The sequence below is a fragment of the Chionomys nivalis genome, chromosome 4 (genome assembly GCF_950005125.1).
Source record: "Chionomys nivalis chromosome 4, mChiNiv1.1, whole genome shotgun sequence".
Taxonomy (NCBI): Eukaryota; Metazoa; Chordata; class Mammalia; order Rodentia; family Cricetidae; genus Chionomys; species Chionomys nivalis.
The window spans coordinates 57,037,528-57,302,482 of record NC_080089.1 but is presented as its reverse complement, the minus strand read 5'-3'; the positions used below and the strand labels follow the sequence as shown (position 1 = coordinate 57,302,482).

At 50.4% G+C, this 264,955-nt stretch overlaps 5 protein-coding genes and 1 pseudogene across 10 annotated transcripts; 2 read left to right on the top strand and 4 right to left on the bottom strand.

Moving 5' to 3' along the window:
• The first annotated feature begins 36,789 nt into the window (after positions 1-36,789).
• Islr (immunoglobulin superfamily containing leucine rich repeat) lies at positions 36,790-39,766 on the top strand. Of its 2 annotated transcripts, none has more exons than XM_057767511.1 (2): positions 36,790-37,082; positions 37,807-39,766. In XM_057767511.1, the coding sequence occupies exon 2, from the start codon at positions 37,815-37,817 to the stop codon at positions 39,099-39,101; it is 1,287 nt and encodes a 428-aa protein (XP_057623494.1). In that variant the 5' UTR covers positions 36,790-37,082; positions 37,807-37,814; the 3' UTR covers positions 39,102-39,766. The 2 variants fall into 2 exon arrangements, with proteins under 2 accessions (XP_057623494.1, XP_057623493.1); XM_057767510.1 differs by lacking the exon at positions 36,790-37,082 and adding an exon at positions 37,514-37,622.
• A 2,070-nt stretch (positions 39,767-41,836) lies between these two features.
• Positions 41,837-131,057, bottom strand: Stra6 (signaling receptor and transporter of retinol STRA6). 4 transcript variants are annotated; one of them, XM_057768686.1, is made up of 19 exons: positions 130,957-131,057; positions 61,098-61,226; positions 57,572-57,638; positions 57,213-57,298; positions 56,023-56,162; positions 55,691-55,714; positions 55,360-55,526; positions 53,600-53,722; positions 50,927-50,994; positions 50,653-50,732; positions 50,397-50,458; positions 48,675-48,837; positions 47,139-47,214; positions 46,210-46,343; positions 45,161-45,278; positions 44,976-45,077; positions 44,057-44,220; positions 43,497-43,652; positions 41,837-42,885 (listed from the first exon to the last, which is right to left on the bottom strand). In XM_057768686.1, exons 1-19 carry the CDS (start codon positions 130,965-130,967, stop codon positions 42,716-42,718), a joined length of 2,040 nt encoding a protein of 679 aa, XP_057624669.1. In that variant the 5' UTR covers positions 130,968-131,057; the 3' UTR covers positions 41,837-42,715. The 4 variants fall into 4 exon arrangements, with proteins under 4 accessions (XP_057624669.1, XP_057624670.1, XP_057624671.1 ...); XM_057768687.1 differs by lacking the exon at positions 130,957-131,057 and adding an exon at positions 62,167-62,248; XM_057768688.1 differs by lacking the exon at positions 130,957-131,057 and adding an exon at positions 61,861-61,889.
• On the top strand, positions 76,582-173,253 carry Ccdc33 (coiled-coil domain containing 33). The gene is given in 21 exon segments (XM_057768685.1): positions 76,582-76,891; positions 77,733-78,119; positions 78,178-78,236; positions 96,670-96,833; positions 111,572-111,705; positions 117,297-117,406; positions 120,351-120,442; positions 121,580-121,700; positions 128,411-128,540; positions 129,105-129,238; positions 142,740-142,898; positions 168,484-168,646; positions 168,923-169,014; positions 169,203-169,334; positions 169,420-169,514; positions 170,446-170,593; positions 170,956-171,083; positions 171,085-171,142; positions 171,754-171,840; positions 172,209-172,322; positions 173,099-173,253. Coding segments are annotated over 21 exon segments (2,943 nt in total). The 3' UTR covers positions 173,225-173,253.
• A 1,370-nt stretch (positions 173,254-174,623) lies between these two features.
• LOC130873384 (cholesterol side-chain cleavage enzyme, mitochondrial) lies at positions 174,624-190,540 on the bottom strand. Its single transcript, XM_057768193.1, has 9 exons — positions 190,258-190,540; positions 186,649-186,804; positions 183,042-183,241; positions 181,983-182,186; positions 180,386-180,543; positions 176,440-176,606; positions 176,089-176,167; positions 175,390-175,587; positions 174,624-174,969 (listed from the first exon to the last, which is right to left on the bottom strand). Exons 1-9 carry the CDS (start codon positions 190,515-190,517, stop codon positions 174,814-174,816), a joined length of 1,578 nt encoding a protein of 525 aa, XP_057624176.1. The 5' UTR covers positions 190,518-190,540; the 3' UTR covers positions 174,624-174,813.
• Positions 190,541-198,566: 8,026 nt separating this feature from the next.
• LOC130873520 (ADP-ribosylation factor-like protein 6-interacting protein 1) lies at positions 198,567-206,649 on the bottom strand (annotated as a pseudogene).
• Positions 206,650-237,756: 31,107 nt separating this feature from the next.
• Positions 237,757-259,750, bottom strand: Sema7a (semaphorin 7A (John Milton Hagen blood group)). Of its 2 annotated transcripts, none has more exons than XM_057767961.1 (14): positions 259,497-259,750; positions 246,346-246,488; positions 245,810-245,851; positions 245,388-245,480; positions 245,095-245,182; positions 244,835-244,945; positions 244,141-244,280; positions 243,441-243,625; positions 242,561-242,669; positions 242,271-242,469; positions 239,581-239,708; positions 239,281-239,435; positions 239,080-239,141; positions 237,757-238,771 (listed from the first exon to the last, which is right to left on the bottom strand). In XM_057767961.1, exons 1-14 carry the CDS (start codon positions 259,672-259,674, stop codon positions 238,410-238,412), a joined length of 1,995 nt encoding a protein of 664 aa, XP_057623944.1. In that variant the 5' UTR covers positions 259,675-259,750; the 3' UTR covers positions 237,757-238,409. The 2 variants fall into 2 exon arrangements, with proteins under 2 accessions (XP_057623944.1, XP_057623945.1); XM_057767962.1 differs by lacking the exon at positions 259,497-259,750 and adding an exon at positions 259,357-259,463.
• Between the last annotated feature and the right edge of the window lie 5,205 nt (positions 259,751-264,955).

The following is a 264,955-nucleotide window of genomic DNA, read 5'->3' as shown; positions in this document are numbered from 1 at the left end:
CTGTCTCGGTCTCCCCTCCCCTCTCCCCCGTGTTTTCTGTTTCTCAGCACCAGCCTTTGAGTTCTCTGGGAAGATGGGGGATGAGCAAGGAAAAGAAGAGGAATTCATAGAGCTAGGACTGCCGTGGTTTGCAGAGCGAAGTCACACCACACATTTCAGAGCAAGCGGATGATTGCAGAAAAGGGGCGGGGTAGGCTGTCTAAATCTCATTCCACAGAACAAGCTGAAGTCAGTGCTGGTGCATGTGTGTGTGTGTGTTTCTGGGGGTGGGGTGGGGGGGTGCTCAGTCAGTGCTGGGCAGCTGCTAGGGGTTACTGAGGTGCATGACAGAATCAGGCCTGAAACCACACTGACTTCACTGTTCTACAAGTGGAGCCTGGGAGACCAGGAGTAATCGAGACTGGGTGCCATGCTCCTGCTCAGCCAGTGCTGGGTTTGGACTTCCTATGGGTTCAGCTGTGCCTGGAAAGGGAAGGGAGGTGGAAGAGGAGACAAATGACATGCGAGGAGAAGATAAAACTTGCATCCTTCCTAGACCTCTTGGCTTCCTTAGGTTCCAATCTTCTACTTGGACCAGTGTAGGATCCAGCACAGGCCCAGATCAGACACCAAGCATCGCATCCTAGCCCCAGGCTCCACTCTGACTTCCTACTGAACCCCTGCCCTGCAGCCCACTCAATGCCAAGCATGCCATCTTTTAAGAAGGCTAGTTCCTTGTCTGGGTAAGAACAAGGACTGGCTTAGTTCCCAGGACTGGTTCAATGATCAGCACAAAGGATTGCACCTGCATAGAGGTCTAGTTGGGCCAGCGAGTGCGCAATGCTTTGGTCTCTCCATGTCCTGTGGGAAAGATCTACTACTTCCTCTTCCTCCCTGTCCCATGGATTGACTAGGTGTTCTCTTAAGACCTCCAGAAAGCCCGAGTGCTCAGTGGAGAAGGAACAGAGGGTGTTCGAAATTCAATTCTTTGTCTGGACTGAGCTTCCAATCAGATGAACAGACACTACTCAGCTAGACTTAGTTCTCCCTAGGGGGAAGGCCTGCAGGCTCTGCCCCTGGAACCAAATAGGTAGGTGCCAAGGCCAGGTGTCAGGGTACTGGGGCTTTTTGCTGGCTCTGCACATAGATAGGGCCCTCGCAGGAGCTCTCTGTTTTCTGTTTAAATGTTTGCACGTGCATAGAACAGTCCTTAGCGTCTGCCTTCCCGCTAAAGCTCCCTGTCAGTATTTTTTCTATCGTTCGCACCTCCTCGTCCCCCTTGCTCCCGCACTGGTTGTTCTAATTCAGAACCCACTGCAGGTTAACTTGTGGACCAACCTGTCCGTATCCAGCGCTCACTATTTAGCCACCACGGCCTCCCAGGAGCCAGGAGTCAATTTTTGAGCAGCGTTTAAAGAGCGTCTCAATGCAGCCACCCTTCTAACTTGACTTCACCACTGACTTTGCCCCTGTGAGGACTTGTCAGGGAGGGGGCTTTGAGATGCAGTCCTCACCTCTATTCCCCACTCCAGCGTGCCACACCACCTCAGTCAGTTTATTGTCTTTGAGCACCTCTGTGTGCTTGTGGAGCTGGGGTAACTTTGGTTTCCCCTAGGGTATGTGGTCATAAAATGTATAAGGATATCACGTGAGGATGGAGTCTGATGAGTTGGAAGGCTCTGTGTGTGTATGTGTGTGCGTGTGTGTGTGTGTGCATGCACGTGTGCGCATCACGTGGAGTTTTGTGTGGAGGGACCTGGAAAATGGTCAGAAAATGCAATATGACAGCAGTGGCCTCAGAACTCAGAACATCCTGTCAGGAGCAATAATTCTTTGCACTATAGAAACCAGACGCCCAGGATGTGGCCGTGAATTCAATCAGAAACCTGTCTGCAGAAGGTGATTTGAAAGAAGGCACCCACAAGTGTTTCCTGGGGATCAGCTAGAATGAAAGCCATCCTGAGGACCTTTAGTATGAAGGAACAAAGGAAGACAGGGCCCGGATCCGTGTCCAGGGCGTGCAGCCCTCCATCCGTGATAGCCGAGGGCAGCCAGAGCTGAATTCATGTCTTGACAAACAGAGGAGGCCAAAGTGTGGAGGTCGTTACTTCCTGACACTGATGAGAAATTTCATTTCCCTTCTTAGTTCTTGGAGAAATGCTTTTCGGCAGGCGGAGTGTGTGTGGAGGGCAACTTGCTGTGGCTCTCACTCGGGGTTTCTTAACCAGGGAGCTCGGGTGCGGCACTCTTTGGAGAAAGAGGGCAGAAGGCACGACTTGCAGTCGCAGGGGCAGGGGATGCCACGCCAGCGTCAGCACTGAGCAGGAAAACTGGGAGGTTCTGACTCAGAAATGAAGTGCATATGCCCGGGTGTCAGGACAGAACAAAGGCTCCATGAAGAGACAAGACTTTGCCACGTTTGATCTAAAACTGCCTTTCTCTTCTCTGTCAGCAACATAAAGATATTGACAGACCAAGCTGGGAAACCGGGAGCGGAGACAGGGCCATTCCACTTGTGACACGTCAATTAATTGATTGTGTTTGAAACACACCCACCTCCACCTGTACATTCAGTGATGCGATTTCCCCTCAGGGCTCCACGGGGACTAGAGTCACACTGGAAATGGGAAGATCTCCTGTGACTGGCCTGGAGGACAGATTGCGTTACGAAATGTCCTGCAGTCTTAACGTGTAGTTCAAAATATGCCCAGCATTCTTAAGAAGACTTGACATTTAAAAAACGATTCGAATACCCCGTGCTGAGTAGGAAAAAAATGGAATGAACTGGGTTGAGTCAGTCAGGAAGGTTTTAGTCACCTGTTGGGAAAGTGAGCAGTTTGAAGGTGAGCTGCTTTTGGAACTGTGCTTAGTGGGTGTTCTTTGTTCGGACGAGTGAATGTAAGGTTAATAATTAAATAGTCCATACAGAGCAAGGAGAATAGAAATGCCTATATTTTTATCAACCATGTATGATCTGAACGTACTCCCTTGTGTAGGGAGCAATTTGGTTTTGGCAAACTAGATGCATTTTCTCTTAGAAACATTCTATTGAACTGGCCCTCTGATGGAGTCTAGAATCCATCCAAAGTGTCCAACCACTTAAGAGAAGAACTGCCAGGGTCACAGAAGCGAGGGAAGAACTGATCAGTGTTGAAGTGGAGAAAGGTAACGGCAGGGACTTGATTGCCAGATGTGCTTTAATTTCAGTGACTCGCTAAGTGTTCAGACTGGATAGTCTAGCCCTGTTTACCTACTATCAGTACAAAGAATAATAATGCCGTTAATTGCCAAAGCTGGCTGAATGGTCACCATATTTCCACATTCCAGGCCCATATTCTGCTTTGCAATAACATCTTCTTAATCCTTATGGCAATCTTATTATTCCAGTAGGTGTGCAAAGAAACCGAAGAACAGAGAGGACTAGTAATTTGTTGAAGGTCACACAGCTGGTGGTGTTCAGGGTTGAGGTTTGTCTGGTTCTCTGATCTGTCAAGTCAAACCACTCATGATTCCTCTACTAACTGAATTTTACAAAAGATACTATGCTCTATATGTTGTTAAATTTCCTGGTAGTTATGGAGTTAGCCTAGGAAAAGAGTTTAATCTTTCTTTTATTTCTCAAAATAGCATTCTATCCCTGACAATAAAAGCAATGCCCAATGTCCACTTAAGTCCAAGGCAGGAGGATTATGATGTTTAAGGCCATCCTAGGATACGTAGTAAATTTTAAGCTAGTCTGAGTGGCATAGCAAGACCTTGTCTACACAACATGAAACAAACCCTTCAAAAGCAACTCCTTCTCAGGCCGCTGCTGCTGCTCCTGATCTCCCTCTGTAGCTTGACGGTCGGACCCCATTGCTAAAGGCAAGATGCACCTTGGTCGCAGCACAGAGGGAAAAACCTGGAAAGTTCTTCCATATTGACTGCCACGATACCAAACTTGATATTCCAGGTCTATGGGGGAGAAAAGTCCCCAGTGGACTCAGTGATGCACTTATGAATGCACAACAGCTGTGGTGACTTGCACAAGCTCTAGCTAAATATCAAAATGAACAAATAAAAAAAATTATTCCCTGACAATGCTGAAGCATACATGGGCAGTCCGTATATGGTGGTTCTCATGAACTGGTCCATATTGGGTGTCATGGTCTAAGTTGATGAGGACTACTGAACAGGTCTCTTCCTCAAGAGGGCACCAGATCTCATTACAGATGGTTGTGAGGCACCATGTGGTTGCTGGGAATTGAACTCAGGACCTTTGGAAGAGCAGACATCTCTCCAGCCCAGTTAAAAATCAAGCCAGTCAGTAATTCCAGAATGAGTGGAGGAGCAACTTACGAGGCATTTGATGGATGTTGGGGGGTCATTTTTCTTTGGGGGCTGCCCATGCTTATACATACAGCACTAACTGGACTCAGTGTGATGATAAAGAGGAGGAGGAGATGCTGGGGGAAGTCCAGGGTAATGGAAGGGGATAGTTGGTGTAGATATTATCAAAGAATGAATATAAAATATTCTTTAAAAAGATAAACATGCAGTTTCTGCTTGAACCAGCACCCTTGTGTTATTACTGAGAATGGGATTGTCACCTCTTAGGAAATTGCTTGGCAGCTTACGGAAGTTAAAGAAACCTTACAAGCTAAAGTACCAGTTTCACTCTTGAATATACACCCAACAACTATGACTAATTTATGTCCGCCAAAAGAAGAGCTTTTGGTGTACACAAACGCACTAATGCTCATAGTGTCTTTCTTTGAAATAGTACCAAACAGTAGAGTAGAGAAAATAGCCTATCGTCTACAGTGGAATGCTACTCAAACGTGGAAAAGACTAGCTGTGGCTGTGCGTAGCATTGATGTCATCGTGCGGAATGAAGGAGCCAACCACAAAGGAGAAAGCAATGTGTGTCACTCACAGTCAATTTTAAAGCAGGTAAGGCTGGTGAAAGAAAAATAATGTTGGAAGTCTTTAGGAGGGATTCTGAAGGGATTTCTGAGCTTCCAGAAGTGTTGCAAGTCTTGATCTAAATAACAGTTACCAGTCAAGTTACACGTTAGATGTATGCCTTCCACTGTATTTATTATATGACAATTTTAGCATGTGTATGCGTGTATGCATATTTACATGTGTATGGCACATATGCACATGCAGAAGACCAAAGTTCAAGTCTGGTTCTTCCTCCATTACTCTCTACTTTATTTACTGGGACAGCATCTTCAGATTGAGCCCAGAGTGTACAGCTAGACTAGTTACCCAATTTATTACAGTTAGTTCCTGTGTTTACATGTGCTGGGGTTGCTGGCGACCACCCCTCTTGCCCAGCTATTTACGTGGGTTCAGGAGACTGATCCGCAGCCCCTATACGTCAAGTTTCCATGGAGCCCTCTCCCCAGCCCTCATACCTCAAGTTTTAAAAAAGTAAAAATAATACCTTGGGACTGAACGTGGTGGCACATGCCTTTGCTAAATCCCAGCCCGTGGGAGGCAGAGGCAGGCAGATCTTTGTGAGTTTGAGGCCAATCCGGTCTACACATCAAGTTCTAGGCTATCCTGAGCTACATAGTGAAATCCTGTCTTGACCAAAAACAAAACCAATCAAAACAACTAAACAAACATACATATCCTTGGGAATGCAGCAACAAAATCCTCTGTGCTCCCTTCTGATCTGCCCTGTCCAAGACAGCACCACCAGCCACGGGAGGCTGTTTTTAGCATGTAGTTAGTTAAAATGAAGTACAATCAAAATGTCAGTCCTTCAGTCACAGTAGACACATCTCAAGTGCTCACCAGCTACATGAAGCCAGCAGCTACTGTGATTTGGACCGAAGGGATAGAGAAAACTGCTGAAATAGACAGAAGTATGTTGAAAATAAAGTATGACTTCCCCAGCCAATGAAAGCCATAGTTAACACTTAATTTCCCCTAGACTCCTTCTGAGGCGCTGTACTATTCTGCATGAGTAGCCTATGAATGCAGTTTGTCATAATATAGTAAACACCACCTCCCCACTCGGAGAGCTCCCACACGGTTCTGTTCAGTCTCCCCAATTGCACCCCAAAGCATCCCCACCTCACCAGATTTCTAGGGCTTCTTCTCTCTTCATCATCTCTAGCTACAGTGGTCCTAGAATATTGTAAGACAGACCAGATGGTGGCCAAACACAGCACTGACAGGTGCCTCTTTCACTGAGTGTCCCCAGAGCAAGGTACCAGCTGGAGATCCAGCAGAGCTGTTTTGTTTGTCTTGCGCCCTTTTTTTCCTTCTTCTTTTTCTTATTTATTTATTTTTTCTGTTTTGAGACAAGATCTCTCTAGGTAACCCAGCCTAGCCTCAAAATCTCTACTTCTCCTGCTTCCTGAAGGCTGAGCTCTCAGGCATGCACAACCATGCTTTGCCCCAGCAGTCGTTACTCTGTGAAGATTCTATGGGAAAGGCGCCTATGGCCCAGGGTCAGACTGAAATAAGTCCCGCAAGGGGGAGTGTAGGAGGTGTGCAGGCTCAGCGAGCTCCTACCGGGTGGGCTCCGAGGTCTTTGGCTACCTTCATGAGTGCCACTGAAGAATTCTGGAGGCTGCTGGCTCCTGTTGTACACATGTGGCAATTCTCTCTGTGGTCGGTATGTATAGATTAACTGACTGTCCGGTCACTTCATCCTCCTCCCCATGTTTACCTTTTGAGTTCAGTTCCTAATTCATGAATTTTTAAGCTTTCGTCATCTGAATACACATGTGTCTAGCTATTAGTGCCTCTTAAGTACTAATCCTACAGACCTCTGAGTCTTGATAGCTACTGTTTGCGTTGTCACTTAGTCTTAAATATTTCATTCCTACAAGATTTGTTCTTGGGTTCATGAATAATTTAGGTACATGCTTTTACAATTTTAAATGTATAGTTTTCTGTCATTTTAAAATCATGTCTTTAATACTAATTTCAGTGCCTCATTGTCACGGAATGGAGGTTGTATATTGCTCATTATTTGGTGATTGTTAGAACATGTTTCAAGGAACAATACATGGCTGATTTCTGTAAATGCTCATTCAAGTTTGAAAAGAATGTTTGTCTTGGTCCTGGGAAGATGGCTAAGTCACTAAAATGTTTGGTTTGCAAACATGAATACCTGAGTTTGTTCCCAGAGACCACAAACAAAAGCCAGGCATGCCGGTGTGCCTTTGTGATCCAGTGCTGGGAGGGCAGAGATGAGCCTGTCCTTGGGGCTCAGTGGACAGCTATCCTCGTTTTCATGGAGACCTCCAAAGCAGTGAGAGACCCTGTGGCCAAAAAACCAACAAAGCAGAAGAAAAACTACTGAGGAACAGCATCCCAGGTGGTCCTCTGGCCTCCACATACACACATGTGCCTGCAAACCTGTGCACGCAAGAGAACATTTCCCGTGACCTTTTGAATTCATGATTTTCATATGTTCACTAGGTTTGTTATGTTATTGATTGCTCGTTCTCTAATTTTTAGTGTGGTGTGCTTGCTCTACCCGTGTCTGGGAGAAGTATTCTAGAATATCCTTCATTTTCCCTAACGACTTTGTGGATGTTGCACTGTATGTTCTCGAGGTTCTGGCGTAGGAGGCATTGTTTCTTAACCAGCATAATGTACAGAAGACACACAGCCACCAAGAGAAACACTTGCTCAGCCTTCATCCAGACCAACAGGCATAAGATGACCAGCCCCGAGCCACTGCCTCCTCCCCCACGGGTCCTTCGCTGGAACTGGAACTTTGTGTAGTGGAGTGGCACTCTATGTCTAGCTTTCGTCGCTCCTCATCCATGTCCGTGGGATTCACACGGGTCGTCCATTCTTGCTGTTGACATTCCCTCATCCTATGGCTGACGGACATTTGTGCTGTTTCCTGTTTGGTGCTCTTACAAATAACACTGCCATTAATGCTCCCCTTGTGTCTTTTGGGAAATTTATGCATTTCTGCAGGAGTGGGATTTTAAAGCTATCTGATGTGTCTATGCTCAGCTTTGGTAGAAACTCCTAAAGTTTTCCAGAATACATCGTTTTAACTTGCATCAGCCTTGAGGGTCCTTACTGTGACTCCTGTCTGCTTTGAGCTTTAGGAGTTCTGTTGGGATGGTAGTAGCACTGTGTCTTGATTTTAACTGCCATTATTAGCTGGTGACTAATGAATTGTGGGTGTTTACTGTCCATCCCATTATATAAAATGTCCACTGTAACTTTAAGGCCAGTCAGGACTACTTAGGGAGATTTTTATCTCCAAAACACCAAATTTAAAAAAATTTAAAAATGTCTTTCTTCCTTTTTTATTTGGTTGTATCTGTCTTTTCTTTTCCTTTAATTTTGTTACCCTTGTTTAGCACACACGTGCATCACAGCTCACACTGGTGCAGGAGGCATGTGGGAGGCATGTCTCTACTTCCCATGAGAGCTCTGGAGAGTCAACTCAGGCCATCATGCCTGGCCACACGCAAGGTCTTTTCTGCCATCTGAGCCATCTTTCCAGGCCCCGCTTCCCTTTTCTTTTTAGGAGGGGTTCCATGTATTATAGGCTATAGGCTGGCCTCCAGCTCCATACGCATCCAGGGATGGCCTGGCAGTTCTGATCTAGCTGCTGCCGCCTCCCAAGTACCAGGAGTGCAGGCATGGACCACCATACCCCATCTGGTGCTGAGTATAAGGCTGGCTTTTATGCACAGGGCTTTGTGCACCCTAGAAAAACACTCTACTTTCTCTGCTATATACCCAGCCTCTGGCTATCTTGTTCTTACTGTAGGAGTCAATTACACACACTGGTTATGAATCTTTTGTATTTAAAATGTCTTTTCCTTGTCTCCGGTTTCTTTTTTTAATTTTTAAATTATGTCTTTTTATGAAGCTGGCTTTCATTATAGTGTATTCCAATTTGTCAGTTTTTCCTCCCATGGCTAGTACTTTTTCAGCCCATGTTTAGGAAATTTTTGCCTAAGGTCTTCAAAATATTCTCTTATTTTATCCTAAAAGCATTATTTGACATTCATATTTGCAGCCCATCTGGAAGTCATTTGCTGTGTGTAGTGAATGGAGCCAATTTCCCCCATGAGATTCTTAAGGTGGCCCAACCTTTTTTTTTTTTTTTTTTTTTTTTAATCACAAAGATGATCTTTTACTGATCTGGACCCTTTAACCCTTTGTCATTAGGTAGGCAGCGTCTGCGTGAGCTTCTCCTGCTCCCTCCTGTCTCCAGCCCCGCTTCTGATGCCATGGCCATTCTCTGATGCTCTCTTCTGCATCCCTCTCGTACTCACGAGGATCCTGTGATTATGCTGAGCCCTGAACAGTTTCCTACTTATAAACCAACTGGCAAGCCTCTTTGTAACCTCAGTTTTACCCTTTGTCATGTAACTTAACACTTTCTCGCATTTTGGGAATCAAGATACACATCTTTGCTTGGTTGCTGCTTGTTGAGTAAGGGCCTCCTGTACCATTTTTAAGCTTAGGATGGCTTTGAACTTCTGATTTGCTTGCCTCTGCTTCCCAAGTGCTGAGATCATAGGCATGTGCCACCATGCTTGTTGGATTATGTTTGTTTGTTTGTTTGTTTTTGAGGCAGGATCTTGCTGTGTAGCCTAGGCTGACCTAGAAATCACTGTATAACCCAGGCTTGCCTCAGACTTGTGATCCTCCTGAATTCTGAGATTACAGGTATGAATCACTACACTTGCTGAAAACATGTGTCTCTGGAGGGTTCTTATCACACTTATTACAGTGAGTGTGATCCAGTTTCTCTGAATCATCACCAGCACTTGGGGTTGTCCTTATTTTTGGTAGGTGTGTACCAGGACCTCGTGGTGGTTTTAACTTTCCTCTCCCTAGTGGGTCAAGATGTTGAGCATCTTTTTGGTGTTGTGGTATGTGCTTATAATCCCCAGCACTCAGAAGGCTTAGGCAGGAGAACCTTGAGTTCAAGGCCAGCCTAGGCTATGAAACAAGACCCTGGCTCAAAGACCAGGTGCCCAAAGAAGCCAGAGGTATTGGATTCCCTGGATCTGGGGTTACAGGTGGTTATAAACCACCTGAAATGGGTGCTGGGAACTCAACTCAGGGCCTCTGGAGAAGCAGCAAGTATTTATAACTTTCTGACCTCCATACACATTAACTAATTTTAAAAAATAAAAACCTTGCTTTGTGTATCTGATGAATGTCTGTTTCTCTGTGTGAGTATGTGTGCACAGGCACACGACATGGCGTGTGCGTGGGGGTCAGAGGACAACTCTCAGGAACTGGTTCTGTCTTTCCTGTGGGTCCCAGCTCAGCTTGTCAGGCTTGCCATGGAATAGCTGGACTCAGTGAGCCATCTCGCTGGCTCGAAAGACCGGTTCTAAAATAAAGCCTGCTCAAGCCTGCAGTCATTTCTAATGGGACTGTTTATGATGTGTTCAGCATTGAACTTGGAGAGTGTCTTACAAATCCTGACCACACACCAGTTGGGCACTTGGTTTGCAAATATCTTGTCCCATTCAGCAGCTTGTCTTTTGATCCTTTTGCACAATCTTTCACAGGATAAGTCCTTTTGATTTTTATGAGATTAAATTGACCATGTTTCCTTATTTTTGATGTCAGGTCTAAGAAGTCTTTGTCTAGCTCTAGATCCTAAAGATTTCCCGTCTGTATTTTTTTTTCCATTAAAGATTTAAAGTTATAGATTTTATCTACATTTCTGATCCATTTTCAGTTGATTTTTGTGGAAGGCCTGTGGTATGGTGGAAAGCGCTGCTCGTTGGAAAGCCGTCTCTCCTTCACTGAGTTCCTTTGTGTCTCTGCTAGAAATCAGTTGGGCAGGTGTGGGTGGGCCAGCTTCCGGGTTCTCCAGTCTGTGCCACAGAGCTCTGAATGTGATCCTCCACACTGTATTGATTGCTGGAGAAAGTAAACCCAAATGTCAGGTGCCGCGATGCCTCCCACTTTATTTTGCCTACCACGAGGCTATTTTAGCTACTCTGAAGGCAGCGTCTGCCTTTGTAGATTGTAGCACAAGCAGTCTGTTTACAGAAGGGCTTGCTGAGCTTTGCATAGAACTGTGTTAACCCACAGACATCTTTACTAATGTGAACCTCAGAATCCACAAGCATGATATTGGTTTTCCATTTATTGAAGTCAACTTTGATTTTGTAATTTTTCATTATTACAGACTGTATGAAGTCTTAGTGTGTACATATATGAGTGTATGTATATATACACAAACAATATGTGTATATAACACACACACACACACATATATATACATATATATATGTATATATATATAAAATTTCCTTTGGGAGTGATTATAAAATGTATTGTAACTCAAGCCCCGGGGGACTCCATACCTCTGGCTTTCAAGGGCATCCAAACACAGGCACATATCCACACACAAGCACAAAAGTAAACATAAAATACAACCTAAAATAATCTTGGCTTCAAGAGGAAACTCAAACTAAGATGACCACTTTTCGTAGTAAAACATGTATGAGACAATTTTCCAGATACTGTGCTTTATTTAGAACCAGAGTCCAAATCACTGACGTCAGATTGTTAATGCTCATTGGGGTTCCTGGCAGTGAGCATTCCATATCAAGTAAAGATGGAGCTCGCGGGGATCCGCCTGCCTCTGCCTCTGGAGCACTGGGATTAGAGGCGTGCACCACCACTACCCAGTGAAACTTTTAATCTTTTGATGGATGGCTTGAGGGTTTATGAAGGTACCATGTGGTTTTTTTTTTTTTTTTTTTTTTTGGTGTGTTTTGAGTGATTGCTTTTGTGAACCAGTTGATTTGTTTGTTTGTTTGTTTTAATTTCTTTTTTTTTTTTTTTTTTTTTTTTGGTTTTTCGAGACAGGGTTTCTCTGTGATTTTGGAGCCTGTCCTGGAACTAGCTCTTGTAGCCCAGGCTGGTCTCGAACTCCCAGAGATCCGCCTGCCTCTGCCTCCCGAGTGCTGGGATTAAAGGCGTGCGCCACCACCGCCCTGTTTGTTTTAATTTCATGTGTTTAAAGAGAATACATACTTTCTGTTGGGTAAACTATTTTAGATGACCTTTAAGATCAAACCACTTAATTACTCCCAAATCACTCCTATATTTGCTTATTTCCTGTCTGATCTGTGGACTTCTGGGAGACTTACTGAAAATCTTTCACTTTGGCCATTAGGGTGGTGCAGACCCCAAATCCTAGCTCCTTAGGGGGCTGAGTCAGGAGGATCTCAAATTCAAGGTCACTTGAAGTACAGAACAAGTTCAAAGGCAACTTGGGTAAAATAAAACGAGTTTTTTTTTTGTTTTTGTTTTTTTTTAATATTGAAAAACTGGGGAGACGTCTCAGTTGGTACAGTACTTACTGTAGAAACACAAAGACCTGAGTCTGATCCACACAACCCAAGTAAAAAGATGGAGTGTGGTGACATGTGCTGGTGACCCCAGTGCTGGGGAGAGGGCACACTCTAGCCTAGTCAACCAGCTCAGGTCAGTGAGAGACCCTGTCTCAAGGAAATTGAAAAAGGAAAGGAGAGGCGCTGCAGAGGCAGCTCAGAGGTTAGGAGCTCTGTGAGCACGTGGTGTATGCGATTCCCACCCCCCCCCATACACATATACACACACACTATACACACGCACACTGCAAGTGCATGGGAGAACATTAATACAAATAAAATAAAAATGAATACATTTTATAAGAAAAGCTTTAAGAGGAAAAGGAGGATAGCAGCTGAGAGGCCCTGAAGTTGTCTCCTGAGCTCTACACGGAACACCCAGGAGCGTGCACAACACATACAGACCTCTTACTGGGTTTGCAGATGTGTTTTCTCTTACATTTCTGCATTTCAAAGCTCTATTGTGTGAATTCCTTGGCCTGTGATGTACCAGGGGGCCACAGTGTCTGCTCACACCTTCTGCTGTGTGTGATTTTTACCATAAATCTATTCTTTTTTTCTACTGTTAAGATTGCAATTTTCATTTTCTTTGTTTTATAATGTATGCCTAATATATCCTTTTCTATTATTAAAATTTATTTTTAATCAAATATTTCTCTAAGGAAAAATCCAGCTCTGTGCCTCTCCTCTGATTCCAGTTCCCCAGGGCAACCATTCTCAACTTTTCTCACCTCTGCTATTTCCTACCATATTAAAAAAGACATGCTTTCCTGGAATTTTTTTTTAAGTTTTGAATTTGACATATTGACTTCCTGTGGAGGTTGAAGCATTATCTCTCTCTCTCTCTCTCTCTCCCTCCCTCCCCCCCACACTCAGCGTCTCCCTCCCCCCTTCTAGTATAGTTACATCGCAATTATTGCTGCACTCGATGGTCAAGGTTGTCATTATGATAATTAGGCAAACATTATTCACAGCTGGTCCACGCATAGATCTACACTCCTGTTTCTTTTTATACAACCTTCTGTTCTTCTTGAAGTTGATAATTACCTTGTTCTTCTTGCTTGCTTATTTTTTTATTTCTATTACTGTCTCCAATTTGCTGCAGAAGTAAAAATTTCGGGGTGCTGGATGTTTGGATAAACACCCGTCTTCACGGTTACCAGGCAAGTAATTACCCACTGAGCCATCCCTTCAGCCCCCACTCTGTCTTTTAATGAAGCAGGTAAGAATTCTGATTTGTAAGACTTGGAATAAATGTATGTAATCAAAAGTAGAAAATTATGTATCACAGAAATGTCTTTAATCTGAGAAAAGAAATAACAACAGATTGCAAGTTTTGAATATTTACAATGAATACAAATTACAGATTTGTTAATTTAGAAAATTAACATTAAATTGCATGACACACATTTATAATAATTTATAATTTTTTCCTGTGCCTTAGAAACTATATTTTTAATGGTCTCAGTGTTAGTCAAGGTTCAATTAGAAGCAGATCCCACTAGGTGAACATATTTCTGTCTGTCTATCTATCTACCTATTTATCCATCCATATATCTGTCTCCAGGCTCTGACAACTCCAAATCATGGAAGCTGGTGCAGTGTGCATTGCAGGGCTCTCGTGCTGGAGCTTGGTGTATGTAGAGTGTGAACGGAGACACAAATGTAAACTACAGAGAATAAGGATTAGCTGGAACCCAAGAGCACACACTGGGACCCCCAAGGACAGATGAGAACTCTCTCTGGCTTTGATAATGTAGGCTTCTTGCTGGAGAACCCAGTGCCCATTTCACATAGCTAATGCACAGCTGGTCCAGGTGTCAGGAACACCAACGAAGGATCTTAGGGGAAATCGATCATTTTGAGATTTGCTGCACCAAGGAGGTGATCGGGCAAGAAAGCACCCAGACAGGCTGCTCTCTCTCTTCCAAGACCTTCCAAAATGTCTCTGCCCACTCCAACTAAAATTATTCCAGAAGAGGAACTCTAAGAAAAAGCTCAGTTCAGCCTAGTAAGCTGGCAAATAGCAAGGACTCTGTTCTGTTTTGTTTTTGTTTTCCTTCTCAGTCCTAGGGGTTGTGCGTGGAGTCTCAAGCATGCTGGATAGGGCTCCATCACAGCGCGACATCTCCAGACCCCACCCTGCAGCACTTTCCATAGAGTAAACATAAGAGACTGAGTCAGTCTTCTCTTTAGCATGTTTGATCGAGATCCATTATTATTAGTAGAGACTCTTAAGATGCGTGTCATCGTACGTGTCAACGTGAGGTTATTTTGTGTTTGCAGATTTTGTTTTTGTTTTTGTTTCATGTAGCCCAGTCTTAGACTCCCCAGAGAACCAAGGATGACCTGGAACTCTCGATCCTCTTGCCGCTGTCCCCTGCATGCAGAAATTCCAGATGTGTGTTTCACTCAAGACTGTTTGTAGCCTTGGTTGGTCTAGAACTCTGTGTAGACCCAGCAGGCCTCAAACTTGCAGTGATCTTTTCCTACCTGTCAAGAGCTAGAGTTACAGGTGTATACCATCACACCCAGGCACTACTTGAAAGGTTTTGTGTGTTTTAGGTTATTATTTACTTTTATGCATATGAGTGTTTTGCCTGCATATATGTGTGTGTATGTACCACATGTATGCCTGGTACCTGCAGAGGCCAGAAGACCAATGAGACAATGTTGGGTCTCCTGGAGTTACAAACAGCTCTAAGACATTTTTGGGACCTCAGGTCCTCTGCAAGAGCACAAGTTCTTTCTTTCTTTTTTTTTTTTTTTTTAAATATTTATTCATTATATATACAATGTTCCTCCTGCCTGTACACCTCCATGCCAGAAGAGGGCACCAGATCTGATTACAGATGGTTGTGAGCCGCCATGTGGTTGCTGGGAATTGAACTCAGGACCTCAGGAAGAGTAGCAGTACTCTTAACCTCTGAGTCATCTCTCCAGCCCAAGAGCACAAGTTGTAGCAACTACTGAGCCATTTCTCTAGCCACCTCGTGTGTGTGTGTGTGTGTGTGTTGTTTGTTTCTTGCTTTTTGCTTCTGTTTTGAGACAGGGTCTCACTACGTAGAGCAGGGTGGCCTTTAATCCTCAGAGCTCTGCCTGCCTCTGCCTCCTCCTCCCAAGTTCTGGAACGGAAGGTGTGTGCCGGCACAAGCTGCGTTTTTACTAGCTACAGTGCTGTGTCCTGTACACATGGAGATTCTGACCAATACTATTTCATGAGATTCCCATGTAAGAAGCACCCTCAGGGGCTGGAGAGATGGCTCAGAGGTTAAGAGCATTGCCTGCTCTTCCAAAGGTCCTGAATTCAATTCCCGGCAACCACATGGTGGTTCACAACTATCTGTAATGAAGTCTGGTGCCCTCTTCTGGTCTTCAGGAAAATACACAGACAGAATATTGTATACAAATAAATAAATATTTAAAAAAAGAAGCACCCTCGGTTTTAATTAATGGTGTTGCTGGGCTTGGAATTCTAGATTTGAGGTCGTGCTCCCCTAGTATCTTAAGGTGTTGGTTTATTTAGCAATCCAGCATACATTTTTGATAGCGCAAGGCTTGGCTTGACTAAGCCTCAGTGAGAACCGAGCACTTTCTGACACACTGGCACACCAGGATGGTGAGAAGACAGATTTTCTTCATGCTAGATTTTGTCTTTGCGCCTCAGACTATACACATTGATGCCCACTGAGTTGATCCAATGGTCAGGGGAACTCTCCCAGGCATCATTTGATAAGAGACCAAGACACTCATTACCAACAGCCAGCCATGTACTGAGGACACCCGAGACTCTCTGGCCCACTGAGTGGTCAGCTGACAGCAACATTATGGCCAGCCTAGCATGGCCAATAGTATTGCCTGGATGGCCAAACCCATAGAATTTCAAAAAGTAGTAAACAAATCACACACCAAGCTTTGGGAGTGTTTGGCACATAGCAATATATAAGGAAATACTCGTGAAGCATAGCTAATTGGATTTTAGAAATCCAGGAGGAATGTTTTTCTATCCTTGGATAACAACAGGGTCATAATTTACTATGCTTAAAGATGTGTGTGGATGGATTTGGAACACTTGGAATTTTCTGTCTACCATGCCCCTCCCACCTTTTAAAACATATGATTGCACTTCCCCAGCCCCACCCCATCATGATCTGTATTGCAACACATCCTGTGTCTGTTCTTTTGGCCCTTTCTTATTCAAGAAACAAAGGAAGATGTTGGAACTGGTTTCCTCGTTTCTGACTATTGGATGTGCTTCAGATATAATTAGGTTCATTTTCCCCTCCACCATAAGGGAACTACTGCTGAATGGCCTAGAAAACTAGGAAATACAGAATAAAGCAATCAGAATCTCGGCAGGAAGGGAGCCCCGTGGGTCTGTCTGTACGTGGGTGTGTGAAAGGAGGGTTCCTAGAATGAGGTTGAGGACCATAATCCTTCAGCAGTCACTTTGTCTAATCAGCTACTCATCCGACACTTGTGGCGAGCGTCAGTTCCCAAGGTGACAGCCGTCCACAACAGCCTGCTTCTCACCCACTTTGCCTCTCCTCTCGCCCAGGCCCCCAGGCCCTGCTTTCTTCAAGCCAAGGCAAGCATACAGAACACAGTGGAATGTGACCGCTTATCAGTTTCTCCTTGTAACTGGTGGCCACAGCTGGATGCCCCTGTTGTTTTCTCTTGCTTCTTCAGCTTCCCTCCAGAGATTTTGCTCCTTTCTGCTCAGTCCTTCTTCACCCTAAAAGAGCAACATCTTTTTCTTACTTGATTCTGAGACTTCTCAGATTTCTTGGATGGGAGTGTCTCTCTTTCTAATAATGTCTTCCTCTTTAAGCACAGAATTGTTTTTAAGTTGACAAATGGTGTTACAGTCACTGTTTTCTGGGAATGAAAATGTGGATAACTTCAGAAAGCAGCGGCGTCGGAGCCTTCCGTCCCGAGCGCCATAAGATTCCCTGTTCTTTCCTGGAACTTAACCATAGCCAGTGTTTAAGGTATACACCTTAAAATGAAGCAATGAATGAAAGGAGGGAGGGAGGGAGGGAGGGAGTCAGGGAGGGAGGAAGGAAGGAAGGGCTTTCTGGATTTAATAGACAGAGAAGGAAGCTGGGAGAATTGGTGCCTGGTCCATCCTTGCCCCAGTTTGCAGCTGTCACCGCTAAAGATTCTGGAAATTTATCCTGCTGCAGTAGATATAAATGCAGTCATTAGGAGCCCAAGGTTGGCAAAGTGAAGTGACTTCTGAGACAGTCATCCCCTTAGAACTCTCTCTCTCTCTCTCTCTCTCTCTCTCTCTCTCTCTCTCTCATACCAGGGATGGAATGAGTATGAAAGCCTCGCATATGCTAGACACTGAGCTACACCCCCAGTGAGCTTGTTAAATTTTACTTCCAGTCTTGCTAAGTCACCCAGGATGGTGGCCTTGAACTCATGCTGCGGCCCAGGTAGGGCTTTGAACTTTCCTCCTCCTCCTCCTTTGAGTAGCTGGAATTACAGGCCCAGCTGAAGTGGAGCTCTCAGACTTTGCTGCTACAGCAGTTGGTGATTGGTTGACAGTAACTGAGTCCATATGGCTAACTGTGACAGCATCACATGAAGCCAAAATAACTGCTCAGAAATAAAAGAGATATATTTGCCAGTGACTCAAGGTCCTTGCCTGCTCTTGCCTTGCCTTTTCCACATTAACTACCTCATCCAGGTTCTTGCCACAATGTGTGTGTGTGTGTGTGTGTGTGTGAGAGAGAGAGAGAGAGAGAGAGAGAGAGAGAGAGAGAGAGAGAGAGTTTCAGCACTTGGCTCATCCTGGCGACAAGCAGGAAGTTGAGCTAAGCCTTAGCATTCTTGAAAAAGCTAAGTCAACGAAAATCTTCACTTCCCCCTCCATCCCCTCTCTCCTCCCAGTCCCAGCAAGCAGACTGTTCCCAACCCTGGCAGCTTAGCTGTATCTTTTCTCTTTATCACTCCTGACCAGCTCTGCACTATTTCTGGATTCATACCTGCCCTTTAACAAGCCAGGCATCTCTGCTAGCTTCCCGGTATCCCTAATTCTGCTCTAGAAGCATGGGAAAATGACATTGCTCAACAGAACCAATGCTGTGGGACAATGGTCTTTTATCCTGTCACTTGTATTATTTTGATAAAAGGCTGATTGGTCAGTAGCCAGGCAGGAAGTAGAGGTGGGCAGACAAAAGCAGGAGAATTCTGGGACGAGGAAAGCGTCAATCTGCAGTCGTCACCCAGACCTAGAGGATACAGATGAGAATGCCTCGCTGATGAAAGGTACCAAGCCACGTGGCTAACACACACAAGAATAATGGGTTAAGATGTAAGAATTAATTAATTAGAAGCCTGAGCTAATAGGCCAACCAGTTTATGATTAATGTAGACCTCTGTGCATTTCTATTTATTTATTTATTTTGCAATATTCTATCTGTGTCTATGCCTGCAGGCCAGAAGAGGGGACCAGACCCCATTACAGATGGTTGTGAGCCACCATGTGGTTGCTGGGAATTGAATTCAGGACCTTTGGTAGAGCAGGCAATGCTCTTAACCTCTGAGCCATCTCTCCAGCCCTGACCTCTGTATATTTCTTTGGGACTGAATGACTGTAGGACCTGGTGGGACAGAAACCTCTGTCAACAAACCAGCATCCCACTTGTGGCAAAATAATAATAATAATAATAATAATAATAACCAAAACCAGACTGGGAAAAGCAAGTTGGTTGCCTGTGCACACCGCTAGCCTCATGCATCATCTTCCCCACTAAAGTAACTTAGTCTTTTTGGGAAGCTTTTGCAAGCTTGTATGCATCTTTAAGTATTGCTGTGGTCATATTTTCTTAATATCAATGAGCGCATCTCCCCTTTGGTTAAGAAATCATTTAAGTCCATTTTTATCTGATTACCCCTTCTCTGTCAATGCAATTCTCCAGCAAAGGAAGGCACTTCCCTTTCAGTCAGGTAATCTTTGGGGTTGTGCTACAGGCCAAAGATGTCTAATATCCCACTGGCCTTACTGTGGCTAACCTATGGCTTGATGGCCCATCTTTCCCAGCAAAATTCTTCAAATATATGCTTCTGCCTGCTTGTTCCCAGGTTGGCACATGGCACAGCACCGATACAAGCCAGGGAACTAAACAGAACACTGATAACAGAGTCATCAGATCTGTGTGCCCAACTGGGTCCCTCTGCATGAGGCAGGCTGCCTCTTAGGAATGGTATCTGCTTGCCTTCCCTACCCTCATCCACCCCCAGCAGGGAGTTTTGTGCTGGTGGAACCCCAAGATTAGGCACAGCCTCCAGGACCCTTTCTCAGTCCTGTGTGAAGCCAGCACCTGCATGATTGCATCAGCTCCTACTTCCCCATTTGCACGGCTGAATAGCTGAGCATCAGTCTGGAAAAGTCACCCTGAGAGCTAGCTGCGGCTTAGGGAGGCAACGTACTGCTGCTGTGCCCCAAGAGATGCTTGTCTGCCCTCCTTGAGGGGGGAGAGGTGGAGTACAACCTGACTGTGTGCTGCAGCCCTGCTCTGGCAGGGAGAGATCTGTTCACTGATATGGAAGTGAAACTCCGCCATCTAGGTTGAGATAGTTACATCTACATCAATCAAACAGGCGAACTAGAATCCATCAGGGGTTTTGGGGGTCTGTCAATAAGAATGGCACTAATGCCCTGTTGAAAACGGCGGCCTCCGTACCCGAGCACATCACACCAAGGGCCTCTCCTTACCGTGTTGCTTCTCTGATGCTCTGTGAACCGGAGTAAAAGTCAAAGAATTCACAGCTGCAAACTACAGCACTCTGTGAGGGAACAGAAAGGGACATTCCGATAATATCTGGATCCATCCTTCCCCGGCTTTGGGAGTTATTTCAGCAAACACGCATGCTCTAGCTTAGTAAGCCGTGGGTTTAGTTATGGCAATAAAGACTTGTTTACCATAGCTCCTAGGTGTTTTCATCTGAAAAATTGAAAGTTTATGCTGCTTAGCGTTTATCAAGCTGTTACAAACTGAAGTCACCTGGGAAGATTGGCCTATGGGTCTGTCTGTGGGGCATTTTCCTCATTGTTGGCTGGGGTGATTGAGGCTACTGCTCTCTGTGGGTGGTAGTGTCCCTAGGGAGGTGGGTCTGGGTTGTATAAGAAAGCAGGCTAGGCAAGAACAAGGCAGTGAACAGCATTCCTCCACGCCTTGCTTCAGTTTCTCCTTCGGGTTCCTGCCCTGACTTCTTCCATTGACAACTACAAAGTGGTCAATGAGACAAACCATTTCTTCCCGCTTGTGGCTTCTGGCGAGTGTTTTACCCCAGCAGGATCCTGGACACTGTAAAAACTGTCAGCCATGGCACAGCACCTGTGATCCCAGCGCTTGCTGGGTGGAGGCAGGAGCATCAAGAGTTCAAGGCCGCCCTCTGCTACCCAGCAAGTTTGAGACCAACCCGAGCTACATAGGACCCTGTTTAAGAAAAATAAAATAAAAAAAATAATTGGCAACTTATCCTAATTCAAGCTAGAATTTGCTCAGCTATCTGTATTTTTGGCAAGGGGTATAAATATAAACTGAAAAACTCCGCTCAGTCTATAGAATGCAACCCCAAGAAAAGTTTAAACTCACCTGCTAACTGTTTCTACTCCTGTTACATAATACCGAAAAGACGTTTGGTTTTATTCTCCTCAAGATGATGCTTTCACGATGTGGTCTGTGCTCACTTTTCAGCTTGCCCAAAGCATGCAGAAGTTCTGGGTGAGATTTTTTTTTATTTATGGAAATAGAATGACATAGCTTTCGGAGACATATGAACACGAGATGTCTTATAGGAGAGATGCTAAAACACGGGGCCTCCTGCGAGTCAGCTTTTCAAAGTGTAGGCTAAGGGAAATGTCCTTCTCTAGTGTGGAAACACATGGGGGCGAGGCTGAACGGAAAGGTCACTGTCAGATGGAAGTGATGTGCTGTTTCTTCAAGACTGGTTCGTGGTCTGAGAGCCCAAGGGAGGAACTGACAAAAACTCATCTGCCAGGAGAGAGAGAGGAGAGAGACAGAGAACGAGAGAGAGACAGAGAGAGACGGAGAGACAGAGAGACTAACTCTTGGAAATAAGACTCCTTTGGAACCAAACAGCAATAAAATCACCAGAGAAGGACAGCTATGTTAATAGGACTTTTTCAACTTCTTTAGAAAGTCTGTTATTTTATTTGTTTATTTATTAAATCAGGATGTAATGTTAGATACCATCTTGGCATTTTTTTATATTTATTTATTTATCGTGTATACAATATTCTGTCTGTGTGTATGTCTGCAGGCCAGAAGAGGGCACTAGACCCCATTACAGATGGTTGTGAGCCACCATGTAGTTGCTGGGAATTGAACTCAGGACCTTTGGAAGAGCAGGCAATGCTCTCAACCGCTGAACCATCTCTCCAGCCCCCCATCTTGGCATTTTTAACACTATATTTTTGTGACTCTCCTCCTGCCCCATCTCCCTCAGGCCCTGTTGCCCTGTCCCTCTCATAGCTGCTGCCCAACTGTCCCCTCCATGTTCCATGTGCCCTTTGGCTCTCCTGCCATTCTTCTCCACTAAGCCGTACTTCCCTCTCTCGGCTGAGTGTCTAGATTTTCTGCCTTAGGCTTCACTTAGGCTCACACCTGTTATGCGTTGTAGGCTGAGATCCACATGTGAGGGAGAGCACTCGGGTTTTGTCTGAGTTTGGGCCACCACATGCAGTGGTCAGAATAAGATGCGCCCCATAAAGATAGGGCATTGGAGTACTTAGTCCCCAGCTGGTGGCTGTTTGGGGAGGACTAGGAGTGTGGCCTTGTTGGAGGTGGTGTGTCACTGGGAGCAGGGTCTGAGCTTTCAAAGGGCTCACACCACTTTGAGTTAGCTCTCTGCACCCTGCTCGTGGTGTGAGATGTGAGATCTCAGCTGTTTCTGCCTCCTCCATGCCTTCATTCCACCCTCATGGACTCCAACCCTCTGGAACCTTAAGTCCAACTAAGCACTTTCTTTTATAAGTTACCTTGTTCATAGTGTTTTATCATAGAGATAAAAAGTAACTAAGACACCTCATTTAAATTTACATTTCCCAGATCTATCCATTTTTCTTCAAGTTTCATTTTTCTTTACAGCAGAATGAAATTTTATTATGCACATTTGCTAGATTTTCATTGCCCGTCCATCTGTTGGGGCACACATATGGTGGTCCCATTTCCTTGTTGCCCTGAACATGGGAATAATAAACCTGGATGTGCAAGTGTTTCTGTGGTGGGGTATGGAACTCTTTGGCATCTCAGAAGTGGTATAACCAGGTCATGTGGCAGGTCTAGTTTTAATATTTTGAAACACCTCCATACTGATTTCCATAATGGATGTACTAATATACATTCCCACTAACAGCGAATAAGGATTCCTCTTTCCCCACATCCTCGCCAATATTTTTTTTTGTCAAAAGGAAACCTGCATCTTATTTATAATCCAGTTTCAGTTTCACACTGAATGACTTCACATTTTTCATCCACCTTCCTGAATCAAGAGGCTTCCCTTAAATGACACCAAGTGTCCTTGAGGCACTTTGGGATGATGAACAGTTTAGACACAGAGAGATAGATAGCTTGGATGATGAATTTATGGATTTGGAAAAAATTCCAGTTGACAAGCAACTGGTCAACGAATGAAACTGGTCTAAAACAAGCCTTCGGAGACAAAGAAAATGGGCATACGCTATGGAGAGATGGCCACAGAGCCTGGTAGGCAAAATCCTGGAAGTCCTGCTCAGATGCTCTTGTCGAGAGGACATTAGTTTGATGTCATCGCACAGGACGCAGGAGTCAGAGCTGCACACAATAGTGAATTTTACATTTACCTCTATTTGTGTACTGATACAGGGAAGGTGGATGTCCTGGGTGCCACGGCAGGCAAAGAAGTACTGTTAACAAGGAACTGGAAGACTGGAAGTCTCTAGAGAGAACATGTGGGTTTTGTTTATCAAATGTATGCTTTGCTTATTAAATGTGAGATTAGTTCAATCTGTCCCATTGTGTTTATATTTTCCCTTTTAGAAGTCTCATATTTACATATTTTAATTTTATAAGAATTAGTTTAAACAGGGTGGTGGTGACACATATCTTTAATCCCAGCACTCAGGAGGCAGAGGCAGGCAGATCTCAGTAAGTATAAGGGCAGCCTGGTCTATAAAGTGAGTTTCAGGACAGCCAGGACTGTTACACAGGGAAACTCTTTCTGGATAAACCAAAAGAAAAGAAAAAGAAAATAATTAGTCTATAAAATTTAAACAACCAGGAGTTATAAAGAGATTGCTATAGAGGATAGAATCCATATCAAAACACAATATTTTTCTGGGCTGGAGAGATGACTCAGGCAGTTAACTGCACTGACTGCTCATGCAGAGGACCTGGGTTTGGTACCCAGCACTTATATGATGGCTCATATGTATTTGTAACTTCAGTTCCAGGGGATCAAATGCCCTCTTCTGGTCTCTGAAGGCACCAGGCATTCATGTCATACATATGCATACATGCAGGTAAAACACTCATACACAGAAATAAAGATAAATAAGTCTTCTTAAAAGAAATGGTCTTTTCTCAAATATATTATTCAACTAACTGTATTAATTACAATTGACAATCACTGTCTGGTCCTATTGCTTTGCTTAAGTAACAGCATGTATACAATATTATTAATATGTAATAATACATACATTATATATCATATTTTTGCTATATATAGCAAATAATTTTATATTATATAGCAAATAATATATAATATGTAATTCCAAGTCAACATCTATTTTCACATTTTTATGATCAAATTCAAAAATAGAGAGAGAGCATGGCATGGATTGTTCTGGATTTTCTTTCTTTGAAGAGACTTCTTTAAGATTTTTTAAAATTGCATTTTAAAAATTTGTGTGCATGTGCACAGATGTGCATTAAATGAGAACTTTTGGGAGTTGGCTCTCCGTTCACCTTGACGGTTCCTGAGATCAAGCTCAGGTCATCAGGCCCCCCAGCAAGTGCCTTTGCCCATTGGGTCATCTTGCTAGTGGCCCTGCTGTTGTTGAGACAGAGTTTTACTATGCACTGCTCAAATGCTTGGTTACAGACATGTACCCACCCGTGCAAGGCTCTTTGTGGCCTGTCATTTTAAACACGGGTGACCCTGCTCCATGCACCACACCTCTGAGACATCCTCAGGCTACTGTGCAGATTGGCAGCTTCACCCTTTCTCCATTGTATCTTTTATCTGTTTTCTAGGTGATGGACATTTGTGGTTTCCAGTGTTGCTAACTAAGAATTGCTATATTGTAAGCATTGCATACAGGTTTTTGTGTATGTGAACACGGTTTCATTTTTCTTGAATCCTGAGCGTAGACTTAGTGGGTTGCATGATTAGTATATGTTTTGTTTTGTAAAAGCCTCTCACGTTATTTTCTGAGGTAGCCAGAGCTACCCACCATTCCCACCAGCAATGTACAACCAGCTCTGAATCCTACTCATTTCAGACTTTAAATTCCCTTCAGCTGTTCTTAGAGCCTTACACGGTCATTTTGATGGGCACTCACAACTGTTTGTCTCCCATGGAGCCGAGACATGAGGAAAACAGGGAAAAAGTTCTTCCCATGGAGTTGAAGAGCAGGAACAGGTGTGGAAGAGATCCAAGGAGTGTGCGTGACATCGGGCAGAGCTGGCTTTGACTGAGCAACAGTGTGGGGGTGACACAGACTCTCTCCTCTCCCCCAGAGCTCCCCTGGAGCCCTGATAGTTCCCTGTGCATTAGAAGGAAATAAGGAAAGTGGCTCTGGGGGTGACTTTTGCTGGGACAGTTCTTCTCAGGGGGTGACAACTGAGCTCTATGAAGGCAGCCAGCACTCAGCTCCTCCTTTCCCCCAAGAACCCACTGACCTCTTAAGGGCAGCCCAAGGTGCTTGTGAAATGGACGGAATGAACGAGTCAGTGGACTCGAGTAAGAGGCGGTGTAAGCTGTGTCCCCTGTCACCCGTTAGTGTTCTTTCTGTCTGGGCAAAGGCCTCTCTGCTCATCCTGCCCTACCTGGTCATTTTGCTATGACTTCTCACACCTGATCCTCCACAGGCTGACTTTCCCTTTTGTCTCACACGCTCCTCCTGCCTGCTCCATGTGCCTCGCCCCCACTATCTGCACTGGATGACTGACTCCTAACTTCTAGCTCTTATCCCACACCCAAACACTTGTATTTTCTCCTCGACACACACAAGAGAAAAGACACCAGACTATCTGGTCTTCCTGCCTTCCAGCTCCCAGGGACCCTTTGAAGAGTTCAGGATTTGGATCAAGTGTCTTATGTCTTTGATCCTGCCCTTTCCGGCAGAAACCAATCCTGTCTAGTCTCTATGGCTCCTCTTCAACATGGAAGGACAAGGACTCAAGAAGAGAGACATGACTTTGGATTCTGGCCCCCTGCTTCTTTTGTTTAAAAAATAATAGTTTTTTATTTATTTATTTATTTATTTATTCTTTGAGAATTTCATATAATGTACTGTGTTCATATTCCTCCCCTCCCCAACTCCTCCCAGTTCATTCAGTTTTAGTTAGCTGACTATTCCTAGATGTGAGGCCTGCCCTGGAGTGTGGTTGATAAGTCAGGTGTCTCCATTACTGCTTTATTGCTGTGATGAGAGACCACGACCAAGGCAACTTTAATTGGGGGCTTGCTTACATGATGATCATGGCAGGAAACAAGGCCCCAGGCAGTCAAGCACGGTGCTAGGGCAGTAGCTGAGAACTCACATGTGACCCACAAGTTGCAGGCAGAAAGAGAGAGTGAGACTGAGCCCCGTGTGGGCTTTTAAAACCTCAAGGCCCACCAGTGACAACAAGGCCACACCTCCTAAGCTTTTCCAAATAGTTCCACTAATTGGGAACCACCACACTTTCAACCTATGAGCCTACCATCCCCATTCAAACGTCCACATCTGGTGTTACTCCACCGAAGAAAACTGACCTTCCCTCTTCTGGAAGCAATCAAAATGCTGGTAGCCTCAGTGATGGGTGAGATTCACTGGGAGTTTGTCTGACTTGAGTTTTTCAGGTCTTATGTATGCTAGCACAGACTTTGTGAGTTCATATGTGCATCTGTCTTGTTGTGTCTAGAAAACGCAGTTTGAAGTTATACACCATCTCTGCCTCTGCAATCTTTCTACCTTCTCTTCCACACATATCCCTGAGCTTCGAGGAGAGGGAGGGATGCCATGAAGACCTTGATGTCTTTTATTCTCTGCACACTGACAGCTGTAGATTTCCGTGTTAATTACCATCTACTGCAGGAAGACATGTCTCTGACGAGGGCTGGGCATGCTGATTTATGGGAATAACAAGAAGTCGTTACGGGTTTCATTGCTATGTCCGTTTAGCAGAATAACAGGGCTAGGTTTTCCTCTCCTGCCCACTAATGCTTTTTTTTTTCTTTTAAAACACAACAGAAGGGCTGGAGAGATGGCTCAGTGGTTAAGAGCACTGCCTGCTCTTCCAAAGGTCCTGAGTTCAATTCCCAGCAACCACATGGTGGCTCACAACCATCTGTAGTGAGGTCTGGTGCCCTCTTCTGGCCTGCAGGCATACACACAGACAGAATATTATATACATAATAAATAAATAAATATTAAAAAAAAAACACAACAGAAGTTTTAGGGCTCTAGTAGGAGCTTCTGAGGGGTTTGTCTGTTTCACCCCTTACACACACACACACACACACATGCACACACTGTTGCCGGCCATAGCTGACCATGCTCACCATCATACACCCAATCTTTGAATCTTTCCCTCATCTGTTCTTGTTTAACCTCAAGTTCAAGGCCTCATTGACAGTGTCAGGTATGGGAACCATAAGGACTCTTAAAAAAAGGTGTGTTGTGCCCTGCTTTTTCCCTGAGAGGAAGTTAAGGAATTCTTTAACCTGAACCTCATTGTTTTTTCCTCTAGAATGCGCACTTTTATTAAGTGCTTGATTTTGTGGTCCTAAGTTATACAGGCTCAAATTAGATGTGACAAGAACAACAGATAAGATTTCTGGTAATTCCCACCTTGAGTGAAAAAGAACAAAAGGGCTGGGAACCATAGCCCAGTCAGTAGTTGTAAAGTGAACTCAGATCACGAGGACCTGAGATTAATCTACAGAACCCACAAAACACACACACACACAAAGCTAGGAGTGGCGGCAGGTACTTACAATCCCAGTGCTGGGGAGGCAGAGACAGGCAGATCCCGGATGCTCACTGGCTAATCAACCTAGTGTACTTGACAAGCTCCAGGCCAGGGAGAGACTGTGTCTTGGAAATAAAAACAAGGTGAATAACCATGAGGAGCTATAGCTGAGGTCGTCCTCTGGCTTCCACACACATGCATGTGTGCACGTCCTTCATACATGCGCACCTGCTCACACATGAATATGCACACACACACACACACACACACGCACACACACACTAGTTAAAAAGATGGATGCAAAGGATAAATTGTTTTCTAATTCTCACTTGTCAACATCAAAACAGACAAACAAACAAACAATCAAATAAACAAAAACAAACCTGAAAGGACTCCTAAGGCTGTTAAAGGAATTGCCACTGGGCCAGCCTAGCGGGTCACACGCTCTAGAGAGAGGGTGGATAAGCAGCACAGCATTTTATAATCTTAGTCCTAGGGAGGTAGAGGGAAAGGTCAGTAGTGCAAGGTCGTCCTCAGATAAATATGCAGTCAGAAGTCTGAATATGAAGTCTAAAGACTGTCAGAGAGAAAGGGAGAAACAGACAGACAGACAGAGACTGACAGAAAGACAGGCAGACAGAGTCAGAGAGACACACATACATGGGAGAGAGAAGACAGACAGACACGGGGGTGGGGAGAGAGTGAGAGAGAGGACACACTTGAGGTTCAATAACTCTTGAAGGCTTTTTAAAAAGACCTTTTGGGGTTTTAAAGCACTTCCAGTTGCCTGAGAAGCAAAAACATTCGCATGTCAATATGGCAAGCAACCGGGCTATTCTGCACCAGGTGAAGCCAGAACAAGGAACTGCACACAAAGACAGCGTTATTTTTAGCATTTGGTGAAGGCCCACTCATTATCCTCTTGACAATAAGAATAAAGAAAGCAATTAGAACTTCAGGTAGCTCTAATATAAGGCACAGGAGACCCGCATCCCTCCAAGCAGCTGACGGAACTGAAAGACAACTGAGCAATCTGACCTTGATGGCATCCCAAGTCTGGGTCTGGAGGGAAGGGAACGTAACCTCGGATGGTCCTTGGCTCGGCAGCGGCAATGGACTGTACTCACATGGACACAAGAATGTAATAGCAGGTTATTGATTTTAAAAAAGCAACCATTAGAGTCTGTGAACAAATGCAACCATTGTATTTGTGACCTCAGAATCGTATAAATATTACAGTCCTTTACAATGCACAGGTAAGACTATGAGCGACTTAATTATAGGAGAAAAAAGGTGAAGAGAGAAAACCCGAGTTTCTTGGAGCAGGAAGCCTTAGAGAGTGCCCTAGCTCTGGAATGGGAAGTGCCGCTGCACACAACTGTATTGCTTAATGTTCAGTTTGACCAACAGGACAATCAAGAATTATTTGTTTATATGTGTGTATGTTGATGCATGTGTGGGGGTATGTACTTGCCGTCAGGGTGGTGGTCATAGGATACCTTGCTGGGATCGGCTCTCTCCCTCTATAGGGGTTATTGAACTCAGGTCATCAGGTTTAGCAGCAAGCACCTTTATCTATTGAGCCATTTCACCTGCCCCAAGAATATTTTAAAACTTTAATAATTTTCCATTTTATTTTCTGTATATGGGTGTTTTGCCTACATATATGACTGTGTTCACAGACATACCTGGTAGCCTCAGAGGTCAGAAGAGGGTGTCTGATCCTCTTGAACTGGAGTCACAGAAAGTTGTGAGACACCATGTGGGTGTTGGGAATTGAACCAGAGTTCTCTGAAAGAAGAGCCAGTGCTCTTAACTGGTGAGCCATTTCTTCAGTCCCCTAACCTCACTTTATTTTAACTAGCAAAATGAGAAGGCTTAAGTAGGGATGAAAGATGATTATATAAGTGAAATGAAACTTTAATTTTCATAGATTGCTTCCCACAAGGATAGACCCAAAACTAGGTGACTTAAATGACACAAATGTATTGTAACAGAGGCCTGAATTCGAGGGCTATACAGTCAAGAAGTCCTCAGGACTGGTTTACTCTATGGGCTGTGGCGGGTGGGATCTGCTTCCTGCCTCTCCCTGGGGTCTGCAGATTGATGGCCACTGTAGGGCTTTCTTCCAACCCCTGTGTCTTCACACCCTTTCCTTTTTCATCCAAGCATCCTGGTTTACAAGCACTAACTTTGAGTCTGGTCTTCTAGCTGGGTATTTGTCAAGGAGGGGGAATAGAAGCTATTAGGCAGCTTGCAGGGTAAGTAACATATTTATTCAGAGATGTGGGTCTCCACCTGTTGCCTTGCCAGAGCCCTGCAGCTTCTCTGTACAGGACTGTGGCATGTGACCGCAGTAGAAGTACATACAGACCTCATGGGACAGTGACTCCCCGGTGGAGCAGCAAGAGGACAGGAAGGAGGAGAAATAAGCCTGGGGGGGGTTCAGTTGTAAGCATCTCTATTTGATTTCTTTCTTTTTTTTTTTTTTTTTTTTGGTTTTTCGAGACAGGGTTTCTCTGTGGCTTTGGAGCCTGTCCTGGAACTCACTCTGTAGACCAGGCTGGTCTTGAACTCACAGAGATCCGCCTGCCTCTGCCTCCTGAGTGCTGGGATTAAAGGCATGCACCACCATTGCCCGGCCTCTATTTGATTTCTTGTTTAGCATTAGCATGCTAAAATTAAAATTTAGGAATATTATTTGAGCTACCATGAGTTTTTTGTTTGTTTGTTTACTTTTTACTCTTTGGGGGTCCACCACCCAACTCCAAAATAAATCTCATGGAATCTTATTCTTTCTTACGAATGCCTGGCCTTAACTTGGCTTATTTCTAGCCAGCTTTCTTAACTTAAATTATCCCATCTACTTTTTGCCTCTGGGCTTTTATCTTTCTCTGTATACCTTTCTTACTCCATGGCTTGCTGTGTAGCTGGGTGACTGGCCCCTAGAGTCCTCCTCCTCTTCTTCTTTTCTTATTCTTTGATCTCTCCTCCCAGATTTCTCTTCCTATTATTATCTCTGCCTGCCAGTTCTACCTATTCTTTCTCCTGCCTAGCTATTGGCCACACAGTTTTTCATTAGACCAATCAGGTGTTTTAGGCAGGCAAAGTAACACAGCTTCACAGAGTTAAACAAATGCAATAAAAAAGAATGCAACACATCTTTGCATCATTAAACAAATGTGCCACAGAATAAACAAATTAAACATATCTTCAATCAATATTCCACAACAACTATGTTCTTCTTTCTCTGAGCTTCGACACACTCATTAGCTGTACCACATGCTGTCCTACCTCGGCTGCCACCTTGAAGTCTCTGCAGCCAGTGCCACTTCCCCAGGCAGACTAAATACCATCTTTTCTTCTTCAGGGCAAGTTCCCTTGGGCTGAATTCAACACAGCTTTGCTTCCCTGCCCTCCCCTCCCTCACCCAGCAGCTTGACAAGATTTCCCTCCTGCTTCTGTCTCCAGCTTGCCACCCTACTCCCCTCTACCCTGTAGAAGAAATACATGATGCCCTGTACCTCCTTGCAGCTCCCTGGGAGAGAGAAACCAAGCTCTGTTTTCAGGAGCGTCTGGTTGCTGATGCGGGAAGCAGTGTTGCATGGAAACAGACTGCAGCCTGACCTGTTAGAGATGAGCATGTGTCAGCTCTGCCACATGGTTCTCTGCTGTTAGCGAGAGGTGGCCTTTCTCGCAGCTGTCCCCAGCCTTTCCCATCACAGGTCTCCATGTTCACACCTCTCCTGACTCTTACTGTGTCCCCACTCCTCCTCTTCTCCTTCTCTCTTCACTGCCCCCAAGCCTTTATCCATCAAGTTCATTGCTTTCTCCCAGCCCAGCAGATGGTGTGTTCCTTCTCTCCCATTCCAGGCTTGGCTTTGCCACAGAGCTAAACTGTTGCTCTCACCCACATGTAATTCTGGCATACCCTTCACAGACCCATGTAAAGATCAGGAGATATTTGCTCTCACCCACATGTAATCCTGGCATACCCTTCACAGACCCATGTAAAGATCAGGAGATATTTGCTCTCACCCACATATAATCCTGGCATAGCCCTCACAGACCCATGTCAAGATCAGGAGATAAATTGCAGGCGTCAGTTCTCTCCTTCCTCCATGTGGTCCTGGAGCTCTAATTCAGGTTGTCAAGTTTGAGGACAGGCATCTTTACCCACTGAGCCATCTTGCAGGCCACTAGGCCTGTGTTCTTGAAATCTTTAAGACCAGTGAGGATATCTTAGTTAAGGTTTCTGTTTCTGTGATAAACACCGTAACCGTAAACAACTCAGGGAGGAAAGGGTTATTTCAGCTTCCAGCTCTCAGGTCACCTGCCATCACTGAGAAGTCAGAGCAGGAACTTAACAGGCAGGAATATGGAGTCAGGAGCTGATATAGAGGCCATGGAGGGGTGTTGCCTGAACACTTGCTCCTTGTGGCTTCCTCAGGCTGCTTTTGTACAGAACCCAAGACCCCCAGCCCAGGGGTGGCACCACCCACAGTGTGCTGGACTCTTCCACACCAAACATCTACCAAGAAAACACCCCCACATGTTTAGCCAAAGGCCAAGCTGCGGGAGGCATTTTCTCAGTTGAGGGTCCCTCTAACTTGTGTCAAGTTGATATAAAACTAGCCAGGACAGTAGGGAAGACCAAAACAACTCTTGTGAAATATATCCCTGTGTGTTCTACTGCTCAGAACATCGCTGAGAACAGAAGAAAAGACTAGAAGCCAGCGAGGGTGGGCCAGGAACAGGCAGTGACAAGGAGGCCAGTGGCACAAAAGAACTGGGTTGAGGAGTTCCTCTTCATCCTGTCACTCGGTGACTACTGAGCATCTACTGAATCTCAGGCCCTGAGGGACAGCAGTGAACAGAATCATGTCCCCACCCATGCGGGGCTCACACTTAGATTGGAAAGATAGACAAGAAATATTTAGAAAAGATTAGTGGGGAAGGGTTGGAACAAACAGATGAAGCCCAGCGACAGAAGGCTGTGTGTACAAGGTGGTCCGACAGGCTCTTTCTGGGAGTCTTTGAACAAATCTCAAAAGGCAAGATGTGAGTAAGCCTTGCAATAGACGTGTACAAGGACTGAGAGTGGCAATGAGTGAGCAGTAGCTAGGAGCTGGCCAGCCACAGGCCCACGGTTTCCAAGGTCAGAGACCCCAAAACACGAAACACTCCCGCTTGAGCGGTGGGGAGAGTCCGTGGAATGCGAAGAGGAAACGGGTAAGTCTGTCCCGTGTACACAGCCTGGCTAGAATAGGGCCAGTGCGGGCCTCCAGGTAGAGACAGGCACAGTCGAGAAAACTGAGTGTGCCCTGTATCCCCTATCCGTACTCTTGAATATGCACACCGTGGGCTCATGCTGGCTCCAGTGCACACACTCACACACATGTACACAGGAGCAATCAGACGCAGAAAGTCGCCACGGACTCACCTTTCTCATGCATGCCATGTCATGGACAGCCCAGGGCTCTCCATACCCCACCTCTTCTCCCTGGAGACCCCACTGGTGACATGAATCTCAGTGGGAGTGAGCTAGCTTCCCCCTAAGGATCTCTCCAAGCTGTTTGGAGGGCATTTGGTGTGGGTCAGGGATCAGCTCTGCCCTTCAGTGGGGCACTGTGACACAGTGACAGCGTGCTTCTATTTCAGACTCCAGTCCCTTTCCATCTCTTCCCAGGCCTGCCTCCTCCTGGTTTCCCTTCTCCCTGGATCACCCCAGCCCCCAGACAGACACCCCATGCCTCAGGCTGGCTGTGACTTTCTGTTAACCTTTCTCCAAGACATTTCCATTCCTGTTTCTGTTTCTCTCCCTGCTGGCTCTGACCCATCCCCCACCCCCTTCCCCACACCTCCATTTTCTCTTTGGGATTTTTTGCTGCCTTCCAGGAAAAGCTGATGTGGTCTGGCATGGTTCAGAGGTCCCTACAGGCCTCTCTGGGCTAGGGGCTTCCGGCTGAGCAGCCACAGCTGGTGTGGGACTGGCCGCCTTAGTTGGAGGTGGCGGGACAGGAGAGAAGGGGGAGTGGGAGGAGGAAGAGAAGGCCAAGTCTGCAGAAGGGAAAAGGGGAACTGAGAGCCAACCAACTGTCTCCATCTACTGAGGCTGTTTAGATGTAGCAGTGACAATCTTGCATCTTAGAAAGGCCAGCAAGCAAACCAGAGCTGACCACTCTGCAAGCTGCCAGAGAACCCTGGGAGCTGGGACTGGGGCTGGCAGAAGGGGACGTTCTTCCCTCTCCTTTCCTCCATGCCCCTCCTTTGAGAGCTGCTGAAGACCGAGATGGCACAGGAAGCTTGCGGATCTGAGGAAGGTTCTCCAACCTTGTGCCTCTGGGCGACAATCAAGGTTTCAGGTTATCTTCTTAAGGCCACTCCCACCTGAGCGAGGATGGCCCCAGTGGTGGGCAGGAAGCTAGCGACAGGCTGGGAGGAGAATGAGGCCTACTGCTTTGTATCCTCTGGTGTGGCCTTGGCAGGAAGAGCTTCATCTGGGATCATCAGTGGGACAGGAAACAGTTACTTGAAGAGGTTGTGTCCTGGGACGGCTATGAACTACCCCCAGTGTCCCGCTGGGGGCGCTTTACAAACCCCACTATGTAAATACACAGAAGGTCATTTGGGGTCTGACCAGTCGCCCTCCGGAGGCAGAGGAGGCACTGCTCTATCTTGATGGCCTTAGCTGTACCTGGGTTAAGGCAGAGTTACCAGTGACTACACATATGGTCTCTTCTGTTCGGAGGGCCACCTCCACTTGCTTCTCCTGCCCTCAGCCTCCAGGGCTCTTCTGAAATGGAATTCTGGGGACTGGTGTTTGGCTACCACCAAGAGCTTTCCTGGTGGTGAATGAGGAGGCCAGGATTGCTGCTCCTGGGACAGTTAGTGTCAGGCCCCCATGCCTGAAAATGTGGCTTCCTTGGGTTCTATACAGCTTTTCCTGAAGTGCCTTCATCGTAAGGAACTTTCCTTGGGCATGTTCTTCCTTCCATTGACCTAGAGTCCCCCATCTGTGCCACCAAGAAGAAAACAGATGAACCCTAAAATACTTTATTTTGTGACATCTGATGACCCACCAACTCATCAATTCACCCAAGGGCTTCTGGGTATCAGGTTCAATAAGAGCCTGCAAGACAAGGCACCTCGCCATGGCAGAACAACTGACTGCAGCTCAGAGCAGCGGTGGGAAAGGCAGCCCACTGAGTCAGTGAGGACAGCTAGTGAGGAGAGCATGCCAGACTTGTCTTTCTTTCTGCTTTTATTATTTTGTTTGATTTTTGTTTTTGTTTTTGAGACAGAGTCTCTCTCTACACAGTCCTGACTGTCCTGGGACTATGCAGACCAGGCTGGCTGCAAACACACAGAGATCCACCTGCCTCAGCCTCCTGAGTGCTGGGATTAAAGATAGGTGCTGGGATTTCTCTTGTCTGTGCTGGAAGGAAGCAGTCCCAGGAGGGGCCAAGGGTAGGGAGGGTGGTTGATCTGGGCTTAGCTACCTAAGGGATAGGGTAGGATGGGGACTGTGAGCTCCTTGGGGGGGGACCCGCAGGTGGGGCTGATGGCATGGGCTTTGTTCAGTGTCAGAGTGTTGTGCAGCTGTGTTCTAGGAAACCTAGGGAAGCCTTCGTCACTGGGAAGTTGCCCCTGACAGACCCCGAGGTCACAGACTCCCCTCCTTTGTTAAATCTGGATACATAGGCCTCTACTCTCTGCTTATTCCACCCAATTCAGGACTTGCCCCAAACCCTTCCACAAAATAAGCAAGGTGGGAGGAAGGGCTTCCTGGGGGCAGGGCAGAGAAGTGCACATCTACAGGAGTCGACAGTAGCATCCTAGCTTCAGACTTGGTGTCTACAGGCAGCACTCTGGGGTCCTCGACAGTTTCATAGCAAGGAGGGGGTGTGAGGAGCTGGGATGGGGCTCCTTGTATACTTTCAGTCAGTGGCAATTCCCAGTTCCCCTTGGCTTTGCCAAGAGGGTAAACTGAGTCACAGCAGACTCTATCAGGTTAACAGACAGGAAGAGGAAGCATGGGTGAGGATACAGGGGAGATTGAGAGGTTATACGCTGTAGAGGGCTTAGCAGTCCGTGCTAGGAATTTGTTTTCTGGCTCCTTGGCTTCTGCGTCCACTCCAGATCCTTTGGCTTGAGCTCTTCCTCGCTCCATTCCTATCCCATTCCTTCCTGTTTAGAGAGAAAGGTCTTACTCCCTCCCCACAAGACAGAGCTGCCCCCCTCACACACTGTGGGATGGTGGATCCCACAAGTGGCAAAGCTGATCACACTGTCTGGCATCTGTGACAGGTCTTGAACACTGTGGGTACTGAGCCAGAGGCTATTCCTGAAGTGAGTTCCCTCAACATTGTTCTGTGTGCTGAGTCCTGGACCCTGCAACCTCTTTGCAGGCCAGGGTGTTCAGAATCTCCAGCCAGGGACACCTCTGCCAAGACTGAGCTGATTTCTGCTTTCTGTCAGGCATGCTGTCATCCCTGTCATCCTGCCTGCACACACACCCACTCAGTGTGGGCTGAGCTGGGGCCTTGGGAGTTCCCTGCCCAACAACCTCAGCCTACAGGATATATTTACTTAGAAAAAAAAAAAAAGGCCCGCCTTTCATTTTAGTTTCTCACCCAGGGGCTGGAGCCTGGTGGCTGTTCCTTACACTTTGGTCCTTATGGTTTTTCATAAAGACACCCCAGCACACACACACACACACACACACACACACACACACACACACACACACACCAAAAGAGGCATACAAGAATACATACTCACAAAGAGAGTAATGCATACCCATATATAAAGACACATGCAAGCAGTCTCAAATTCTTATGTGCATGGTGTCTACTGCTGCGTGTCTCTAACATACACACACATACGAGAGAGAGAGAGAGAGACAGAGAGACAGAGAGACAGAGAGACAGAGAGACAGAGAGACTCTTCCACACACAGCAGTACCTTCTCCTCTTCCCCTCCAAGCCCACAGCACACACTCAGCTTCACACACAACAGCAGCACAGCCAGGAGGGGAGGAAGGGGCTATTGCTTGCTGCTTTTTCCTTCTTGGAGGAGAGGTTAGAAATTTCCCACTTTCTGTGAGATCTAGTTTCTCACCCTTCCCCCATTAAAAAAAAAAAAAAAAGGACCCTTTCTGGCCTCATCTTTTCTTGGGTCCTGCCCAGATAGTGCTGTGACTTTAAGGAAGTTGGAGCTTGAGAGAGAGGAGAGAGAGAGAGGGCAAGCACATATGAATAATCCAAATTTGGCCCCCTTTCCCCTCCAGTTTCTGGTGTCATTTTTGAAGCAGGGTGCCTGTTGCTGAAGCTCATTTTTGTTTTGTTTAAAAGAGTCCAGGCTACACAGTCTTCCCTGCAGTCCCTGCACCCTAGTCAGCAGGGTATACAAAGCAGGCAGCCCCCTCCTCCAGCATCCTGGTCCTTCCCTGGCAGTCCTGGCTGTGTGGACTTGCAGACAATCCAGTCCTTTGGTGCTTCAGTTCCATCTTAAAGGAGCCTCAGCTTGCCTTCGGAAGAGCAGTTTGGAGGTAAGTCAGGGAAGAAGGGGCCCCCATTGCTGGGGGTAAGGGAGTCAGGGTGGAGGTCCGGGGTGGTTTGTTCTTCCACCTCTGTGGATTTGACGGACTTGGAACAGGTCCTTTCTCAGAGCCATCCAGACAGCATCTGCTTGGACAATCTCAACCCCAGAACTCCCAGCTGCATTGGGATGAGCCTCTGGCCCCCTGCCTTAGTTGAGAAGTCCTGGCTGGTTTGTTTAGGCAGCTGCCTGGGGTAGTTTGAACAGAACAGGCCACGGAGTGGGAGGGGTGGAGGGGTGTGTACAAGGGGCCTTGTCTGGACCAGGGCAGCAAAACATACCTATAGGGGGCTCCAGTGGGAGGGGCTGTAGCCAGGATGTGGGAGGGCAGAAGGGAGGTTCTGTGAAGTGCTGGGGGAGGGGGTGGCTGGAAAACAGATTTCAAGTCATAAAGTCAGCCAGGAACAGGCCAAGGCAGAAAGCTCTGTGCAGAGGAGAAGCTGGGGTCCACTTCCATCCTGTCTTCACCTTGCCTGCCTACACGACCGTGGCAAGTTCAAGCCCTCCTACGGGCCTCAGTTTCTTTCTCCTATGGAGTGAGGGAGGTGGGTTGGGTGGTGCTGGATTCTGGCTGGGTTCTGCAGGGCCTTCTAATGGTTGGGATCTGAGGAGGGGCAGATCCTTTCTGTGACTCCTTAGGCTCACTCACCTGGGTGGCTTGTCCTTCCCCGTAGGAGGTACCATGCAGGCACTGTGCCTGCTTTGCTGGGCTGTTCTCCTGAACCTGGTGCAAGCCTGTCCAGAGTCCTGTGACTGCAGCGAGAAGTATGGCTTCCAGATTGCAGACTGTGCCTATCGTGACCTGGAGGCCGTGCCACCAGGCTTCCCAGCCAATGTGACCACACTGAGTCTGTCAGCCAACAGGCTGCCAGGCCTGCCAGAGGGAGCTTTTAAGGAGGTGCCCCTACTGCAGTCTCTGTGGCTGGCACACAATGAGATCCGCTCGGTGGCTGCTGGTGCCCTGGCCTCTCTGGGCCAGCTCAAGAGTCTGGATCTCAGTCACAATCTCATCTCTGAGTTTGCCTGGGGCGACTTGCACAACCTCAGCGCTCTGCAGTTGCTCAAGATGGACAGCAATGAGCTGGCCTTTATTCCTCGGGATGCCTTCCGCAGCCTCCGTGCCCTGCGCTCCCTGCAGCTCAATCACAACCGCCTGCACTCTTTGGCTGAGGGCACCTTTGCGCCCCTCACCGCGCTGTCTCACTTGCAGATCAATGACAACCCTTTTGACTGCACCTGTGGCATTGTGTGGTTCAAGACATGGGCCCTGGCTACATCAGTGTCTGTTCCGGAACAGGACAACATTGCCTGTACTTCACCACATGTGCTGAAGGGCACCCCACTGAGCCGTCTGCCACCCCTGCCCTGCTCAGCACCCTCCGTGCAGCTAAGCTATCAGCCCAGCCAGGACGGAGCAGAGCTGCGGCCTGGCTTTGTGCTGGCACTCCACTGTGATGTGGATGGACAGCCAGTCCCCCAGCTTCACTGGCATATCCACACCCCTGGTGGTACAGTGGAGATCGCCAGTCCTAATGTAGGCACCGATGGACGTACCCTACCTGGTGTCCTTGCAGTCAGCGGGCGGCCACGCTTCCAGGCCTTTGCCAACGGTAGTCTACTTATCCCTGACTTTGGCAAGCTGGAGGAGGGCACCTATAGCTGTCTGGCCACCAACGAGCTAGGCAGTGCTGAGAGCTCTGTGAATGTGGCACTGGCCACTCCCGGCGATGGGGGCGAGGATACACTGGGACGCAGGTTCCGTGGCAAAGCAGTGGAGGGCAAAGGATGCTACACGGTTGACAACGAGGTACAGCCGTCTGGACCCGAGGACAATGTGGTTATCATTTACCTCAGTCGTGCCGGGGCCCCGGAGGCTGCAATAGCAGCCGAAGGGAAGCCTGCGCAGCAGCTCTCGGGCCTGCTTCTATTGGGCCAAAGCTTGCTTGTTCTCTCCCTTGCCTGCTTCTAACCACACCTTGTCCCAGCTGGCTGGAGCAGCCCCAGGGCCTTTCCAGCTCCTCCTGACCCTGCCAAGGTTCCTTTTAAGTACTGAGGTCTGGGGCTGGTGAGGCCTGAGGTTGGCCTGGGGACTTCATACTTTCCTACCTCCCTTTCTAAGCTCTTCCAGGCCACTTGTTCCTCCAACTTGTAGATCTGCTCAGAGCTAGCAGCTAGGATAGAACCATATCCCAGAACTCATCATCTCTGGTGCTAATTGCTGCTAGCAGCATTGCCTATGCTCCTGTCAGGGGCAGCATGCTAACAGGGCACCAATAATGCCCTAACCCTCGCCCACTTTATGCACTGAGGTAAGGAGCTTGGGGAGGCCACCCAGGTGGGTACTGGGGCCGGATTGGAGGGGAACCTGGAGTGACCAGTACAGGATCTGGAAAGGGGGTACTACAGGAAGGGCTGGGGAGGCTGAAAGCTCTCCCTGTCTTCTTAATGTCCTCCAGTGAAATGTGGATACTGACCCTGGCTGGGCCTCTCTGTCCTTTCGCTCCAAATCCCACAGCCTATGCCTGCTCCTCGAGACTCTTGCCCCTCCTTTATTTCCAAGTGTGTACCAGTAACCTGCCTCTCCAAAGAAGCTAGCCAGTCTGGGGTAGCCGGGGGAAAAAAATAAACAGCATTTCTGATGCCCCCTTTCGTCTGCCTGGAATTCTGTTGGGATCAAAGAGTCCTTGTGAGAGGATGGGATGGCCACATGGAAGAGTTATGCCAAAACAAGACAGGGACCCACAGGACATATGTGCAGGGTGTTTCAGGTAACATGGGAGGGGGGCCCAGACTCATCACTGGGCCTTAAGATGAGCCAAATTGTATATTTTTGTCTCCAAACTAACTCATGGGACAGGTGGGATGGGAACCTGAGCATTGCTTTCTGCATTTTGGGAGGGGGTTAGGTGAAAGACATGTGTTGTAGACCCAGGAAGAGTGTTAGGAATAGAGTTGGGGACAGATGGGGCAAGAGCAAGGACTGAGACTGAAGGATGGAGAAGTAGGGGACAAAGGACAAAGAAGAAACTGAAGACAGCTTGAAGGAAAGGGACAGGGAATAATGCTGCCCTCGGATTTCTCTCTAGTAAGTGGAAATGGCCCCACAAGGAATGCTCCACCGGAGTAGAAACCTCTGACCTAAGGGAAGACTGGGAGTTGGAGGCTAGAACAGTGGTGCGGTTGTAGATAGGTCTGCCAGCAGAGACCCTGAAGAACTCCAGGCCTGTGTTGGGCCAGAGGTGTCTCCCTGCTCCCCACCTTTAAATGGTGGATATGTGCACACAGGAACAGTGATCTTCAGGGGAAGGCCTGCCCCTCTCTGCAGAGCCCCAGCACTGCTGAACTCAGCAGAATGAAGGCAGGGGGTTGAGGAGTCTGGAGGAGCAGCTGTGAGTTTGGCAGCTGGCCAGCCCCTCCCCCACACTGGGGTCCCCATGTAGGGCTTGCTTTCCTTCTCCCTCATCCGTCTCTGACCTGTGGCTCCCGTTGAGTCCTCGTTAGCCATCAGCCAGCCAGGGTCAAGAACATCTTCACATCTGAGCGAAAGCACCAGGATGGAGCCATATCCTTTATGCTGTTCCTTTGGGTAAGTTTATGCCCGTCTCCGGGTTTCAAGTGTGTCAGAAATCAAATCACAGAGGGCTGGCAACGTAGCTGAGCTGGCAGAGGGCTCGCCTGGCATGCTTGAGGCCCTGGAGTAATGGTGCATGCCTTTAGTCTTGACTCTCAGGAAATAAAGTCAGGAAGACCAGATGCTTATGCAACATAGCAAACTTGAGGCCAGCCTGCACTGCATGAGATCCTATCTCCCAAGGTAGTGTCTAAAAGTCCAGTTGATTGACTGACTAGACCTGACAGTCCTGACATGGAGCCCAGCACCCCTGTTCCACACACCACTAAACAGGATGGACATCTTGAAGGTCCATACACCTGTCATTTACCACCTAGGGAGGAGTAACATGGGAACTTCTGTGTCCAAGTGAACTCCTTTGCTTTGGTCTTTGGTGGCTTCCACTGTCCTTAGTGTATAGCAGGAACCCCCAGCCAGCCATGGACCTTCTGACTGGCTCCACCCTTATCTGCATCTTCTTACAAGGCCTACGAAGAAGCTGCATCTTTACATACCCTCTGCTCATCTCTCCCCCAATACACCCTTTTCCTGGTCTTCATCTGGCTGAATCAGCTTCCGACATCACCTCCTCCCAGATGTTTTCTTAGATCTTCTCTCACCTGGTGTGAACCAGGCCCCTTTCTTCGACCCCTTTGTCTTGTGATTCAGCCAGATTATATTCTCTTGTGACAGTTTCCTTGGTAAGGGCAGAGGCAGAATCTGAGTCGTCCTCCTGTGACTATGTGGGTTATCGACACACCACATTGAAGACGTTTTGCAGTAGACTGAGGGGGACTTAGAGCATGCTTTCTTTGGCCCCTGGGCAGCCTAGATCATGGGTTTGAAGGCCAGGAGGTACCTCTGGTGAGTTGTGTATGTGTTTGATCTATAGTTGGAAATAAACAGACATGGTTTTGAGGCTCCCTGACCCAAACAGGGTGGGGAGGCAAAGTTAACCACATCTAGAGCATCTCTCTGATTCATGTATCTTCCATCTCCTCCAGGACCCCAATGTGTCTGCATCTCTACTGTCCCTCTGCATCCTTGGTTCACTGCCTTTAGCCTTCTCTGCTCCGAATGACACCTCTCTCCCCTTCGCGTCTTTCTTTATTCCTTTAGAGTCTGCACCGTTCCTGCAGCTTCCTAGCCCCAGATCCTGCTCATCTTGTGAAACCTGCAAATCCAGGAATGGTATCATAGGGACCCCAGCCATCATCACGCAAAACTGGGGTTCCTCTCCATCCTCACCCAGTGTCCATCCCAGCACCCCAAGAGCTCCCCATACTTCCCCAAATCAAGCTCAGATAATGCTTACTGACAGTATAGGTGTTCCCCTGAGAGCCCTCCCCCGTGAGGAGGAATGTTCCTCAGGGGCACATTTATTACCTGGAGCACACTAACTTCTTTCATGACAGCTAACGACATTAAAACTATAAAAATATGTAGCTCTTGGAATGGGCAGCTCAGTGGGGCCTCTTGGAGTCTGACTTGGCTGCACAGGAAAGGGTGGCCAGAAGAGAGAGGAAGGAGAAAGAAGCCCGCACAGGCTCCACCTTCATGGTGGGAGGGCTGGGACTGAGGTGGGGCCAGCTGGGATGGGAGATATCCAGACCTTTCATCACTAGCAGGGAGCAAGGGGGCCTCACTGAGGCCCAGCAGGCTGATGGCAGAACCAGTGCAGAGAAAGAGGCCTAAGTGTGGCTACCCCTGCTCTGCCAGTTCCAGGACTAAGAGCCCACCAGCTGTTTTCTCCAGAGCCCTAGCTGGTAGCCTGGCGGACAAGCACAGACCAAAGTCCTCTTGAGGCTGGTGGTGTAGACATAGCGACTCCAGTTCTCTGATCCCACAGGGATCTGCAGGCTTGGCAGAGCTGCCGCTGGGGGAGGGGAAGTGCTGACATGGATGGGAGGGAGAATGGTAGGCTGGAATGTGCCTTAGCACATAAGAGCAGGGCCCTGTGGTTTTCCTCACCCTCAGGGCTGGGTGCCATTGGCCTTGGCACCACTTAGGGCTGCCTTCCGCAAGGCCTGCAGGCTTGGGTTGTGTAACAGTGTGTAAGCCAGACCCCAGCGGGCCCTACTCCGACTGCCTTTGGGTCCTGCTCCCTTGGCCATCAGGTCCTTGGTCTGTAATAGTTGCATCCCTGAGAGAGACAGAGAGGGAGGAAAGAAAGGAGGAAGGGAGATAGAGACGAGAGAGAGAGAGAGAGAGAGAGAGAGAGAGAGAGAGAGAGAGATTCTATGAATTCCAGCCAAGTTTCCACAAGCCCCAGACCTGAGAAGGGTCTGAAACCTCCAGGCACAGCCAGGGTTCCAGTTCCCAACTGGGGGAATGGTAGAAGGCTGGGCTGCAGAAGTATGTCACCCTTCTGGTGGAAGAGGAGGGAGAAGATGAGCTCTGTGAACTAGAAGTCTCAGGCTTGACAGCAGCAGGTGGGGGGTGGGGGAAGTGAGGGCAGGCCTATCTGACCCTACCATAGACCTCCTGGGCAGAGAAGGAGGGGGTGTCTCACTCCAGGAGGAAGCGGGGTGGGGGGGGGAGAACCAGTACAGCCATTCTAGTCTCTCTGCACACACAGTGTGTAAGTCCATATTAGAAAGAGAATTATCCTGAGACCCAGCCAGGAGGCTGACAACAGGAAACTTGAGGACAGAGGGTGGGAGAGTTTCTGCTGCTCACTATTTTGGAGAGGTCTCCTGTGACTCCTCCCTGAGAAGCTGGGAGTCTACACCTCCAGCCCAGGTGAAGAAGTACCTTCTTCTTCCTCTGCTGGTCTGAGGCTGTCCTGGGGGGCCAACGGGGGCTGGGGTCGTGGACTTGGCGCATGAAGGAGCAGAGTGCAGAAGGCTATGACCGCTGGATGCGACTGGCTGGCCTCAATCCTCAGGAAGTTTCGGTACGTGTGATAGCCTAGGATAGGTTGGAGATAGAAAGCTAAGGCACGAGGAGCCCATGGCAGACTAGAAGTACCCAGAAACAGCAAGAGGCATCCCGGGAGGTGTGTACACACTGGCATCCAACCAAGCATGGCACACATACTGCATACAGGCCCTGGCACGCCTGTTAGAATACACCACACCCAACCCGCTGCATGTGATTGTCCAACCCCAAACAGCTCTGCCATTTCTGTGCTCACACTCGTGGAACCCCGGCAGCACACATACACTGCACACACATGGCCTTACACCATGGAGCCTTGGCAATGCTCACAACCTGCTGCATACAAGAAGCCTACATGCACAGATCAGCTCAGAGGTCAGGGTGGGGCAGCGGCTTGGACAGCTCAGCCCCCAGTCCCTGCCTAGGAACCTTACCTGGATCCAGGGAGACGGCTCTTGGTGGCAGCAGGCTGAGGTCCATCTGGCCCAGGTGAACAGCATTGTACAGGGAAGAAAGGAGCACCCGCCAGATGGCCACGACAGCTCCCACCAGCATGTTGATAGGGAAGAGAAGAAAGGTGGCTACGCAGAGCATGCGCCTGGGGAAGAGAGGAGAAAGGCTGAGGCAGGCCTCCTCCAGGGTCCTGTGCTGGGCCGGTGTCACAGCTCCATGCCCACTGGCACTGTTGCCATCCAGTGACTGACATTTTCTAGGTGTACTTTGTGCCTCCCAGAGAAACCAAAGTTTACTAGTAAGTGTCTTCCTCTCTCACTCTCTACCTTGGCTTTGAGGCAGGATCTCTTGCTCCACATGGAGCTCACTGATTCAGCAGGACTAAGTGGGCCAGCAAGCCACGGGGATCCTCCATGTGTGTGCCGCCATCATGTGGGGGCTGAGGATCAACTGGACTCGGGTCCTCATGATAGCATGGCAGGCACTTTACCAACTGAGTCATCTCCTCAGCCCTCCACCTGTATCTATACAACCCTAGTGTTCCCGCCTTCCTCCTCCGTGCTCCCCCAACCCATCCACAAACTCCAGGTTCCTCTTTGGAGCCAAGATTTTTCTCATACCATTGCTCCAAAGTGTAGAGGAGTGTGTAGGGAAGAGAATATCAGTGACCCTCAAAGCCGGAGGCACCAGACAGAACTGGACTAACAGCTCAGTGGTTGAGTGTGTGTCTACCATGAACTAGGCCCTGGGTTTGCAAGGCTATGGGTTCTCATCACCCCCAAAATCTCCTGGGAGAAGATTGGCTCTGTGACAGATAGGGAAGAGGCATTTTAGAAGGTAAAATCTACAGAGAGAAGAGTCTGGGACCTGAGGGAACCACAAACTCGGGGGCCATCTTACTGGTTGGTCAGTTGTGGGTAACCATGGTGAGTCTCCAGGAAGATCCAGTGGGCTGCTATGTTCTGCAGGATTACAGCCAAGGCCAGAGTCACCCAGAAGGGCCTGTGTGTAGGTAGGATGAGGGAAGGGGTGCTGTTAGAGGGCGCTTTGGAAAGTCCAAGAGCCCTGATCTTTGCCTCACTCACCATGTAGATTCCAGGGATCGGAGGAGCAGGAGGTTCCTGCCGTGGAGCAGAGGCACAAAAACCAGGAAGGCCAGGACTGTAGTGCCCAAGAAGAAGATGGCCTGCTGCACCAGGAGCCCTGCAGGGGGCAGAAGGGACAATGGGACAGACGGGAGGTTCCCTGGGAGCCAGCTTGCCCCTGTATTCTCGGAAGTTTCTGTGGCTACCTCCATCCCATGTCATTGCCTGGGCCCTGAATTCTTCTATAAAATAGGGATAACAGTTCCTGCCTTAGAGGGCTGTTGTAAGACTCCAGTAACCTCAGAATCCATGGTTTTGCTCCCAACTTGATCCTGAGTTTTCAGGCACAAATTACCTTTTAAATGAGCGTGTGTGTGCCTGTGAATCAGAGCCTAGTAGCTGTAGGTGCTGAGTGTGGCTATGGAAACCATCAGGCTATACATTTGCCTGGGATGATGCATAAGAAGGCTTGGGAGGTCTAAGGTGGACGAAGACGAGGAACACAACTTTTAGGTCTACTCTTTCCTCCGCCTCACATCACCTTCCCTTTTCCCCTGGGTGGGAACGGTGGATCTCAAGGCCAGGTCTGGCCTTTGGACTTGCAGGAGGGGCCAAGTCCCTCGCAGTTCAAGCATGCGGCACGTGCTGCCTAAGGGGAGAACTTGAGACACCGTCTGGAACTTGAGGGTTATCTGACCGGGTTCTCTCAGGTGACACGCTATGCAGCAGGCCCATGTTCATAAAACCTTACTTGCATCCCCAGGAATGAGGAACTCCTCACTTTGAGGCAGCCCATTATGGCCAGTGTTCCCTTACAGAAGCAGCCATGGGCCACATCCAGACCCAGGTTCATCGTGCCCACAATTACCCAGGTATACCTTCATGTGAAGGGCTCCCCTTTCAGGGGGCTCCTACACTGTCATCCAGAGCAAGCTTTCTGACACATGCATGGAGCGGGTAATGGGGGGTATAGGTTCCTCCGACTGCTCTTGCCCTACCCAGCCCTCCCACCAGGGCCCAGCCCTAGAAACATGGCAAGGGGGACTCACCAAGGCAGCAGAAGGCTGTCTGGTAGGCGCTGAAGCTCATCCAGCAGACAATGGCTTGGCGAGATGGGTGAGTACTCTGAAGCGGGGCACACAGGTCCAGGCTAACCCCTCGGTGCAATGCTCGAAGATTAGCCCTGGGTTGAGAAAAGTGACCTCGGGGAATAATATAGTCCCTCTAAATGGTAGCCCAGGGTGAGCATCTGGCCATCAGCAGGGAACCTTCGGGTTGCAGCATCCTGGAGATTAATAGTCTGGAAGCGGTCTTCCAGAAAAGGTAAGTCTGGGTAGCCTTAGGAGACCCCAGACAGAGACACAACTGGATCACTGGAAATGATGGAACTGAAACCCAGGTGGGCCACCAGGAGGAAGGCAAGGCAGAGGGCCTCAAATGCCAGGGCAAGTAGGGCCAACTTTGTGGTCTAAGTCCCTGAGTCAGAACTCTGAGGCCTGCCGAGTACCCAGAGAAGGTGGATCAGTTCTCTGTGTTGTTCATTTCTTGGAACAGCTTTCCCAACACCCTTCCACCTTCCAGGGTTTCTTCTCCCCCTCCATCCTTCCACTTCTCTGCTCGTTCTTGTGCGGTCACTCTGCCTTTGGTACCCTTCTCCCTCAGTCCCATGCTCTTGGACCATTGGAACTGGATTCTTCTTTACAGGCCCTCCCAGGGCACCTTTTCACAGGCAAACTCCCTGACAATGAGTCATGCCCTGTACTACTCACAGATCTCAAAGACAGCCACACATGTCCCTGGGGCAGGTGAGAGCCACCTTCTCCTCCCACCACATACAGTCAGTGGTGGTGGAGGGGTGCCCTATGGCAGCCTGGCCTACAGAGGCTTCGCTTTTCCTCCTGGATTGGGATTCCTCAAGTGCTCAGGACTTGGACCCCTGCCCTACCTTTGTCCTGGAGTGTCAGGGCTTGTCACTGACCTGTGAGTCCCCAGGGAGCGGAGCAGGAGCAGGAAGGTTAATGAGCAGGACAAAACCAGAGCCGAGATGTAACATGCTGGATGGGAGAGAGAGCCGGGGAGGTCAGGGGATGAAGGGTCTTGCACAGCCTCTGACCCCTACACCTCACTCTAAGGGGAAGCCGCTGGGCCCCAGATCCAGTTCTTAGGTCCAGCACCAGTCCCTCTCTACAGTCCCATCCTGTCCAGTAACATACGATAGCTAAGAAAGAGAAAGGGCAGCTTGAACCGTAGACCTGGCCTTCACCTTGGTTTTGTTGCTTACATTGCTATGACTCCTGCAATGAGAGATTCCTACCTGGCATCTACCTGCAGCTCCCCTCTTCCTGCCCATATGGCTGGACATCAAGAGGTCCTTGTGACTATCACAAGCGTCGCTGATGGCCATGCTGGGTGGGGCCCCTCTGTTAACTCTCTCCCACATACCCCTGACCTCACACACAGACATTGAGACAGCCAGGTCCACAGTCTCTGTAACTGTAATGGTAGATAGAAAGCTCTGAAGACATGTGTAAGAATGTAATGGTGGATAGAGAGCTCTGAAGACATGTGTAAGAATATCATGGATGTAGTTGACATGTTTCTCAACCCACATGCCAGTCAACCTCACTCACAGCAAGCCCACAAGGAATTGTCCAGGGAGGGTTTGGCAGTCCACGCCCCCATATTCTCCCCATTCTCTGCCCTACACCATCAGCATGCCCTGGGATGGTGTCAGGAAAACATGCAAAGCAGCCACTCCCCCATCTGCAATGTTAGCCACCTAAGTTCCAGCCATTGCTTGTTAATTCCCCAAAGCCAGAATGCTCATTTCAACAAGGGAACCTCACGTGAACTAATGGTACAAGTTCCATGAGTCATGACTGTCAGGCCTTATGACAGGGTGGAAGGGAGCCTTAACTTGGACTTCAGGAGATCTACCTTCTATCTTCTGTGCCTGGTTGTACAACCTGAGGCTCACCCCTCCCCGTGTGTTCCCACAAAGCGACTGGGAGAGAGTAGGGGGGAAGGTAGGAAGGTAGCCATAAGCTATATGGGACCACTGAAGGGGCAGCTGGTGTGGTTCCCTTCCTAGAGACTTGTCTCCTGGGCAGCAGGGGGAGAGGGGTGGTCCAGATAGACAACAGGTACTCTGCCAGGTGCAGCCTGTGCTAAGAGGACTACCCATAAATCCCCATCCCACATACATGGCTTCTCCTCCCTTCCCACCCCGAAGTCACACAGAAGCCAAGACATCTTCTCTGTCACTATAGCTAGAGAATTAGTTTGTCAAAGACACTGGGATGAAGGAGAGGAAGATGTCACACAGGTTGATAAAGATCATAGGCTGCAGAGCTGCAGAAACTCCAGCTGCCCCCGTTTTGAGATGAGGAGTGGAGACCCAGAGCAGGAAGGAAATGACCAAAGGCAGCCTCTTTGTTCAGGGCAGGCTATCACCGGATCCAGTAGCCTGACTCCTGTCACCACTAGGGCCATTAGGGACACCAGGCAAGCTCACCTTCCACAGCCCATAGGTGATGCTTCACCAGCTCTACCACCTCCTGCCGGTCCTCAGAGAGTACGATCCCAAAGCCAGCCAGCAGATAGGAGACATCCGTGGTGATCCCTGCCCTTACCTTCTGCATAGTGGGCACTACGCTCACCATCAGCAGCAGGGCCACCTGGAAAAGCCCCACCATGAGGTCGAGGTGAGGGGCCAGCTGTGCTCATATCAGGCCCTGCCACCCTAAAAAAGCCTACTAGAGGAGACTGTACCAGGCTGCAGCCACATGCTCCCAACTGTCCTGATAGTGGGTCCTTCTGTCTTCAAACAGAATGTGACATGAATGTATAACTTTAGCCCCAGAAAGGCCAAGGGTAGGCCTCCATACAGCTGTCTCTATTTCCCTCTACTTGTCTATCTATCTAGGATTCAGAATATAAATGTTTCCAGCTTTGGGCTGGGGTGATAGTTCAGTCAATCAAGTGCCTGGTGCACTTTACTGCATTTGATTAGCATAAACCTGAATTCGAATTTCCAGAACCCATATAAAAAGCTGGGCACAGTGGCTCCTACTTATAATCCCAGTGCTGGGGAGGCAGACACAGGCAGGTCCCTGGTGCTTGCTAACCAGCCAGTCTGGGCTACTTGGCAAGCGCCAGGCCAGTGAGAGATCTGTCTCAAAATATAAAGTGAATGGTAACTAAGGAATGATACTGGGAGCTGTCCTTTGGCCTACACACACACACACACACACACACACACACACACATACACACACAAACACACATACATACAAACACACATACACACACATACACACACAAACACACATACATACACTCACATACACACACACATACACACTCACACATACACACACAAACACACATACATACACTCACACACATACACACAAACACACACACACAGGGGTAGATGTGAGAGATAGATTTTAAACTTTGCAATGTTAAAGAAAACAAATAAGCATTAAAATTAGACAGATTTGGATTCAAATTTTGACTGCCCTGAGATACTAGCTGTAGGAAGTTGGCTGAATCGGGTTCTCCTAACTTCAATTTCCCATTCGTGAAATGGTAAGAAATCAGACCTATATCATCCCAGGAGTTTATTTCTTTTATTGTTGTTGTTTATTTGTTTGTGTTTTGAGACAGGATCTCCTCCAGCCCAAGCTGGCCTCAAACCCATTTTGTAGCTGGGGAGGATCTTGGACTTCTGAGTCTCCTGCCTCTACCTCCTCCGTGCTGGGATTACAGGCATGTGTTTCTGTCATACTGGGGATTAAACCAGGGCTTTATATATGTAGGCAGGCGCTCTACCAACTAAGCTACAGCCCTAGTCCCTGGCGGTTTGTCACTGAGAGTTATGCTAAAAGTGGTGGTGAATTATCCAACACGGCAACTCACAAAATCTTCTCTATGTAGAGAAGTGCTTTTATTTCTTCTATGTTATAGATGAGTTAATAGGTTCAGGGAGATGGAGAAAGTTGGCAAGGTCCCCCAAGAGGTCAACAATGGAAGTACAGTTTAAATCTTTGTTTATGTTGACTTTGAAACTTGTGAACCTGTTGAGGGCTGTCATCCCTCCCGCTGGGTAAGCTAGTGTTTCCAGGAGGTGCAAAGCACACCTGTGAATCTGACTGGGGCCTGAGCTGTCCCAGGTTTGGGGGCTAAGGACAGAGGCTTGGGGACAGAGGACACTGCAAACTGCAGGACACACCTGGTAAGTGGCTGTTCCTGTCAGAGTGGCCGAGATCACCAGCTTCAAGGGCAGACGGAATCCTACAGTCCCCGGAAGAAGACATGAGGAGAGCAAAGTGGCCCAGCCTCTGGCCCCATCCCTTCCAGGCCAGGCCAGTGTGCCCCCTGTCCAGGACTGGCAGCTGTGCCCACATATGAGGAATGGGCTGCCCCTTCCCACCAGCTTCTCTGGGCGAAGGCTCAGCTTAACCCTGGGCCTCGGCCGCACCACATACCTGGCTGTGGAGTGTAGATGGAGTGTTGGGAGCAGGCCCAGGCCCGAGACAGGAGGTTGTGCTTGAAGGTGGGGCGGGAGCTGCAGACAGACCCAGGTAGGTGGAGCCTCAGGAGAAGCCCTGTGCTCCAAGGCCACATCCAAATTGGGCAACTCTTTCCCAGCGCCATGCCACTAACAGGAACCTCCTCCTCGGCACTCACCCAATCCCATCTTCCCACACATGGCTCCCAGAACCTCATCTTCTTGCCTGCTGAGGTATGCCCAGACCTTACCAGCTGCTCAGCTTCTTTGGGTAGAGGAGGGTCCTCAGATACTTCTCAGAGTAGCTGGTCTGCAGACCCTGTGTGGACAAATGTTGGAATGGTTGAGTTCTGCCACCAGCTGTCCCTGGAGCCCTGGTCACGGATACTGGAAGGATGGATGGATGGACACCAAGTGGTTATGCCTTCTGATTAGGACAGTAGCAATGGAGTGTGGGGAGGCTGACCTATGTCCTATGGGGACAAGGGCCATTCCCTGGAAAGCAACATTCTCCACAAATAAAGATCTCCTACCACAAAGCCTGCAACCTGGAATGTTCTTCCCCAGATTCCCTCTTAGTCACATCTTGGCTTCCTGGCCTCTTCTAGGCAGTACTGGGGCCAAGGAAAGCCTGGGCCCCATGGGCTTATTGCTGCTCAGGACACAAGATGGTGCCAGTCTAGAGCATATACCTTAGATTCTTCTCCTGCTACTGCTTACTGTGGTCTGGGGAGATCACAGGGCCATGGGTTTTACCTACACCATATTCCAGGCCTTAAGCTGCCTGCACAGCAACCCATGGGAAGGTAGGATGAACCTCTGCTTGGATCAGTGGGAGAACGCGGGCAATGGTCACTCATTGCCATGGCAATCTGGGACTCCAGGGTAGGAGGGGGTCAGCTCAAAGCTTGTCTGAGTCTCTTGTGGCTTAAATCTTTCTGGCTAACATCCAAAAAAGGGCTTAATTCTCTGAAATTTAGAGGAGACGGTTGCCATGGAAAGGAGGAGGGACAGAGGAAAGCCTGGGAGGTGGTAGGAATCTCTTAAGTACATGAACCCAGACCACTGTGTCCTCTGGGGGACCACAGGCTTTGCACAGAGAATATAAACATCAGGAAGGCAAAATTGGTGAGCACTTAGGGTCCTGCTATGTGTGGACAGCAGATCTGGAACCTAAGCAAGAGGCAGGGACCTCCTGTACCAGATAGGCCTCCTGAGGTCGCGGGCTTCCCCTCTCCTCTAGGTGTCTCCTCAGCTCAGTGCCAATCTGTAACCCAAGCAGAGTATACCCAAGAGAATATCACCCTGGGTGGTACTGCTCCTCAGCTTCCTGCCCTAGATCAGCTGGGGGCAGCCTGGAGGGGGGCTGTGTTGTTCAAGTCCATGCTTGTACCAGAGATACTCAGCCAGGCGAAGGTTGCAGCTGGATTCCCCCCATCTCTTTGCCCCCCCCACAACCATCTGTGCCTTACTCAACACATCTGGGCCCTCACCTTGGCCTTCCCACTCCCCAAGAGGCCTCATGACCTCTGCATCTACGTTCCTATGGCTACAGACTCAACGCATCACTGTCTGGGCTTGCTGTGGTATCTCAGGGCACTACCCGCAGTAGATCCAAGTCAGTAATTCTGAAGTCCCGAATTTCAACTAGCACCTGACTCAGGGGAGGGTCTTAGAAGCTTCTTGATAAGTTCTTAGTATCTTTCAATAATTCTGTCTTGTCATGAGGTATTCATCTATTGCATCCAACCCTTCAAACAATTCAACAATGCTTTCTTTTTTTGAAAGACAACCCCCCCTTTACTCTTGTGGTTGTTGTTGTTTGGTTGATTGTTTTTTGTTTGTTTGCTTTGGTTTACAAGATAGACTTTCTATGTATAGCCATGGCTGTCCAGGAACTTGCTCTGTAGACCAGGCTGGCCTCGAACTCAGAGATCCCCCCGCCTTTGCCTCATGAGAGCTGGGGTTAAAGGCATGAACAACCACAGCTGGGCCAAGACAATATCTCTTATATCCTAGGCTGGCCTTGAACTTCTGGTTCTCCTGTCTCTACCTCCTCTACCTCCCAACCTCTGGGAGCAGTCATACTCCATTTACTTGGTGCTCAGGATCAAACCCAGGGCTTCATGGTTGCTAGGCAAGCATTCTCCGAACAGATAAAACCTCAACCTTGTGGAGTATCTCTTATGTGCTGCCCTCTGTCCTAGCACAGACAGGTGTGAATGGCACAGCCCCACTTCTTCCTCCAGCTCCTTCATTTGCCTGTTCTTCTCCCACTCCTGCTCCCCCCTGTCCTTCAGATTCTCACTGAATTCTGCCTCCTCCAGGAAGCCCCTTCCATTAATCACCCCCTGCCTTGCATCTGACATCATCAACAGTTCAGCTCAGTCCCAGTGAGCTTCCTGAAGCGGCCCAACATCCGCAGAACTCTGCAGAGTCACAGGACTCTTAGAGAGCGCATTGCTCCAACTGCACCCTCAAGGGTTTCAAAGACAGAACTATGAACCCATGGATTCGGTTCTGCTTTGCTGAGTCCCCGCTCTGCACAGAGCCCAGGGTCCTGGGTACCCTGGGGACCTTCAAAAGCCTGGCCCAGTCTCTGCCCTCTGCCTGGAGACAGGGATGGAGGACAGCACAAAACAGTTATTCTGAAAAGAAATTGGTTATGGGCTGGCAGTGAGTAAGGTGTTGCCAAGCCTGATAACCTGAGTTTGAGCCCCGGGACCCACACTGTGGAAGAAGAGAACTCACGAAAGTTGTCCTCTGACTCTGGGCTTTCTCTCCCCCCCCCCTTCACACACATACGTGCACACATGCACAGGTGCATAGAAAAAAGATGCAGTTTTAAAACACAGGGGGCACAGACCTGAGAAGGCAGGAGTCAGGGAAGCCCTGGTCCACACTTTACCTGGGAGCCTGCTTACCTGGGAACCTGCTCCCATCCAGTACCAGACACTCTGCACCAGTTGCACTGGGTACCAAAGGCTCAGGAACCCGAGGCCCAGAAACAGAGGTAAGGAGGCCAGCAAGGAGTAGTACTTGTAGATCTGGACAGACAGACACACAATCAGACCTACCTTCTGCCTTCTTCCCAGGATCCATGTCCCTTCCCACCCCACACAGGGCCCTGGGGATGGCCCCGGGTCCATGGTAAGCCTTCTGGTTCTAGGGCCACCAAACTGGCTCACCTCCCAACTTGGGGCCCTAATAGCTCAAACAGATTCCAGAGAAGGTGACACAATCCTTTCCTAAACTCCCATGGCTTCAGTGAGGCCTGAAACCAATCACCCAGTTTCTCAATTTCTGTGCTCCTAGAACATTAGGACACACACTACTACTAAAAACTAGACCACAAAAGGGGCTGGAGAGATGGCTCAGAGGTTAAGAGCACAGGCTGCTCTCCCAGGGGGCTCAGATTTGGTTCCTAGCACCCACGGTTCACAACTGTCTGAACTCTGGTTCTGAGGGTCTGGTGCCCTCTCCTGGCCTCCACAGGCACTACAAGCATGTGGTACACACACACACACACACACACACACATACACACACACACATACATGCAAACAAAACACTCATCCACACTTAAAAAATGAAAATTAAATAAATAAAAACCAAGACAAAGATCCAATTTTTTCTAGTACAGTTTGTCTAGTACACGCTCCAGCACCCACGGGAGACCTCCCTGGGTCCTCTCCTTCTGTATTCATTTATTTGACTTTCAAGTCAGTGTTTTTCTGAGAGCATAACATGTACTAAGTGGTGAACAATATCCAAGTGCCTTAGCAGAAAAGCTTCTTAGCTTTAGTGTTTGGAGTCTTTGTTTTCTATTTTGAGACAAGACCTTGCTATGTAGCCCAAATTGGCCTCAAACTAGTGATCCTCCTGCCTCAGCTTCCCAAGAACTGGAATTAGAAATGATCCTTAAAATTTTTAAAATTTCCTAATCTTCGCTTTCCTGGAGAGATGGGTGTTGCCAGCTCCGTCGACAGGTGGGGAAACCGAGTCTCAGACAAGTGACTTTTCCCTGAGCACTCAGCACTAGGTGGGGTCACCTTGCTTGTTTGTGTACTGTGTCTCTTCCTCTGGAAGGACGGGGCCTAGAAGGCCAGGGACTTACTTTATTTTGTCCACAGGGGTATTTCGAGGCCTGAAATGTTTGTCAAATGACTAAAGCAGTGGCTGAATAAGCGAAGCGGTGCCTGGAAAATGAGTGTGGTGGAGCCATGGAGCTGGGATGTCTGGCTAGAAAGCCGATGCACCTGCACCGCTGATCTTTGGGTCGGCCCTGAGGAGCTTCATAATCTCAGCCAGAAGCTAGCGAAGCAGTTCTGGGGTTCTAGAATTCTTCTTTGGGCCTCTAGGCTATCTCCCGACTCATTACTACTTGCCTCTGTCTATTCATTCTACCCCCTAAAAGACTCGGAAATCAGGGGGAGGGTGCTGTGGGCTTCCTCGTTCTCACTCTGCCCTCCTAGGCTGAAAGCTGCGGAGGACACAGCCCAGATCCCCGCCCCAGGCCTCAGCACCAGAGCAGCCAAGCTTGTCCACAGATGTGAGTTGACGTGCAGGAGAGTCTGAGAATAATGGGGGGTGGGGGAAGCAGGGAAGCTCAGAGTGTGGGCAGAGGTGAGAAGAGACAAGCAGGTGCATTCTTCTCTCCTAGGCCACTGTAAGTCAGGTTTACCTTGGGATCCTGAGGACACTCAGCTCTCTGCCAGACCTGAACTCCAAAGTGGGCCCAGGATAGCACTGTGCCCAATAAGTATGCCATTCGGTGCCTGGCCGTGGCACAGGCAGCCAGAGGGTAATAAAGGACCGGATAGTACAGCAGGGCCAGTAGCTTCCAGGGCTCTGGAAAGGGAAACAAATGAGAGACACTAACAGAAAGACTGAGGACCTGGACATACCCACCGAAGCCTCTTCCCTGTCTATCTCCCAAGCCCCCCAGATTCTTCAGTGGGTAAGAGCTCACTTTGCTTGGGTTCAAGCAAAAGCTATGATCTTAGCCAAGTTACCTCGTAGTGTCTCCGTCTCCCCATCTGCAAAAAAGAAAGAAGCACAATGTTTTAGCAAAGGCGAACCGAGGAGTGCCTGAGTAAGTACTCGGCAAGCTAAGTATTTTTGATCACTGCTTTCTTCTCTGACCCTTAGTTCTCTCTAAACTAGAGCTATTACTATTGTCCACTCTTTGTGGAGACTGTTGATCTACAGAGGTCATTCTGTGGTCAGTGTACCCCCTACTAACAGATGTTCCTGTTGCCATCACCTCCCCCAGCCAACTTCAATAAACCAGGACCCCACCCTGCCTTGTCTCATCAGGCTAGCCCCTGAGTCCCTGCGCAGATACCTGGGGTGGATGCTGCCTTGAGACTCAAGAAAGGCAGTGGGTTCTCAGCAGGTAGCAACAGGCACAGATTACTGAAGAGGACCACAAAGACAGCAGTGGGCACCGTCCAGGATCGGTCCCCAGCCAAGAAATCCACAGGGCTGCCATGGACAGGGACAGGATAGAAGGAAGGCACTCAGTCCCTTAGCCTTGCCCCCCCCCACTATGCTCCCTAAACTGTGAAGTAGTCAGTCTACCATCCAAAGGGAAGAACGGAGGTCTCTCTTCACTCATTATCAACATGTTTGTGGAGGGCCTCGCACCCATCCTCAGCTGGGCACTGAGGCAAAAGGCGGGTGGGAACAAGTTCTTGGTGCTCCACCCGCCGGGGGGAGCTCCAGGAAACAGCCGCCTCCATGGGAGTAGATCTGTCTGTCTGGGCTGGCAGGCCTTCAGAGAACACAGCGAGTCATAACATCCTTGTGCAACGACCGCCTCCTTGGACTGGGTGTGGACCAGGGCAGAGGGCAGACAGCGGGCACGGCAGTCTCAGGCTTGTGGTCTCTGCTTCTCTACTCTAGTTTGTCCTGGTTTTCTGGGAGCCCCATCCTCTTTCCTTGTACTCCCCAGCAAAGCAGGCTTCTCCCTGCCCTGACATCTCAGGCTGCTCCCACAGAAGCCCCCAGTTCCCACAGGACTTGCACCTGCTATCTTTCCTAACTTTCGCTGTCTCCTTCTTCAGCCCAGTCCTGTGTCCTCAGAATGCCCCTACCTCACTCTCTGAAGTGAGTTACACAGCTAAAAGAAAAGGGAAAAAGAAAGTGGCAGCCATGGGGGCTGAAAGGCAGTCACTCACAGATCGTGATCCCAGGTTGTTCTCAAGGGAAGAGACTGAGATGATATCAGGGGGTGATGGCCACTCTAGGCCACTCTAAGTCAGAGGGCTTCCTACCAGGACCTTACATTCCCTGAAATTCCTTACCCCATCTCCTGAACACGCAAACAGGTGGATGGAGCAGCCTCTCCCCCTCCTTCTGTTATACCCTCCTGCCTAAGCCAAGAACTCTGGGAGGGGAGGGCTCCAGACTGAGAGAGACAGGGGTGTCTCTGTAGTCAGAGCTGGCTTTAAAGCACTTAAGAAGTTACCCACCCTCCCAGAGGAACCTTGTCAGCTGGGCCTCAAGTGGGGCTTCCCAGAGCCTAGCACCAACCTGGGAAGTCCAGGCCCGCGATGACCACAACGTGGCCAAAGCCTGCGGCGCCTCACCAGCAAAGCCAGCAACAGCAGAGCCAGGAGCTGGAAGAAAAGAGCAGAGAGGGCTTGGGTGTCAGGCTTCCCAGAGGTCTGAGTTCCGAGATTTGCCCCTGTAGGTCTCAAAAGGCTCCTCACCCACCCAATGCATGCTCAGGTGACATCTTGGGGACTGGCTAAAAAATGACAGTCTGTGAGAGATTAGACTTGGTCAGTATGTCTGGTTTGGGAGGCACTAGGTCCTCAGCACCGTCCCAAACAAGAACACAAATCCCTCTGCCTTGACTGGCAGCAGGTAGCGAGGCAAGTTGGACTTACTGACAGTGAGGCCAGGCAGGCATGGTGCAGAGCAGGTGGTACACTGGGCTGGCAGGGTGGCTTCACCCTACGGAAAAAACGATCCATAGGTTTAGCTGGATCTAGGGTCCAAGGAGGTCTCACCAGCATCTCCCTCCCTCTACCCCGACCCCAGGCTGCCTAGTTCTGCTCTTCAGGGTCAGTCTGGATCCCCATGCCCCTGTATCTGCTGGTCCTGTGCCGTGCTATCGGGCTAGAGACAAGAGACTCCTGAGAAACAGAGTGGTGAAGCTTGGTCTGAATATCTATTCTTGGTCACCCCAGTAGTTCCTGTCCTCCAAGGGCATCATCATGCATTAACTTTTAGGGGATTCCTGACTGCTCCCAGACCCACAGACCTACAGAGGTTGAGCCTGAATCAAGTAGTCTAGTAATAATCAATTTAGTCCTGTCTGATTTGCTTCTGATGATGCCTGAAGGATCTAGAACTGGAAGGGTCCTTTCTCTTTGCCCGTTCCATCTCATTAAAAAGCTTTGGGGTGCAGCAAAACAGATTGTATTATTGCACAAGGACACGACTCAGAAATCCATGCTCTGTGCCTGCTGGGCTGAACACACTAAATGAAGGGTCCCTTTTCCTAATCACCACAGAGGCTCCCTGGGGGCTGGCAGAGGTCCTGCCCTGAAGCACAGCAAGAAGTCCATGGAAATAAAAGGCTCAAGAAGGACCGTCCATGGCTGAGTCACGTGGCAGAGAAAGCTTCCACTAAAGACGGGTAAGCAGGCAGGCTGGGTGCCAGGGCTGGGACAGTTTTCTAGAATGCCCAGCTTGCATCTGAGAGCCAGAAGGAGGTTTCCAACGTGAGAGAGCCCTGGGAAGATGGGGGTGTGGCGTGTGTGGGATGGGGAGGTGGGGGAGAAGAGTGAGGAGTTGGGAAGGGGGAGGGGCAGGGGATGGAGCTGAAAGGCTTCTGCTATGGCTTGGCTTTGTTGGTCAGGAGGCTAGGCCACCCTCTTAGGCACCTGCCTGCTGAGTAGCAAAGAAGAGCAAACAGGTGTGCTGAGCCCTGGGACCATCTGCTGGTTGGCCTCCCCCCTCCATCTGGTTTTCTCTTGGGGACTTCTTGAGATCATCATTGAGGTGGAAGGGTCACATGGGTCTTTAATGTGCCATTGCTAGCCCCAGCAAAGCCACTCCCGTAAGCAACATGCCTGTCATGCAGGGGCACAGGGGATGGATACCCACTGCCTGATCCTGGGTCTTGTTGTTTGTTTCGTTTTTTGTTTTACGAGGCAGGGTTTCTCTGTAGCTTTGGAACCTATCCTGGAATTCATTCTGTAGACCAGGCTGGCCTCGAACTCACAGTATCCTGAGTGCTGGGATTAGAGGCATGCACCACCACCGCCCGGCTTGAGCTTGGGTCTTGTAGCTTCTCACTCCCAAGTGCAATATGATCAGCCTTGGAGCCTCGGGAGCACCGCTCAAGTCCCTAAGCCCTTCTCCGTGTCTAGTCCTGCTCAGTCCTGGGCTTCTAGCCTTGCCAGGACAAGGATGCAGTACTCTGTTCCTTGAGCAACTTGGTCACTTTCTCATGAGCCCACATCAAACTAAAAGCCACCTCAACCCTGGAAACCTTATTTAAAACCCTATCTGGAGAAACTCTGGTCCTTATTGAACATAATGTTCCTGACGCCTTAGTTTAGTTGTTCACTGGGGATGCGTGGGGACTCGGGCTTTGTGTGATTGATCAGACAGGATAACACAGATATTACCATGGGGAGGGCAAGGAACTACCTCTCTGGTACTGAAGAATATAGAGGGGAGAGAAAGTTCTACCAGGCTTCTGAGAAGATGGCTGAGAGGCTCCAAACTGGATCACAGCCATAAAAAAGTAACCTTTACAGAGCTTTGGGACTTGAGCTGGACAGAGGTTGGCATCTCCTCAGGAAAAGAAGGGAAGAGGAAACCCTGGGGTGCAGAAAGAGCCTGAGTAGGGAGAGAAGACACTGGCACTAGACAATCCTTTCAGCTTGTTGGCCCAGAGGGAGGCCAGGGCAAGGTTAAAGCCGGTGTGGGAAGCCCGCCTGTGCAAGGCAGAGGCCTTAGAAGTCTGTGACTGAGTCCATCCTGACCCTGGGACCCCACCCTAGCTCCATCCTACGGTGCAGGGCACACTAAGGTACAGAGAGTCTGCATCCTGGAGCTTTGATGTTGCGCACCCCTGGGGTGTCTGACTCACATAGGCAGAGGTGAACCCAAGTTCATCTCCTAGGGAATCCCCTGTATTCCCAGCTTTCAGTTCTCATCTTTGGCGGTGGGGGTAGGGGTGGGGGAGAAGTGGAGTTGTGTGTAGACTTGCTATGCTTTGTTTTCTGAATAAGAAGGTTGTAATAATTCCCTTCACTCCACAGACCTACCTCTCCACGGACCCAGACCTAGTTGCAGGCACCTGGCTTCCAGCACATGCCCAGCCTGGTTCTTGACACTCACAAGGACACAGTTTCTGATTGGGTCTTCACCTCAAGTTTGGAGCTTGGTGTCCTTGGAGAGCCTAGGTCCCTCCTCTAGTCCATGCCTATGTGGCAGAGTTGGGGAGACTGGGGGAGAATGGGTCACGAGGGCCTTGCTGACCACAGACTTCTGCAGGTGGCCAGAACCCTAAGTCCTCCGAAGAACAGCCCCTTCCCTTGGGCCTGGGTGGGGACTCAGTCCCTGCTGGGTGACCCCAACCAAGCTATGCCACAGCCATAGCCTCTGGGGAAACACTTGAGCATTTTTCCTTCTCCAGTTTCAAATTTTAATGGGGAACAGATGTACACACATCTGGCTTAGTACCTCCCCTCCACCCCATCCCACTCCACCCCCACCTCTCTGCCTCACCTTTCCAGTTCTTCAAAAACCCTCAGATGGAGCAGGGGCCAGGAACAATGCCGGGAGAACTGAGCTCAGAGTTCCATGGAGGCAGCTGGTCTTAGGGGAGAGGAGTGCCATGCCACAGAAAACCTCAGTGTCCAGACTAAGCAGATAAGAAGGGTCAAGGCCAAGAACTCTCAGGACACCCGTGGGATGAGGGTGAGTTGGACTGCATGTGTACCTTCCCTGGGCTAGCCTACTTGCTAGCACTTGCTGCTAAAACCAGACCTCTTCTCCTTCTGTACCTTCCTAAACCCGACTCAGCATGGACCAGAGATGAGCCACAGGTTGCCTCAGTGACTCCCCAGGTTTTCCTTCTAGGGTTTCTGACTCTCCCATGCTTGTAAAGCCCCAGCTACAAACCATATACCAGTCACCACAGATGTCTGGCACAGTCACACCACCACCATCTTGACTGGCTACAGGCCAGATGGCCTCAAGCCCTTCTTAAGAACTCAAGAATGGTTGTTCTCAGGTATTAGACAGCCTGAAGCTGTGACCTGCCTGGTGTCACACCACAGATAAATGGGAGAGCCACTCTTAAAACACTGGTCCAGGGTCTCTCCTTCCATCTTGGCAATCTCTATACCATGCCCCGTTCTGATGGCTGACTGAGCCAAATGCTGCACTTACCCCTCTGGCTGCCCCTCCTCAGGCCCTAGAGGCTCCTCGATGTACCAGCTGCTGTAGTCGTCAGTCATCCCAGACGAGGTCTGGTTTCCATCCTCTCCTGCGTGGGACGCCATGCTCCAGTCCTTCTTCCTTGAACCCAGAAAAGGGAGCGACAGAAAAGAAAAAAGGGGGGCATACAAATGTGAAAAGAGGCTTAAAAGAAAAAAAAAGAAAGAAAGAAAGCCAGAAACAAAGGAGCATTTCTTCTTAATCCCAAAGGTTACTTTCTTGCTTTTAGCTCTCTGGGAAAAGCCATCTGGGACTTCAGGTCAGGGAAGGGCTGATGGGGTGGGAGTGGAGGGGAGTGGGGGAGCATTCAGGAGTCTCCTCTTGTCTTTTCCTACCCTTTTGCTTGGTCTGACAGTCCTTTCCTGCAACCCTGGAGTTCCAGGCTCTTGCTGGAGCACCTAGTGGGCCAACTGACCTGCTACCAGCTGGTCTACTTTCAAAGATTTCCCTAGTGCAAACTGCCCGCACAGACCCCTTCCTTCCCCGCCCCAAGCCCACCCAGATGGACCCACAGACAGAGTAGAAGGGGGGACCAAGGAGGAAGGAGCTGCAGAGATGAAAGGGTGGGCGGGCTGTGGCCGGCACCACTTGGTCTGTCCCACAGCTGGGCTCCCCACCCCTCCTGCTCTAGGGTCCAGCCCAAGCCCTCCCCCCTTTGCCAAACTCCCTTGAGACCATCCCCCAGTGTCCGCTTGCCCCTGGTCACCCCCTTTACCTTTATTGCCTCAGTGCTGGGAACACACCACGATTCTTGATGAGCCCCCTCCCCGCCCCCGCCGATGGATGTACAGGCCTACCTACTTCCAGCACCTGCCCCCAGTGAGCTCTCCCCGCTAGGCACAGCCCCTCTGCAGAGCCCAGTATTGTGGCATCTTAGGACAACACCCTACTGAGGCTGGCCACAGAGGCAGGGAGGAACCTATCCACATGGTCTCCTGAGTATATATGAGGGAGAACACACGTGTTACACTAGTCAAACCTTTTTGTTCTTACGACTTGATTTCACAAGAAGATAACTCACCCCCACAGGCGGAAATGAGTCCTTCAAAACTCAAACCAGACCTGCGAGAAGATGAACCTCGTCTGCTTGCTGCTGTGCTTGTTCCAGCCCCGGTGAAGGGGTGAGAGTTTCCTATCCTCCCAAAGGAGCTGGACCCCTGGCTGCCCCCTCCCTTCCCTGGCCCAGTCTGTAGGGAGGAGCAAGAAGCAGACAAAGCAAAGAGCTGTTCTCAGCTGGGACCCAACACTCTGCGGCTTCCAGCCCTCCAGTGCGCCACAATTCTCCCAGCACTGATGCTGAAAGACTTTGGGCCGTGACCTTGTCCAGACGGGCTTTAAAAGCATTTTTATTACATTTATCTAACGGGTGGGTGTGTAGTTTTTGGGGGGCAGCACATGCCATGGCAGGGAATGACATATAGGAATTGACTTTCTCCATCACGTGGGACAGAGCACAGGTCACTGAGTCCTGGTGGCAAACATCTTTACCACAGAGACATCTGATGCCCCCCCCCCTTAAAAAACATTTATTCATTTATTCTTTCAACAGAAACCTACTGACCACCTACTGTGGGCCAGGACTGTTCTGGACGTTGAGACTATAGGGATCACAGTTCAGGAGCCTATCCTACCAACATACATTAAATAACCCCCAGAGCCTGAAGGTTGCCGGGAGAATCCAAAGGGTGTCCTGATCAGTCCCACGAGGACTGTTTTTGGCAAAAGAGCAGCGGGAGTGAGGAGGATTCCTGAGGAAAATCATCTTTGGGTAGAACTCTGCAGGACACCAGCTGGCCAGAGGCTCAGACAGAGCTACAGAGGGAAGCTGCAGGCAAACGCTCAGAGTGCTCAGGTCTCAGTCTCACCAACTCACCTCCCACTGCGAGCCAGACCCATAGAGCCAGACTGAGCCCTATGAGCCATCTCTGCCTCCTTCCCGAAGGACCTGTCTTCCAGGAAGATGACTCTGACTTCCCCTCTGATTCCACAGAAGAATTGCTAAGATGGAGTTTTCTCAGACACAGCGCAGGAGTCAACACCAGGCCCATCTGGTCTCAGGGTTCAGGCGAAACCAGCCCCTAGACATGCTGTTGGCTCTCTGGGGACAGGGCTCTGCTTCTCTGTCCCTGACTCTCTTTACCTTGGGACTTTACCTGGCTTTGAGATCACAGAGACTTTAGAAACAGTCTGGCAGAAAGGTTCCTTGTTTCAGTGGCACTTCTTCAATCATGGGCCTATATCATAAGGTTGCAATGTCCCGAGCTTGCTGGAGCCCTTCACCTCTCAAGGGTAACAGACACTCAACATAGAGTAATCAGCCCCTACTGATTTTAACCCTGCCTCCTGTGGTACCTGTGACAAGAGTTCAGTCCTAGACAGTAGCTAGCTGTCTGAACAGAATAGACACTCCTGGTTGAAAACCTCTGCCTGTCAACCTTGTCCTGTCTTAGAGGGATTCACTGCTACCTCCCAAGCCTTGCTAATTCATTCATTCCAAATATCTTATGTGACAGTCAGGTCTCCACCTGCTGATGGCACAGGGTCATCCCATGAGACTTAGCATATAGGGAGGTAGAAAGAGACTGTGAACCATCAGAGCTGAGGGGAAAATACAGTAGGAGAAGAGACGGGTAGTGTGGAACCAGCTCTTTTAGGAAGACTGGTGTGCAAAGGCCTCACTGGGCAGGTGAAACGGAGCCTAGACATGAGGGGAGGAAGGAAAGAATCCTATCAGGCTGCCTGAAGGAGCCTCTGTTCACTCAAGAGTGAAGTCATATAGATAGCTCTTTGCCAAGGTCAGACATGGCTGCTATCCCACCTCCCTGTACCAAATCTGCTCCCCTAGAAGAGATTCCTATAAATGCTGCCCCAGACCCCAAGATACCACCTCCCTATTCTCTAGGGAGATGTAGCAGCCACCTTGATGGCAGCCCTACCTCCCTGGCAGGGATAGGAAGGTATAACATTTGTTTTTCTCTCTTGGCATGGACCCAGAAGCGGCCTTGGATCTAGTGCCTGGGGCAGGGCAGCACTGGCAGGGGAAGCAAGACAGGTTCCCACATGGCAGTGAATAGGAACCTTTAGGGAGAGGCAGGTTCCCTGTACCCGAGTGTGGGCTCTGCCCCTGCAGCCTTGAGTGACTCTCAGCCCCGCCTCCATGGCATCCAGCCTACAGATTCTTCTATTGTGGCTTCTCCCCCAAGACTGTCTTCAGTGACTTCAGGCCCTGAGAATGCGGAGGCACCACACCAGACCTTGTAGTAGCAAGCATATCAAAGCATATCAAAGCCACAGAGCCTGGCTATGGCTACACAGGTCTCCCCCCAGCCATGACTTCTACCTACCCTCTGGTTCTCCATCCACTCTGGTGGGACCAGGGGGAAAGATCCATGAGTAATGGGTAACCAGGTTCCAGCAGCTGAAGATGAACCTACTTCTTAATCCCAAGGTTCTTCCTCAGCCTGAAACAAGAACAGCATGGTCCTCCTACCCACAAACCAGAGGACTAGCTCTGAAAGGATGGGGATAAATCGCCTAGCCATACGGGCAAGCCGGTAAGGAGAAAGGTTGGGGTCAGGAATGCTAAGACGTGCCCTTGAAGGATTTCTGTAAAGTCCTGGGCAGCAGGCCCAGCCTGCCCCTAGGAGCTGGCTCCATAGAGGCCCAGGTACCCAGAACAGCAGGTGGGTTCTGCCCTCAGGACGGAATGCTGAAGAGAAGAGGCAACTGCAATAAAGAACGGTAGAGACCTGAGGAAGTGAAGGACAAGGAGGAAAAACAGTCTTGGGGACTTCTTGGCGGGTATGGAACAGGATCCTGAGGTCAGAAAGGTCTAGGCAGGGCCACAAGAAACGATGTGTCTTAGGAAGCTGAGAGAGGGAATACAGGAAGTCAAGAGAACACGGAGCAAGGGAGGATAGGGCTGCCTCCCACTCTAGCCTGTGTGAGCTCTGGTGACCGAGGTGAGGCTGGTCTTGGCTGACCGAAGTGCCAAGGCCTTCTCAGGCTAAGGCCACTGGCTATCTGGGCTCGATAGGGAGAAACCTTGTCCCTTGGAATGGATCTGGTCCTTAAAAGCTTTGGAATAGGGCTTCCTTCCTCTCGGTGTTTTTGTTCAAGTTGATTAAACCTGAGGAATGTTTGTGTCCCGGAATAGAGGCCCACGTGTGTGCCTGTGGTTATCAAAATCTTCAAAGGGCAAAGTGCTAAGCTCAGAAAGAGCCATTAGCAACCTGCCAGGAATGAGGGGAGCAAGCACCCCCAGAACCTCAGAAGGCCTCTCAGCAGTACCCCCACATGTTAGTAATTCCAAGAGAACCCCCAGAACATCAGTGCTTCCTCTGAGGCCCCTCAGAACTTCACAAGCATACACACTCACTCAAAAATCCCAGGATTTCAGCCTGGGGAGAGGGAAAAAGAAGGCTCAAATCCCGGGGAGCAACAGCCAGAGCCCACAGATCCCCATCTCTCTCTACCCTCCTACCCCAACCTTGGACTCTAAGACCAGCAGCACACCCCAAATCACACAGCATCAAAAACTTAGCTATACCCTAACCCCAGAAAGATGCAGAGCCCATTGGGTGCTTTAGTCCACTGTGGGGCTGGGTGGTAGTCCAGAGATCATGCAGGCAAACAGAAAGGCAGCCTCAGTTCCAAGAAAGGCAGACAGTTGGGAGTTTGCTTACCAACATCACACACATCATCATCATCATCATCATCATCAAACAACCCCAGTACACACAGGAGCCAAACTATCTTGATGCCACACAGTGAACAGGGAAACAGGTCTGTTGGCTGTTCAGCTTGAGAGAAGTTAGTGTGGGTGTTCTTTATCTCTTTCTTCCTCTGCCAAACAGGAGGGTCAGAGCATCATGGGATGCCTTGTTGGAATTCTAAGCCTCCTCACCTATACCACCATGTGCTGAGTCGGAGTAAGGTGAAGCAGAAGAGGGTAGCTGGCTGTTCCAGGGGAGTGGCGCGTTCTTCCCCTCCCAGAGGATCAGGGGAGCTCAACTTCTGCACAGGGCAGAGGCGACTGTTTTACTCTCGTGGAGTAAGTAGTCTCCCTTCCAGGGAGACAATAAATGGAAGGCCGGTGGCTTCTAGACGCTACTCAGGCTACCCCACCTTCAGATGTGGAGGGATACAAAGGCCCTGAAGACTACACAGCTGTAAGGTCTGGAGTCTCCTTCCCCCTTATGTCCTCTCTGGATGGCACCGCCATAGTACAGCCTTGAGAAGTAGGCTTGAGCTTCAAGCTGACCGCTGACTGCTGGCAGATCTGCTGACCACAAGACAGGGCTCTCCCACATCTCTTGTCCTAGAGCTTGGATCCTGCTCTGACGTGACTTTTGCAACATTCTCGTATTTTCTTTAAAGCTCCCACTCACTTCCCAGTCCCCTGCCGTGTCCACGGTTGCAATCTGGTCCCTCAGAATGGCTCTCCCTTGGCTCCTGCCCCTTCCATCCTCCAAGGCCTGGTTTCCACTTCACCTGGAGCGCTCCCTTGACGTCCCCTTCGGGTTCCTTCCACTCCTGATTGATCTGGGCAACCGCAGAGTGCCCCTGACCAACTAGAGCCTTCTTCTCTGAGGCCCAGCCCTGCCAGAGCTGAGGTCCTGCAGACCGGCTGCTGATGAGGCCACAGCAGTTGTCCTGAGCACGTCCCCACACCTGCTTTAAGTGACACTGCTTGATCTCCCAGAAGGCAGCCCCCTCCCAATCCCAGTCCTGTCCCTCCTCCTGCCTATCCCCTCCCAGACCTCCTTCCTGCAGTGCTGGGATCAGAGGGGTCTGCCAACCCTTCCCCCCACCTTCTGTCTAGCTCAGCTCTGTGCCCCTGAGCTGCTGGGGCCCCACACAAGGCAGCATGTTTCCTGTAGTGGAGTTTCTCCGCCCCTAACCCATTTGCCCGAAACTTGATCCCCTTGGCCCTCAGAATCACCCCACTGGAGAACCCTGGGCTTTGATGGCTGAGTTTCCCCAGCTGTGGCCATGGGTAGCTCAGAGACTGCCCCCCCCCCCTCATTTGTCATCATCCATCACTCCCAGGGGGCATCGCCTGATGAATTGTATTGAGCCCAGCCACCAGCTCAGCTTTTAATAACTGATCAGCACCCTGCTGCTGCCCAGCTGGACTGAGGGCCCTGACCACAGGGTAGAGAGGAAGCTGGAATTTCTGGTATGAGCTATTCTAGGAGGAAGCCAAAGAGCCCCCTCGGAGACCCTCCTCTTCCAGGCCTCACAAAGAGGCTGTGAGGCTGTGGGTCCCATTCATCAGGGTAGCACATTTCTGTACACTCCTGAGGCAACGGGAACAACACCAGATCCCTAGCACCACTACACTGCTCACCACACACCCCCTTCATCCTCCTCGAAGGGATGTCCTGCAGGGAGGCAGCTGCATGGGGGAGGGGGACGCTCAAAAGATGCTGCACCCTTTGTTGTGACAGGCAGAGCAAGGAAAGAGTGGGCAAGAGCTAGGACGAGAAAGGAGTCTGACTTCTCAGGAGGAAGACCTAGAGAGGATAGTTTCCTTTCTGGAAGAGAAAGTTGCTGTGGTCAATCAGGGTGGGCAGCCTGAGGACCATAAACTTTCCGTGACCTGGAGAAGAGAGTAGGATTGTGGACAGTGCACCCCCTTCCCGCCGCCCCCCCCCCGCCTCACCCCTCCCAGGTGTCCATAGCAGGGGAGAGGTGGAGAGGGACTCCAAACAGCCCAAGACTGTCGCTGGGAAGCTGTCAGCCTGCTGGGTGCTGATGGTCCCCGTGAGAACTGTTAGTAGGTAGGCAGGATTAAACCTTACCTTACCAAAAGAATCGCCCTTGCCTGCCCTACTTTAAAACGCTGTGAAGCCGCTTTCATGGATAGGCAGAGCAGCCCAAGGCTGTTGACAATAGGAAAAAATGAACAGCAATAAGCTCCGTATGCATCAAAAAGCTTTGATAGTCTCCAGTGATGAACTCTTCGCTGTGCTGAAGGAGGCACTTCCCAATACGGCAGATTCCAAGACACCTTGCCTGGTGGCAGTGACCATCCTGTCGGTGGCAAAGCAATACAGAAATAGCCACCCTGTTTTATGCTTTGGACAAGAAGATGCATGTGTGTTTGGGTGAGGGCATAAAAAGTGAACCTGGCAGACACACAGCAACCGGTTCAGAATGGTCACACTGTTGTCTTGTCCCACCGTCAGCCTTTTGCAGGTTCTTGATCTCCTAGATAAAGGAATTAAAAAAAAAAAAAAAAGATACAGAAAAACCTCGAGGACTATTTATTGGAGTCAAGGAGAGTCCCCTGACCAACAGGACCCGACAGCCCAATTTTAGCAACTGGAGGTGGTGGGGAGAAGAGACAATGGATTCTGAACTTAGGGATTTAGGGATCTGAAAGACAGAAGGTTCAGCAGTGAGTTTGTGACCTGCATGGAGGGGTGTGGCTGAGGTGTAGAAGGACAGGTCTCACTAAGGAGACAGTTATACCCCCATTTCCTTCTCCTTTAGCTTTTGGCTTATGCAAGTCTCTTTTAGGTTGCATGTAGGGTTTTCCTCTTTAACCCAGGAGAGACAACAAACAAAGGCATCTCCAGGCTAGTCCTGACAGGGAGCCACTGACTGTCTTCTACTGACCACCCAGTAAGTCATCAGACATGCCAGGTCAGGTGCCAGAGGATGTCCACATATTGGTGTCACGTGTCCTAAATGGTACCTGGGAAGCAGATGGCTGTAGAGGTCCATTTCTTGTTTCCTCTTTCTGTCTGGTTCATCCTCAGCACACGGGTGGGAGAGGGGCAAAACCTGACAGAAGGGGTTTTACTGGTTGGGAATGAATGCTTCAGACTTTCATCAGACCTGTAACCTTTTACAAGGGAAAGGAAACTGTGAGGATGTGCTGAAGCCTGGTGTGGGGAAGAAGCTGGAAGGCAGCCTGGAGCGACACTGAGCAGACTCCACTTTCATCCAGTGGTTCATCCCCCAGGCTCCCTTGCAACTAGATGCTCCCCCAAGAGTGAGCATTCGTCAGAGAAATGGAAAAAGTATTGAGTATCATGCTTAGGATATTCTTTTAAAAGAGGTATATTTTCTTTACCTCTTCCTCTCCAGAAGGCTAAAATGGGGTCTGGAAGGCTAGATCTCAAGAAGCCTTCTGGGACTAAGGCAGAGGTCAGAGTTAAGTAGAACAGATCAATAAGTTAGCTGCAAAGATGGAGCCTGAGCTGAGGTTAGACCATAAGGTGAATAGTTTATCCTTTGATTCCATGATCTATCACAGCCAAAAGAGAGTTAACTACAGAGATCTTGTGAAGTGGCAGGGTCAGTAACTGAGGAAAAAACTAGGTCAGAAATCCCTACCCAATACTTGCCCCACCTCCATTCTACTCACAGAACCCTGCTCTAGCCTCAGAGTCTCCCTTCCTGTAGCAGGGACTTGCTGCACTCTGGAATTAGGAGACCCACTCTGGGATAAGGGAAGACCCCTTCAGCTCACTAATCCAAGTGGCGAGCCTGGGCCATCGTTCCCAACACCTTGTCTGCGTACTGTCCATTGCATGTCTGTCCATCTCCAGGAGTAACCTTGTTTTCCATCTCGTTATCCTGCCTGGCTGTCGGTCCCTGTCCATCAGTCCCTCCTTCCTGAACATTAGCACTGTCTCCATCTTTCTGTCTCTCCCTCCTTTACTTCTTTCTTCCATCTGTAAGAAATGCCAAATATGAGTCTCTTCCAACAACTATTGCAAAACTTGTACTGATGACCAAAATTTCAGATCTTTTTATATTCCTCACCTAATAAGACTTTTATGCAAATGTTTTAATCCCCATACACATGATCCAGTAAAACCTTTGTTTACACAAAGGCCTGCAGCAGTGTTCCAGGAATTTGATGGCCTGGAGCAGTGATTTCTCTCCCGTTCCATCATTTCTAGGGTGCCAACTCCTTCCAGACTAGCCAATCGAATTAAGTCTGTGAGTTCAGACCCCAGCCAACGGGGAAGAAATGCAGTCAATACCTGATTAAAAGAAAAACCAAATGCACTTCCGGTCTCCGTGTGTTTGCTCTTCCTAGCTCACCCTCTTGATAAAAAGGTGATATCGCTTTGTCCAGATATTTCAGTTGGAGTGGTGGTCTCCTTCTTTGTCCCAAAACTTACTTCTAAGCCCTCCCTTCCTTATTTTAGCTATAGCAATTGGTTGCTCAGGCTGGCCTTGAACTTGTAGCAATCCTCCTGACTCTGCCCCCTGAGTGCTAGGATTACAGGTATGAGCCATTATGCCTGATTTAGTATATGCTCTTGTCTTTCCTTTTTTTCTATTTTATATGTATATGCATGTGTGCATCTCTGTGCGTGTATACATGTGTGTACCTCTCTTTCTTTCTCTGTGTGTACCTCTGTCGGTGTGTGTATACCTCTCTGTCTCTGTGTACCTCTGTGTATGTGCATATGTGTATGTACCTCTCTTTCTGTGTGTGTATATACTTCTATGTGTGTGCCTATGTGTGAATACCTCTCTCTCTGTCTCTGTCTCTGTGTGTGTGCGAGTGTGTGTTCATACGTGTAGAGATGTATGCAACTTCAGGTTTCATCCTCAGAATGCTGCCTACCTCCTTTGTCAATTATTGGCCTGAAATTCACCAATTAACTAGGTTTGCAGGGATTCTCCCATCTTTGTCTCCCAAGTTCTGGGATTGCAAATGCATGCCACAATACCCAGAATTTTTATGTGGATTCTAAGGATCAAATTCCAGTCCTCCCACTTGCAAGGCAAGCTCTTTACTAAGCCCCAGTCCATCATGCCTCTCCTGTTGGTATGCCTCATTCTGTGTCTAACTCTATCACACACACACACACACACACACACACACACACACACACACACCTTTCCTCCTTCCCTCCCTATGAAATTTGCTTTCTCCTCCCAAAGGTTTAAGATAGGATCTCTCTTAGCCCCCACCTGCTTCCATCTGGCCTCTGACCACGCCAGCTCCCCTGCTACCCATCCCAGTTTCTGTTCAGTTCTGCGGCTTACCTGCTCTGGCTGTCAGGAGTTCCTGGAGGCCTAGAGTCTACAAGCCTCCAGTCTACAGTTATGACCAGCTAGCTACCACTGGGTCCTAGGAGCCTGCTGGGCCACCCAGTAGTCAGCAGTCAGATTCCCAAAGGCCAGTGCTGCTGACTCTGCCAGTGAGATTGCCCTCCCCGACCTGCAACCCCAGGAACTTTAGCCCTCAGAGGCAAAGCTGATGAAGAAGTTTGCAGGGGCAAACCCCAGAACCTCCCTTGCAGCCTCCGCACACTCCCACAGCTCCTACGCTGCCAAGGCCAGGGCCGGAAGATTGCAGGAGTGACTAGGGCACCCCTGGCTCGCTCAGTGTTGAGTGTGGGGCCTCAGAGACCTGATGGGGTCTGAGTGGGACAGGCTTACAAAGTACTACCCAGGAGAGAGTTTCCAGCGAGCCAGGCCCTCCATGAAGGTAAGGGACCATGCTCCTGTAATAACTGAGTTTCTGTCACCTATCAACTGAGTGATTATAAGTTCAAACCCTCCTGGCCCGGCCCTTAGTCTCTCAGTCTGTGATGTAGAGACAGACTGGTTGTCATGCAATCTTGTCACCTTATGAGCCTGTGACACTCAGACCTAAAGGGAACAGGGTGGGCTTGAGAAGGAGGGAGGTTTTGGAGGAGCTGGGAGAATGGGTTTGGGGTGATCTATGGATTCCACAGCCTGGGCATCAGGAAATCCGAGTCTACCCACCCCACCCACCTGTTCTCTCTGGCCTGTTTCCTCTGCTGGAAGGGTATGTGTGTCTCAGCCACAGGTCCCAGTAGCTTCCAGGGGACTCTCAGATGTCCCTGCTCTTGGTGAGAACTCGGCTGTATGCTAAGGCCAGAAGTGGGTGGGTGGAAAGGGAGTGGGAGGTAGGTGCCTAGTGATGGGGACCTAAGAGCCCTCAAGAGTCCTGGGGATACTGGCAGGCAGGCTGAAAAGAGTCACTGTGGGAAACAGGAAGAGGCATTCCGGGGTGGCTAATTACAGGCCCAGGCCCTTCAGACCCCAGCAGCCTCTAAGTGACCATTCTTTTGCAGAAGAAAGGGGAGTCCAGGGCCCCATTAAGGCTTTCATGGTGGGACTGCAGACTGTGTCTTGGCAGTCAGCCTTCGACTACTGGTTCCCTACACCTTCCTGCACACTCAAAGGGTACAGGCCCTGTCACCCAGCACAACCTCCCCTAAGGTTTGAGCCTTTTGAAAACCATTAAAGATGGGAGTTCAGACCTGTCTTTCTGTGCATGGTTGGACTCAGTTTCCCCAAGTGTAAAATGTGGATGCCATCTAGTCCTGACATGCTAAGATGCTACGACCATCTCTGAAGATCAGAGGCCAGAATTCTCCTGAAAACTTGAACATCAGGAGGTCTTGCCCCCGTCCTGCCGCGTAGTACATAGTCACGGCTTTCTGCCCTTCTGGGCACACCAGGCTCCTCATGGTGAGTAAAGTCCCTTCACCTCTTACAGATGGAAACCAGATGAAATAGCCACAAACAGAAGCTGAGTTGTGTTTAATTTCTCACTATCATATTTAATGTGTATGAGTGTATGTCTGCGCACTGAGTGTATGCAGAGCCCACAAAGGCCAGAAAAGAGTGTTGTATTTTCTGGGACAGGAGTTATAGAAGATTGTGTGCCACTATGTGGGTGCTGGGAATCAAGTCTGGGTCCTCTGGAAGTGCAGCTAGTGCTCTCAGCAGCTAAGCCATCTCTCCAGCCTGGCTAAGTTGTCTTTATCAATTAATCCACTCATTCATCCACTCCATGATGCCTTAATCACCTCCCGGGTCCCTATTACTGACCTGGGCACACAAACCATTGCGTGTTCCTCAAAGAAACATCAATAGAGGATGGGTAGGTCATGGGTAGCAACAGATCAGGAAAGGGTGCCGGGTAACCAAGGACAGCACCGCTGGACGGGCTGAAGGGAAAGTTTCCTCAGGCTGCAGGAGGAGCAGTCTTGCTTCAGAAGGACCTGGGCAGTGTGGGCCGAAGAACAACACCAGCAAAGGCAGGGGAGGGACAGTGCGCAGGTGCAGGATGGGCCTGGCCTGGTGCAACCTGAGCCTTCCCCAGGATGCTATCCTGCTCACAGAGAAGTGAGCCAGTCTGAAAGGACAGCATTGGGCTTCCTTCACAGGAGCACCTGGAGTGGGCCTGGCCAATGGGCATGCAGACCCAGGAGCAGAAGGCAAGGTTGCCAGGGAATGAAGGCTGCGGGAGGGAGCTGCTTTTTAATGGGGGACAGTCTCTGTCTTATGAGATAACGGGTTCTAGAATTTGATAACACAGCAAAGAGAATATACTCCTGAAATATACTTTTAAAAACACTGTCTATTTATATCTATCTATGTAATTTTAAAACATTTGCTTATGTTTCGTTGTTGCTTTTTTTCTTTATGTGGCCCAGGCTGACCTCAAACAGGATGTGTAGTCAAGAATGACCTTGAACTTCTGATCTTCCTGCCTCTACCTCCCACCACCCCCTGAGACAGGGTTTCTCTGTTTAGCAGCCCTGGGTATCCTGGAACTCATTCTGTAAACCAGGCTGACCTCGAACTCAGATTCACCTGCCTCTGCCTCCTGAGAGCTAGGATTAAAGGTGTGCACCTAGACCACCTGGCTGCCTCTACCTCTTGTATTACACTCATCTTTATGTGACGCTGAACTCAAACCCAAGGCTTTGGTGTGTGCCAGGCAAGAATCCTAGTGATTGAGCTTACATCCCCAGATCCGTGACTTTTATTGTTATTTACTTTAAAATTTTTTATTTCGTCTGCTTGTCTGTCTATTTATTGTGTGTGTGAGTGAACGTTTGTTCCACAGAGCTCGGACAGTTTTTTGGGAGTTGGTCTTTTCCACCATGTAGGTCTCAGGGGTCAAACTCAAATTGTCGTATTGGCAGCCAGTGCCTTTGCCCACTGAGCCATCCCGTCAGCCTAGTTTCTGTTTGTTTGTTCGAAGTACATGCACACCCCGTGTGTACACACACACACACACACACACACACACACACGCACGCACACACACGAGTGAGCCTACCCTGGAGGCAGAGTGGGAAAAGGATACTTGGAAAGGGACAGGATGCCAGGCAGTGGAGGGTCCTAAATGCATGCTAAAGCCAACAAGCCACCCCAGAGGCTGTGTGAACAGATGGAGGGGCAGCAGGGAGGATGGCAGTGCTGAAGAGACTGGGAGAACCGACTAGGAAGACACAATTACTCACACAAGCCCTGTCTGCCGGAGCAGGGGGCAGGGGTGCAGTGTGCTGAGGTCACAGAGTCTTGGGGCAGGCAAGATGGCCTCTCATCTTTGCTGACGCTGGGAGTGACTTCAGACATACAAGGGAAGAGAGCTGCTTGTATCAAACCATTACATTTTAGGACCGGCTTGGCAGAGACAAATTCAGCCTGCAGTCCATGAAGATTTTCAGGCAGCCTCTGCCTCCCACCATCTCCCCAAAACAGACGTTCTGTGCCCTTTTCCCTGTGTGACTGACAGAGTTCCCAACTGTTAGAGCTACAGGATTGCTCACCTACTCCACTGCTGCCCATCACACAGAAGGGGCACCAACATCCAGAGAGAAGGGATCTACTGAATGTCACCTACATGCTAGGTCACTGGAACTCTCCCTTGGTGTCTCCTTGGGGACAGTTGTAAAGGAAGCCAACAGATGCTGAGATCCTTAGCTGCACTTGCCTGCAGCAGTCTTCAGAACAGTGTCTTTTCCTTCAGGAAGTGACATCAGCTGACATGGCTAACTGCAGTGAACCGCTGTGAATGTAAACCGTGCTCATCATAAACATGCCCTACAGACTCAAAACTGTCCTTCTGTAGCTTCAGGAGACTGAATTTCCCCAGGAGAGGCATCGTATATGTAGCTAGACTGCACTCCTTGAGTCCAGACCTCAGTTCTCACCAGTCATTTGATCTGGGACAAGTGTCTGGACATTCTTTCAGTCTCATATTCTCCATCTAGAAAACAGGAAATAGTTGTCTCGCCTTATAGATCCACAAGAATGTCTAATGCCCAGAAACTGCTCAGTAGAAAATATCACTAATGGTAGTGATACTGATATTATTGGATAATGAGAATCCAACAATATTTGATAATTATATAATTATTCAGTATTAATCCAATAATAATATAATGACTGTGGTGGTGATAATGGTTTTGTTGATAGTGATGGTTGTGGTGGTGGTGAGGATGGTGGTGGTGAGGATGGTAGTGGTGATGGTTGTGGTGGTGGTGCTGATGGTTGTAGTGATGATAGTGGCAATAGTTGTGGTGATGATGGTGGTGGTGAGGGTAATGGTCATGGTGACAATGGTAAGATAGCGGTGATGGCAGTAAACTTAGTTTTTATTGAGGAGTGCTAGGATCCTCTGGCTGCAATTAAACCCAGGACCAGGAAGCAGAGATTCCTGACTGACCACCTTGGTGTGAGAGACCGAGTTCTCTCTGTAAAGTGAAGCCGTGTGTCTTGATTAAGTAAGCTGGCTGAGGAAATACATACTGATTAGACACATTCCCCTGCCCTGGAGGCCTCTCCCAACCCACTGAAATAGACACCCGAGAAATAGAAAGTTCTGAATACTGCGTGCCCGCGTTCCCCTCGTGTTTTATAGACTGCATTGAAAATATCATCTCTTTGCATACTAAGAACTTGAGGTTTTGTATGTGTGTGTATGTGTGCGTGCATACGCATGCAGGCGTACGTTTGTACATAGACTGTGTATAGGTGTAAGAGTGTATATGTTTATGAGCACACATGTACATACAGGCACACATATAGAAGCCAGCCATAAATCTTGGGCATTACTCCTCAGGAACCTTTTACTTTTTTGAGACAGGAGCTCACTGATTCTTCTAGAGTGACAAGCCGGCTCCAGGAATCTACCTAACTAGGCTTCCCAGTGCTGAGATGATAAACATGAGCCTCCATTCCCAGCTTACATGGGTTCTGGGAATCAAACCTACGTTCTCATGCATGTACAGAAAGTAATTAACTGACTGAGCTAGCCCTGGTCATTGTTTCCATAATTCGTGTTTATCATTGTCTTCTCTACCTACTGCCTTCACTAGAAGACAGGTTTCGGGGGGAGGGGGGTCAGGAATGTGTGTTTAGTTCACTGCTATGTTCAAAATGCCGAAAACAGCACCTCACATACAGTAGGCTCTCAATAACTATTTGCTGGAAGATCAAACACTGAATAGGAAGAATGAATTGCTGCTTTTGTTCCCCAGTTCAGACTCTGTTTCCTGGCTTGTTGCCTGGATCCTTCTCAAACAAACAGAGAAGGGTGAGGTGTGGCCCCAAATGCCCAATCTGTCTGTTCCAGACTGGGATGGAACCGTGAGCAGGAGAGGACAGAGCTCGGCCTGGAGAAGCCATGGCCTTCAGAGGTTCTGATCGCCATCTGTCTGCATCCCTGCTGAGCCCAAGGCTAAAGGCAGAAGAGATGACACTGGACCTGGAGTTTGAGATCTTGAGCGTGGGATTTAATGAGGAGGGCAGATATGCCCTGAGGCTGTCAGCTGAGAATCCACTGCAGGCAGGCTCTGGGGCTGGAGTGCAGTTGCAAGTCAATGATGGGGACCCCATCCCAGCCTGCTCTGCTGTCACTGAGGTCATTGAGCAGCAGGATCCTGAGCAGACCCTCACCATCACCAGGAATAAATTTGTCTTTACTTTGCCCAAAGGTACAAAGAGGAATCGGGGTTGGGGGAAGGAGGGTCCTTGGGACTTCTGCCCTAGACCTCATCAGAGCCCTGAGAACTCAAAGGGAGCTGGGAGAGCCATGGGCAGAGTTCTAGACAGACGTCCAAGCTCTGCCTATGTGACTGTGTGACCTTGGACAAATGCTGGCCCTGTAAAAGTCCCTGCTTCCTTCAGCGTAACATGGGGGTGCTGACACTGTTCTCACAGGGAGTAGGGGTGAAGAAGAACTAAAGGGGATGTATGAATTCGAAAGAAGCAAGCCCAAAGCATGTTTAGAACCAGTCATAAGCAGTGAACATTATATAGAATAATGGTAGAAGTCCCCTAAGCTCCCGCTGATTATAGGAATGGAGAATGGACAGACCTGGATGGATAGGAGACCCTGGTCTTGCCTTCTGGGGCCTTCCAGACTGGGTGCAAAGAGGCAAAAATCTTAAGTCAAAAATAGCTAAGTGATTTTGAAGATCCAGGCTTAGAATGAGAGGTATCCAGGTAGGCTTCCTGGTGGAAGTAGAAGGCTCTGGTTGGCTAGAAATCAGGCACCAGGCAAACTCTTCCCTGGTCCCGAGTGGTGTCAGGACCCAGAATGATTCCCACAGGTGTAAGCCTTTCCTTCCTCACTCTGGTGGGCTCACACGAGGCATGGGAAAAGGGAAGGAGTCTTGGGTGAAGCCTGAGAGTGGTTGCCCACAAGAGAAATCTTAGCCAAGCACACTTGGGTTCGGCTCAAAATTTGCCCCAGGGCCCTAGATGTCCTTCTTTCTCCCTGGCAGAAGGACAGAGACCCCGGAGACCATATCCGACCCCATGTTCTCCACCCAGGATTCTGCAAGAATGATGGGCAGAATGACGCATATCTACGCGTAGAGGCATTGAGGCTGGATGGACCCTCAGGACAGGTGGCCCGGAGGGTGGGTGAGGCTATCTTCCCAATCTACCCACGACCAGATGAGCCCCGAATGAACCTCACAGCCCAGGAGCATGAGGACCTGTACCGCTACTGTGGCAACCTGCCTCTTCTCCGAGCTAGCGAGGACTCCACAGCCCGCCACTGTGGAGGCCTGACCTACAGTGTCGCCTTCCATGCTCACCGAGCCCCTAGGTCCTCTGTCTCAAGCTGCCTCGTGGAGCCCAGCCAGCCAGAACTACAGGTGGGTACACACCTGCTCAGGACACAGCTGTCTACAGCCATATAGTCCCCGACCTCAATCTCCTACATCCTCAGCAGACTTCCATGGAGGTTGTGAGTGACAAGGCTCATCCAGCTCCAATAGTGACCAGGAAGGGCTTAGCTGGGAACCAGGACCCTGGCGGCATCAGGCTCAGGCAAGGGGTGATAGCCCTTTTGTGGAAGGTCTCCCACTGTGGCCATGTTCTGCGTCCAGGTGTCATGCCCAGTAGAGAATCCACAGAGCAAGCAGGGGTTCATTTCACAGGTGGAGAAAACACACCCAGGATTCTGGATTCCACTAAATTATTGGGAATCTCAGAATGCAGTAGCAGGTGGCATCCAAGGCTTGGTCAGCCCCTAAGCACAGTGTGTCACTAGATACAATATGGTGACTACAATATGGGTGCTGCCCGTGGTGCTCAAGGCTGGCAGGACCGCTCTGAAGAGGAAGTGTGGGGCCGGGAAAGGCATTCTCGGGTGTGTCCTTTGGGAGGAGTCTGTTCCTTCTCCTCATGTATCTATTTACTCCTCCACCCCATATTTGGCTGTGTTGGATCCACACAAGGTGGGTGAGGTGTAGGGGTGGCAATTTGAGGCTTAGGGGAGAAGGTTCCAGGATAAGCTAGCAAAGAGAAAGGCATGGTTCAGCTGGCAGAGGGACTAACTGAAGATACTCCAAGGCATAGTCCTCCTGCTCTCTCTCCCTCTGTCTGTGTGTCTGTCTGTCTCTGCCTCTATGTGTATCTCTTTCTCTGTCTTGCTCCCCTCTCTCTCTTGTGTACAATCTAGGCTGGCACTGAGTAGGCCCAGGAGGTTGTGGAGAAGCCCAGTGGGGGCAGATGTGGGAGGACCTGAAACTCAGAGAGCCGAGGTGTGTATTCAATTCTGAAGGCAAAAAGGGGGGACACAGGAGGGGGGTCTGTAAAGAGGGGAGTTTAGGTAAAATAAGCAGGAAGCATGTGACAGGGACCCAGGAGCAGCTGCCCTTGCCCAGGCCTCCCTGGCCTACTAACGTGGCCCACTCTAATTTCTGTCCATTCATTTCTGAATCAATTAACAGACCTTCCCGACCCTGTCTGTGCTCAGCTCCATTCTGTTCCATTGAGAAATGAGATGGGTAGCCGAGGTGAGTCTGAAAGCTTCCTGTGTCCAGGGCCTGGGGCCCTGCCCCTCTGTCTACCGCTATTATCTAGGGAGGAGGCTCAGAACCCTGGAACAAGCTGTCCCTGCTCTTTGTCCTGGACAGCCTGAGCCGCTTGGACACGGCATTCACTACGCTGTGAAATGGGGGTGAAAGAGGTTGGGACTACTGGGGGAGGGGATGGCTAGATGGCTGCCTCGACCTCGGCAGCTCTAATTTCTGTTATTTAAAGCCATCATCTCTGCACCACACTCCCTCTTAAAGTGTCAGATGTCTGCTTCTACCAAGACAAGAAAATAGCTTTCAAGGGAGAGGAAAATCGCTCCCCTTAGGTGGGGGTGGGGGGTCAGCAATCACAGCCCTGATGACAGTGCTGGAGCCCACAGACAATGGAGGGTTCCTCATGAACCGTACAGGCTTGTAGTTAGACAGACTCGGCCCAGCAGCTCAGCCTACGGAAGGCAGGCTCCTGTCCCTGTTGTCACTTGGTGGCCAGAGGGGCTCAGTATTTCTTTGGACCCGAGGGCTAGAGCCATAGGGATCCTTATGGTCGTGATGCCTCCCTGCCCTGTGAAGAGGGGCAAGGACACCAGATAAGAGGATTTCTTAAGGAAGCGGGGGACTTTACCAGGGAGAGGGAGGCTTCCCTTGGCTTTCTGGTTGACAGTCCAGGGAACTGGAGAGACGTGGGCGAAATAGAAGGAGAAATAGAAGGGGCAACAGAGAATTTCATTTGGGGGTTCCAGAGCAACTTCAGCAAAATTCAGTTCAGGTCCAGGAACAGATTTCTGGGCGCCAGAAACAGAAGCTTCAGTTCAAAACCATTTCCTCCAGGAAGTTTTCCCAGCATGGATGTCATTGCTTCCAAACTATTCTCAGTCCTGTTGGGACCAGGTGTCTCAACAATCAATTTAATTTAGAACTCTACTTTTATGAGTGTGTGAGGTTTCTTTTTCTTTACATAGTGTGTGCCATTTTTTCCAAGACACAACAGACAAAGGTCATGGGGTGGGGGCAATAGAACAATGGGACGAAGTTGCAGGCTGACATCTGACTGGGTAGCAATGACAGGCAGGACTCAGTGTGTGACCAAGACCAGGGCTCAGTGTGAATGTCTGCTGACTGAGTCTGAATCCTTTTGCATCCTGGCCATGGCACACCAGTGCTTGGTTCTAACAGGCTGCACCAAATACAGTTGCTCTGAGCTAATATTTTCCCGGAGGTGGGGGCGGTTAGCAGGAGCTGTTCCCATGAATATTTCTAATGGACAGTCAGAGACTCAGGATGGAGGTCCTTCAGGGCTGTCCTAACTCACAAAGAAGGACCCTAGGAGCATACAGGCAGAAGAAGCTACCTCAGGTTCCCTGCAGCCATTGGCTGTCACCCTTCCCGGACACAGGGGCATCCTTAGATGCCTGCCCACACCTAGTACTACATCTGGTACTATCACTGGGGCAGTGATGTTTCTCATCCTTTCTGGAGGTAGGTGGCCTACACAGTGCTAGGCACTGGGGACTCTAAGGGGGGGGAGGGGTAAAAAGTGCAGGCAAGTCTGAGCTCCAACCAACTCCCCAAAATTATGCCTCTCAGAGGGTAGAAAAGGAAAGGGACTTCCCTTCCCTCAAAGACCATCACATCCTGAAAGTTCAGGGGCATCTTCCCACAGGCAGGGCTGTTGAAGAGGGAAACTTAAGAGCTGGAGATTCCCAGGGATGGAGTTTCTGGAAACATGAGTTTATTTCCTTGCTGGTAGCTCTGGGGGCCACCTTGGGGATGCCTGCCATTGAAAACCCCAATTTCCTCCTGCAAGGCCCTGTGGTTCCGGAGGAGGAGGGAGGAGGGTGTGGTGGGGGCCCTCACCGCAGTTGCGGCTCCCAGACAATTGCAGTTTTGTCCGTGGAAATGATTCTGTTTCCCTGGAGACTTTTAAAAGACTCTTTCAATTTTTTTTTATTTCTTCCATTTAAAACACCTTTTTATTTTATTATTATTATTATTTTGCCCCGGAGGAACAGAGAAAGGAAGAAAGAAGAAAACTAATAAAGCAATCACCAAATGCTGAACACCTGGCTGTAAGCCTGTAGCTTCTGACCGTGACTTCAACACTAACAAGCTGGGGGCTTTTGTTAAGGGGAAGTGGAGGAGAACCGAGCAGCCAGCAGAGTGGCTTGCCTAACCTCACCTCTACCCTCGGTCCCCACACCTAGGTGGGGCCGCCTTTTCTTTCCCTTTGTTCCCTCCCTCTCCTCGCCCCCTCCCCCATTCAGCCTGCCTGTTCCTAGTCCTGATTCTGGCTTAGAGCTGCAGGCCAACACTTTTGCTACCCCAGGAGCCCTCCAGCTTCAGGCCAGAGCCTTGCCACTCTTCGCTCTCTCTCTCCGAGCCGCTTTTAAATTCATTATGCCTTTTATTGCTGGCTATTGCATGTGCTTTTCCCATTGCCCTGGAGACTGGAGTGGTTCAAGCGGGAGAGGCACGCGATGTGGATTTCATTAACTCCACTCTTTACTGCCCATTCACTCTCAGGGGGCTGGCCTGGAAGGGTGGGGAGGGAGACCTGGGCACCTCCTTGTTCGCGCCCCTGTCCTGTCCCTCAGTGCCAGCCCACTTTCCTAGTCTTTCAAAGCTTCCACCAGGCCACACTCCTGGTAGAGAGGAGTGCTGTGGCCCATTTCACAGGTCTGTGAAAACAATGCTGAGACCACAAAAAGAGCAAGAGGAGGTCCAGCAGAAGAGAGCAGGTTAGAACTGGACTGCCAGTCCCTTGTCTGGCTGTTGCGGCTGCCCTGGACTAGGATCCCAAAGTCGGCCCTTCTCTGCCTCTTCTGCCTCCATCAAATCTGCGGGCTGCAGCAAGGCGGCTCTTCCTTGCAAATGAGGCAGTTTTATGGGCTTTAGAAAAACACTCCAATTGTTCCCTCAATTACCCTGGAGCAGATTGAATATATTAATCTCTCTCTTAACTCGAGTTAGAGACTCAGCTGCCACCCCTCCCCCCCGCAACCACCAGCGTCCTTCGGCAGGCACGAGCCAGGGATTGACTCCCAGCCCCCACCTTCCTGGGCCTGGGGCCCCAAGCAGGTCAGTTTTGGTCCTGACAAATGCTTCTCTCTCTCTCTCTCTCTCTCTCTCTCTCTCTCTCTCTCTCTCTCTCTCTCACACACACACACACACACACACACACACACACACACACACACGAAACCGTTTTCATTGATTTTTTTTTTCTCCTCTGCCATTATTTGAAAGCGCTTTTTTCTTAAGTAAACGTGATCATGGGACTTCCACCCTCCCACCCATCTTACCACGTAGGGACTGGGCGGGGTCTGAGGCGCTCCCCTCCAGCTCCCTTGACAAGTGCCTCCAGCTTAAACACACTCTGCCCCAGGCAGCTGAGACCTGCTAAAAGCTACCTGAGGTTTCCCTTTGTAGCTCGATTTTCTTTTATTTCCGAGGAACAAAGACACTGTCAAGGCGTGCTCAGAGAGTGCTGTCACCCACACAGGGAGGGGTGTAGCCTGTCACTATGGTAGTGAGCTGAGGCTGGCAGAGGAGCAGTGTAGCCAGTCCTGGACTTGGGGAGGATGGGGCAGAAAGCACCTCCAATCCCTCCCCCAACACACACACACACACACACACACACACACACACACGCACACACACACAAGCGGAGGAGCCAGTGTCTGACTCTTCCCATAACGGCTGGCCACCTGCAATGAAATACTTCCTATTCAAAGAATCCTCTAGGGAGGACCCAGGGGTCCCACCCAGAGTGCTTATCCCGGATGAGACTCAAAGACACATCAGTTGTAGGGGTCCCTGTATTTATGTCCCCACACAAGCCTGTGCCTCTGCCTCCACCCTGCCTGATCATCAAGCTGTCTCTGTAGGCCTGGAGTCCTGTCATGGAGGCCCCCATCTATCAGGTGAGTGGACAGAGCAGTCAGTTTTCCATGACAGGAAGGCACATGGGTCAGGATGACCTGGTTTATCTGGCAGCATCTTGACCTTGTACAAGTTACAGGACTTTCTCAGTCTCCACTTCCCCACCTGTGAAATGGGTGCAAACAACTGCTCTGTCTGCTATTTCTGGGAAGCTGTAAGTGATACTGAAGTAGCATACAAATCCAGTATGCCCCGCAGAGGCGTTTTAATGAGAACTTGCTGTTCCACTAAGGAGCTCGCGGGGAGATCTGGGTTGAACAAGGCAGATAGTACAGGCTTCCATTTCCACACCTAGAAAACAAGGCAACTCCTTCTAGCCAGGTCAATCTCCCCAAAGAAGGGTGCTATGGACTTGTGAGTCTCACAATTCCTGGGTCAGAAACAAGACTGCAGGGTGGGGAGGGCCAGTCTGGGTGCTAGTCTGGGAACTAGCTCCCTTAGCAGATTGTTGTGAGGGAACAGAGCAGAGCAGATGGCTCTGCTGGCCCGCCTCCTCGCAGCCTCTCCCCTCTCCCACCAGCAAGGACTGGTGCTGACTCACACCTCCTGGATGCCAGAGAGAGAGAGAGAGAGAGAGAGAGAGAGAGAGAGAGAGAGAGGAGTTGGGGGAGATAGAGAGGAAGGGGGTACCTGCTTCTGAACTCCTCTTAGGCAGCGACTCTAGGGAAGTGTGGGCCCGCCTCTCATCTCCCCCAGTCACCTTCACAGATCTTTAGGCTCACAGGAACACACATACATGCACGTAGTGTTTACATGTATGCAAAAACACACCTCATCTCTTACAGAGACAAGTTTACAAGAAGCACATACATGGAAAGCCTACACACATACACACACATGCCTCCACATCTAGACCCACACCTCCTGGCCTCATCTCTGTACAAATCCCCCAAACACAATCCCTCCCCAGTGACTAAGAGACTTGGGGGCATGACATGTGTGATGTATGAGGTGAGATTAGAGCACTGTGTGAAACTGGTATTTAATACGACTCTGACAGATATGGGGGCAGGCAACAAGGAAAGCTCATAGCCTGGTTGCATTGGACTCAGTGAGGGTTGGCCTCTCAGGCAGGGGTCAGCACAGCCACCCTCAGCCTGGGTGGAGTTTGCAAAGTCTCAGGGCCAATAGAGGCCCCGGCCAGCAGAGAACAGTCCCTTTCCAGGATAAATGGAGCATGCATATGGGTGCCCCTCCTCCATTTGGCTTCTACAGCCTGCCTTGGGTTACTGTGGTCCAACCTCATTTGACATAAGGAGGTATTCACTCATCCACCCACCCATACATCTATCCATCTATCCATCCGTCCACCCATCCATCCATCCATTCTTTCCTTCTCCCAAGGAGCAGACTAAGTTATAACTCAGAAGGAGGACCACTGACCTCCTTGGGCCTCGTAATCCTCACTGAACAATGGGTACTGCGGTACCTGTCGATGAGGAGGGTGTGTGGCTTGCACAGTGGAAAGCCCTCCTTACAGACATCAGGGAGGGGAGATGGTTGAGCCTTGCCTCAAGGACAGATAGGGCAGAAGAAAGAGGGTTCTAATTGAATGCTCAGAAAAAGCACAATGTAGAGGCAGGATATGGAGCTGGGCAAGGGATTAGCTAGTAGGGAGAAATCAGGAAACAGAACTACAGGGATGCTAAAGGGATGAAGAGGAGGCAGCATCTCCATGGGCTCTGGGATTTCTGTCTTGGCGGCTACTCTGAGACAAACTGACAAAGGCAGAACTCATACCTCACTGGGATCCACCAAGCCCATTAGAGCAATGGTTCTCAACCTTCCTCATGCTGTGACCGTTTAATACAGTTTTTCATGTAGTAGGTGACCCCAACCATAAAATTATTTTGTTGCTACTTCATAACTATAATTTTGCTGTTATGAATCATAATGTGAATATCTGGTGTGCAGGATATCTGATACATGACCCCTGATAAAGTGTTCAATCCAAGGGGTTGCGACCCACAGATTGAGAACCCCTGCGTTAGGGCATCACCTTGGTCTTAGAAAGTGGGTAGGATGACCTTGACAGCATTCACTTTCTGTAGAGGGGAGCTAAGCCTGGGAGGAGGCAAGGTCCTGCAGAGTCAGCAGCAAAGGCCAAGCTGGAATCCTGCTCTCCACAGCATGTTCCAGACTTTCTGCTCTAGCAGTTAGCACAAGGGTAGGGGTGAGGTGATGACCAGCTACACCCCTGCCCAGGCAGACTCACAATTTGCAAGCTCTTCCTCAGTCCTCTAGAAGGGGGCCCTAATGTTTCACTTTCTTGGCCCCTGGGACAGGATCATGAGGAAGTAGTTTGTTCCTAATGGCATCATATGATATGATATGATATGATATGATATGATATGATATGATATGATATATGATACTATACGATATATCATACCAAAAGCAGCTAAAACAGGTTACCCAGTGTTCAGCTGACCCCCACAGTGAGGGGCATGAAGTGGTTTGAGAACAAGGCTGGAGTGAAGTTGGGGTTGTCAGTATGCAGAGTTCAGGACCAACCTTGGGGCTCACTAGAACTGGCTCAATGAGACTTAGTAGAAACGTGCATAAAAATTCCCAGCACATGACTATGCCCTCCGATATGCTGCCTGAAGAACGTTGGTGTGTTTACACCAACAATGTGCCACTGCCAGACTTTAGAGTCAGGCTTGAGTTCCGATTCACTGCCCTCTACTGTTCCTAGAGAGTTATGCCACTTCCTGTTTCCTCATTCGTAGAAGGGCCACAATGACTCCCTCACAAGATAGTTGTGAAGATCAAGTGACATGCTGGCTTCCCTGCAGTCCAGGAAGGCTTCTTGGAGTAGACAGGAGCCCCTAAACTCCTCAAAAAATAGACAATTTGGAAGGTCCCCTGGATTCAGCCCTGAAGGCTGCCACCTACAGGAGGAAAGCTTTGTCGATCCCTGATTCTGAGCCAGGTCTGGCCTCTCGGAACTCTCAGGAAGACAAGAGCAGCATAGTGAGATTACAAAGCTATCTGTTACAGGGGGGACACAAACTGGCTCCCTCTGGGAAGGCTAAAGAAACATAAGAGAGGGGCTGGAGAGATGGCTCAGTGGTTAAGAGCATTGCCTGCCCTTCCAAAGGTCCTGAGTTCAATTCCCGGCAACCACATGGTGGCTCACAACCATCTGTAATGAGGTCTGGTGCCCTCTTCTGGCCTGCAGACATACACACAGACAGAATATTGTATACATAATAAATAAATAAATATAAAAAAAAAAGAAACATAAGAGAAGATGATACTGTTGCCCTTGGTGTCCTGAGACTGGCTCCAAGGACCCCTCAAAAGCCCAAATCTGTAGATGCCCCACCAAGTTCTTTATATAAAACGGCATAGTGTTTGCCTAGAACCTATACAATCTTTCTATGATGATGATGATGATGATGATGATGATGATGATGAGATAAGGTCTTACTAAACATCCCAGACTGGCCTCAACCTTGTGATCCTCCTGTCTCCGCCTCCTAATTGTTTGGGTTACAGGAGTATATAGCTGTACTTGGTTTTCTCCTCTATACTTTAATTCATCTCTAGATTTCCTATAGTACTTAACGCAATGCAGGTACAATGTAGAGAGTTGTACTGTGTCGTTTGGAGACTCAAAACGTCTATACATCCAGTTCAGATGCAGCTTTCTTGTATTGTTCTCAAGGAGCCAGAGATCAAAATCAGTCCTCAAGTATACCAAGCATACCAACCCTAGAAACTCTTTTTCCCCAAAGGTATTGAATATATTTTAAAATATATTTAATTAAATAATATACATTTAATGTATTTTTAATCCAAGGTTAATTGAATCAGTGTACATAGAACTCATACATGTGGAGGCAGACTGCTCGGAAAGAGGTCAGTAAAGCAGGAAAGGAGGTAATGAAAGTTCTAGTTCTGCCGGCCTTCAGCTGTGGGACTTCACCTGTGCAGCAGCCCCATTTCCAGGCCATAAGGACTGGGGAAAGACATCCTGACAGACCAGCTGTGAAGCACACAGAAGCACACAGCAAGAGCTCAGGAAGCTAGGATCCTCCTGAGACAAGGCTGGAGGCTATAGCCTAGGCAGAGGTCGGAGGGGGGGGGGCTTGGGAGATAGTGGTTTCTCTGGGGGACTAGGAGACTACTGGGGAGGTGGTAAGCTGGGGGCAATGAGGGCCTGGTCATGGCGTCCCCCCTTCCCCCATCAGAAAGCTGCCGCAAGTCATTGCAGGCAGAATGGTGCTAAGACTCTCGGGTGAGCATGGCGAGCGCGGATATTATTTTAATCTTCCTCTTAGAACATAATTGCTTTCTGTCTCCTGGTGTTCCTGAAGAGACTTCCCTCCCAGAGAGATGGCTTTCTAGGCTCCTCTCTCTGCCAGGAGACAAGACAGCTGGGCCAGCCCCATGCTGCATTAACACACTGCAAATGTGATTTCATGGCTTCAAATGAGATTAGGGCCAAAGGCTCTGCTCTCTAGTGGAGGCAGCAGACAACGTGGGCAGGAGTAGCCAGTGCTGAGCTGGAGGTCCGAGAGAGAGAGAGCCAGTCCAGGACCAGGCTGCCTGACTGAGCAGCTCCCTATAACTGGAGCTCCTCAGACCTTCTGTTTTCATCCTTACTGCAGTACCAGCCTTAAAATTGTCCTGCGGTGGGTACTCTGCGCTTTAACGCCCCACTATTTCCAGGTCACCTATATTTCAGTACTTATATTCAGCACTTCAGTAAGGGAGGATGAACACAAAATCTTCAGCCTGGCTTCAATATTCTCAACCTCCTCCCCCCCTTTCTCCTTTTCCTTTCCCTCCTCCCCTTCCTTTTCCTCCTCCTCCTCTTAACATGGAACTCAGCCTAGGCTTAAGCATGCCGTATAGCCAAGGATGACTTTGAACTTCTTATCCTCCTTGGCTCTACCTCCTATGTGCTGGGATTACAGTCATGTGCCGCCATGCCCGGTTTTATGTGGTGCTGGGGACAGCATTGTAAATGCTAAGTGAACACTCTACCAATTGAGCCCTAATTCCCTTGTGTTTAAAATGAGAACTACAGAACAGGCATGGCAGCACACACCTGTAATCCCAGCACTCAGAGAGCAAAGGCAATAGAAGCACCACAAGTTCAAGGCCAGCCTGGACTATATAGGGAGTTCTAGGCCAGCCAGGGCTACATAGCAAAGACTTGTCTCAAAACAACAGTAAACGAATAGGAACTATAGAGAGGATTAATCTATACAAAGTGCATAGAACTATTCTGTGACCTTCTAGGTATCCACTAAATGGTAGTCATTTTTCTGAGATTTGCAGATGCTATCTATCCACTCCTGTGGGGAGAGAGGCACCAAAGGGTACCACACTAGAGAAACAGACATCACTCTCCCAGGCTAACGCAGAAGAAGGGAGAAAAGTCTTCAATGCTGATGTCACTCCTCACTCACCAAGCACCTACCCAATACAAACTTTGTGCTGTGCTGTCCCACGAGAGTAACTTCCCCAGGCCAAACCCTGTCCTAAGGAAGTAGATTGTGGGTCATGAGCTCTGGCCAGGCATGTTTATGGGTTGCGGGTCTGATATAATTATGTGGGAAAGGGAGTGGGGTCAGGTTTCAGGGAAGAATTGGTGGTGATAACTGTCTGCGACTTCAGCTGGGGAAGGACTACCAGACAGACAGAGAAGTATATATATATATTCCCCAAGGCTGTAGAGACTATTGCCTGCTCAGGGGTGGCTGGAGCATAGGTATGAAATAGGGCTGGATGGAGGAGAGGAGGACATTCTCGGGGCGTACAGGCCAGACTGGTGGAAGAGGTGAGGCTGAACGGACACAGAAACATGCTGAAGACTGGCCAACACACAGCCTTCTGCTGATCAGACGCCCCCACCTTGGCCGGGCACCTGCCACCTCTGCCCCTTCCTAATGGAAGGCAATAGTGGGTAGCTTCCTCGCTTACCCTTTATTCAATCGCTTGTTAACGAGTTATCGATTCTCTTCAAAGAAAAATGTTCAAAAGCCACGCTGCATCTTTAGCAAAGTGATTTATGAGTTGGCAGTGGGACCTGAGCTGCCTTAGATGGGCGGGCGCTCTGGTTACTCAACACTGAGAAGAATCTTCCAATAGGGCAATCAATCAACGTGCCTGCTAAGCAGATGGAAGCCCCCAGCGTGAATACCACTCTCTTTGAGGTCAGCCCTGTATTTGCTGGAGACAAAGCCAGGGCCATGGGTGCTCTCCATCACACAAACTGGTAGACATGAGAGGGAACCCTTCTCTGGGCTGCCCTGTTCTTCCTGGCCCCCATTGTCTTGTCTAACACTCTCTGTCCCTCCGCGTGGAGTCAGCCAGCACAGCTACTTAGCTGATGAGGACACTGGGGTTGCTAAGGTCAAAGTGACTACAGAAAACCAGGGCTAAAGGTGGGCCCCACAGATTCCAAGATGTCGTGTATTTTGTGGCTAACATCTCTCCTGCTTGCTTGCTAGTGTTTGGTCTAATTGTCTTGGGGTCTAGTGGCCACTAGAACAAGGGACCACAAGACACAGTCATAGAAACTATCACAGAGATGGCCTGGACCAAGACATGAACACACCAGTTCAGCCCAGTTACCATTTACTGAGGTTTCCTTTGCATACTGAGGGACTGACGGGAGACAGGAGTAGCCTCCTTGACCCTCCACTGCTAACCGTGGCCAGCATGGTCTTGTTACGCAACCTACATCCACAGGGCTTGGCCAAAACTGGACCAGGGCCACATTAGTAGTACTGGCCACAGCTCAGATGTCCTGAGCCTCCCAGCTGGAGGCAGGGACAAGGTATCTATTAGTGTTGGGTAGCAGTGGCCACCTTCAGATGCCATGCCACTATTTAGGTGAGCCTCCAAGACATGCCAGCTTGCTCCTCTGTGGTGCCAGTAGCTGTACAGTAACTGAGCCATCTGTTTGTCCATTCAAAAGGTCAGGGGGCATTGACGGACGGTCAATAGCAGAGGGCTTGCCCACCATAACCTAGATAACAACAGTAACAACAAAAACAACCCACAGACATTCATGCCTGGTCTTAACCCTGTCCATGTTATCCTGAAAGAGAAGTAAGGAAAATGCAAACTCCTTCTCCCAAATGGAAGGGAGAGGCCGCTAGGCTTGCTGACTATGCTCACAGACTTCCCAACCAGCAGAACTGGATTCAAATTGAAGCCCGTCAGTTTCCTCAGAGCACCTACTCCTCATTTGACGAAGAGTATGACAAAGGTTGTTTCTGAGGATCATACTGTGAGGCTTAACTGAGGCAGTCACATAAAGAAGCTGGCAAGAGCCCCCACTCAGTATGTGTTCGTTAAATGCTGGGGTATACAAAGGTGCCAGGGAGAGGATGATGACAGGGTTTACAGGATGTCAGGGACGAGCACAGGCCTACAGGAATGGCTCACGTAGCAGCTGCCTCAGGTTTAAGAGGAACTAGAAGGAGGTGTCATACCAAGCAACCTCGTGACCCCAGGCTTGAAGGGCAAGAGTTAGGAACATGAACTCAGCCCAAAGGGCAGCTTCCCGGGACAGCAGCCTGGATGCCCTTGAATGTCTGGATGAAGTTCCCCAGATCCCTGCAGGCACCTTGGGGAAGCCCAGTGTGGTCACGGCCGAGGATCACCTACTGAGGCACAGAGCAGAGTGGAAAAAGAAGAAAAGATCTGGGGTGCAAATGAGAGGCACCTCAGTCTCAGGCCAGAGGTGGGTTCTTTCATTGCATCAGGGCCTCACTCACTGGCTGGGATGGCCAGCGAGTTCAGGATCTACCTACCACTGTCTCCCAGTGCTGATTCCAGATGCACACAGCCATGCCCTGATTTTCACATGGGTGCTAGTGATCTGAACCCAGGTCCTCATGCTTACAAGGCAAGCACTTTACCAACTGAGCCACTCCCCAACCCTGTGTTTATTGCCAGGCAGAAGAAAGACTCTACCCAGAGGCTAGATGGCTACCGATTCAAGAGAATTGTTTTTTATTCTCTTTATTGCTGTTTCTCTGAGAACAGTGATTGGGTCTCTAGGCTGTGAGAGGTAAAGGGACTGAGGGTCAGTAATGGGCGTCAGGAACAGGAAATCAGGAACGGGAACATCAGGTAGCTCTGAGGAAGGACAGGATGGCTTCTGACTCCACACTGCTGAAGTGCATGTGTGTGACTGATTCTGTCCTGTGATGTCACACAGTGTTGCCTAGGTGATCAGGCTGAATGGGAAACTCTGTACTTTCCCAGGACTGGGCAGATCAAGAATCACCCCACTTCACCCTCCTGAGGGTGCCAGGAATCAATTCCCTAACTTCCTGCTTAGCTGGCCATGGCCCAAATACCCCCAAGCACCTCCACCCACAAAATCTCTCACTTCTGAGAGATATCCAGATTGCATACATCCACTCATATTTCCCCTACCCAGTCCAGACCCCAAAATCAGTGTATGGCATCCATGGGACCACGCTGACCGACAGAGACTCAAGGCACCTGGGTCAGCTGCCCAGCCCTGGTGTTGATGCTAACCCCCAAGACCGTTAAGTGAGCGCTCCTGCCCCCAAGAGGATGGGACGGCAAAAGACAAAGGTGAGGCTGGGCCAATGGCTGTCACAGCTGTGTGAGCTTGTCCTTGTTCTCCCATGGTGACAAAGGTGCTCCTTCTCTGGGCTTCAGTCACTGATGTAAAGAGCTGTGGTTTAGATATCCTGTTCTCTGTGGCTCTCAGAGATGAAATGCAGTGTTCTCAAAGGTGCTTGCTATCTTGGTATGCTCTTGCCTGAGAGCCCGCTAATGTTGCCCATCGGTCACCATACAATCCTTGGTCGTATGGCTCTCTCTCTTCTCTTGCCTCATCCTTGCCTGTACCTTGAACACAGATCTGGACTTTCTGCAAAGAAGGGATGGAGGGCAGTCTGTTTTGATCACTGATGTATCCCCGGCACTCAGCGCACAGGACAGAGAAGTGCTTGATGAAGACTTGTGGAAGAAAACAAGAACCTATGGGGATGGGACCAGAGCACTGAAATGCTCCTTGTATTTTGAATCAGGGTCTCTCATTGAATCTGTAGCTCACTAATTGGCTAAACTGGCTGGCCAATGAGCTCCGGAGAACTAGGATTCCTTTCTATAGTCCCACCCCCAACCCTATCAGTGCTGGGATCACACAGTCAGGCTGCCCCTTGCCCAGCTTTTATGTGGGTGCTGGGATCTGAATTCTGCTCCTCGTGTTTGTTTTCAGGTTTTGTTGATTATTACCATATCTCTAATGCTCAGAAGAATGCCTGCCATGTAGTGGGTGCTCAATGAGGTTGTGCTAGCGAACCCTTCACCCCCGAGCCATGCCGAGCCAGCTCCCTCATTTACTTCTTTTGCCATTGCTCAGCTCATGGCTTTTTTTAAAAACTGGAGTAATATTTCTAAATTTCAGTGTTCTTTGTTTGTTAGAAATATTGTTATATTTATGCATCTTTCTCTCTATCTTTTTTTCCTTTTTTCTTTTCCTTTGCTTTCTGGTACATGGTCTCACTATGTGATCCTAGCTGGCCCGGAACTCAATATGCAGACCAGGGAAGCCTTCAGATTTGTGGTGTTCCTCCTTCCTCCGCTTCCTAAGGGACAGATAGGATCCCAGGCATGAGCCTCCAAGCCTGGTTATAATCAATACTGTAAGGCCTCTCTTCCCATGATTGAATGCAAGGGCCTCGTGCATGCCAGGCAGGCTCTCTACCTGCAAGCTCTCTTGCCAGCTTGAATTTTTAAAAACTGTAGTCAAACCCTGTCAGTTATCTTCCTTATGATTTCTGACTTTTAACTTTTTTTTTTTCTTGTGGTGCTAAGGATCCAGTCTGGGGCCTTGGACATGCTCAGTATGTGTTCTCCTACTGAGTCGCTCCGCAGCCTTAGGTCATAGTGTGAAAACTGCACCACCGCCCTGGGTCATAGTGCGAAAAAGGCACTTCTGCGTCAGACACTGCGACTTCTTCCTGTCACCAGTCAATCCTGAGGCTGCAAGCCCTAGGGGCAGACATAGTAACCCAGAAAAGAAGCCTTCATGAAGAAGCCTGAAAAGAGGGGAGAGGTCTCATATCCTGAGTCTTTTTCCTTAGTAGAAAGGGGCCTTACCAGCTATCCCAGTGCCCAGGCAAGGTCGGCCATCAAAGCTAGAAGGGTTGTGAAGTTCTGGGCTTCATGCTGCTGCTGCTCCTGCTGCTGCTGCTGCTGTTGGTGGTGGTGATGGTGGCTGTGGTAGTGAGTGGGTGGAGTGTGTGTGTGTGTGTGTGTGTGTATGTATGTGTTTGTGTGTGTATGTGTGTGTGTGTGTGTGTATAAAGAGTTCAGAGGATAACTTTTAGAAACTGGTGTTCTCCTACCATGTTCTAAAGCAAGAGCTCTCCTGTCGTTTCTGCCCATCAAATATGGCAGGGTAGTGACCTGTGAGTTTCTGGGCAGTTTTCTTGTCTCCATCTTGTCTCAGCAGTGCCAAGATTACAGATGCATGACACCTCACCTGAATTTGTATATGGGTCACGGGGATCTGACTCACGTCGTCAGGAGTTTCTGCCCACTGAACCATCTCACTGGCCTGAGAGACCATTGTTTTAAGCCCAACATCCACCAGAGCCTAATAATTTGCCCAAATGGCATATCAGAGTCCCAAGACCCTCTCAGTTCAGCGTCGCTCTTGAGGGACAGCCTCTTCAGCTGGGGTGCTTTCAGATATGGACCCTTCTGGGAGAGAGATATGGGCTTCTTAGCGTTCCATGTCTCCCCAGGTTGCTGGAAGAGCAGACAGGCTGAAGCGAGTCTTGTCTCTTCCCTCTTCCTGTCAGGGCTGCCTGAAACATGACTTGTCAGCTGCTGGGTCCATCGCCCCCTCACACCCCACTCCTTCCTCAGACCTCCAATAGTGTCCCGAGCAATGAGCCTTCCGGGATTCTCAAGGACATCTGCTGGCTATTGTTGGTTTGTGGAGGACAAGTTTGTTTGGGGTTAGCATCTTGCAAGCCTGCCCAGGGCCCGAGCCCTAAGGGGTGGCCGAGGGAACTCTGCTTGGAAACTGGCAGACTTTGTACTTTCCACCATGGAGTTCTGCTCACATGGAGAAAGATTCTCTGCCCAGGGTCAGCATCTTAACCCACAATTCCTCCTCACCATATAACTATATATATGACCTATATTAGGTTATAATATATATATATATGGTTATATTAGGTAATAATATATATATAGTTATATATATTATACATATAGTTATATTCCTCCACAAATTCTTCAGTGTAACCAGGGCAGAGACAGGCAGATCACATTGGTCCTGATGCAAGGTCAGGACATCATAAGGTAGGAAAGAGGCAAAGGGAAGGGGCAGTCCAGGCTCATCACGCGTCTGCCCCCTACAGGCCATACCTTGGGCCCAGGCTCCCAGGCCCTAGGCCCAGCATGCATGGGCTGCATGCCTTCAGGCCTCATCAGGAGGTGCCTGCCTAGCAGCTGGCCTCAAGCACACACGTGAAGCACAAGCAGTGTTTCTGTGACCACTGTTTCCAGGAAGGCTGTCCTGAGAGGGCCCCATGGAGGAGACGGGGAAAGAAGATACTCAAATCCCTGGAGCTGGCAGAGGCCTCCTGCTGGCCTCCAGGGCTGCCAAGGATTCATGGAAACCCATAGATAACTGTCATGTGGAGGGGCCTTCACTTCTGTGGCCCCAGGGTGCCCATGGCAGGCTTGTGTCCTCATAGCAGCAAGGATGTTCATCTGGCAGTGCCAAGGACATCGCTCAGCTCTCCTAGCCTAACTTCACGGAACTCAGACACACCAAGCCCTAGAAAAGTCAAATTACAAATCATTCTGGACATTCCCACTGGTGTGCAGGGAAACTGGCTCTGAGAGGGAGCATCTCAGAAGGGACAGAGGTGCTATGACCCAGGTCTCTTGGCTTTCCAGCCGCTGTCACTCCTCCATCAGAACACAGGAAAGCAAATGGGCTGGGTGACCTCACTGTGGCAGGGCACACAGTGAGAACAGTGTGCTAGAAGGAAGTCCTCTGACTTAGGGGAGGCCCTGGTCTGTGAATGAATGCTCCAACTAGCAGGGCTCCCCTCCCTTACACCTACCCTTACCGTGCAGGGGGCGGGTACCTCCCTTCCACCCTCCCTTACTATGCAGAGGGATGGGCAACTCTCATCAACACCTCTGCAGATGGTGACAGGCCCTGCTGGGTCCTGTTGGGGGAGGGAGGGAGTTCAGTCCTCAGTCATAGGCAGAAGGAGGAGTCTGCAGAACTGGCGTGTCTAAGGCTGGGAAGCCCTGTTCTCACCTCCTAATGAGACAACTTGTTAGATAGGGACTGCAGCCTGCAGCAAGAGAGGGACGTGGCAGGGGATGTGGGCTTGGAGTCTTCTGGAAAGAGCCGCCCAGGCAAAGGGAATACCAGGACAAAGGCTGGGGTGTGAGGGCCAACTAGGGATGAATAACGGAGTTGTGACTCCTGTTGGGGTCACCCATGCAGTGCCATGGCCCTGAGAATCAAGTTAAGCAGCCTTCACAAATGTTCCCAGAGCTAAGCCATGCTGTTTCCTTTTCCCGTGCTAGGAGGCAAGAGGTTTCTGTCTGGTCCCAGCCCTCATTGTCCCATAGAATGTACATGAGACGCTAGGACCTGAGGAGCAGGTGGCATTGAGGAGTTACAGACAGAGGTACCCGCAGAAGCTTAAAGGAGGCTGTGCCTGCAACAGGGGCATACCAAAGGCTAGGGAAGAAGCAAGAGAGACCCCAAAGGATAGACAGTGTATGAGGCAAAGGTAGGGAGAAAAATGGCTTCATGGGCACTGTTCTGTGGTTCAGGAAGCAGGATAATGCTACAGAGGGGAGAAGGTACTGGAAGGAATAGACAGTCATACCTATCCAGCCTCCAGACTACAACCTATATCCAGCCTCTTGCAGCCAGGAGTCTTGGTGAACACAGCTCAACACAAAATCATAGCATAGACTTACTTAAAACCTAAAACTTGTATTTTTCAATTTTATTATTTTTATTTTATCGTGTGAGTGTGTGTGTATGTGTGTGTATGTGTGTGTGACAGCAGGTGCATGTGGAGATCAGAAGGAAACCATTGTCGAGTCAGTTTTCTCTTCCCCAGGGGTTTCTGAACTCCGCCGTGGGTCATCGGGCTGACACAGCAAAGGGTGAACCAACTGATGCACTTGTTCTTTGGCAACAAGGTCTCATGTAACCCAGGCTAGCCTCAAACTAGAGTAGCTAAAGATGCTCCTGAACTTCTGATCCTTTTGGTCCTCCTGCCTCTGCCTCTTGAGGACTGGGATTATACGTGTGTACCACCATCGGCAGGGTTTATAAAATTTCTTCCTAATGTTTTGTTTGTTTTGTAATTAAATGCATGGTTCCTTAGCCAAAATTATAATGTCAAAAGCTTCCAAATGCTTGGTAGAGGTTATGGGTGATGGTAGGGAGTTTTCCGTCAGATGCGTGTGCTTAGCCCTGGCTCTCCCTACAGATTCCTGGAGAACCAGTGGAGCCCCTGGATACCTCCCCGGACCTAGACCCTGACACCAGCTACCTGGCTCCCTGTAATAAGGAGACTGTTGTGGTCACTCTGCACGGAGCTACTGACCTTCCTGCCAGCAAGGATGGCTCTGACCCAAGGCCCTATGTGATGGTGTAAGTGGCTGGGGAAGCAGGGTTAGAGGTAGGGTTGGGTCTGGAAACAGAAACCAGCTGATGAATGTCTGGAAGCTGAACTCCTGAAGGGACTGTGGTACCCAGAGGTATCATACTAAGGCTGTACAAATGAGAAGCCTGTCCTGTTCCCTGCTGTGTGGTAATTGCTGCCAGGAATGAGCAGGGCCTGACCTCCCCAGGACAAGGTCCTTGTCTGTGGTGCCTATGCTGGGCTCAGTGTTGGACGTGGATGGTCAGGGGAACCGCTATAATCACAGATCTGAGTTCCAGGACATCTGAAATTTGTCTTAAGGAAAAAGAAAAAAACAAACAAAAAAAAAAAACCAAAGGGTACATACAATAGAAACAGCACTCCTAAGAATGGGAATGTGTTCGAGAGCTGGAAAGGCAATCACAGAAAAACTCAGCATGGACTCGTTACCTTCCACTGGTCATTTACATCCCATCATGTATGGAACAGGCTTTTTCCTGGAGTCCTGTTTGTTACATGAAGCCTGGGTAGGGAATGGCTTCCAGTGTTTCTTTACTAAAGGGCTCTTTGGCGGCTTCAATCTTTATGCAGCTTTCTGAGGTCCTTCCTTATTCTCCTACCACAGAAAGACTTGGGGTCTGCCTCTCCTGGCTTTTAGGGGTCCCATGAGGTTATGCTGCTTGCAGGCACCTCTGTGGGCCCTTGCTTCTCATTTCTGCCATGGGACTTCTCATCCTTTAAAGCATTTCTCTCTCTCTCTCTCTCTCTCTCTCAGTGCATCCTTGTTTAGCCTGCCATGCCATGTCTGCTGCCCACCTCAGAAGCCTCATTTCTCCTCAAAGAGCACATAAGGCAACACCATAGCCAGCCAGCTTTCCCTCTGGAGGGACATGAGTACTGTGCTAGATTGGGGGCTTTCTGGCTTCTGCAATCTCCCACAGTTCTACCTGACACCTCCCTGCCTGCACCCCTGCCTGCACTCCTGCCTGCACCAGGCACTTCCCACCCACTGCTCAGTCCCTTTGGAGAATGCCTGCCCCAGCCCTCCTGCACACAACACTGAATCTTCACCTTCAAAGCATTCTTCCCGCCTCCTCCTCCAGGCAGTCAGATCTACCAGGGTAGATCCCCTAGCAACGGCAACACACGTGTGTCTCTAGTCTGTCCCCAGAACGGAGGCTTCTTGCAGATCTCAGGTCTTATTCTCCATTTCTCCAGCCGTGCACCCAAAATGATCACAGACTAATGGACCTAGGATGCAAAACTTGGCTAAGATGACAAGTAGCCCTTCTCCCACACCCTCTCCCACGAGGTACAGAGGCTGTGCTGAAGAACAACAGGTGAAGAAGCTCTTGCCTGGTTGGGCCAGAAAAACCCCACTAGCCCCAGCCCAGCTTCTTGCCCTCCCCTCCCCCATTTCTTAACCGGGGAAGGGACAGGTGGTGGAAAGCTGCTTGGCGGAGGTTGGTTTCTATTGGGAAATGTCCCTCAGCTTCTCAGCTATTTCCATAAACCAATTATCACTGATCATCTCAGGAGATTGAGGCCCTGCTTGTCACCAATCCAGCCTGGGCTGTGGAGGGGAGGGTAGCTGGATGGCTGTGTTGCTCCAAGACCCCTGCCCCATCACCCTGTTGCCATAGGAACATGCAAGGGAGGGAAGTCTAGGGGACATGAGCCTTGATAGGAGTGTGAAGAGCTGAGAACATCCTGGTTCCTCTGACCCACCAGCACAGCATGCAGTGTAAAAAGTGGGAGGCATGCATCCCTGCTTCCTTTTTCATGACGGGAGCAGGGCCTGTGCCAGGCTCCAGCCTGGTCCCAGAGCTCCAGGCTGAGCTGCCAGCAGCTCCGAGTGGTGCTAATGAGATGCAAATGAAAAGAAGAAGGGAGGGCTTCTGGGAATGAAGGCCCAGCTGCCAGGACCTAGAGCTGGCTTTCAGTGCTAACCCCCAGCCCCAGGTAGGACTCTCAGAGGGAGGAACAAGAACTCCCAAGGCTCTAGAGTTGGGCCCTAAACCCCAGGAAGAGTTTGATGTCTTCCCAGAAATGATTACAATATAGAACAACAAAGTATGCAATAAGAAAGTCCACTAAAGTCTTTTCTCATATGGATATTTCAATGTGTGTGTTTTTTTAATTATAAACATTTGAATGTAAAATCTGAAACTGTTAACATTTAGAAGTAAACAGTTTCCCCTAGGATCCTTACATTGGTCTTGGCAATGATTTTTTTTTTTTAATTTGACATCAAAAGTATAAGCAATGAAAGCAAAATAAACAAGTGGGTGACAAGAAGCTGAAAAGCTCCGTGCAGCAAAGGAAAACCTCCACTGACTTGAAGAAGCAGAATGGGCTAAAACACGTGCACACCACACATCTAATGAGGAGCCGACGCCCAGAGCGTATGGAGAGCTACACCCTCCAGTACCAGAAAACCAACTGGATTTTGAAAAAGGGCCCTGCTAAGGCAGCACACACTTTTGATCCCAGATACAAAGAGGCAGAGGCCAGTAGATCTCAGGGAGTTTAGGACAGTCTGGTCTATAAAGTGAGCTCCAGAACAGCCAGGGACACAAAGTGAGGCCCCATCTCAAAACAACAACAACAAAAACCAAAGCAATAACAGGCAGAGGAGCCTAGAAGTATAGCTCCAAGGTAGAGTGTTTGCCTAACATATGCCACACCCTGGGTTTGATCCCCAGCCAAACTTAGCTTGTCAGCACTTGGCCACTGGGGAAGATCAGAAGTTCAAGGCCATCATCCTTGGCTATGCAGTGAACTCAAAACTAGCCCATGCTGCACGAGACTCTCTTAAATAAGTGCAGATAACTGGGTGACAGGCGACAGGAAAAGGTGCTCAGCACTGCTTATCACCTCAGATGTCCAAGTCGGGACCTGAAGGCCATCCCATACATACCCGTTAAGTGGGTTGTTATCAGAAAGACGTAGCCACCAGAATTGGGGCACTTGGGATGACTCAGAAGGTAAAAGTGTTTGTCACCAAGTGTGACAATTGGAGTTCAACCCTGGAACCCACATATAAGAGAGAACCGATTCCCACAAGTGATTCTCTGACCACACAGACACCATGGCCCATGTGCCACTCCACCCCATGAACACTCAGATAAACAAAATTAATTGGTTAATTAATTAAATGCAATAAAATTGCAAATATTGGTGAGAATGTGGAAGGGAGGAAATTGCTCTACACTATGGCTAGAAATGCAGATTCATACAGTGGAAAACACCATGGATGCTCCTCAGACATTAAAAATAGGAATAGTATAGATCAATCCCACCTCTGTATACATATCCAAAGGAAATGAAGTCAGTATCGTGAAGCAATGTCTGCATTCCTGTATTAAAGCTTCATCACACGAAGAGATGGAATAAACTTAAACATCTCTCCATCAATGATTGGGGAAATAGCACACACACACACATATGCATATACATACACGTGTCATGTGTAACTTCCTCTAACACGGAAGACATAACGTTAAGTTAAAGAAGCCAGACATATAAAGACAAATACCACATTATTTCTTTTAATGTGGAATCTTGTTGAATTCACAAAACAAAGAGTAGAAGGGATGGTGCCAGGATCTAGGGATGGAGAAAACAGGGAGATGTCAACGAGTCCGAACATCTACCTACAAGGTGAATACATTTGGGAATCTACTCTACAGTACGGCAACTGCAGTTAATATTGTGTTGTAGACTTTTAATGTGGTGAGTGTTTGGCTCTCCCACCACATACACACAAAAGGATAACTGTGAAGGGGTGGGTGTGTTAGCTTGATTACATGGTATCATTCATAATAGGTAAGTATGTCAAATCCTACTATACTTTTCTAATACACATTATTTTTACTTTCCAATTATACTCCAATTAGGTCAGTGAATATATGTATTCTTACTCCATATATAACTTCCACTCCGAGCATTTTTACCCTGCTTTCTGATGTCTTGTGTCTAGTCATCCAGCTTGGCTTACTGAGTTCTGCCTATCCATGTTGGCCCACCTCAGGTAAGGGTGGGGACTCTGGGTCCTTATCTGAGACTTCTGTCTTCTTTGGCTTTATTGCTCTTCCAGTAGGCAGATTTATAGTTGAGGTACTGGGTGGAACACGGAGCCCCAAACTACTTACTCATCTGCTTCAGTAGTGGGAGCTGCCAAGGGTTCAGGCCACTTCACCCCTCTGTAGACATTAGTCACAGCCAGTCCAGTTACCACAGCTATCTAACCAACCAGGTTCAGTGGCTTAGTCTTTGGTTCTGCAAGTTTCTATTCAAGTCACCCTCCAATCCTACCCCATGGCAACAATTTTATCTTTAGTTCCTTGCGGGCACATTACCTCAACTACATCCAAGGGACATCTCATCTGTGTGGTCGTCCAGTAGTACTAGGGTTGCATGATTAATATTGGGGTTCAACCTGAATATCTGAAAAACAAAGCAGCCACTGACTCTTACCTTGACTTCAGTCAGAAATAGAGATCCTGCCTCCAGGAATCTCAGAATGAGACTGTCTGAGAGCTATCTCCTCCCATTTTATAATCATCTCTAGTTCTGGGATTAAAGGTGTGTACCCCTGGGACTAAAGGGATGTACTGCCTGGTTTCTATGGAAACTAGTATGGCTACTGGGATTAAAGGTGTGTGTTACCACTGCCTGGTCTGCAAGGCTGACCAGTGAGGCTGTTTTACTCTCTGATCTTCAGACAAACTTTATTAAAATACAAATGAAATGACAAATGAAATGCCACTACACACTAGTCCCTGGTGACCACTCACTGTCCTTCGAGCCCTTTCTTCTCTTGGCTTCCAAGATACCCTACTCACACTTCCTCTGTGGCCTTGCTCCACCTGCCTCCTACATAGCATTAAGTGTTGGCCCACCTTGTTTCCTCCAAGGCTGCACATTTCTGATATTCTCCATGCTATCTCGTGCTCGTGGGCATCAGGAATCCCATCTTGGCCCATCCAATCTATCTATGTCTTAGAGCACCAAAGCCCCTCCCCTTATCTCTTGAATTTGGTCATGTCTCTCCACCACCCAACAGGCCACTATGTTTTCTCACCTGTTCTAGGTACATCTAATCTTGCTCATTTGCCAAGTTCCTTCTAAGGGAGGTTTTCCTTTGCTGCTGTGGCATCAGAGTACCAAAGTGACCCCATGGCTCCTTACTGTTCCCAGGATGAAGAGAACTCCAGGCCCAGTATGGCTGAATCTTCACTAGTTGGCTCTTTCAGGTTCCCAGCAGCAGGACTCCCCCTTTCTATCATTGCCCCAGCCATAATAAGCATTCTCCAGTCCTTACCCTGTTCCCTTACACCCCAAGCCTTTGTATTTCTCTTCTAACCTCACCTCCAAAAAGAGACCCCTGATCTCCCAGGCCAGCTTTCCCCCATTGCCTACCTCCACAGTACTATAGACTTCCACGGTGATACAGCTCTGCCTTTGTATGATTAGTTACTTTCTGTTTATCAGGTTTTACTGATTCTAAGAGCAACCACCAGGTCTCTTTTGCTTACTGTTCTTTCCCCATTACAAAACCCATGTGATGTAGGGTGCTGGAAGCTAGTAATTGCTGTTTGTGTATATGTATGTATGTGTCTGTATGTGACACTGTTCTCACTTGCTGTGTGACTTTGGGAAAGTTACTTCACCTCTTCATGCCCGAATGCCTCATGTGGGAGTGTTTGAAGAGCCCTGAGGATGGTAGAACCAGGCAATGGGTGATGCTGGCAGGTCCAGCGCAAAACACAGGGTAAGGACTCCTCAGTCAGCACTCAGGCTGGGCACATGAAACCCGCCATACAAAAGGTGCAGGGTAGTAGAAAGAAGTCAAACTGGTGTCAGGAAGACCCAGAGTCTGGCCCACTGCCCCTGCTTTTTAGTCCCTGGTCTTCAAAGTCTCAACCTTTCCATGGACCAGGATATGAATGCTGGCCTCCATGTTGGTACAGGCCTGGTAGGCTGGCTTTCTCTCTTGCCTGGGAAACTGTCTGTTCTTTAGAGCCCTCGCTGTATTGCACAAGGCAGACTCCACACCCAGGTCTGCTGGACCTGTGCCAGGCTCCAGGTCTCTCCTAACTTGTCCAGTGTCCAGGACCTATCTCCCAGCCTGGCACAGAGAGACCTGTCAGTCACAGTCCAGCATGGACTGGGAAGGCAATGTCAGGACAGGTGGGGGTACCCCAGTGGGCCGGATGGGGGAGCACCAGGAGATGGCCTGTGAATTCTGACTCCTGGCCAAGGGCTGGGGAAGGACTGCCAGTGCTGGCAGCTGCTGCCTTGGCTGCCTGCTGCCCTGAGCTAATGAGTGGGGCAAAGCCAGCCTGGGAGGTCCAGGCCTGGCTTCGCTGAGTTGAGCTGAGGGTGAGAAACCAGTCGGGGCTAGTCAGCCATAGCCAGGCGTGAGCCTTGACCTGGTCCACACTGAGCCTGATCTTGGTCACAGATGGTCCCAACCCTTGTGACTACTTGGAAAGGACATTGGAAGAAGACAGTAGAGGTCCCAGCAAGCGGAGAATTAAGAACTGCATGTTTAAGGTGAATGCGCCCAGAGAGTGTGTAGGCTTCAGGCCTCATCTTACAGCTCAAGGTGTTTCTAGGACCCTTGTGGTCTCACAGTGGATGGGTCCCCAAGCGAAGACGCAGGATTCTAAAATCCAAAGTCCTTTCTACCTCCTGGCTGAACTGATCTTTTATGGAGTAGTTTCCTCTCCTGAAAGAGGAATGTTTGCATTAAGGCCCCAACAGTCTTCCAAAGAGATGCAGAGACCAGCCTGGAGACCCAGCCTGTGCTCTGAACCTACCTGCCCTGCATTGGCCAATGGGTCACAGAGGGCAAGAATCTGAGCAGAGAAGTTAGAAGTCCAGGATGACTCATAGGTGACCTCTGCCTCGGCTACTCTAGAGTTGAACTTAGCAAAACTAACACTAATACTGACCATATTTGAGGGACAGTCCCAGGAAGAAAGCAGACCTCATGAGTAACTTTGTCCTGTTTTAAGCACACCAACAATCCAGTTCCCTATACATTCCTAACCACGGGGCCCTGGGAGGGAAGTGACATTGTCCCCTCAAAGTAGCCAAGAAGGCTGAAGCCCTGAACAGTGAGGGACTGGGCTGAGGAGACAGTCAGGCCGTAGAGTGAAGCAGACAAAGGTACCAATTCCCATCTGACCTCTGACTCTAGAAGAGATCAAGGCTCCTTGTCTCCCAGAAGGAGGCCCCTGGGGAGAGAGACAAGGCTAGGGAGTAGATCCTGGGTGGGCCCTGGGACTCCATCATCCTGTAAGGCCCCAGCCCTCTAGCCTAATTTCCTGTCCACACCTGCTCTCCATATGGTTTCACTTCCGAGGCTCACAGCCTCCAAATTTTTGTTCTGTAAGAACCTCCCTATGTCCCAGGACTGTAAACACAGCTGGTGGCTGTGGATAAAGTAGGGCTGGCCTGGGACACCCCACCCCAGCCAGACTGTAGTTAGGAGCATTCTTTCCAGATGTTCCCCCACCAGCCCAGCACAAGGCCCCTGAGGTCTCCTGAATTGAACATTCATTCAGCCCCTGACGGTAGGACTCTCTCCAGGACACCAGACTCCTGAGAATCAGCCTGGAGGGCAATGCTGCCCAACAGAAGCAAGCGTGCTTGGGGAGAGGGCAAGGAGCAGGGCAGAGAGAGCTCTTTCTGGAGTCCATGGGGCACGGATGCCTAGGCTCCACAGCTTCTTACTGAGCATGTGCAGAATGCCTACTGGGCTACTCCCTCCCCAGACACCATGGGCAGCTGGGAGCTTGGGCTTCCTTCTTAACTTTGTTAAGAGCTCCACCTGTCCTTGCCTCTTCCCTGTGTGTGACACTCTCCACCCAGTCACACAGCTTCCCTCAGAAGGGGCTTCACTAACAATTCCAAAGTCTGCCCCTTCAGGGCCAGACCTGTGACATAATCCTGAGGTCATTGGTGTGTGATGTCATAGGGTGTAGCAGAGCCTGGCAAAGCCAAGGGCCCTGGCTCCCTCAGAGCACCCCCCCACACCCGAACAACTGCTGGGTTGTTCTGATTTGGAGATTTCTGATTTGGAGAAACTGGGGTTTGTCTACACTGTGTTGAAATCTAGATTTCTGTATGAAACCCAGAGTTTGCAATGCAGGCCAAACTTGGTCAGCTAGAATCTACAGCGGTCCCTTTAGATCCCCGCCCCCCCACGCACTCATCTCAGACTTAATGCCACATCCAGCTTTGTGGGCTGGTGGTCTCCCAGGAGGGTGACTTCCCCTGGCACTGTCCCTTGTGTGAGCGGGCATTGTCTCTTCTTGAGGCCTCCCTTTTTCCCATTTCCAGGATGGCCAGTTTCCCTTCCCCGCCTCCAGCTATTGCTAGTCCCCACACCTGCAAATACTGCTTCAGGCTCCACTGTGGCCTGTTCTATACACCCCTTCTCTCCTCAGAGCCTCTTCCGACCCAGGCACCCTCACACTGCACTGTGAAAGCCCCAGAAGCCCTGGATCCAGCCCTCTCCTCAGCCCTTTGAATGGACAGAGCCACCTCACCCCATCTGGTGCCGTTAACTACAGGGCATGGCTAGTGGAGGAAGTGTTTAAGGAACAAGTCTGGATCTACAGCAGTGGAACCAGGACCAGGACTCAGATGTAGAGCTCTGCACCGGAACCCCAGTCCACCTCCCTGGCCTTCAGTGGCACCAGCGGCATCCTCAGAAAGCTGTGGGGTTTATCTCTGGAGAGGATAAAGGGTAGAATTCCTCTCCTGTTCCCACAGGAAGGGGGCTAAGAGGGCGAGGGACAGGCGGATGTGACCCAGTCTCCCCAGGCATCTTGAGACCCCGAGGACAGCCCTCTGGGTGCTGTGAAGGTATTGGAGGAATTTGATCCAAAAACTAGCTCAGAACTGTGGCTGGGAACCCGGAGGTGCCCAGCAAAAATAGAGCCAAGACCCAGCTATGAGGCCCTGTGGTAACAGAGAGGCTAGGATCTGGGCTGGACCCCTAAAGAGATCCTATAGCCAGGCTTTACTTCCGCCATCTTTAAGGCTAGTCCACTGGGACAGCCCTTGGAATCTGAGCTTGCCTTCTGCTTCCAGGGCAGAGCTAGGAGTTGATGCAGTACAGGCAGGGTTCCAGCCTCTGAGCCAAGGGTGCCCAGCACAGCTTCAGGAAAGGAGCTACCCCCATGGGCCTTTCCACCACCATCCCTTGTCCTCATTCACACTAAGTTGGGACCCACTGGCCAAGACTGGGACATTAGATATGAGCACCTGACATAGCCAGTCAGGTCCCTACTCTTGAAGTCAGTAATGTACATGGGAGGAAGGAGTTGGTAAGGTAACACCAGCCCCACTCCTTTGTCCTCTGTCCACAGTCTTCCAGTCCCCAAACGATGCCCCAGACTTCAGTACCCAGCATTCAGGCAAGGAGATAGCCCAGACCTCAGTCCCCAGCATTCAAGCAAGGCGATACCCCAGACCTCAGAACTAGGAAAATAAATCTGAACGTTCAGGAAGAACTCTGAGGCTGGGAAGTTCACCCCAGTGTCTGGCCTGGGTCCCCTGCTTACAGAGGCAAGGGGATGCTAGAAGAGAGGATTGTCAATGACTGATGTGTTGAGAATCTCTCAAGACATGAGACCTTCTAAAGTTGTCTCACTCAGACCCGCAGCTTGTCACAGGAACTGTCATTTGCCCCCACAGGATTTTGGTGACTTCCTAGCTTAAGAAGGTGGCTTCTGAAAGCCTCACCAATAAAGACCCAGGATAGATGCCCCTGAGACTTGCAGGTGAGGCAAGAAGCATGTTGTCTTTGGCCCAGTGCTGTCCCCAGCCTCGGAGACCATCTTTGGGAAACAGGGAAATCCCCTTTCCAGGAGAAGGTCTGACAATACCTAGTATACAAGGTTGACTTTAAGTTTACACCAGCCATTGTGTTCCGAGGATCACAGTTCCCTCTTGAACCATATTGGAAGATCCACCCAGCTGACTGAGTTCAGAGAAGGGATGGCATCCCCACCGCCATGAACGATTCCTCTGAGAACAGCTGAAGTGGACAGGGATGAGGAGGAGAGTCAAAGTCTCATTCTGGGTTTTTTTTTTTTTTTGGCTTTTTAAAATGATGGTCTTACTATAGAACCCTGAGTGGCCTAGAACTTGCTATGTAGACCAGGCTGGCCTCAAACTTATGGTAATCTCTCCTCCCAAGTGAGGAACCACAGGGATGCACCACCACACCCAGCCTAAACTTTAAAGAATTTTGGCTTAACCAGATTTTCTTTCTGTTTCCAAAGCTAAGGCCCTTCCTATAGATGGCAGAGTTAGTTTCTGGTTGGTAGGGGATCCCTGACCTCAGCTTATACCTCCTTGCTTCAGAGTCAGCTTTCCTGTGGAGGAAGGCTCGCCTAGTTTGCTTCCATGTTGCTGTCAACACCGTGAGCAAAGGCAGCTTGGGAAAGAAAGGGTTTATTTCAGCTTACAGGTTGCAGTCCATCAGGAGGGAAGCCAAAGCAGGAACTCAAGACGGGTGCTGAAGCAGAACCCCATGGAAGAATGTTTCTTACTGGCTTGCCTTCTCTTACTTGCTCAGCTACATTTCTGCTGTAGTCCAGGCCCTCCCGCCGGAGGATGACACCGTCCACAGTGGGCGGGGCCCTCCTACATCAGCAATCAAGAAAGTGCTCCATAGAGCAGTCTGATGCAGGAGATTCCTCAAGTGAGATTCCCTCTTCCCAAGTATGTCGAAGTTTATGTCAAGTTGACAAAGACTAGCCAGCATGAGGCCCACCAGGTGCCTTGTAATACCATCAGCAATTAGTGACGGTTCATTAGTCTGTAATTAATCAATGAAACTGGGCTGAGAGCCCTTCACTCTGCATACAATAACAGTTCCATTTATGGCCCATGTGACAGACTCTGCTTAGCCTATAAGGACTTGAACAGCACCGGAGCCAGAGGAGGGATTATTGAGATGGGGTTTGACTGTTGGGCTGGGTCTGAAATGAGAGAGGGATGAGAGGGGCTTTGAGTGGGATTCTCCCCGCCTCAGGTCAGCCCCTCTCCTCCCAGGGCACAGCAGCTTGTCCAGCAGTTCCACGTGGCTTAGCCAAGGCCACAGGAATCAGCTCTTTCCCTTCCTTTATGTGGCCTCAGAGGACCCTGAAGGTGGGCCTGGAATAAAGAAAACTCCAGAAAGGACTCACTCAGGAGGCCCAGAAGCCTGACTGTTCAATCCTGCCCCACCTGAGACTTGCCGTAAGCCAGTTCCTGACCTCCTCCAAGTTTGCAAGCCTTCCCCATGGAAAGGGTCCTCTTTCTGGAAACATCTCTGTGATCCCTGTCTCCTCCAGACACCTTCCCTTGCTAGCCATGGTAGATAACCCCAGAGACAGGGATGCAACCATTGACCCACACTGTAGAGGCTAGCTCAGTAGCTCCTACCTCTGTTGCGGAAGATTGACCTGCAGGAGAGGGCTTCAGGCTGCCAAGTGCCCTCCAGGAGGAAGGTAGACTTGAGGCCTGGGAGTCTGGCTGCCACTTGCCTCCTAGAAGATAGGGAACCAGGTATCCTTGGCTCAGGGCCTGACTTCAAGGAGGCTGTGGGTGGCAGGGTGGGGTACAGTGGTTTCCTGATCTTCTCAAGATAGTCAGGCCCACCCAGCCACACACCTGGCAGTTGACCTCAAGGACACCTAGTGTGAACCTGTCTTCCCACCTTCCTCTAGGTTCTCCAGGAAAGCCATCAATGGAGTCAGAGTGGACCACTCTAAATACTAGCAGGACCTTTTTTCTGCCATGCCAGCTAAAGACCTTGTCCTTTGTTCATCCTCCCCAGTGCCTGCTTGAAGGCTTCCTTCCCAGTGTTTCTGGGCACATGGCTTTGGCCCTACTCATCCCACTAAGAGCTCTCTAGGACTTCAGCAATCAGAACAGAATGAATTGGGCCCTTCCCTTTGCTCTGCTCTCCTGGTGGGCTGTCCTGGGATTGGCACTGAGGATAAGACAGGCCCACTGTGCAGTTTGCTTTGAAGTTCTAAAAGGACAAGGAGGCCCAAAGGGCTGTGGGGCAAATGGGGGAGACCAGGTTCAGATGGGACTAGAAGACAGCAGAGGCAGCTGGAGGGTTGCAGATAGCCAGGAAAGTAAGGACAGGGATGAAGAGGGTGAAGGGGCACCGGAGAGATGGTTCAGTCAGCAAGCTGAGCAAGCCTGTGGATCTGAGTTCAGATCCATCTCCAGTACCCATGTCAAAAGCCATGCTACCTGTAACCGCAGTTCTGGGGTAGAGAGACGAGAGGATATCTGGGCCTTGTTGGCCAGCTAGTCCAGCCAAATCTTTTCTGAGAGATCCCATCTCAAAAAATAGAGAGATAGAGGAAGATACCTATAGTCAACTTCTAGCCTTTATATACGTGAGCATACTCATACATACATGCACACGCATGCACATACACACACCAGGGTGCGGGGGAAAGAATGTGTGAGTCACACAAACTGAACCAATGTGCATGTGCAAAAATATAGGTCTCTCTCTCTCTCTCTCTCTGGCTAGGGGTATGGAGGTGTGGGGTGTGCATGCTCCCTCTGCCTCCATCCATGTCTGTTCATTTTCCACATCTCCATCCCCCAGCAGTAGATCGCGGGAAGCAGGCACTGCGTTTTCCCTTAGTCATGACCTTGAAGGAAAAACCAAAAAGCAAGACACTTCTCATTCCCTCCCACACACAGCTGTGCTTGAGTTTGGCCCCTCACACCATGCTGGGTTGGGAACTTCAGGCCTGGAGTTTGTCAGACACGCTCCTCTTGTACCCTGGGGAGGAGTTTGGGACACAAGGTGCACCCCTCTTCTACTCCCGACCCCAGACCCTTCCTGCTGAGTCTGAACTAGGTCTGAGCACTGAGAAAAGAGGCGCCGGTTCCTCTAGCCCCCAACTGCAGCCGCTGGGCTATTTAGCAAGGGCAGGCCTTCGGAGATAGCAGAGATAGTGAGAGAGGAATCCTAGCCTTGTAGACAACCGAAAGGGATGTAGGTCTTAGAGAGGGCCTCGGGCTCCTGAGGTTGTACTGGGAGTCAGGAGTCAACTGGTCCATTCTGGAAAGAATCACAGCGCTCTCCCCACCCCCAGCTCCAGTTCTAGATTCTCCTCAAGGGCCAAAGGAGTCCGTCAGCTGTGCCAGGAAAAGCCATTACCCTGACAGACTCCCCCACCTGCTAAAAGCTTCCTCCTCCGCCCCCCACCCTCTCCCCTGGGCCTCCCTCCCCTCTTCCCTCCATCTCACTCACCTACCCGGACCACCTCTTAGTTAGGCTGAGGAGACTTAACTCTTTGTGGTCCTAAGGGAAAGCTCTGTCTAACTTCCCCCATCTTTTAACATCTGACTTGTTCCTGCAAAATCCCTTGAGCTTGGATGGAGGAGGAGAGGACAGGAGCTGGACGGGGAAGACGGGCTCTCAAGGCACGGGTCACGGGTTCCGATCTCAGACCTGTCGCTGTCATTCTCACACCCTTGGTTTTGTATTTTCCTACACATGGAGTCACTTGAAAATCCCTAAGAGGCCCCCAGAGATGAACCAGTGTGGGAGCAGGTGTGTGACATGTGGCTTGTAGGAGGGCCTGCCTGCCTTCCTGCATGTCCTCAGTGCACCGACATTTCCACGACTGCTGTGCTGTCTTCCTCTGCCTCTGTCAGGGTACAGAGTCCCAGTGCGGGAGGCCGAGGTGTTTCTGCATTTACATTGGTGTGGCAGGCTGGTGGCAAAGCCCGTGAGCACTCTGGTCTCTGGCTTTGCAGGTGCAGCTATCAAGAGAGAGGACAGAAGTGCAGAATGGCAGGAAGAGCTCATGTGGCACCCCTCAGTCAGCCATGATCACAGAGACAGGGCAAAGGGACGACAGAGAGGGATGCACCAGACCTCCTCTGCTGGGTGTGTGGTGTAGCTCCCCTCCTACAGGCTGGGTCAGGGACTGCTCATCCGTGCAGCAGCACCATTTACAGCCTGATACAACACAAGGATATTAACTCTTTCCTTGAGCCGTTTAATGACCCTGGATATCAGGCTATTCATCTCCTGCACCCATGGGCTGCACTGAGCTGCAGAGAACCCCGGCTCCTGCCTCACCCGCAAGCCTGCCCCTGAGAGCCTGAGAGCTCAAGGGTCAGGAAGCTTCCTCTTCTGCCCTGTGCCCAGCACCCTGTGTCCACCCCAGGGTTCTGAACACAGTGGGAAAGGAAATAGTATACCACACTGAGAGGGCTCAGAGCTGAGGCATCTGGGCCAGCCTGCGACTCCAGACCACACACTTAGAGAAATGAAAGCCAGGAACGAGCAGCTTAGGGGGGTGGCACAGGGCCAACTGTTATCCAGAAGCAACCTCCCATGGAACAGACCTCCAGAGAAGAAGGTCCAGATGGGGTCCCGGCATAGATGCACCTGCCAGGATCCCTCTTTGGCAAGGGGAAGGAAATCAGATAGGCATGACATCTGCCCTGCTTTCACTTTGAACTTCCGGCTCCTGAACCTTAAGTAAGGCCTCCGTAGTGGTCAGCAAGATGGGGTGGTCACCAAACAGAACAGCTGAGGGGAGAAGCCTGGCATGCATTGAGCCCAGGATGGCATGTGGGTCTACATGGGGAGAGCTGCCCACTTTCTGTCTACCCTCTGCCCAGTGGAGCCCAGGAAGGGGTCACAGCAGGCAGGAAGGCTCCTAACTCAACCACCCCTCCTCTCCAGAAAAACCACATCAGAGGAAGCCACCGCTCACAGCCCCAAAGCAGTGACCTCTGTGGCCTCAGAACCCACCAGAACACCCATCTGGGGGGACACAGTGAAAGTGGAGATCCAGGCAGAGGATGCAGGACAAGAAGGTGAGGCTGGGGGCTTGGGGCTGGGGGCTGGCATGTGGGAGGGGCGGTGAACACAGCTCTACGCACCTTGGAAGGCAAAAGCGGGCTCCTCCCAACACAGCTGGAGATCACCTGAACACCTCCCTGGGCTCCGATAAAAGCATTTGAAAAAGACAATCATAATCCCATCACGCCTCATCACCCCCAGCAGGAAAAATGAGTTGTTCCACATAAATGAATTTTCCAGACAATGTGAACTTATCGTTTTTTATGGCGGTTGTTATTATTTTCATGGTTGTTATTACTGCCATGTCCCATGGAAACGCCACTTTATAGTCTTGTAGCATGTCCCCATGCATCCATCATTAGAGTCACCACCTCCTAAGAGGAGCTATGCTCCTTAGAAGAAAACACTAAGGCTTAGGGAATTTAAATAGCACAAGTCCTGAGTGGATCTTTATCCCCGGCTTGTCTTCCCTTGGTCCTAGACCAGACGCTCGCAAGTGTGCCCTGTTGTTTCTCACTGTGAGACCATCTAATGTCTACCCTCAAGTGAGAGGTTAGGCTGGGCATATCGAAGTACTGATTGCTGATGCCAGAACTGATTGGAAACACTGGCACTGGGCAGCTTGGGAGCACTGGCGCTGGGCAGCCTGGGCACACAGGCTCTGGGCAGTCTGGGAGCACTGGCACTGAGTAGCCTAGGAGCATTGGTGCTGGGCAGCCTGGGCACACTGGCTCTGGGCAGCCTGGGAGCACTGGCACTGGGCAGCCTGAGCACAATGGCACTGGGCAATCTGGGAGCACTGGTGCTGGGCAGCCTAGGCACAATGGCACTGGGCAGCCTGGGAGCACTGGCACTGGGCAGCCTGGGAGCACTGGCGCTGGGCAGCCTTGGAGCACTGGCTCTGGGCAGCTTGGGAGCACTGGCTCTGGGAAGCCTGGGAGCACTGGCTCTGGGAAGCCTGGGAGCACTAATAGCACAGAACAGAGGTCCCTTGCCACGTCCCTGGACTCAGCTAGTCAGATCAGCATCCTTACTTTTTGCAGATGGCTCTAGAAGAGACAGCAGGCTTTACTGTCCTTGTTCACCTCCCAGAGCCAAGAGTTGACTCTCATGAGACCGTGGGAGGGAAAGAGGTAGTGCAGTGGACTCCCACCCACGAGGAGAAGCTGCAGGCAGGCAGGGGAATAGTTTCCTTTCTGTAAAGGGGGAAGTGGAGCTGTGGGGATGGTTTGAGAAGGTATGGAACAGAAGCAAAAACAGCCCTGGGATTTCACAGATATACATGTGTGCTTGTACACTCACACTTTGCAAGGACCTGTGTGCTGGCTTGTGTGTTTCTGTGAATGCCATTGCATAATACTGCTGCCTGTGCTGTAGTCTCCCTACCCCATGAGCGCTCTCTCTCTCTCTCTCTCTCTCTCTCTCTCTCTCTCTCTCTCTCTCTCGTGTGTGTGTGTGTGTGTGTGCATGTGTGTGTGTGTAAGGAAGCTAGTAGGGATGGTAGGTGGCCCCTGCCTTCTGCCATGCACAGCTGGAATAAAATGAGGGAGGACGTAGCAAAGTCAGTGGTCTTGAGTCTTTTGTGTAGCCAGAAGCAGGACTAATTGCAGGAAAGGGAAAGACAGGAGGGGCAGGAGGGTGAGGAGGCTACACAAATCAGACAATATTGGCAGGCACCTCTTTGCAGACTGAAGTCGCTTGTTGAAACCCAGTTGGAACTGGTTGCTGTAGTGATATCTACAGTGGAGGTAGGGAAGTGGGGGCCAGGCCAAGAGGCAAGAGGATTGGGTGGGGGAGGTGACTTGAGGACATGTTGATGAAAAGCAAAAGGGGGTTTTAGACCCTGGATCAAGGCCAAAGTGGGCGGGTAACCAAAATGGCTTGTTGGCCACACAAAAGGAGTGGTGGGAAGCAGAAGGGCTCAGTGCCCAAGCAGGAAGCTGGAGAAGCCTGTTTGAAACAAGAAGACATGAGCATGGAAGGAATGGTTGTCCATCCCCCCAGTTACAGCTCAGGCCCAGTTTCCTACAAAAACAGGGTGTCCCAAGATAGGTAGATATAGGGTCTCATAAATACCAATTGGTTTGGGGGACTCAGAGTCCGTGGGGAGTGGGTATGTGTTTACCGCTTCCTTGGCTAGTGTTGTCAGACCTTGGCTGGGAGTGCAGGGCTCCCCCTGCAGAATCTCCTCAAATCTGTTCAGGGATGGGTGATTGTGTGGAGAGCTGCAGATGGTTAACAAGGGTAAACTGGTGAGAGCCGGGGTGAGGGATAGGTGGTTCTCATTCATAAGTTCTTCCTCAGAAATCTTAGGAATTGGATAAGATTTCTTTTTTTTCTGTTTGGTTATTTAAAGTATTAATGTTATACAGAAGCCCAGAGGGGATAAATGACTTCCTAGAGGCCAGAAAGAAAATTAGCTCCTTAGTAAAAGAATCCAGACCTGCTGACTTCCAATCCTGGAGGTACTACGCTTTCTTCTGGTCAGTTACAAGCCTTCCAGTGCCTCTTTCTTTCTTCCTTTCCTTTCTTCCTTTCCTTTCCTTTCCTTTCCTTTCTTTCTTTCTTTCTTTCTTTCTTTCTTTCTTTCTTTCTTTCTTTCTTTCTTGGCAAGTGGCTTCCCCTCTCTGTGTGTTCAGGGTACCTGTAAGGAAGACTTAGAAAGAATAGCTTCCTATCCTCTTGTCACCCCACTGCAGGTGGGAGGGGTGCACAGCGCTGGGGCAGCAGCTGTTAGTGGCGCTCAAACGTCCTCTAGCGAAGGGCACTCCTCAAACAAACACCTTGTCCTTTCTTGCCCATTTTTCTCTGTATCTCTTTAGATTCTCCTTCTTCCAGCTCCATCTTTTTTCCCCTGTCCCTTTATCCTTCTCCTCTTTCCTCATTCCCCACCTCTTCTTCTGAAAAAAAAATTCACAGATTTCCAAGAATGGGGAAAATGAATGGAGTCCCTGAATCTAGACTCCTTGCCACCATTTCCCAGCTGTGGGGTGTTGGTCCAGTTCCATGCCCCCTTTGAATGCCACTGCTCATATTTTAGAGAGAAAGGTGATGATACTTGTTATAAGAATTCATAAGAATTCTAGCTAGGGAATTTTTAGCATTGTGCCTGGAACACAGCAGGTGCTCAAGAGTGGGTACCATGATCATTTCCAGGATGCTGGCTTTCTCCTTAAAGTTTGTCCTGATTTTAGGAGACAATGTTGTCTCTGGGAAATGTTTACTAAATGGTGTGCTGATCTCATTCTAATTTCTTTGGAGCAGAGCTGGAAAAAATGGCTTAGTGTTTAAAAGCACTTGTTGCTATTGCAGAGGACCTGGACTCAGTTCCCAGAAGGCATACGGCAGCTCGCATCTGTCTGTAACTCCATGACTTAGAGTTTCTATTGCTGTGAAGAGACACTGTGACCATGGAAACTCTTAAGGAGGAAAACATTTGATTGGGGTGGTTTGCTGCAGCTTTAGAAGTTTAGTCCATTATCGTCATGATAGGAGATGGTGGCGTACAGGCAGACATGGTGCTGGAGAAGGAGTTGACAATTCTACATCTTGATCCAAAGGCAACAGAAAGTGAACCGAGACAGTGGGCATGGCTTGAACATATATGAGACCTCACAACCTGACTCTACAGTGACAGACTTCCTCCAAGGCCAAACCTACCCCAACAAAGCCACACCTCCTAGTAGGCCACTCCCTATGAGCTTATGGGGGGTGATTACATTCAAACTACCAAGTTCTACTCACTGATCCCCATAAGCTTGTAACAATATCATGATGCAAAATGCATTTAGTCCAACTTCAAAAGTACCTATAGTCTATCACAGTCTCAACAATGTTTTAATGTCCAAAGTTCAAAGTCTCCTCTGAGATTCATGCGATCTTAACTGTAATCACCTATAAAATCAAAATAAAAAAAAAAGGCAGATCACAGACTTCCAACATATAATGGCACAGGATATACATTACCATTCTAAAACATAGGAAAGGAAGCATAGTGAGGAAATACTAGACCAAAGCAAGCCAAAAACCAGCTGGGCAAACTCCAAACTCTGCTTCTCCATGTCTGATGTCAAAGCACTCTTCAGATCTCAACTCCTTTTAGTTTGATGACTGCAACGAAATTCTCTCTCTCTATTAGCAGTTTTCCTCAACAGGTATCCCACAGCTCTGGCATCTCCAATATCTTAGGATCTCCAAGGCAATTCAGGCTTCAACTTTACAGCTTCACACAATGGCCTCTCTAGGTCTCCATTCAAGGACAGCCCTGGCAAACGCCTGGCCTCAGCAGCTTTCCTAAATCGCTGAGGAGTAATGGAGGAATATTCTATTACCTCTTCCTTCTGTCCTTAAAGCCAGAACCACAGGGCAGAAGCTGCCAAGTTCTGCTGCTAGCTGGGGCTACAACATGGCCCCCTTGTTCAATTACATCTTGACCAGCTTTCAGTTTTCCTTCACTCCCTAGGCTTGGTTGTCCTGAAACTGGATCTGTAGACCAGGCTGGCCTCCCACTCTGAGATGGGCCAGCCTCTGCCTTCTGAGTGCTGGGATTAAAGGTGTGAACCACCATACCCAGTTCTAAGCTTTTCTTTATCCCTTTTCACAAGTTGGAAGCTAAACTGGGTGGGATCTTGCCCTGGGTCACCATTCCCTTTATTCCACATCTTAATCTGATTTATCTCCTTGAACACAGGATTTAGTTCCATTCTACTTCCTGGTGCCCCTTTTCTCAATCTGTTCATTTTGAATTTTCATTTGCCCAACTTGCTCCTTTTCATTATAAATCTTCATTAGAGTTACCACTAATAACCACACGACAGAGTCTATGCTAGGCTGTTTTGAGATTTCCTCTGCCAATGGAATTCATCTAAAACTCTTCACTTTAGCTTCAGGCAGACTCTTTGGACAAGGGTGAAAAGCAGTCACATTCTTCACCAAAATATCATAAGATCAATCTCTAGGCTACATATTACTGTTATTTTTCTCCTCTGAGACATCTTGAGCCAGGCCCCCACAGTTCATCAAATCACACTCAGCACCACTGACTTCCATGCTCCTACTAGGATGGCCCATTAAGCAGAACTTAAAGCATTCCACTGCTTTTCTAATCCACAGTCTCTAGTTTGTACCTACTCGACAAAAAACAGCCAGTACAGTCATAGGAGCATGGGGGCTCAGAGGCAGCAAAATCATTGGAAAGCTCACCCTCAGCTGGGGAGGCAACTCACAAAAGCAGCATCTGTGTGTGTGTGTGTGTGTGTGTGTGTGTGTGTGTGTGTGTGTGTGGTGTAGATTCTGGCATAGTTTGCAGGCAGCTCCACCAGAGAATCTCATTTTATCAGTAATTGTTGACTGCTGTTATCATCTGGGGGGGGGGGATTGTGAATTTTGTAGTTTTCTGAGCCTTTCCATTTCATGGCTTTCCTGAGTTTTCTGAGCTTCCCTCCTCACTCCAGAAGGGAGTGTTTAATTCTATGAAAAGAGCTACCCAAGGAAAGGCCTGCATTCCTCCATGTGTTCCAACATCTGTCTGTCTCCACAATGTCCCTTGCCTCTCGCTGTCTCCCGTCACTGGGAAAGCTCTTTCCCCACCCTCCACTCTCTCCAGATGTCATCCTCAAGGTGATGGACAACAACAAGAAAGAGGAGCTGGTGTCCTATACAATCCCCATTAAATACCTACGTGTCTTCCACCCATACCACTTTGAGTTTAAGAAGGTAAGCTTAAGCAAGCCCCGGGCTCAGCCTAACCTCTGCCTGGCTAGGGCAAGTGCTTTGGTGTTCCCAAATGTTCTCTGAAAATAGAGTGGAGAGTGGGCCCAGGTCATGCTCCTCCCAAGCCAGAGATGTGGAGTATAAATTTGGTAGGCAAAACATTCTCCAGAATGAACCCTGTAAGGGGAACAACTGAATACCAACCTGGAGTAGAAATTCCAGCCTCTCAACCTTGGACTAGACTCCTTAGTGCTGACTAGTGAAGGGGAAGATCCACTCTCATTGATCAAGCATTTATTAAGCACCTACTGAGTGCCTGGTCCTGGACCACAAAGAAGTATCTCCTTGCTCTCCTCTAACATGCACTCCAGAACTTTTCCTTTCAAAAGAGAGGACAATAAGAGATAAGATTGTCTGGGTTCCTTCCCAGGTCTGCCACTTCCTAGCTGTATACCCATAGGAGGCCACTGTACCCCAGTCCTCCATTACTCCATAGCGAAGGCAAGACATGGCACCTCTGGACAGGCTCTGGTGTGGTAATGGGTGAAGTGCCAGCACATGGGAAGAACTCAGCATGGATAGTTCCCATCCCTCTCCTTCCCTCAGGCCTTGGCACTCACCTTCCTGCCAAGCAACTCTTCCACTATGATGCCAGAGATCTTTATCTTCCCTGGGTTCCAGGACTACTGAAGGGGAACCAGGGCAGGCAGGAAAGCAAACCTCCTCCCCAAGAGACCCTGGAGGTAGCCCTAGATCTGTCTCTGCCAGCCCCTAGCCCCCCACCCCAGCCCTCTGTCCACCTACATCGCAGGCCTCCTTATCACATTTTCACCCAGAGAGCAGGCAGCAGTAGCATCTGCGAGGGCAATGAAATATTCAAACGGAAAAGGGGAGATTTATTGGCTGATCTTCTTGGAAGGGCTCCCAGGGACCATGAGCTTTAATTACAGCTGGAGTCCCAGTGGTGCAATGATAAGCAAGTGTCCGCACAGGGCTGGATTTATGACCAGGTTCTGCCCCTTAGACATGCTCCTTCCTATGTTTCTTCTGTCTCCATCCTGTCTTCACCCCACGCAGTCTGAGAATGCTGATGAAGACACTGCCAAGACCCGCCTATATGCCACCGTGGTTCGGAAGGGCAACTTGCTACCCCGCTACATTGGCTGTGACCATACCGCTCTGGAGGTACCAGCATTGGGGGGACTGTGGGGACAGGTGGAGCCTTTGATTGCCTCCGATTGGCCTTAGAGTATGGATCAGAGGTGTCTGGGGAAGAAATCAACAAGGACAAAAGCGATGAGACCTTTCCAAATTAGCCAGTGAGACAGCTCAGTGGGCAAAGTGTTCGCGTGCAAACCTGACGACCTAAGTTCAGTCCCTGAAATACACACAGAGAACTGACTCCATAAGGTTGTCCTGTGGCCTACACTCTCAACACACACACACACACACACGCATGGACCATGCACAAGCACACCTCCCACAGACAAACATACCATACACACAATAAGAATAATTTTTTTAAAAATATTTAAAACATAAACAACAAAATAGCCAGAATTTGTGAAGATGATCCCTGATTGGGACAAAAGTGCCCTGGTCTCTCCTTCCTGTACTGCCCTTGGATGGAGGGAAAAGGGGCTGAGTGGCAGCTGTGTTTCTCGTGTGCCTGTGTATTTCAGGGAACAACAATAGGCTCCCTTGGATTTTGCACTCCTAGGAGCAAGGAAAAGCCCATCTTCAATACCCTGGTCCAGTCCCTGGCTGTGTTCAGGTCTGTCCTCTCCTGTTGGAGTAAGGACCCATGACGTAGGGCTTACGACTGCCAGACAAAGCCTGCCATCTCCCTGACCCTTCCTGAACCTGGCTGGTCTACTGCTTGAGTGTTCACAGCCTCTTTCACCCACTCATCCTCCAACAGCTATTTATACACCGTCAGCCACCCTCAGCCACTGGGCAGACCGAGCACGAGCCACACCATAATCTCTTACCTTTCAGCCCAGCAACAGCTTCGGGAGGAATCATAGATGTTTGAGGCAGGCACGGCCCAGGCTCCTGGGCCCTGAGCCTTTCCCTAAGCCACAGATTCCCATCCACAGATGTCTCTGTGTGACCCACAGGACTCTGACTCTAGCCTTCTCCTACCCCAGCAGATCTGATCCGAACCCTTGCCATAGAGCACCATAAGCCTGGTAGGGCAATGACTGATCTCGAGTCCCATGTCACATCTGGGGACACTGAGACCCAAATGAGTCTGATATAAGAGCCCAGAGATCCTGCACGACATCTCTGCTTCTCCCACAGCCACCCTTTGGGAGTCAGCAGGCATCTCTTCCCTTTCTTCTGTCTGGCCCCTTTCTAGGACAGCCAATTACTCCAACATATGGAACAAGGAAAACTAAAGTCAAGGTGGCTTTGCTGTCCCCAAGTTTCATCCAGGGAGGGGCCACACCTCCAGGACTGTCAAGGCTGCCCCACTCCTGCCTTAATCTCTGCCTTGTCTAGTAGAGTCTGAGCTACCCTGCCCCCAGCAGCCCATCCACCCACTCTCCTGTTGCAGTACAGACCTTCTTCCCGAATATGTCACAGTCACAGCCACAGAACACCCGTCTGTTACTGATGGTAGACCAGGAGACACGGTGGGAAAAGAAATTGCTTCAGCTACTCACCAGACGATCAGGAGCAGGTGTCTGCGTACCAGTGTCTCATTCACCCCTGGCCAGAGTCAGCACACAGCAGGTGTAAATTGTCCATCCCCTCCAGACACACCTGCACCATCGCCTTCAGCCCGCATACCTGTCAGAGTTCTTGTGAGCAACAGGGCATGACGGCTCTGCGCTGACATCAGAGGCTCACTGGGAGGCTCAGCTGAGAGCCAAAAGGCTCTAAGGAAGTGGTGGGAGGCACAAGTCACAAGACTTCACCTGTTTCCTCCTCTCTTCTCCAGGTCTTGGTTCAGGGAGTCAATGAGCCCCTGGTCAACAACCCCAGCCCTATGGTGGTGATTTCTCGGGTGGTTCCCAACTATACTGAGTTTAAGTAAGTGGGTACAGGTTAGGAGGGCAGAGGGTTGGGATGGGGAAAACTTCCCCTCACCTAAGTTCCCTCTAAGCTCCCCACACACCTTGACTTGAGGCTCTAGTGAGCTTCCCATACCAGGCTTTGCCTTTCTCTTCCAGAAGACCCAAGCCCTGGAAGGGGAAAGTGGGGCTCTCTCCTGAGATTTTTGAGCGTATAGGGCCTAAAAAACAGGAAGGAGCTGGTATTAAGAAGCCCAAGAGAGGCCCCTTTTCCTGCCCAGGAGCACCTCTGCCCCCCCCCACAACAAACAAGCCTACCATCCTAAGTTCACCAGGCCATGGTCCCCTTTCCCTGTCAGGCTCACGGCTTCATTCAGGATCCTGCCTGCTGTTGCAGGTCCCCAGTAGATGACATAAAGCCAACTTGGAACATTAGTCCTGCTGGGAGGGTTCTCTCTCGGCCTCCTGGAGGAGTCTGTGGTCTCCACTGTTCCCAGATCTCCTTTAGAGTCACAAGCTCAGGAACGGATCCAGATAGTTTGACCACTAAAGCCCAAAGAGGGGAACGTTCTTCAAGCGACATGTGTGCTCTGGGCCAGCACCCCTCCTGGAGTCAGGCTTTGCCAGTCACTACTGTCCAAACTGACTTCCTGACTACCTACAGCTCTGAGTGTTTAGACCCTAAAAGCCCCATTTTCTTACTGGAGGAATAACCACTAACGTACCACTGCAGTGATAATATCCCACTGCACCCAAACTGCAGGCCTGTATGCACGTTCCCCCACAGGCTCTTCACCCCGTAAGCATAAGCCAGGATTCCCACAAGTCAGGAACAATGCTGATAAAGACTTTCAAAGATGAGGTGGGGAAGGTAAGGTCCCCTTTAAAGATGGTAAAGCTGACTGGCTCTGATATAGCCAAGGTCATCTCTAGTCACTGCTGAGGGAGCCTGAGAGCTACCGTTGTCATCTTCAGACCAAAATAAGCCTTCCCAAGGCTTGGGCCAGAGATCACCAGCTTGTTTGTTACAAGGCTTAAAGAAGGTGGCCACTGCACTCACCCCTTCACCTTAACCCAGTCCACCAGGTGTGAGTCCCAGCTGCCAGGCTGGCCACAGGTCAGATAGTCTCCAACTCCTGTCTCCTTGTCTCTCCAGGGCCAACCAGACCAGATGGGACCCTGCCTCTGTGGGGCTGCCCCTCACCCAGATTTCCTTCCCTATTTCATCACCAATGAACTTTGATGTGCCTCGGGTCAGCCAGAACGGGTATCCTCAGGTATGGCTCCTTCCCAGCCATGGCCTCTCACTGGAGTACACTGGTAACTGACACATTCCTTCATCATGACATCAGGCGGCAGCTCAGCTGATGCTGAGAAGTATTCGCTGCATCTCATTGCTGCCCAGGATCCGCTCCCATGTGCTGCACAGAACCTGCCCTCGGGACTCCTGGAGATACTAAACATCCACCCAGATCATGTCTAATCTAGTAACAAGCCAACGGGGACTGTCAGAGCTAAGGAAAGCAGAAAAGAGGAGACACAAAGAACAAATCGTATGGATTTCACCTGTCGTGGGGTGCCTCAAATCAACAGTCATAGGGACAAAAGGCACAACAGTGTTATCATTGGGGAGATGAGAGAGCAGGGGACTACTGATTTGTGGGTGTGAATCACTTAGGATGATGTGTGAATATGCATGTGCACATGTGTGCATGTGTGTGTGCACGTGTGTGCGTGTGTGTGTGCGTGTGTGTATGTGTGTGCATGTGTGTGTGCATGTGTGTGCGTGTGTGTGTGTAGAACAGAGGTCAACATGCAGTGTTTTTACTCGATTGTTTTCATATTTTTTAAATTTGGGGTGTGTTGTGTGTTCACATGCCACAGAACAAGTATGGAAGTCAAGGGTTCAACTTGCAGGACCCTGTTCTTTCCTTCCACCATATGGGACACAAAGATTGAACTCAGGTTATCCGTCTTGGCAGCCAGCACCTTTACCCACTGAACTCTCTTGAGAGCCCTTCTTCCCCTTATTTTTTGAGACTGTCTCACTGAATCTGCAGCTCACTGACTCAGCTAGAATGACTGGCCAGCAAGTCCCAGGGACCTGCCTGTCTCTGCCTCTCCGTGCTGGGATTCCAGGAGCTCACCACCTTGCCTAGCTTTTTCATATGTGTGCTGAGGACAGAACTCAGATCTTTAGCAAGGTCTTCAGAGAACTGGTCATTTTCTCAACCTCCATAATACCTTTTTAAGGAGAGAGATGGAATGCTGATGTCAGGATGGTTAGGGAAGGCAAGTCATGACCCTTCACCTTGTTTTTGAGACAGGGTCTCCTTATATACTCTCCGTCTGCCTGCTTTACCCTCCCAGCCCTAGTAAAACAGGCATGTGTCACTACGCCAACTCAGTCATCACTTTCTAGGCTTTTTTTCCTTTTCAATTCATTATCAATGTATTGATAATGAGGGGGCAACCATACCACAACACACACATAGAAGTCGGAGGACAGCTTTGTGGAACTGGCTTTATATAGGTTCCAGAGATCAAACTCAGGTGGCTAGCCTTAAGAGAAAGTCTCTTTAGTGCTGAGTCATTTCACCAGCCCATTGGTTTGATGTTTTGTTATGAAAGGGCTGGTCCAGGGCAGTGAAAACACCTATATTGTATAGTATATAGTATAACCCAAGATGTCATGAGTGCTGGGAATGGGCAGGAAGGTATTTGCTTAAATATGTTGGAGAAGGGGTACACAGGTCATGGCTGGACCCAGGAAATGGTCAGATTGACCTCCTGTAGACTGCACGCCACTCGGAGCTTGCTGTACATGATGAAGGAAGCTTGGAAGACAGGGGGTTCTTGGAAGTCCCTCCTGTCATCTGTCCACTAAAATTAGAACGAGACACTCGATTGGAGCCCTAGCTTTCATGTAAAGGCAGACATTTAAAGAAGGTTCAGACACAGGCAGGAGTGATGGTAGGCAGGGAAGGGTGGGATAAAGGGGGGGATCATGGGGACAGCTTCAAAATCAAACCAATCCTTGGCCTGATTTCCCCAGAGTCACCTCACACATGGCCCTGCATTTGCACAGAAAATTATGAGCCAATCGGCAGCTGTCCCAAGGGGCAGGAGGTACTGCCTGCTTTAATGAGTGAGTCTCTCCAGGCCTGACCACTGGCTGTCTCCACTGCCTACTACACATAAAAGGGCCAGGCACGCCTCACGACAGAGTTCTCCAGTGCTTTTCCCACGTGTGGGATTCAAGGCTAGAGCCCAGCAACAAGACACTTGCTAAAGGTTACCCAGTATGGTGGCATCTGGATGAGGTCTAAAGCTACATGTAGCCGGTGCAGAGAGGCCCAGGGGCCAACAGGGAAAACCAGAGAGACAGGCTGGGAAGTAAGAGGGGTCCCATCAGGAATTCTGAGCCTAGAGAGTACACAGTCCCCTACCTGTCCCTTCTGAGCGTCATCGTCTTTACAGTTGACGGAGTGGGGACTGAACCAGGTAATTTCCAAGTCTGGTCTTCTTTGACATCTTGGAGTGCTGTGAGTTTCCCACAACCCCCTGGGGAGTGGTTGCTAGACCCAGCAGACCTAGGTTGGAGTCTAGCTCTGTAGCTTGCTAGTGTGTGACCTTCAACAAACCATATGGTTCCTCCAGACCTATTGATTCCTACCTGACTAGGCAGTTAGACTAAAAGAGCTAACCCAGGCCAGGAGTCCCTTCTGTCTCCTTCAGAGTTTCACAGTCTTTATGATATAACTCCTCCTGAGGCCAGCCTTATCATTGCATCTGATGCCTGTGATAAGCCCCACAGAAACCCCAACTCAGATGGACCTCTCTACCGCCGTACATCACAGTCTCTGCATCAGATGTCACCCCGTGGTAGCCCTTAAGGACATGATCTCTGACACCTAGCAATGATCATTTGGGCGACTAACTGCTCCTGGCAGCAAGTGGCCCAGGTTTCTGGCCCAGATATGATCAAAGGCTAGTAAAGAGCTAGGTTTGTATGAGAAACTAGTAACTAACTTCTCCTACTAAGTTCCCAACCAACCTTCCTTCTGGTCTCATTGGTCAGAGTCGGGTCATAAGCACTTCCTTGAGCCATTTCCTAAGGAGGATGTGGTTCTACTTGCTGATAGACTAAGTCAGCAGCTGTGAAGAAAGGAGCCACCCGGATAAGAGGGCTCTAGCTTCTGATTGTGAGGCAAGGAGAACAGAACATACCAGGTCACCCCCAATCTGTTCCACAGAATGTACCAGGTCACCCCCAGACTGTACCACAGATTGTACCAGGTCACCCCCAGTCTGTTCCCCAGAACGTACCAGGTCACCCCCAATCTGTTCTGCTCCCCCCCCCAGCCTGGTGAGAATGGCAAAACCTGGGCTCTGGCCAATCAAGCGATAGATCAGACATATCCGGTTGGACGCAGACTTGTGAGCTGGACCCATCTGCTTGCTCCTGTAGCTCTCACAACCTGCAGCATGGGGGCAGAGCTCCCAGGAGGGACACAAATGGAGGAGAAGAACCGTCTGTGCCTGTCATCTCACCCTGCGCCAGTCTCCCAGTCTTCCCAAGCTCTTAGAGTCTTTCCCATCACCCTGGGTTCACTCTAGTTCAGGCTGCTGTTCTTGCCTGGACCATTGTCTCAGCCTTCCCATTCCAGAAGCAGGTAAGGGATGCCCTGCCCTGAACCACAAGCTTTCTTGGGCCCCTTCAGCCTTCTCTAACCCAGAACCAAGCTCCGGTTACCTATGTACTGTTTGTCCAGATACAAGAGCTCATCACTCCAATTCTCACCCAGCCTCGGGGAAGACTCATCCACTATTCTCTGTCTCAGACCTCTCTCACCTTCAACCTTGAGCTCAACTCTCAGCTCTTCCCTGCCCCATATTCTTTTTTTTGGGGGGGGGGGTTTCGAGACAGGGTTTCTCTGTGGTTTTGGAGCCTGTCCTGGAACTAGCTCTGTAGACCAGGCTGGTCTCGAACTCACAGAGATCCGCCTGCCTCTGCCTCCCAAGTGCTGGGATTAAAGGCGTGCGCCGCCGCCGCCCGGCCCTGCCCCATATTCTTAAGCAGTGTGGCTTTCTCCTTACATATCCTAACTGCTACCACAAGAACTTGATCAGGCCGCTGCACGGTGGCAGGAATGGGTGGGTATTTATTCACATCGTAGATATACTCTCGGAAGATAAGCTCTAGGAGGGGGCAGAGTCTGCCTCTAGCTCTCCCATAGTCAATCCAACACCCTACAAGTGTCCGTCATGGTGTCCCGGGCAATATTTGCTAAGTTAAGTCAAACTGAACTTCCGCCTTCTAGAAAAACATCCATTGTCTCCTTCAGCCTTGCAAACAGCTTTCAAAGTGTGAAGCAAGAGGCATTTATTTGACCAAAACAAAACATAAAACAAACAAACAAAAAACCAACTAAGTCCCAGAGAGGGAAAGGGACCTGCTGTGATCCAAACAATAAGTTTAAAGTGGGCCCAGAGCCAAGGGTCCTATCTTGCTGGGAGCCCCAGGCAGCACCAGCTGCCAGCAGCTCTTCCTTGCAGCATACCTCCGCTGTTCCTGAGCAGAGCAGACAGCAGTGGATGAGGGTGAGAGCCAGGGTGAGTCCAGGGGAAATAGGAGGAGAAGGAAGGGCCAAGGGCCCCTGGAATGAGGGCTCTGTCCCCGGGGAAGGCAGGTCTGCCTCAGTGGCAGAGGGTTAATGGCTTTTCTGAAGATGACAGCTGAGGGTTAATGATATTCCTTAATTCCAAAGCCCTCCATAGCCTTTCCCATTAGCATCTTCAGGCCATGACTACCCTATCCCCACCCCACCCCCTCACCCCTGCACAGCATTCAGATCAGCCACTAGCACTTGCCTCTTCACGGGGCTGATAACAGATTTTTATGTATATTTGTGTATGAGAGAGGGAGAGAGAGAAAGAGAAAGAAAAAATATGTATTATCTGCCCTCCGATATTCCAGGTATGAAGGGCTTTCTCCTAGGAGACTTACCCTGGGACCCTTTCAGGGAAAGGGCTGTCCCTCACTGGGCAGGCAGCCACTTACCACCTCTTGCCGTGTAGACTCCATTTAGATCTGTTAATAAATCCCACAGCAGACAGCTAGCATCCATTAAATAACCCTCTCCCAGGATAGGGGCAACAAATGAGGCAGCAGGAAACCAAGTCACAGTCCCTCCTCCCTGGGGGCCTTGGAGCCTGGCAGCTGACCCAGGCAATGAGGACACCCCCCTCTGATACCCAGGATGTGGGAGAGTCATAGCGTGGGGATCAATCCTAAGAGACCAATACCGAGCTTCACAGAACTCAGGTCTGGCTTCTGGGGCCTCCACTACCGACCCTCCCTGAGCTTCCACCATGACACCTTAGCGATGTGTCCATGACTCCAGCCACCATCCTAGTGCTCATCTGTCCCTGTGCTGACCACAAACCGTCTCCTTGGGGACAGGGAAAGATTCAGACAAGCCTTGGGCAAGACTCCTGAGGACCAGAGCAAGCCTACTAGTGTTAGAGACGTGAGAGCCCCGCCCAGTCAGGAGGAGTAGGCCTGCACCACTCCTATTTTTCTATTTTTCTACCATTTATGTGGGTTCTGGGATTTTCCATGAGTCCTCCACCCCTTCCAGGACCCTTCGCGTGTCCTAAGCTGTATGCCTCCTCCACACTTTGTGGCTTGTGTCACCCTCCCACTGAAAGCCCCTCCCCCTTTTCACCATGCCACATCCCCCTTCAGGGCCTCTTCTGGCCCTGCTTCCTCTGAGGTTTTGGGACCACCCAGGGTCTCCCTCATTGGGTATTAGTCAGCGCTGCTACATTTCCTCTTCCAAGCCATGCCCATGTGTGCACTCCACGTTCCGGGGTCTGAGGACCTGTGTGGCCTTCTGGGCAGGTCTGGGGTAACTTGTGTGGAATAGACAGGGGCTGTGAGTGTTGGTACAGCACTGGGAAACACTACACACATCTAGCAAGCACGTTAGAGCTTGAAAATATTTTCAGTGAGCAGTACTTTAGGTATTTGTACTGGGAAAAGAGTCTGGGATGCAGAGGTGTGCGGCAAGGAACACCGAGCATAGTGTCGTCAGAGGAAAAAAATATCAGAAAATGGGAGAGCGAAATGGCTCAGAGCACTAAGGTATTTGCTTCCATACCTGACAATTTGAGTTTGATTACCCAAAATCTACCACATGGTGGAAGAAGAAAGTTGGTTCAAACAAGTATGTTCTTTGACCTCTGCATATGTGTTGTGGTACACACACACACACACATGCACATATGCACACACACACACACACACACACACATTAAAAACTTTAAAAGAAGGAAAAATCAGGGCAATTGGACATGATAATGCATCTTCTGGGGAAGATGGACTCTGTTTTGATTTTTAAGAGGGTCATATGTAACCCAGGCTGGCCTTAAATTTGCTACATAGCTAAGGTGTCCTCCAACTCTTTATATAGCCCAAGTTGTCCTTGAACTCCCAATCCTCCTGCCTCTACTTCTCAAGTGCTGGGATTATAGGTCTGTGCCACCAAACGTAGGATATCTTGAAGTTACTAAAGTCATGAGTAACAAGAGTTTCTTGAGACTCTGGATGTGCTTCTGTTTTGAGTGTGAACGGAAAAGGGCAGAGTGGTAATTAGACCAAAAAAAAAAAAATGGGAACACGGTGGTATTGAGTGACCATCTTTTTTTTTTTTTTTCTGATAACAGGGTTTCTCTGTGTTGCCCTGTAGACCAGGCTGGCCTCGAACTCAAGAGATCTGCCTGCCTCTGCCTCCCAAGTGCTGGGATTAAAGACATGCGCCACCACTGCCCAGTTTGAGTGGTTGTCTTAATGTAAGAATATAGAAGTTCCCCCTTTTATTTACCATTTTTTTTTGCCTTTTTATAACTGGAACAAACGGATACATGTGCAACCAAACCTAGAAGAAAGGATGACCCCACGGCTGCTCTCTCATTCTTCCAGCTGTCCAGGCCCGGGGGACCCCCAGAGCAGCCCATATGGAACCAGTCCTTCCTCTTCCAAGGCCGAGATGGAGCCACCAATTTCTCAGAGGACACAGCACTGGTGCTAGAGTATTACCCTTCTGCTTCAAGTAAGTGCCCAGTGTCCCATCAGGGCAGAATTCATCAGGAGAATCTTATTAAGGAACATTTGGACAGCCTGCCTCTGCCTCTTTCTTGTAAGGACTGCCTAAGGACCTGCAGGAGCCAGGAACCCCCAGTACAGGCAAAGACTAGAAGAAAGTCTAGTTTAAATCCACGTCCGTGGACAGCTACAGAGCACAGGCCAGGAAATGTGGGCCTATCCCTGCCTGGACACCGTAGCATCCATCAGTGAGAAGAGGGTATACTGGAGAATAGCAGAGGAACACACACACACACACACACACACACACACACACACTAGAGGATGGAGATAGGATGAGTCAGAAGAATACCTATCTGTTTAGAGTCACTCTGAACTGATAAATCTCTGAATATGGCCAAGTGTGTGTGTATAAGGGAAAATGGGAGGCAGGGAACCAGGGGCAGTGGGAACCTAGAGAGTTGCGTGTCCAATGCCAAGGATGGAGCCTGTCTAAAAACCCATCTAGGAATCTGGGCAGCAGGAAAAGGAAGTTGTTGACAGGAGCTTCAGTTGGTCCTTCCTCCCACAGTGAAAAGCAGTGAACCATGGACCCTCAAACAGCCCCTGGGTGTCTCTGTGCTACCACTAACGCCTCGTCTGTACCACAAGATGTTGACAGGAAAAGGCTTGAAAGGGCTGTGTGTGGAACGGCTCCCCATCACTGTAAGTCCCTACCATTGGTTGGTCCTCCACATGATACCACCCACTCCAGCTCCATGGCCACACCTACAGAAGGGAATAATGGTGTCTTTTGAGAGGAAGGGAATCAAGACAGGCTTTCTCTGTGTAGCCCTGGCTATCCTGGAACTTGCTCTGTAGGCCAGGCCGGCCTCGAACTCAGATCTGCCCACCTCTGCCTCCTGAGTGCTCGGATTGAAGGCATCCAGTTGAATGTGACTTCTTTTTTAAAAAAAAAAAAAAAAAAATATATATATATATTTATTTATTTACTATGTATACAATAGTCTGTCTGTGTGTATGACTGCAGGCCAGAAGAGGGCACCAGACCTCATTACAGATGGTTGTGAGCCACCGTGTGGTTGCCGGGAATTGAACTCAGAACCTTTGGAAGAGCAGGCAATGCTCTTAACCGCTGAGCCATCTCCTTAACAGCCTCACACTTATCAGAGTGCCCACCTGCAGGTGTGAGGAACATGGAAGACTGGTCTTACCTGTGGAGCTTGAGAGACAAACCAGGATGAGCCCCTGAAAAGCAAACCTGGGGCCTCAGGGGGTAAGAGCAAGAGCTCAGGCTTTCCCAGAGCTGGGCCCAAGGCTTTCCTTACCCCATCTTCCTGTAGGACATGGGACAGATGACAACCTCTCTAGGCCTCATTTCTCATCTCTATTCACACATCCACACAATACACAGAGGGCTACACTCAGGCTCTGTGGGGGTAGACTGATGGAGCTCAGATTCCGGCTTCACCACTTGCCAGCTTTACAGGTGACAGTATTCCTTTCTGTGAGGAAAATACTATCTGTGCCTCAGTTTCCTTGCCTATAACACACACACATGCACATACACACACGTACACACATACACACATACATACACATACATGTACACACTCATGCGCACACACACATATGCACACGCATAGCATATGCACACACACACACACACACAGAACCGCGCTTGTTCACAGGGTTGTTACGGGATTTAGCCAGGAAATACATAAAGCACTTAGAATAGATTCCAATAATGTCTAACCTGGCAGAGCTTATAAATTCTGGCTACTCCAGAAGCTGGGCAGGAGGATGGAAACTTTGAGGTTTGTATGGGCTACAGAATGATTTTGAGACCAGTGTGGGGGACCTTATCTCAAAATAAAAGGTGAAAAAAAAATTTAAAGGCTTGGAATGTAGCTTTAGTGAAAGAACACTTGCCTAGTATGCAAGCTTGCAAGAGGAAAAGTTCAATCCCCATTGGAAAAAATAATTTTATCATTACTGTATATATATAAACAGGGTCTCAGGTATCCCAAACTGGGTCAAACCTTGCTATGTAGCCAATGGTAACTTTGAGCTCTTAATCCCCTTGCCTCCACTCACCAAGCGCTGGGACTACAGGCAAGAGCCGCTGTACCCAGCACCATTGTCTATTTCTGTGCCTAAATACATTTCCCTAAATACTTCTGACATAACAGCAAGCAGGAACTTCTGCTCTGCCAGAAGATGAGTGTGGAGGTGCCAGTCAGGTGTCGAATGGAGTGAGAAGGGCCGTGTGGAGGCGGTGCTGGAACAGAGGCAGAAGGCCAGCTCAGGCATCCCTTCCTCCCACACTCTTCCCGGGGGAGCCAGAACAAGAGGTGGGGCAGAGGCCTTGCCTGTGCTGGCCATGTTGACTCACTACCCCTTCTCCTCCCCAGGACACCCACCTGAAAACCATCAACGGAGAGGCCCCCACGGTGAATCTCTCCTTCCAGCTTCTTTCCTCTGAGGTAAGGGAGAAAGGTCAGACGTGGCCCCCAGAACCATAAAGTGAGTGATGATGTCCTTCACGGGGCTGACCCTCAGGGCTTGGGGTCAGGAAGAAGAAAGAACCTGTAGGTTTAGCTAGGGAGTTCTAAGGGGGTTTGAGGCCCCAGGAAACCAGGCAGAGTGCTCCAATTAGGAAAAGCCACGAACAAAGGGCTGCACACTCTGCCCCAACCTAACCTAACCCGCACCAGCTTAACTGGGAGTCAAAGTTCCGTGGGGATGACAGGGGTTCTTTTAGGGGTGCAGGCAGGATCTAGTTCCTTGCAGTGTAAGACTGGTGGCCCTGATTCTTTGCTGGCTGCTAGCCAGGGTGCTCTCAGCTTCTGGAGACCGCCCACATGCCTTCTTACCAGGGTCCCTGTACTGCGATGCCAGCAGGCACAGCCAGTCCCCAGCACACTTTGAAATTCTGACTTTCTCTTCTGTCAGCAGCCAGAGAAGACTCTGTGCTTTTTTTTTTTTTTTTTTTTTTTTTTAAAAAGGGATCATCATATTGTCTTAGGGGCCACTGTGTCAGACAGCCCAACAGAATCATGAAAGTGATGGCTATTTGGCCATCTAAATATTAAGGTGTGGGGGCTTGGTGACCCATTTTGGGGTACTGCCAGCCACAGCAGAGTTGATCCATGTAGAAGGTTACTAGGGCAAGCCCTGCCTGGGGGAGGCCACGCCTCCTCTAGCCACTTAGTGGCTGACTCCGGCTCTGACACAGGCCATGGCTCTAGCGTACCCACTAGTGAAAGTCACCCGCTGTAACCTCCCCACTTTCCCCTCTGGTACCAGGGTGTGGGCAACCTGACCACGAACCCAGGAAATGTTCACGAGCTGATCAAGGGCTAATCTACTCTTGCTAGCTTCTCAGAACAGAAAAAAATCCGACAGCTGTGGGGTAGTTCAGAGTCTTCTGTCCTTACCCATGAAGAATGTGGGAATTTCATGGTATGTGGCATGAGGAGGCTGGGAAAATGACAGCACAAAAGCCCCAGTGTGGTCATCATCATCCCCTCCAGATCCCCCTAATCCCTGCTCATGGCACCCACACCTGTACTCACCACTAAACCAAAGGCAAGAGTGAAAAACCCACAGAGAGGTCGCCCAAAGCAAAAGACTCAGGACTGCTGAGATGGCTCAAGTCTGACAGCTTGAACTGGATTCCTAGAACCCATGTAAATGTGGAAGGAGAGAGCTGAGTACACAAAGTTGCACTCTGACATTTATGTGTATGTACACACACACACTCATGCTCAAGCGTAATCACTAATAATAACATGTGTGTCATGTATAATAACTAAAAATTTCAATTAAAAATGTTTCAATCCTAAGAAAGGAGAAGCAGGGAAAGGAAAAATACATCTTAGAGAATCCCAGGCCTTCTCAGGGTCTAGGATCTGTCAATAGCCACTACCAGTCTCTCCCCATCTCCCTCTGCCTCCTGTCTTGCCCCAAGACACATGCACTCTGCAGCCAGAGAAGAAAAAAGAGGTAGGTAGCCCTGGCTGGGAGGATGATGGGGACAGGCAGGCAACAGGCAGGTGGGTAGGACTTGTCCCCTGTTGCCCAGAGGCTGGGCACAAAGGTCTCCAGTGATGAATTATTCACTGGAACTGTGCTAAGTGTAGAATTAATCCCTTTCCTTCCAGCTGGCGGCCTCACTAAATTATCCCTCCAAGTCATGCGGGAAAACGCTGCCGAATTCATTTAGCTGCTGAGTGTTTTGATCTGGGCCTTGTGATTTTAGCTTTCCCTTTCCTTAGCCCCCTTCCCATAGAGGTGGGGGAGAAACCTTTTAGTAATGGATTTCTAAGAAGAAAGGGAAAGAAAAGAGACCAAGATTAGGTGTGTACCAGAAAAAAAAAATAGTACTGGCAGAAATACAGACCCAGCAGTCAAGAATTTGTTCACAGAAGTTCTACACATGTCTACATGTTCATGCAGCCACGCATGAGTGTTTACACGGGGACAGTCACATATGCATAGATTTGCATGTGCACACACCTCTTCATTGGTGCCTGCATTTAACACATATGTACACACAGAGGTAAAATGACGGACATTTCACTCCTGTGTCGACACACAGTCTCTCTGTGGCTCAGCTGTTCCATGGAGATGCCAACTGAGAGCTGGCCAGTAAGTGACTCATTTTGACTCTACAATGCTGAAGACCAAGTTAGGGGAGTGGCTGTGGCGATGCTGGTGTGAGTGGACTCGTCATCAAGTCCTTGCTGCAATGACAGCCATCTCTGTGCTGTACAGACACAAAGAGTATATGACATCTGTTATGCTATACAGATCTAAGGAGAACTTCCTACATGCCAGGCACTGGGCAGGTCAAAAATTTCACCATGTGACCTTGTGGATTGAAGTGGGGTCATGTCCTGGGGTTATAAAACCCGTGTTCCTCAAGGTACATTAATTCTCAACTAATTTTGGACATGACCCTCACCCAGTATAGACACTAATTCTTTTGTCCTCTTCCCACTAAGGGTCAAATGAAGAGTGTTGAGAATTGGTGAACGGGTCAGGTGGTACTTCAGGGAGATCTAAAGGGGTCCTCTCCCTGGATCCCCATCACCTTCACGATAAAGCATAGTTATCACACACCTGCTAACAGTACGCATCAACCCTTGTGTACTTGGGTTAAGAGAGAGTACATTAAACAAGACCAAGAAATCTTTCCCTTTATAGGCATCAGAGGATGGAGACTAGAATGAATACATAGGTTCATGAGTAGATACAGGTTAGCAATATACAGCCTAATGTTCCTTGAGATGATAAAATCCAGAGTCCCTGGAAAGGCTGTTTGGCATCCCAATCTGAATAAAGTTGGAGCTTAGCTACTGTGAGAGACCAGGATCCTTCCATCTTGATGTTCCACCTTGGAGCAGACTTCAGCTTTGTGGTCCATGCTATGCTCCACCATGTGCAGTCTATGGGCCAGTGATGGCAGACTCAGAACAAGGACCACCCAGTAATTCCTCCCAGCACAGCCTAAAAGCTCCAGGAGTCTGTGTTCATTCCAGCTGCGCAGAGCAGCTCGAGGTGGTAAGTGTCTTGGGACACCTGACCAGCACAACTGACAAGTCTATCCTTGGGTAACTCCTTGCATATGGCCAGGATGGGCGTAGAGAGGAAGGGCTCCAAGCCTGGGGGCTGAAGGTTCAGCACAGGTTGTTCTAGCTCCTTGGTTACTTGCCAAGCTCAGTCTGCCATACCCATGGTTTCTGTGCCAGCCACTCTGAGATCAGGGACAGGAGTGTGGTAGGATGTCCAAAAGGAGGCAGCAGAGGTCTCTCTCAACAAATCTGGACAGGAACATCTTCGGCCACAACCACCACTGTAGGTGGTTATCCTGTCCTCTCTTTTTGCTTTACCATGACAGCAAACCCACTCCCCTTAGCAACAGCCCCACATGACACAGCAGCTGACTAAGAGACTCAGACTGAGAGCCCCTGCCTCTCCTGGGCCTCCCCTTGCACCATGCTCCCAGCTTGGCCCTCCGTGACTGCAGCACACCCCAGCAAGCTTTCCGCATGGATGGCACCATCAGTGAGCAGGCATGCTGGCAGATTGATCAGCGACCACAGCCTGCCAGCTCAGTTGGAATATTATGCAAGCATTAGCTCTGGGTTGGAATATTATGCTTCAGAGGGTGTGGGGTTGTGGTTACCCTGATGTATTGCTTCTCTGTGGGTGTTTGCTGCCTCTGGGGATCTATCTGAAGCTGGAGTTGCATGTGTAGGAGACCGCCTGAACAAAACATGCAGGTGTGTGAAGTACAATGCATGCGTCTGGTCCTCTCTTCCGTGAAGTCAGTAAAGTGGACTTTACCTACAGTAAAGGGTGTAGGCACAAAGAATTCATGAGCCCAGGGCCACTCCACAGACAGGCAGGAATCAGCCTTTGGCCTCCTGCTTTCCTGCTTTGATCTCAACCTTTTCTCTTTGAAGAGGTGGATGTGTTGTTCCTCACCCCCACAAGAGGATTTGCCTCTCCAAGCAAGGCAGCTTGCCTTCTTTTAATAATTCCACCACATCCTGGGAACCCTCCAGCTTGCAGGCAGCCTCTTTGAAGTGCAGCCCAAGATGAGTAGATACCCCTCACTGACCCTGGCGTGCACAGGGTAGTTGCTGAGTGGCCCATTCTTGCCTCTGCCAGGAAATGCTCCTCCTTTTAAGTGAGACAGGACGGGGCCACATGAGCACTTTGGTCTTAGGGACAGTTCCCTCTCTCAGGGTTAGGATTCAAGATTCAGTGGCTGACCAGGGTTGAGGGACACCAGGCAGGCAGAGATCAGGCTTCTTGTGTGTGACCACCCCTCCTTAGCCTGCAACATTTAAGGACACGGGGAAGACTTGGAGCCCCTTGAATGTGGGGAATCTCTTACAAGGAGGTGCATTTGAGGCCCTGCTCTTAGAGACAGGTGGCAGACACAGTCCCTTTGACCCGTCACTCCCTTTCTCCCTGGAAGTATGGTAGAGCAACACTTGAGGCCATGAAAAGGGACCACCCTGGAGCCTTCATTACAAAGCCCTCTCTGGCTACCAGTCAAAGGCAAAGTCAGCCAGGTGCCTAGAGAGACAGGGTAGAGGACAAATACAATCAGACAGGTTTTGGATGAATTCTTCAAAATCACCATGTGATTGCTTTGAGTTGGTCCTTAGAGAAATCTTGACCCAAAACTGCCACCATTTCCCCAACAAACTCATTTACCTGGACAGCCAATATCCAGAGTGACATGACTCTCTCTGTTAGCCTGTCCTTGGGAAGATCCTATTCCCACCCTCAAAGAGTCCAGCTCTGAAAACAACATCATAGCAGGAGGATGGGCCCAGAAAAGAGACACTTCCCCTTCCAACATTTCACAATATCCCTGGCTGCCTTCCCTGAGGTCCCCTATGCTCTCTGTCCTCACTCCTTCAGGCCAGATGGCAGGATACAGAAAGCTCTGTCCCATCCCTCTCTCTCTCACAGTACCCTTCCCTCACTGGCTCAGGTCCAATCTAGAGGGGCTTCCTATCCAAGGTGAAGAGACAATGGACAGGTGTGGGTGGTTAAAAAAAAAAAGGTCTCAGATTCCCAAGGGCCAAGGTACAAGGCATGGGGCAGGGATTGTCACCTTCTTCCAAGCTTCCCACCTTCTTCTCCTCTCTCTGGAGTTGCCTTCATGGGTGCTGCATGCTCTGAGGACAATATGGTCTCCCATGTCACTCTTCTGATACAGCCTACCTCAGAGAGGAGGGAGTCTAGTATTTCTTCCAACACACGCACACCACACACACAGAGAGAAAGAGAAAGAGAGAGAGAGAGAGAGAGAGAGAGAGAGAGAGAGAGGAGACACACACACACACACACACACACACACGGAACTATAGACGCTTCTGGCTTGCTTCTCATGACAGGAGCTCCCTCACTTCCTGACAGGAGCCTTCTCTAGCCTCTGTAGCTCCTCGTAAGCCGCTTCCTTCCCCTGTGTTCCCTCCCACTGGCCTGTCTTTTCCATCCCCAGCCCATCTCCAGGGAGCTCTTGTTCATGTCAGGCCTCCCAGCACTTGCAAATTTGGTTGTTGCTTTTCTGTTTTTGAAACAGTGTCTCGGTGTGTATCCCAGGCTGGCCTCAAATTTATCCTACTGCTTCAGCTTTCTGAGGACTGAGGTTACAAGTATGCTTCTACCACAACCTTCCCAGCCTGAGCCAACCCTCCCTCTTTATGGACCGGTCACACATTTCACTTCTGATTCCCATATCCACTCTAGATATTCTTCTCTTAAAATGTCCTCCAAGACAGTGGAACGCCATAGGCAGGATTAGGTGGCACAAGACCATCACTCCTTTTCTAAATGCATGTTCCCCTTTCGTGCAGCCAGAGTCTGCTCATTTGAATCTTTCCAAGGTAGGAAGGGTCACTGAAGTACGGAGTCCAGTCTATGGCACCTGAGTAGGACAGCCCACCCTTGCCTGGTACTCCAACTCTTTCAAAGTCAGACAAGCTACAATATGCTTATAGTATCTCACCTTCGTCTCAGCCTATTTTCTAGGCTTAAGATCACTCTAGATGCTGATTTTATAACATACTGAGAGTCCCCCCCAGCCCGTCTGCTCCCTCAGGGTCCAGCTCACCCATAATTATAGTCAGGATGGTCAACCTGTGACACACAGGGCGCATCTTCAGACCGGCTCTCCTGCGAGCTTTCGTCTCCTCATCCGTACAGGGAATTGTAACCCTACATACAGGTGCTGAGGTCTCCTCATCCGTAGAGGGAACTGTAACCCTACATACAGGTGCTGAGGAGAGAACTGGGGCCCGTGCTGAGGCCCAGAACAGGGTCTTGCAAGCCCTCAGGAGGGGGCTCTCAGCACTGTGTACCACAGCTGCTGACAAGCATACTGAGTTCAGAGATGGGGGCAGGGCATCAGGCTAGGGAAAGATCAGAACCCCACGAATCCATCACTCAGCACCTGCCCCTGATGACAGCTGCCCCACCAGCTTTCTGTCCATACAGATGTCAGAAAGCCTTGTCAAGTGCTGAAGATAAACATCACCAGCCCCACCTTTGTTTTCACAGCAATTTCCGCTGTGTGTGTGTGTGTGTGTATGTGTACTCCATAGCGTGCATATGGAGGTCAGAGGACAACTTGCAGGAGTCAGTTCTAGCGCGGGTTGTCAGACTTGATGGCAAAGACCTTTACCTTCTGAGTCATCTCTCAGCTCTCACAGAAAATTTTCTGAGAAGGAAAAATTTTAAAAAGGTGATTATCTCTCTCTCCAGAGTTAAATTTGTAGAATTTCCCTGACTAGAGATGGGGCTATGGAAGAAATGGATATATAAGGGCCTGCTTCTGGGTCTGAGACCAAGATCCAGGCTACTTCTGGTGCAAGTAGTTCAGGCTCATCTCAAATTTATCACAAGCCTCTGGACCATTACTGCCTTGAGAACATGAGCCTGAGATGCCTCTCAAGAAATAGTGTCCTAAATCAGGATGCTGGGCAGGCTGAGGAACCTCGAGGTTTAAAACATCCTCTTGCTGCTTTTTTTTACAAGCTCAATGCATAATTTGTTGGTCGAAGACATAAGAGAAAGAAATAGAGTAGCTGCTTCTAGAAAAACTTCTAAGGAAGTGAGAGCTGGCCTAGGGATTCTCCCCAACTCAAGGCCAGGCCACTCACTCTAGCCTAGTCCTCCAGCCAAACCAGATGAATCCCTGGCCCAGCCAAGATCATGCATATATAAGTTCACTGGGGTCCTGTTTATTTGGGCCCTGACCTGCACCCAACAATAAAGCACTCCAACAGATTATCACTACCTGTGCATCTAGCATGAGGTGCTACACTGAGAATATAAGCCCAGGGGAAGTGTCCCCCAGAGGCATGGCTTGAGTTATACTTCAGACAGTGGCTTGGAAGTTGGGAAAGCAGAGGTGTAGCAGAGACCAGCATATGTAATAACAAGGAGGCTTGTGGGACATATGGATGCTGTAGTAAGCAGTGACCTTGGACTTGTAAGTGGGACCCAGATTGTGAAAGGACTGGGTGGGTGCCAGGACCCAAGGTTTGAATTTTGCCAAAAGATGATGGGCAACTAGAGAAAATCTTTGAGCAGCAGTAGTGTGTGGTTCTGTCCAGAAGTGAACAGGGGCTGATGAAAATGATTTCTGGAATCATTTTTCCATGAATGAAGAGTGAATGAGCCCACAGTCCGTCCACTAAGCCACAGGCAGGGCTGTATTTAATCCTAACACCCCAACAGAATTAAAAAAATAAAAATCTTTACCACCCCCACCCTAACCCCTGCTTTGGGGGGCCAGGGGTTGACACCATTTTCTGAGAGATATATCATGGGTCCGTGAATATTAACACATGGGCCCTTTTGGGCTGGGAGAGCAACTCAGAAGCTCAGACCTGTCACCGCTGCAGCAGTCCTCAGGAAGCTGTAAATGAGGCTGGCCATATGCATGGGAGGCAACCCCTCTTGAAGGGCTTGCTGTCTGAGCCTCGGCTACAGCTGGAGAGATAAGAACCTACAACTGCAGCCCACAGGAAATGACAAAGCAGTGACTGATCAGGGAGCCACTGCACAGGGCTCATTATGGTGCTTGCCAGCGGGCGAGCCACCCTTATCAGGGAGAAAATTGTATCAGGCCTCCTGAATTACTAGCGATTGGAAGCAGATTTCTTGGGATGCACTTTGTTAGATACCTAATGAGCGGAATACAGGAGAGCAGAGCCTTCAGCCTGGCAGGGCGGGGGACAAATGTCTTTGTTAAACAGAATTTGTCAGTTTCCGCTCCAGGCTCCCTGGGGAGGGTTCAGGGCCAGCTAATTGAATTAAGAGCCTGTGTTCCCCACCAAGAAAGCTCAAGGCGGGGCGAGAGGCGGGTTGGCCGGAAGGCGGGCACTTTCAGCACCAGGGACAGCAGCTGCAGCCGGGTTGCTTTGTAATTGCCAGGGCAAGCAGGAGCTGTTGCATTTTGCATGACCAGGGATGTAGGGGACTGAGTACGGAGGAGGGTGGCAGAAGTATTGAGGGAAGGGCGGGGAGATAGGTGACCTACAGTGCTAACAGCTTGGAATGCCATTGGCCCAGGCTGTCTCGACAGACCCCACTCTGCTGATTAGAGTGCCTGTTGGACATCTTCTCCCGCCATGTTTCTCACACGGTGTGCGGCAGTTGGCACAGCACAGGGGCTGGGCCAGGCGCTGAGTCTGAGCTGGTGCATGGCCACGCATCTCTTTGAGCTTTCAAAGTCAGTCTACAATTACAGTCCTAATGAAGCAGGATCTGCTACCACCACGAAGCTACAGACTGAGGGGCCACTTGTCAGCCCCATGCTGCCCCAGCAGGCCTGCCAAATAGAAAAGCAAATAAACAAGCTTGTGGGGTGAGCATACAGAAGCATACAGAAGAAAATGAGGTTAGCAGAGATAAGTAAGGCCTGAATAGGCAATTCATCCGCAAGCCTTTGCTCTCTCTTGCCCCTTCCTACTCTGCCTGCTTTCCCTCCCTCCCCCTCAGGTTACTCCCCTGCCTAGCAGAGATTGGTGGGATGAATTCACTGTTCTGGACTGAAAGTCTCATTTTTTTATCTATCTTTCTAATGAAATTAAAGGAATTTATGAAATTAAAGGAATTTATACATAGTATCAGAATCTACCTAAAAATATCTAATGAGTTTGTAACTGACCCAAAAACATCAGTTCCACATCACTGAGTTGGCCTAGCTGGTCCTGGGACCATACAGGATGGACAGCAGGGAGACAGGCAGTGGGGGAGGGAACTCCCTCGGCAATTGTCCCTGCTTTCTGTAATGACTGGGCCACCTCTGGAGACCTCTTTTGATTTCATTACTCCTACTTCCTCCTCTAACTGGATTAGATGGCAGTCTATGAAATCCAGGGCATCGAGATTGGCTTTCTGCCTGGAAATGAGGAGAAATGTCATTACAGGTCCTGAATCAGCATCTCACCCGAGCTTGGACCCACCTGGTCACTAGGGAGGTGGTTTTTGCCCTGGCTAGGCTGGTTGTTCTTATTTTTCTACCACCCACCCATCATTTTACCCAGTAAGCAATACATAGTTCTCCCTCTGTAGTCAGTCTGATGTTCAGTATTTTAAAAATATGTTTATGTGTCTGAGTACTTTGCCTGCAATATTCCTATATACCACATACATGCCTAGTATCCATAGAAGTTTGACGAGGGCAACAGATCATGGGTGCTGGGAACTGGGACTAGAACCCAGATCCTCTGAAAGAGCAGGCAGTGCTTCCCATCCCCAAGTGTTCAAAATTTCTGAAAAGGAGACAGATGTGGTGCTTTTCCTTATCCAAAGTCTCACTTAGAAAACCCCAAACTGTGTGAGTCAGATGCTGCACTGGGCACTTCCAGGGCATAGAAGACTCCATGTCATTTGGGAAACAACTAAGTGAATCCTGCCCCTCTTCACATGGGAGAAGATGAGGCAGGAAGCTGGGCTGGTGTTCACAGATGTAAATGGCCGGCTGAAGTCAGCCTCAGGTCACTAAATGCATCCCTCTTCCATGCCAAGAAGATTTACAGATGTTTCTCTTAGGAAATGCCTATCTTATACCCATTCAAAAGAGAAGGAATTGGAGCCTAGAATGTCCCAGGTGATTCCATGTATGTGTGAGCGACCCCTAACCCTGCTGGCTTAAGCCTGTAAAAGCCCGTGTTATAATGCATTTCTGAACCCCAAATTGTATGGCACGTAAAGAAATCATCACAAACACCTCAGTGTTCGAGTACAGCATCTTCATCTCAATTTATATAATCCAGGTGTGTCAGTTTTCAGGCAGCGTCCACTTAGTGAGGTACACCCACACCCTCCTCGCTCCAGTTGTTTAAAGACAGACACTGAGGCACCCGGCGCCCCATGCACATTCCTCCTGTTTGTGCCCAGGGCTCCGTTTGTGTCTAGTAAAATACCACCCAGTGAATAAATACGTCTGCATTGAGACTGAGTGAGGGTTCCAACAGTTAACGCAGGGTGAGATTGCATCACATTTGAGGCCTCTGCAAACCCTGAGACTGCGCTGCTTTAAACAAAAGGCAGATGGGAGAACTAACAGTGGGTTTCAAATAAGTTTTCAATTCTATTTTGTGTCTCTGCATGTACATGCCAACACGTACCACGGTGCCTGTGTGGAGGTCAAGGGACAACACACAGGAGATGGCTCTCTCCTTCCATTGCCTGGGCCCCAGGGATCAAAATCACATAGTCAGACTGGGCAGCAAGCACCTTTACCGGTGCAGCCATTTCACCAGCCCCCAAACAAGTTTTAAAATAATGACCCCCACAAAAAGACCCGCTGACACATGCCCCTAAGTCCAGAGAACATAAAGTTTTGTTAGGAAAAACAAAAATAGCAAAGTAGCCTAGAGCCACAGAGTCATGTGAAGTACAGGTAGCCAATGTTGGGCTGGAAGAACTCAGAAAACCTTTGATCAAAAAAGGACAGAGACAGAGGGCTTCTTCCTGAGGGAGGAGGAGAGAGATGAGAGACAGCCATGAAAAAGGGTTCACCAAGGTGCACAGAGAGGCTCTCTAAGGGGGTGATCAAGCTGAGTGATGAGAGAGGTGAGCTGGAAACGGGGTGAAAAGAGCGGGGCATTTTAGAAATTATCACCATATTGGCACAGAGGCCATCGGTGGCATACTCATGGAGCCCCTGCAGTAGACAAGACGCTGGGGAGAATAGTGCCCTTGCTTACATGAACTGCAGTCTTGCTGTAAATACTGGGAGAAGGCAGAGAGAGTCCATAAGCAAACCCACTGTTTGAAAGGTGTTTCCATAGAGTAATTACTGTGAACACTGTGAAATGGTGTGTTATGAATGATGAGGTTACTTTGGAGTTGGGGTGTGGTCTCTGCTTCAAGGGGAAGCGCTTCTCCAAAAAGATTATACAAGGGCAGGACTCAAATGATGGTAAGGGGGCAGTTGTATAAGGATCCCCAGGTAGATGAGAGGCAAAGGTCCTGAGGCAGGGAATCGCTTGTGGAAGAACTGCAGGACATTGCGGCTGGGACCCAGGAAACAAGGAGCAGGTGGCGGGGAGTATCCAGAGGATGGGTGTGCAGGGTCTGCTGAGCCAAGCCAGGAAGCTTGGAGTGTATCAGGCACCATGGAAGGGCCGGCTCAAAGTCTCTCCCCATCTTTTTTTAGAGGCCAGAAAACTTCTTGACACTAAACAACAGCAAGGGTCTGCCCACCCTGAACCTGAAGATCCTAGATGAGAATCTGGGTGCCATCCATGAGTCCTGGTCCAAGAGCTCCTCAGACTCCTCTCAGGAAGGAGAGGAGCCTCAGACTTTGCACGAGATGGTGAGTGCCCCTCCCTAGGACATGGAGAACTTGTGCCGTGATGGTACAATGGGAAAGGAGGCTCAAGAGTCACCCCTGAGACCACTCCCCAGGCGGCAAGTGGTCCACCCCTCTGCATATCTCCCCAAACACGAGCCAGTGGGAGGAAGATGAGACTCCCTTCTGTGGTTTCCTCACCTTTTAGGTGGGCTCTTACGGGATTTATGAGAAATTCTTATCATGCCTGCTCAGTCAAGTCCAACTCAGAGTATGTCCCTCAGGCTGTGGGAAACCCCTCAAGAGACTAACTGTACCTTATAAAGGAGGCAGTATACTATGTTCAGGTGCGGTCTGTGTCTTGATCTTGGGACCTGGCCTCAGGATGGGTCACTTTTGAGTCTCAACCTCTTTGTACAAACAACAAAAGAGTACACACTCAAGCTGGGTGGTGATGGGGCACACCTTTAATCCCAGCACTCGGGAGGCAGAGGCAGGTGAATCTCTGTGAGTTTGAGGCCAGACTGTTCTACAAGAGCTAGTTCCAGGACAGATTCCAAAGCTACAGAGAAACCCTGTCTTGAAAAGAGAGAGAGAGAGAGAGAGAGAGAGAGAGAGAGAGAGAGAGAGAGAGAACACAACACTCAAAAGCTCAAAAGATAATCCCGCTGAAGTCCACAGTGGAGATATCACCACCCCAGTCAATGACCATGAGAGATTCCATGTGTGGCTTTCTATGACCCTTCAGAGTGGATCCCACAAGCAAATGCTACCTTAAAGTACCCAAGGAAAGGACTTAGGCAAAGCCAACAATCTAATCCTCAGGTCTCCTCCTGAGGACTTGCCCTTCTCTACTGACAGTCTCTTCATCTACCCTTGGCACTTGGCACCTTTCTGAAACATGTCCCATCAGACAGTAGAAAAAGCAGCTGCCTGCTGAGTGTGCCCAAGAGGAGGTCCCCACATAGAGCACCCTCCCCAAGAGCAGAGCCTTCCTGTCCAAACAACAGCTCTCAGAGGCATTTCTAGTACACACAGGCCACCTTTGCCCTGTGGAGAAGCAGGGCTCAGGAGCCACCTCCAGTCCAGTCCATTGCTTTGAAAATGGAGGTACAGGTCTTGGCCTGGGAGATTTGGGACAGCATGGGTAAGCCAGTTCTTGTCAACCTGCACAACCTCATCCAAAGTGGTATAGGGAAGAAGGTTGGTTTTCAAAAGCCAGGGCAATGAAAAAAATTAAAGGGCCACTCCAGTAAAGGGCAGATGGGAAGGGGGGAGAAGGTGAAGGTGGTCCTCCCTGGTGACCACCGGAGAATTTCGGTGAGATTCTGCCCTCACCCCACTGCCTTGCCGTGAGCCAACCAAGCCTCAGCCCTACCCAGAGGGCAGAGTTCACCCTGAGTCACACACTACCTCTGAGACTAGAACCTACCTGAACATCCAGGACGTAGTGTGAGCAAGTAGTGAGCAGTGCCAAGCTCCATCCCACAGCTGGGAATGGCAGGGACTCTCTGGTAAGGCCTGAGCTGCGGGCAGCAAGTCTGAGAACCTGGTTCATGCTCAATAGGAAACACACATAACTTATTGCTGTGCCTTTGTCTGTGATGGGAGACATAAAAAGGAGTGGAAAGTGAGGCTCATTGCACCTATGAAATTGATGGAGGGAGATAACGGATGGGAGAGAAGGAGGAGAAAATCACTTGGAAGAGTCTTTCAGGGAAGGATGGTTCTGATGGGTGGACATTTGAGGACCTGACTTTAAATGTCAGAAAGGATGGTATAACATGGATGGACAGGCCAGGTCCTCTTGACTTTTTCTTAAGGATTCAGCCAAAAGAGAAGAATTGAACTGCAGCCTGAGAAGTTAAGGTCAGCCATTAGGACAAATTCTTTCTGACCAAGAATAACCACCATTGGTGACCTGTTTTCATTTTACCAGTGGTGGCTATGACCTGGTCCAGAAGTAATGTGATACCTGCCCAAGCATCCAGAGAATTCCCGGTGGCTGCAGAAGCTTGTGGTTAGCTACCCCCACCTCCCATGCCCTGTAAAAGCCCGTGGCCCTGACCCTCTTTCCTGCCCATCCAGTCTACTCCAGACCCATGCTAACCTTGAACACTCCCTTCATGTCTCTTGGCTTCAGCCTTCATCTTCCTGTGCCTGATTTAGCCCTCTAACACAGCACAAGGACTCTCTCCCCACCCCTGCTCTCTCCCCAGCCCCCTTGCCATCGTGTTATCCCAGCTGCTCTCCTACAAACCTACAGGCCAGAGCTCAGAAAGATAAGGGTAGGACCCAGCCATACACCTTCCCGTGGCCAAGAGAACCCAGCCGCGAGTAACAGAATGTGGTTGGGTAGCAACGGGCTACAGTTCCATGCCAATCACAAGCAGCTGTGCAGCCATGGGTCACTGTTCCATGGCAACCAAGGAAAATTACATAGCAATAGATGAACTCATGTAACCAAGAGGCAGAGTGACAAGCCACAGAAGACAGCCATGGGGCCCAGGACTGTTGCTGCATAGCAATAGACCCTGATGTAAGATGATGTCATCCAGCACCATAGGGCAGGGAGGCATGATTGTGGGACAGAGCACAGCACAGCACCTGTGCTTCAAGGCACAGATCTATAGCAGCAGATACCTGAGGAGCCCTGAGGAACCTGAGCAGCAGTGACAGTCATGAGGTATGTGTCATCCGCAGAGCCTGTAGGTGAGGCCGGGAGTCTTGTGACACAGCAGTTGTTGTGAGGTGACCCAAGGATGAGTGAGCGGCCCCCTCTGCTCTCTTCTGTGGCCTTGGCTGAGCCTCTCTGCATCACCTGACTTCCATGGCGCCTCATTCTCTGTCTACTGTCGCCGTGCAGTCCCCAGAGCCTCAAATCCATCTTATCTCTGGCTCCCTCCTGAGTCCACTTGTGAGCACTGAGAACTGAATATTCTCTGAAAAGGGGTTCCTTGGGGACAGAGGAACAGGTAGAAGGGATCTGGTCTGTGGCCTTTTGTGCAATGCTCCCTGCCCCTCACAGTACACAGACCCCAGCCAGGACTCCTACCAAGCCCAGCTATTTCTTCCCATCCCCAGATACCTAGCTCTAATGCAGTCATTCCAGGGATCATTTTTTTCAGAGCAGTAAAAAGCTCAGTGCTGGGTGGGACCACGGAGATCAAAGGCAGGACCCACGGCAGAGCTAAGGGAAGCAATTGCGTCCCTTACGAGCAGCCTGGAACATCCATTTCTTTGGAAATGTTCAGCTCCCAAGTCATTCTGAAAGGGTCAGGTTTCTCAAGACCCACTTTGCCAGAATCTTGTCCTTATCCCTGACATCTGAGTCACCTCACTCAAGCTAGCTGGTGTCTCCTGATGCCACCACCACAGGGGGTAAACTGAGGAGTTCTGTTCAGTCTTCAGAGCGGCCGATCACAGAGACCCATGAGATATCTCCAACTCATCAGAAGCCTAGAATGACCCAACCTAATGAGTGCCCAGTCCTACACCCAACCCATTGAGGTCATGGGGGCAAGAGAGGGGACGGAGGCCTGAGAACTGGAGATCCCCTTCAGATAAAAATAGCCACAGACTGTCAACCACACAGAGAAGACAAGAATGAACATGTAAGGATGGACAAGCAGGGAGATATGATCCAGACAAAGGACCTTCCTAAAGGCGGGGTGAGGGGAGGAGAGAGGACCTAGGAAGGCTTCCTGAAGGAGGAGGACTAGGCTTTAGACAAGGTATTCCGTGTCTTTTCCACCCAGAGGCTCAAGCAGGGTTTGTTCTGCTGCCCTCCACCCCACCATTGTTCACTTACTCACTCTCTTTCTCCCCCTCCCCCGACATGTACACACACACCACACATACACACACACATAAACAAACACACACACATACGCACACATCCATGCCCATATGCACACGCATGCCATTGTCTTTGTATATTACCATTTCTTTCTGATATCAGCCCTCTCTTTCCCTCCCCCTCTCTTTCCACTTCCCTCCCTCCCTCTGCCCTGCTCATAGCGGCTCTGAGGCCTACCAGGGGCCCCGCATCCTAGAAAATGAATAATTGACAGGGTTGTTAAAAGATTCAGTGGACTTTTCTAAGCTCCCCATGCTGGAATAACTCATTTCTCTCATCCTGTCTTTGAAAGCCTTTCCCTTCCCTCCTCCCACCCCCTAGTCCCTACCCCACCCCCAGTCCAAGCTTTTCTTTTTCTTTCCTGAGTCTATGAGTCCTACAAGGCTCCGTCCTTGACCCCGAGGTCTCTTTAAGTCACTGGCTGTCCTTGTCCTGTTTAAACTGCTCTTAGGGGTGACAGGGTGACTCCCCCTGAGAGGGGCCCATGTGCACATGGAGAGAGAGGCCTGGGGACTTCACCTGAGACACACAGCTGACTGAATGCAGCTCAGTCCAGGAGGTCAGACTCCCCAGGCCAAGGCCACCTTCCTAGGCTGGTGCAGAGGAGTCTCTGCTGTCACTTTCTGTCCCTGTGTCCTGATTGTCTGTCTGTAACATGGGAGAGCTGCCTCCTTGGGCAAAGGAGACCTGTAAGGCCTTGAGAAGGGAAGTTGGTCATGTGGCAAAGCTCCCTGAGTGAACTGAAGCCTTTGTTCCTTCTTTGCATGGGCAAAGGGCAACCAATGTCCCTATTTAGTCTGGGCAAATCTAGCCTGGCCATCTCCACGCCACGGGAACTTCCCTTCTCCAAGTCTGCCTCATTCTGAGCCCCTCATATCTTCTGCCTCCTTCAATATCCCATGGCCACAGGGCACAACGTTGCCTGGCCTAGCTCCATGCTGGGCTCTGCACTCACTCTCATTGCTCCTTGAAGTAACCTTGAGCTCAACCCTCCTCTCTGGGCCCCAGTTCCTGCCGCTGTCAGCAGGAGGCACTGGAGAAGATGTGCCCCAGTTCCTCGAGACAGTGTAGTTGGAGCCTCCATCCTCCCCCAGACCCCACCCAGGTGAGTGGATGCTCAAAGCTGACTTTGGCTCCTTCAGCACCACCTGGTGGCAGGCGATGCACCCTAAGCAGGAGACCTCTGTAGTAGTCACCAGAGGGAGACACAGTGTTCTCCTAGACTCTTTTCACAGAGATAAGAAGTAGAAAAACCTCCAGTGAGAGAGAGCCTCAACCCAGGGTACCTTGGGCTGGGTGGGTACCACAGAGGTCAAGAGGAACATCCTCAGGCCCTGAGAAGACATCTTCCATTGTTATTACCACCACCCCTGCCTGGGGACCCAAATCCTATAAAACCATAGAGACAAAGAACAGAGGAGAGGTACAGAAACCCAAGCAACCAAGAGCATGAGCCACCCAGGCTAACCTCAGCTTCAGAATAGACACCTGAGTGGGTTCTCTTCAGATCACAGTGGCCAAGCTACCAGCCATCTTCTCCACGTACCTACTGCTCCATCCCCTTACGCTTCAGTCTCTGCTGTCCCCAATTTCTCTGCCTCTGTCTGGCCGTTCTGCCCCTTGCCACCCATACAGCACCCAGCTCTCTGCCCCTGACCTCTAGATGCGTGTCCACCATGCGCTTACAAAGGCCCCTCCATGCCCCCTCCTCCAGGCTGGAGGTCATCTCAGGGCTCTGCTCCTCCAGGCCCTGCTCCTCCAGGCCCTGCTCCTCCAAGCCCTGCTCCTCCAGGCCCTGCTCCTCCAAGCCCTGCTCCTCCAGGCTGGAGGTCGTCTCAGGGCCCTGTGCTTCTGCTCCTCCTAACCAGGGAGCCTTGTGTGCTGCGCCAAGAGGAAGGGGTTCTAAAAATAAATGCAGAGAACATGCAAAAGTCCCCAGCTGTCTGAGCCCTCAGCAGCTCCTTCTCTTTCCTGTGCCTCCCTTTGCTTCCTCCTCAGTTCACACTGCAGGCAGGCACACACACACACACACACCCCAGAGAGATGAAGGGGAAAGAGGGGAAAAGAGAAAGAGGGAGGAGAGAGGGAAGAGAAGGAGGGAGAGGCAGGCACAGAGAGTGGGAGGTGGGGGAGAAATGAGAGAGGCAGAGAGGAGGGAAAGAGAGGAAAGAGAGGCTGGAAAGGGAGGAGTGAAGCTGTCATTCTGCACGAGGGTCTGTTGTCTCTCCTGCAGACTCAGCTCCGCCTGACGCCCACAGCTCTAACAGGTTGTCTCAAGTCTAGCTCCAGAGCTGTGTGAGGTTAGAGAAAGCCTTCCACCTCTCTGATCCTGCCTCCTCATTGCTAAAGGGAAGGAATATTGTCTCCTTGCTCCCTCTTGAGGCTGAGGAGAAGACTAACAGGACTGTGGACAGGAGGGCAACAGAAACAGCCCCAGTGTCCAGGCTAGAGGAACATTTAGGATGAAAAGCACCGACATGAATCTCAGGCTTTCCGCTATAACCCTATCTCCAGAAAGCCTGTTCCCAGACCCCTGCTTACAGTTCCTCATCTCCCCCGCCCCCATTGCATCTCAGGCGGGCCATTCCCATTCTCCATCCATCACCTGAGACTAAAGAGATTAATAAACGAGACTCATAACTCAGCTACTGGGATGCACCAGATATTTACGGCTGTGTTTCAATTTGCAGAGAGATTAAGTGTTTGTCGATTTATTGTCTCTTGGTGGGTGTATGCTGGGAGCAAGGAGGCTGAGCAAGGCCCCCTGCTGGCCAGCTCCCCTCCCCCGCTCCCACTCCCTCCCAACCTCCATTCTTAGAGCTGGGTGGAAACCGGTGCTGTCCAGCTTCAAAGCTACTGCCCACTGGAGGGCCTTGACCCAATTAACCAGAGAGATAGAAGGCCTTGACTTAAGGTGAAAGCCACACCCGCACCACTAAACTGACATCAAGATACCCAAGGGCCCAGTATCCCCTGCCCTACAGTGACTGTATCATGCTGTGGGTGAAGTCACACACTTCCAGAAGGCCAAATACCAAATAGCTTCATAGTTCACTCCTAAGTCCAGGACATACACAGAACTGCCATGTATACCCTCTCTTGGACCTAAAGACACTGGGGGTGGCCTGGAGACATCTCTGCAGTCTGATCAGGGAGAGTCTGCCGGGGCCCAGCAAAGTGAGTCAGCCTGGAAAAGCTGGGAGAAAGGAGGGCCCTCAGGGGCCAAGAGGCAAAGATGGCTTAAACCCAGTGCAGGTGGGCTCAAGGACCACGACGGGGCTTGATGCATCCTGGGACTGAAAACCTCAAGAGCACCTCTCCTTCATGTGCTCCGGCTGCTTCTCACCTCCCCAAGGTCTAGTGTGTGCATTCATTCAGCCAGCTTTTCTAGCATCTTCTTTGTGCCAAGTCTTGTGACCTCACTACAAGGAACCCACCACCAATTTGGGCAGTTCTAGCAGGTTGCTGTCAAGAGCTGTGTGACTTTGAAGCGCTACTCCACCTCTCTGATGTCATTCCTACTTACCTTCTGAGATCTGTGAGAGTACTGGGGAGCAGGCTGCAGGGCGCCTGGGACGCTAAGGAGCTGTCCCCTGCTCGGGAGGCTTGATGATGATGTGGATGTTCAGGGAATCTTTTAGACTGAGGGGAGGAAGGGAGACAGCACAGCTCACCAGGCCTCTCTGAAGCCCGTCCTCAAGTGACAGTCACATAAAGGTGGGACCGGTCTAGGATGTCAGTGCTCAGAGGCCCCAGGTGAGCACTGAACACAGGAAATGGGAGGAGGAGATGACAGGGACCAGGACACAGTCTTCTCCAGGACTGAATCTGGCCTTAACCCCACCAGCTTTGTCAGACAGGGATCACTTCATCTGCCTCTGGGTGATGTCACTGGGACAACAGAGAGTGAGAACAGAAGCCAGGTGTGAATGGTGATCAGTCTGGCTTCCCTGGTGACAGGGAGATGGTCAGTTTGTTCCTGAGAGAGGAACCTGCCGCCCTGCCGTTCAGAAATGTGACTGTGTGTGTGTGTGTGTGTGTGTGTGTGTGTGTGTGTACCTGCGTACACATGGGCACCGCATTCTCATCTTTCCTGAGCCTGGCTAAGATCTCACTGAAAGGCCCCATTGGGCCTTCCAAGCACATCTCTTCCCTTCTAGACATCTGTTTATCTATCTGTGAAATGGGGAGAACACATACCTCTCTAGGAAGGAGAGAGAACTGAAGGGCTGTTGGGGTATGCCTTAGCCAGCTCAGGACCTGGCCCAAGTATCTGAAAGATCTGTCTGAGAGATGCTGAGGAGAGACCACCCACAGCAAGAGCCCCCAGAGGCAGGAGAGATTACCCTCAGAGAGAACTCTGGGTGACATGGGGAGATATGTGCTCGGCAGTCACCCACTGGCCTTCCCCTCTCTGTATCAGACTGGGCTCCGATGTATGGCTATGGTCCTGGGTTTGATAGCATCATGCTTAATGAAGCTGGAACAAGCAGATCAGACGCTAGCTTTGCTCTCAGCAAGATGCCAGCACTGCCTGAAACTCCAGTCCATGGTGTATCCTGTCCACTGGTGGTGGACACGCAAGGGTGCAGTGTCCGCAGTAAACAAGGTAGAGAAGATGAGGTCATTAGTTCCTAAGGCTGAGTCAGCAATTCTTAAAGAGGGACATGCACCAGACCCAGGGACAGCTCGGGGAGATTTGCTGACCTGGGCACTGGGACCAGTCCCTTTCTTCAAGCTGCCTGCCTTCATCCTACTTGTGAAAATAAGTGTACGATACCAAGCACGTGTGTTAACACAGACTGAATTTCAGCCCCCAGACTTCTAGTCATAACTCATTACACTTTTATTTCAACTCATTGTTGTGCAGGTAGGTACCCACCCCCATCTTGTCACCAGTAGGCCCACCAATGGGCTTGACAAACTCAGGTCTGGGGCTCTCGCTCAGAGCCTGATCCCATAGCAGCCAGAGCCAACCAGGCCTAGTGACTCAGACACAGAAATCTGAATCCTGACACACACGTCCCTCCTCCAGTCCATCTGGAGCTGCCTCAGTTTCCTAGAAAACAGACAGCTGTGTACTCCTCTTACCTCCGGGGTTGGATCATGTGAAGGCAGAGGCCCCCACACCTCAGTGTTCAGTTGCAAACGGGATAAAGCAGCCAGCTGTGGAACAGTTTCTATCCCCTGCCTTTACTGCTACACTGTATCCAGCCCTCAAACGACTCTGGATTCCCCAGCACAGACCCTAGCTGCTAGCGTGGTAGTGGGGAGGACACAGCCTCCAGGCCCATGTCTCCCTCGCCTCCCCCCCCCTTCTCCTCACCCCATTTTGCTTCAGCCTACAACCTCTTTTGTGTGCATAAGGATGCACTGCCACCTTATGGAGCATCAGACTAGAAGCAGAAGGGAATTCTCGGGGCTAAAGGGACACAGGCTCTGGGTAGACACATCCGGTGGTCCTACTAACCCCTCACCGGATATCAAGGGCTGTGTCAGAGGAGGGCAGAATCAGGACTGAAAAGGAGGGCTGCCTTGGAGCACAGGTGACCCCGTGCAGAAGCCCTATTGTCCATCCAGGGCTAAGGACCCAACTGTCCCCTGTCCCTCTTTCCAGCCCTGTGACTTTATTATGGTATACTCCTGTGTGCTCAGATTAAATGCTGTTCAGTACAATCCAATTTTCTCTTAATATAGACAAGAAAATTGTACATGTGCGCTTGTGCGAGCGCGCGCGCGCACACACACACACACACAGTGCTAAATATCCAATCAAGCCTACAGATAGATAATAGAGAACAGCCAGTTCACTCCCAGTTTAATCAGATAAAACGCCCATTTATCGGCTCCTGCCGATGCAGACATCCCGTAGTCAGCAGGCTGCGGGAGTGTGAGCGTGGGGTATACAGGCTGCATCTTTACATCCTGGGGGGGGGGGAGGCGCTGCCCACAGGGGACTAATTATCCTTCCGCCCTTAGCCAGCTCTTACTCAAACAGACAAAAGGGGGCTCCAGCCTTGTGGTGCTAAGCCAGCCACAGAATGATTTTTGCTCTCAGATATGCAAATCTATTACAGCATAGTGGGCTTCAGGGACTGCATTGAATAGTAGCTCAGAGACCTCAAGTGGTTGTTTTAGGGGGACCGGAGGCATCTCAACTTCCTCATCAGTCTTGGTGGAGTGTGAGGCTGACAATGAAAACGTCCCCTTTGTCTCCCCTCTTGTGGGTGGGGGACACTCAGGAAACCCAAGAACTGAGTCCAGATGAGCCTTCTTCTCATCGGGCCTCCTCCTGTTTGAGACACAGCCTGTCCTAAGCACAGATGTCCTAATCTGCTTGCCGCCTCCCTTAGTTCTCCGCTGCTCTCAGCTCTGCCTGGTGTAAGTCCCTAAGGCTCTGAAGTCTGGGCCTAAGCCCTCACCAGAACCCAGAATATGCTACTCATATCTAACAGCTCCCTGCACCCCACAATACCCTGCCAGAAGATTGCTGACCCAGGGTGTTTGCTGTCTGCTTGGCCTCCAGCCGGATCTCGGAGCAATCTCTGTCTTTTTAACTGTTAGATACAGAGAATACCCCACAGGTTGACTCTGTGAGCCTTGGGTGCCTGGAAAGGGCTTTATGAACTATGAAAAGTCCCTGGTACTGGGTGCAGGGGACAGTTGGGAAGGGATCTGGAAGAACAGGCTTCATCCCTTGCTCTCCACCACCCTTAGGTGTCCGCTGCTTCCTTGGGAGATCTAGCCACTCCTACTCTGCACTCTCCACTCTTTGATCGTCTGATTTAGAGGAGCCTGCAGCTGGAAAGGAAGAGGGTGGCACAGAGGCAGGATACCAAGCAAGCTTGATAAAACTGACCTGGATCCGAGATGGTCAGGGGCCATTCCCTGACACCTCAAGGAGGGCACGCCTAGGCAAAGCAAGCTACCCCATTTGTGTCGATTTGATGCAAATCTAGACATAGCTGGAAAGAGGAATACTTCATTGAGAAACTGCCACCATGAGGTTGAGCTGTAGGCAAAATTAGGATATTGCTTTGATTAATGATTGATGTGGGAGGACCCATTCCACAGAGAGCAGTGACCACTGGGCAGGCCGTCTGAACTGTATAAGAAAGAAGGTTGAGCAAGCCATAAGCAGCACTCCTTCATGGCCTCTGCCTCTGTTCCTGCCTTGAGCTTCTGCACTGTTCTCCCTGGATGATAGAAGCTGAAACAAACCCTTTTCTCCCCAAGTTGCTCTTGGTCACGATGCTTTATCACGGCAGTGGATACCTAACTAATGCCCAGGAAGCCCTTCCCGTCATTTCAGCTGCATACACAAGGGCCCTGGGTTCCACTGCCTGCAAAGAAGACAGAACCTGATGCCTTAGTTACTTTGCTCATTGCTGTGATCAAATGCCCAACAAAAGCAACTTTACGAAGGAAGGTTTTATCCTGGGTCGTATTTTGAGGGTACGGTTGATGGCAGCAGGAGCCGGAAGCAGTGAGTCACATGACACCCCGAGTGAGGAGGCAGAGAGGTGAATGCTGATGCTCAGCCCCCTTATCCTTTTTGCTTACCCAGGACCCCCGCTCATGGAACGATGACATCAGCAGGGTGATTTTCTCTGTCTCAGTTAACCCAGTCTAGAAATTGCCTCACAGTCATGCCAGAGGTGTGTCTCCTGGGTGACTACATCCTGTCAAGTTGACACTCAAATTAACCTTCACACCTTAGCAGGGGTAATGCTGGAAAGGGTGCTGCAGGAAGACTCTCAGGGACAAGGAACAGGAGGCACGCGGGGAGGAGTGGTCAGAAGAGTCGGGGTGACAGGCCAGGTGAGGGGGAACGCTCAAAGGACCCTTGTCTTGGGCTGGAACCTCAACAAGCCAAGGTGGACACAAGATTCCTAGAAGCTCTGCCGAGGACACCAAAAACTAAAACACTATGTGAGGCTGTGGACAGTGCGGGCCAAATGGAGGCTTTCAATGGAACCGGCTGAGACTCCTGGGCCCGGGTGGGAGGCAGGAAAGGTAAGCTACAGGAAGACAAATGGGTGGTAGACGCATAGCCCTCAAAAGACAGTCCAGACAGAGGATGGGACAGCCTGGGCGGTGAGGGACATGTCCCATCCCCAGACAGGACATCTTGGGCAGTACCTCAAGGACCACCTCTCTGAGAAACCCCATGGAGCAAGCGTGTCCAACCTTCTAGCCCTGTGACAGATACCATCATCTGCAAAATTCCTACTCAAGAAGTAGAATCAGGTTATACACACATATCACACGTGTGATGTATGTATGCTCTATACATATAGACATACATACAATGTTTTGAGTTTCTAATTTGGTGTTGGGCCACATGCATATTCTGGAAAGCATAGTCCTAGGGCCGCAGGGCAGACCTGCCTGTTCTGAATCTACTCCTCCTGGCTTTCAGGCAGAAGGTACCTCCTTTCAATGGACCCTCCCAAGACAGGCTAGCAGATGCTCAGAAGAGCCATGTCTCATTTTTATCCACTGTACCACCAGGTGACCATGACAGCTGAGACCCCACCCTCAATCCGTCACCTCAACTCACCCACCAGTCCACACACATACCACCCAGGCTCAAAGGGCTTCTTCCCCCAGGCAGAGAGCAGGCAGATACCAGGATCCCTCCCTTCCACAGCCCCTGACCCAGGCTTTTCTTCTGGCCAGATGCCTCCCTGGAGGCAATGAATAGGAAACAACGACCACACAATTCAAGTGTGGGTAGGGGGATAAAAAGAAAATAGCCTCCAATTAAAGGCTGGACAGCGTGCTCTCCTGAAGAGAAGTGCGAAGGAGCAAATGGGCGGCTCTCCTTCCTCACAGGAGCACAGCTGCCATCCTCCAGGTCAGCTGACTAGTGTAGGGAGCTCCCGGGCAGCTTCAGGGCTCTCTGAGTGTGGTGGGAAAGATCAGGACTGTAATTGCAGTTGGTGACGCTGATGAAGGGTCAGACGGTTCCGTGAATATAATTAACCTCTTGCTAATTCACACGTAGAAGGCAGGAGTAACGAGTGAGGGTGAGGCAGCTACAGTAGTCGCTGGTGTTAGCCAGGAAGGACGACGGCTGTGCTTTATCTCTATTCAGGTTTGGACGGCCTTGCGTGGTACTGGAATGTTGTGTGCAACAGAAGAGCCCCAGGGCCTGCTGTGGCCAGATAGCCTTACATTCGTATTACGTGTGCTAGGCACAGACCTTGCCCCTTAATCTCCTTACAACCCTTTCTTCCTTGCTACAGGAGCAAACTGTGGCACCAAGAGGCGAGAGACTCACTGGAGTCAACAGTAACTGGACAGACTGGATCAGGAGTTTAGAGTTCTCCGGCTCCAAAATCTCTTCCACCCTCTCTGCCTTTAGCCTGGGAGGCTGAATCCCGCCTGCTCAGCTAAATACATAGCCTCACACTGTTCCAGGCAGCCCAGCTGGGCACCTTTCTTGGAAAGGCTCCGCAAGGCTGTCATGGGTCAGCCAGTGTGTTGTCAGCCACCCCTGTCCACGCTGGCCCCCTTGAGCCTAGAGGTGTGAAGGGTAATGAGGCCCCGTAATTAAGGCTTTTGGAGACGTGGCTGGGAGATTTATAGACAGGCTTTGTCAATAGCTGTGCTCTGGGCTGTGGATCCACCGAGACATCGATAAGTGCTCGTTAAGGCTTCTCCCTGCTCCCTGCCCTGTCCCCCAGCAGCCCCTCCCCTCCTGTCAGTCGCCTGTTCGCAGTGCCTGTGTACACAGGCTTTGCTCAATTAATTTGCACTTGTTGGCACCATCTGTGCTTTTCACGCGGCCTTATTGAGAGCTGCTAGGCCTGCCTCCCCCTCAGATGGGCTGCAGAGTGGAGACAAGCAACCCTCCTCCTGCAACCACGACTCTCAAGGAAGGTCAATCTGGGATCACCAAAGACAAAGGCATGGTTTCCTGTCCCCCCCCCTTCCTCCCTCCCCACCCAGCTTCTCAACCTGGTGAGTCAAACTCGGCCTCAGGTCCTTGTAATCCTTTCCCCGCACCTGACCGCAGCAGGCTGGACCCTAGCCCTGCAGAGGAAGCCAGATGTCCCGGGAGCCAAGAGACAGGATTTCCAGCCTGATTCCTGCTCTGCCCGCCCCCCCCCCCCCCACAGCATGGATTTGACAGGTCCATGCTCTGAGAACAGGAACACTTGAGTCACAGGACTGGGAAGGGTCAAAGAAGCCACATGGACAGCTCCTCTGGGTGGATGGGACAGCACAGGCCATGAGCTGGTGACTCCAGCATGTTGCCCAGAGAACTGAGATGAGGTAGCATCACTGAAGTGTTCTTTCTGAGTAGACTGTGCTTCTGCTCTCAGCTTGGATTTTTTTTTTCTTTCTTCAAGACAGGATCCCACTTTGTATTTCAGGCTAGCCTGGAACTCTGTGTAGTCCAGATAGCCTCCATCTTTCCCTCTGCTTGTCTACCTCTCAAATCCTAGGATTACAGGTGTGTATCGCTGCGTCCTTCCTACACCACAGCCTTCTCACCTTGGAGTTCTTAGAGTGCTGGACTGGCTGTGAGAAGCACTAGTCTCCCTGCCTTTGCTTCTTCAACCTCACCTAGCACCTGCCCTGCTTCCTGGGATCCTGGAAAGCCACTCACTAGGTCCACAAAAACAAAAACGAAAGCAACCCACCCAGAGACATTATATAACCGCCTGGCATTTTGCTATGCTATATGGGGAAAGGAATGAGCTTGGGGCACTCATCAGTGTTCATTTAACTAACAAGACAGCCCAAATCAGACTAGGCTTCCTGTGGCTGGCCTGGGCCCTAAGGAGCTGACGCAAGCCAAGGGTGTGGTTGCCTTCTCTCTCACAACAGCTGCACTTGTTCTGTATCCAGAGTTGGGTCCCTGAGGGTGCAGTCAGGGCCTCCCCCTCTGTCTCCTGCTAGAGCAGGCTGGAAGACAGTCACGTCTGGGGTCTGGCTGCGCCCTGTGGACGCCTCCACGTGGTACATTATTGATGGTGCTTCTAATTGTGTGTTTCCCAAAGTCTACAGGCTTTTGATGAAAAATTCATGGCACGCCTGAGGACGGCAGGGCGTTCGATCGATTGGCAGTGCAGCAGACAAGGGGGTCCAGGGCCCCTCAGTGACAACAGCTGAAGGCTAGCTGGAGAGGGGGCAGCCATCAGTGGCACAGTGCCTGCCCTCCTCCTGAGCTTTTGGCCCTGGATCTGTGGCAGGGAGAGGTGCATAGCAGGATATAGCAGCTATGGGGAGAAGCCAAGGAGAAGGGTTGGGGTGGTTTTGAACCTGTATTTAGTGCCTGTTGGATGCCTTACTGTCAGGGAGGCACGTGACCATGCACCAAGTCTCATATTCACTTCCCCGCTGGAAAGTATTGGGCCCTCTAGAGTCTCCATGAGTCACACAGAAGAGAAACCTATTTCAGAGCCACGCCTATGTGCCATGGAGTGTACCCAGAGCTCCAGACCTGCATGTAGTTCCCTGACAGCCCCATTTGAGGGATGCCATGTTCTATTTCCGAACGGACCTGAGGCCCAGAGGAGTTGAGTGACCTGTCTGAGCGAATTAGTAGCAGGGCCCACAGTCTTCCTGCCTCACCAGGCCGGCTTGACTACAGAGTGGGGTGGATTGTCCAACATCCCTGCCTATCCTCATTGTACTGAGAAAAATAAGTGAAAAAAGTAGCCAGCAAACCAGAAGAAGTGAGTCTTCCCCATCCCAGTATATGCCAGCAATACTGACAGAGGCCAGAGGCTCCTGAGAATAAAGATATTAAGGTAGAGGTGTCTTGGAGACTATTCTGTGCCACCCCTGAAGTTCCAGAGAACCCTAGTCATTTATTTATTCATTAAACTAGTACTATATCTTTATAAAGTCCCCATTCCTACCAAGACATCTTGTTGGTTCCTGATGGGGTCCTAGAATAAAAAGCTTTAAACCACACATGTCTGGAACAGTCAGGCTAACAAGTACCACCACCACCACCACCAACACCACCATATCCCATGCCCTGGGTGGTTACTGTGTGACCAGGCTCTTGCCCCAGGGAAGGATCTACAACCAGGCTCAGACAGCTTCAGTAGATAGCCCTGCCTCTGTGACCCTGCGTTTCTAGGTGGTGGGCTGGGGTGTTTGGGTTTGTTTTCCTTTGCTTCCCAGAGAGTTCCTTTCAAAAACATCCACCCATGTCTGCGCTGAACTAAAGGGAAAGGAATTTGTGCAGACTGTCAGGAAAGCAGAGCTGGAGGACGCTGGGTGCGGAGGGGGTGAGTCCTGCTTGGCTACTGGGGGCTGGCACAGGGAGATTCAGGGGGACAAAGGATGAGGCATGAGAAGGGGACAAAGTGGAAATAGAACGGGTACAGTCAGACTGGAAAACAGAGCTGGAGGCCAGGGTGGAGAAGATCTCTAAGTAACGGCATCAGAAGCCTAAGGTCCCCACGGACCCCCGTGGCTCTCCCCAGGCCTGTTATTTCCTTGTGATTCCCTGAACAAGGAGTGAGCCTAGCCTGATTCTATCATCCCATCCAAGTGTTCCCCACCCAAGAACAAAGAAAGAGGTCCCATGGTTTGCCTCCCGCTAGCTTCAGGGCTGGGCCCAGTCACCAAGCAGACACTTGTTGTAGCAACAGTCCCTGAGGACCTATCCTGGGGAACAGAACTGCTATCAACACAGATGGGGGAGCCGGGGGACCCCGCCCCTCCGGCCCCCAAGGTTACCCTGGGCCTAGTTGAAAGCTGCGCTGTAAGTCTGCCCCATACCCTCTAGTTCACGGAGATGGGTCCGCTCCTCCGGGGTGCAGGTGTGTAGGGGTGTGTTGCCAAGCAACCAGCAGAGGCATTCCCAGAGCCTGTGTGAGTAGGAGGTAAGGTGGGGGAGGGCCAGGCCACCACTTCTAGATGGTCCTAGTCTCAGGAACCTACGAATGGGACCCCAGTCCTAACCCAGGCCACTAGAGCCCATGTTCAGAACCCAGAGAGGGAGGAAAACGGGGCTTTGATAGAGAAATCCCTTCAAGTGGCCATTGTCTCCAGTTAGCTTGAACCCTAGCTAGGGCAAGCCCCAGACCTCAGGTGTGGCTTTAGGGGAAAAGTGAAGACATGAGAAGAGGCATCTAAAAGGATGCTGACTAGCCAAAGGCAGGGTTCAGCTGATGATGGTGACCGTTCCCACTCTAACCCCTTACCAAAGCATGTGATAAAAGCCCCAGAGTTCCAGACCAGAAGGCAGCACTCTGTAGTGTGCAGATGAAGGACCACAGAGGCACAGGGGCTTCTGGCAGTTGGGGGAACAGCAACAGGGAAAGACAGAGAGGAAGCCAGGTTCTGGCCCCACCCTGTGAACATAATCAGAGGCAGCGTCTCTCTGAAAGCAGAGGAAAAGGAGGTGACCAACAAGGAAGGACTCCTTGTGGCATGGAGTCACACTGGGGAGAGCTCTGTCCCATCTGCAGCTTCCAGAGCACCCTGAGCCCTAGACTTCCCTGGCCTGGGGACAAGGGCCAGGTCAGATCCAAGTTGCTATCAGCAGAGGCAGGACTCTGAGCCACTGATGCTGGCTTTCAGATGGCCAGGGGCTTCCTGGAGACGGAGGGCCCAGAATGGAGCCTTGAATGATGGATAAGGTTGGGGAGGCCTGGGGACAAGGGGATAGGGAGCAGGAAGTTAGGTGGTGTATTTCCGAAAGCACCACACACCTCAGTGCTCATTCCAACCCAAGACCCAAGGTCCTGGCCTGGCCCAATTAGGAACCTGACTCCTGCGGGGGCTAATTAGACAGGGGCTGGGGCCAGACACAGGTCAAGGCCCTCAGAGCTTCAGGAAGGCAAGCACAAAAGCTTCCTCTGCTGCTTGGGAAGAACAAGAATAGGACAGGGAAGATGTGCGTCTTTTGTTTCTTTGCCGTAACCTTGGATTGAATAAAGAAGCCACTGTGTCCCCATCCCCGGGAGGACACATTTACAGAGCAGCGGAAGCTGTTTGCAATAGCACTTTGCATGGGCTTGTTTGGTCCAGAGGTCCGGCTGTCAGTCAGGGGAAATTATTTGGGGCACAGGATTTCAGATGAGCAGAATGGATTTCCTCTATTCTAGAACCTCCTGTGGCTCCCGTCTTCTCTCTGTGCTTTAGCGGAGTTCCTGGGGCTGCTACCCAGGACACAGCCCACCCTGGCTAGTGGGGGGGGGCGGGACTGGGCAAGCCAGGCCTGCTCCAGCTTTCAAGCCAGGGCCACCTGTGTGCTATGACATCACAGCCCTTGCAGCTGTGCTGTCCTTCGGTCAGTCTCACAGCCCCGATCCCATATCATCCACTCCACTCCCACTTCTACCACAGAGGCCAGGCTCTGACCCTGCTGTTGCCCAGGAGCTTCCTGGAGGAAGGGGGCCAGAGTAGAACCTTAAAGGCTGGGTGAAGGTGAGGGGGCTCAGAGCAAAGGATAAGAACAGGAGGCTGGATGTGACTTCCAGGAAGTCTGACACACACACACATACACACATACACACATACACACACACACATGCCCACACTAGCCCTGGCTCCTTCATGGTCCTGGCCAGAGACACCTGTCTTGCCTCTTGCTTCTTAATTGAACTTTCAGAGCCGAGTGGTGTCCTATGCATAACAAGAAGCCACACTGCTACTGGCAGCCTCTAAGGACACGGACCTCCCCACCCTTACAGAGCTGAGGTCAGGTTTGGGAAGGTAGGGCCACCCCAGGTGAGGCTATTCCTCCACTAGGTTTTTGTCACCTCCAGCCAAAGTTCCTCGGCAGAGCCAGCCGGGCTCCAGCTCTCCCCTGTTCTGTCCTCTGAGTCCTGGATTACAGTCCCCCCAACCACCTATTGCTCTGGGCTTCAGGTCCCGACCCAGGAGACAGGACGTTCAAGGTCCCTTGTCTGCCCCCTGGTGGTGGTAAGGTTAGGCAGTGCCAGTTGGTTCTATGGTAATTGTCCTGCCCATGATGTGTAGAAAGGGAGTTTTTTTGTTGTTGTTTTTCTGGGTGGACCAAGGATAGAGGCACCAGGACTCCAGTGGTATTAGATGTTCCTGTGGGTACAGGAGCTGCCTAGCCACACTGAACTTGGGACATCACTAGCCTCTTTCAGTAAATCTCAGGCCATCCATCCCCATATCGGTTTCTTGGAGTGGACTCCCAGTTCATGTTCTCAGGAAATGGGCAAGGCCAGCATCAGTTGTGCAAGCTGAAGGGGGCATTTTATTAAAAAAAAAAAACAAAAAAACTGGGGTTCATTCCTTTTTAAAATACTGAAAATACAAAGTTAGCAAGAAAGGTCTCTAGTATCCTTAGGGACACGCAGGAGCGCTATGCATCAAAAATGACAGGGGTGACAGCAATGGCGCCCTGAAAGAGGCAGGAAGGCTGGGAAGTCTCTCAGGCCTCTGGTAGCCAGCCATGCCACGCTGGTTATTCACATTGGTTATCCATGCTGGTTAGTTATCAACACTGGTTATCCATGCTGGTTATCCACACTGGTTATCCACACTGGTTATTCATGCTGGTTATCCATGCTGGTTATCCACACTGGTTATCCACACTGGTTAACCACATGGTTATGGGTCAGGGGTGGCTTCTGGTCAGATCAGGTAAAGCCTCAAATGGGCCCTCAGTGAGAATGACTTAGAGGCTGTTATGGCTCCTTCTTCCCCTGGTTAGCTGGGCTTCTCTCTGGGAAAACAATGGGCTTCGAAAGAGGAGGGGAGGAGAGAGAGAAGAGGAGTAAAGCATGTTAGCTGTCCCGTTGCTCCACCAGGGAGGAAGACTGAGAAGACTCAGCTGTAGAGAACAGAGAGCAGGAGGGGGAGCCTGGAGGAGGAGGAACCTGGGGGAGGAGGAGCCTAGAGAAGGAGGAACCTGGAGGAGGAGGAGCCTGGAAGAGGAGGAACCCGGGGGAGGAGGAGCCTGGAAGAGGAGGAACCTGGGGGGGAGGAGCCTGGAGGAGGAGGAGGAACCTGGAGGAGGAGGAACCTGGGGGAGGAGGAGCCTGGAGGAGGAGGAACCTGGGGGAGGGAGAGCCTGGAGGAGGAGAAACCTGGGGGAGGAGGAGCCTGGAGGAGGAGGAACCTGGGGGAGGAGGAGCCTGGAGGAGGAGAAACCTGGGGGAGGAGGAGCCTAGAGGAGGAGGAACCTGGGGGAGAAGGAGCTGGCTGTGAGGAACAGATGCGGTGAGGAACAGATTAGGTGACCAAGAGTCCGGAGCCATGGCGGTTAGCTGGAGAGGAGTTGGGGCAGGACAGCACTCAGGTCCTCTCCAGCCAGGCCTTGCTCCTTGAGCCCCACAGAACACTCCCTTCACAAATGTCCAGTTGCACCTGTGCCCCTTAGGAATGAAGCAAAAGACAGCCAGGCCTTCCTCTTCTGGGCCAGCTTCTTCCTCAGCAAGGAGAGCGGAATGGACTCCCCTTCAGACTGGTTACAACCAGAGGAAACTAGGCAAGAACTTGGCCTTCCAAAGCCCTAGTTTAGGTTTAGATTGAGTTCTGGGTTAAGGGTTAGGGGAGAGCTTCCATCCACGAAGTCACCTGCGACCTTAGGTTTCCATCTGGGTCGAGTATTCATGGAATAGTTAGTTGGGTAGAAGAACTGTCTCTCTTTGCAAAGATTTGGGTATGTGTGGGAGAAGGGTCAGGCTTCCTCACCCACACCCCTTCCTCCCCAGCTGTACTGTTGTGCACGAGCGTCAGCGTCAGGTGTCTTCAGCTGTGGGAGAAGTTGAGCTAGCTTCATTATAGGTCTTGTTCCAAGCCCTACCTCATGCCTCAGGTCCATAATCTTCCCTAGAGCCAATAAAGGACCCCGCTGAGGTTCAAGAATTGCTGTGTGACTTCAGGCAAGTCACTGACCTCTCTGGTTTCCAAGGATGATTCTCAGCAGAGGGCACCCATCCTAGCCAGGGCATGTCTCGGGAGGACAGCTGGATCATCTGGAGAAGGGGCATGCGTGTTGGTGGGGCTAGGTGGTGAAATACTCTAATACTCTGGCACACAAGCCGTGGGGCTCCTCGGAAGCCTTGCCCTCTTCTTGGGACTGAAAGCAGAGCATTGGCGGGAGGCGGCTGCCCTCTGGTGGCAGCAAAGGCAAACCACATGCCAGCATCTTGAGCCCACCAGCAAGAGCCCTGGGGGTTGGGGCCAGAGCTTAAAGCAGGCCTGGTGAGCCCAGATCCCTGCTCAGCCTCCTACTACTGTCCACAGCCCAAGCGTTCTTCAGGGAGTCCTATGGTCTTGGCTTGGCCTCCGGCTCTTCCCACTTGTCTTCCTCTCTGGCGATTACCTCCCCACCCTTTTCCTCTCCCCCATCTTGAGGATTCCTCACCAACTCCTTTGTATCCTTTCTCTCCGTTCCCCAATTCTGAACATCCGCTCCCTTTCTGAGGTGCACATCTCAGAGGGCTGCCTTCCCATGTCTCCCTCCCTTCGCATTTATCCTGCCTTCATTTTGTTCCATGCCCCTGCCTCTTACCTAGCACTACTCTGGACCCCTATACCCATCTGTCCCTAGTAGCTGGCAGCCAGGAGCCCTTATTACACCCCTGCATGGTGGGCCCTTCTGTTTCCTCCAGCAGAGGCCAGGAGAGTCCATTTCTCCAGCTTTCTCTGCAGCTGTCCCCTTCCCCTCTCTCTCCCCACAACTTCTCCTGGGCTTGGAAGCCCCTTCCTCCAGGTACCACTCTCGTCCTAAGAGAGGTTTGGGTTGTCACTGCCTCCAGGAAGCTCTCCTCCAGGGTTACTAAGCTGGGAATAGGCCTTCTGGAGGCCCCTTCCTCCACAGACAAGGAAGCATCTGCTACCCCCTCAGTGTAGAGATGGACCACTTTGGGAAGGGACAGTCTTGCGTATCTCTGCTCCAGGATCTATGTGACCCAGAACTGTACAAAATGTTACTCAGCAAGCCTTGACCACCAAGGGGGTTATTGTGATGCTTCAGGCGCAGGCTTTATGACAGTCTCTGGAGCACACTACTTCCAGCCTCAGTTTCCCCATCTGTATAGTGATGATACAAGGTCTCTTCTGACTACACAATTGGTGGCAGCTAGATGTGTGCTGGGTCCCCATTGGGTGATGTGCTTCAGACTTTAGCGAAAGCTCTGATCATAGTCTAAGTATCTCTCTTGGGCTCAGGGAGTCCCCACCCTCCTTCTCAGTGGAAATGAACCTCCATCCAGTAAACTAGGTCTCATAAGAAGAATTTCTGGGCCCAGTGACCAGGGCCATTCTGGAGTGTTTTGAAGCACCTTAAAGTGGTTCCCTTGAGTTACTGTCCCCAGGCACCCTAGTGCCAGGGCCAAGGCTAACCTTCCTATTAGCTCTCATATCACAGTTGTTCTTGGGGGCTGATATTGTATTCACAGATGAGGGCACTGAAGCCTAAGGTCGGGTACCCCACTTCCTGAGCCCACAGGGTGCTATGGATGTGGTAAAGCCCAAAAATACTCCTGGGCAGCGGGGAAACTAAAACCTGGCACTCTGACATTCCTCACTCTGGCAGGCTCTGCGGGTTGGGTGGAGGGAGCCAGTGGGCAAGGAGGATGTGAAGGGTCCTCAGGGTCAGGCATTTGAGTCAGCGCCCCTGAGGCCACGCTGTCCCTCCCCCAGGAGGTAACTAGAGAGTGAGATTGTAAAGAGAATCTGAAACAGGGTGTCCTGTGTGTTTTCAAGGCCAGAATGTGATGTAGAACATGGCCCTGAGAATAACCCGGCTGCAGGCTGTGGCCAGAGGTCAGGGCTGCTAACTTGAACCTTGTGGTCTGCCAGCCCAGCTGTGCTGCCAAGGTCCCCACTCGGCCATGCAAATGGGGGCAGCTGAGATCCCCACAGAAACAGCCCTGGCTGGAGCTGAGAGGCTGAGCCAGGAGGCCATACTGTCTCTCTATGGAGGCCTTACTCCCAGGGTCATGCAGGGCTAGGCTAAGAGTCTGGGAGGAAGATGAGGCTTCAAGGGATGGAGTCCCCAGGACCCACTGACCCTCCTCTAGAAGAACCTGATGGCCAAGGCAGGGGGCCACCTCACCAGCAGCCAACCTCTCCCTCTGTCCTTTCCTTTGTTGCTATGATTTCTGTTTCCTTCATCAATGGGGGAGGGTAAAAATAAAAGAGCAATACTTACTTCCCCCACATCCCAGAACTGCAGAGTTGGGGAACAGTGAGATCTTAAAAACAATAATCCCCTGAATGAGAAGTAGGCTGCCCAGATCCTGTAAGATGGGCCGAGGGGCTGCAACATTTCCCCCAGAATTCCTTATGTGGGCATGTTCCATCCCATCCCAGTTAAGTTTGTGTTAACTCTGCACACAACACCTTCATTTCACAACAGAGTGTGGCCTTCTCTCTGACCCAGGACAACTAATTAGAGGACACTCCATGCAACCAGACATGAGAGAAGCCGTCGTATAAGACCACAAACTGCTGAACGGAGCATCCTTGCACATAGACCTAGGAATGTGTATGTGTTGAGGCGATAACTTAGAAACTAGTAACCGCACTGGGGCTGCTGTAATCAGAGCAGCGTGAGAAGAGGTTGAAGTAGCTGGGGAAGGACAGGAGATGATCCCCTCTTTTGAAATATCAGAGACGTCCTCCAGTCAAGCCCTGGGCCTTAGATGCAGTCAGTCTTGCAATGTGCCCTAACCACTCAAGAGAGGGGGAGCCAGCAGGCCCACAGTAGGAAGAAGGAAAAGGGAAGGATCTGTGGAGTGGAACAGCCATTGAAGCAGAAAGGAGACAGACTGAGAATAGTGCCCCCCTCAACACACACACACACCTGCAAAGCCCATCCTGAGCTCTCCGCAACTCCTGGGCTGCCAGGAGGTCCCAAACTCCACACATGTCCCTGACTCCAAAGTAAGTATGTGCATGAGTGTGCACGTATGCGTGCATGTTTGTGTGTGTGTGTGTGTGTCTGTGTGTGTACACGCACACGGTTTCAGGTCCAGGGTCCCAGTAAGCACTCTGACTGAGGACGCCAGATGGGCGCAGATCTGGGGAAGCCACAACAGATGCTAGGGAGATAGAGCCAGCAGTGGCACCACCAGAGAGACTATAGCCAGACGGCTAGACAGCAGTGGCAGACAACAAGCGGTGTCTGATGAGATCCTGCTGACTGGGGACCCCTCCCCTAGAAGCTGTGCCCCACCATGCAGCAGGTGGGAGACCGTAGCTTGGATATAGCTGGATCCCCTCACCCCAGGCAGCAGGAGGGAGAGTATAACTGGGAATGTAGCTGGATTACACACACACACACACACACACACCAGGCAGCAGGAGACCAGGGGAGATCGCATGTAGAGTTGTTCTTTGTGGGGCCTGGGAGTCAGGCTAGGTCTGTGAGGCCCACCCACAGGAGCAAGGCTTCCCACAGCCTGGAAGTCTACAGATAACTCAGATAGCCTACTTGCCTCTTCCCTCTTTATCCCTAAGTCCTGCTCTGAGATCTACTCTTCCAGGACTTTTCTGGCTGTGTCTTGGCTCATTCTTTCTCTCTCTCCTCTCTTTAAATAATATTTATCTTAAGATACTGTGTACTTGAGACTTGTAAAAATGGTACAGAATTCGATTGACAAGCAAAATACGGGGCTGGAGATATGGCTCAGTGGGTAAAGTGCTTGCCTTGCAAGTGCAGGATCTTGAGTTTGATGCCCAGCACCCATGTAAATGTCAGGCATGGTGACTGAGTGTTTATCATCCCAGCAAGAGGGAAGTGGAGACAGGAGGACCCTTAGGACTCACTGACCAACCAATCTAGCCTGACTGGTGAACTCCAGGCCAATGAGAAACTGCCCTGTTTCCAGGAGTGGATCTCTTTCTTGAGGTTGACAGCCAAGACTGAACACATACATATACCAACACACGCATGCACACACGCATGCACACGCGCACACATACACACACAATGCATGAAAATTCATCTCAGTTGTCCTGTACATATATGAGCAGACTTTTGTTTTGTAAAAAATAAAAATAAAAAACCAGACTCAAGCATCAGCCCTAGCAGGCTTGAATTTCAGACCCCGACTTTACTATCTATTGCTCTCATCACTGAGTAGGTTGCTTGCTTCTTTGGGGCCAGTCTCCTCCTCTGTAAAGTGGGGGTGACAATAATACCTATCCCATAGGCTTGCTAGGGGTTGAATGCAGAAAAGCACCTAAAGCCCTTAGCAGGAGGCTTGGGTTATAAGGGAGCCCAGTGAATACCAACACTATGATTATTGCCCTTCCAGACATAAGTCAGCTCCTGACCCCCATCTCCTGCATCTCTCTCATTTTGTATCTGGATCCTGACACCTTGAGCTTGAGATCTTACCTGAGTCTCTAGGGTCTGCTTGGTGTCTCTTCTTAGATGCTGGTTTGTTTGGGAAGCTGATGGTAGGTCAGCCCCCAAGTGGCTTCAGTGGGCAGTCTAAGAAGGAGTTGGGTTAGAAGAGGGGGCTGAAGGAAAGAGAAGGTGAAGCTGTAGATTTACTCAGAACATGGAAATGTGGCTGCGTGCTTTGAGGCTGTTGTCTGCAGGCTTCCTCACCTGATTCCTGAACCCTAGCAACCCCTGGTGTCATATGAATCATTGTGGTCCCAGAGGAGGCACCTTAGTGTGGCTGCCCTAATGCTGCCAGGAGATGGGGACCATGCCCAACCCCTCTTCTGGGCAATCGCTCATTGAGTTGAGTAGGCTCACTATGGGTGCAGACGTAGTCCTGGGGGGTTGGGCATGGAGTAAGGGTTCAGCGGAGGATTCTGGGATCATAGGAGATGAACAACTACCGGCGGGCCATGCAGAAGATGGCAGAGGACATCCTGGCACTGAGGAAGCAAACCAACATCCTGGAGGAGGAGAACCGCACGCTGAGGAGTCACCTGACCCAGCAGAACTTAGAAGAAGAACAGAGCAGAGCTGAAGAGGAAAACCTGGGTGAGCCTTTGGATACCTACTGGGGCCCAGGCTCTGGGCTGAGCTTAGTCTGGGGCTCACACAGCTCTTTGCCAGGGTGATGGGAGCTTTCTTCAGATGTGTGTCACACAAGTCCCCTACCCCTCCTGCTCCTCCCTGTAGACAAACTTGCACAATCTGCCCAGCTATAGCATCCTAGGGGGGGAGGGGGGAACAGAAAGTACAATCCTGAGTCAAGTGCCAGGGCTGGGTACCCTTGCCTCCATCTGCTCTCAAGCCAGCTTCTTTCCACCCCAGCAGTGTCCATGAAGCAGAGGCTACTGCTGAGTGAACTGGACATAAAGAGGCTGCGAGACAGGGTGCAACACCTGCAGAACGAGCTGATTCGGGTGAGCCAAGGCTTGGTGGCCAGGGGGACAGTGCCACCACTGAGCAAAGTTCTGGGAAATGTTCCAGAGCAGAAAGAAAGCACACGGTGGGGAGGGAACCTGGCCGGCTGCGCAGGGGTCAGCAGGATGCCACGTGCACCCTTGTGACTGGGATAACTCCCAGGCACCCATTCGCCTCCATCCTGCAGAAAAATGATCGAGAGAAGGAGTTGCTGCTTCTGTACCAGGCCCAGCAGCCGCAGGCCGCACAACTGAAGCGGTACCAGGACAAGCTGCAGAAGATGAAGGCTCTGGAGGACACCGTGAGGCACCAGGAGAAGGCAGGTGCTGGGGCTGCCCAGGAGGTGCTGCAGCCTAGAGGTTGTGGAGCTCTGGGGCCAGCCCAGCCTTGGTCTCTGTCATCAGGTGATTGAGAAAATGGAGCAGGTACTGGAAGAGAGGCTTCGTGAGAGGAAGGAGCCGGCACCGTCGAGCAGGCCGCAGGGGAAGCCCCAAGGTAGATCTCGGAGTAAATGACTTCCCAGCTTGTTGTCCCACCCTGGAGCCCCCCAGCTTCACAAGACTTTCAGAGAGGGGGCAGTGCTCTGCTGTGTCTGTGAGCAGGAGAGAGACACCCGAGAGAGTGTTAGTCCTCTCCTCTCTCAGGTACTGAGAGTGTCAATGGTGATCAGAGTCCTTCTTCTGTCAGGAAATGCCTTAGGACACAAGGATACTGTGTGAGCCAAGCAGACAGAGACCAGACCTCTAGGGTTAAGGCCCCATGAATCACAGGAGCAGAGAAAGACTTCCCCAGATGGAGGGCCTCCTAGGCCACAGTGTCCATGTCCTCTGCTTCCTCCCTGCCCCCCTTGGCATCTTTTCTATTCTGCCTCCACAAAGCAAAAGACAAAACCACTCTGATGGGATCAGTTTATTTTCCCCATAGGTGAAAACCACAACTATGCACAACTGTCAATAACAGACAGCTCTGATAAGCAGGAAAGAATAAAATGACCATATCAGGCCAGTCATCTCCCTGGCCACGTGGAGAGACTCCCCAAAGTATCTCTGTATGCCTGGCTCTGGGTTCAGTCTTCACTGATGGCTAGGCACCGGGGGTCTGAAAGTCTTTAGAAAACAATGAACATCTCAGGGCTCCTTAAGTCACCTAGAATGTGGGCTAGCGTCTATGGAGGCCAACAACCAGATCAAAGGACCAGAGAGACAAATACAAGGACAAATGAGGAGGAAGGAACACAGGGAAAACAATGAACTAAGATCCTAAACAGCCTGAGAGACGTGGACCTGACTCCACTGGCAAAAGGGAGCCATTGCTAGCTTGGGAGCAGAATGGAACAAAATGCTGGGGCAATTGGGAACAGAGAGGCAAGAAAGTCCATGTCACAAGCACCTGTGACTGACTATGTTCACAGCCTTCCCCGTGTTCACCACCTCTGGCATTCACCTGGGCCCCACGGGAGAGAACGTGGCTGTCGATCTTTACTCCATACTGCTAGCCGAAAACACAAGGCTGCGGGCAGAGTTGGAAAAGAACCGCCAGCAGCCAGCCCCCATCATCCTGCAGCAGCAGGCCCTGCCGGTAAGAGCCGCCAACACAAGCCCTGGCTGGAGCCTGCGGGCACTGGTCAGCATGTACCCCACAATCATCCCCAGCATGAGCCAGGTTAAAGATCCAGCCCCGAATCTGGGTTTCCCAGCACCCAGTGGCACCGGAAACTCATACTCATGCCTTGCACTCATTGCGCTCATGTTCCTAAGATGAACGCCTTGCCCTCATCTAGCGTCCTGGGAAGAGCAAGGCCCTAACTCACCCTTGACCCCTGAACCCTGGGTCCACCCACCACCTGGCTTGCTCCCACTTGAACACCCTCCTCCCACCATGGGCCTCTCAGAACCGTCTGGGATTGGTGCAGCCTTGGAGAGCCCTTTTCCCCATCCCAGGTGGATCCCAGGGAGTTGGGAGCAGGTGGAGACTTGGCAGAGAGGCTCCGAGACACAAATGGCCCGGGCCACTCCACGTGCACAGAGACCCTGCCAGTACAGGTGGGTGCCCCGGGGGCTACTTCAAGTACCCTTTGTACACAAACCCAGAGTCAATGTTTGAAGGTATGGTGGCAAGAGGGCACAGGTGAGTGTTTGTGTTTATCCAGGAAGTGAGTTCTGTTTGGAATGTCCCAACGCATGGGCAGACAGGTAAAACATGAAAGATGGGTATCTTTTGTTTTGCTGAACCTTCATCTACAAAAAGACTCCCAGATCAACCACCTCCTGGTGTTAAAGGGAGTTCATTAGTGCGTTTTACATAAGCAGCTGATATGTTATTAGGTGTGAGTTGGGGGTGTAGCTAAGTGAGTAGAGTACTTGTCTAGCATATATGAAGCCCTGTGTTCAATCCCCAGCACTGCATAAACCTACACACGCCTATAATCCCAGCACTCAGGAGATGGAAGCAGGAGGACAAGAAGTCAAGGTTATTCTCATTACATAGTGAGTTCAAGGCCATCCTGGAATCTATGTGATGTCAGAGTCTCTAATCTGAGTGGGAAACAGCATAGGGAACAATGCACACCAAGCTCTATGCAGATGCTAAGGAAGTGGCCCTGGCCCAGGACTGAGGCGCTGTGTCTGCCACTGAATTTAAAACTCACATCTGGCTGGGTTTTCCTGCAGCACCTGGGGCTTCCTCAGTCACGGCCTCAGCTCCCAGCTGAGGCCTCATGTGAGCGTCTGATCCCACAGGATCTCCTTGGTGGAACTTCAGACAAGTTTAACCTCCTGGCCAAGCTAGAACAAGCTCAGAGTCGGATATTGTCCCTGGAAAACCAGGTAGGTGAGATGCTGGAGTTGATCAGCCTGGAGCAGGCTCACAATGTAGCCTCTGGCCAGGAGCAATGCTTAGTATTCAAGTATGGTCTAGACCCAATGTACAAGTCCACAATTAGGGCCCATTATGTAACCAGGTCAGCCTTAGTCTGTGACCAGAGTGAAGGCCCAGTGTGGATGCCGCTCAGAGTGTGGACTCCATGCGGACTGCTGAGATCTGTCTGTGTCTTAGGCTGCCTCTTTGACTCCTCACCTCTGCTACTGCCAGGGTTTTGCCTTTTCCCAGAGGACAAGCCCAGACCCTGTCCTAGCTCTTGGGGAGGAGCTGTGCTGACTGCTGTCTTTCCAAATTCCCCTCTCCATGTCTGCAGCTTGAGGACTCAGCTCGCCACTGGGCACGAGAGAAGCAAAACTTGTCCTTACGGCTTCAGGAGCAACAACATGGTTTTGGACACCCGTCAAACTCCATCATCATAGACCAGTCTGTGAGTGATCCTGACACAGAAGTTCCTGGGTGATAGGCCAGAAACCATCCTAACCTCCAATCATGAGGCCCTGAGGAAAACTTGGGAGATAGATCTTAAGCCAAGTATCAGAAGTCTAGAGTTGAGGTCCCACCATTAACAAACTGGATAACCAAGTGACCTCCATTCCCCCACTCATCTGAAGGGACAGGAATGCCTGCCAACGTGTCCCCTTCCCCATTAGTTTTCCTAAACCTCAAGGATGAGATAACTATGGGTGAGACATGGCCTACACAGGCATTTCTAGAGCATTCTGGCTCTACTCTGCCATCACACGTGGGCAGAATACCTTGTACCTCTTCCTACACAATTTCTAGTGCAATAGATTTCTGTTTAGCTTCCTTCTTGGATGACATCAATACTGGGGATAGATTCACATTCCCTTCTTCCCAGGAACAAGTAGATCAACCACATCAGCCCCCCACCCCAAGCCCAGCCCTGGAGACTTCATACCCTACAGCAAAAGGTCCTGATTCTCCTACATTCAATCTATTCAATCTATTAGCACTTTGCAGCCAAGGCTCTACCAGCCCTAGACAGAACCTGAGCATAGCGTTACCTCTGCAAGCTCATGTAGTCCTAGGGACCCAGAGGAATTAGGCATCACCCGCAGTGATAAAATGCCACAGCCTGCTGGGTTTGGATCCTCAGAAGCGTGACTTGCCAGGCAAGATGCCCCAAGGCAGTGTACCCTGGGAATAGGCATGTACTTATCTGCTCTATATTGTATGTCATAGAGTGCTGGAGTGGCCAAGGATCCCCAACAGTTCTCCAAACTGGAACCCTCCCTGCCCAACTCAGACATGAAGTTCAACAGACCCTCAAACTCCAAGATTGAAACCTTTCACTCCCAGAAGACCTGAGCCTGGAGCTGGCCTCCTTCCCCATGTGCTGAGGAGTCATCCCCACCCTAAAGATGTCTTTAGTAAATGCTAGAACTCATTAAGCATTTGTCTCCTTCCTGGAGGGCGGCAGCTGGCAGTGGATCAGCGGCTATTTTCACATCCAGCTTGGGTCCTGGGCTGAGGCTGCCTTGTACCTATTGCCTGACCCAGAAAGCCAACACTATGATATCTGTGGAGAGTGCTGAGGAAACCATGGAGACCAGAAATAAGGTGCCTGAAGCTAAGCTCGTGCAAGACAAGAGAGAGGCCATGTTTCCCATCAATCCCCAATACCTTTTCATTTCTGGTACCCTTTCACTCAGGCTTAGGACTTCAGAGTGTCCTGGGAACAGAACGATTGAAGCCTTCCTATGACACCACTTGGATATCCCGTCATGCCTGGAAGAGTTGATGATATGGTGTGCAAATATAGTCAGAGGCAGGAAGTCATGAAGGCTGGGGTCCCAGTTAGCTTGAGTTCTGGCCATGAGCATTCTGGATGACTCTAGGTGATTGGAAATCTCTCTGACCTCCACATTCTTCATTTATCCCATGCAAAGCATCTGTCTTGGCAAGGAGACCCTTTGCAGCACTGAAATTTCTGAGTCACCAATGAGAAGAGAGAAAGACAGCTTGAAACACAGAGAGACACATGGGAGGAGGGCCATAGACTAGGGAGAAACAAAGGGCTCAAGACTGGACCCAGAACCTTCAGTCTTACTATAAAGAACCAAGCCAGCTTGACTGCTGTTTGGAGCTGGTCTGGCCTCCACACCTATCTACAGGACTTAGACTCTGGTAGCCAAGGGCTAGCAAGAATCTGGCACCTGCTCATGGCACGTTATAGAACCAGAGGGTCTAGATATATCTGGACAGAGACAGATGTCATATAAACCAAATTCTGAGCAGACTCCATCCTGTGCTCTTAGAAAACAGACCTGGGGCGTGCCCACAGGATGGGCAGCAGAGGGTGTGGAGCCTTTTGGCCTTCTGTTATCAGGCCCCATCACCTCACTTCAGCCTCTTAGTGGCGTGATGTTTCATCACATGCAATTCCACACAGGAGGACAGGGATTACTCACATCTCCCTGGCCACCCTGTCCCCACAGCAGAGCTCCCTGGGTCCGTTGATAACTGCTGGACTGATGGTACTAGCCTCTCCTGATAGATCTCATTTAGATCCCTTAGCGATCTTAGTGTCTATTCTGCTAACTCCTGAACTGATGGCGGGGGGGGGGGGGTCACAGTTGGGCTGCACAACAGCTTCCCATCTTCCTAAATGCCGCTCATCCCACTGTTGACCAAGGATCAGGGTTCATCTCCACGGGGGTAATGAATGTCTTAGAGATCTTCTAGGAATGAAAACACTCTGCAGAGTTCATCTGTTTATTAACTTTCTGGGTAAGTAAAGGAAGAGAGTGGATAAAGAAGAGGAGGACCCAGATAACCTAGGCAGGTGGCCCCTGAGAGCTCAGAACCATCCAAAGGGAGCAGGTGTTTCTGGAGACAGAGACACCTGCCCAAAGGCCCCCACGGGGCCATCGCCCCGTGTGACTCCAGCCTGCAGTTCAGACAGTGTCACCCTGACTGATCATGGTGGTGCCCAGGTCCTTCTTGAGAGGCTGGAAGTTGAAGAGGATGGGCTTCTCAGGCAACAGGATGAGACTAAACTTGGTCCCCACGTCAGAGAGACTTTGAACTTCAATTCTGAAGTTCTCCAGCACCTGAAGAAGAGGAGGTAGGCTTGAGTAATGGAAAGGAGGATTTGTCTCCCCTAGGTCACACCCACTCAACATCTGTACACGCAGGGTTGTTATGTTGAGTATGAGCTAAAGAACATGCCACAAATTATTCACTCTCACCACGTCTAAATGGGTCCTGCGTGCTCTGTTCCATGACTTTACCTTTGACCTTAACTAATCTGTTGAGCAACGTCTCCCACTTCACCTCCTGAGTGTGGACAGATAGATAGATGCTCAAGGGACATCAATGGATAGGTAAGAAATAGGTTAGTCCAAATGAGGAGGCAGCTGGGAGTTGGGATAGATTGGTGAGCCCTGAGGCTGCACTCCCTAGATTCTGAGATGGAGGGAGGAATGTTGATGACTTCCCAGGGTGCTGCCATGTCCCAGAGTCCCACTCACGTTGATGAGGAGGATGGTCATCTCCAGCTCTGCAATCCGCCGTCCCAAACACTGTCGAACACCCCAGCCAAAGCCCAAGTACCGGAAGTGGGTGCTATTTTTGCTTTTTTCCAACCAGCGAGTTGGGTCAAACTTGTCTGGGTTGGAGAAGTAGCTGGGTTCTCGGCCCATGGCATAGATAGCCACCTGCACCAATGTCTAGGAGCAAGGTAACAAAGTCTGAGTGGTTCCAGCTCCCCACCATTCCAAGTACAACCCTAACCCCAGCTTCCTTGGGACCCTACTTCCAAGCCTAGCTTCCCAGCTATCCAAGACAGGACAGGGCAGGGCCTTCTGCCCACTGTGTAGCTTCAAACAGGGCTCCTACCCCTCTGTGAACCTTGATGAAGGCTGAATACACAAAGCTAAAGAAGAACCCATGGGGTTTTCCTATGCTGTTCTCAACCCTTGCCATACCTCAACCCAGAAATACCAGCCAGGTTAGCCTTGTAGCCCTGAACTCCAGAATTCATTACCCACCATGCCCACTGCCACAACTACTGTTCACGCAAACTGAGATCGCCGCATCTGGGTGCCCCACCAATGCCCCAACATCAGGAAGAAAGGCCCAGAGAGAAGCCCCCATCACCACCATCTACTTAGAATTGAAACCTGCTCCCTCCTCTCTTCCATGTGACTAGCAGAGCCCCTGAGTCCTACCTTGGCAGGAATCTTGTAATTACGAAGCACCACATCATTCATAAGATACCTCTGCAAGGTCACAGAGATGGGGTGGAGCCTGCAGAAAGAGGACCCTCAGAGATAGATGGCCTCAGATCCTGGAACAGGGATGTATCCCCTACCCTGACTCCCACACCAACCTACCATTGCAGCTCCCCCCCCACCCGACTACAGGGAGAAACTAAGGCAGGACTTGGTTCTAGTTCTCATTCCCCAGTCCTATTCACCCCTTCCACACTTCTCCCTATTTCTACTCTCCTCCACTAGCCCATCCCTGGAACCCTTCCCCAGGGACTTGGGGATGGAGAGGCATGGGTATGCTAGACTTGCCTCAGGGTCTCCTTGATGCTGGCTTTTAGAAGCGGGACCAACTGCACCATCTTGACCATATCTCCCTGGGCCTGGCGCCGGGCAGCCAGAACCTCTGCCCGCAGCATCTCCTGTACTTTCAAGTTGTGTGCCATCTCATACAAGTTCCACAGCAGGGTCATGGATGTCTGGTGGAAATACAAAGATTGCAAAAGCCAGGAAGGCCCATCACTTCAAGGTGACACATTGTCTATGACCTACCTTAAAGAACTTCCCTGTCTTCTACTCTCAACCCCCTATATCCAAGACCAGTTGCAAAACCTTTGAAAGGCCAATGTTTAAGGTTTTCTTGGTGTCCAGGTAGGGAGCTTGTGATGGCGTGCTTGCCTAACGTGCACAAGGTCTGGAGTTCAGTCCCCAGCACCATATAAACTGGGTGCGTTGGTAAATTTGGGAGGCAGGATATCATCCTCAGTTACACAAGTTCAAGGTCAGCCTGGGCTACCTGATACACTGTCTCAAAAATAGTTAATGCCAAGGGATGGATATTCAGAGCAGGATTTACCTCTGCCTTCATCCCGTGTGAACCCAGCTCTCTTTCATCTCCTAACCAACAGCTACACAGCCAATGTCCTCTTCCAGAGGGCTCCAGAGGCTTCCAGAAATCACATTTATACTTCCGTAAGGTTTGTCTACCCAATCAAAGGCATAGTGGCACAGGCCTTTAATTCCAACACTTGAGAGGCAGAGCAGGCCGATCTCTGAGTTCAAGGTCAACCTGGTCTACAGAGTGAGTTCCAGGACAGCCAGGGCTACACAGAGAAACCCTGTCTCAAAAAGCAAAATGAAATAAAACAAAACAAAAGAAATTTATCCACTGAAATGACTGTCATTCCTTTGGTGTCACTGAGAGACAACTGAGTCTCAGCATTCACCTCAATAACAGAAAACAAGACTCAACCATCCTTAAGACAGACCACAGATCTGTTCTCCATCTTTGCTGCAGTTGGTGCAAAAGACGTACTGGGATTCACAATGTAACTTCAACGAGAAGCAGAGGCTGCAGCCATTGGTCTTCCACTGGAGGCATCAGTGACCCTGCTCAAGCCCCACAGTCTCAGACTCACCCAGGTCAGCAGACTAAGCAGACAGAGGCCTCAGCCTGGACCACACTCCCTCCTGGGGCAGAGGACACAGATTGTAGACACATTATCAAGGATCATATTTCTATCCAAAAGGTTTAAATATGCACACCTCTATCTTCCCAGCAGAGACAAAAGTGGAAACAATGTCAAGTTACTTCTTGGCTTTAAGTCCTGGCTCCTCAGAGCCTGCAGATGAAGTATGGAGGCTCCATGGACATGTGCCTGCTGCCCCCCTAGCATCTCTCCTATGACCTCTCCAATACAAGGCCAGTGCCCTAGCTACAGACACTGTAGACTCTGAGGAGTCTTCCCCAAGGAAGTTCCTAGAATTCCTTATCTACCCGGAAAGCAAATAGACTCCTTGAAAACACTGACCACCAGTGTGTTTATCTCAGAGCCTCCAAGGCCAGCCACAGGATAGATACCCAGGATAGCAGGCAAACAAGGTAGCTCATTCTACTCTGCTAACTGTGTGCCTCGGCCCAGCTGTTTAACCTCTCTGTACCACTGTTCACCTATAAAGAAAAGATGACTGTGATAGACCCCACAGTGTCACAGGGCCTTGGTGTCTGTTGGGCAACAGGACACAGGATAAATTAAAAGGTTGATATGTTTCAAGGGCGCAGGGTGGAGGATCCACCCAGAATTTGGCCCCCACTGTCTCCATCCACATCACTGTCTTTTTGCAACCTTCAACTCTGAGTCAGATTCTAGCTCAACTCTGTTCTAAAAACATCATCTGATCACTCAAAGAACATCTGTAAAAGCTGGTACACAAGGTCGATTGGTCTTTGTTGGCCTGTGCTAACTCTTCTCTTTGAGGCTGAAGACACCAAAATAAGAATCATTTAGATGGTGTGGAGATGTCAAGAGTGGAACTTTGCAAGCAGATCACGTCATGATGGGGCTGCCCCACCCCAATTACAGTTGGAATCAAAACTGCCTCCCTGCGAGGAATCTCATGATCAACACTGAACGCCATCCCCACAAACAATTCTCCTTTCGATTCTCCTAGTGGTCAGTAGCTGTGCATGCATCTGCCATCTAGCCCTGTGACATATGACAGTCATGTTATCACCCTTCCTTCAACCACAAATACACATGTCTTCATCTAAACTATTTTTTTTTTTTTTTTTGGTTTTTCGAGACAGGGTTTCTCTGTAGCTTTGGTGCCTGTCCCGGAACTAACTCTTGTAGACCAGGCCAGCCTCGAACTCCCAGAGATCCGCCTACCTCTGCCTCCCGAGTGCTGGGATTAAAGGCCTGTGCCACCACCGCCGGCATCATCTAAACTATTAATATCTCATAAGTGACTGCATTTGGATATGCCCTCTAAGGAGACTATGGGGTAAAGGGGAGACATGGGTGTAGGCTCTAGCCCAGGCACTGATGTCCTAAGAAGAGGAAGAAGGCAAGACAGAAGTCATGAGGGATGCCCACATGTAGACACGAGGGAGATGGCCACCATCAAGCCTCAGAATGAAACAGTCCTGCTCGCACCTTGATATGGCTTTTAGCTTCAAGCTGTGAGAGAATGTGTCCGTTGTCAAAGCCACTCTTCTACACTGTGCTGTTAAGATGGCTTAAGCTCCCAAGACAACAGTCTCCTATCTCTGGGCTGAGAACACTAATTCCAGCACTTGGGAGCCCAAAGCAGAAGAACTGATATGAGTTCAGGGTCAGCCTGACCTATAGAGTGAATTCCAGGCCTTATCTGAACTTATCTGAAACAGCAATGACGAAAACCACAAAGGGTCTGGAAATGCAGCTCAGCTGGCAGAATGCTTGCCTACCATGCAAGAAGCCCTGGGTTTGGTCTCAGCACTGCATAAAATCAAACGTGGGGCAGGAGAGATGGCTCCACAACTAAGAGGATTCAAAGCTTGGCAACCCTATGGTGGCTTACAACTGTAATGCCAGTTCCAAGGGATCTGACACCACCTTCTATCCTCCCCAGGCACCAGGCACTCACTTGGTGCAGATATATATGCAGGCAAAATACTCATACATGTAAAAAATATTTTTTTTAACAAATTGAACATGGTAATAGCAGTCCTGTAATCCCCAAATTCGGGGAGTAGGGGCAAAAGGATCAAGAGTTCAAGGTCAACCTTATCTACATAGTGTGTTCAAAGCCACCCTTGGCTACAGAAACCCCCATCTCAAAAACAACCAAAGTTCTATGCAGGAACTGAACCTGTTATTCCTTCTTTCTCACAGATGAGTCAGTCTCAGATCCTGCCCTATGGGTTGTGAAGAGTGTTTGGTTCCTGGTGTAGGAGGTCCTTCTGTCTATATGTTGATTTATTGGTTAATGAATAAATCTGTTTTGGCCAGTGGCTTAACAGAATAGAGCTAGGTGGGAAAACTAAACTGAATGCTAGGAGAAAGTGGGCAGAGTCAGGGAGAGGCCCTGTAGCCCTGCCGGAGACAGACACCAGACAGAACTTTACCCGGTAAGCCACAGCCACGTGGCGAATTACAGATTAATGGAGATGGGTGAATTTAAGATATAAGAATTAGCCAGAAATACGCTTAAGCTATTGGCAAAACAATATTGTAAATAATATGGTTTCTGAGTGATTATTTCAGGTCTGGACAGTCGGGAACAAACAAGCGGCCTCCCCAAACAGGTTCATGGCAGGACTTTAATGTTACCCTTCTAAAAGACTACCATTTAGGGCCTGGCACCAAGAGAGAGAAGCATATCATGCTCGTGTGCCCAGCCCCTCGTATTAACAGCAGTGCTTCTGACAAGGCAGCTGGTGGGGAAGGGAGCATGTGGGCACCAGGAGGCCCACGCCAGGCCTTACAGCACTCACCGTGTCTACTCCCCCTGCCAGCATCTCCGTAATGTTGGCCTGGATGTTCTTGAAGGACATCTTGCTACCACTCAGGAGGCTATAGAGGACACCAGGGTACTGGTTGAAGTCTTGCTTGTGCCGTAAGTCCCAGTAGAAGTTCTGAGTGTATTCACCAGCTGTGGAGCAGGAGGAGGAACAGAGTGAGGCTCCCTGTAGGTGGGAGGGTAGGAGGGTGCCAGGGGCTTGGTAGTCCGGAACCCCTACCAGTAGGCAGCCATTTTACTAAGCCTCCATTTTTGTACTAACCCCTTCATATTTGTTTTGTCATTTAATTCCTTCCCTTAATTTTTTTTACTTCATGTGTGTTAATGTTTTGCCTGCACAGATGTCTGCGCACCATGCGTGTGCTATGTCCATGAAGGCCAGAGGAGGGTGCTGGATCCCTGGGACTGGAGTCACAGACAGTTATAGGCTACCATGTAGATTAGGAGTTGAACCAGAGTCCTCTAAGAGGGCAGCCAGCACTCTTAACAACCAAGCCAGTTTTCCAGCCCTTGTCATTTAATTCTTGATCTTCCCCACTGTGTGTGTGTGTGTGTGTGTGTGTGTATGTGAGAGAGAGAGAGAGAGAGAGAGAGAGAGAGAGAGAGAGAGAGAGAGAGAGAGAGAAAGAGGGAGAGCCCATGTATGTATGTAGAGGTACCCTCAAGGACCTTGTTTCTTTGAGGTGGGGTCTCTCATTGGTCTGGAACTCACCTAGTGTCTAGGGTAGCTGGCCAGTGAACCCCAGGAAGCCACATGTCTCAGTCTCCCAGCACTGGGAGCTGTGGTACAAGCAAACATTACTATGAGTCCTGGGAATTGAACTCAGGTCTTCACACTTGCAAGCAAGCACTTTACTGACTGGGCGGAGTTGGTTGATTGCCCAAGCTTCTGTAGGGACTGATGGTCAAGGTGACATTTGATGTCCCCACACCCCAGGCAGTTTTATCCATCAACCTTCCCCTCTCAATAGGCCCTAGCTCTCCCCCTAAGCCTTCTGTCACTAGACAACTGTGACGCAGACACCAGCCATCAACTCTATAGATAACAAGCAACTTTTTAAAAAGGGTTTTTTTTTAAGGGCTTATTTTTTTTAAATGAAGTGTACATGTGTATTTGGTGTGTGTGTGTGTGTGTGTGTGTGTGTGTGTGTGTGTGTGTGTGTGTGTGTAAGTGTAGGCGCCTGTGGAGGACAGAAAAGCCCATCAAATCCCCTGGAGCTAGAGTTACAGGAAGTTGTGAGCCTCCTAATTAGTCCTAGAATTCAAGCTCTCTAAGACCAGCAAGTGTCCTTAACTGCTGAGCCATGTCTCCAGCCCCTAGTCGTGAGACCTGTTAAGAAACACCATGGACATCTTTACTCCCCCTTCTCCAGAAAAACAAAAACAAAAACCTCCAATAGTCAGCCTTCAGCCCTGACACTCATCCCTGCTCACCAGAAGTTTCCTCAATGATAAATTAGCACTCATTGACTAATCTTGAAACAAAGAGGCAACCTGAAGCCAGGGATTCAGCTAGATGCACTCTCTGTTTGGTGACCCCACTTCCTGATTATTGCCAGAGGAGTCCTCACCTTTATCAAAAATCACATCCCAGGCAGCCGCATGGTCCTTCCAGATCTTAGTTCTGAAGAATCGAAAGAGTTCTGGAGGCAGGATGAGCATGGGGACACTAGTGTGGAACATCTGGTAGACAGCATCGATGAACCGCTGGGATTCAGGGTCCACGATCTCCTCCAACATCCCCAGGCGCTCCCCAAAGATGACATTGGTGACGGCTGCAGTGGGAGGCTGAAGCTGAAGACCCCCTTCCAACCTGGCTATATGAGAACCTCAGCTCCCAGAATTATCTCCACCCACACCCACCACACGCAGGAGTTCTCCTTCATCCTCAGCTTCCTCCAACAAAGAAACGAAGAAGCAGAGACCTGAACCCCGAAGGATGAAAGAAGGCACTCAGGTCCCTCATTGGGAGGTCCCGAAAAGGATGCTTTTGTGGGAAGCATGTACAGGATGAACTGAATCAGGACAAAACTGTCCAAGAGGGATTTCCCCTTGTAATTGATTGAATTCACTATGTCACACATGAGCTGAGAGACTTGGGATATCAGTCTGAGTTACCCAGGACTCAATCTTGTTAGAGCTAAAAGATCACAACCACCTTCAAATTTTCTCAACTACCACATGAAGAATTTGAATGCCAAGTTCATTCCATGCCCAGGGTACCCCAAATCTCCAACAGGCCTCACATGACCTCCACTAAGCCACATGCATGTACTGTTGCCTGGTCTAAGCTGCCTGACTACCTTACCCAGTCCGAATAACTTCTAGATGTCTTTCCACACCCAGCTCAGATCAACCATGAAGGCCTCCTCTGTCCTGCTCAACTTCAGAGGTCTGTTTCTAGGAGGGGGAGACTAGCAGCATGAAGGACCAGGCCAAGCTCTGGCTTTTGGAGGATGGTGGCATGGAAGATCTATGTTTGGGGGACCCCCACAACATGAATGTCAGATGAAAGGAACCTGGCTACCTCCTGGGTGACAGACAGTAGAGCATATTCAAGAAGCCAACCCATACAACTGCAAGCTGGCTCCCTGGCCCTAACTCCCTCCAGCCAAGTGTAAGACCCTTACACTCAAAGGAAAAGCGGAACAGGTCACCACTGATGTCCCCTGAAAATTTTCCAGAGTTCTGCTCCTTGATGCGCTTGTGCAAGACCTTGATGAAGTCATGAGCTACACCTTCCATCAGGGGCACGAAGTTCTTGATGGCGTCACGGGACATCACCTCCTGGTTTAGTACAATTCGATCTTTCTTCCAAGCTTCTGACTTCCTGGGGAAATACATGTCCACCTCATGGTCACAGAGTCCAGGCCTGGCAGAGGCACTGGATGGGCTCTCTAGTTTTCAGAGCCTGCACCATCACTGTCTCTCCCACTCCCCAACATTCACGGTTGTCTCCTGCTCCCTCCCCGCCCTCCCTGGCCTAGGAGAGGAGAATGGACCAGAGCTGGCAACAGAGAAAAAAAGCCTGACTGTCTTCCACACTGACAGCTGCCGCCACCACCCACCACCCACCACCACCAAGAACCCGAAACGCTTATCTCCTTTGAAGTAACTCTGAGTTGTCTGAGTTGACCCCCCTCGAAGCCCTTCTCCCATGTATTCCTCTGTCTTCTGATCCTTACACAACCTTGCCATCGAAGACCCTTCTCGTTCATCGTTCTCATTCCCACACAGGTGAAGCCAACTGACCTTTTCTCCCCAAAGTATCTGAGAATTCACTACGTTGGGAACCCTAGCTATTCAGAATCATTTATGAAAAGAAAACCTTGAGATTAGGATCTGCGCAGGTAAAGGTGTTTAGCACTAAGCCTGAAGATCTGAGCTCAAGTCCTGGGACCCACGTGGTGTAAGGAGAGACATGACTTCCACAACATATTCTTAGACTACCACACATGTGCAATGGTGTGCATGTGTCCACACACATACACATGTATGTACACACATAAATATAATTTTTATTTAAAAATTCAATTCATGACACACATAAAAAATCAACTTATGCGAAGCTCTTTCTCTAATTTGGGAGTTTGTTTGTCTAAGAATGTTGTTGTGAGCTGCCAAAATGGCTTACGGCTCTTGATCTTGTTCAGTTCCCAGCACTCCTGTAGGACAACTCACAACCATGCACCATAACTCCAAAGGACCCAGTGTCCTCTCCTAGCCTTCAGGGGCACCTGTATACACATGGCATGCACTCACACAGACATACACACACATACATGGATTTAAAAAAATAATAAAAACTTTGGCGCAAAGAATGTTGTAAACTCATGACCCCAGCCTACCTTCTCCTTCCATGGACACCTTCGCCACTTGGACAGCTCCCTAGCCTGAGCCCCTGCCCCCGTTTTTGTGTATGGTTTTACTGAATCTAAATATACTCCTAAAAGATACTTTAAAAGTGTACAATTATTTCCAGATTTTTAAAACACCTGTCAGACTTGGGGGCACTTGCCTTCTGTACTCAGTTTTACGTTTCGGAAGAGTTCTGTTATGGACCCAAGTCCATATATGGTGACTGGTACATGCTACCTTCTTGTCCACCATCCTCTCAACCAGCGAGGAGGCTTCCTGGTTTTTCTGTGCTTTCTAATGTTTTCTCACAGGAAAAGCATTGTAGTCCATGTCTCCTGGGGGAACTACTCTGTGGCATATGTCCCTAAAGTTAGAAACACTATATAAATCACAGTCATCGTGTCCCTGGGAATAGTCAGTCTCAGGAGATAAGATCCAAGCACTGTTCACACGGAGGCCTGGTTTCTGCTCCCTCCACAGCTGACGAGAGAAGCAGCTACTCCAGAGAGCTCAGCTTCTCCAAGGCCTTGCCAGCCCTTGATCAAGTCATATTTAAATTTTTCAATGATGATTGGTGTGGTGGTACATGTCTTTCATCTTTAAGGGAGGCAGAGGCAGGCTGATGTCTGTGGGTTGAGGCCAACCTGGTCTACATAGCAACTTGTAGGAAGTTCTAGGCTATATAGAGGAAATGTGTGTGTGTGAGTGTGTGTGTGTTATATGCATATATAGTGTTTGCATATATATATGGTTAGGATATGTGCAGCCTAGTCTCAGATCAACACATGACTGTCCAGTGGGTTTCCTCGGGGCAAGGCACACATGGAAATTGACTCTCAGTAGTCCACGGGACAGCATAGGAATTTGCAAAATTCATGCAGCTTACAGACTCTTTTCTCTCTCATTATATTATTGATTCTTTGGGTGTTTTTCAGTTTTACTTTGTCAGCCTCATACTACAGCTGTAATTTTCTCTGGAAATGCTACTCTTTCTCAAATATTTTCCTCCAAGATTCAGCAGGGGGCTAACATTTCTCAAGTCTCTTATCTGGAATTCCTAATCCTAGGAACTTTTCTGACCCAATGGAGATAGTTAGGTACATATGAGAAAACAGCACTTGGGACATTAACCACGTCTCACAGTTCTGGAGAGGAGAGTAAGGCATGCGCACACAGAATAGGGAAAAAGCCTCAGGAATACACATAGTACCAACTGTTGAGAGGAAGTTCCCTGGACACCAACCATAGAATCATTGGTAGGATCTGGTATGCTCTAAGAGGAAAAAATACAATGCAAACTTTGGAATTGATGGATTCATCTTTACCATATACAGGAGCTCATATTGGTGGAAGAAGTATGGTATAGTGAGATGGGAAAAGAGAGCTTTATCAATGTCTGCCTCTTACAGAGATTGAGACATGGGACCCTCTTGTAGAAAAGGGAGTGTATCAAAGCATATCTTGCAGACATGAGAGAATTGTTTGGATTTGAATATTGTTGTTCTTAAAGCACTATACCCGTGTCTATTACTTTTTAATTTTGTAACCACAAGTAGCTGCCAGCTGACATAAGCGCTGTGCGAGCAGGATGTGTCTGGCTCCATATTTAGTTAAGCTTGCAAAAATGCTGAACTCTCTGTCTGGAATATGGTTATGTAAGGGGGTGGGAAAGTGTATTTGGGGAAGCATAAAGGGGGAACAATGGGGGCTTTCATAATGACTACAATGTATTCCTTAAAGTATGACGTATTTCTTAAAATCAAAACTAGGAGCCAACAATAAAACTGTTCATGTAAGCCTGGTAAGAAAAACTCTGTTAAGTATAAATAAATATGGTTTGAGCTATTCAGGGCCACTTGAGTTCAATCCACTTGGTGGTCAGAAGTTTTCCTTGTGCCAACCACCTCTTCCCCGCCCAGGACCTGAACCAGAGCCGAGGCTCAACCCCATCAATATATAAATAAGTTTTTCAACAAGCAGATTGGTAGAAAACAGTGTCTACATTTCACTGATGGATTTGCTGCTTCTCACAGCTCCTGCAGGCTGTCAGGACCCCACTTTATTTGCCACTGTGCTGCCAACACCTGGCACAAGGCCTGGCACTCAGCAGGTGCTTGATAAAGAGGCACTTCATGTTTAAAGCAATTAGTGAGAACTCGGCAAAGTCCTTCACCACTCATGAAGAACCTCAGCCTGACATCTCCCCGTAAGTCGGCAGCACAATTCCCTGTCGTCACCACCATCACCATCACCATCACCATCACCATCACCATCACCATCACCATCACCATCTTTCGCCTTATGGAGCAGGAAGATGAGAAGACCCACTCTTTCCCCCTCCAACACCCTCCATACACACAGGGTTCACTCAGAACTCACTTAAACAGGATCCCAATGGGCCTCTGGTAATACTGGTGATAGGCAAGCCAGGGGGGCAAAACATATCGTTCTGGGTAGGGACCCTCGCATGAAAACAGCAGCTCTGCATCTTCAGGGTCCAGAATATAAACAGACTCCACGCTGCCAAGCTTCTCCCTGGAAAAAAATGAGAGAGACTGAAGTTGGAACTGGGTCAGCCTCGGTTTCCTCTATGAAACGGAGACAGATGTGCCTTCAGTCTCATGGAACTGCTGAGGAGCCAAACGTGACACATATACCTATGACCACTGTGACTGCTCCACAGGACCACTTCCTGAACACTATCCTGCCTCACACAGCATACCCCAGGAGCAGCCTAGCCCATCCCAAACCTTCCATTTGTATCCATGCCTACCCATGCTGAATCTTCTTGTCCTGCTGGACTTGGAGCCATAGCACACTTCATGTTACCCTGCAGTGAATGTCCTGCATCTCCCATGTTCCAGGCCAGCGGCCCCTGTAGAACTGTAGCTCCGTGTAGATACCGCCCTTCACGTAATACTTCAGGGCTGAGGCAATGACTCAGTAACTAGGAGCCTATACCACTCTTTTTTAGAAGATTTATTTATTACATATGCAGTGTTCTGCCTGCAGGCCAGAAGAGATCACCAGATCTCATTATAGATGGTTGTGAGCCACCATGTGGTTGCAAGGAATTGAACTCAGGAGATCTGGAAGAGTAGCCACTGCTCTTAACCTCTGAGCCATTGCTCCAGCCCCAAGCCTATACCACTCTTGCTGGGTCCCCAGCACCCATGTTGGATAACTCCAGGGGACCCAACACCCTCTCCTGGCCTCTGAGGGCAACTGCACTTGTGCGCACCTATCTCCCCCCACACATATTTACGCCTAATCAAATATCTAAGCTAAAGCTTTGTTTAAAGACAAAGATTTAGTTTGTAGACATGGTTACAAATGGAAGGTTTGGGACGGGGCTTGGCTGCTCCTGGGTATGCTGTGTGAGGCAGGATAGTGTCCATGAAGTGGTCCCTCAGGAGGAGCTACAGTGGTCATGTTTGACTCTAAAGTTTGTTTGAAGCTGCAGAAGAAAAAAAAAATCAAGTCCCAAGTATGGATGAAGCTGACAGGTGACAGGGCCCACAGAGCGCTTTGCAGTCAGTGCCCAGGAACACACAACTATACGCATGACCGGGTGTCCTTCTAACAGTCAGTCCCCAGGAATACACAACTGTACACATGACCGGGTGTCCTTCTAAGAGAAACAGATTCTAACAGAGCCGTGAAAAAGAAAGACTCGGTGTCTAGGTGAGAAGACTGGTCTAAAGGCCGAGGAGAGTAATCCCAGAGGAAGCCGGTCTTCCGGTTGCACCTTGATGTTACACAGGGTCTAACTCCCAGAGCTCTGAGGCAATACACTTGTGTGTAAGTCTCTCTCTCTTCCCCCCATTCCTCCCCCCACTATCTCTCTCTCTCTCTCTCTCTCTCTCTCTCTCTCTCTCTCTCTCTCTCTCTCTCTCACACACACACACACACACACAAGTACTAAAAGGCCACAGGAGAGTCTGCCTCTTGTTTACACCACCTTTTTCCTAAGAACAATCCACTGATTTTTAAGAAAACAAATATCTATACTCTTAAGACACAAGTTAGGTGTTTCCTCTCCCCCTTCCTGACATCCCTTCTTCCCTTCCCCTTCCTTTTCCCTTCCTCTTTATTCTTCCTCCCTCTTTCTTTTTCTCTCCTTCCCTCTTTCTAGCTGTCCTCTCTCTCTCTCTCTCCCCTCTCCCTCCCCCCTTTATCCCTCTATCTCTGTCCTTCCATCTCTCGTTCCTCTCTCCTATCTCTGGCTCCTTCCCTCTTGACCATTTCATCACCCCACTTCAAGTCTCCCGAGTGTGTGTGTGTGTGTGTGTGTGTGTGTGTGTGTGTGTGTGTTCCTTCTCTCCTAATTTCTCCCTCTTTCTCCTTCATCCCTCTCCTGGAATGCACAGCTTTTGTATCAGAGTCTAAGCCCAGGCCCACCTTTACAAGCCATGGCCTTCCTCAGCTTGTTCATGGCCTCTAGAAAACACCCCTTCAGCATTTTTCCAGCTTCCACTATCCAATCCCATATTTGCTACATCCTAAAAGGCCCTGAAATGCTGTGAGGATCATCAGCCTCACTTCTGAGACTTGAGCCCAAGGAAACGATCTGACATCAACAGAACACCTGAAAGACAGACACTCATTAGAACATTGTATCTAAAGGTGTGAGCTCAACACTCACATAAAGTCTGTCCTCAAAACTTAGCTGTCCATACACATGGTCTATTGTACTGCTATTTTAAATCATATTAAAAAGACAAAAGGAGCCAGGCAGTGGTGGCACACACCTTTAGTCCCAGCACTCAGGAGGAAGAGGCAGGCAGATCTCTGTGAGTTTGAGGCCAACCTAGTCTACAACCAGGACAGGCTCCAAAGCTACACAGAGAAACCCTATCTTGAAAAACAAACAAACAAACAAAAAATAAACCAAATAGAGGGATGAGAAAAACTATTGAATGCATTGGGGAAGCAACTCCACATGACACACACAGTAGTCAGTCTTCGTGGTACTAAAGGACCATATAGGTTAAGGACGGATGTGATTTCAATTATTCATTCATGCATCCCTGATTTTCTCAGCCATTTTCCAAAGACTGCAAGGAGCCTTCATGGTATGGGGGTGAGGGGACCATGAGGGTGGTGCTTTGAGTCCCTCCCTTTTAGTGCTTGCTACCTTCCAGTCTATAAACTGTGGCATCACCCTGATGTGGAGCAAGGCAATGTACAAACTGGATTTCCAGTATTTGCTTAAGTCTGATGATCTACGACCTTGGTAAGTCCCTTCTCTTTCCAGAAAATGGGGATACGGTGGGGGCGAAAACACCAACTTCAGGTGACACAGCACAACACTCAGATGAAAGTGAGCTAGAGCAGCTGATGGAATAAGGCACTCTGACAGGGACAGCTTGAAAGCAGAGCTAAGGATCTTTTCGTTTAGGGTGAAATGCATCACCCTCCATGCTCCCTGACGACTGTGGCACCTCCCATCTCTTGAAGTAGCTCCAAAAAGAAAAAAAGAAAAAAAAAGCCCACAAGTAGCCTACAGACTTCTGACCACAAGGACTGTTAAGCGAGGATAGGCCACAGACCCTGAGATTTCAGAAGCCACGGACCGCAAGGTCATTGCTCCTAGAAGATGCTTAGGAAACCAACTTGTGTAGAGTCACAAAGGGCCTGGAGCTGAGGTTGGCCCTGAAGCAGGGTGGGAGCTTAGCCAGTAGTCAGGGAACCTAAACCTAGCTCTCCCCTGAAGGTAGAGACAGCCAGCTGGTCTTTTTGTCTGGAGGATGGTAGGTGAAGGGGGGCATTGGAGGTGTGTTTGCTCGCAGCCCTTCCTGCAAGGAACTGGGAAAGGAGAAAGCTAGGGACCATAAATTGGGAGGGTCTATGCTTCTCTAACCACCATCCCTAGGCTTGAAGAAATGAAAGAACGTAGACACAGGTCTGAGACCCCAAGCAGAACGTTTGAGCTGTCTGGAGCCCTGTGTCTCCCATATACCTGCTTCTGCCCTCTGCCAGGCTTACCTGTAAATGGGGCCGTACTTCTGGAAACTCTGTATTTGATGATAGTGGATTCTGTGTGTGCCATTCTTCTTCCAAAAGTGGTACAGGTTTAGCCAGCCATTGTCACTGGGGGAAGGGATCTCACTGAAAGGCCGAGGACTATTAGTAGAGATGCCAGCTTCCCCTCCAATGGTCAGCACTGGCCCCTGCCAGGTAGGGCTCAAGAAAGGTTGGTAGCCTTTGACCAGCACTGAGCGCAAGGAAAGTCCCTTGGCCAGCATACTGTACGCACGACTGCCACTTCTCGCTGTGTGCCTGTCTCTACCCCTAACCTCCACACTTATAACCACTAGCTCAAGGCCGGGAGAGAAGCCAAGGGAGCGCTGACCTACCCCCTCCTCCTCCGGAGAGCTGGGCCCACACAGCCCCTCCCAAACTCAGAGAGTGAACTTTCCAACGCTCTATCTGATAGATCTGTAGTCGGGATAAGCAAACACAGGCAGAAGACTCCAGGCCTCTGACATCAGCATCCACCCTATGGGCCACCAAGATCACTACCCTCTAGATACCCTAAAAGGCAAGTTTGCTATCTCTACCTTCAGGGGAAGAAAAGGAGGCTTAAGCCTCCTGACTGACGCTAGTTCCTTCTGGGCTCCAGGTCCTTTTCAGCACTTGGGTTTGTTCTCATTGCCCGCGGCTTTACAGGAAAAGGCCTTCTGCTGGCCGCTAGGTAGAATTCCGGTGCTGACGAACATCCTGGAAGATGAGCAGTAGCCTGAGGTCATAGGTCAGGAGGGACTAACCACATGGCCAGCTGTGGGACAGCAGGCCACTTTCTCATGGCCCCAGGACTCACGAATGATTGATTATTAGCTGATCTTGAATAGTTCCCTCATTCTTGAAGTTCTACTTTTCTTTTTCTTCTTGTCAAACAAAACATATTCCATGTTCTCTGAACTAGCAAGTGTTGCTTTATTTCCATCTTGCTTTTGAGATCCCGCCGCCTCAGTGTCCTGAGTCCTGGGCTTATCTGCATGCACCACTGCACCAGAAATGCTCTTTCCTCTTTTGCTTTTGGAAACAGGATCTTACTATGTTACCTAACCTAGGCAACCCACCTTTCTCTTGCTCCCAAGTACTGGGATTATAGGTGTGTATGCCCTACCACACCCAGCTCAGCACCCAGCTCGGCATTTTCTTCCTTCAGCTCATGCTTACCTATGTCAAAACTCACTGAGCTACAAACACCCTTGTCATTGATTTAAATAGGGTCTCACCACGTATCCCTGGCTAGCCTAGAACTCACTATGTAGATCAGGCTAACCTCAAACATACAGAGATCTACCTGCCTCTGCCTCCTAAGTGCTGAGATGGAAGGCATGGTCACCAAGCCTAGCTCTTGGTTTGTTCAACTGTCTGTTCATTTGTTGCTGTTGTTGTTTTAATTTTACTGGATGTTATTCCATGAAAAGGCTAATAAAAATTTGTGGGTTTTTTTGCCTAACAGATTATTCTTCTTATGAAAAACAGGGTGTCTTTTAAAAGAAAACCCCAACTCATTGAGTTGAACCCAAGCTAAGTTTTGGTGCGACTTTTGCTCTCCTTAGGTACCGTGAGAAGGAGAGTGGTTTGCCACTGTGGACAGAGGGCATGCCTGCTAAGAAAATGCAGAAGACATAGTGATGCTTGCCTGGGAGACTCACAATCAGCTGTGGCTATGAATTTGAGGCCAGTCTGGGCTATATGAAAGTCTATCTCAAAAAATGAGAGAGATTCGGGGTAGGAAGGGAGACAGAGAGGAATGTGAATGTGTACTGGGAGGGTAACTGGAATCCCGTGGCCCTGAAAAGCTTTGTGTTAACATAGGGCAGGGAAGGGACAGAAGTTCATTACAGTGGGTCCCAGCAAAGACAACAGCCCTTCACGTTCCATCCTGCTGATTCAGGTTGGCAGCCACCTGACTCTCAACTTACTGGGCCAATTAACACAGTCCTGGCTTTCATCAAAACAGCTGAGTGTTCTGGGCCAGGCTGTCTCGGTGTGAATTCCCATGCCTCTTCTCAGAAACTCACTGCCCTTCTTCTGAGAAAAATAAGGAAAGTCCAGGCTAGCAGAAAACAGAGGGAAATGAGAGGCCAGGTGGAGGTAGGAGGGAGCAGGTAAGGCAGGCTGGAGCTGGGGCAGGGGACAGAAGCAGCCAGGGCCCACGGAGGCAGGAGGACAGGATGCTTGCTGTGTGCAAGGTGTTTTGCATGGTTCTTCTTCATCCTCACAGTGCCCTTACCAGAGGGGTTCAAAAACTTTGCCTGAGCTACAGAGGAGGAAACTGAGGTTCAGACAAAATGGCCACTTGCCCAGAGTCACAATGCGAACTAGAAACCCAGTAGGGATTCAAGTTCTAGTTGCTCCTGGCTGGGAACTTGACCCTCAAGCTTCCCCTCACCATGTTGCTGAGAGCTGGACCTCGGATACAAGTAAGGGCAGTTGGTATTATGAGGGCACACCCTGCAAACCAGAAACCACTGGCTGGGCAGCCTGATGTCACAGGGTCATTTCTGTCAGCTCCCATTGTACGGTGAGAAAAATGAGGCCTAGGAAGGGGCACATACCTACCATGGGTCACTAGAGTACAGCAGGGATCAGGTCTCTGCGTCCCCATAGAGACACAAGGGAACAATCAAGGGATGGGCCTTCCCCGCTGATGTCCTGTTTGAGCTCAGCTGCCAATCATAGCAGCCTTCTGCTGAGGTTTCTTTCCTGTTGATTTTGGAGGCCAAGGCCGAGGAGGAGGAGGAGGAGCAGGAAGAGAAGGAAGAGGAGGAGGAGGAGGAGGAGGAGGAGGAGGAGGAGGAGGAGGAGGAGGAGGAGGAGGAGGAGGAGGAGAAGGATGTTTTAACCTCCTCTGGCCTTGGAGAGATTTGAAGCAACAGGAATTTCACCTTAAAACCTGATTCCTCATTATCCCTCATCCAGTTCCTCTGGGTCAGCATGGCTGACTCAGAGGATTCTGAGGCAATGGTCAGGCCATGATAGATTGACTCCCAGACCTTGGCAGATCTGGCTCCCACAAGCTCTGCAGGTCAGTGCCTCCTCCGCACGCACGCTAGGCTTTCAACCCCTCCACCCACCAAATCAAACCCATACCTATCCTCCCAGTCCAGCCCAGCCTCTCCACACATCCGCACCCACCACCTTCCCAGAATGCACCCCGCAGTCACCAAGAGAGTTGTTAAATCAACAGAACTAAGTCCACCTGAGAAAAGTGTAGTCATCAGAAAACACACCTTCCATGTGCGATGCTGCGTGACAGCCCTCTACACTAGACCTGTTTCGTACGGAAGAACATGCCTTCCCTTTCTTGTCTGCTGGAAAACAATCCATTAAAGCACACACGGGGGCGGGGAGATGACTCAGTTGGTAAAGTGCTTGCCGCATAGGTGTGGAGACCCAAGTTCCAATCTCCAGCAACCATGTAAAAAAGCTGGGGGCCATCTGTGGGCACCTATAATCTTAGCACTGGGAAAACGGCAATAGGACAATTGCTGGGACTTATGGTTCAGCCAGCTGCGCCGAAATGGTAAGCTCCAGGTTTGGTAAGTGACCCTGTCTCAAAAGCTAAAGTAAACAGTGATTGAGAAAGACATCTGATGTAGACATCTGGCCTACACACACGCACACACACACGGGGGGGGGGGAGAGCAAGGACATGCACAAACACACTAAATAAAACACATATAAAAGACAGAGTAGATTGATGACCGCTTAAGGCTGGGGATTTGGAAGAATTTGGGGGTGATGCATAAAGAATATTGGGGTTTTTTAGGTAGTGAAGATGAAAATGGTTTCCAGTCGATGGTCCCGATGGCCGGAAAACTGTGGATATAAGAAAATCATTAAAGGGTCTGGAGAGACGTCTCAGAAGTTGAGAGCACTGATTTGATGGCGTGCTCACTGGCCATCTGTAACTCCAGTCCCGAGGGATCCAGTGCCTTCTTCTGGCCTCTGAGACCACCATGCAGAAACATGGAACACATACACTCATGCAGGTAAAACATTCACACACACAATAAAAATAACTAAATAGTTTTTTAAAGAAGAAAACCATCAGTTGTGTACTTTAAGGGAGTCTTGTTCTGAACACGGAGGTGTGTCTCTGTAATCCGAGCACTAGGGAAGCTAAGGTAGGAGAATCACAAGTTCAAGAGTAGCCTGGGCTGCATAGCGATAGGCTATCCTGGACAATGGACTCTGTCTCAAGATGACAAAAAGCAAGAAGACGAACAGTAAATTGGATGATTTGTAAAGTCTGCCACTACATGACTGTTACCAAGCTTGCAAACACAAAAACCTGAGTCCTCCCTACCCTCCTCTTAACGTTTATCAGGCTATGGGTCACATGCGGCCATGACAATTGTCCTTACAAAACTACATGACCCACGATCCCAATAACATTGGAATCATTTCCAACAAATTTAAAGCAGCCTTTTTTTTTTAAGCAGAAAAATGAGCACTTATGATGAAAAGCTGTCACACTCCCTGAGGGAGCAACCGCTGCCCTATCAGTCACACACTAGCTGATAAAGCCAGGCTAGGGGGTGCTGTTTTGCATCACTAATGGCCTCGAGCCTGCAATGACGTCAGCCAGGAATAACTGTGGCATGAGCTTCACAAAGAAAGGCAGTCATGCTAGAACAAAGGGAAGGGCCTTCCAAGTGTGCTTAAAACCATCCCCTTTGTTTGCTGCTACCCCATATTCCTGCGCAGGAAGGGAGTCTGGATTGCCAGGGCATTGGAGATGTTCAGATCCTGTCCTTGGCAGCTGCCCTGACCTAAGCTCAAGCCTCAGACCCCCCCAGCCAGCTCCTCTGCTGAAGTGGCATAGGCTCACAGTTAGCATCACAGAGTGAGCCTGAGGCTCAGTGTAGGTAGAAGAGACAGAAGGGGGAGTTTTCTGGAGGCTTCCTCTGGGAATAAGCGTCCTCGCATCTCTAGAAGAACTTCTAGAAACCCAGCATTTCCTCCCAGACAAAGCTGGATTGGCGCTTCACGATGTGTGGCAACTTATTCAGAATGTTAGTGACTTTAAAAAAACAAATGTTGGTTATCAGCTGTGTCTTCTATCCGTGGCCAACCAGGAGCAGCCTAGAGTGTACGCCTCTAACCCTGAGCTCTTCATGATGGCGCCTCTGTCACCCCAGGCTTAGCTGGAGCTTCAGGGCCAGCATTTGAACCTTTCTCCAGGACTTCTCAGACTGTGGGCAGCAGTCACTGGCTTTCCCTAGCTGTGGACCTTGGGCCTCATTCTCACCTCTAGGGCAGCTGTGTGTCCTTCCCAACATGGTAGCCATTTCCCAGCCAGACAAAAGGTAAGGAGAGAGAGAGAGAGAGAGAGAGAGAGAGAGAGAGAGAGAGAGAGAGAGAGAGAGGAGAGAGAGCCGAAGGCTACTCTGAGGTAACAGTCCATCACTCCTACTCTGTTGTGTTTGTAGCAACTCACCAAGCCAGGTCTACACTGAAACAGAGGGTTATGGGATCCACCTTTGAAAAAAAATGTCGAAGAACGTGCTGATGTATTTAACCCATACAGAAGGAGTCTGAAGCCCCTAGAAACTTTCTCCTTCCTTTCCAAGATTCTAGCTTTTAAAAATTTCCCCTTTTGTCCATAACAAAATAGAAGAAATGATTACAACCACCGAGGCGTTAACTGACATAACATGCACACACAATTTATATGGGAAAACAGGTGTGTTTATAACAAAAAAAAAAAAGTCAAATTAAAGTAGGCGTCATAGGAAACATTTCAAAAATGAACATATGTGACAATGGGTGTCCCTGTTTGTGGCAGGGTTGAAGGGAAGAGGTCACGGATGGGCAGGCATACCACAAGGTATGGGGTTCACAGCAACAGTTAAAAAATGTTCCCAAATGTGTCACAATTTTGGTCCCTAGAGGTTACTGGGGGGGTTACAAGATTTATGCTAACCAAAGCTGACCCCCCCACCCTGAGTTGGCTCTCTACCACAGTTCTTGCCTTTTTCTGAGAAATATCAAGAAGAAACAGACACTGTGCAGTTACTGTCTCCAGGGGAAACCTGTGGCGACTGAACTACTGCCCTTATTGCTGGTACTATGACACTCTCCAAGTTCACTTTTGTTGCTGTTAGGTCTTAGTTTGGTTTGTTTTGAGGTACTTTTTATTGCTTTTTGTTTTGTTTTGAGACAGGAACTCACTGTAGCCCTAGCTGGCCTGGAATTTCCTATGTAACCCAGGCTGGCCTTGAACTCACAATAAGCCACCACACCAGCAAGGCAGGTTTACCATGGTTGATGAGAGGACCACTTAAGATTCCTTTCTCTCAGAAAGTGGGATGTATACTTGAACGCATTGGCACAGGAGACCACTTCCTAAATAGAACCTCAATAGCACAGACACTGAGAGAAACAAATAATAAATGGGACCTCCTGAATCTGAGACGCTTCTGTAATCAAAGGACAAGGTCAACAAGACAAAACAGCAGCCTACAGAATGGGAAAAGATTTTCACCAACCCCACATTGGACAGAGGACTGGTCTCCAAAACATACAAAGAACTCAAGAAACTTGACATCAAAAAAGCAAATAATCCAATAAAAAATGGGGTACAAACCTAAACAGAGAACTTTCAACAGACGAATCTCAAATGGCTGAACGACTCTTAATGAAATGTTCAACATCCTTAGCCATCAGAAAAATGCAAATCAAAACAACTCTAAGATTTCATCTTATACCTATCATAATGGCTAAGATCAAGAACACTGATGACAACTTATGCTGGAGAGGTTGTGAGGTAAAGGGAACACTCCTGCATTGCTGGTGGGAGTGCAAACTGGTACAGCCCCTTTGGATATCAGTATGGCGATTTCTTAGAAAATTAGGAAACAGCCTTCCTCAGGACCCAGTAATACCACTTTTGGGAGTATAGCAAAAGAATGCTCAATCATACCACAAGGACATGTACTCAGCTATGTTCATAGCAGTATTGTTTGTCATAGCCAGAACCTGGAAACAATCTAGATGCCCCTCAATTGAAGAATGGATAAAGAAAATATGGTACATTCACACAATGGAGTACTACACAGCAGAAAAAATAATGACATCTTAAAATTTGCAGGCAAATGAATGGATCTAGAAAAATACCTTGAGTGAGGCCACCCAGACCCAGAAAGCCAAATATAATATGTACTCACTCATAAGTGATTTTTAGACTTAAACAAAGAAAAGCCAGTCCATAACCCCAGAGAACCTAGAAACAAAGAGGACCATAAGAGAGACATACATGGATCTACATGGGAAGAAGAAAAAGGCAAGATATCCTGAGTAAATTAGGAGCATGGGGGGTCATGGGGAAGAGTAGAAGGGGAGAGAGGAGGAAGGGATGGGAACAGAGAAAAATGTATAGCTCAATAAAAACAAATAAAAAAACTAAGAAAAAAAACAGCAAAAAAAATATTCCTTGCTCTCATGGGCAGATGGGGGAAGAATGCCTGCCAGGTAAGCTGAAGTCAAGCCCATGCTCTGTTCTATGTGGGCTCCAACGGGTAGGAATCTTTGGGAAGCAGTGGCACTTCACTCTCAGGAAGAACCTGTCCAACTTAGACCAAGTTCTAGCTCTCCTTGCACCTCTTCAAGTTAGCAAGTCCTTAAAGACTCTTGAACAGCAAATTTCCAGAAGACTGCATTCAGGAATTGTATTTCAGATCTCTGAGTTTGAGACTAGTCTGGTCTACACAGTGGAGTTCTGTGGTAGCTAGGGCTACATAGTAAGATCTGCCTCAAAAAAATTAAAATTAAAATTTTTTTTAAAAAAGTGGTAACCTTGGTTTCTGTATACATGAAGCCAGTTTTTCAGTCAGGCTGTGGAAGCAGAAAGTAGAAGCAGCTTCCAGTAGCTACAGACCATTACCTTGATTCTAGTCAAAGTGTCAACAATTGTCCAAAGTCACTGTTCGCTGCACAAAAGAGCGAAGTTCATCAGTTTAGTGTGAACTTTCCTTTTAAAGGAAGCTGCAGGAAGTAAAAATACAATCAACCTTGGGCGGCTGAGAATTAAAAACATTCATAATCGCCACGGAGTGACTCATTTAAGGGCAACAGCTGATCATGCCCCCACCTACACGTGACAGACACTAAGACGCTACATCCAAAGCCTGACTTGGCAAGTATCACTCTCCAGTAACACCAGCAAAGAGGAGGAGCAAAGGACTATTTCTGCAATGTTCTGGTGTCCAGCTAGCAGAGTACAGACTGTTCCCAGGGCCAATGTGCACTCCAGACAGAAGGAAGTGAATGCATTATTCATTCCTCTTTGCTTTTTGCTTGAGAGGAATGTTTATCTAATGTTTGGTCGTTCCAATATACTTTGAAATGATCCTACATTGGTTTAGTCCACAAAGCATTGGCACGAAAGCTACAATCAGGTGAAAGAGAATCATCTTGTGGACTTGCTGTCCCAGCCAAGCAACTGCACAAGAGAAAGGGCCTTGATTATCAAGTGCATTTCAGGCCCTTCTTCCTTCAGCAGAAAGAGGTGTTTCCACCAGCCCAAAGCCCTGCTTTGATTTTTACAAGATTGATGCAAATGTCATGAAAACTTTGTGGTCCTTTAGTGGTCCATTTACTGGAGCTAAAAATTCTAGGCGCCAGGATGGGAACAAGATCGCCAGCCAGACACAAAGGTACAACAAAACAGAAATCACCTACTAGCACAGATGGTCGCAGTTAGTAGTGAGGAACAACAGGAACCACACCCACGATGGCCTGGAAACCGGGCTCTTTCTAAGGCAGAACTGCACTGACCATTAGCATCCCCTCTTCCATCGGCTGCTCGTCCAGACCTGCAGGGTCTGCAGCCAGCAGGTTGCTGCTGCTATCGTTCCCTGCACCCAGGAGCAGCCTCAAGGAGTTAGAAGTCACCCTTCACAGATGCTAGCAACCTGAGCACCAACCCCAGAGCCTTAATAGCCATTCTATAGCTCCAAAGAACCAATTTCTAGATAGATAGATATAAAGAAAGACACCAGCGCCTTAATGCCCATGTGAACTAAGCAATCTCTAGGCCAGGTCTTCTTTGAAACTTCACTGTTGTATGGCACATCTTGCTTAGAGGTCCAGGTTGCTTAATTTCTGATATTTGAATCTCATCCGGAGCCTGGTAGGAATGAAGGTGGCAGTCTTGAAACTCATGTGACACCAGTCATCCATGAATTTTACAGGAGTCTCTTCCCTCCCGGGGGATATCCAGGACACTACAATCAGCTCAGGAGGCACAAGGAGACGTTGAGCTCTCATTTATTTGAGGAGGACACCTGAGGAGGACACTCAACTAATAGGAAACTCACAGACATATGTAGCATGTTCCAAGACAGAATACTCAAACACCAGGATTTTCTACATCAAAGCCAGTCTCTCCCTCAGAAACCCATTGTCTAGGCTGAGATCAGGCCTCAATGGCTCTTTCGCCTTGCAGGCTTTTAACCTACTGTTCAGACAGCGAGACACCAGTGTGCAGTAAGAAAGGGCAAAACATTCATGAGATAACAGAACCACCACCTGCCACTTATGGGGTCTTCGGCAAATGTTTCTTCATATTTATGGAAAAATTAACACACACACACACCAATAGGATCATTAAGAAAGCAGTTTTATTGGCTGGATAAGATTTGGATAGATAAAAACGATGCAAATTACAGGCTTTAAGAAGATAGGAATATATTCTCTTACATAAAAGAAGTCCAAAGATAGACTACCTAGAGCTGGTGAGGGGTCCTCCCCAAACCCTAGGCTCCATCCTGCTTGTCCATGTGAGCACTTGTCTGCACCCCCACGGCCATTTCACAGTCCACAATGCTGCCAGAATCCTCACCACGTTATTGACCAGAGGAAATGGTAAAGAAGCCAGCCTGGGCTACAAAATGAGACCTGTTGAAAGAAAGACAGGTGGGGGAGAAGGGAAGAAAAGAGAGAGAGGACAGGATAGGGAAGGGGACAGAGAGGAAGAATAGGAAAGGAGGAAGACAAAGAAGGCAAGGGGGACCGTGCCCACACAGCTAGCTCACTTTAGCAGCCTACCCTGAAGCTCCACACAGGCCACCTATCTCACTGGTCACAATTTAACCAGGTGACATCACCCAGCTACACCAAGCCTAGCAAGAGTAGTGTTTTGGTGCTAGTATGCCAGCTGGGCTACCTGGCCTCGGTAAGTTAGGCCCCACTGGGAAAGAATGGAAGCAAAGAATATATGCTTGAGCTTATGCTATGTCATTCAGAGTGGCATTCTGACAACCATTCTCTCTTGTGAAGCACCACTTCGATGGCAAAGACTCCAAAACCACAAAAGTGAGCCCCAAGTTACCTCCCTCCCTGGAGGGGGCAATTCTAATTGCCAGTGAATAGGCATGGTTGGGTCAGTCATGGGCCCTTCCAGAACTTTCTGGGATTGTTTTTGAGGCAGGCTCCCGAGCCCAAGGTTAGCCTTGAACTTGTGTAGCAGAGGATGACCAGCTCCTGACCCTCTCGTTTTCACCACCCAACAATCAAGATTCAGGCACACTGGTTTACTGAGTGCTGGGGATGGAAGCCAAGGCTGTGTGCATGGCAGGCAAGCACTCTCCCGAGTTCTATTCCCCGTGCCCCTTCCAGAAATTTCTTAAGTTCTTACTTGGTGCGGGTGCGGGGAAGAGGGAAGTCCATGGTGAAAATGAAGCCAGAGATGGAAGAATGGAGAGGGGACCCATACAAAGCTCCACTGGTCACTATCAGGACCCTCGTTCTTGTGCCATGGCTCCAGAGATCCAGGTGCACCCCTGACTTTCTGATAAATCTCTTATCTGTGTCCTCAGCTCCACCTAGGTTTCTTTCATGATTCCAGCTACCTTTCCCTTTCCACCAGGGACGAGCTCCTATGTTTATAACACTTTATATAATCATGTTGGGATTCTTTGTGGAGCCAATGGCAGAAATCCAGCTGAAACTAGATAAAACAAAAATGAATACATAAATAAAGAGTCATGGAAATAAATTTGAAAAGTTCAAGGGCAGAAGTTAGCACACCAAAGGAAGCTGCTGGCTTGAATGTTCAGCTTGTATTGCTGCCTCCTATTCTTTCTTCCTTGTTGCCCACCTTCTCCTGTAGTAAACCACACATAGCCAGAAAGAAACACAGGGATCTCTCCCAACCCCAAGGTCCTGGAAACTCCTCTAACAAAGACATAGAAGGACCACCCTCTCCGGTGCCCATGATCTCACTGAGAAACTGATTGACCAGTTTGAGTCACATGCACAGCCCTTGCCCAATCACAGTGGATAGGGTTCTGGCACCTAACAGGCAAGGCCTGCAAGCCCAGGCCAGGTAGCACCTTGGGGTTGATTTGGCCTCAAGAGCCCTATAAGAGAAGCTGAGCGGTGGTGGAGCATGCCTTTATCCCAGCACTCGGGAGGCAGAAGCAGGTGGATCTCTGGGAGTTCGAGGCCAGCCTGGTCTACAAGAGCTAGTTCCGGGACGGGCACCAAAACTACAGAGAAACTCTGTCTCGAAAAAAAAAAAGAAAAGAAAAGAGAAGAGAGCATCCCTTCAGCACATAGAGGTGCTGAGCCAACTGGAGACATAATTGCACGATTTTGTTTTATGAAACAAACAAGGGGTTTGGGGCCAGATGGACTTGGGTTCAAATCTTAGTTCAACCACTGAGTAATTGTGTGGATTCAGGAAAGTCACTTGAGCCATGTGTAGACAGAAGTTTCTGTCCTACCTGGTCCTGCAGCCATTCAGTCCCAAAGAAACACACAGAGGCTTATATTAATTATAAACTGTGTGGTCTCTTAGCTCAGGCTTATTATTAACTAGCTCTTACAATAAATTAACCCATAATTCTTATCTATGTTTAGCCACATGGCTTGGTACCTTTTCTCAATGAGGCATTCTTATCTTGTTTCCTCTACTTCTGACTGGTGACTGACTCCCTGCCTTTCCTCTTCCCAGAATTCTCCTAGTCTGGTTCCCCTGCCTATACTTCCTGCCTGGACACTGGCCAATCAGTGTTTTATTAAACCAATACAAGTGACAAATCTTTACAGCATACAAGAGTATTATCCCACAGCAGCCATGTGAGAATTATGTTTTCATCTCCAAAATGGATATAATCACACCTGTCTGTTGAGGTTGTGGCAAGGATTTCTGGGGACAATGAAGTGTTTGGAAAGGTCGCATATTCTCAAGATAGCACATGTAACCTCACTAATCTAAAGATCACCCATTGTGGCTAAGTTTGATGTTTAGACCCTCTGTAAATGAAAGTCAAGTACCTCAGGGCTAGAGAGGTGGTTCAGTGGTTTAGAGAACATCCTGCTTTTACAGAGAGCCAGAGTCTGTTCCGAGCACTGATAACTGCCTGTAACTCCTGCTCCAGGGGACCAACACCCTCTTCTGGACACCCACACTCACGTGCCCATAACCCACCCACACACATAATCATAATTAAAGATAAAATAAATCTTAGGGTGCCTCTTTCCCCGTTTGCTTCCATGGGACCAGCTCCAGGCGTTCCACTAAGTCACACATCAGCTCCCCTCACATGCACCCCACCTGGCAACCCTCCTTTAGCAGAACAAGTTATTGAAGAAGTGAACCCAGAAATGTACGACAAGAAACAAGCCCTGGAAAAGAGCATGGCTTTACTAATCCTAAGTCACAGTGTGTGTGACTGCTAAACCCTTTATATTGTTATTGCCACTCAGTGTGTGTGTGTGTGTGTGTGCGTGTGTGTGTGCGCGCGTGTGTGCGTGCGCGCGCTGTCTGTGTGTACACATGCATGCAGGTGTGTTTGCCCATTCAGGCACATATATATGGAGACCAGAGACTGACGACCAGAGGCTGACAACCTGATGTATTCTTCAAATGCATCTCCAGGTTTGGTTTTGTTGTTTGTTTTGAGACAGGGTCTCTCAATGAACCTGCAACTCAGTTTTGGCTAGACTTGCCAGCAAGTCCCTGGGGGTCTTCACTCCCACACTTGGGCTATAGCTGCTATCACACCTGCCCTTTTCCTTTTTATGTGAGGTCGTGTCCAGGCTGAGCAAGCTCCCTACACTCAGCTACATCTCCAGCCCTTGAACCTATTTTTTAATGGATCCTGATCTATTCCTCTGTCCAGAAAAAGCAAAAGGAAAGAAGATATAAAATACAGTTGACAGAAACTTTGGGATGAGTGAGGACTTGGAGGTTAAGGCAGGGGGAGATATGACCTAGAAACTACCAACTGAGTCAAACACAGAGACTGAAAAAGTCAATGGACTTTATTTGGAGTCTTAGCAATGGCGGTTTAGGAAATGTGAGCTCAAATATCTGAATCACCGATCCAAAGAAGATAGGGAAGGCAGGAGATGTTGATTTCTTACAAAGTCATTGCGAGACTCTTTGAGGGAGCAACTTCTGCTGGAGTTGAGAACAAGTGTGTTATGGGCACAACATGGCAACCTAAAGATAAAGAACAGAATGTAGGCCCTTAGTGAAAACATCCACAGAGTAAGGATTAATAACCCTTTGATGTGTCCCTAAGACATCTGCAGGCAAAGGGTGGCCAGCTTCACACACTCACACACACATACACACACATAGAGCAAGAGCCGGGATGTGACCATTGCCTCCCAGTACCAGCAAAGTTTTCACCCAGTGAAATTTTCACCCAGAGCATGTTCCCAGCAAGTGACACTTCAAAGGCCAAGCCCCAGCCCCACCCACTGCAGCAGCCTTTGAGAACATACCCACCTGAATTTCCCGTGGGCTGACCTGCAGTCTAAGCACTGATCTTCAGTCACTGGCCCTGCTCAGCACCTCCTTGCTCCCCAGCAAGGTGAACGGTCACAGCAGCACACTGCTGCCAGGATGCAGGGAGGACACCATCTCTGTACCCAGTCCCTGATGGCCCACCTGTCTCCTTCACAGATACTGATAGCTCAGCATCCCTGAAAGCCTGGGCTTTTGAACTCTAGACCACTTCTCTCCCCATCAAGGCATGTGCTAAATAAAATACTAAACTTTGCTCCAAAGTTGTTGTTTTTCTAAGGATAATTATAATTTTTCTCTTGAAACCATTCAGCTAGAAGCAGCTGCTTTGTAATTGAGACTTCACAAAGAGAAGCCTAGCCCACACATCCTTTCAAATGTAATGAAACTTTTATGGATACTAAATTTAAGAATTAATGAGGTTGATAAAATGTTACAGTTGGATATTTTATTAGGAATTTATTGGTTTTCATTTGGGCAGAATTCTTATTTTAGGGCCAAGCATTTTTTCTAACTATCATGCTCATGTGGGCCTCTGAGGATGCCCAGTACTGAGCTCCTTAGTGAGCAGACCCGGAGCCCTATGTACACACACATACTGTACTCTTACACACACTACATACACTACATATACACACACACTGCACACACACACTGCACACACACACACTGCACACACATACACGCACTACATACACACTAAACACATGCATACATACACATACAACATATACACACTGTGCCCTTACACACCCCACACACATACCAGACTCACACATATACATACACCACACACATGCACACAAACCACATACATCACACAAACTACACACACACACACACACACACCATACACACCATGCCCTTACATACATACACACTTATGCCTCAGCGGTACCTTGGTGGCAGAGGATTTGGTAAGTCAAAACAGGGACCCAGAGGCCGGGCGGTACTGGACCCCTTGAGCTGGAATTGCAAACAATCATGAGCCACCCAGGTGGGTGCTGGAACCAATGCAGGTCCTCTGAAGAGCAATGAGCACTCTTAACTAATAAGCCCCCCGCCCCCATCCCCCGACAGAGTACATCTTTACTGCAACCAGTGGCTAAAGCTGCAAAGGGCACAGAGCCCCAAACAAATGGTTCTCAGGACCAGCATGGCTGTTTCTTTCCTCCCGGAGAGTGGGTCCTAGCCACACGCTCTGGGTTCCTAGTGGAAGAGAAGTTGCTGGTGCTTTTTCTGTGACTGAGGCTCTACCTGCCAAGCAGGCGGCACTGGTGTGAGTTGACAGGAGAGGCATCTGCATGGCTCGAGGACAGTGCCCTGAAGGGGGACTTTGAAAGGCAGACACTGAACACAAGGGCACAGTACCCAGCCTCCCTTCAGATCCAGATGGAAGGATGGAGTGAGTCAACCTTCAGCCATATCTATGACATGGACTGAGGCAGAGAAAAAACGTTGCTCCTGTCTTCTTAGATATCCAGGGAGCCATAGGCAGCCAGAGGCCGAAAGCCTTCACTTTAACGATGATCTGATGAAATGCAATTTCTCGCCACTGGGTGGAGCCAATGTCCACAATAACAGAGTTGAGCAGCGATGCTCGGGAAATAGTACTAAGGAACAGCGGACTATTTCAGAGTTCTTTAGGAAGACCAGATAAGGGCATAGGACATAAAACTCCGACCCAAAGAACCCAAAGAGAGAGAGAGAGAGAGAGAGAGAGAGAGAGAGAGAGAGAGAGAGAGAGAGAGAGAGAGAGAGAGAGAGAGAGAGAGAGAGAGAGAGAGAGAGAGAGAGAGAGAGAGAGAGAGAGAGAGAGAGGAGAGGAGAGAGAACTGTGTGTGTGTTATGTATGTATATTTCTATATATCCTAAATAGTCTTCTATGTCTAGTCCCACAGTAAAAAATACGTGGACTCAAAGCTGATCCTAGCAGTCCCAAACCCTCACCAGATGTCTGATGCCCTGAAAGACGGTCAACAGGAGTTGGATAGGGATGCCTGCGGCAGCTGCTCCCAGTTCCAGCTCCTGCAGCTGGAGAGAACGCGCATGAAGTCAAGTGTCACCTCCAGGAGGGCGATCCTAAAACCGGAGGTTGGGGTACCCGCTAGACTTCAAAGTATACATTTGCACAGGCCCTCCGGAGGCCATCGTCTTCAGTCCTGCCCGGAGCGGAACCGGACGGTACTCAGCGGAGCTTAAGGCTTTGCGTAGCAGACTCTGCTGAGCGAAGCCCCGCACAGGCAGGTGAAGGGGGCGGAGCTCGGACCCTAGAGGCTTCCTCATTGGATGTAGGGGTTGCTGGGGTTCTGACGGGTTGGGGGATGGGGGTTAGCTGAGAAGAAGGGGGTAGAACCTGAATGAACTGAGAGATGTGGGTTTTGAAAGGACTGCCGAGGGGGGGGGGGGCGGGGGCGGAGGTGCAGAAAACTGGTGCAGGTGCGGCGGAATCTTTGTTGGTGTCTAGAGTGGCCATTAACCATGCTGTCCTCAGGCACACGAGCACATGGCCCCAGATTTGCTCAGAAAGAACCAAGCTTCCCCCATCTTTTGTGGTGGTTCTTTCTCTTCTCACCTGGTTGTAGAGAGTTCATTATGGATCCAGAGTTACTCACTGAGTCCCTGCCGTGTACAGGTTCGGAACCAGGTGCCAGAGGGAAAAGCCGTGTCGTGGATGAGTGTGTCTCTAAAGCGCCTTACTCCTTTACCCCAGGGAATATGGAAATCAAGCTGGAAGTGCACTGGAAGCTTCCTTCATACTGACTGGCCTTTGTTGGGCCAGAAAGAGCTACACAGGCTGGTAAGGGAGAATTGTCATTGTTAGTCTTACTCGCTGTGGACCCTGCCTGCGACGGTACCAACCAATCAGGCAAGGTGAGGCCACTGGGCAGGAGTAACTTGTCTGCCAGGCGCCCAGCACGGGGGGGGGGGGGGGGGGGGAGGGGGGGAGGCACATGTGGTCCTGTAAACCCCATCAGAAGTCAGTGGCTGGGGAGGGCATAGTGAAGAAGTTACAGCTATTGTTTGGCTAAGTGAACATGATGTGTCTGCCAACGTTGCCTTCCAAACAGCTACGTTTATGCCCCTAGAATGCTGCTGCTAACAGCTTTGGTCAGAGAAACATATATAACTGGTCAATACTGAATGCCCAGCTATGAACAGGGCAGCTACATCCGTCCTCCAGCCCCGCTGCTTCACACATACACCTCAAGGCACGTTGCCCAGGGAGGGACAAAGAAGGCATAAGATGTAAAAGAAGAGCAGGGGGTGGGGAGAAGTGTGAAATGGTGACTTCCAGGCGTGACATGGCTGTTGTACACTTGAACTGACACTACATGTCATCCGCTGGATAAGATTGAGACCACTGACACCCTGTCATGGGGTTAGGGCTTATGGGATCCCAGCCCTCACCAAGGATGTATACACGGTTTACAACTGATGGGAAAGGAAGAAATATTTCCTTCAGTGGTCTAGTCATTGATAAGGTGTCCATGCTTCTGTAAACAACCCTAATGAAACTCACCAGGACGGGGGCACACACACACACACACACACACTGTTGGGGAGAGAAAGGGATTAGTGGGAGTGGGAAGGGCATAGAGAGTGTAATGGGAATGGCTGTGATAAAAATGTGTACAATGTGAAATGTCATAATGAAGCCCATTATTATGTATAATTAACATATGCTAATAACATTTTTTTAAAAAAAAAAGATTAACCATCTCAAAATATTCTTGCATTGGAAACTTAATCCCTAATGCAACAGTAATGGGAGATGAAGCCTGTAAGAGGTAATTAGGGAGCTAAGACCCTATCTCAAAATAATGACAATAATAACAGTGGTTAGGACTTGAGGGCTCTGCCATTGAGAAGGATGCTTCTGTATCAGAGTTTAGCCCCTCTCGCTCCTCCATGTCCCTGCTTGCCCTTTCACCTTCCACCAAGGCATGGTGTTGCAAGAAGCCCTTGAGCAGATGGGAGCCCTCACCGTCGAGCTTCGAAGCCACCAGACCTGGAAGAAGGAACTCTATTCTATGCTCTGTGGCAAGAATGCTGCTACAGCATAAAGCAGACTGACAGGCCAGGAGCCAAACACACAAGGTCGCAGTGTTCTTGCTGTAGGACAGAGGATAAGAACTTGCTGGGTGGTGGTGGAGCACACTGTTAGTCCCAGCACTCAAGAGGCAGAGGCAGATGGTCTCTGAGTTTGAGACCATCCTGCTCTATAGAGCAGTTCCAGGATAGCCAGGGCTACACAGAGAAACCCTTTCTCAAAAGGAAAGGAAAGGAAAAGAAAGGAAAGGAAAGGAAAGGAAGGAAGGAGGGAGGGAGGGAGGGAGGGAGGGAGGGAGGGAGGGAGGGAGGGAGGGAGGGAGGGGAGAGAGAGAACTTGAGAAAGGCTGACGATTACCCCCAAGTCTGCAGGATCTTAAGCAGCGGGTAAGGATGCTGGTAGGAGTGTATTAGGTTAGGTTTCAGGTAAAACTTACCAGGGGTCAATTGTCAATGTCAAGAAGGAAAAGGTACAAAGGCATTTCTTTGTTGCATTTCGACTACATTTTAACTACAGTTACAAAAGAAGACAAACTGACAACTCACAGATGAGTTCTAGTTGGGCTGAAGAGGACAGAGTTCTTGAGTCTATACAAAAGTCAACCACTTCTTAAATGAAAAATTTCCATTGAAATCTGAAGAAACGGTCTCTGCAGACAAGTTCAGTGTTCCCAGGACAATACTGATGAGTTCCACTAGAGGACAGCAGAAAATTGGAGAGGAAAAGCCCTGGGCAAGTTCCCACCAACTCAGGTGGGATGTGGGAAGCTTGGTAAAAACAGTTCGGATAGAGTATGCCTGTTTCAGGTGGTTACTTGAGGCCAGTCATCTCTCTAAGTGATTCATGTGACGTTAACTAGCTCGATTCTCCCAGAAGCCCTATGAGGAAGAAGCAATCGCACTTCATCTGTTCTGCAGATGTAGACAGGGAGGCAGACACAGGATCAGGGAGTAAATGTGGGACATGAGCTCCAGGACCAAGCAACATGCCTCAGTCTGAGTAATGCTCCTTACTTCAAAGAGGGAGACAAAAAGACAGAGAAGATAGCGGGGATCTCCATAGACGTACTTCCGTAGGGCTCTTTGAAGCCAGTTCCAGAAGGAGGTAAAGGCTTCTAGCTGAGCAGTCAGGAAAGATCAGAAATCCTGGGTTCCCTCACATAGAAACCCCATGTGCCTCATGGGAGCCAAAGCCACCCCTCCCACCCCCACCCACCCCTTCTCTGCCACTGTACCTACCCTTACAGACCTGCCACCTGTCACTGTTCCTTTCTGGCTAGAATGTGTGAAGCCGGGTTTAACCTATCCTCTCTACCGTTCCCCTGGCTCAGGCAGCGAGCAGCTTTAACTGCTACCGAGAGACTGTGGTCTGAGGAGGAGGGGAAGGGTGGTCGGGGTCTCCCCCACCAGCCCAGCACAGGCCCCTTCTGTAGGTCCTGCCTGTGTTCCCTCAAAAGCCCCAAGTGAAAAGCCAAATACAGGGCACACCCCTTTAATCCCAGCACTCAGGAGACAGAGGCGTTTGGAGATCTATGAGTTCAAGGCCAGCCTGGTCGACAGGCGTTACAGGACAGCCAGAGGTGCATAGTGAGGCCCTGTTTCAAAACACACACACACACAAATTTAAGCCCCAAGTAAAGTCAGGCAAAAGTGGCTGTGGTTTCAAGCCTGAGGCCCAATCCTTTTCTGAGTTAAGTTCTTGTTTTCCTGGTTTGACCACCATTTACTGAGCCACTCCTGTTGCACATGCTCTATGCTAGTCCCAGAGTTTACGAAAGGGGCTTGTCTGTGAAACAAGCTGCCTGCTCCTTTCACCTTCAGTGAGCCCTTGGGTTCAAGGGCTCCTGGGAACTTTATGCCTGGGTACCCAAGTCTATGTGCATGGTAGACAGCCTTCACCACTGAGATGCCCGTTGGCAGCTGGCCCAGTTTCAAAGCCTTTCCACCCATCTTCCTGCTGTGGCCTGGTGAAGAGGGGATCGGAAGGTGGCACCTTGCCCAGACCATTTGGGGCAGGAAGAGGCAGGACCTCTCCTGGGCCCAGCTGCCTGTGAATCCTGCCAAAACCACCCACACCTACCTGGTTTTCTGGAGCCCTGCAGCCCTTGCCTGGGCTAGCAGCTCTCCCACCTAACTCACAGACCCCTCCACGGGACTCTCTGGTGCTCACCCAGAGCCGGCCCTGATGGCAGCTGTTAAGAACAGGTAATGACACATTCAGGGGCAATACCCACACTCTCGCTCCTCTTGTTCCAATCCTCTGAGCCCCTGCTCCGTGTCAGGCCTACTATGAGACTACAAGGTCAAAGGTGAGCCAATGGAAGCTGGAGACTTCAACAACCTTCTCTCTCTGGGCTCAGGGATGGGAAGGGTAGGGGTGGGGACTGCAGTGTCCGTATTTCTACCACATCAGGCCAGGAGCCCCCATGTAACAACACCAGATCCTAAGTGGGTTTACACCACCATCAGTGGGTTCTCCACCGCCAGATACAAATAACCTATGCGCGCAGATAATTGGAAAATGCAACAAGTTAGAAAACAATGTTTCCAGTGTGTATAAATATATTTAATTATAAGTTTACGTAACTTAATTATTAACAGGAGCTGTGTTTAACAACCTGCTCACAAAATCCCTGAAAACAATTCCCAGTTCTCAGGTTCACACAAGCTGGCACAGCCCCTGCTGGAAACTGGAGAAGACAGACCCACTCAAGGCAGGGTGCTAAAGGGGGGGGGGGCTTGGTGGAGGAAGAGTCACCATACCCCGGAGAGGGGACAAGGAGTAAGCCAAGCTTGGTGGGAGGAGGTGGCAGGAAAGGAGAGACAGTTTGGCATAGAACAGAAACCAAAGTTGTGAGGCTGTCTCTCTGGCTGAGAGGACATCTGGGTTCCACCCTGGTTCTGCTATTGATGCTCTGTCACTTTGGCCAAGTCCCCACTCTCCTCTAGGCTTCTCCCCTCTGTCATACTAGGGCCAGAAGCCAGATGGTCTCCAGGCCTGTAGGGGTGTCTAGAGCCCCTGGGGATCTGTGGAGGGGCCTGGTGTCTGGCTCTTGACACTCATAGTAGGCATCTGGCCCACAGTAGATGCTCAGTAGCCAAATCTCCCCTCTCCCTTCAGCCAGTACCCCCCAGGTGATCACCGAAACTCCTGGCTTAGCTGCTGGCTTGTAACTATAATTACAGTCATTTCTAGAACACTTTGCTGCCTCCCCTAATTACCGAGCCCATGCAATTCCAATTACACATCTGAAGAAACATGGCAGGAGCCCCTCCCGGAGGCCACTCTGGGATTGCAGCCCCTAAGGCCAGCTGGGATGTCGCAGGAGCCCTCCCTCTGCAACTCCCTCAGGCAGAAAGTCTTCAGCCCACCCAGTCCTGAGTGGACGAAATGCCCCAGCAGAGGCCTTGTGTCTAGAAAGGAAGAGAACTCTCCTGGCCAAGTGGAAAACCTCTGCCCACGCAGTAGTTGACTCTCCAAGAGCTGGGGTCACCACCGGGGTGCAGCTGGGTAAAGCTTAGAAAGTAGCCTCTGGTTCTGAGTCTGTTGTTACCACCCACTGCATGGGGCACCCACCCTTCAGAGAGGCTGGGCCATTCACACCTGATGGGGCAAGAGATCAGCCCCCTCCAGAGAAAGTCTCGTTGTTCAGGATTCTGGAGGATGCTGTTTCTCTCATCAAACAAGCCTCCCACAGGGTGTACTAACTAACACAGGCCCTTAGTTCGGCACTCAGAAGGCAGAGGCTGACATATCTCTGTGGGTTTGAGGCCAGCTTTGTCTGCATAGCCAGTTTCATCCAGTCAGGAATACTCATTAAGACCTTGTCTCAAAACTGAGAGAAAGACAGAGAGGGAAGAAGGGAGGGAGGGAGGGAGGGAGAGAGAGGAAAGGAAAGGAAAGGAAAGGAAAGGAAAGGAAGGGAAGGGAAGGGAAGGGAAGGGAAGGGAAGGGAAGGGAAGGGAAGGGAAGGGAAAGGAAAAGAAAGGAAGGGAAAGAAAAGAAAAGAAAGAAAAGAAAAGAAAAGAAAAGAAAAGAAAAGAAAAGAAAAGAAAGGAAAGGAAGAAAAAACATAAAACAAAAAACAAGTATCCCATGGGGGCTCAGCTGTCTGCAGCATTCTCTTCAAAATACACCATTGATCTGTGTAGTCATAAGCCAGCCTGGGTGTTGAGTATTACTATCCCATTTTACGGAGGGCAAGCTAAGCTAGCCATGGTCCCTCCCATTCCCCTCTATGGCCTCTTCCAATGAAGGGGTCTAAGAGCATGCCCTGGGCTGACCAGGCAAGGCTCAACAGAACATCTCACACTGGAACCTCTCTAGGTGGCCAGTAGGGGACAATGCTGCCCCCAGAGAGGCCTCAGCCAAGTTCCGGCCACCTCCCTTGGCTCCCAGGACACAATAAGGCTGGGGTACAAAAAGGGTTCGTCCTTTCTCATCTGTGCACAAAAGGAAAAATCCTCCTTCCCTTCTTGTGCTGTGTGTTCACCAGCCAAGAGAACATTCTAGAAATGTACCCAACTCTATCCACTTTCCCACTATCCAGGGGAAAGGCTGGAGAAGAGGATGTATCCAGGTCACAGCTACATAGAAAGGTGTCTTGAAAAAGAAGCCAGGCCTAAGTAGGAGCTCCCAGAGGTTCCATGCTGTGTCCCCATGAAATCACATTGGGATAGAGAGTGACGGTCCAGCTGCTGTGGGGAGACAGGGGTGCCTCAGTCCCTGGACAGGAAATAGAGTCAGTCGGGGGGTGGGGTGGGGGCTCCAGGAATAGAGATGACACACTTGGACCCTGAGGAGAGATCCTTGTGTGGCCTGTCCAAGCAAGAAAAACTCAAAAAAAAAAAAAAAAAATCAGTCCTAAAACCCTTACTGGTGATTTCATTTCCCAAGCAGACTTTTAGAGCCTGGCTCCAGAGCAGAGAGAAGGGACAGAGGACTGGGGACTAGAGGTCACAAGGCTCCCACAGGCTAGAGCTCTGGGCCAAGCTGATGGACTTGGTTGTTTCCGTAGTCCCCCATCTGGCAAGGGGGACCAGAGAGCCTCTGATGAGCCTCTTTGGAACCCCAGTCTTACTGTGTCCTGGGACAAAGGCAGGTAGCTGAACCTGGGTGCAGCCACTCCTGGGGCAGCCTCTTCCACAGCTGGCCACCTAGAGAGGCCCCAGTGTGAGATGATCTGTTGAGCCCTGTCCTGTCAGCCCAGGGCCAGCTGTTAGGCCCCTTCATGGGAGGAGGCCCCAGAGGCGAATGGGAGGGATTATGGCTGGCTTAGTTTGAAGGGGGCCCCTTCACCACTGCCCCCTCATTGACACTATGCTGTTATATCCAGACAATTCTAGTGAAGTCCCCATCAAAGCCAGCAGCCTCACCCTGCAGTCTTCTACTGCCCAAAGTGGCCAGGACTAAGGAGTGACAGCAGAGACCTGGGAATAGAGGCCGAGAAGGATGGAGACAGGACAAACACTGGGGACAGGGCAGCACTCGCTTGACTGGCACTAGGTGGAGGAACTGGTGAATCGCATGACCAATTGATGGGCATTTCCTTAGGAGCAATAGAAACCGGACAAGGAAGCAGGTGCCGCCGCCGTGCTTGTGAATCAGCAGCCATCACTGCGACCTCGCCCACCACCTCATGCTGACTCTGAAACACCAGTGCTCTCAGTTTCACACCTTTCCCTCCCCACTGCCTCCACCCTCCCCCAGTTTCAATTGCTATGGTCCTTGGCTTGAACCACGGGCTTCAAATGGAAAATTGCCTTTCTTTCCGGGTACCATACTGATGGTAAAGGCAAGGACCCCAATTTCGCCCACTCCCTCCACTCCCCTCACCATCGGACTTGGCTCCCTCTTCTACTTAGGGTCCCCACTCACAACCCCACTTTGCCTGGTTATTACTATTCATCCTTCATGTTTCAACCATGTCCCACCCTCGAAGGAGCCTTCCCTGGCCTTCCCTCTACGTCATCCTCATGATATGCTTCCCGACACCCCTCTCTGTGGTCAGACCAAGACTTCCGTTGTGTACATGGTGATTGCCTGTTCCCTCCCACTGGATCTGAAGGGCCAGGAAAACAAGAACCAGGACCCGGTCTGGTTTGTCCCATTATCTCCGCAGCATGGGTACATGGCCAGGTGTACAGTGCATACTCAATAAACATCATGGACAGAATGAGTTTTCCAGTTGGCTAGATGTCACATGGTGACCCGTCCGTCCCTCTCTACCTTGCCCAGCCCCAGGCCTCCCTCTGACCATTCTCATTTGCTTCCTGATGGTTGGGTTCTGTGGTGAGGACAAGCGCAGGGCCCATGATTAAGACAAAAGAGGTTTGTATAAATGCCCCAGCAGGTTCTAGATAGCCTCAGTGATACCAACTGCTCTACCCCATGACTCAGAGGAATCCTCGATCTCACTCCAGACAGGAGGAAGTCTCTTCCTTGGTCTCAAGTTTGGCTGCCAGTCCAGACTCAGGGCCATTAGCCCTCAGGGATACTCTAACTGAGTAACTGCTTAGAGAGGTCAAGGCCCAGCCAGGGTCACACAGCAGAACTGCCAAAGAGCCACACCAAGGATCCAGGGCGCCAACTCCTACCCAGGGTTCTCCCTGTGCTATAATAAATGAGGCTATTTTTAGGAGGCTAATTAGCAAGTCAAATATGACTCCTGCTAAAAATAATGCCACCTTTATGCTTTTCAGAGTCTCTACATCACCTCATTTGCTCTTGCGATGAGGGAGTGGGCGGGGCAGGCAGGCAGGTGGGGATCTCATCAGAAAGGTGCAGTCCCTAGAGAGGAAGTGTCTGGTCCTCAGACAGGGAGCCCAGGCTTCTGCTTTACCTGCCTGGGAGCCTGGCTCTAGCCCCAAACTGCCTTCTCACGGCTCCTAGACCTGCGGTACCTTGAAGCCTGGTGTCCACCTAGGCTTCTCCTGGGTCAATCCCTCATCACACGGTGGAGAAGGTCTGGAATGGGAGACAAGGGCAGCTACTGTGTAGCCTGGGTTGTCCCTCAGTTGGGGGACCCAGTTCGCCATTCACCCAGGGGCTGGGTCACATGCAGCTGCTGGTCCTGCACCCCCTCCCCCCCTCTCCAGCTTGACTCCTTTCCACCCCAGTCAGGGCTGGACAGACAGACATGAGGTCAGATCCTCAGTTCCTTCCTGAGCCCCCAACTCGGATGCAGCTGGGCTGGTCCTACAGGAAAACAGCGGAGTGAGGAGGGGCAGACTGTGTCTAACAGGGGATGTGGCTGAGCCCCTGTTTCTCAGACAAGCAACTCACACACAAGCCAGAATACCATGAACTCCTCCCCTCCTGCAAGAACAGGCTGAGTCCCCAAGGTGTAAGTAGAATCTAGAGGGCCCCCCTGTTCCCAGAGGTCTCCACTCTGAACAAGGACCAATTATGGCAAGTGCTTCCCTGAGATGCAGAAGGAGGCCTTTGTAGTCAGGAGAGCTAGTCGAAGGGGGTTACGCTCGTGCAATGAAGAAGGAAAAGGGCCCTGGGACAGGCAGCAGGTACAGCGGGTAGAGGGGCTATGGACCCATGGAATCCTCTTATAAGCACCTCCAGCCGGTGTCTCACCTCACCCACAGGATCAGCTGGTTTGAAAGGGTCTGGGCTCACGGTCCATTATTCACAGTCCATTATGAATTTGACAGGATCAGACCCACACTCCTTCCTCCAGGAGTCCTCGTGCTGACAGGTCCAATCAGGAGAAAGGAGACAAGGGCCTGGATACCCTAGTGAAGAGAAAGGAGGGGGAGGGACCACACAAGGCAGAGCAAATCTGTCCCAGAAAAGCCACAGGTGCCCAGGAAGATACCTCTCCTGCATACTTGGGTGGGTACCCACTTTCCCAGGTCCCCACTCAGCCAGCAACATCTGCCTTAAGAACTGTCTGGTGCTAACCACATTGGCTACAGGACCACAGCCAAGCCTTTGTGGGGAGGGGGCAGGGACAATAAAATGCTGACACTGCAAGAATAAGGCCATCAGCCTGCAGAGAAAGATGGGGAGAGTCTGTGTCTTAAGAGTCAGATCCTGAGGCGGTGTCCAGCTATGCGAGCTCTCTGGCCTCAGTTCTCCGCTCAGCAGGTTCCTGATTATATATTTGGAGTCAGGGCTGCTCAAGGCCCGATGTGGGCATAGCTCAGAACCTGCTTCGCTCTTTAGAATGCCCAACACCCTACCAGAACCAGAGCCTTCCTCTGCTGATGGAAAGATTGTGTGTCCTCAGCACCCCCCTTCTCTGCCCTCCTCCCATTCACCCAACACAAGCAGAAGGGGCAGTAGTAAGGAAGTCCTGAAAGACTGAGCCAAGAGGTGGCAGCATGGGGAGCGGAGGGGCTGCAGATGTCTGGTGCCCGCGTGGCAGATGTTGTGCCCCATGGCAGGAGGCAGCAGTGGCAGGGTAGCAGGTGTGGGAGCCCTGACATCAGCCTGTCACACAGCATCAGGGAGGGAGCTGTCAGTGCTGGGTGAGGCTTGGGAGCCTCGGGGAAGCTTCAGCTTTTCAGCTGAGTGAGCGAGAAACGTTGGCTAAAGTGGAATTGGTGCCCCACTTTCTGGGCACAAGCTGGGAAGGGCTGCCCATTGCCTTCAGGGTCCAAGTAAAGCAGGGGGACTTGGTACTGGGGGTATATACACGGCCAAGTGAGGCCAAGCAAGGACATGGGCTGGCTGAGCCCCCTCTCCTCTTTCACTGAAGGGAAGAGAGGCATGCTAGGTAGGAAAAGGAGGGCTGGTGCTGGGAAGTAGCTCTGATATGAGTGAAGAGGAAACGGTCGTGGACACCTCAATTGTAGGCTCAGTGAGGCATGGTGAACCCAATGGCTAGTGGGTGCCTCAAATGTGGGGTGCAGGCAGAGTGTAAGGCTGCCCACACTGGAGTGGGAGTGCCTGAAGGGTAGCAGAGTCCTTGAACCCAGCTAAGCAGCAAGAGCCCCAGCTCTGGATCCTGCATTCTAGAAAAGCTCACTCTGGCCTCCTCCAGAGTCACCCCTCCCATAAGGTCAAGGCCAAGGACATGCTTCCCCAAGACCACTCTCCTTCCCCCCAGTGAAGGACCCAGAATTCCCTGCCTAAAAGACTCCCAAGCTTCACTGTGTAGTCTGTACTGGTCTTTTGCCTGGGCTAAGAAGTAGCCAAGAGCCAGGGTTGCTGAGTATGGGAATGGCCTGTGGAGACAAGGTATGTACCTTGGGTCAGTGATATGTGTCAGTCAAGGCTGAGCTAGGGGAAGAGTTGACACCCACCCCTCATGATGCTGCCTCTTTTCAAAACTGCACTCCAAGAGTCCACGACTGCTAAGTGAGATCTGCCTCCCAGGGTGGTGTGAGGGTGTACTAGTCTGTGTGCTTGTCAGTGTAGGTGGAGAGCGCATGCTCTGTTTAGCAGTGTGTTGGCTTGATGTACACCATTTAAGTATCTAGACATATGGCACACGGGGTTTCCATTTTTTGCTCCTGCCCTGGGCCCAGAAAAGGTTAGAAATAGGAGTCCAAGAGGACTCTGCCCCAGGGAAAGGTTTAGACCCGGGCCAGGAGAGAGTACACTGAAAGTGGAGCTAGGCAGACCTGACAAACTAGGGGCTCCAAAAGATCTGGAGTGGGCGCAGGGTCCCAGCAGACTGCATGCAAAAGGATGGGGTGAACAAAGGCAAGCCAGACAGCAGATGCTACCTCGTTAGGGTTTCCTCTTAAATATGGAAAAGCCACAGAAAGACTTTCTTTGAATGTATGGCACAGGCTTGCACAGCCTGGTGCTGATGTTAGCCAGTCCCCAGAGAAGCTACAGCAGACATATGCGCCCTCATCGGGGTCTCCCCATTTGCACATCTGGGGCTCTTTTGTTCCGTATTTGTGCTTCTTCCACTGGCCAGCTTTTCCTGGTGCCTTCCCCTTTGCCAGCATCCCTCTCCATGGAGAATACTGTCCACTGCCAGCAAGCTCCCCAGCTCCAATCCCTTCCTCCAAGGAACACCCCCCCCAATCCCACATTCACTGAAGCCAGGACACCCACCTCAGATTCAGTTCTCACAGAGCCCCTGTTTCAAACCCTTCGCTACCATTTACTCCCTGGGTGACTATACACAAGCCTCCTCGTGTTCCCAGAAGCTTTGTTCATGAAATGAAGATAATAAAATTTCCCTGTAAAGGCATTAGGGAGATTAGATAAAGCACACACACAGGTCAAGTCCATGCCAGGAAGCCAAGGCACTAAAGCCTTCTACCTCCAGACATTCCTAAGCGGTTTGGGGAGACTCTGAGAACCCAGCAGGCATGGGTTCTGCCCCCCCAACAAATATAAGTCCCTGAGGAGCACACAGACCCCAAGTTCAGGCGCAAACAAAGTAGAAAAGGGAGGACAGAAGTGAAGCTAGGAAGCTGGTCATGGAGGGTTCCCCAAAGGCGACATTAGAGGAAGGCCTTCAAGACTTCAGGGAACAAGCACAGACACAACTCACGGAGGAAGGAGCTCCTGCAGGTATTGTGTACTGAGAGTACTGTGTCCCTGGGCCAGGTACCTTCTAAATTTGAGGAAATCTTCCCAACCCTGCTATTACCTCCCACTGTGGGCCCCTGAGCTGCTGCACAAGAAAGGGGTGTGATAGCCGGGCGGTGGTGGCGCACGCCTTTAATCCCAGCACTCGGGAGGCAGAGGCAGGCGGATCTCTGTGAGTTCTAGGCCAGCCTGGTCTACAAGAGCTAGTTCCAGGACAGGAACCAAAAAGCTACAGAGAAACCCTGTCTCGAAAATCAAAAAAAAAAGGGGGTGTGATAAAGAGCCTCATAAGCACCCCAGGATTTGAGCTCACACAGGTCCCAAGGTGCCTCTTTGGAGGACTGATGAGAAGAGAAGAAATTTCTACATTTTTTTTCTTCCAGACCCCTTTTCCCTCACGAATGCCCTCCTGGGACAACAACCACTGCCAGCACTTCAGCACAGAAGTAGACAGAGCCTAAAGCTCAGTGCTTAGCGCTGCCTTCAGAGGACCTACAATCCAGCTCACAGTGGAGTCCATGTCTCTTCTCAGTCCCTCAGAGGAGGAAGTTCCAGGCCTTCAAAGCCAGAAGGAGGAAGCACAAGCTTATAGTGTAGGACCTTGCTTCAAGTTTTGTGACCAGGGATGGAAACTCTCATTCCTTTGTAACAGGGATAGGAAACCACTAGAGATAGGTAGGCAAAGCAGGGATTTACCTAACCACACCAGCATGTGTGCAGCCTGTGCCAGGGATAAAAGAACCTCACAGCAAGTCTCACGTGGCAGGCCATGACAGCGGCCTCAATAGTCTAGCTACCCAGTATGCCCTAAGGCGGGTCGCTGTCTCCTTAAGATCAGCTTCTCCGTCAAAAGAGAACAGTGGTACACTCTCCAGAAGGCCATCTGAGGGTCCACTGAGAGCCTAGTGACCACTACTGTGTGTACAGTACAATAGCTAGCTTTAATTTTATTTTTTCACAGAAGAAAGGTACTTCTGGCTTCCAGGAAAGAGGAAGTAGACAGGTTCTTTGGAAATCATGGAGCCACCCCTCAGACAGATGTTTATTCTGACGATTAATAGCTAAGGCCTGGCTACATAGGAAAGGTTCTTAAAGCCAGGTCCCTCGCCTGAGTTTGCCTCCCATCATCTGTTCCCCCTGCCACACGCTGGCCCCAGCCTCCCTCCTCCAGAAGCCCCCTGCTGCTCCTAGTTTCTTTTTTCCTTTTTTGATTTTTCAAGACAGGGTTTCTCTGTAGCTTTGAAGTCTGTCCTGGAACTAGCTCTTGTAGACCAGGCCGGTCTCAAACTCACAGAGATCTGCCTGCCTCTTCCTCCTGAGTATGGGATTAAAGGCGTGCGCCACCACCACCCAGCCCCCATTTTTTTTTTACCCCTCTCCCCAGCTCTGCATCTGTTCCCCTTTCCAACCCACTCAGCTCTCAGAAGCCCAGGGAAACAGGAGGGGTCACTTGGGTCTAATGTGTCCTAGTGTGACCCCCAGGAAACCCACCTGAATCCACACGCTCAACCACCCTCAATTCCTTCTGCTTCCTCTGGTCCCAGCCCTCACCCACTTGAGTATCCCATCCTGCAGAAGCCTGCTGTCAACAACCCTTAGCCCCTACAGCTATCTTCAGCCTCATCACCATTCGCCCCCATCACCCGCCTCCCTCTGCACCCCACCAAGGCCAAACAGCTTCTATGCCACTGCTCGCCTGGCACTGTTCCGCCCACACAAGGCACAGATCTTCTGCATCATACCCACCCCTAGACCACTCTTCCCAGATTGTTCACCCACATGGCCTCCTGGATTCTGAGAGGCCCAGTCAGAACTCTGCCTCCCTAGCCACTCAGCCTTCCAGGCCCTTCTTGCTTCTCCTTCCTCCATTGCCTCCTTCAGAGATGCCCCACCCAGGACTTTATCCTGGCCTTTCTTCTCTAGTTTTCTGCTCCCCTGCCGACCCCTGCTCCTGCACCCTTGAGGCCTCAGGCCTGTAGCTCCAGACAAGATAAACCTGGTTCATGCTAGGTATCACCTCCAGGTTCTTATTACACGCCCCCCACCCTACCTGCCATTGCCATCATGGCCTTGGTGCGGTATCTTCTAACATGTATGTACTACCGAAGCTCACGCCTGACCACCTGCCCTCCATCGACTGTGGGCCATCGAATGAGTCTCTCTAGTGCTCCAGATGCAGTGCTCCAGCCTCTCCCTCATCCCTAGTTCTCCACCAGCCCAATTCTCTCCTTGCTCTTGCTCTGACCAAAAGCTGTGGGAACACCCTAGTCTCCTCTCCCTCTCTAATCCACTGATATGTGTTCAAGGACACCAGCGTCTGGCCACTGCCACCACTTTAGACCATGCCATCATCATCATCCTTTCCCATCCGGTCCATCTCAGAGGCTCTTGACAGCATCTTTGCTTCGACCTTGGCTGCTGCTGCCCCATTCCGTCTTGGCTTGCTGCCAGTAAGATGCTATGGGGTCCCATCTCCCTCCTGCCTAAACTTTTCCCATGGCTTCCCATTCCTCTCAAGTTAGAAGGCAATGGTTTGATCGCTGTGTCCCTGTTGACATCTTTTACTCTTATTTTTGCCCCACAACCTGTAAAAACCTGTCCTTTTGTACACATGAGTGTTGGCGTGGTTTTGCTTCAGGATGCCCCAGACCAGGGCTTAAAGCAGACATATTTCTTATGTCTGCTCTCATACCCACAGAGTCGACGTCATCCTGAATCCAGGTTATCTGGAGCATCACCTGCTATCAAACGATGCAGGAATACAGAATCACTCACCTGTTCAAAGATGCGTCAGCCTGGAAGGGTTACGTGCCTCCTCCTCTCCTATCTCTCCTATCTCACTAGAGTGGATCTCACACTGAGCCTGGCCTCAGGGAGGTGTGGCCCTTTCTAGACCCAGAAATAAAGAAGATGGACATTGCTGGCTAGGAATGATATCTGCCACACTTCTGCTTCTGAAACACATCAGATCTGCTCCCCTCCCCCTCCAGACCTCTTCTCTCCCTCACTATCTACAGGGCTCACTCCCTTGCCCTCTCCACATCGTTGTCCCAACATCTCTCCAAATGTTTCCTGACTACCCCACTTAACACTTTAGACCCCTTCCTGGTAGAGACTGTCAGTCATACTTGTCTTGGTTTCCCACGATTTTAACTAACGATCATAACATGTTTCTTCTTGCAAAAAAATTATTCACGTGTTTATTTTGTGTGCATGGACGGGGACATTCCACAGCATATGTGCAGAAGTTAGAGGATAACTTTAGGGAGCCCAGGGAATCGTGTGTTTCTTCATCATACTTTTTTAAAATTGTATATGTATGGGTGTTTTGCCTGGATATATGCCTGTGTATGCGTGTATGTGTGTATACTGTGCCCATGGAGACCAGAAGGGGGTGTAATTGGAGTTACAGAAGGTGCTGGGAATTGAACCAAGGTCCTCCGAAAGAGCAGACAGTACTCTTAACCACTGAGCCATCTCTCCAGCCCCTCCCCCTGCCTACTCTTTAGTGCCTATCTCCAACACCTGGGATGACACTCCTTAAGACGGGGCGACTTCTGATTTGGTAACAAATGCAAATTCAGCTCTGGGAACAGCACCTGTTACTCAGCTCAATACTGTGGAACATGAATAAATTAATGAGTGGACGCAAGGACCTTCTACAAAATCCTCTCCAACTCACCCCCAAGTCTTGTTCCCATGTCTTAAAATCTCTTAGCTATTTGTAAAGGTTTATTTTCCTTATCTCTAGTTGTCTGCATGTATGTGTGCTTGCCTGTGGATATGTGCATGTGCCTGCTGGTACCTGAGGCATTGGCTCTCCTGGAGCTGGAGTTACAGACAGTTGTGAGCACCTGACAGGGATGCTGGGAACTGAACTCTGGTCCTCTGGAAGAGCAGCAAACAACTGATTCATCTCTTCAGCCCAAACATATGTCCATTCTACACCTAAATTCCCATATCACCATCTTCCTCAAGACCTCGAGGGCTTTTTTTCCATGTTGAGGATCAAGGCCTGTGCATGCTTGAGAAGCACCCTGCCAAGCCGGGCGGTGGTGGCGCACGCCTTTAATCCCAGCACTTGGGAGGCAGAGGCAGGCGGATCTCTGTGAGTTTGAGACCAGCCTGGTCTACAAGAGCTAGTTACAGGACAGGCTCCAAAACCACAGAGAAACCCTGTCTCGAAAAAACCAAAAAAAAAAAAAAGAAGAAGAAGAAGCACCCTGCCTCTAACTACATCCCAACCCTCATTTATCCTCATCTGAGTCTCCAGATCTTACAAGCCTCCTGGGTTCTCCATTACAGCCTCCACCATCCCTCCTCTCCAGTCACCCCATTCCAGTCAGCAGCCACTCTAAAGGGAAAAATTGAAGAGACCAAGTGGCTGGATAGTAGTGGCATAGACCTTTAATCCCAGTGCTCAGGAGGCAGAGGTTGGTGGCTATCGATAAGTTCTGGACCAGCCTGGGCTACATAGTGAGTTTCAAGTCAATCATAGCTACATAGTGGGAGCCTGTTGAAAAAGAAAATGAAAAAAAAAAAGATCAACGTGATTTTGGCATAAGCTCAGTATCCAGTTTTGTGGGTTCTTTCTCTGGCCCCTTTTCTGCTGTGTGACTCTGAGCAGGTTCCCTCACTCCCCGGGCCCCATTCCCACATTTGTAAATGGGGCTGTTTAAGTAGTTGACAGGCTTGACTACGGAGCATGAGAGTTTCCCATGGTTCCTAGCAATTTTCAGTTTCTTCTCTGAACCCAGAGCATCTCCCAAGCTGCTCCCCTTCTCCCTTGGCTGTAGGCACACTAGGCACACTGATCTGCTCCCTGGCCTAGTGACCTATGACTGTCTCTGTTCTAAAATGACTTGCACTTGCTTTTTCACTTAACAAAAATTCCAGAGTGGTTTGGCAGTTCATACACAGGAAACGTTTGCATTCCCTTTCTACAGTTGCATGGTTTTCCAGCACAGGGTCACATCACAGTTGCTGCCGGCACTCTCTGCTGGCATGTGAAGGGTGTTTCCAGTCTCTTCCTGCCACAGAAATCACCAGGCATTTATGCTGTGTTTGTGCAGGTCTCTGGGGGTCAAACATGCTGGCCCAGAAGTCACAAAGAATCTGTAATGTGTGACTTTTCACCATCTTATCAATTCAGCTTGCTCCCCAGCAGAGCCAAACGACTCAGAATTCATGTTCTCTCTCTGTACTACCCAGCCTCCTTCAGAAGAGGAATTGAAGCCATGGAGGACCTGGGCCAGCCCCACTTTCTGCCCCAGTCAAGGTCCACCTCTTTGAACTTGAGTTTGAGAAGGTTAGCAGCTCATCTGGGAAGTTTCAAGATTGGCTGAGAAAAGACAATGGAGCCCAGGCCGTTCCCAAACTCTGACAGACTGCCCATGGTTCTGGGGAAGGTGTGGACTTTAACTCATGTTCTCTTCACCTAGCTTCCTTCTTTTCTGGCCACAGCCTCTGGTTCCATGTCAATGGCTCATTCAGAGACTGCAAGAGGAGTACAATTCCCCAGATGCCAGCAGAAATAGGTCATAGGGCAGACAGACCCTCTCAAGTGCTGAACGAGTCTGAGAGGTATCCCTGGCCCAGGCTCACGGGGAACCCACACAGAGGCAAAAGCTGAATCAGCTACCATCTGCTATCGGGGTGGGGGCTGTGGAAATCCTGGATGCCTCAGAGCTCCATGCCAGTTTTGTGCAAGATGGGGCCATGCACAGATATATAAGCATTTTGAAGGCTTCTCCTAGGCCCAGCTGCTGGTTTCAGGAAAGTTCCTGATGTTTGACTGAGCCCTTAGGGTCCTCTCAGGAGCACTTACTGCTCTCTGACTTCCTGCTGCACAAACATCTGCAGCAGCCAGACACTCAGAGCAAAGGTCCTTCCTCTCCCTATCCATTTCCTTGCCCAGCTAACAGAATCTAGAATGACTTTGACTAGATTGGTAACACCTGTGTACCAATAGAGCCCCTCTTTCCTCATAAATGAATCACCTGAACCTCCAGTCTGCCTGTCAGAGCTCTGAACCCCAACCCTAACTAGAGAGCTTGTCCCAAAGGCACAGAGCTCAGACCTCATGGGTGTATCCTGACGTCATCCTGAGGCCAATCCTTCCAGCCACTAAGGCCTGGCTAGGGCAACATGGGGGCTTACGCATGAGACCATTCAATTACCAGGGTTGAGGGGGTTTTGGCCATGACTAGCATCTTGCAGTGTCAAAACCCCAATTCCTCGGTGTTTAGCACCAGGGCAGGCCCCAGGAAAAGCCAGACCTCAGAGGCTCCTTTCTAATGACCCAGAAACTGTCCCTGAAGCCCCACAGGAGCACACGATGGGGAAGTGAGCCTTCCTGAGGCTGGGGCTGGGAGGTGCTTTAAAGACAGCACCTTCTGGAATTCCCCGACCACTTGTGTTTCTGCATGGTGGACCTCTGAATTCTGCCTTGGGACAGATCAGTCCTGAGACCAGGAAAAAAGACCAGCTGTGGACACCAGAGTAGATGTGAATCAAGAGGTGGTGGTGCACTCCTTTAATCCCAGGATTTAGGGAGCAGAGGCAGGCAGATCTCTGAGTTCAATGCCAGCCTGGTCTACAGAGTGAGTTCCAGGACAGCCAGGGCTACACAGAAGCCCTGTCTAGAAAAAACAAGAAGCATCGGACTGCCTCCCAGCACCCAGAGTCACTCCTGAGTGTCTTGAGTGGGGGTCAGGGGCAGGAGAGAAAAGGCGCCTCTCTCCAGCAAGGTGGGTCCCTCTGTCAGAGCCCAGAATTCCCAACACATTACCCTACCCTTTGCAAGCCAAACATAAAGACAATGGTGTCTGGACACCTCCCCACAGAGCCACAAGGCCCCTGGCAAGCCTTAAGCTGCCCAAGGCCTTGAAGTGGAGGCTAAAGATGTGTGTGGTCTCTGAGCCCACTGGTCATTGTGTAAAGAAAAGGCTCTAGGCTTAGGCAAGGCTTGAGCCCCCTATCAGGCTGAATCCACCTTTAATACCTTCCAAGTTCTACCTTTGCCTTTACTAGACCAAGAGCATGCTGGGAGAATAGGATATCACAAAAAGAAAAGAAGGAAGGGAGGGAGGGAGGGAGGGAGGGAGGGAGGGAGGGAGGGAGGGAGGGAGGGAGGGAGGGACAGAGAGGAGGGAAAGGAAGGAAGAAGACAGGCAGAAAGAAAAAGAAAGAAAGAAAGAAGGGAGGGAGGGAGGGAGGGAGGGAGGGAGGGAGGGAGGGAGGGAGGGAGAGAGGGATAGAAAGTCAGAGAGAGAGAGAGAGCAGAGACAGAGAGCAGAGAGTGAGAGAGAAAGAAGAAAAGAAAGAGAGAGAGGAAGGAAGGAAGGAAGGAAGGAAGGAAGGAAGGAAGGAAGGAAGGAAGGAAGGAAGGAAGGAAACCTGTCTATGTGAACATAGTATTTCTGACCAGTGACTCACCTGGGACACTGTGAGTCAAGGCAGATGTAAATCAAGAGTCACTGGGCTGCAACTTGATTCTCTAAAGCATGAGTTCATTGAGTAAACCCTTCCAGGCTGCTCTGTGTTTGGAAAGCAAGACAGACCGTGAACCTTGTGGGCCAGCCAGACTTGACCCTGCTCAACCAGACCTCCCACTCCAGACTAGCCCTCCCTCAGCCTGGAAATCAAGACAGGTTGGCTGAGAGTCAGCCCTGTCATCATCTAAACCCTAGAATCGGGGTCTCAAGGGAACAAGAAAGGCAGAACAGAGAGAGGCAGAAGAGAAACCAGTTTGTGCAGACCCTGGGGGCCTCTGTCACTCAGCCCTCACTCCCACACCAAGCAGGAGCCTGGGAAGGATTTTTCAGAGCTTGGCTCCCTCCCAACCGGGGATAGCTATCTCTAGCACAGATGTGCACAGGGACACGCGTGTGACACACACACATACATCACACACACACACACACACACGAAGTAGTGAGGCTGTGTTGTCACTGAAAGCTGCACTGGATGGTGGGAATGTGAAATAGTATTACCCCTGGAAAGCAATTTAGCATTCCGTCCCTCAAAAGGCGAACGGGGCTACCAAAAAATTGCACAACCCCGCTCCAATTAGACACTCAAAGAATTAAAAACATGCTCACACACAAGCTTTACCCAGCTCTTCACACAGAATTACTCGTAATAGCCCTAAGTGGAAGTAGGCAAACCAAATACGACAGAGTTGCGAATGGGGTGTCATCCGTGCTCAGATGGGAAGGGTAGACTTGTCCTTCAGCACAGATGACACTGAAAGCATTAAGTTAAGTGAAAGAAAGCAGACACAAAAGCCTGATGTGTGACCCAGACAAATTCACAGAGACAGGAAGTAGCGTAAAGGGGAGGAGGGAAAGGGAAGTGACTGTCAGTAGGGAGGGGGTTTCTTAGAAGTGAGGGAATGTTCCGGAATTGATGAATGGAAGGATCACACAGTCGTGTGAATATATGAAAACCGCACGATTGATCACTCGACAATGGTGACTTTTTGAATGTGGGTTTTTCTCTCAACAAAGAATGTGTGAAGGCCAACCGTCTCACCAGGGACAAGTGTGAGTGGCCAAACCTGGCTGACAAGCTGGTTTGCCTATTTATGTCTGCCTGCAATGTTGTCACATAAGTTAGTCTTTGTTCAGAGAAACCCCCTGTACCTCCCCAATGTCCCCGTGAAGAGGTGGGGAAGCCAGCCGCAGGGAGGCCTGGTGCTCTCCAGTGGAGTGCTCCCCTTTTGTCCACAGCTTCAAACAAGTGTCACACAATAAAAGGATTCCGAAAGCAGCTCTGTCCAGGTCCTATTGTGACCTGAAGTTTCCCCTCATTCATTACCTCATAGGGCCTTTCTGGGGCAGGATGTGGCCTGAGAGAGCCCCAGGATGAGTGTTCCCTCCCAATAGTGCCTCTTTGGCACGCATGCTGGCCATGTGTGGAGCAGCAGTTGGGAAGTTCTTCCTTGGTTTGACCACAACATCCCACCGGAGAAAGCGGTGGGCAGAGGTTTCCACTGAGTCAGTTCTAACTCAGCCTTATTCAACCTCAGGCCCCCATGGCGGGGGTCCTAACCGTGGATGTTTATGTAGTGGTAATGGGACAGGATGTGGGTGCCCTCCGCCCCCTGGAGCAGCTGCTCTGTGAGAGAACCTCCCCTCACCCCATGCATGCTAGGAAAGTACTTCGCCACTGAGCTACACCTCAGCCCTCCCTGAGATGGTTCTGATGACAAAACTGTCATCCTCACCTTGCCCCTTCAGACTTTCCAACTAAGCAGGGAAGCTGGATCCCACCCAATCAATCATCTCTGGTCCCACAGAGGTCAGAATGGCTAAGCACCTCCCCTTTCTGAGCTCCCTGTGTCTTGGGACTGATGATCCTGCTGCCTTCCTCTGATGACCAAGACTTAAGTCCTAAAATGAACTGTACCTGGGAATCCCTGACCCTGCAGTTGGTTTCACCTCAGGCCTGATCTTGCCAGTGAGTCACCCTTCCCCAGCTCTGCTATATTCACCCTGTGTTAATCATGAGTCTAAGCAAAGAGGGGCGCTCAGTGGATAGCTATGCGGTAAATGAATGGGGGTGATCAAGGCTAAACCCCTGAGCACATCTGAGCCATGAGACTCTGGTGAACAACTTACCCTTCCTGGACCTGAGTTCCTTTACCTGAACATGGACACAGTGGGCCTGGTTGCAGTCTGTAACCTCAGGAGGCTGAGAGAAGGTAAATGCAAGTACCAGGCCAGTCTGGGCCGCAGAGCAGCTCACCACCAGCCTAAGGATATTAACAAAACCCTATCCAAAAATTTAAAAAGAATAGGAAGAGGAGGAAGAGTTGAAGATGCAGCTCAGTAGTGGGGCATATAGCATGTGTGAAGCCATAGGTTCGGTGTTCAGTAACACATACACAACACACACACACACACACACACGGGGTGAAGGGGCAATGCCAATTTCCAAGAATTTATGAAAAATCAAGAGTTATGAAAGATTAGCCGTATTTTTTTCTTAAAATGATTTTTATATGCAATGGTTGATTGAATATGCATGAAGGGGTGCTTACCTCAGCATGCCTGTGGAGGTCAGAGGACAACTCTTAGCATCTTGTTCTTTCCATTCACCATGTGGGGTGTAGAGAATCGAACTGGTTACTCTGGCAGGTTGGCAGCAGGCGCCTTTACCCACTGAGTCATCCTTGTCATGTTTTCAGACAGTCCTAGCAGGTAGGTAGGTGTGTGTTACTTGATATATGTTCACTACTGTTATATTTAACGACAGTTAATCTGAATACTTTAAGCCAGACTGGTTGACTGATTAGTGTCCCTCTTTGGCAGGAGGTAGGGGTAGGTGACAAGTTTCAAAATGCTCACTGGGATCTGCTGGGCCAGTCTGGCCCTTGGCATAGGCCTGGAGCGTTTCGGCTCCTGTCCGGCAGGGAGAAGTGGCCCTTGCCTGGTGTCAGCCTTGGCTCCACCCGAGCCTCTTCCAGCAAAGCCCATAATAAACAGGTGCTATGGTAGGTAACGGCTGTGTGCCAAGGGGTATGGACACAGGACAGGATGTATCCTTTGGTGTCTCTAGGACTTCCTCCCCCGCCCCACCCCACCCCACTCCACCCCACGGAATACCTTTTATCCTGGGACATCAAGAAGGTTGGGTATTCCAGGAAAGTCCCAGCCCACCCAGGAAATCTGAACACCTGATGGGGCCTCATCCGGCCCATTGTCCTGCAGAGAGTCCCAGTTATCATGACAGTCCACCCTAGGGTCATCTAGTCCCAAACTTTCCATGGGTGGGACACATAGTCAGGCTTCCTTCCTGTAGCCACCTCACCCTGAGGCAGATTTGTCAAGTGATTTCCCCACCCCCCACTCCAGCCTCAGGTGGGTCACAGCGGAAGTCAGCCAGTTCCCAAAAGAGGCCCGTTACTTCTCTGCTTGCCTCCAGGAAGTCCCTGACTCTGTGCTGGCAGGCTGACATTGCCCAGTGATTCCCATTAAAGCCCTAGGTATTGGTGGCATACTCAGCTGCGTCCTCTAGTTCACAGAAGTGAACACATAAAAGAAGCCAAGGACCCTGGGAAGGAGGACTAGAGCGAACGTGTGCACAGATGTCTGTGTGTTTACTCAAGTGAGCAGCCCAGATGTTGTGTGCCTGTGCACTTACGCGCATGCATGGACCCGCCCCGTGTGTGTAGGCTTCGCGTAAATGAGAACAAGATGAGAGGCTCAAGAGAGAACGGGAGGGACAGACTGGGAGAACGAGACTAAGACAGAAGAAGAGAATGAGCCCCGACTGCGTCCTCCCTGGTGCTGACTGCTGGAGCAAAGACTCTCGGGACATTTTATTCATGCTCTGCCTGTGCTTAGGCCTGTGATGGGGATAGGTGTCATAGGTGTCTTCAGAGAAGGTGAAGAGTCAACAGGTGGAGCTCAGGCCTCAGCTCGGGACGGGCTGTACGAGGCTAGGACTCCCACAGGCCCTACACCTCCTCTCTCCCAGGCCCAGTCTGCAAACTCTTCAAGGGCATCTGTTTGTTCCAGCTGAGAAAGAAGTCTGGGTTCCAGCAGTGTTGTTGTAGATTGCCAACATGACAGTCTAGGATGACCTGGGGAGATGGCCCTCTAGGGACTCCTTCAGAGGATGGAGATGAGATTAGCTACTGTAGAAAGACCATTCCCTGGGAGGGGGTCCCAGAGGGTTAGTGAGGACAGAGAACTGAGGGACGGTATGCCATCACCAATAGGCCTCGTGAGTGCATGTCCCATGTGACCAGTGGATCTAGCCCCCCCCACCACCACTAACCCTCTGACTTCCTGGTCACAGTCGATGTCACTCTTGAACTTGGAGCAAGCTTTCCCGCGACTTGCTTTTGTAGGACTATTTCCTCGGAGCAGCAGAAAAAGGAACTAAAACATAGAGGTCTCCAGGCACACACGGTGCACACACGGGATGGTGCAGCGTGATCCGGGGCTCTTGAAGCAGCTGCGAGAGGAAAGCACCCAGCCGCTTTAGCACCCAAAGGTCCTAAAACTGTCTGACCCATTGGGAGCAGCCAGTGCGTACAGCGAGGAGGTCTCACATCTGCTGAGAAACAAAGATAGTGTGGAGGTGAGAAAACCTCAGAGTCTGAAACCCTCCCCCACACCTTCACCTCGAGGAGAAGCCTCTAGATTCTGCCCACCCCTGCTGGGAGAGAGAGCTGTGTGTGGGTGGGACCAGGAGGTCAGGAGCCCTGGCTTCTAAGCCTGGCTCTAATGGTCAGGTCATTGGGGCACGAGGCCGGTTCTCCCTATCTGTCTAATAAGGAACCATAGAATCTACACTGTCACTCCGCCTCTGACGACTACTGGGAAATGACATGGCAAGAGGGGTTTTGTTAATAGAATTCCAGCATCCACCATGGGAAGAACCACGCCAGGCGCCCAGTCTCTTCCCTTTGGCTTCCCCTAAAGTCATCTCTGGGAAAGGGAAGTGACTGTGGCTTCTGCTGGCCCACTTCCTGCAGCAGGACCCCTGCTCAGCTCTGAGCAGAACTCACCGCTCTGCTTTGTCACCTGTGCACCCATTACAGCCACAGGAAAGCTCTCCACAGAGTGAGTCTCTGAGCCCCACATGTCCAACCTGATGCCCCCTCACAGTGCCCAGCATCCATGCCAGAGCCAGAGGGCTCCAGGCTGGGAACCAGGATGTGACAAGTCTGGTCCCACATTTGCCACAAAGGCAACAGTTGCCTTAAGGACTTGTTCTCACTGGGCCTGTGGGAACAGGCGCCCATGTTCCCTGCAGTGCCCAGAAGGTAGGAAGCCCAGAATTTCAAGGCAGGAAGACATAGGACTTCTTGCAGATAGTAATTGTGGAAACCCCTAAATAGGGAGAACCTTCTCCTGGGTGTTGCATGAAATGCGGATGGCTGGACGGAGATGCCACTCCACCCAGGGGAATCTGTTCATGGGACGGAGCCCACAGCCATTGCTGGCCTGACCCCTCCCCCAAGCCTGCTTAACCATCTCCACTTAAGCCCAGTGGCTCCTACTCTCTGCCACAGGCTGCAGGCTCTCTCACGTGCTTTGTCCTGCAGGTTCCATTGCCCAAGACCTGCTCCCTACATCCAGGTCTAAAGAACTAAGTGGCTTGGTCACCACCTTCTGGAAGCCCAGGAACCAGTGGGTTCAGTTTATTTGGGTGGGTAGAGCAGGAGGCAGACCTCAGCGTGCCTGAGAGTGGAGTGCTGACTCAGGGTCCCCAGGGCCAGGACACGGAGGAGCTGGCCAGTGGCTTGGGCAGATTGTGCAGACAGTCTGGATTGTGGAGGAGCTGGCGGGCGCAGGGCCCTTGGCGCGGGTGGTTGTGGGGGAGGCTAGAACTGCAAACTATTTTTAGGCTCCTGTTCGATTTGAGAGACAAGGATGCTCCAGGCTACAAGCCGTTGTTCACTGGGGAAAGACTGAAGTGGCCCCCTACAGGTCACCATAACCCCACCAGCAGCTTAAGCCCTTCAGAGCTTCCTCTTCTGCCCCCAGGGACCAGAGTTGGGGGCAGAAAATGGCCTGGAAGCATCACCATCAACCCCATATGCAAACACTATCTGGAGAGATGATTTCCATACTATTTGCAAGCTGCCCTGCTTCCTGAGCAGAAGGAATTGAAAGTCCCCTCTTAGAAAGCTCTCAAGGGAGCAGGGAATTCACCCACTCACCCAAGTCTCCCTTGAACTGCCCTCCTGAGTAGCAAAAAGCACAGATAGGAGTGGTCACCCAGTGGTGGAAGTACCATGTAGGCTCAGGGCAGCAGATATGTTCCAGTGGGTAAATTGGTCTCTCCCTGTGGAGTATGGGCTCGCTCATTCCATCTGTGAATATTTTAGTGAACAGCTACTATATGCCCCAGACTGTTCTAGATGCAGGAGACTGAGTTGTGGACAAGTTTTCCCACTCTGCCTGGCACTGTCCAGGAGAAATGTCATGTTGCGTCACCCAGGTCATTATAAGATTTCTAGTAAGTCACATCAAGTAAAAGAGTTTTTGTAAAAAGTAGGTGAAATGATCTGGGTGTGGTGACGCCTATCTGTAATCTGGCAGAAGCAGAAGAATCCTGCATGAGTTCACGGTCTATACAGTGAGTTTCAGGCCTACCAGAGTTACATAGCATAACCCTGTCTCAAAAATAAAAATAAAATAAATAGATGGGAAGGGGCTGGAGAGGTGGCTCAACTTTAAGAGCACATACTGCTCTTTCATAGGACCTGGGTCCTCTCCCAGTATCCACAGCAGGCAGCTCACAATGAGCTGTAACTCCAGTTCCTGGGGATCCAGTACCCTCTGGCTTCTGGGACATCTATACACACATGTGCATGTAAAGTCACAGAGATGTATATATGTAAACAAAAGTAATAAATACATTTTAAAAATAGATAGCCAGGTATGGGGGCACATGCTTTTTATCCCAGCACTTGGGAGACAGACGCAGGCAGTTTCTGTTTGAGGCCAGCCTGGTGCATACAGTGAGTTCCAGGCCAGGGCTACATAGTGAGGCACTACTTCAAAAACAAAACAAAACAACAACAACAACAACAAAAGAAACCCACAACAGCAAAAAAAAAAAAAAAGCCTAAAAACTATCATTGCAATGTGTTGTTCACGTAGCAATTTAAGATAAATGTTTTTTCTATATTTAGATTTTTGAAGTCTGTTGTGTCTTTACCCTTGCTGGACATCTTAAATCAGATAAGTCACACTTAAAGGGCACAGTGACCCTGGGAGGGTACCAGTGTAGAGACAAGCACTCATCTGAATATGGAGAGAGAAAGGTCACTCGATATGTGACATCTGTAGCTGCAGGAGCAATAGCTCGGTCCAGTAACAAGCCTGAGTCTGTCCAAGGTGATGGAGGCTCAACCTTAAGGGTGTGTTCGCTTCTAACCCTCTAAGCCCATTCACTGTACTTAACCTGGAGCAACAGCAGTCTGAGTGCAGAATCCTTGTCACGGTCAAGGCCAGCAGTTCTGGCACAGAGTGCCTCCAGGATGTGGTCCTGTGTCATTCTCTTTGTGGGACTGGCTTGCCGCCACTGGTGACCCTGAAAATATACTTGTTTTTTTTTCCCCCAAAGTTTCTTCCTCTCCTAGCTAACCAACACCAACATGAAAGAGCTTCCTGAGGCTGATTTAGCTGTCAATCCCTTCCTACCAGCCCACACCCACAGACCTGTCTGGCACCCTCACTGGGATCACCCACCCTAGCTGGGATGGCTCCATATCCTTCTTCAGCTAGAAAATGACAGACTAAAATTAGGCTTTGGAAGTTCTGAACTCCAGAGGAGGAGTGTGGTGTTTTGGTTGAAGCAGGTAAGGATGGGATGTGAGATTCTCAGGCCTGACCCATCCTTAGCATTGCTCTTGTTACTGCCTCCCCTACCCCTGCTCAGTGTCCTTCAGTGACTCCTTAGTTCCTGTAGGTTAAAGATCTGGGGCTTAGCTCCCGGGGTCTGGCACATGATGAAGCTATCCAGTCTCACTTCCTAGCATTCCTTCCTTTCATCTCAGTTATGTATTCACCAAAGCGTATGCAGCACCTACCGGGAAAGGCACTGACTGGCCCACGGGTTGGGGCTCCTGCTGCAGGCAGCTCTGGGAAGGCTTCCTGCCTTTGCGGAGTTCACTGTACTCCAGCCAGGCCCACAAGTCCATACACCCTGACCCCTACCTTGGCAAAAACAGTTCATTCTTCTTCCATTGCCACTCTCTATCTGGAGGGAGGGGGGGCGGGCTAGGGGGTATACATTCTCTAAAGCATCACTCAAAGCTTTATTTGAGAAGCCAGGTAGATTGGGGTGACTTGTAGGCTCCTACCTCCGACCTAGGGTCATCTCACCAACGGTCACCATCTAGCCCCTGGTTTCTCTTCCCTACTAGTCTTTGAGGGGCTCCAGGGTAGGCGCCTTTTCTCCTGGGATACCTTGGGGTCTGCATCTATGTACGTTCTTCCAAATACTTCTTGCCTTTTGCCTGCTCTGGGGGCAAGCAAGCTGAGGAATGATGAGACAAGGGCCCCTCTGGGGAATCTCAGGTCACCAGGAAACCTCCCTCTGGAAGCATCCTTCTGGCATCCCAAGGAAACAGACCACAGGTGCCAAGGCATGGGAGTCCCAGGAACAATAGATGGAGGATGGAAAGGTAGGATCAGAGATGTGATGGTAGATCAGAGTGCAGAGAGATGGAGTAGTTAAAGGGATTTTGAAGAAAAACGGGCCTCTATTCCCTGCCAGGAGACCAGGAATGGTAGGATGTATAGGCACATCTGTCTGTGTGGCCCTTCAGATATATGAAACGGGCTGGGTGCAGGGAGCAGGAAAGTCTCCAGTTGAGCTCCCCAGTAGCTAGCCTTTGGTCCCTCACAGACTTTGCCCTTTCTTTGCCTCTGAGAGAGAATGCGTAAGGCAGAGGCAGAAGGATGAGACTCATTTTCATCCACAGCCAACCCTGACACTGTGGATATCCTGTGGCCATCCTTGCAGCAGGTCTGCTTGCCGCAGAGCCTAGCTAAACAGCCCTGTCTACCCACTGCCGGCCTGAAGACCCGGATGCTGATCACCCATCAGGGCAAACAGACAAGAACCTTGTCCCCAGCTGCCTGCTCCCGGATGGCTCATTTACATGGGATCTACATGGGCTCATTTCACGCCTGGATGCACAAGACTTCTTGCCTGGCTGAGTCTCTCCTTTGTAGAGACAAAGGAGTGTGCTCAGTCACTCGGGTCCCTTCTACAGGCACATCAGGATACCCCAAGCATTCCCGAAGGAAGAGGAAGGCTGTTGGGGTACAGAGAAGGCAGGGACCGCCCAGAGGTCATCCATGGTCCAGGAGCCATCAGGATTAAAACCGTATTCCTCACTAGTTGCTCTGCTCACTGGGGGGGCTGAAGCCCATTCCTTCCCTTATCTGACATCTTCCTGGAAAGACTGCAAAGTGCTATTGCTGCTGCCGCTGCTGCAGCTACCTTAAGCCGGAGAACAAATAGACTGGGGCTAGAGCCACGGAGGCTCTGAAGGGCAGAAAACGTCCCAAACCACAGCAGGCACCAGCAGCTGAGGACTCTGCTCCAGCCACAGATCTGGATTCCTGGGAGACCTGGAAACCTGCAGTCCCACTTGCACCACTTTGGCCACCCTGGGAAGACAGAGTTGGGGGAGAAAAAAAAGTGGGACAATCATCAGCCCTGGGCTGGCCCAAGTGGACAGAAAATGCTGGGGGTTAGGGCCATCCCAGTCTTCCATAGCTCTCTAGAAGCTAGGTTGACTCACAGAAACTGTCCCAGATTGGCTAACCACTCCTCTCCAGCAGTTACTACTCCAGTAAGAAAGCTCCTAAGATTCTCCAAAGACCTTGGACCCTGCCCCATATAAAACAAAATGGGGCAGAGAGGGCTGGAGAGATGGCTCAGTGGTCAAAAGCAATGACTGATCTTCAAGGACCCAGGTTCAATTCCCAGCACTCATATGGAGACTTATTACTACCCACTATCCTATGTAACTCCACTTCTAAGGGATCCAACACCCTCTTCTGGTCTCTGCAGGCACCAGTCATGCATATGATGCACAAACATGTATGCAGTAAAGCATCCATACACATAAATCTTGGGGGTGGGGGGTGTTGTTGTTTTTCTTTCTTTTTTTCTTTCTCCCGAGACAGAGTTTTTCTGTGTAGCTTTGGATCCTGTCCTGGAACTCACTCTGCAGACAAGTCTGGCCTCGAACTCAGAGATCCTCCTGCCTCTGCCTCCCCAGTGCTAGGATTAAAGGCATGTGCCACCACCACCCAGCTAAAATAATAAATTTTTCATGGGGTAGAGAAAACCAACCATAGGGAAGGTCATAAGGGGGAAGATCTGGGCTCCTTTCTGAGCTGTCAGGTATTATCCCCACATCTATCCCGTAGCCACTGTCCTTAGTCCTGACTGACCTCCATCCACTGAGCAGTCTCCTCATCCCCTCCCCTCTCACCTGCCTCTGCTCCGGTCCTTTCTCTAACAGGGGATGCTTGAGATAGAGCAGAACGGCATGCAGCCCCCTCTCTTTTCCTAGCCGCCTGGCCAAGAGCAAACAACCATTCTTTGGTCCTATCCTGGCCCCACCAGCCTCTTGCACACAGCCTTCTAGTGTATCCTAAAGGTCCTCACTGGTCAGTTTTCCCTCTCAGATGGGTCCCTTGAAGATAGGGAGGCCTGATAGTTGCCTCTAGAGCCATCCTGGCCAGGTCTCCCAGGGGAAGCAGGGACTTGGAAGGTTAAGCGGTTCAAGCTATGAGAGGAAAGGGCTACAGGCTTGAGGTTTGCTGAGTGGCTGCAAGTTCACATCCCGCATTTCTGCCCCTCATTGGCTGAGGTTCTCTGAGTCTGCCTGCCAGCAGAATCACTTCGGAAAACTGAGACAGTGATGCTCACAGACAAGAGGCACCGAGTGACGAACAGGAGGCTCACCCCACTCAGCGCCACCCGGCATGGAAGTCAGGGAGCAGGCACAGGTAAATAAATAGCTTGTTTATTAGTAATATGTTACATTATTAAAGTGCATTGAGAAGAGATAAGGGACGGAAGCTGGAAGGCCCCCGGCCCCAGGCCCCACCCCAGACACAGCTGGAGAAGGGTCAGCTCTCTGCTGAAATCCATGGACTGGGGGCAGGGAGGCCCACTTGGAGAGCTCGGCCTGGGCCATCTCCACGGGAATTTTCACAGTTTAGCCTAAGTTAGGACATGTCCTGAGCTGAAGGTGGGAGGCTAGGAGCATGGAAGCACAGCCCCTGGGGAAGGGGGCTGAAGGGAAGGGAGGAGTCTCCCCCTGCCCCCCAACCCCCAACGCCAAGGGCAGAGTCCTGGAACCTCCCCCTGTGGACCCGGCTTCTCCTTCAAAATGACCACGGCAAATCTACCTAGGGCTCAGTTTTCTTCTTCGCTCTCCCCTGTCTCCCTCACCCACCCCTCCCATAACCACCCCACACTGGAGGCTCATGCCCTCAGACTGGGCTCTCGGGACAGAGCCAGCTCATGCCACGCTCTTCAAACCCATGCCTGTCCCTGGACTCCAATTCCATCCCAAGGAGCCCCAGCCTGGGATGAGCCCCCACCCTCCCTTCCCAAGCCCTCCCTCTACCCGCCCCCCAGCATGTAGTTTTGGTATTTCATACAGATGCAGTCAGAAGTAGCTATACATGAAATAAGCCTAACATAAAAATAGAGCTTTTTCCGTCCTTCCGTCCGGAAAGCAAACATCCTTCAATAAACATGCAAGGCGCTGTCCGGTGGGACCCAGGCTGTGAGGGAGGTGCAGAGGAGCAGCCTGGGTCTGCAGGAACACTGGCCACCCAGCAGTGGGGCAGGGAAGGAAGCAGTTGGGCACAGTGGTCCCAAAGGACCCAGGCCTGGGCCCCAAGGTCCAGAGATGGGGGTCCCAGCTTCCTTCCCAAAGCCCACTGCCAGGCTGCTGGGCTCTCAGGCCAAGTGCATTGCTGCATGAAGTCAAGTGTGAGGAGATTTTGAAAAATAGTCTCGGGAAGATAAAGTCTGGGGTCACTGATGGCCCAGCTTCACAGTCGGTGCCTTCATTTTGCAGTCCCTCACTGTCCCTGCCCCACCTGGACCCCAGCAGCCGCCTGCGGCTGGATATCTCCAGGCCCTTTGTCCCCCACTGGATTATTTAGTACCCCTGGAAGAATCGGTGGACAACGAGCTCCCGGGCCGGCCGGCTGTGAGTGTGGCTTATTTCTAGTACTCCTGGGCTACAGAAGCCTGGGGTGCACCATTCTCCTAGAAGCCCTAGTGAATCAGCAGGCCAAGTATGAGTGTGGGCAGGACTCCCAGCCAGAAGGAGGCGGCCAGGGCCCGAGCATGGCCCATTAGCTGTTCGGCAAGGGCTCTGTCCTCAGGCAGCAGCTCCCAGTGCTGAGCCTCACGGAGGTAGGATCCCTCTTGGGCCTCACAGCGGTAGTGGCCATACTGGCGGGCCGTGAGGTTCTCGATGAAGAGGATGCAGCTAGGGCTTTGGTGGCCTGGCTCACAGCTCTGTTCCACATTCTCCTCGTGGCGCCATAAGTAGGTGGCGTGGCGGGACTCCATGGGGCAGGTCAGGTAGTATCGAGAGTTTTGGGCCAGAGAAACCTTCTGCAGTGGGGCATCATCTGCGGAAGAAGGGGAAACAGGCATGAGGAGGGGTCAAGAGCACCTTGGGAGCCTCTGAGTTCTGCTGATGAGGCTTCTAGAGCAAGGCTTCTGAAGGAGCAGGGTGGATCCTGACTTTTAGGGTTTTTTTTTTTTCTTGCATTCTCCCCCACCCCCACCCCTCTCATAAGCACCCTAAATCATATGAGTTCCCTCAGCAGGACGGGTACAGGGCCTCAGGTCAAGGCCATGCCTTCTGCAGATCAAGGGATCAAGGTAACTGAGGCGTAGCTCTGCTGGGGCCCAAGGGTAGGATTAAATGAGATACCTGGTTTGGGGTTGGGACAGTCTTTGTGTGGCTCAGCTGGGTTAATAGATTGCAGCACTGACCTAGAAGGAGGAGGAGCAGATATCAGCAGATAGGAGGCTGCAGCGCAGCACCCCACTTATCCTCATGTGACCCCAGAATCAGTGCCTCCCCATTCTCAGGTCCGCCTTTCCTTGGGGCAAAGGAATTTGTCCAATGTACCGTTGGGAACTGTAGATAGACACGCAGCGGTCCTGGTCCCAGCCGCAGTAGGGATCTCGGGACATGAGGCAGCCATGGCAGCCCCCGCTGTAGACCTCACACATGTCCAGGGGCACCTGGCTCACTTCCCACTGGGAGCTCACGTATAGCTTCCGCTGCAAAGAGAGCAAGGCTGGGTCAGGCCAGAGCCCTTCACTGGGTTCTCTACCCTTGACGAGGGGTCCTGCCACCTTGGAGGTCCTTGAAAGGACCAGCTGTCTGGGTGGTGCCAAGGGTGCAAGGAAGGATGGGACAGCTCACCCGGTCAGCATCCAATGATATGGCCTGGATGGCAGCTGCACGGTGGAAGGGCTGGATCTCCATGATGTTGAAGACGAAGCTGTGTCCCTGGTCCCCTGATTCCACCACCTTGTGAACAGTGCCCCTGTCTATGGGTAACGAGCAGAGGAGAGGGTCAACATCAGCCAGACAGCCTTCTTCAAGGCTGGGCTGCAAGGAAGACACTGGCGGGGAGGGTTTAGGAGTCATGGCTCAGGTGAGTGTCACAGGACTGGGGTAGGGTGGGGTGAGGACAGCTGAGTGAAAAGGAACATAGAGCCCAAGGGCAGCCTGGAAGTTTCCAAGGCTGATCCCAAAAGGCCGTCCTCTCCATGAGTGCCCCCAATATGCCAAAGGCTTATTGGAGGCTGCACAATTAACAAGCGCGCCGGGATTGGCGCCTCGCATTACCTTGGTTACCCCTTCCCTCCTCTGCCCTTTGAGGTAGGCGTTATCTCCCTTATTCTGCAGATAAGGGAAGGGAGGAATTGAAAAACTGCACTGTTTGCTCAAGGTCACACAGATGGTGAACAGCGGGGAGCAAATTGGAACCCAGATGGGTCAGAACCCCACCTCTGGCTTTCTTTTTAACTTGCCTGCCTCTGAGGTACTTAGGGGGATACACTGGCTTTAATTGTTTATTTTAGGAGTAATTTTAGATTTTCAGAAAAGTTGCAGTGATAGTGTAGAGTCCTTGCCTAGCCTTCTCCCAGTTTCCCCAGCTGAAGATCTTACATAACCGGAGGGAATTTGTCACAACTAAGCAATTGACACCAGTGAGTTCCTATTCGCTCAACTACAGACTTCATTTGGGATTCTTGGGTTTTTCCACTGATGTCCTTCTTTTGTTCCCGAAGTCAATCCAGGATTCCACGTTGCTCTTAGTCTTAAGGGATATTTTAATTTCTGTAAAAATCTTAGATCTGAAAAGAACCTTGAATTCCATATGAGGGCTCCCAAGGTCACATAACCAGACTGTCTCTCTCCGTTGGCACCTGTTGGGGACTAATGGGTATTCTGACCCTGGTCCTCCTAATCCCACCTCAACTGCTGTCCCAGTTTCTAGAATAGTCGCTTCCTTTTCTCTTACCATCCCATTTCCCAGGGCATTATCTGCCCCAAAAAAGCAGTCAGATGATGCCTACCTGAGACAGTTCCTCTAGGTTCAGTGTTTGAACTGGCAGGCTTTGAGATGTGGCCAAACACTAGTAAGACCGGACAAAGCCCCAGACACAGCCCCTGCTCTCACCCCAGACACACAGACACAGATACATACAGACAAGCAGACACACAGCTAGTCCCCATTGTAAGAGTTTCCAATCTCTGGTGAGGACCTAGAGAATTTTTTATTTTTATCTGGCCCCAATATTTCTAAACGCCGCAGGCTCTAAACTGGTGTCTCTCCCATGGGCCACCAGGAAGATAAGAGATTCCCTCTCCGCTCCCCGAGTACGCTTGCAGCCCAGGCACGTAGGAAGGGAGTAGCAGGGCTCCTTGGGCCCAAGTCCAGCCTTCCCCATCCTGCACTGTGTGACCTCCCTTCCCTTGTCCCCAATGTCCTGTGGGAAATTCCTCTCCTTAAGATTTCCAGGAGCCAAACAATGACCCAGGACTTTAGCCTCCAACCAGGCTAACGTGGCCAAGGAAGCCCCAAAGTGAAGCAGCAACAGGAAGCCACTTCAAAGAGTATGAACAATTGAGGGACTGGGCCTGGGCCCTGAAGAATGGTCCCAGAGGTGTGGGGTCCTTTCTAGTCTCCAGGAAGGCCTGTGGCCAGGCCCACAATGGTCTCCAAGGCTATTTTCAGGACACCACCCCTGTTTTGACCAAGACCTGGGATGAGGAGGTAGAAACAAACTAAGCTCAGGGTGTACAGAGGCTTTCTGGAACAAAGGAGCATCTCCAGGGCATTCACTCAGCCTCCCTCAGGGAGGCCTCTCCAGGAAGGAAAAGGGAGATGCTATCTCAGGCCTCTATGAAGTTTTGCCTTCTGCAACTTCTTGTGTCCTACCTCTTGCCTGCATAGCCCCAAAGTCTAATGGAAGGCCCATGCTCCTTATTCTGCAGGGCAGAGGCTCCCAGGAGGCCCAGCGCTCAAGTCCCTCCCCCTACTCACTCCCCAGCTAGCTTTCCCGGTCTCTTCTGGTCTCTTCTGGTTCCTTCTCCATTGGGAGGGACACCTGGGCCAGAGCTATACCTGGCTTTGCTCAATCACCGCATTTCTGCCTCAGGCTCTAGTGCATGCTTTTTCTCTCAGCTCAGGAAGCTTCCCCTTTGCCTCACCCCCTCCAGGAAGCCCTCCCTCTCAGCCTGAGTGTCCACAGCTCAACACACTAACCCCTGGTAGCTCTGTCCACTCAATTCTCTGTTCACACCTAAAGGCCCACATAAATGTTATCTACAGGGTTCTTTATACCGTCCATAACTTTTGTTTTTCTTTTTGATTTTTGGTTTTTTAAAAAAAAACAAAAAACAAAAAAACAAAAAACAGGGTCTCACTACATAGTGTGGGTTGGTCTGGAACTCACTATGTGGACCAAGCTGGCCTTGAACTCACCGAGATCTGCCTACTTTTGCCTCTTGAGTAGTAAGATTAAAGGTATGTACCATAACAAAGAATGGTTCCTATCTATTTTTACAAAGTAAATCAGAGTTCTGGGACAGCCCATCACCTGTGGTTAGATAAAGGACATGGAAGGTCTCTCTATTGCTGGCTTGCATGCGGTGGACGACCACCTTCTGGTAATGGTACTTAGAGTGGAACAATGGTGTCTTCAGTGGCCCCATGGGCTCCACCCTCTGTGCCACCTCTGGGTGACTATCGGCAACCTGGAAGGTTTCCGTTGGTATGGGTTGCTTTTTGGGGAGGCACTGGAAAAGAGAAAAGAAGTAGGTTAGTAGGGGACTGGGAGGCGAGACCAGGAAGGGCTGGGGTCTGGGCCATGGTTGGTCAACAGCTCACCATGCCAGGTCGAGGGTTGGGAAGGCCCATGTGATAGCCCTTGAGTGAAGAGGTACGGAAGACTTTGTCGATGTCACCAAGAGAATACACACAAACAGCTGAGTAGTTCCTGCAAGGATATACAAGCCACTTTAGTAGGGGGCCCAGGATACACCCACCTCCACTTACCCTTGTCAGCCTCATGCCAGACAGAACACAATCACAGCCCTCGGCCTGCAAGCTCTGTGAGCCAGGACTGTTACTGAAGCAGAGCCCAGAGCCTAGCATATCACACAAAGCAGAAACAGGGAGGAACAAAAGGAGGGAGGGAGGCAAGTTCAACTAAGTTCTCCCCACTGCAATCTAAAACCACAACCTTGGGTTCTGTTACAGCATCACGGAGTTCAAAGGTCACCTTTTCTAGTCCACCTAAAGAAAGAGGAACCCCACCACGGGCTAAATCATTCTCTGGGCCCTCCAGTCACAGGCTGCAGGGTGCTGAAGCCTCCAAGCCCCGACCTCCATGTCCTAGCCAGTACGTGGCTCCATCCACACATTAGCCTGAGCAGGGTCCTTCTCCACCCCCAACACTTGTCTGCTTTGTTTTCAATCAATGAAACTGATTAAAGAGTGTGAATTATCAGGCAGTGTTTGAGCAGGTGCGATCTCACCCAGCACCCCAGGAGAGGGCTCTCAGCCTTTTCCAGGCCTAGTATCAGCTTTGAGCACACACATGCCAGGACACATAGGCAGGAATGAATCAGGGTCCAGGGCCACACACCGTGTGCACAAAGGCAAAAACACAATAGGACACACATCACATTGCCTACGACAACTACACCTAGTAACAGCTCAAACCTTACACCTGCTGTCTCTGCTAGCGTCATTAACTACTCCTCACCAGGGGTTGGAGAAAACGCCATAGACCCTGGTGTCCCTCCACTGGCCACTGGGGTCAGGGAGCAAGAAGACATCCTGCAGTCGATTGAAGTTCCTGTTGGTGGCTGGGTCACTGCACACCAGCATGGCTTTCAGGAAGGTGTTCCACTTGGAGGCCGACAAAGAACTCTCACCACCCTGGTCACCCTGGAAGGGCAGAAGACAGAAGATGCTCCTCAGTATTTGCCTGGGCTGCTTGGCACACCAAAGACACCTGCTGCACCCAGGCTACTGAGGAGCAAGGCAGGTTACCAGGGGCTGATACCTGTGGAGACTTAGGCAAGCTTTCAGGTGGGCTCCAGCCTGGTGTGCCCGGACCCACGTTGGGGTCTTGTGGGTGAACATTCTCCGTCCCCCATAGCAAACATGATCAGACACATCTGCTACTTTCACCTACGCACACTTGTACATAAACAGAATACAGCAAATTCACACAAACACACACACAGGTAAACACACAGGTACTTATGAACTCACATATTCGTATATCCAATATGCACAGACACTAAACCACATTCATTCACAGGTACATGATAGCCTGTGCACACAAATTCCCACAGTGTTATGCATGCAAACACATACACATATACACACTCACTCCTATTGTAGATATACAGACACATTTCTCACTCACCCAGCTACCCCTCACATATCTGGCTCACCCTGCACAACTGGGCCACTCGGGACACATTGAGAGGAGCCTCTGGGTTCTTGTCAGGATTGTCCTCCCGGAAGAAGTAGTAGATCTTATCATCATAGGCTTGGTCTTGGTGCACAATGGTGGCCTTGATGAACTGGGGGTCTGCCAAGGACATGGGTGATAGGGTATGAGGCCAGAAATGTGTGTGGGGTACCCATTAACCTTGCACACCTCTCCCAGATATATATGAACTGAGAACAGCACTTAAGGCCCCACGGGGCCCTCGATTCTAAAGCAATACCCCACACCTGTTATGTCCTCTTCTACAAAGATGTCATGGGCCCAGGAGCAATGACTTCATGCCTGGGGACTGCAGGAAAGCCCCTGGGGTGCCCATGTCACTTCTGCCTAATCAACAGAGCCTTAATGAGGAAGATGGGGCCCTCTGCCCAACACGGGCTCATGAGAAAGATGAACTTTGGCTCTTGAGCCTCGTGCTAGGTCTGAGCTTCCCCTGTGTTTGTTCCCAGAATAATTCAGACCTCTCTGGCCTCACAGACTCTTCTCTACGATTCCTCCTCCCAGACAACTCAAACTCCTCAGTCCTGGCTGTCCAGGTCTGCGCCTTTCAGGGAGTCCTCTTGAAATATATCATATGAACCTGCCATCCTGGACATTCGCACCCCTTGGTCCACCCTCAACCCAATCTGACTCACTCTGCATGACTGTATCACTTGTATACAGCTCACTCTCGCCCCGGATGCGGCGGAACCGAGGGATCTTCCCATTGTATTCCTGTTTCCGGATGGTAGAGTACACTTCATCCCCTGGAATAGTAGGAGGACATGTGGGTAAGGGCAATAACTTCTATAAGTCCTTCTCTCAGGCTTGGGCCACTGAGCAAGGGGCTGACCCTCCTACCCCGAGCCTGGTGCATTAGCCCCCTCCTGGGGCCCTGGTGGCAGTGCTGTTCTACCTTCAAACAGAACCAGGGAGTTCTCATCCGGGCTGAAGGGGGCATAGCCTTTCATCTCACCAAGTGGCACCACCACACTGTCATTCACCTGGAGGAGATCAGAGGTGCAGATGACCACATGACCACCAGCCACTGCACCCTACAAGGGCTAGTTTCCCAGCCAGGACCCTATTCTCCCAGAGACTCTGCTCATGGTAATGCGGTCTCAGAATCCCCCATCTCTGTCTGGCCATGAAGGGCTGACACCAACCCAGAAAATGAGGGCTGCTCAGGCACATGGGAAGGGTTCTCACCAAGTTCCAGCAGCTGGGCTTCCGGGCATTGGTGCCACAGACCAGTAGCCCATTTCCCCGCCTCTCTAGGAGAGTGATATAGTTCTCGCAGTCCTGTGTGGGGTTAGGGGACTGTTAGGTGAGTGGGAGTCGCTGGCAGGCCCAGCAGACACTAGGACCCTCAGTCTTAGGAAAGAAGACATCCAAAAGGGCTGATCAGCCACCTAGGACAGCTAACTTTCTCCCCGCTGTGAACAAGGCCAATGTTGGGGGCCCATGTCTCCCCCTCTGACTAGGGGCCCTAAGACTGGACCAAACTCCCCCAACCCCACAAATCTGGAGAATACAAGGCCAAGCAATGTCCCCTTCCTTCCTCCAACTCTCAGGATCTTCTCTTTCTTCCCAGGGGCCTGCCTTTCCCATGGTCTGTCCCTCCTGCTCACCTGCTTGTCCTGGCAGGACCCCTTCGGAGAGCCGATGTTCACCTGGAGGAGGGGAGAAGCATTAGTCCCTCTTCGAGGGATGAGACTGTCCCTGAAAGGCTGTTCACGCAGCCACAGGACAAGCCCTGGATGAGACCATTATTCTCATCTTCCAGGAAAGTAATTGAGACTTGGCGAGGGTAAGCAGATTTCCCAAGGTCACATAGGCTCTTTGTGTGATACCAGGGAGCAGAGCCTAGCAGTTGCAAAATGCAGGCTACGGGTTCTGGAATCCAGCCTCCCAGCCTGGCTTCCCCCATCAGCACTACCTGCCTGGCCATGTGTTAGCTCCCAGCTTTTCTCCTCATACCCTGACTCCACTCCAATGTGGACTACCTACAGAAGCTTCCCCCAGGAACTGTGTGTGAGGTTATGGAGATAGAAGGACCTCAGTAGAAAGATGTCCCAGCTCCTTTACACTCCCTAAGGCCCCTTACCAGGACCAGAAGCCTGGGATGAGGAAAGGGAAGGGGAGGGCAGAGGAGACCCAAGCTCACCGTGCGCACAGAGGCATTCTTGCCCTCGGGGAAGTTGAAGAGGTAGACCTTGCCACGTCCACCCACCCACACAGAGAAGCTGCCCGGCTCATGGAAAAGCACGGTGTGGGGCTCAGGCTGGCCAAAGTCCACATGGTCCTGCCCTGTGCATGAGAGAGAAAAGCACCCTGAGCCAGAGAACCCTTGAGCTTCCACGGGTATACCAGACTCTGCCGGTTAACTGATGCTCCACGCTCAGAGCCCTGAGGCTCAGAGACAAGGCCTCTGAGGTGAGCCTGACGTAAAGAAGACCATGGTGGGCTCCAGAAACCATGCATCCACACCCAAAGCCACGGTCTTTTCGCCCACAGTGTGTGTTTCTCAGAGTGAAGGGCATTTTAGGGACCCCAGGGAGAGCAGATGCCTTTCCCAAACACACACACATTCCTGAGAGGCTGGGCAGGTATGGGAAGACCATCAGCTCTGTCCTGTGAAGGAATCTACAGGCTGGTCCATCTCACTCTCAGCCTTTCCAGAAGCAAACAGTACCCCACTTAGAGTCCCAATTCCCAGACAACCATTGCATTCACAACTCCAAATCTTCCTTTGAGAAGTTGTCTCTAAGCCCTCCTGGCTTACCCTCCAGCCCTTAGTGGGCACCATTACAGCCCTGGAGCAAATCTCAACATCCATTCCTCCCCATTATACAGTATTATACAGTCGAGAAACAGACCAAGGAACAGACAACCCAGGAATACATGAAAGCGGGTGGGTAGCACCCCTAAACCAACAGTCCTGCTTCTGTCTCCTAAGCTAACCTTTAGCCTGATTTCATCCACCCAGATGCCAGCTCTTTCTGGGGCTCTCTTTCCCAGCAACTCTGGGACAGGGGACCTTCAAAAAGTACACCCTATGCCTTTCAGAAGAGGGCTGACCAGGGCAGTTTTGCCCAAAAAAAGAAACTGTCTATAGCCGCCACCTCCAGAGAGAAGCTGTCTCATCTCTAAGGACATTGTTGAGGTTGTCCTGGTTGCAGGACTAAATTATAGGGATGGGATGGCCTCTGGCTATGCCCTGGGCACTCAACCATAGCCTCTGTCCCCTGACTTCTGATTAGCCTGGGCCTCACCCCGGAATCGTCTAACCACTGTTTTTTCAGCTGCCGCAAACTCTGAGACAGCCAGCTTGGCAGTAACACCCAGGCAGGACATGACCCAGTCCAAGCAGAAACAAACCTGCCGGTTCCTCAAGGTCTGCCCTACATCTTCCTTGCTACCACTTAAGCCATTCCTACTGATCCTGCATTCATCCGGAGCAAGGAATGGGAAGAACATACTGCGTACAACTCGTTCCCTCGTTCCCTGTCCTGAACACACGCTTCTTCACAGCCAAGTGATCCCAGACAGTAGGAGTCATTCAAATTCTGTAACTCTGCTGTGGCCTGGCTCACTGTGAAGAGGAGAGGAAAAGGAGGCCCCCTGAGGGACAAGGCTGGCTGGCCCAAGGTCACATCAGCAAGCAGGACAGATTGGTTCGCCCAGACGGTATCAGCTCTCAAGAACATTCCTGGAGACGTGAGCCTGGCTGGCTACCGAGTGAAGTGCTGAGTCCGCTGCCCTCTGACTGGCCTGCCTCTCCTGGGGCCATGCTACCAACAGCCTGATCCAGCAATGCGGGTGGGGGGCCGGTCAGACACCCTACCTCTTATACCCTGGACCCCAAAGCTGCCTCTCATTAGCCCCAGATGCGCAGGGCAGGGGCTGAGAGCCCAGCTCTGTGCTGCTGTCTGCATAGAGGTGCTCAATGGTGAAGATCCTGGGCACTGTCCTCTTGCTTTCTTCCAGCTGGGATAAAACCATAAACCTGGGGTTAGCAGCTGGCAGACCAAGTGTCTCTCCGACTCACAGCTCTCCTTCCACCCACAGCCTAAGCAGCAATGTGAGCAGCAAGTCCCAGGTGGCACAGATCCCTTCCACTTCCCGGACATGCAGTTCAGGAGTGGGGGGGGCACATCAGCACATGGGGATGCTGGGCTACTGAGACCCACAGCCCCAACTTCAAGGGAAAGAAACACTCGCAGGCCATGTTGACCACCAGTCTCCTTAGCTCCTGAGCACCTGGATCAAGGTCACACTCCCAGGCCTCAGAGAAGAGCCAGGCAAGGCGAATGTACAAGTCAACTCAAGTGGGGTAAAGGCAGCAGCGGGGACCATAGAGGGAGCCTTTGTCTTGGAGGTAGCAGGGCTATGGAAAAGCAGTCCTGAAATAGTCAGAGGCACCAAGGACAAAGTATGAGGGAATACTTGGCTTTCCTCAAAAGTGTAGGTATGAGGCACCCACACCACAGAAAGCTCACTAAGCAGACAGTCCCAGGAGGGAGCTTGGGTTGCTCCCCAAAAGACCCACAGAGACTATGAAGGTCAGGGGATGGGACAGTGTCAGCAGCTGAGTAAGGGCAGCACTCCATTGATCTGTGAGCCTGGTCCACTCAAACCCTGGCAAAGTCAGCGTAGGGGAAGGCAGGAACTGCTGGCCCCATTTTACAGAACAAACGGGAGCTCCTGTGCTCTCCCAGGACTCTCATCAACCCTCCAATGACTCTCAGGTTCCTGTCCCTCCCAGATCTGTGTCTGGTGATGTGTTACGGACTAGGGGAGGAAGGGGATGGCACCAGCTCAGCCCAAGGACAAGACCTTGGCCGATTCTCCACCCCGGCCCCAGCCCAGGCTCCCGCACTGCCCGAGGCCCTCAAAGGGCTGATTGTGCCCGGGGGTGTCAGGGCAGCAGTCCCATGAATACATGAAAGACAGCTTTGTTCAGGTCGGCAGGAGGGGGGGGCTGGGGGCTCCGGGCAGGAGGGCTGCCTGGAAGTGAAGGCAGCAGCAAGGCCTCATGGCAAGGATCACCTCAGAGAGAGCTGGGCCAGGCGCTTCCTAGGTGGGGCTGAGCACACTGGAGTCTACCTTTAAAAGGTTCAGGCTCAGTGTTTCCATCCCTAAACACTTTCTTTTGGCTGCCTTGTGAATCCGACGATATGGGGAGACAGATAAAAGCTGGGTTGGCCAGGAATGGGGAAGGGCTATGCAGGCAGAGGAAAGAGTGTGAGCAAAGACGGGGAAGCTGACTGTGTGGCAGGAACAGAGGATAAAGGCCACATGCTGACACCTGAGAGAGAACTAATGAAAGAAGAATCCAGAAGGTTAGGCCTCAGTGGTGGGGCAATGGCTCCAGTTAACCCAAGGACATACTGACCCACTGCCCATCAGCCTCCCCTACTGCCTGCTACCAAGGAGCAGGGCCAGGAGTGGGAAAGTCTCCCATCCTCTGGCAGTCCCCCACCTCCCACCTCCTGGCTCCCCCTGCTTCCTTTCCATCCTGTGTGTCTAAAAGGAGCACCGTCTGGCACCGTGTCTCCCCCCTCACTCCCCGGCCTGACGCATTAGTGGCTGACTAAGTGGTAGCTAAAAGCTCCCAGAATAACCAGGGGTTCAGGCAGGGGAGGGGGCCAGGGGCATACAGAGAGGACATGGCCTCAAGGCAGGCTGGGCACAAGAAAGGCCACCTCCACCCCATGTGACTCAGAGCCAATCCTGGTTCTCCTGAGCAGAGCAAGAACATCCCTAGGCTGTCCCGTACCTAGCTGGACTCCATGGTTCCTCACGGAATAGGGTTCATAAAACCTAGCCCCAGTTCTAGCCAAATATAAGTGCTGGGAAGGTGGACTAGGGGAAGTGACCCCATGCAGACACAGCATCCCTGCCAGGGTGCCAATGAGGCCTTGATTCTGTTGAGGGGGGGAATCAGGCTTGATTCCTTCTGGGAGCCACTCCGCCATCACTGTCCCAACAGCTGACGGACTATAGGAAGTACGGGTGTTTCCTTTGGGGAAGCGGTGGGTTTTCTCATCGCATGCCTACCTAATGAAGGATCTGCCCTGCTCTCATTCACTCGGGATGCTGTTGCCATCTGGTTCTGTCATTCCCCATAGCCTGGATGCTTGTGAAAGAGGGAGGGAGGGTGGGAAGGGTAGAGTGAGGGGTACCGTCCACAAAAGGAACAACAAGGGCTGGGTCCTTGACCCACTGAACCCATCAGCCTTGAATGCTGACCTCCAAAAGCCCTTGGAGAGTGGGCAGAGAATGGTAAGAATGTGGGCATCCCAGTAGGGAATGCCTGAGTCAAGTTGCCAAGGAGCAAGAGCCTGGCCAACCACAGACTGGGGACCCAGCCATAGCTGGCAGGGACCTCCTCCCACACTTGTGTCCCGTTTTGCATTTATGGGTCCACTCCCAACCTCACCTGACCACACACTGGCAGAGAAAAGAACGAAGAGCCGTGTGGTGCTCAGGAGCCAGCCTGCAGACTCTCTGCCCTTTGGAATATCACTCTGCACACCAAACTGGGAAACTCAGAGCCAGGGAGGCTATGCCACTGGCCCAAGGGCTAATACCCAAGGGCGGCTCACAGACCTGGGTGCCCGTCATGCCACTGCATCTCTCGAGAACCACACTCGGGGCTTCTTTGAGAGTACAATGTGAAGAAAAAGAAAAACTGCCCTCTCCCATTTCTCTGCATCACCCTCTTCCTAGCCACCTCCTCCCCATTCACCAGATGCAGAGTCACTAACTTGATGAATGAAGGAAATCATCCACTCACCTCCCTGATCTCCCAACGGGCTTTGGTGACCCAAAGGCATGACTAGTGAATGGAACTCTGGGTGCTGAGCAGGGCGGTGAAGAGACACCCTTCCACTGGTGGCAGAAACCCAGGGACAAATGTTTCATTGGCTCTGCCTCTGATAATGGCCAGGAAAGAAAGGCCATTTCCAGATGGCACCAACCTGGTGCTAAGAGCAGATTATGGCTACTACCAGGTTCCTGGCAACACCTGTGGAGGGCTGGGCTCTGACAGCTGCCAGACAAGTGCTGTGCCAACACAGGTGGCAGTCACCCTCGTAGAGGAATGAGACACCCACCCTTATTATCAGCAAGCTGTAAGTCACAGCCTACACCCACTGCCAAGGTCAGCCATGAGTATGTCTGAGGGTGTCTCAGGTGTTGATTTGGGCTTGGCTCTAGGACACCTCCCACCGTCTTTGGCATCCAGGCAGCTGGTTGTGGTTGTGAGCTGGGGCAGGGCCTTCCTGAGTTCAGTGTCACCTTCTGCGGCTGGTGGGGATGGGGGTTACTGGTTTGTTGTGGCCTGGGTTTTATGACCCATCATAATTCCAGGAACAAACACAAAACGGTCAAGACTAAGCTCACGTCGTTTGGGGAAAAAATGAGACTATGCGTGCTGAAGGAGTCAGGTGCAGCCTTCTGAAAGTAGAGAGACAGTAATAACAGCATCCTCATCTGCTTCCACTGGCTAGCCCAACAAATCCCCACCACCCTGCCAAGAAGGCGAGGCAAAGGTCTGCATCCCCATTCTACAGAGAGGAACTAAGGCCCTTCCCAAACCACCAAGGGCTGGAATCGCTTGCATACATCACTGTGACCAGAGGATCAGAGGGCTTCGCTGCTGGACAAAGGAGTTGGGACAAAGTTCTAATGAGAAGTACACTGGGGCGAGGGGAGCTGGACTGAGCAGGAGTCAAGGGTTCAGATGGAGATGGAAGGCATTCGCAGAGCCCAATCAGAGTGAAGAGGGGCTCTAAGCTCAACCCCAGGAAAGGCAGGAAGCCCAGAGCCAATGCCACACCGTATCTAACTCCTATCCATTCTTTGGCCCAGCAGATTCCCAAAGCCCTAAAGGTCAGCTAATGGCTACTTCAAAGCAGAGAATGGAGAAAAGTAGAGAGTCTGTTCTCGGGCCCAGAGCCCGGGCTGGGATGGCAGGAGGGCAGAGGATGGCCACCTCAGGCCAGCAGGGAGGGAGACAGGTGGAAGACTGTGGTGAAACAGAAGGCTCCCAGCCTCAGCTTTAGCCTGGACCAGCAGGGGACACAGTATGAGGGCAGCCAGCCAGCATAGCCCGTTAAGGAGAACTGGCAGGGGCTGGGGTGCCAGAAATGCATTCCAGGAGAAACCAGAGATGCTGCAGGAGGAGGAGGAGGAGAGGGAAAAGGGCGGCAATGACGCGTGAGGCTAGCCCTAAGCCCAGCGCTTCAGAAACACCATCTACTACCCTAAGTGATTTTTAGACCTATTAACTCAGCAAGTCATATGCTGCCTAGTCTCTCATTATCTCTGTTTCACAGATAAGGGGTATGAGGCACAGAGAAGCTAAGAGACATATCAGAGTCACACAGCGGGCTGTGCAGTAGAGCAGAGGTTGTTGACTTGACACTTGTTCCAGACTAACCCCGGAACCTGGGCTTATCCTGCTGCACTCCCAGGATGGACTTCCAGGGGCAGTCCTTTCTATACAGCCAAGGAGACCGAAGCCAAGGGAGGCTAGAGTCTGGCAAAAGCTACTTGTCATCAGACGCCTGACCTCTCTACTGTGACAGCTTGGTGAGTGTGTATGAGTGAGCAAGAATATATGCAGGTGCAGGCGGGGTAGGAATATAGGGTGCAGCTTGTCACCTTCACCCTAAATGCTAGCCAGTATGACTAACTGGAAAGTTAAGTCTCCCAGGTTCTCCGTCTCTAATAGGAAACTTTGGGGCTGGTATGCACACCAGCCCTTCTCTACCACATACCCACACAGGTTCCCAGCCAGCCAGCGCTCACTAAAACACTCATCTTTGCCACCCTGACTCTAACCAGGAATTCACCACAGCTCCCAACTGCCCATCCCAGCAGGGCCCAGTTCCCCAAAGCAGGGCCGGCAAGGCTCACCTATCTCGGTGCACCTCCAATATGGCTGATTCCCATTTCCACACAGCTGGCGCTCACTGCCCTTGTCCTTTCTCTACTGTGCATGGATCTCATCTGTCCTTGAACACCTAGCCCAAATCCCCCAGCTCTGGGAAGTGTTCCAGGCTGATGCAGCCCTCACTACGCTGCCCTGTACTCCCTGACTGTGCTCCAGCCACCATTTGCCCTTCTCTTAGATGACACTGTGTCTGTGGGATTTCACCCGAGGTGTGGGATACTGTGAAGAAGGGTCCATCGCCCATTGCCAGGGCCGGACAAGGTAGTGTCGTTCAGAAGGTAGGAAGGAGCACCCTCCTGCTACTCATCAGAGGAGCAGACATCTCAGAAGAGGTTCCTGGGCCATCTATGGGGTGCAGTGTTTATCATGGTGACCCTACTTGATAGGCTGAGCCAGAGGGAGAGCAGCAGCTATACCAGGCCCTGTGTCCCCACCCCCTTGCTCTAGCCTGGTTCTTTCCTTTTCCTCTCCTTGATCGTATCACCCACACCAGCTTTCAGTTGCAGTCTTGGCTGTGCACTCCTGACTTCCCAGGGGCCCCTTTTCCATCACAGGCAAGAGCCCTACCCCTTAGTCACTAACTGCTCCCTGGGGGCAAGCACAGGGTTTCTTTTGCTTTCAATTTCCCAGGAGCTGAATCTAGGTGCAGGCAGGGGTCAAGGGCTGGCTGCCCTCTACAGTGAGGGTCCCCAGGACGCTGGCCCAAAGCCCGGGGTCTTGATTAGAAGCAGGGGTACAGGATCAGCCTAATCCCCAGGCTGCTGTGGCGGTTAAACCCAGATTAGCCTAAACCATGACACAGAGCAACCCGCCCCCTGAGACCTAAACTCTGCTCAGCAAAGGCCAGACATGAGGTACACGGAGCGGGGTCCAAATCTGAGGGTCTAAAGGGAGTGTGTGGTCTTGGTGGATGTGGACAGAAAGTCTCTGGGCTCAGTTAAACAGCCAAGGAGGTAATAGGCTTTCAAAGCTCTCCACCTAGAAAAGCATGTGTGTAGATGGGACATTGGGAAGGGGCAGACAGCTGGGTCACCAGTCAGCTCGGAGCAGAAAACGCAGCCCGAACTCCAGCTCTCCCTATTTTGCCAGTGACCTCGAAGCAAGTTCTGCCATCTCTGGGCCTTGGTTTCCCCATCTGGGGCTGAGGTGGTTAGCCGCTTCTCTCTGACATTTTTTTTTTCTCTCACACCCTGAGCTCCGTGCTGTCAAGCTGGGTAAGCTGAGGACAACTCGGAAGGTTCCTCAATGAAACCGAGAAAGAACTGCCAGGGAGAAGAAGGGGGATTGAGGAGGAGAGTGGGCATGGTACAGAGAAGCAGCTCTGGGGCAGCGGTAGCTGCTGGGAAGGAAAGGAGAGAAGGGCCACAGAGGAGCGGAGGGACCTAGAAGAGGCAGAGTACAATCTACACATGTGACAGTGGGGCCAAGGCCTGCTGGAGGAAAGGTCCTGAAGAACCTTCCCTTGTAGGAGGGCAGCAACTTGGGACCTTGGCTGACTAGGGAAGGTAGAAGTCTCCAATCTCTATGGGACCAGGACTGTGGCCCTTCACTTTCTCCTTTCTCCGCATCTGCCTGGTTCACTGAGAGCCAAATGGTCATACACCTGGCAGCCAGGCCTCCTTGCAAGGCCAGGGCAGGTCAAGAGTCATGTCTCCTATCCCCAAAGAGGAGACAGGCCTCTGGGAGAACCAAAAAAGGAAACTAAGAAAAGCAGAAGCCTTTTGGAGCAACTAGCAAGAGGTAAGGGAAGTATGGTCAGTCTCTTATGACACAGCTGCCCTAAATGAGGGGGTGTAGAATGACGATATAGGCCAGGATGTCAGATGAGACTCCTGCAGGAAACTCTGGGGTCATCCGTTCTCATGACTGCCCCCTGCAGGATGGGCCTCTCAGCCCACCTGGTCTGTGCAGCTTAATCTGTTTCTCATCTTCAACCTAGAAAATTATCTGTTCTCAAAGGCTTCCCCTGGAAGGGGAAGCTGGTCAGAGGAATTGTGTCTGCCCTGTCGGCAATACAGGGCTTGGAAACAAGGGGATTTCTTTCTGCCTCAGAGGACACGCAGAGAAAGGGCATGGCAGGCCTCCTACCTGAAGAACCCTCCTCATAGTCAGGAATGGATGGAGAAGGTCCTACTGTCCCTGGACCCCACCATGACTTCCCTCGGGGACCTGGGACAGGCTTGCCTGCCACTGTCTTTCTCCAGAAGACTGCCCAAGCAGGACAAGTGGCCAAGCTCAGATATCATCCCCTTCAAGAAACCATGCTGAAGCCAGCATAGGATGTACATGCCTTTAGTGGAGGCGAAGACAGGTGGATTTCTGGGAGTTTAAGGTCAGCCTGGACTACATAGGAAGTTCTGGGCCATCCAAGGCTACACTGTGAGAGTCTGCAGAGAGAGAGAGAGAGCTTGCTGGACCCCTGGCCAAAGCTGACTCAACACTGTCAAACAAGTACTTCTTTGCCCTTCCTCATCCAGCCAACTCCTGTCTCTGCCATCTCAGCTTTGCCACTTTATCTAGAAAGCCGGCTGACTAGCAGACTTCCTCAGCCCCCATGGCAACCCTGTGCTCTAGGTCCTGTCTCACCTCTTCAGTGTCTGTACTGGTTTATCCGCCCACTCTCCTTATCTACAAGGACACCAACTCACTGAATTTCTCTGCTGGGTCCTCATGCCCAATCCCAGCACAAAGTTGGACTCAGAAAAAGTTTGTTGATGTGCATCCACCCTTGAGGCCATAAGCCATTCCCTGCAACTGACCCTTGACTTCCAGCCCATGATAGCAAAGAGAAGAAGGACGCAAGACTCCAGGATTTCCCCTGATTATCCACCCGAAGTTTTAGTCACTTAACACTAAGATCTGAATGGGCCACCTTGGTCTCTGCTCCACCCTCCTCGTCCCAGAGCAAAAGGAATCTGGAGGTATTATGGCCCAGCAGTGAACAAGGCATTACAGACATTACCTGACTGCTTGGGACATCTGAGGAAACTGAAGTTCAGAAAAAGGCAAGGACTCCCCCAAAGACACAAAGCAAATGAAACCAGAACAATTATACCAGAACCTGGCTTCTGACTTTCCACCCATTTCTACCCAAGGTGCCAGAGTCAACTTGGATCTGTTCCATCATCTATCTGCAGCCCCACCCCCAACACCTGCTCTCAGAATCTTCAGTGTTCAGCACAGACCCAAGACAAAACTTAGCAGGGAGCTTCTGGGGACATCACCAAGCATCTCCTCCAGCTTAGGAAACTCCCTCTCCTCTTGGGGATTGCCCCCCCCCAGTTCTGCAAGGGGGGTTCACCTTGAAGGTGATGAATTCATCTAAGTCCCCAAGAGGACAGGGATTTCCACTGGAAATGCTGATGCTTGGGGAGCCCCAGCTGTGACCTCATCCCCTGGAGGAGGTGATAACAACCCCCCTGACCCTGGGGAGCCGCCCCTTAATGGCTACACAACAGCTCCCAAGTCAACAATAACATCCTGTTGTTTAATTGGGCCAGAGCGGGAAGAACCAGCTGGGCAGGTAGACTGGAGATTGGACTGTTTGCCTTCTGTGGACAGGCTCGCTAGCTCTGACGGGGAAGTCACGACCTCCGTGGGCTTCTCCTCCAGTTATTGGTGGAGCAAGGGAAAAGTACATGGCATACACGAGAATGCAGGCCTCTTGCCACCCAGCATTCACTCATATCCCTCCCCACCCCCCACTTCCCCACCCCTACCCCCCATCACCTGCCACTCACTCATCCCCTACACTTCCCACCCCCACCTGAAGGAAGACCAGAGTCACACATTTACATGGTCAACTCTGTAACTCATGTGCTAGTGATGTGCTATGGGGACATCCTCGGGGCTCTTCCTGCTCCGGCAACCTCTGGGGGTCAAAGACAGGTGCAGAGCTCAAGGAACCCAGCAGCCTGCGATGGAACACCCTTCTCCCTGGTCCATGCTCTTCTGCACCAGGCGTTCATCTGGTTGCAAAGGTAGCAACTCTCTTAACAACTGCAGTCTGGGACCCTCTCAGAATCCCCTGTTTTAATCTTTCCCTATGGCTTGGAGTGAGGGGGGGGCAAGCAAAGAAAATAAAGACATTTCTATACCTATCCAGTCCCTATTCTGTCTTAACCTGAAATCTAAATCTATGTCTTGTAGAGGAATGGCTACAGGGCTATCACCATCCCTCGGTCTAGTCATCCCTAAAGATTCCTGCCCCGTCCACTGGTAGACAGAGTCCTAGGCGTACTGTAGAGCTTGGGAAGGTCTCCCTCTCATTCCATGCCTGGCTTGGCCCGATCCAATCTCCCTACTATCCGACTGCCATGTGTTACCCCATAGGAGGCAGGAGGCAGCTGTCAGTCGGGCACACTATCACCAGCTGGTGGCCCTAGGGGGTGGGGGGCAGGTGAATGGCAGGGCCTGTCTGGTCAGTGGGGCACTTGGCACTTGTGAAGGATATTGCAGACTGTCCTTGGACAAGATTGGTGAGTGTCTGGTGGATCCCAGCCAGAGGGGGTCAATAGTGCATTACCAGTGTGGTCACAGTCGTGAAGAGCAAGCAAGGGAAGTGGGGCATAGGATGGGCTGGCAGAAGCGGGTAAGAGGACTGAAAGCAGCTTTAAATAGCCCCAGGGTAAGTAAGGACTAAGTGCCAGAGATAGAAAGGTATGCATTAAGTGCTAACAAGTGGCTGTGCATTAAGTATGCGGTGGGGAGGTCAAGCAAGGAATTGGGGGGGGCAAGCACAATCAAATGAAAGGAGTTTGGTATAGAGGGAGATTCCAGAACACTCAGACACAGTCATTTGTCTCCTCCAGAGTACTCGTGTACTATGCTGTCCAAGACACAAGGGGACAGGGGCAAGGTAAAATGCTGGCAGGACAGAGGAAAAGAGACTAAGTGGGTATAAATGCGGGGTGTGTAGGTGTCCAGAGCTCCAGCTAAGCTGTTCTTCTTACATTGAGTGCATCTCTGGCTGGATGGCGAGTTGGAGACCAGACTACCTCATTTATGGTTGGAGAAGCATCTAAATCCTTCTCTTCTCCCTAAGTCTGGACCCGGACAGGTTCAGGGTCAGATCAAAGCTCCCACCTGCACAATGAGCGCCCACACTGCCCAGTGACCTTGGGCAAGTCACACTCTCTCAGCTGCTGCGGCAGTTCGGGTCACTCATTTTATGTGGGTTCCCCCCATACCCTGCTAAGAATACCTGCCCCAGATAATGTTCAGACTTCCGCAATCCCTGAAAACTGCCAAGGCATCAAAGGGTTCCCAGTAGGGACAGACAGGACTAGTACACCCCCCCCCCCCCCCGCGTCCCCATCCCCGTGTGAGTCTCCCTTCACCACTAGGGGAGGGGCTGCAGAGACGCCAAATTTGGGTACAGAGCTGAGTTTGCCTGGGGGCGGGGAGGCGTTTGTGTGCAATGCAGGGGAGGGGAGCTCCGTCCCTAGCGGCAGAAAGCCTCCAAACCCAACCTAGCCAGCTTTCTGTCCCACTGTACTGAGGTCTGAACTGAGATGCCCCAGGGGAAGACTCTAGTCTGTCAGGTTCTCATATTCACCACAGCCTAAGGCTGCACACCCGCCTCCCTATATATGCCGCTTGGGGGTCCCAACGGCCTCGCCCCACCCAATGGGCACTATCCCCCTCCTCGTGCTAGCGCCAATTTCTGGTGACAACTGCCACGTGCGGGCAAGGGGGGAGCGGCTGGTCCCAGCATTAGGGAGACAGCGCCCAGGTGCCCCGAGCCCCAGCACTGCACCTTGTCCCGGATAGCCGCAGGGTGCCCATCCACTTGCCTGGCCCGCGCTCCAGGCCGGGGCGGGGGCGGGGGCAGGCGGCGGGGTCTTTGTTCCCGCAGCCCGAGCGCAGCGGCGGCGGCAATGGGTCCGCGCCCCCTTCACCAGCCCAGCCTGAGCCCCGCGTGCCAGTAGAGCCCGCAGCTCGCAAGGAGGGGGTTGGGGTGAGGAAGCTGGCCCGGGGAAGGAAGGGTCCTGCATAGTGGACCCCGCGGCGGAGAGCCAAAGCGAACCTTGGCGAAGCAGGGGCCCACAACCCCCCCCTCCCCCCGCGCGCTCAGGCGCTGCGGCTCGGGCTCGGAGCTGCCGTTGGACTTGGAGCGCCACTTAGCCGGGCCCGGGCCCCAGACGCTCGCCCGCACGCTGCAGCGCTCCAGCCCGCTCCGGCGTGACAGGACGCACACTCACATACACTCACCCGGACCCACACGCTCCCTCCGGGGCCAGCCCAAGACCTGCAGAGCTGCGCACACGCACTCTCTCTGGGTGCCGCACACTCCGCACCCTCCCTGCACAGCGTCCGATCCCGCGCCCCGCCGGCCGCGCGGCGCCGCCTACCTTTCCAGACGGCGGAGATGCGGGGTCCGCTCCTCGAGTGGCCTTGGGCGGAGGCGGCGGCCACCCAGAACAGCAGCAGCAGTCGTTGCCGCAGCGGGAGCCCGAACCGAGTCGGCGGGCTGAGAACGCGGGCGCGCGGTGCGCTGGGGGCGGCACGTCCGGGAGGAGGAGGCGTCATCCCGCAGCCCCGGAGCGACAGCGGCAAGCAGCCGAGACTGAGCCAGCGCCCGGCCGCAGGCAGAACCTAGCGCCAGGAGGCGGAGTCAAACGCCTGACCCCACCCCCACCCTCCCCCCCCCCCCGCCCCTCGCAGCCTTTTCTAGCTTTGCCGGTGGCTCCTAGCATGTGCGGTGCTCGCTGCTGTAGGAGAATCTTTGCCACCCGCTCTCAGGCAACTCCACTGGGAGAACCCAGCTGCGAAGAAGACAGACTTGTGATCTGTCATGAGGAGTAGGCCCCATCCCTCCTCTGGGCTTCAGTTCCACTTCCTTCGCCCCAGTGGAAGGAGAGGCCTTGGAAATCTATAAGGACCTCTCAGCGCATGGATGAGTCTAATACCGGACAACCCGACTGCAGCCAGCTAACTGGTTTGTAGTCTGAGAGCCATTCTCAGAGAATGGGCTTGCCGGAGTGGGACCCAGCTCTCTGCAGATCCTATCAGCCCGGAGAAAGAGGTTTTCCTCTGTGGAGGAGACAGAGGAGGTGGATGATGTGTGGGGTGCCCACAACGCCCCACTATTGCTCTGCCTGAAAGAACACTGGGAATTTTTCATCTTGGCCTGGCTCCCTCCTCTCCCTCTCCTTTCTCCTCCCTTCCCCAGCCAGCAGCCTTCTGGGCTGCCTCCCCCCAGCCAGCTGGTGTATGCTCAGAAAATCCAAACTCATTTCCATGTGAGCTGAGGGGGATATAATTAGGAAGGCCCCTTCCCCAAGAAGAGCTCGAGGGACACATCCTGCATGCCCAAGACTCACAGTCAAGGAGGCAAGGTCAGACCATTTGAAGGCATCGCTTTCTCTGCCTAAGGCTCAGCTACCTAACAAGGGCAACCTGATGACTCGGTAGTGGTGGCTCCCTCAGAGGGTCCAGGCCACAGTCCCTCTGCGGTCACTTGAACAGCCCAGGGAACTCTGTCATTAGCTTATGGACTTGGAAGCATTTGCCCTTTGTAAAAGGGTCTGCTGTCTGCCTTGGACCAGAGATGGCTCACCTCTGCTTGTACCCCAGGGAGCCATGAGTGAAATCCATGCAGCCCAGCAGGTTCTTACCTAGTGCTTACTGTATACGGTGGACAGAGTGAGGGAGAGGGGACAGAAGTAAACAAGGGCTTGACCTTCAGAACCCACAGACCTAGACACACTGAGCATGCTGCAGACACAGGCAAAGTCACTGGGCAGGATACCCTGACCTCAGAGTCAGCCAGGAAGGTTTTGATAACATCAATCCTAGCCCTGCCAGCTGCACATTCTGCTTCTAGCCATTCTCTCCATTCCTAAAAGTCCCAAAGTACCCGAGCCAGTAAGGTGATCTCCAGCACTGGTGTGTATGGAGCGGTCTAGAGACACTGAAGGTTAAGTGTAAGTTCCTTACACTATACCTGGAGCCACTAGCTCCATGATACCCAGGATCGTACATCCAGATCAAAGACAGCTGTAGACAGCCCATGAACTCCTTCCCAGGCCTGCACTGAATCTTGTGGTCCTAAAGCTGGGAACCTAACTGAACCTGACCAGCCCAAGGCAGCTTCTAAGAATGACGCTTGCTTTCTAGCCCAAGTACTCACTTGCTGGACAAGTATGACCTCCAGTGTCGTTTCTGTAAATGATTGAGGTAAGTTAAGAAATCACCTATCCCTGCCTTTAAGAACCAAGAACTCGAGCATATCTGAAATGAAAACAGTACCCATGTGCACAGTAACTCATAAAATGCAAAAAAAAAAAAAAAAAAAAAAACCGCTTCCACCTCGATCATTCCTGTCAGACCTACATTTTTCTCCCTCTGAGTAAGAAAGCATAACTCCCTCTTAGGGAGGAAACTGAGGCATACAGGACAATAGGGATCTGTCTGAGGTCAACTGGAAATGAGTGAGTCGAGACAGGAAGTCAAGTTTTCTGACTCTAGTAACAATTGTTAATAGTGTGGTTACTTTTACATGCACGCACATTTCACTGTCCTTCTAACTCAGTCTTCATGATCCCAGGTGCTAGGCACTATTAGTCCTCTCTCCAAGGAAGAAAATTAAGGCATAGAAAGGAAATGCAGCATACCTAAGCTTTCTCAGGTGGACAGAGACAGAGCTGCGACTTTAACTCAGGTGGTCTCTCTAGGGCCAACACCTTAGCTTCCATCAGTATAATGTGCCCTTGCACGGCTACCTGTGGTACATGGCTGCCATCTGGGTCCAAACAACCTCAGAAGGATGCAGACAAGGCTAGGTTACCACATGCTGTGCAGAAGGGCAGGACAGGGGCCAGACTCAGCCTCCTAAGCAATAAGCAACAGATGGAAAGTAGGGGAATAAGCCAAAGAATTTTTTTTTCCAGGCTGCATGCTGTAGTGAGACATAGCAGTATTAAAGATCACCTCTCTAAGACAGGCCCTGGGGACAAAGGGCCATGCCAGGTGGCAGCCCACTTGTGGGCCAGTAATCAGAAACAAGTTTTATGGAGGGAAAAGCAACTGGAGAGAACAGGTACCAGCAACAGTTTCGGGGTTCCTAAGTCAAGCAGCAGTGGGAAATGAAATCAGAACAGTAGCGTAGTGATATAGTGATGGGCCTGCCTGCCTGGTCAGAGTCCAGTGCTAACTCTTGCTGGACCAAGGCACAACCCTACTCATGACCAGTGATGGAAAATGACAAGTCTGAAGGGGTGACATCCCTGTGCTTCCCCTCCCGTGACTCCAGAATTGGAGGAATGGGAGACAAGGCCGATGATACAGGGCTGCACCCTGTGGGCAGAGGAGGTGCAGGAAATCCAAGAAGGGCCCTCGGGAAATTAAAGGATCAGGACACATGCAGACTGGAACTTTGTGACCCAGAAACAACAGAGATCCTAGGAGATCATAATATTCCAACAGAAACTCTCATCTTTCAGGGCCAAACTCAGTCTGCTTCTCTATTCCCAGGCTTTCATCAACCCCGATCCCATGGCTAGACACAGCCTTGCAGGAATGACTGACCCCAGCAAGAGGCCTATGGAAAGTGTAAGGGTTTGGTGAGGAGCTATGACAGGCACACACATTGACCATCATAAACTGCTCGTTTTCATGGATACAATAATCTAAGAATCTAAATTCTTGAGATTATTAGGAACTCCGGTCCTCTGTGTAGCCTCCTCATGCAGGAATCCGTCCCTGCTATTAGGAATCCACCCAAGCTTGCTATCAACACAGGAACTATTCACTCAGCTTCATGTCCCCCTACTGTCAGAGCAAACAGACCAGGCAGGTCACTCATGAACTGAGTGGGCTGGGCCTGTGGAGTGATGTTTACAGGGCCGCTACTACTCAGCTGCAAACCATGGGGCCACAGAAAAGACAGCACATAGGCGGTGGGCTGGTTTTTCACGTGGAGCTGAAACTGAAGCCTTTGCTCAAACTCTCTGGTTTAAAGGTATCACCAAATCAAAGTACCACCAAATAATTCAAAAAAGTTAACAAGGATGCATAAGGCCAAATAAAAACAGGTTTTAGGAGCGAAAGAGATGGCTCAACGATTAAGAGCACTGGCTGCTCTTCCAAAGGACCCACATGGTATTCTCGGTATCCACAACTGGCTGTAACTCCAGTTCCCGGGGATCCGACAGCACTGCATGCATGTGCTGAGCAGACATGTAAACAGGCAAACCATCCATAGATGCAGAATAATAAATAAATGAGTGAATGAATGAATGTAAAGTTTGAAGGAAAAAAAAAAACAGGCTTAGGCCACATCTGACCTCCAGCGCACCATGTCTGTCTGTCTCACAAGCATGGCACAATAGCTTTGATTCTCATTGTCCACATGCCTAGGAGACTGAGAGCCTAGGTGTCTGAAAAGGGGTGCAGAGAATCCCTCTTTAGTCTCTACAGATCCCAGGGCCATATCTCACTTCCTCTACCCCAAACCCCCACCGGGTTGTTCTCAAGCTCCTGTTTCCTCTACCTAAGCCAGACGGGAGCCTACCAGCTGCCAGCTGTGAATGAAAGACTTCAAAATCACCGCGCACTAGTTAGCCCCTCTGGGTGACTGCCCAATGTCACCCTAAACCTGTATCTGTCATCCTAGGCGCATTTTCATTTGACCCTAAATTGTTAAATTTACCCAAGTCTGGCTAGCCACGTTAAATGAGATTATAATGTAAAAACCCACAGAGGAATATTTAGTGAGGACAGGGAACTGGCAGAGAAGAGCTAGTCTCTTTCACCTTCCCTTAAGTCAGCTCACCTCAAGTAGAACTAGGTAAGACAGCTCAGCATCCTTAAATGACACTGGGTTGTGGTGGGAGCGCCACCTGGTGTCTACTCTAGAAGAGACGAGTCTTGGGGATTGAGGACAGAAACTCCCAAACCTTCCCTGAGAAAAGCTCCTCCCTCCAGCCCATCCCTATGCCACAAACCCATCTCTGAGCCTTCATTCTTGTTCTCCAGGGCCTGGAGCTGACACAGTCACATGAAGTCACATGGAGCCTATCAAATCTAACATCTCCTGACTAAATGGGGATGGAAGGTCCCTGTCTTGACCCAGCTGCTAAGTTATTAGGCAATGCCCTGTCCCAGGCCAATCATCCAGTTCTCCTCCTTTTTTCCTCCTCCTCCTCCTCCTCCTCCTCCTCCTCCTCCTCCTCCTCCTCCTCCTCCTCCTCCTCTTCTTATTCCTTCTTCTTCCTCCTCCCCTTTCCCCTCTTCTTCCTCTTCCTTTTCCTCTTGGCTGGGTATTACTCTCTTGTAGTCCAGGCTGGCCTCAAATTTATAGCAATCCTCCTGTCCCAGCCTCTTAAGTGCTGGGATTACAGGTGCGAACCACCATGCTTTCTTTATAAAATGAAACAGAAGAACTAAAGCAGCTGATTTCCTGTTCTTGCTCTTCTCCAGATTGGACAAAGTATCCTCAGCCCTCCTTCTTGCTTGGACAACAGATTGCATGCACTTTTACTATGCTTTCCAAAGGATAGGGTCTCCTGCCCACTCTCCCAGGTCTGATAAGATCCTTGGGCTAGCTAGGGCCCTATCAGTGAGATCGTATGTAGACTTGTGCTCCCCAAAAGCATTCACCTTTGCTCATGAATACAAGACTCCACGATCCACACTCCCTGGGGCTTGATGTACTACTCAAAAGGCACACGTGCAGCCTAGCTTGGAGGCCCCTTACCACAGCCCTCCTGGCCTCACAGTCTCTGCGTGCATGTTTCCGGGGACAATGCACTCTACCATGGAGCAACCCTGCCTATTTTCTGGAGCGCTCCACAAAGACTTCTTTCTC

What these genes read in the sequence shown, in the direction of transcription:
- Islr (XM_057767511.1), top strand. Translation starts at nt 37,815, where the DNA reads ATGCAGGCACTGTGCCTGCTTTGCTGGGCTGTTCTCCTGAACCTGGTG.
- Stra6 (XM_057768686.1), bottom strand. An exon ending in CATCTACACTCCACAGCCAG is followed by an intron (nt 50,459 to 50,652) that starts GTATGTGGTGCG and finishes CGGGGACTGTAG; the next exon opens with GATTCCGTCTGCCCTTGAAG. An exon ending in GACAGCCTTCTGCTGCCTTG is followed by an intron (nt 45,279 to 46,209) that starts GTGAGTCCCCCT and finishes TGCCCCCTGCAG; the next exon opens with GGCTCCTGGTGCAGCAGGCC.
- LOC130873384 (XM_057768193.1), bottom strand. Translation starts at nt 190,517, where the DNA reads ATGCTGGCCAAGGGACTTTCCTTGCGCTCAGTGCTGGTCAAAGGCTAC. An exon ending in GTTCCGCTTTTCCTTTGAGT is followed by an intron (nt 182,187 to 183,041) that starts GTAAGGGTCTTA and finishes CTCCCACTGCAG; the next exon opens with CCGTCACCAATGTCATCTTT. An exon ending in AGCATCAAGGAGACCCTGAG is followed by an intron (nt 176,168 to 176,439) that starts GCAAGTCTAGCA and finishes CTCTTTCTGCAG; the next exon opens with GCTCCACCCCATCTCTGTGA.
- Sema7a (XM_057767961.1), bottom strand. Translation starts at nt 259,674, where the DNA reads ATGACGCCTCCTCCTCCCGGACGTGCCGCCCCCAGCGCACCGCGCGCC. An exon ending in AGAATGCCTCTGTGCGCACG is followed by an intron (nt 245,852 to 246,345) that starts GTGAGCTTGGGT and finishes CCCCTCCTCCAG; the next exon opens with GTGAACATCGGCTCTCCGAA. An exon ending in CTCCCTGGTTCTGTTTGAAG is followed by an intron (nt 244,946 to 245,094) that starts GTAGAACAGCAC and finishes CTACTATTCCAG; the next exon opens with GGGATGAAGTGTACTCTACC.